The sequence below is a fragment of the Geotrypetes seraphini genome, chromosome 4, assembly GCF_902459505.1.
Source record: "Geotrypetes seraphini chromosome 4, aGeoSer1.1, whole genome shotgun sequence".
Classification (NCBI taxonomy): Eukaryota; Metazoa; Chordata; class Amphibia; order Gymnophiona; family Dermophiidae; genus Geotrypetes; species Geotrypetes seraphini.
Window position 1 is genome coordinate 62,548,560 of NC_047087.1, and position 243,793 is coordinate 62,792,352.

A 243,793-nucleotide genomic window follows, 5' to 3' on the forward strand; every position below is an offset into this window, starting at 1 on the left:
GGCAATCCACTGCAGGCTGCTGTAATTAACTTTAAAGGTGAGACTGGGAGGCCAGGGGGGAAGCCGGAAAACACTAGAGAGAAGGGGGAAACATGCAGGCCTTCGGTGAATTGGGCAGCGCTGGCGCTGTACCATGTAGGGAAATCAGCTGTCAGGCACCTCTCTTCCTCCTCAGTGTGTCGGGGCACACTTGGAATCTCAGGATGTACACTAGTGTGCCTCGGCACAAAGTTTGAGATACACTGGACTAAACCCTCCTGAAGAAAAGCCAGTACTGCCGAAACGGGAGCCTTATCAGACTCCACCTGATCCCTAGCACACCACTGTTGGAAAGCTTTCCAGGCTTTGGCATAAAAAAAATAGTAGAGGGTTTCTTCAAATGCAAAGTCAAGATAACTACCTTCGAATAACTGTGCTTCAGCAAGGCTGAGCGCTCAAGAGCAAAGCCTTAAGACCAAAGTGCTGTGGGTTCTCCATGGGCACCGGTCCCTGACTGAGAAGATATCGATGAATAGGGAGCCAAGCTTCTTGTCCCACTGAAGATGTACGAGATCTGCATACCACAGGCAGAGAGGCCAATCCAGGGCCACTAGTATCACCAGGCTGGGATGTGTCGCTATCCTGCGGATGACCTGACCAATCAGAGACCATGGAGGGAACACATACAGGAGCTTGTGAATGCACCAAAGCGTCCAGCCCTAGACTTCCATGCTGTATTCTTTGACTGAAAAAGTGCCTGGCCTTCGCGTTTTCTGCTGAAGCCATCAAGTCCAGCTGCAGCCGACTCCAGCGCTGAACAATCAGACTGAATGCCTTCTGCGAAAGGGACCATTATCCCGGGTCCAGAATGTGTCGGCTGAGGAAATTTGTTTGAACATTGTTGACACTGGCCACATGGGCCTCCGAGAGTGACAGAAGTTGAGTTTCCGCCAAACGAAACAGCATGCAAGCTGTAGAAAGATTTATGGATGACGAATCAGTTACATAAACAAATACGTGCCTGTTTTAGTCAGATGCTAGGGAAAACCATAATCTCCTTACCCAAGGTTCGTTATTTTGCCAGTTTATACTAAGAATAGAGACCAAGGCTATGTGAAATACTTTTATTAGAAATATAAAAATATAATTCATAAGCCAGCAGTAAATAATAAACTAATTATTTGTTCACAATGTCTCTGAACACATATATATATATCTCATTACATAATATCACACCACACTTTCTAGATAAATGAGTAAAACTAATTCTTACACTCTAAACAATTCCTTATAATAATAATTCCTGATTAGCAGCAACTAAAAATATAGCTTATCACCCCGAGTAACTTTACATCTCCTTATCCCGATCCACAATAGAATTCTTTTATCTAACCCCAGCTGATAAAATAGATAAGTTCCTTATTCTCACCATCTGATTAGGTCAGGTGAAAGGAAAGACGTCTTCTACTCAGCACTGAAGATAAGAATTCTCTTGGTACATGAACAAGAGTCCGTTAGTCACTGGAACATCTGTAAATTAGGTTGGCAGCCAAGGGTTCCTTTATGTGATGGAATCCAGATGTATAAACACCATGAACACCTTCTTTCATATCAAGCAGCATTGTGGGGTAAAGACCTAGATCAACTGCTTTCGCCCACTGCTTATGAGGAATTCAGAAAACGTCTAAAAACTCAACTGTTCCTAAAGTATCTAGACAACTGACCCACTCATCTTCTTTCTCCTCCATAGTGATTCCTCTGTCCTATTAATCTCTTTCTCCTCAACAATGCATTTCCGGTCCTATTAACTCTCCTCTTCCCCCCTCTTAAATTCAATCAATTTGTACCTCGCTTAATCTATTGTAAACCGCATAGAACTTAACGGTATTGCGGTATATAAACTGTTATTATTATTATTATTATAAAAGTCCGATTTCTCTCTCTCAGGCAGAGAGTCACAAGAGGTAACTTTCCAGGTCTTAATTATTATAGAAAAGGTGCAGAGAATTCAATGTTAAGATGCAAGCTCCCTCACACCTCAACACAGAATAAATAAATAATTAGGCACATTCCACTTGGTTCATCAGATGACCTCTCCGGACCAATCCAGAAACATAACTTAGATGAATAGCCTTTCTGTATAGTCTCACTCAGGCCGTGAAACAGAGGCGCCTTCGTTAGATAAGAACAGCATATGAGCCATGCCTTCCCCAAGATTCACACAGGCTGAGCATGTAGGCATAGCTGGATGTCCTTGACTAGAATATAGTTCTGGTACATACCCAGAATGCATCAGGCATCATAACAGCAAATATGTTTTCTTCTTTCTCTTCTTGCATGGTTCATGTTGGAATTTCTTGCAGACAATGGTTCAGGCTTTATGACATCAGAGAGGCCTAACCTTCAGGTGTGAATAAGGAAACACCCCTACAAAGATTCTTGTGCCCCCTTGACAATTTATGTACGCCACTACCATGGCGTTGTAGGAAAAGACTCAAACCACTTTTCCTACTAGAATGGGCTGGAGAGAAAGTAACACCAGCTGAATTGCTCTGAGTTCCAGACGATTGATTGTTTCCGACAATGAGTCCACTGCTCCTGAATGGATCATTTCCAGCAGTGAGCACCCCAACCCAACAGGCTGGCATCCGTCACGACAGTCATCTGTCCAGGGGAGTGGCATCTGAAAGGGATGATGCTGTGGAGACCACCAAGAGAGAAGGGACTCCTGTTACAGGCACATGTGCACTAGGCCCAGGGAACTGCCTCCAAAGAGGCTGCCATGTACCCCAGAAGAGCTCTGATCTGCTATTGAAGCTTCCGTCTGCATGTCTTGGGAGAAACGTATGACCTTTCCTGGTATCGAAAAGAAGCCCCAGATACTCCAAGGACTAAAAGTGTGCCAAATTGCTCTTCTTGAAGTTGACAATCCACCCTAATGCCTGTAACGGAGACACTACCATCTCCACCGCACTTTCGCACTCCAAATGAAATGGAGCTCGAATCAACCAGTTGTCCAGGTATGGATGGATCTGGATCTCCTGTCGGTGGAGAAAGGCCGCCACTACTGCCATCACGTTGGTGAAAGTGTGGGGTGCCGTCGCAAAGCCAAAGGGCAGAGCAGTGAACTGGAAATGCTGCTGCAGAACATGGAAACACAAAAACCTTCGTTGCTCCGGGTAGATTGGAATATGGAGGTAAGCTTCCGTGAGATCCAAGGATGCCAGAAACTCTCCTGGAGAGACAGCTGCTATGACTGTGCGCACTGTTTCCATACGGAAATGAGGAATCCGCAAGAAGCAGTTGACCGACTTGAGATCCAGAATGGGCCGCCAGTCTTTGGCACAAAGTATAAGGAGTATCTGCCTGAGCCTGATTTTTGCTCTGGAATGGGTTCTATTATGTTCATGTCTAAAAGACGTTGCATGGTAGCATAGACTCAGGCCTTCTTTTCTGGTCGACCCACTGGAGAATCCAGAAATAGGACCGGCGGCAGGCCCCTCCCAAATTATGTCCAGCACCCATTGATCCGATGAAACACGAGTCCACTACTAATAAAACCGAGAATGTCAACCTCAGATGCGAGGAAGCTCCAACTGACTTCTAGCTTCATTGGGTCTTCTTAGGAGCAGCCGCTGCTCGGGAACTGAGGCCGCCTGGAATTGGAACTGTTGTAAGGAGAGCAGTAGCCCTGGGAATATCTCTGAGAGGAAGATCCTGCGGAGCCCTAATGAAACCTGCAGGAGGAACAAAAATTACGATTCTTGCCTGCTGGCCGACAAGACCTGCTCACAGGGAGATTTAGGATGGAATTCAGCTACACTGGACATAAGAGAAAATGGCCCTTGAAAGGAAGTCTGCTTAGAGTGACTTTGGAGGAGGCGTCCCCCGCCCAATGACGGATCCAAAGAGTCTAAGGCATAGACTCTGCATAAACCAAAACTTTGCTAAGAACTCAGATGAGATCATAAAGGGCGTCTGCTACATAATCCACACCATCCAGTATCAGCAGATGACAGGGAGTAACACCTATAGAAGACGCACCGCACAATCTGGAATGACACATAGGAAGTGGCCACTGCCGCTTTGAGGCCCAAAGATGCAACTTCAAAAATCGTTTTCAACATAATTTCCATTTTGCGATCCTGAGAATCCTTAAACATTACAACCCCCTCACTAGAGAAGGCTGTGCACCTGATAATCTGCGCCATAACGGAATCCACTTTAGGTTGTTCAAAAACCTGCTGAAAATCAGGTGTCAGTGGATAAAGATTCAACAAAGCTTTAGAGGACCGCAGAGAGCTTTCTGGAGAGTCCCACTGTGCTTGAATCAGCCCAAGAAGCTGCGGATGATAGAAAGAAGGAAGACAACACCATGACCGAAGTCTGAGATGTGGAAGGAGGAGGATCCAGTTTGAGCTCTTTTAGAACATCAACAATGAGAAGAGACAGAACTATGCTGAAAAAACCTGCATACTGCAGGGTCATCCCACAAATCCGGACACTCAGGGCGACTGAGGCAACTAGTTCCAGCAATGGTATCAGCTGGATCCAAAATAGAAGCAGTGTCAGGAGAGAGCATGGGCATAACATCTGAATGGCAGCTGATGCAATCAAGGACCGCCATGGCAGAATGAGAGGGCTCCTGAACAGGAAGTTCTGCCACCAGAAAAATAGATTGAGATGGCTCTGACGCGCCCACCGGCCGCAATGAAGGAGCGGGGTCTGTACAAAAATCTTTCCAGAGAATCTGAATAAATTCTGGCAAAAAGTCACACTCTGCATCCATGGCAGGAAACTGTTGAGACACATGCAGTCCCCAGACTCGGAACGCAGGCATTTTGCGCCAGAAGCCAGAATTGCTGGACAATATTTTTTTCTGAAGTAACAGACCAAGTTGACTCCCCAGCCCTTGAGTACGTTGCAAAGGCCAAATCTGAAATTCCCACCCCTCCTCCTATGTGCTATGGCATGCGGTACACGGTCGCTAATTCGGCACCATCACTGCACATATCCAGTAGATTATAGGCTGGGGAGTCCATCCCAAACAATTTTTAGGCAAATCGAGGGATTTTGAAGCAGAAATAAAACTTTAAAAAAGATCAATAAAAATCCAAGATGGCCAACGCTAGCGAATTAGCGCCAAAAATAACAAAAACCCTAAAATAAAAAATAGCGATTTGGGGGCTGGGGAGGTGACCTAAACCCTACCCTCAGAAACTGTGAAAAACATAAATTAAAGCTTCTCAAGTCACCCCTGAAGTTCCCATAGAACATAATGCAGGTTACTCACAGTTCTGTAATTGCCTGTCAATGTTTTTAAAAGCAGCAAAGTGGAGAAAAAGGACTTTCTGCCTCAAACAGCACCAAATACACAGAATTGAAGATATTTGGACTGCCAGCTGGCTGGACACAGACTACAACCTTTTCCCCCATGGATCTTCTGCCATGCGGTTGGGGGCGGGAAAGCCAGATTTCCCTCCAGACATACAGCCTGCACTTGAAACCTGTGACAAGGTCACCAGCCAGCAGACTCCCAAGGGAAGGGACCCCAGGTACTCTAAGAAGGGTGGCACACACAGCACGCTGGCTCCACAGATCCACCATAGTTTCTCTGTGAAGCTGCAGTCCGGCACCACAGGACTGCGTCCTTTTCTCTGACAGAGGCCACTGGGGAGGAGTTTCAAGGCACTGAAGCCACAGAGAAATGAACATTAAGTGAAAAAATAAAATAGAAGCAGAGCAACTTCTGCACGGACTGCTTACAGAAATTGTAAACTGGATATGTTTACTAGCTGTCAGCCTAAGTGGGTGGAGCACATGCTCAGAAAAGTCATGAATTTCTACAACTCCCAGACTGCAGGTTGGGATTGAACACCTAGCGTATGGAATCTGGAAGGGAAGTAACAGAAAGGCCATCAATTTATACAAAACACAACTCATCAGCAAGGAGAAATTATGTCTTACCTGATAAATTTCTTTCCTTTAGTCCAGCCACACAAGTCCAGAAACTCGCCCAGAGTGCTTCTTTTTGTCCTTTTTCTCAGAGTTTATTCTCCTTTACCAGAATTTTCAGTCCGTTACACCTCTCTTGTCTCTTGACTCAGAGAAGAAACTGTCAGGGGAGCACATGCCTGCCAGGTTGCTGCAGGTATTCCTTCTCGTGTCACTTTGTTTCAACTGTGAACAATTGGTGGTCGAGGTAATCATGAGCAACATTGCTTGGATAATCGAAATACTGAGAATTCTGTAGCTGAACATGGCTCTTAAAGAGGCAAATCACAAAGAACTTCTTTTTCTGTCTCCATCCACTGGTCAATGGACATAGCTAATCCCAATAGTCTGGATTGGTCTGGTTAGACTAAACGACAAATGCAGGAATACCTGCAGCAACCTGTTTGTGGGATTTCAATCTGGGTCCCTTGGTTTTAAGTCCACCGTAGTACCCACTAAGCTACTCCTCAAACTTGCCTCTTGTTAAGAATGCTCATAATACCTGAAGCTGTCAGAGCCTGGTATCTCCCTTCTGGTTTCACATTCAAGGGAGAGGAAGGGGGATAGCAACCATTGGGGGATTAGGAAGCTTTCATGACTTAACCTGGACATACCTGAAACAGATCTAATAAGGACATCCTTCTTTTTAGACAAGGACAGTTTTACTTTTTACATCATTGTTGGATGTCTAGATTTCAGCCACTACTACTTATTATTTCTATAGCGCTGCTAGATGTACGCAGCCCTGTACATTAAGACATTCAAGGGACAGTGCCTGCTCAGTAGAATTTACAATCTAGTCAATGGACAAACAGAACAAGTAGGGGGTTAGGGGCCCTCCCTAGTCCAACCTAAAACCTTTTCCTATTAGGATGTACTGCAGTGTTGTCAAAATTCTGATTTTTCAAAGGCAGAATAGGGATGTTCATTTCAAGCATATGAACATCCATTATGGCCATTTGAGACAGCCATATACTTCAAATATGAACATTTTAATGTTAAAGCTATTCTTAAAATATGGAATGCTCATATGAAAAAAAGACAATTAAGCTACTATGATCATATTTAAAAAAACCAAAACATTTAAGCTACTAAATAATTGAAAATGTATCATTACTAAACTGAAAATTTGATCAAAGAATTGCTACAAAGAAAAACTATTTACAAAATCATTTCCAAATTTCTGTTCTAACACAGACCTTTTCTCCTTCTACTTCTTCTATGCCTGCTTGAGTCATAAGGTCAGCAATATTCTTCTCCAAGTCATCAATGCGGCCACTCATCTCATCAAGTAATCAAGTTAAAGAAAGCAATTTTCTAGCAGTCTCATCTCTTAATTGTCCTATATATTCTCAGATCCTTGTTTTTTATTATTTATTTATAATTTACACAAAAACATATCAAGTATTAAATACTTGTACAGAAAGATAGATTGAGCCGATATTATTAAATAATATTGAACAAATTTAACAAAAATATGCTTAATCTATCTCAAGTTCTCAATTTGGAGATCCAAGATTAATTCAGAGTGATAACAAAGAAAAACAAAGGTTAATAAACCTATCAAGAATTACAGTCTAACTGTTGAGTGGGAATCTTACTCATTCAGATATGATGTTATATCATTTCACTTCTCTCCCAAGGTGTCTAAGAGATATAAAACTGGATAACTGTGAGGGTTCTAAGAAAATATACTTTAGGGACTGATATATAATCACACACTTGCAAGGAAACCTTAAGTGGAAAACACCTCCTTTCTCTGTTACTGCTGGTCTCAAAATCAAAAACTGTTATCTCCTTTTTTGTGTCTCCCTTGAGACATCAGGAAACATCTGGATTTTATGTCCCAAGAATTCCTTAGATCTATTCTTAAGAACATCCTTAAAATCCAATCTTTATTCGGTAAAAGAGCTACTGTCAACAAAAGTGTAGCTGGGAGAAGCGAGAGAAGCATCAGATATCTCCAATAAATTGGACACTAGAACTATGGCACTAGTTTCAGTAGTCCTTATTCCAGTATAAGTCCAGAACTATTATAAAAAGTGTATACTGGATAAGAATCAACCTTATAGACTCATGAGTGGATAAATGAAAAAGCCTCAGCCCCACCACTCCACCGATGTAATATCTTGTTACTGCTGGTCAATGGATACAAAACCTGCTTCTCTGGAATAATCTAGGTCAGTGGTCTCAAACTCAAACCCTTTGCAGGGCCATATTTTGGATTTGTAGGTACTTGGAGGGCCTCAGAAAAAAATAGTTAATGTCTTATTAAAGAAATGACAATTTTGCATGAGGTAAAACTCTTTATAGTTTATAAATCTTTCTTTTCGGCTAAGTTTTAATAATAATATTGTCATTTATAGCTAAAGACATATGATCAAGAAACTTTTATTTTACTTTTGTGATTGTGATAAACATACCGAGGGCCTCAAACTAGTACCTGGAGGGCCGCATGTGGCCCCCGGGCCGCGAGTTTGAGACCACTGATCTAGGTCAAAAAGGAATAAAACTTTAGAACACCCATAGAATATAATCATTGAAACCGCTAGGGTTGCTGAAATATGAAAATGTACATCTAAAAACAAAATGTTAGTTTACATCCAAAAAAGCATAAAAAGGATATTTCTTCCAATAATCTGGTCTGACATGGTCTGAAATTTGTCCTGCATCTGTTGAAGTAAAGTCTGTACCTATAAAGAGAAAAATACATCATGAGTTATATCTTGGTAAATTTTCAGAACAGCAGCCAAAACAAATTTATAGTGATATGCAGATGAAAATACTGGCACATTGAATGTGTGCAGTTGTGGACATTCCATCACCAAAAGAATACAATAGAATTAGAACTAAACTAAACTAAGCCTTAGGTTTATATACCGCATCTTCTCCACTGAAGTGGAGCTCGACACGGTTTACAGAGTTTAAAAAATATGGGAAGAGAGAAGAGAAAGAGTTTACAAAGCATAAAAAGAGGGGATGTAATCAGGAGATTATTATATGCTAGAGAAAAGCCAGGTTTTCAGTTGTTTTCGGAATAGTTGGAGGGAGTCCAGGTTCCGCAGCGAGACAGTGGAGGTCGTTCCAGAGGCCGGTGATTTTGGAGAGGAGGGATCTACCCAGTTTACCTGCGTAGAGGATGCCGTGTAGAGAGGGGAAGAACAAGTTGGAGAGAAGGGCAACAAGCAACAAAGGCATTAAATAGCTTCCCTAGTTGAAAAAATAAAAAAAGAAATGCATGTTGAACAGGTTAGACTCTTCTACCTCAAAAAGAACCAGATAAATGGCAATTATAATAAAGGTCTATAAAATAATGGATGGTGTGTGTAGAAAGGGTAAATGACATTACTTAAAGGGTATCCATCATTTTCCTAACATATGAACTTTTACATTGTGCTTTGTTGGAGGCTAAAGTGGGATGAGAACTGGAGGCTTTGTTCCACCTGGGTCTTGAAAATCTGTCTTGGTCCCTGGTAGGATATCTGAGATAAGGTTCCTTCTGAGTATTGCTGAAAGTGTCTGGAGCCACAAAAATTAGACTGCACAAACCCTTTCGAGGTTCACGGTCTGCTGTCAGGTAGAAATTTCGACATAAGATTCAAGATGGCGTCGAGGACGGACGCTTGATCGGGAGGCAGAGATTCGCTGACTTTTTTTCGTTTACTTACCTCAATAAAGACTGACCCGCAATGGGGAAAAGGAAGGGGACAGTTCGCCCTAACCCTCCGGCATCTGTTGCCCCGCAGATGATAAGTCAGCAGACGATTTTGGTTGCCTTTGCCCGCTCAGGTGTGGAGATACACGCTACTTCGGAGGCGAGCCCGGAGCTGTCGGGAGACCTCGGCACTGGAGTACTCCGGACGATTCTGAGTCTGGAGCAAAGGTCAACTCCTCCCCAGCCCGGAAGTTTGGTGGTGCAGGGAGCTGCAGGAGCCCAGCAGCCCGGAGAGAGGAGTCTGGATTCCAGTAGAGGAGGGAAGCCAACACTGGAAACTCAGGAGGATGGTGCTGGCTTGGAAGTTCAATTAACCCCCACCACCAGTGAAGTAGAGGTGAGAGGAACTTCTAGTGAGAACAACATAGGCTTTGGGGAATTGAAAAGACCTGCAAAGATTGATATGGAGGCGCTGTGGCAGGCCATATCTATAATGGACGCTAACCTAAAATTGAGTCTTTCAACAATTAAAAATGACTATGGAACTATCTATTCCAAAGTGGAACAGCAAGGTTTACATCTATCTAAATTAACTGAAAAATTGGAGAAACAGGAAGAAAATATGAATGAAGTAAAGACTGTCCAGTTGGAATTGGTAAAGGAAAAATCATTTATTTCACGTAAATTGGAGAACTTTGAAAATTCACTTTGAAAAAATAATTTGAGAATCTTGAATTTTCCCAAATGTCCAGTCATATCCCCAGTGGAGATGGCAAGAAAATATTTTTGTGAAGTCCTAGCCATTCCTGTGGAAAATTTACCTCCAATAGTTAGGGCTTATTACCTGGATATAAAGAGACCTCAAGGGGAGTCGACCCCTAAGGGAACATCAAAGGACAATGTAGATTTGTCTTTATTTTTGGAAAGTTCTCTTGAGGTGGTTACAGATAGAACTACTCTTTTGCTGACTCTAGCTCTGGAAAGTGATAGGGAATATGTTTTACGTTTATATTTCCGCCATTTAAATGATAAGTTTTTGGGTTCAAATGTTAGGATTTTTCCAGATCTATCACAAAAAACTCAGAGGCGTAGGAAGGAGTTCTTGGCCTTGCGGCCCAGAACCCTAGCCCTCGGAGCTACTTTTTTGTTAAAAGTTTCCAGCGAAATGTTTTATTTCCTATCAAAATAAAAATTTTCTTTTTTTTGAGCCTAAACAATTAATAGATATTTTAGGACCAAAGGAAAGGTCTGCTTAGTCCATTGATTTATGACCTGACCATTGGCTGTATCGTGGATAACCAGGGCTGTTACTCTATTTAGGATAATTTTCTTATTACAGTGGAATGTATTATTATTATTTTATTTCCATGTCTTGAATCCATTATTTGTGGACTAAATAATTGTTTTGTATTTCTTATGGGGGTAATAATCAAAAAAATAAAAACCGTCTAAAAAGTGTCCTAAATGGCTACTTGGACGATCAAAAAGCCTCATCGTCCAAGTACCCATAACCAAAGCTGGTTTTTAGACGTATCTAAAACCAACTTAGGCCTTTCCCCTGCCTCTAAATGCACAGAGAGAAAAGAGGTGTGTTTAGAGGAGGGGAAAGGGCGGGCAGTGGGCGGGAGGTGGGCCGACCTATACCTAGCCGTACAACAGGTATAACCAATACAGTTTAGTCGGTACTTAGACCTTTTTCAATTAGACGAAATAAAACCAGGTCTAAGTGCCGAAAAAGGGGCCGCTGAGCTGATGGCCGCTGGCGCCATCAGTTCAGCGGCCCGGCAACCTAACCATCGCGGCAGGAGAGATGAGGCATCTCTCCTGCCGCGATGCATCACTCCCCCACCCACACACACAACATCGGGGCAAGAGGGAGCTCAAGCCCTCTTGCCCCAGCCAACCACGGCACCCCCGACACGATCGGGGCAAGAGGGAGCTCAAGCCCTCTTGCCCTGCCGACTCCCCAACTCCCCGACAATATCGGGCCAGGAGAGAGCCCAAGCCCTCCTGGCCCTGGCGACCCCCCCCCCGCTAGTTGTTCGGGCCAGGAGGAAGCCCAAACCCTCCTGGCTACGGCGACCTCCCCCCCCCCCCCCGCTAGTTGTTCGGGCCAGGAGGGAGCCCAATCCCTCCTGGCCCAGCCGATCCTGCCCCCCCCTGGCTCCTCCTTCGCCTAAAAGCCCTTCTGTTGGATGTTTGTGGCCTAGGCGTGTTTTTGTTTATTTATGGCTAAAAAGTGTAGACGTGCTGTGGGGGTACTTGTAGACGTAGTGGAGATTGGGCGTTTAGGCAGAGGAAGGCCATAATCAAAACATGGACGTTTGTTTTGGTTATGGACACTTTCCCTGCTTCTGGGTTGAACGTTTAGGGACTTAGGCCAAAAGGAGACTTAGACACTTTTTTTGATTATGCCCCGCCACACATTTATGCATATGCATATGTTAATTTTTATTTCCTATTTGTGCATATTCTGATCCTTTGTCAAGATTGCTATGCTTGATGAAAATGTAAAATTATATAAAGAATAAAAAAAAAAAAAGAAATTTCAGCTGATGATCTGTCACACTGGCCATAAGATCAAATCGGCCCCTTAATGAACAACAATTGCCCCTTGAAAGGAAGTCTGCTGAGGGTAGGTAGCCTTGGAGATGGAATCTCCTGCCAGTTGCCTGATCCAGAGCATTCTGCTGACTGAGATAGAATAAGATGAGATTTTACTTATGATTCTGATGATGTCATAGAGAGCATCGGCCACATAATCTGCTCCAGTTAATAGGGGCTAGGGCAAAGGCTCTCTCTCTCTCTGCTAGCGCAAGCCCAAGCAACCTGGTATGACAGGTGTGTATCACAAAAGAAGCCACTGCAGCTGCTTTGACTCCCAAGGCCAGTGCTTAGAATTGTCTTTTAAGGATCACATCAACTCTGCGATCATGCATATCCTTTATTACCATGCCTCCTTCACTTGGCAGGATCATGCGTTTGGTTACCTGTGCTACTAAGAAGTTACCTTGGACTAGTGCTGCCCGATTCATGATTCAAATCAATTCACCGATTCATTTTGGGTGAATCGATTTACCCCGCCAAAAAATCAGCCTCCCGATTCATTGACTGACCCTCCCCACTCGCCCTCTAAAGCAGGAGCGGCAGCGCTGTCTTTTGCTAGCCTGCCGCTCCTGCTTTAGAGGGCGAGTGGGGAGGGTCAGTCGGGAAGTGGCTAACCCGGCCTCCCGTTGCTGTGCTCTCCATCTTCCCCACTGGCCTCCCGAATCAATCTTCTTAACTTCAGCAGCCTGCAATAAGATTGCTGGCAGAAGGGGCGGGGACCGTGGCAGAGAGAAGACGCTCCGAAGCCTTTCAGCAGCTTGCAAAGATCGCTAGCGCCAGCGATCTTATTGCAGGCTGCTGAAGTTAAGAAGATTGATTCGGGAGGCTAGTGGGGAAGACGCAAGGAGAAGGTGTAGTTCTTTGGGGGGGGAAATGCGGCCTTCCGGGGGAGGGAGGGTACAGGCCTTCAGAGGAGATAGGCAGGCAGGCCTTCAGGGGAGATGCAGGCCTTCAAAGGGGGGGACAGACAGGCAGGTCTTCGGGGGGGATGCAGGCCTTCAAAGGGGGGGGGGGGACAGGCAGGCAGGTCTTCGGGGGGATGCAGGCCTTCAAAGGGGGGACAGGCCTTTGGGGGGGATGCAGGCCTTCAAAGGGGGGGACAGGCCTTCAGGGGGTCAGGAAGGCCTTTGGGGGGATGCAAGCCTTCAAGGGGGGGGGATAGGCAGGCAGGCCTTCGGGGGGGATGCAGGCCTTCAAAGGGGGGGACAGGCAGGCAGATCTTCAGGGGGGATGTAGGCCTTCGAAGGGGGGACAGACCAGGGGAGTGGGGCCCTGGTGTAGAAGTACACAGAGGGAGGGAGGGAGGGAGGAAAGGGGGGATTCAAAGAGACGTGCATATGCCGGACTTTGGGGGGGGGGAAGAAATAATGGGTCTGAAAATAGAGGAGAGGAAGAGAGATGATGGACAATGGGATTTAGGAAGGGAAGGAACAGAAAGGGAGAGAAGTTGGACACAAGGGATGGTGTGGAGGGGGGGATAGAGATACTGGATAGGAGGGTAGTTGGGAAGCAAAAGGAAGAGATGGTGGACCCTGGGGTGGTGGGGAAGGAGAGAGAGATGCTGGATGAAAGGGTAGTTAAGAAAAGATGGATCTGTGGATGGAAACGAAAAAAAAGAAAGATGCCAGACCTCCGGGGGAGGGAAGGGAAACGGAAGGGGAGGACAGAGATGGCAGATGGATGGTTAGAAAGAAGAAAGAAGGAGACCCTGGCAAGCAAGTTATTAGAAGACAACCAGAGCCTGGGACCAACAAGTTTTGAATGACCAGACAACAAAAGGTAGAAAAACTAATTATATTTTCCATTTTGCGATTACAATATGCCAGATTTGAAACGTGTATCCTGCCAGAGCTGGTGTTAGACCGCAAATGTGAGCTAGGATTTAAGAGAGAGAGGAAAAGTCTTTTTTGTTTATTTTGTTTACACCACAGCGCCAGTGTGGTTAGAAGGCAAAGGGGGTGAAGAGGCTATAAAAGGGGTGAAAAGGCTATAAAATAAACCCACCAGGATGTTTGAAAAAAAAACATCCAATTGGTCAGGAAAATCGAATCGAATCGAAAAACCAATTCAGTAGGCTGAATCGAATCAAATTTTTTTTTCCTGAATCGGGCAGCACTACCTTGGACTGAGCAAACATCTGATGACACTTCTGTACCAGCATACACTTTTCAGCACTTTTCTAAAATTAGACCACTTAACCTGGAATGACCCTCTTGAAAGTTACATCTACCGCCCATTCCTTGATCCAGAGCAATCTACAGGTAACCAGAGTAACCAGAAGCCTTGCTTGTATCCCTGAATAGATCATCTGCCACCCAATCCACCCGACTGCAGTAACTGAGGGTAAGCATTCTCCTCCACCCAGGGAGCCTGACCCAATATACTATGGCAAGCACGTGCGTCAAAGGAAGCCGCTGCTGCTACCTTCAGCCCTGAAGCTAAGACTTCAAACTGTGTTTTAAGAGCTAAATCCACCCTGCAGTCTTGCATATCCCCTAAAAACACACCACATTAACTGGGGAGAGAAGTCCGCTTTGCAACCTGTGGTACCAGCACATCCACTTTAGGCAGAACCAATCGCTGTTGCAAATTTGGAGCCATCAGATACAACTTTGTCATAGTTCAGGCAAGGAACCCTCCGGGGCCTCCTAATGCTCAGTGAGCATCTTTATAATGTCAGGATCCAAATGTAAAAAAGGATGGTTTGAGGCTTAAAGCTGCTCATAACAGAGTACTGAGCAGCAGAGGTCTATGGGTTTGAACTTCAATCCCACAAGAAGACCTCCAACAAAGCTGCTGGCTTAAAAGGGCGGCACACCATCGTATCCTCTCCTTGATTCAGGCCTTCCAAAATTAAAGGTTCATTTTGAGGGAGTGATCCCCACTAACTTCAGCCTGTCTCTGACTGAACCTCTGGTTTCTTTTCATAAACCTTCAGATGTGGTTCTGCGCTATGAGAGGGCAATCCTCCTGTGCCCTAGCTGGCAGGACCCCAAATGGTGCAGAATGATTCTTATAAGCCCAACAGATATCACACATAAAACCAGTGAAATCAGGGGTAACGTCCTGAACAGTATACCCAGAGAACATCTGCAGGGACTCTGTCTCCTTATTGGCTTCAAAAGTGTCTGCACACCTGTGCTTTGCCGTGTCACTATCCAAGGGCTCTGAAATGGGTTTTTGTTCCAAACACGAGTCACATATAACTCACCTGCCCTGGAGGGAGCAGAGGGGGTAAGCCTATGGCTCTCGCACCCCCACCCCATCTCATGTGGAATATGGACACTAGTTTCAAGTTTCTTTATTTTTGATATACCGTTTATCAAATAGTCAGCCATCCAGCTGGAATCTGGCATGAATTGGGAGTATACTGATAGGGGTAAAACAGCCTGAGGAGGTGTTTTGAGGCAGATAAGAGGCTTTTTAAATTAAATCAGGAAATCCAAGATGACCGCCGCAGCAGCGTTTTAACACCAACGCCCTGGGAGAGCTATAGTACAAAAAATTAAGGGATTTTTTTTTTTTTTATGAAGTGGGGGACCCCTCCAATCCTGGCCAAAAAAACCTCCAAAACTGCAATTAAGATATCTCCTATAGAGTACTCTCAGTTCGATGTTAGTTTTTCTGGAAGTTCACAGCACGCATAAAATCCTTCTCCAGCACCAAAGCTCAAATGAGTTAATCTTTCTATCTTGTTTCCCTAGTGTCCAGCTTTTGCATCTGTATTTGACCACTGAGAAAATTAGTGCGTGGACAAGTCTGATCTTCATTTGGAGTGTTATTTCCGTGCCTTTGAATACTTTGTTGAGAGTCTTTATTGAAGAGCAACCAAGTGCTATTCTGCAGAGTATTTCTTCCATGCTAGTTGTTTCTTTGTTTACGAAACAGCCCAGGAAATTGAAATCCTTTACGTCTATTGCCTTCAAGCTCAAAATCTTCATCATTTTCAGTGTTCACGATCTTCGTCTTGTTTATGTTCAGTGTCTAATCCCATGTTATGACTTTCAGCTTTGACTTTTCTCAGTAGATACAGCATTTATATATTAAAAAAAATTCTATACCATCTAATTCCTGGGCAGTTTACAAATATGCACATACATAATAGCTAAAACAGCACAAGGAAACAAATCATAGAAACATGATGGCAGATAAAGGCCAAATGGCCCATCTAGTTTGCCCATCTGCAGTAACCATTATTTTTTTCTCTCTCCGAGAGATCCCAGGCCTCAGATTCAGGATAAAACCCTGAAAAATTGCCGGCTTAAAAGGGAGATCAGACACCTTCAACTTTCAAGTAGAAGGAAAAACTGTGGAGCTGCAGCACAGCCCATAGATATAGGAGGAGGAGCTGAAAAAGATTTGCATCATACCTTCTACACAGCTCGGGAAGAGGTATATGATCCACTGGTTCAAGACTCATATGCCTTTCGCACTAGAATTATATTTGGAAATAGATGGGGAGCCAATGAAGTGATTTGAAGAGAAGGATAAACTTAAGCCCTGGAGCAGAATTTTGCACAAATTGAAGGCAAGAGAGATGGTTGAGCGGAAGACCTGAGAAAAGCAAGTTGCAATATCTAAGAGAGAGGTGATGAGAGTTTTAGTTCTACACTTCTCCCTCCGTATTCGCGGTGATTAGGGAATGATCAGACCCGCAAATACAGAAAATCCGTGAATAACTTTTTTCATATGTCATTCGCAGTTTTCTATTAAAAACCCTCATGAATATGATAAAATCGCGAATAAGAAAAAAGATCATATTCGTGATTTTTGGTGAAAACATTTACAGTATTTATTGCAGTTTTTGAATAATACAGTGTTGTACATTAAACATGGGTGATAAAGTATACTTATCTCTTACTCAGTCGGTGTCTTCATCCTCATCATCCTGCACATGTACTGCATGCAGTGCAGGAAGAGGAGAAAAAGAGGATAAGTGAGCACCAGGTGCCTCCTCAGGCAATGGAAGTGGATCTTCAGAATGCAGTCAGGTGTAGGAGGAAGACGAAGAGACAAAGGGGATGCCTCCTCATGGGTGGAAGAGGTGGATGGAGAAGCAGTGGATGGAGAGGCAGTGACTCTAGGTATCTTTTGGAAATACACTGTGATTTCTGTCTGACTTTTCTGCTTCTTCATTTCTTTATATATATACGTGTATGTAGAAATTGCTGCTTCTGCTAACTCCTTCACCTTTAACGCATGTTCTATGGACAGGTCGGTGTCATAAAAAAGTCCATCACACCATTGAACCTGCGTATGCCCTCTGCAATATTATCCACTGTAAACTTGTCTTCTAGCACTTCTTCTTCTACTCCTTCCTCCTCTTCATCTGGTATTGTCTCTCTTTCATGAGCAGTCAGGTCAATTAAGTCATCTTCTGTTAGTTCTTTTACATTGAATGCCTGCTCAGGTTCATATCTCTTCTCTTCAATAATTTCCTTATAGGTAGCAGGGAACTCTCTAGCTGCCTCTTGGTTGACAGATACTGCGTCTCCTGCCACTTTCATATTACGCAGGCCATACCTGTGCCGGAATTTATCAAACCACCCTTTACTGGCCAGAAAGTCAATGGATTGCGACAATCCACCTTCCCTGCTCTTCAAGTTATCATACAAAGATTTTGCCTTTCCTCTTATCATCACAGAGTCTACCGGAATTCTCTTCTTGTAGCAATCCTGCACCCACAGAAATGTTGCAGCTTCCATACAAGAGAGATTGGCATCTCACACAACATGTATTGTCTTCGCACCTGCAGGCGTAGCTGCTGCAACAGCATCACGGATTGCTTTTTCATTCTTCTTTATGTACCTAACGGTAGATTCCTTAATGCTATAACGCCAAGCAACAGCGGAGGATGACTTTAGTCTCTGAAGCATATCAAAAAATTCAACCTTTTCTTGTAAGGTTTTCACTTTTTTATCCCTCTTAGGAGCACTTTCAGTAGCACCTGAAGTCTTGCGCTTTGTAGCCATGGTGGGAGACCTGGCCTTTTTCTTGAAGGAGAGGCAATACAATGTGAAGAAAGTGCTGTGCAAGCTGGGAATCAATGATTTTCTTTGTAAACGCTGGGAATCAGTGCTTGGAAAAATGCACCAAAATTGTTACCTGCACTCATGAATGACGTAATGGGGAAGAGCCATCAAGCTAAAAAACGCAAATAATCGAACTCGCTAATACCACTGCTCTATTTCGTCTAATTATAAACGCTGTAATTAATGAGGAGTTAAGAGATGGACCGTGGGCCTACCCCATAGAAGTCCCTGTCAGAAAATGCAGAGTCGAATTCCTCGACACCCACCAGTTTCCTCGGCCTTCATTCTACCTGTTCACAGTGTGCTGAGACTCGAGGAGCTTTCCCCTCCCCAAAAATGTAACAAATGTTAGTAGACCCACTCACCATCGCTGTCAAGTCTTGCACTGTCTTGGGTTCCGTCTCCGACATCCTTGTGACGCACACGGCCTTTATCACCCCACAAATCCTATATAAATCCCCCAAGCAACGCAGCGTGCTTCTAGGGAAGAGCGGCGGGGAAAGGACAGCCGCGAGCTACTTCCGCGCGGCGCCTGCGCGCTCGAGCGTCTCAAACTGGTGGTGGCGCCTTAGGAGGAAGCAGCGCGCTGGTGGCGGCAGATGCGAGAGTCGCTTTCCTCAAGCCAGTATGATGCAAGTGTTACCCGAGGGCGATCGTTCGCTTAGGCCCCCTCTGCCCCGACAGCTTTCTTTCACCCCGCCGTTGATCCGCAACCCCTTTGTCTACGACTTGAAGTTGACGGCGACGGACAAGCTGAAGGTAAGCACCTTCGAATAGTTATTTATTTCGCCGCGGCGCTAGGCTAAGGGAGGAAGAAAGGGCGTGGCCGCGTTAGAGCTGACAAACGTCTGCTGCAGCATTTCTTCTTAGTAGCTTCTGGACAGGCGTATGAGAAGAACTAATAGACTAGCGGGGTTTATGAAAGGGTTAGTTTAAACTTTTTTTGTGTGTGTATGGGGGGGGGGGGGGTGCTTAGCAGTTTTGCTGAACCCGGAAAGGGTCACTATGAATTCTGTTGCAACACTTGTTACTTTAGACCTGATGTGGTCAACTTTTCTTCCACGATAGTAGTCTCTCTTCTAGGTACTATGTAGATGCAGATTCAAGTTTCCACTTCCTTCCTTGAATTTCTAGATAAAATCTGGTTTTGTATTCTCTGGAAGAGAATAATATCCAAAGCCTAAGGCCTATTGCTTTCTAGTTAAACTAAAAACCCCAGGTTGATTAGTATGAGGTACAGCCTGTTATATAGTGTATGTACACAGAAGGCAAAATACTTTCCTTCCCTATAATTCTCGGCTATTATCCTTTCTTTTCTCTGGTAATGGATAATGTGACCATTTATTTTTTTCATCAAAACGGGGCATCTATTTTTCAATCCCGCCCCAGCCCTGCCCCCAATTTCTTACATTCATTTTTCATGTACAGTGCTCCCCTGCAAATTCGTGGACGGCGGTTCCATGTCATTCGCGGTATTTTCCAACCGCGAATGACCGGGCAGGAGAGGGCAGCCGGAGTGCCGGCAAATGAAGAAAATCACACTCTGTATGCTCCGACTTCCTCTTCCTGTACTAAAGTCGGGCATCACCAATCGGGAGCTGCGTGTCGAAGCAGCTCCTAATTGGTGAGGCCCGACTTTAGTACAGGAAGAGGCGGTCGGAGCATACAGAGAGTGATTTCCTTCACTCGTCGGCGCTCCGGCTGACCTCTCCAGCTGCCCTCAACTGTCTCCCCTTCCTAAAAATCGTATTTGCGTTTTTTTGAAATTTGCGGGGGTTCCTGGAACGTAACCCCCGTGAATTTCGGGGCAATACTGTACACACAATATCTTATTAATTCATAATGGTAACCATAAAATGAAGAAAAAAAAACCAAAGCACACTGTATGCAGAGAAAATATTAATTATCATTTACGACTAGTTTTTTTTTTTTCAAAGATGTCGGCAGATGACTTTAAAATATGCAATGTCACCTCAGTAACTATAGAAAAATAGACAAATTTAGTGCAAAATATAGACAGAAGATATTGATGCATTTTTATCACTAAATTGAAAATAAAATCATTTTTCCTACTTTTGTTGTCTGGTGATTTCATGAGTCTCTGGTTGCACTTCTTTCTGACTGTGCATCCAATACAGCCAAACCTCGGTTTGTGAGTGTTTTGCAAGACGAGCAAAACATTTTTGCAAATCGTGACTCGCAAAACGAGCATTGACTCGATTTGCAAGTCCCCCCCCCCGCCCGCGAACCTGCATCGCCCCCCTGCCCGCAAATGCTGCCCCCCCTGCGAACCGGCATACCCCGCCCAATCTGGCACCGTCACGCAGCACCAACCCACAGGAGGTGCCGGTGCCCGATGATCTTGCCTCTTCCCGGACTGGGCCTTGAGCATCTGCGCATGCTCAAGGCCTTCTGGCTCCCGCCTCTCTCTGAGATTTTCCGAACTGCTCTAATGGGAACCTCACAGAATCCTTATGGAATTGCAGGGGATGCTGGCAGAATCCCTATGGAATTGGCTCTTCATCACAGCACACCTAGGGGAGGTGTCACAGCACACAGTTTGAAAAACACTTAAGAGCATGTGGCCCTGCATTGAGATACCTTTGATCATGGTAAAGATGACAAATTTTAAACTCTTTACCTATATCTCTATTTCCCCACCCTCTCTTCTTGGTGCATATTCTTTCAGCTGTACTTTCTATCAAATTTCCTTTCAACTTCTGCTTCTGTTCTATTAACTAATTGGAGAGCAGCAAAGCAGTAGTGCCTCTCAAAGTGTGCACCAAAGAGATTCTGAGTGTGCCATGAGAGATTTTACTTTATTTTTAAAAACTACCTTAATATCTATACACTAGAACAGTGATTCCCAACCCTGTCCTGGAGGAACACCAGGCCAATCGGGTTTTCAGGCTAGCCCTAATGAATATGCATGAGAGAGATTTGCATATGATGGAAGTGATAGGAATGCAAATTTGCTTCATGCATATTCATTAGGACTAGCCTGAAAACCCGATTGGCCTGGTGTTCCTCCAGGACAGGGTTGGGAACCACTGCACTAGAATAGATGACATGTATCGCGTACACAAGAGTCTGAGTGTTATGAGCGTCTATTTGCATAAGGATACAACTGCCCAGACAAGCATTATTCTTTGACGTGATTAGTTCTTGAAAACTAAAGGCAAGTAATTTTATTTTTATTTTTTATGCAGTAGTTATCCTAATGAGCAAAAAAGCAATTAAGGCAGCGTTACTGTTTGGATCTTTGTGAACTTAGATTTTCAGCTCTATCAGAAATTAGTCATGTGAAAAAATTAGGACATCCAATTAAATATTCAATTATTTCTTAATAAATGTTCACATATTGATGTCAAATTTTTTTTTTTTTTTTACTTTCTTTGGAAAAGAAAGTGATGTAATTGCAGGTAAACAACAACAATTTTTTCTTGATTTACTCAAGAAAAAATAGATCCACAAAAATGTGTATTCTGACTGAGGAATAAATTAGGACACTCCCACATATCCTACTTACACCTGTGTGTGATTTGAGCCACTTTATCACATCAGGTGCACATGATTAGAAACTTGCAACTCAACATTTTGAAGGAAGTTTGCACTACTTAAACCTCAGCGGTTTAGTTTGGTGTGCTCATGACTGTTGTGGTGAGAGTGAACACCATGGTGAGATCAAAAGAGCTGTCTGAGGCCTTCAGAAAGAAGATTTTAGCAGCTTATAAGTCTGGTAAGGGATTTAAAAAGATCTCAAAATAGTTTCACGGTCCGGAAAATAGTGTACAAGTGGAGGACTTTCCAAAGAACTGCCAACATGTCCAGGTCTGGCCATCCAAGCAAGTTGACCCCCAGAGCAGAGCGCAAGATGCTAAAAGAAGTCTCCAAAAACCCTAAAAGGCTCTTGCTACTGTTGATGTGAAAGTGCATGCCTCTACAATCAGAAAAAGAGTGCACAAATTTAACTTGCATGGTTGGTGTGCAAAAAGGAAACCTTTGCTCTCTAAGAGAAACTAAACTAAACCTTAAGTTTATGTAACGCATTATCTCCACGGATGTTGTGCAGCTCGGCACGGTTTACAAGAACTTAAAATATAGGAAGAGAAAGAAAAAAAAGGTTTACATGAACTTATATATAGAAGAGTAAGGGAGATAGAATTACATTTTTAGTGAAAAGCCAGGTTTTCAGTTGCTTGCGGAATAATTGGAGGGAGCTCAGGTTCCGCAGCGGGGTAGTAAGGTTGTTCCAAAGACCTGTGATTCTAAAGAGAAGGGATTTTCCCAGTTTGCCTGCATAGCGAATACCATGTAGAGAGGGGAAGGATAATTTATACCTTTGGGTGGGTCTGTAGAATCAGGACTCGAGGAGTTATAAGATAGTGGGATTAAGGGAGGAAGGATGCCGTGAATGATCTTAAAAGCCAGGCAGGAGCATTTGAAATGGATTCTGGAAATCACTGGGAGCCAGTGAAGTTTGGCTAGGAGTGGGGAGACATAGTCAGACTTGCGTTTTGCAAAGATCAGCTTGGCTGCAGTATTCTGGATTAGTTGGAGTCTTTGAAGACTTTTTTTTGATAGGCTTAAGTAGATGGCATTGCAGTAGTCTAATTTGGAGAGGATGATGGATTGGACAAGGACGGCAAAATGTTGTTGGCGAAAATAGGATCTTTCCTCGGCATGTGGAGGCTGAAAAAGCATGATTTAGCCAAGAAGTTGAGGTGGTCATTGAGGGAGAGAGAAGAATCGATAATGATGCCCTGGACCTTGCTTGAGAACTCAAGGTGCAGTGCAGCGCCTGAGGGTAGTGCGAAGAGGGTGGGCAGGCGTTCTAATTTTGGGCCGAGCCAGAGTAATTTTGTTTTTGATTCATTCAATTTCATCTGTACCGAGAAGGACCAGGAATGGAGTCTCATTATGCAAGCTGTGATGTTCTCGTGGAGGTTGGTGAGGTTCTGGTCTGTCTCAAGGAGGACAAGGATGTCATCAGCATATGTGTAGATTGTTTAAAGGGGGGATAATTGGAGGAGTTTCAGGGAGGATATATAGATTTTAAAGAGAATAGGGGATAGGGGTGATCCCTGAGGGACACCGCAAGATGGTGTCCAAGGAATGGACATGGTGCCATTTGTGTTGACAGTATAGGAGCGAGAGCATAGGAAGTTTGAGAACCACTTTAGGACGATGGATTCAATTCCTATCTCGGAAAGTTGATAAAGTAGTATGTCATGGTGGACAACATCGAAAGCTGCAGAGAGATCGAATTGTAATAGGACAGCGAATTTGTTACGAGAATGTAGTTGTTGCACCTTAGAAATTAAGGAAACTAGGAGGGATTCGGTGCTGAAGCTGGGTCTGAAGCCATATTGGTAGGGATGGAGGATGGAGAATCTCTCTAGGTAAGAAGAGAGCTGGGTGGCGACTATGGCCTCTAGCAGCTTAGTTAGGAGAGGGATATTTGCTATGGGGCGGTAGTTAGATGGTAAGGAAGGGTCGAGATCGGCTTTTTTCAGGAGAGGGGACAAGGCAATGTGTCTCATTTCTGTGGAGAACAGGCCTGATAGTAAAGCAGAATTTATAAGCCTGGTAAGGGAGGAGATGGCCTGTGCGGGAATGTTTTCGTAAAGGTAGGAAGGGAAAGGATCCAGGATGCAATTGCAGGATTTCAGTTTGAGACAGAGTTTAGAGATCTGGGATTCGGATACAAGTTCAAAGGCAGTCCAGGATCTATCAGCAGGGATAGGGTTGGAGTCGTTGGGAGGCAGAGAATTGTAAGAGACTGCTGGGGGGAAACATCAAGGCTAGACTGAAATTTGTCTTAGGAGCATGGAAGTTTTTTTTGTTTTTTGCCGGTTATTTGAGAATGCTGTTTTGCTGAGATTCTATTGTATAAGATATCTTTACAAGTATTTCTCTGCTTGTATTTTTCTACTTGGATTATTCTTTGGTTTACCCTTACTTGTTGCATATCAGGTTTATGGTGCAGCTGCAAGATAAAATCTTTGGTTCCCTTTTAGATTCTTGTAATTCTCCAACTGCTGCTCATTATTTTTAAGGTCTTAGTTTGATATCATCTTCTGGCTTGGGACTAGCTGTGTTATACTTTACAATTTACACATAGGCAAGCGTCTGCACACAGTTCCTTCAGAACCCAGATCCCTTCCTAGTTTATATTGCAACTTATGCTTGTCTAAGTGAGTCTCACTGGAGTCTGAAAATTAGTCTCACAAGACTATTAGGTCACACCAGCCAATACCTTTTTCTTCAGTTTAAGTGTAAACAACTGTTATTAAGGGATTACTTTTTGCCAGCTATATCTAACGTTCATGCTGAAGAAATGCTAGTACAATCCACTTCATCATTAGAATATTTTTCTTTTCTCCATAGTAATGTAGTAGATGAAGACAAATAAGACTAGACTGGCTTATTTAATCTGTCCAGTTGCAGTCTGATCATTCACACATACACATGCACAGTTCATAATTTTGTTTATTCGCAGTTGCATGCATTGTGACCGCTGTTCACCATTCAAGCCATGTGTTCACATAATTTCAAACTTCCAACCTTAGAAAAAAAAACTTTTGTTTCCTTTCCCGTATGGTTTTGGCTTTGCTTCCAGAAATGTTCACCATGTGTCAAGAGAGTAAGTTAGAAGCATAAGAGAGTGAATTACAACCATCTGCAGGTACAGCACTAAAGAGCAAGAAGCATGTTGTGTCAAGTGATAAAATGTGTGTTTTAGATGGCTTTGTTCTGGCAGGTCTGTTTTTGTTTTTAGCTGCAAGTTCAGAATGAATGAATCCACAGTTGACCCATCTGGCAAAAAGAAGATGATGTTTGTCGGTCTGTTTTCAAAGCTGCAACGGAAAGTTCCAAAATATATGTGGTTTGTGATCAGTCAGTGGAAAAGATAGAGAAATGGCTAAATTTGTGGATAATGCAAATGGTGAATGAAAAGAAAAGAGTGCACAGAATATTGTCAGGATGAAAGCTAGACATTTACAAATTTGTCACCCAGGGGCAGGAAGACATGAAACCCTTTTCTGCCAGTTCAGGTTGGCTAGCACGTCTTAAAAAGTGATATGCACTAAAAATATGGAAGCCTTTCTGCGGCAGCGCTGCCCAATCTATTCAAAATTTAAGTTATAGAACTCGTTTTTCTAGTCTTTATTATTGTTCTATACAAACTCTGGTTTTGTAAACTTTGATAGCCTTTCTGGGGAGGCAGGTTCAGTTGACAACGAAGCTACTTAGGTATTTAAAATGTACCTGCTAAGTGTAATTAAAGAAAAGGGGTATGTGCCAGAGGAGGCATTCAGTGTTGATGAGACTGGCTTGTTTTATAAGCAGACTGGGAAATGTACATATATATAATGAAAATGGCAGCAAAAGCCCCAGGATTCAAGGCATTTTTAAAGATCTCATCATCCTGCTACTGTGTGCCTTGGATTTATTATACAGTGGTACCTTGGTTTGCGACAATACACTTTTCCCTCCGCATCCACAGTTTCAGTATCTGCGGAATCGGTTATTCACAATTTTTTTTTGGGGGGGGGGAAAGAAAAGAAACGCTGCATCCCGGACCTCCCCGGACCTTACCTGGTGGTCTAGCGGGCTTTTGGGGCAGGAGCGATCTTCCTAAGCTCCTGCCTCGTGCAGATCACTTATACAAAATGGCTGCCGTGAGTTCCTGTACTCTCTCGAGACAACGACGGGAACTCCCCGCAGCCATTTTGTATGAGTGATCTGCACGAGGCAGGAGCGTAGGAAGATTGCTCCTGCCCAGAAAGCCCGCTAGACCACCAGGTAAGGTCCGGAATGCCAGGGGAAGGCGGGGGGTGGGTCAGAGCTGGCACAAATATTCACAAATTTTCAATATTCGCGGGCTGGCTCTGCCCTTAACCCCGCGAATATTGAGAGAGAAGTATAATTCGTTACAGAAGCATGCTCATAATCCAAAGTGCTCGTATATCAAATCACAGTTCCCCATAAGAAATAATGGCAACTTGGATGATTTGTTCCACTGACAATACAATACATCTCTCATCCTCCCGGACCCATATCCCTTCCAACACGTCCTCCACTGTTATCCTCAACTTTGACGGGCCCCTTTTCCAAGATTCTCATGAGATTTTCGGATCTCATGAGAATCTCGGAGAGGGTGAGAGCCAGAAGGCCTTGAGCATACGCAGATGCTCAAGGCTCCACAGCAGCCCAGCATGGAAACAGTGGCAGGCACTTTAAGCACCGGTGCACGGGTAAGCACAGGTCCAGTCAGGGGGGGAGGAGGTGGACAGCAGTACTGATGGTCACGAAGGGAGGGAGCAGCGCCGGTGGCCTCAGGGGAGAAATGAAGCCGGTTCCTGGTGTGGCATGCTGGCAGCTTGCTTATCAAGTCAACGCTCGGATTGCGAGTTAGTTTACTTGAGTGTTTTGCTCATCTTGCAAAACACTCGCATACATGCTAGAGAAATATGAAGAGAAGGTGTACAGTAAACTCTTGCGAATTCACAGTTCCGAATTCACGGACTCAGCAATTTGCGGGCCGTTTTTTCTTTAAAAGCCTCCTCCCTTCGTAATTGTTCTGTAGTAACAGCTCAGCCCCTCTCCCGCTCTCTGGTGCATTCTCCTATCCTTTGTGGTTCCCGCATGCAGATTCCAGGGTTTGCTTTTGCAGCCGTCTCCCTGCTTGTGTGCAGTGACGCTTGGGCCGGGGGCGAAGGCAGGGGGTGAGAGATTGGTGTTTCACTTGTCCTTCCTCCTTTGGGGACCTGGCCCGGCTCAGCTCTTGTGGCATTACTGGGAGGGGCTTGTGTTGCTGACCAACACTTTCACAGCAACTACAATAAACCCTCGTGGTTCCGGCTACAGTGCAGCTTCTGGATTCCATAGTAATAGCTCTCTCCCTGCTCATGTGCGGTGCTGCCGACTAAGGCAACCGCGACCAGGTAAGCGGCGTAGCTCGATCTGGGGGCAAAGGCTGGGGGGTGCTGTTCTCCAGAACACCCCTAAATAAAGCGGACGGGGCTAGAGTAAGAGAGGAGGAGGGAGAGTGCCGATTACAATACTCTTCTGATATTCACAATTTTTCAACATTTGCAGTCACCCTGAGAACGCAACTCCCGCGAATATTGGGGGAGTACTGTACTGTGAATAATATAGGCTTACAAAAAGGCAACATAAGACTATGCAGACATATGAAGACTATGGTGAGTAGTCGCATAGGGTTTCATAGGGTTGGTGGAACAGAACTGATTTCAGTTGTTTCTGGAAGGAAAGGTAGGGGATTTCGTCAATGAATCCTTGAAGTATGGAGTATTATAGATTAGGACCCGCATATGAAAAGGCACTTTTTCTAGGTGATTGTAGTTTTTTATATCTCTGGCCTGGGGTTTCAAATCAGTCATGTTGAGATGATCTTGGAGCTCTATTAAGTTAATGTCTGGCTATTTTCTTGAACAGATACTTTGGAAGATGAAGATGCTTGAAGATTAGACAAAGCAGCTTAAATTCAATTTGTTTGGTTATTGGCAACCAGTATAATTTGAATAATACTGGTGTAATGTGGTCAGTACGCATGCCTGTTAGCCTGGTGACAGTGTTTTGGATTAGCTGTAGGCGGGAGAGGTTGGCTATACTTGACCCTAAAAATAATGTGTTACTGTAATTTAGCTGACTAGTAATAGAAACATGATGGCAGATAAAGGCCAAATGGCCCATCTAGTCTGCCAATCCACAGGATCGATGGGCCATTAATTAGTTTTGTTAGATTATCTGCAGTCAGCACAAGTTTTAATTGCCACAGTAGTTTTATTTGAGGTCTGAAGTTTAACTCAGAGAACATAAGAATTGCCGCTGCTGGGTCAGATCAGTGGTCCATCGTGCCCAGCAGTCTACTCCTGCAGCGGCCCCTAGGTCAAGGACCTGAGCCCTAACTGAGTTGAGTCTTACCTGTGTACGTTCTGTTCTAGCAGGAACTTGTCTAACTTTGTCTTGAATCCTTGGAGTTGCAGCGTAATCAAATTGTCAAGATTTCGGACTTAAGTTGGATGGGTTTACCAGCGAGTTCTGGAAGTATACATAGGGCGGATTGGCTGCATGATAGCCACGTAGCTGTAGATTTATCTGCGTTTACAATTAAATTGTCTGCTAACCAACTTTCTATTGAGGTCAAAAATTACTTCTTGGCTGTTGCCCACAAATATTAACAGCTGTATATCATCTCCAAAGATGTAGAATTTGATGTTACAGGACTCTTAATAACTTTTGCTAAAGGGACCAGATACAAATTGAAAAGAGTTAGTGATAAGAACTCCTGTGGAACTCCCGATTTAACATGTGTAGGGATGCAGTTCTGGTGCAGGGCCATATCAGCACATTATCTGAGCCTTGTAAAAGAATTGCCATGTAGCCATCTAAAAGGGAAAATGTTAGCACCTTGTGACAGAATGCTGAGGCATTCCCCCCTCCCCTCTCTTGTCACAAGATCCTTGTCACATATTAACCTGACACAAGTTAACCCTTATCTTATTCCTTATCTTGTTTAAGTATTCCTTATATGGGCAGCAAACAGATAGTGCCTATGTGCAAAAGCAGGTCTCTGTCACGCGCTGATCAAGTAAGGAGCTGATCAAGTAAGGAGCATGTATTTTTATCCTTTGGACTGTCACATGCTATAGTAAGCCTTTAGACATATTAGATGTATACACAAGGGAATCACTTTATTGTAACCATTATAATGTATTCAGATGTCATGTGAGATAGCTTTGAGAATCACATTAGATATGTAAACAAGGGAGTTACGTTGGTATAATCCGCACTGTATATGCATGATAAAACTAACCTTGCAAAGCATTAGCTAAGCAATTAAGGGAGTTAAGAAACTCAATAAAAGGGTTAGCAGGCTCCCATTTAGGGTTACCTCATCCCGATCTGAGTCATGTGTGAAGCCTCATTCCTACAAGTGGCGCCGGGAACCCTCGCCGACCCTCGCCCTGCTTGCTCCGTCTGACGATAAGACTTGGTACACCTCATCCTACAGGATCCCCTCGAGTAAGTATGGGAAATTCCCTGTCAGATTTGCAGCGTGCTCATGTGAAAGAATTAAAGTATATTCTGAGACATACAGCTAAAGAGGTATCTGATTCGCAGTTACAATGTTTAGTACAAGAGATAGGAGAGCACTGCCCCTGGTATCCAGAAGAAGGATCTCTAAAAGTAGAAAGCTGGCTTAGAGTCAGGAAAGTTTTGTATGCTGAGGGCCTCGGCAGCCATATTAATTTTATGGCATCAGTGCAAGTGTGCCTTGGAAGAGGTAGGTACAGAGGCGTCCTCCAAGGTGTCAACGGTCTCATTAACTGTTCCCCTCTTGACTATTCTAGTTAGAACACATATCCAAAAATCATACCTCCAGCACAGTTAACTCCAGTACCTTTTAAGTGCAAAAAAGGAAGAAACATTAGCGCACCCTTTAAGTACGTTTCAAGCAATGATAAAAAAAGCCAGAGAGGAATAATAATAATAATAACTTTATTCTTCTATACCGCCATAGTCAGACGACTTCTAGGCGGTTCACACCAAAGAGAGCTGGACAATCAGCGAATTACAATGTACACATTATAAGATTATAAGCTTATAAGAGTACAACATGTTATACAGGAATAGATATAATACAATTGTTGGAATTAAATAAACAGAGAATGATTTACAAATGATAAATAGAAGATAATAGCAAAATTTTAAAGAATTAATTTTCAAAATGTTTGGCAAATAGAATAGTTTTTAAAGATGAACTGGAACTCCTTAAAAGGGGAGATCATTCCAGAGTTTAAAGACCAAAGATTGCTTAATATGATTACAAAGACAATCCATACACCTCTTTGCAATTTTATTTATTTATTATTCACTTTATACAAAGCGAAGCACAAGCAAAAACATACATAATAAAAATATACTAACAAAGGAAGGGCAATTAGCAGCAGAGGATATGAAAGATTTAATTCAAGCCTATCCAGTCACATATGCCCCAGATCCTAATGGTCCAGGACAGATAGCTACTTATCAACTATTATCCTTTGCAATATTGCGAGAAATTTGTAAATCTATTTCAGAGACAGGTTGAAGAAGTAATTTCACAGCCGGGTTATTTGAATCCATAGCTGGAGCACATACCTTAATATCACAAGATTGGAAAGACATTATGCACATGGTATTGACTACGGGTCAATATGTTATGTGGGATAGTGAGTATCAAAGGGGAGCTTTACAATCTGGAGGGCTTTATACCCCAGATCAGTTATATGGAACAGGAAATTTCTCCACTATTCCCCAACAAGGTGTCCTTCCAGCAGAAACGCTGACGATAGGGAGTCATTGTGCCTTCCGAGCTTATCATAAAGTACCAGCCTCAGGTACACCAGTTAAAAGTTATGCAAGCATCAAACAGAGAGCCACCGAGCTGTATATAGAATTTATAAATAGGTTACAGGAAGCCATACAAAGACAAGTAGATAATTAAGGAGGCTCAAAGTGATTTAATGATGAAATTAGCCAAAGACAATGCCAATTTAGTCTGCCATAAGGCATTACAAGGCTTAGGCAACAAGGCAAATGTTACCTTGGCCGATATGATGCGCGCCTGCACTGATATTGGCACGCAAACATATCAAATGAGCCTTTTGGCCGCTGCAGTACAAAAAAGTTCCACTCCAAAAGGCACTTGTTATGGCTGTGGCAAGCCAGGACACTTCAAACGAAACTGCAAGGTGAATATTAATAAACTGCCCCTATTGAACAGAGGACGACCACCTAGTATTTGTCCAAAATGTAGGAAGGGATATCATTGGGCTAACCAATGTCGCTCAGAAATAGCGAGACACAAACCTTCGGGAAACTTCCCATCGGGCAGGTCTCTGGCCCCAGTACAAACAGACTATAATGCCATGCCCTTGCGCATTAGCTAAAGACAATCATACCTCACACGCACTTAGCTTGCTAAATCAAGAACAAAATGAACCGTGGACAGCTGTGTTAGACAACCGAACCGCTATAAATTATCTTACTATTACATCGTCATGGCTGCGAAACCGTTAAAAATATGTGTTGTTTCAACCTATCTGATAACAGCAACCGTGTACACGACCAAATTCTGCAACTACATGAATTGGCCTCTATTATGCATCAAGACATCTTATCTCAGTGGTAGAATGCTTTATGGGCCTGGCTCCCATCTGGCCAATGGATCCGGATTCTTTTACAGTATCTCCTCATTGGAATAGGTCTTTTGATTACTCTCTGTTTTGTGCAATGCCTTCCTTGTTTAACTTACTCGTAAGTCCATTTTATGGTTGATATCGCAAATTATCCGAGCAGATTTGCCTTACCTCCGTACAGCCCTTAAAATAGTAAAATAAGGGGAAATGTAGGGATGCAGTTCTGGTGCAGGGCCATATCAGCACACTGATCTGAGCTTTGTAAAAAAATTGCCATGTAGCCATCTAAAAGGGAAAATGTTAGCACCTTGTGACAGAATGCTGAGGCATTCCCCCCTCCCCTCTCTTGTCAAAAGATCCTTGTCGCATATTAACCTGACACAAGTTAACCCTTATCCTATTCGTTAACTTGTTTAAGTACAGTGTTCTCCCCAGAAATTTTTTCCAGCTGGGTGGCATGAAAAAGTAGCCAGGTGGGGAGGGCCGGGGAAATTTGGTGGTGGGGAAAATTAAGGGCTCCTTTTACTAAGCTGCAATAGCGTTTTTAGCGCGTGCAGAATTGCCGCACTACATGGCTAGAACTAATGCCAGCTCAGTGTTGGCGTTAGCGTCTAGCATGTGCGGCAATTCTGCGCGAGCTAAGCAAGCGGTAAAACCGCTATCGCAGCTTAGTAAAAGGAGCCCTAAATGTGTACAATTTGTATTAGTTAATTATTATTAGTTATTTTCCAATGCTCAATATGACTGCCTTTCTTAAGGTTTGACACTTGTTCCATAATATTTATATTAAATTTAAGAAGTATCCAATTCTAGAAGTGAATAATTAGATATTTGCCCTTTTTCAAATGGTATAGAGCAGCGTCTCTCAAACTTTTTTTAACTCCGGCACACTAAACGGAGCAAATGTTTTTTGTGGCACACTAAATGCAGCAAAATGTTTTTTATGGCTGGAAAAAATTTTTGTGGAGAACACTGTTGCCGTTAGTTTTCAAGGTCCAATCACGTCAAAGAATGATGCTTATCTGGGCAGTTGTATAATAAAAAGAATGGATAAGATAACATAAGAAGTGAAATTGTCATGAATCAGAGGGATACATACCCTGTAGGTCCTAAAAGCAGGCTTGTGGATTAGATATAAACTATGAAGGCAGTGGCGTACCTAGCATATGTGACACCTGAGGCCCATCGTTTTTTGACACCCCCCCATCTGTATGAAAAACATGATTTTTAGTAACAATCCACACATCACACAAGAGTGTACCTAGGAAAAGGCAGCATCTTACATATTGCAGTGAGCAGTACATCAATACACCCATTGTAAAACTAAACAAGCCAGACTAGTACAGATCAATCCTACACAGTCAATCCTAACTGAAAACCATGTCTTTCGAACACACAGAACACAGAAAACACTTTCGCCTAGTATAGAATATGTAATCACAAAGTAACCCCTCTCCCTTTTACAAAACTGTAATATGGTTTTTAGCCATGGTGGTAACAGTTCAGACTTTCATAGAATTCTGAGCAATTACCACCATGGTGCTAAAGAAACGCTCTACAATTTTGGAAAAGGGGGGATAAAATAGAAAAACGTAGACAAAGGTTAAATTGAACAACCAAGAAGCTGGACTCTGCATACAATGCAACACCACAGAAACAGTGATGCATCTCCCCTAAAGCAAAAAAATAAATAAATATAATTTTTTTTCTACATTGTCTTCTCTGATTTCTGCTTTCCTCATAGTCTTGTCACTCTCTTCCTTTCATCCACTGTCTACCCTCTCTCTGCCCCTTCTATATATGGCATCTTGTCTCCTTGTATTCCCCTTCCATCTCTCCTTTCACCCCTATTATTCTGGCATCCATCTTCTTCCCTTCCCTCTCCCACACCCCCATGGTCTGGCATTTCACTATCTCTTCTCCCTTCCCCCTACTTCCATCAGCATCTGCCCCCTTTCTTTCTCTCCAACCCAATTCCATCCAGTATCCTTCCCCCTTATGTCTCTCTCTCCTTTACCTGCACACCAATTCCATCAGCATCTGCCCCCTTTCTCTCCCTCCACCACCCTTCCATACCACCCTGACCTCCTTTTTCTCCCTCCACCACCCTTCTATACTCCTCTCTCCCTCCAAACCAGCAAGGTCCCATGATGACTGCTTCTGTTGCCTCTGTCTCTGGAAGATGTAAGTGATGTTGGAGGGGGTGGGCCGGCAGATGCAGGGAGTTGCGGCAAGGTTCTGCAATGATGCAGCTGCCGGTTCACCCCTTCCGACGTCACTTACGTCTTCCGGAGGCAGAGGCGGCAAATGCAGTCATCGCGGGACCTTCCTGTACTTCAGTGCGGCTGCCAACTCTGCTTCAGAATAAGTATGGCAGCCGTACTGAGGTGCAGGTGCCATTTAGAGCAGCTTGGAATGTTCTGGATCCAGCTGGCTGGGTACCCCCCTAGGTCTGGCAGCCGGGGCGGTCTGCCACTGTATGAGGGGACAAAAAATAATTAAAAGAATGGATAACTTGACTGATTTAGACATGTCATACCATTATAACTACAAAAATATGTCATAAAATGTAATTCTAAACTCAAAAGACTCCAGACAAAAAGCAGACTATAGAAAGGAAACCAGAAAAAGACCAAACCCATAGTACTAAGATCCAAATGCTAAAATCGGACATGTCCATTACGAAGAGACGTGTGGATCACCGCTAATTATAACGAGTGAGTCTTTAAAATATGAGACGGTAACGGATAGCCAGACCTGGTGGACAGAAGTATCAAATACTGGAGCCAAAACCAGAGCACCATGATGAAACTTAAATATGGATACCTATTTATACTTTGGAGTAAAATTGCGATGTGAACATGTCATAGAAAAGAATAAATAATGTGTAAACTAAAAACCAAGAACAACATATTGTAACACCGAACTCAGAATTAATGAAATAACATGCTAAAAGAAGTTAACCCCCCTCCCTAAAATAGGGCATACTTAAAATGATGGCTGGTTACAAACCAGTATGCCTAGACTATATAGTCCTAAACAGGGCAAAAGTAAACGTATGGGAAATGAACAGCTGATAATACAGAGTGTATCTTGAAAACATAAGCCGATAGTAGCTCAAAGACAAGCCGACCAGGTAGATGAAAAGTGAACCTGGGAAAGATCTAAATTATTGTACAAATGAGCTTCTATTAAAACCAAATAATAAAACCACAACACTTGGGAAAGTAAAAAATGGAGAGTAAAATGGACTTACCAAAAAGGTCTCTGCACTGATGAGATGAACTCATATGCAGAATAAATGTGAACACGCGACAGTGGGGCTATGATATTTGATCCGTTGAAAGAGGCGCCAAAAATGTGTCGGCAGTGGATTGAATGCACACTGATAGGGGAGGGGCATCAGGCTGTTAAAAAATGCTGCTTTAATAAATAAATGAAAATACTGGTGAAAAACTAAATAAAAACCCAAAATCATGATAAAATGCTGAACCTGACTGCAAGTGGTAGTGAAAGTAGCATAAGGCACCCATAGTACTGTTAGTGCCAGAGCTGCTTAGAATAAAGAACCGTGCTGAACATGAGGAGAAAAAAGAAAGAATGAGGTGATAAGATGTAAAGTGTTGGCCCCTCACTGCACCACATGATAAAACTAAGGAGCGATGTTCTAGAGCAGGGGTGCACACACTTTTTTGGCTTGCGAGCTACTTTTAAAATGACCAAGTCAAAATGATCTACCAACAATAAAATTTAAAAAAACCCCACAAAGCACACTGTATGCAGAGAAAATGTTAATTCCTATTCCGGGGTTTTTTCAAAGAGGTCAAAGCAGATGACTCTATGCACTGTCACCTCAGTAACAACCATACAAAAATAGACAAATACCCCCCTCCCTTTTTACTAAACCACGATAGCAGTTTTTAGCGCAGGGAGCTGCGCTGAATGTCCAGCGCTGCTCTCGACGCTCATAGGCTCCCTGCGCTAAAAACTGCTATTGTGGTTTAGTAAAAGGGGACCATAGTGTAAAATATAGACAACAGATATAAATTCAGACACATTTTGATCAGTAAATTTAAAATAAAATCATTTTTCCTACCTTGTTATCTGGTGATTTCATGAGTCTCTGGTTGCACTTTCTTCTTCTGACTGTGCATCCAATCTTTCTTCCCTTCTTTCAGCCTGTATGCTTCCTCTCCTCCTGACCTCATTCCCCTCCCCCCAACTTTTTCTTCCTCTCTTCCTACCCTTTCTTTCTTTCTGTCTTCATGCCCCCTTTCTTTTTTTCTGTTTCTCTTCTTTCCTTCTGTCTCCCTGCCTGCCCTCTTTCTTTCTTTCTCCTTGCCCTCCCCCAAGCCACTGCCAATGCCGCTGCCATCAGGGAACAGGCCCCAAAGCCACCGCCACCCCAAGCTCTCCTTACTTCGGGCCAACCAGCATTCCTCTTCCTGACGTCAATTCTGCCGTCGGAGAGGAAGGCTGATCGGCCCAAGATCACGATCGATTGGGAGAAATGCTGCCGGGTCCTGCCTTCGCGGAAACTGAAAGTAGGCAGGACCCAGCAGCAAGAAGAGCAAATGGTAAGCTTCACTGACCTGTCTCTCGCCTTAGCCTGTAGCGAACGCATGCTTCGGGGCTCTAACATGTGCATGCCGGCTTCCCTTCTCTTTCCCCCTGGACATAACTTTCAGTTTTGGAGGGAAGAGAAGGGAAGCCGGCACGCACACGTTAGAGCTCCGGAGCATAAGTTCGCTACGGGCTAAGGTGAAATCTCCAAGCCTGCTTTATGTTTGGTTTTTAATGTTGAGCAACAGCGGCGGCAGCAGAATTTAGCTGGGCGGTCATCTAAATTATCTGTGCGGACCGCCCAGCTGAAAGGCCCTAGGGAGAACACTGAAGTATTCCTTATATGGGCAGCAAACAGATAGTGCCTAAGTGCAAAAGCAGGTCTCTGTCACATGCTGAGTTTAAAGCTGATCACGTAAGGAGCATGCATTGTTAACCTTTGGACTGTCACATGCTATAGTAAGTCTTTAGACACAAGGGAATCACTTTATTGTAATCGTTATAACGTATTCAGATGTCACGTGAGATAGTAGCTTTGAGAATCACATTAGATATGTAAACAAGGGAGTTAGGTTGGTATAATCCGCACTGTATATGCATGATAAAACTGTAACCTTGCAAAGCATTAGCTAAGTAATTAAGGGAGTTAAACTCAATAAAAGGGTTAGCAGGCTCCCATTTAGGGTTGCCTCATCCCGATCCGAGTCCTGTGTGAAGCCTCATTCCTACAGACATGTCTGTTTTCCGACCTTTCATTGTTCCTGCGAACTGAACAGGAACTATTAGTGAAGTAAGACTGTAGAATACAAACCAACTCCTTAAGTCTTTGAAGGAGTTTGGATGTGAGACTCTGTCAAAAGCTGTGGTCAAATTGAGTTGTATTCATAAAGTGTCAAAGCCAAATTCAGCTTTGCATAGATTTTGTCAGTTAGATCTAGCAAAAGGGTTTCTGTATTATGGTGACTTCTAAATCCAGATTGCTGAGAGTGGAAAATTTTATTATCGTCCAGGTATTCCGTGAACTGCTCCTGGACAGTTTTTTTCTAAAGTTTTTGCCAATAAAGGCAGATTAGAGATGGGATGGAAATTGGCATAACCTCCTTCAGTGATTTTTACCTTTTTTGATAATGCTTTTATTTATGACAAAGTGGTGGATTGGAAACATATGTGAAATCTCCACTTAACAGAGATATGCCTTAATAAGCTTTATGCATCTGCATGGCCCAGCAAGTTCCTTTTACTGATCTTTAAGAAGTGATATGCTTCTCTGCAACCCAGCAAGTTATCATTGCAGTTGTTCCAGCTCCATCAGTGACATCATCAATTTAAGATCTTAACTTTAGTATATAAAGTCTTGAACCATTCTCTTTCAGGTGATATGTTCCTTATTGGAACCATATATGCCTTACCGCCCACTGTTCATTCTAAGAATTTGTTGGTGGTTCCCTTTTTTTATATATAACCAAAGCAGCTATTTGCTCCTGTGTGTAGGCCCCCAATTGTGGAATTCTCTTCTGGAATCAGTTTGTGCTATTCCTACGTTAGTAAGTTTTTGAAAGAGTCTGAAAGTTTATTTTTTTAGTAAGGCTTTTCATCATATTTGAGGGACAGTTTTAGTAAGATTGTTTAATATGTTTAGGATCGAAAAAATGTATAATTGTTTGTATGATATGATTTATGTATGTTGTACTTGTAACCCGCATGAAATTTTGGACATGCAGGATATAAATGTTTTAAACTAAATAAAACTGGTTGGCAGTATAGGTTCCTGAAATTAATCAACTGCAGATTAATGAAGCCTCATGAAAGTTCAAGTAGTCCAGATAATGCAGACTTGGGATCTTGCAGAAAAGAAACCCATTTGTGTCTGTCTGCCTGCATGGCTTTTAGGCGTGGCCTCTAAGGTGATGGGGATATTGGTTTGCTTGTTGGAAAACCAGAAGTGACAGTCACCATGGACCAATCTAACACTTATTTCATTTACATTTTCAAGCCTTGTAATCTGTATAGCATGGGCCGTGCACACAAAATATCCCACACTTTTAAGCAAATTTATATTTCAGTAAGAGTTGAATTTAAATCTTGTAGAGTATTTCCTTTTCAGAAGATAGTAGTTAGAAAAAGATTCAAGACAAACACTTTTTTTATAATTGACCCTGAAAATTGAAAAATTTCGGCCCTTGTGTCAATGGTGCAAAATTTGAAGGATTGTTCTGATGCCTACTGAATTGCTACAAATTTGACAGTGTAGTGTCTAGTGCAAGGATAATCTATGGTAAAAATATGAAGTCTGTATCTACTTTTGCTCTGAAGCTATAGCAACTGTGTAACAGCCAAAGCCCGGTAACTCAAACAAGAGTTAAAATGCTAACAAGCAATCTGGGGAGGTAAGAGAATAAGCTTTTTATTTATACAGAATTAGGGGTCTGTTTCCTCACAGATATCTTCACAGAAACCCAATGCTTTCCTAAAATACACTGCCTGTTTCGGTTTAGTTTAGTTAGTCTAGACTAGGTGACAGTCTTTCGTGTCCAGCCAGGAGCACAGTTCATGCAACTCTGCCTCTGAGAGAGAATTAAAATGCAGTCTTTTTACTTATTCCTGTGTAAGCAAAAAAATCTTTAGCGGGCTCCTACCTCAGTTGGGAATAAGTTCTCTCCTGGTCCAACATGTGGTGATGCGTCAAAACCACGGAGGACAACAGTGCGCCGACAATCCTGCGCCAACAAATGCCACTAAACCGCTAGACCGTCAGTTTGAGGCCTTCCCTTTTATGCTCTTAAGGGGGGGTGTACTTCACTTAGAAGTCCTCGCTCTTCCGTTGGGGGTGGGGATGGGGTGGATATTACACTGAAAAGTCCTGAAGACCGAAAATGGGAAGGAGTTTTCAGTGTACTGGGGGAGGTGGTTCTCTCACAGCCCCCCCAAACGGGAGCACGAGGAGTTCTAACTAGTCGGGGAGGGGTCCCCCCCCTCACACCCCTCAGAGTATAAAATGGAAGGTCTCAAAGTAGCAGAAAGAGTGGCGCATTTGTCCTGCACTCAGATGTCGGCACGGGATTGTCAGCATGCCGTTGTCCTCTGCGCTTTTGACGGTGAACCCCTCCACGTCTTTCCTTCACTCTGATCTTGGCCAGGCTCTTCCTTTTAAACTCTCCTCTTCTATTTCCCAGTTTGACACTTCCCTTGCCTCCCTCTCTTGAAGGCGTTTCCTTTTCTGAGCTGTCCTTGCCTTTTTCCAGCTGACCAGGAGGGGGAGTACTGGAGGTTCTCGAGGAAACCGCCTCTCTGAAGGGCTGAACTAACCTAAGGAAGGGGCAAGGTTTCATAGCCTCTGTCACAAGCTGATAAACTGGTTAAAATCTGTCACGACAAACTGCAACGTTTTAAGGCACACTTCAAGCAAAATATTTAAGCAAGCTTTTATATCCATGATGCTCATACTAGCATAAAAAGTTGTGCTGGACTAATAAAAATGAGTATTTTTCAAAAGTTGTCATATTTAGGAGCAGTTAAAAATTACATTTTATTCACTGCTCTACATCGGTGTTTCTCAACTCGGTTCACCTTCACATATCAAGATGCACATCATTTCATATTCATATTTTTATTCATAGGACCCCTGAGGAAGACAATAGTGTCAAAACATGGACCATGTTGGGTCCATACGTTTCCAGTAGTTCAGGCCCTACACATTTTTATGTGGATTATCTATTTGTTCTAATAAAGCCTTCATCTTGGACATCAACTCTCCACAAGTCTTGTTTTTGGTTGCGTACCCCCTTGCCAGACAGGTTTTCAGAATATCCACATTGAATTTGCATAAACTTGATTTGCATACACCTCCTCTATTATATGGAAATTTCTTTCATGCATATTCATTGTGGATATCTTGAAAACCCAACTGCAAGGGGGTACTCCAGGACTGAGCTGAGAAACACTGCTCTAAATGATGCTACCAGCACAGAATAAAACAAAGGGGTCTAGCTCAGTAATTTATAACTAAGGATCTGATATTTTGTGACTCTTTTTTTTTTTTTTTTTAATGCTGTGGCTAGTTTTGCATATAAATTTTGAACGAAGTCTGAGACATAATGGTGGGGAGCTTTTTTTTTTTTTATTTTTTTTATTTTAGATCCATTTGACATGGAATGACCCTGCTTACAAAGAACATATTGACAACTTATATTATCCCAGGACAAGCAGGCAGGTATTCTCACATATGGGTAATGTCATTGACGGAGCCCGGATGCGGACGCCTCGCAAGCAGACTTGCTTTAAGAAATTCGAAGTTTCAAGTCGCCCGCACCGCGCATGCATGAGTGCCTTCCCGCCCAGCATAGGGCGCATCTTCTCAGTTTTCCGCAGATCCGAGAAGTCCGTCTTTGACTCTGCGTTAACTTCGTTATTGTGCCTTCTCTGAACCATGGTTTGTTATTTTTCATCACGAATCGCAATTCTTATTTTCTTTATTTTATTTTCAGTTTAAAAAAAAAATTTTTTTTTCCTCTTCCGTCCATTTTCCAGGACAGGCTACTCGGCCGCAGCCCGAGGGCTTCGATTTTGCGGTGGCTATTTTCACTTCTATGTCCTGGCCTGTCATGGACTTCAAGAAGTTTGACAAGTGTCAGCGTGGGATCTCTCTTACGGACCCACACCGTTGCTGCCTCAAGTGCCTTGGGCCTAAACATCATCCTAGATCGTGCCTGCGCTGTCAAACGCTTCAGCCTTGAACTTTCAATCATCGTTGTATTTTGGTGGATGAGCTCTTCGAGTTGGAATCTTCTACTGATTCCTCGACTTAAAAGGCGACCTCGGCCTCGACTCCTACCGAGATTCCTCCTGCTTCTACTGCCTACACCTGGAGCCTTATCAGACCTTCGTCGTTTGCAGCGGCTCTTTCTTCGACAACTGCTATATCTTCCCCTGTTTCCTCAGGTCAGGTACCTCAGCAGTCGGTTCCAGTGGTAGTGATTAAAGTGCCTTAAGACTTCCAAGTCGAAGCACATTCGCACTACTTCGAAGGAACCTCCAGCCAAGGCAGGTGGTCCGGTTTCAGATTCGGATCCATCCTTGCCGGCTTCTTTCCAAACCATGTTGGAGAAGCAGTTCATTCAGTTCCTTTCTAATATGGGACCGAAGCTTCTTCCTCTTATCCAGCCTGGGCATTCAACAGTCTCCCGTGAGGTCGAGCTGCTTCCACTGCCTCTTTGCAGGGAGCAGAGTCTCTTCGAGTGTCTGGTCTGGCATCAGTGCACGTACAGCAAGGAGCACATTCTTTGCAAGTGCCTTGGAAGGAATCCTCACACTCTAAACAAGGAGCAGAATCTTTGGGAGTGCATCGAGGTTCCTCCACTAAGCCTCTGGAGCTTCGATCTACAGCCTCCAGTCCCATACATTCATTGATACCATCGGCTGCTTCCATCTCCGAGGCGAAGTCTCCTCGATCTTCGAGATCTGCTTCCAGGCATAGTTTTCATCGATGATCGAGGCCTTCTTCGAGGCATCCTTCCAGGCATAGTTCTTCTAAAGAAAGACCTTCTTCCACTAAGCCTCATTCTACTCCAACCTCAACTAGACCACCGACTCCTCATTCGAAGTCTCCAATGCTGGACCTCGAGGATGTCCCGGTTTCAATTGCCTCGTCCAAGTCACCATATTCCTTTGATGCCTTTTTTTTCCTGCTGAAGCTTCATCTTCGACCCAGGCTGCCTCGACATCCTTGAGTCCTTCTCAAGGCAAAGCATTAGCAGATCAGCTATCTTTCTCATCTTTTCTTCGTCAGATGGCTGTGGATTTGGACCTTCAATTAGATGCTGGCTCCAAATACTCTAACGAGTATCTCGAAGTCATGCATCTTCCTCAATCTCCAGCAGAGTCTCTTAAGCTTCCACTTCATAAGCTTTTGAATCAGACTTTTGGTCGATGCATGGAAACGCCTTTTTCCATACCAGCTGTTCCAGGAAAATTGGACTCTAGGTATAAAACTGTGCATCGCAATGGGTTTGACAACTCAGTTATCTCATCAATCCCTGCTTGTCGAGTACTCCTTAAAGAGATCCCATCCTTCCAAGGTTTATGCCACCGTTCCTCCTGGAAGGGAAGGGAAAACTGGACAAATTCGGACGTCGCATCTGTCAAAATGCTATGATGTCCTCTAAAGTCCTGAATTATAATTTTCAATTCATCACTTATTTTGAATTCCTTATTTCTCTATTGCCAAAGTTTTTGACTTATCTGGATACTCAAAAGCATTTTGAATTTCAGGAAGTCCTGGCTTCTTTATGCCAACTCAGACTGCATCTCCTGCAGTCATCTTATGATACATTCGAGTTGTCTGCCTGGGCAGCTGCTTGTTCTGTGGCTATGCGTCGTCTTGCTTGGCTTCATACTATTGACATGGACCCTAATCTTGAAGACCGCTTGGCCAATATCCCTTGTGACGGCAATGACCTCTTCACTGAATCCATTGAGGCAGCCACCATGAAATTGTCTGACCATGAGAAATCCTTTGCTTCTATTGTCAGACCCAAGCCGAAGCCAGCTCCTGCAAAACCTGCACGCCCTGCTCCTATCTATCAGTGGCGTTTTACTCCGAGGACGGCTCCTTATAATCGTCCTCCTCTAAAGAAACAGCAGCCTCAAAAACAACAGAAACCTCAATCTTCTGCTGCACCTAAGGCTACTCAGCCTTTTTGACTGTTTAAAACAGAGTATAACCTCCACCGTTCTGACTCTGTCTCATTTTCCCCCTATAGGAGGTCATCTCCATCATTTCTACCACCGATGGATGATAATTACATCCGACCTCTGGGTAATTTCCATCATCAGGGAAGGGCACGCTTCATTTCTCTCAGATTCCACCAGAGCTTCCTCCGAGAGTATCCTTCCAATCCATCCCAGACCGCCCTTCTTCTTCAGGAAGCTCAAGCTCTTCTTTGTCTCCATGCCATCAAACCATTTCCCTTGGAACAGCAGAACAGGAGGTTTTACTCCCGTTACTTCCTTGTTCCGAAGAAGACGGGTGATCTGCAACCCATTCTAGATCTCAGGGCTCTTAACAAATTTCTAATCAAAGAAAAGTTTCGCATGTTGTCCCTGGCATTCCTTTATCACCTTCTCAAGCAGAACGACTGGTTATGCTCTCTGGATCTCAAGGAGGCCTACACTCATATCCCCATTCATCCGGCCTCCCGTCAGTACCTCAGATTTTGGGTGGGGAATCTGCATTTTCAATACAGAGTACTACCCTTCGGCCTGGCCTCGTCTCCCAGAGTGTTCACCAAGTGCCTGGTGGTAGCAGCAGCTCTAAGAAATCATGATCTTCCGGTATTTCCCTACCTAGACGACTGACTCATCAAAGATTCCACATCTCAAGGGGTTATTGTAGCAACCCAACAGACTACCTGGTTCCTACAAAGTCTGGGATTCGAAATCAACTTTCCCAAATCTCAACTTCAGCCCTCGCAGAATCTACAGTTTATTGGAGCTGTTCTGGACACTGTCCAACTCAGAGCATTCCTTCCACAACAACATCTGGAAGCTCTTCTTCAACTCTGTCATACAGTGTCTTCCCGCTCTTCCATCTCAGCGAGACACATGATGGTACTTCTGGGTCACATGGCCTCCACAGTACACATGACTCCTTTTGCCAGACTTCACCTCAGAATTCCTCAGTGGACCCTGGCATCTCAATGGATGCAAGTTTGCGACCCTCCTTCTCAACACATCTCAGTCACTCCTTCATTGAAGAAGTCTCTCCGTTGGTGGATGATCTCTTCCAATCTTTCCAGAGGCTTGCTTTTTCAAATGCCTCCCCCCCTCCCCCCCATCAGAAGGTCTTCACGAAAGACTCTTCGACCTACGCTTGGGGCGCTCATTTCGATGGTCTCCGTACTCAAGGCCTCTGGACCAGTACGGATCTTCAGTGTCATATCAATCTTTTGGAACTCAGAGCTATCCTCAAAGCTCACCATGCTTTTCAACATCTGCTTCACGACCAAGTAGTCCTCATTCAGATGGACAACCAAGTCCCCATGTATTATGTCAACAAACAAGGGGGGACAGGATCTGCCTCCCTTTGCCAAGAAGCTTTAAAGGTTTGGGACTGGGCAATCCGCCACAACACCTTCCTCAAAGATGTCTACATTCAAGGGGCGCAAAATTGCTTGGCGGACAACTTGAGTCGTCTCCTGCAGCCTCACGAATGGACATTCCATTCCGCCCCTCTTCATCACATTTTTTCACAATGGGGAATGCCTCAGATAGACCTCTTTGCAGCTCCCCACAACTACAAACTGCCTCAATTCTGCTCCAGGATATACTCTCCTCATCGCCTCGAGGCAGATACTTTTCTTCTGGAATGGTCGAATCTTTTCCTCTATGCATTCCCTCCATTCCCTCTCATTCTCAAGACTCTGGTCAAGTTGAAAAACAATCATGCCACCATGATTCTAATTGCTCCTCGGTGGCCAAGACAACCTTGGTACTCCCTTCTACTTCAACTCAGCAGCAGGGAGCCATACCTTCTACCAGTTTTTCCTTCTCTGCTTACACGGAGTCAAGGATCTCTGCTTCATCCTAACCTGCAGTCTCTACACCTGACAGCTTGGTACCTCTCAACATAACCCCTCTTCAGTTTTCTCAATCTGTAAGAGATGTTTTAAAAACTTCTAGGAAGCCTACCACTAGACAATGCTATCACCAAAAGTGGACTAGATTTTCTACGTGGTGTTTTTCTCATCATAAGGAGCCTCAGCATTCCTCCTTATCTTTTGTTTTGGACTACCTTTTGCACTTATCCAATTCTGGCCTCAAGTCTACATCTATCCGAGTCCATCTCAGTGCAATTGCGGCTTTCCATCAACCTATTGAAGGAAAACCCTCTCTGCTCATCCAGTGGTTTCCAAATTCATGGAAGAACTTTTCAATGTCAAACCTCCTCTCAAACCGCCTCCTGTGGTTTGGGACCTCAATATTGTCCTTACTCAACTAATGAAGTCTCCATTTGAGCCAATTGATAAGGCTCATCTGAAGTATCTCACTTGGAAAGTTTCTCACTTGGATGTTTCTCATAGCCCTCACTTCTGCTCGACGAGTCAGTGAGCTGCAAGCTTTAGTTGTTGATCCACCTTTCACCGTGTTCCATCATGACAAGGTGATTCTTCGTACTCATCCTAAATTCCTCCCTAAAGTGGTCTCGGAATTTCATCTCAACCAATCCATTGTTCTTCCAGTGTTTTTTCCAAAGCCTCATTCTCATCCTGGAGAAGTTGCTCTTCATACTCTGGACTGTAAACGTGCTTTGGCCTTCTATTTGGAACGCACCAAACCACACAAAACTGCTCCTCAACTTTTTGTCTCTGATCCAAATAAGTTGGGACATCCTATTTCTAAGTGTACCATCTCAAACTGAATGGCGGCTTGTATCTCATTCTGCTATGCCCAGGCTGGATTACCCCTTCACAGTAAAGTCACAGCCCATAAGGTTAGAGCTATGGCAGCTTCAGTAGCTTTCCTCAGATCTACACCTATTGAGAAAATTTGTAGAGCTGCTACTTGGTACTCGGTTCATACCTTCACTTCTCACTATTGTCTGGACACTTTCTCCAGACGGGATGGACAGTTTGGCCAAACAGTATTACAAAATTTATTCTCCTAAAATTGCCAATGCTCCCACCATCCCATTCTGGTTAGCTTGGAGGTCACCCATATGTGAGAATTCCTGCGTGCTTGTCCTGGGATAAAGCAGTTACTTACTGTAACAGATGTTATCCAGGGACAGCAGGCAGCTATTCTCACAACCCACCCACCTCCCCTGGTTGGCTTCTCTGCTAGCTTTCTGAACTGAGGAGACGTACCCTATGCTGGTCGGGAAAGCACTTGCGCATGCGCGGTGCGGGTGACTCGAAACTTTGAGTTTCTTCAAGCAAGTCTGCTTGTGAGGCATCCGCATCCGGGCTCCATCGATGTCACCCATATGTGAGAATAGCTGCCTGCTGTCCCTGGATAACACCTGTTAACGGTTAGTAACTGTGCTTTCTGTGTACATTTGTTTTCAGCAGCACTTTTGATCTTCTCCAGTGATCCTTACTATTTTCCCAGTGAGGGACAGTTTTGTAAAATATCACTTGTTGGACAAAGTGAACAGCACATGTATGCATTGGTTCCCCCTTCAGTGACACAGCTGACCTGATGGCTTCCCTTCTGATATAGTCAGCCTAGCTGCTTGTGCACATTTACTGCAGCGATTCTCTCCATTACACTCTCCTTTATCCAAAGCCCAACTAGTTTCCATTCCCACCAGCCATCCTTCACCATTCTATCTCTATCCTCAACCCTTTCAAGCTGGCCCTATCTCCAGTTTAGCTTCTGCCCCTCCCCACAATAATTTATGTAGAGGCTTGTTGGCTTCTGGAACAAGGGTTTTTTTTGTTTTGTTTTAGCGCCATATGACTTTTCAGTGAGTTTAAAATGGTGCCATTTCTCTTTCAGTCTCATGAAAATTGTGTAGGCATTTGGGAAATACATGTTTCAAACTTCAAGAGCTCATGCCATAAGTAGAAACAACCAATTTTTTAATGAATGTGGCGTTGGCAGCAAGTCTTGGTACAAGGTAGATTCATAATGTACTGTATATGGAGGAAGTCAGGGGGCCTCATTTTAGGGTTAGGGGCCTTGCAATAAAAAAACAGTTCTATTCCACTCTGCAGTATTTAATATTTGCATAATATTTAAAGTTAATTATGACTTCAAAACAAGTGTTAAACCAGGTAGATTTTGCTATTGCGAGTCGGTTACGGTTCTATATTAAGTCAGTGCCTTTTCTTCTCTCCCCATTACTTTTTAACATTTACTTGGCTTCACTGGGACATAAAATTACCGTATTTTTTGCTCCATAAGATGTACTTTTTTCCCCAGAAAAGACGGTAGAAATAAGGGTATGTCTTATGGAGCGAATATAACCCCCCCACCCCCCAGAGGGTCAACCTTCGTCTTACTGGCCTCCCCAAAACGCTATCTGATGCACGTCTCTTGTCCACGTTAGAGACTTGGTTGCAAGCAGAGCTGCCGTTGCCTGCTGGCCAGGTCCGTTTGGAGCGCACTCACGGACTGGACAGGAGGATGGAAGATGAGCTGCGGTGGCTTTGCAATACAAAATGCACAAGGAACTGCTCTGCTTTGAAGGAGGAGGAGGAAAACAAGCTGCGGTTCTGGGAGCAAGACAATGACAGCGAGGTGCTGGATTAAACTGGGGGCGCTGGAGATCATTCCCACCCACTATCTTTTTAAGAGAACCTGCATTTGTATGCTAACCGCCCTACACAGTTCACTTCCCTTCTCAGCCCAGGGTAGCCACTGCCCAGCTCATGAGATCAGAGGGAGCTGAGAAACTCCCCAAGAGAAGCCCACAGCCTGTCCTCCCAGTAGCTCAGAACAGTCTACAAGCAAACATTCACAGTGGAGTACATTTTGACAATACAAAGACTATTCAGTAGTTTAAATACATTTGGACAATACAAAAACTATTCAGTAGTTTAAGTACAGGTTAAGAATGGACTGTACAGAAATTTAAGTAGAAGTTTCGAATGGAGAAGAGAGGGTAGAGGGGAGGGGGGTTTAAGGGGGATGAGGCGTAGACTGTGGTTGAATTTTAGTTGAAGAGGAGGATATTTACCGCTTTCCGGAAGGTCATCAATGAGTTCTATAGTCTGATTTGTGGGGGGAGTTGGTTCCAGAGTTGGGGGATGAAGTGGTTGTAGGAGTGTTTGCGGGTGGTTTCTGACAGGAGGGACCTTCCTGGGGGGATGCATAGGCGTTTCTCCATTTCTGAGTGAAGGGGGTGGGTGGAGATGTACAGGGTTATTTTGGATTTTATGTAGGTAGGGGTGATGGCATAAATTCTTTTATGCGCTATTACCAGGGCCTTGAATGCACAGTGTTGGTTAATTGGAAGCCAGTGTTCAGGGTGGAGGGCTACTTCAGTTTTTCCCTTCTGCATGCGAATTGGACAGAGTGTTTCTTTTCTGACCATCTGTTTGTGCTGACTCGTTCAACTAAGTGAGGGGTGTCTTCAAGGCCACGACTTCCAGATGGATCTGTAAGGCCATTTCGTAAGCCTATATTATCTGTGGGAAACGGTCCCCTGTTTCTGTTAAGGTGCGTTCAACTAGAAGTGTAGCTTTGTTGTGGGCAGAGGCTAGGGCAGTTTCCAGTGAAGATTTGTAGAGCTGCGATTTAGTGGTAGATGTGTGGAACAGTTGCCCGGAGGTGGTAAAGACACTCTTGTCTGAATTCAAGAAAACATCGGATAGGCACTTTGGATCTTAGAGAGAAATGGCTGACGGGCAGACTGGATGAGCCATTTGTTTCTACACACATTTACAAAGTTGTACAGGATGGATGTTGCGGCAAGAAATGACTCTGCCTTTGGCTCCTCAGTGTTACGAGCCAGTGCAGTCAACCTGCCTTAGATTTCTGGGACTGCTTTTGTACATCCCGTGTGTCCAGGATGACATACCTATTGCACTAAAAAAAGAGATTGTCCTTACCTTGATAATCTTTTCCAGTAGATAGGTGTGTCATTCTGCACACCTTCCCTGTCCTTCTAGTGTCTGCCTACTGTCTCATTCTGTTTATTCTTCAAGTTTGTATCTTGGATGCCAGTCAGCCTTTGGTCCTTGAATTATGTATATTATGTTTATAGTATCTACAGGGGTACTACCTGAGCTCCTTTGAAGCTTCTATTGGCTGTTACTTGTTCATAGTATTCAAGTGTTATGTTTGAGCAGAACAGTTGATTTGTTTAGGAAATTTCCCATTTTTGTCCTTACTTAATGTAATTTCAATGGCACTCTTACTTGCTTGGGTACAAACTGTAGGTGGCTGAAGAAGCTCCCAGTGAAGTAGGAGGATCACAGAAAAAATCAAGTGGATTCCTTCTGCATATGGCTCGTGGCCATGGGGGAGATAACCCGCTTGTCCGGAATGACAAACCTATCAACTGGAAAAGAAATCAAGGTAAGGACATAATTTCTATTAAATTCAATCTCCTATCAGCATTTTAGGAAATTGTTGAAAACTCATTGTTAAAGAAATTTTAAAAAATTTGTTTCTGTATTTCACTGTGTTTGTACAGTTCTTTTATTTTGTAAACCGCATAGAACTGTATTGCTTTGCCATATATAAATTACATTTTTGTTATGCTATCCCATTTTTTTCTTTCCAAGAAGGGGCATATAATTTTCAAGTATTCAATAGTAGTATAAAGAAATAAAAACAAAGGAAATAAGGTGATACCTTTCTTATTGGACTAACTCAATGCATTTTGCTCAAGTCTCCATAGACACTGTATGTTAGGTTTTTTTTTTCTTCTAATTTTTTTTGCATTTTCATTTTCAGATGATCCTTCTTGGAATTGTTCTGCTTCCAATCCGTCTCATACTCATTGCAATTATTTTGCTTTTCATCTGGCCATTTGTAGCTATTGCAACCATCTGTTCTCCTGTTAAAGGGTCTCAGCAGCCTCTCCCACAGTGGAAAAGGTAAGCATTCATTAGGTAACAAGAGAAAGTACCGTATTTTTAGCTCTAAGACACACCAACCTGTAGAGGAGGAAAAATGAAGAAAAAAAATTCTAAACCCAATGGTGTACTTTGTCCAACCGCCCTATCCTGTTCACCCATCTGGTGGTCTAGTGGTAGGCCGGGACAGGGCAGGCAGGGCTCCCCCCCGGTACCTTTTTTAAAATTCTGGCGGTCCAGCGATGTATCAGCAGGAGCTTTCCGCGCTCCTGTCCTTCCCTCGCTGGACAGCTCCCTCCTGATCTCTTTCTCTCTCTCTCTCTTTCTCTTTCTCTCTCTTTCTCTTTCTCTCTCTTTCTCTTTCTCTCTCTCTCTTTCTCTTTCTCTCTCTTTATCTTTCTCTCTCTCTCTTTCTCTTTCTCTCTCTTTATCTTTCTCTCTCTCTCTTTCTCTCTTCTCTCTCTTTATCTTTCTCTCTCTCTCTTTCTCTCTCTCTCTCTTTCTCTCTCTCTCTCTTTCTCTTTCTCTTCTCTCTCTCTTTCTCTTTCTCTTTCTCTCTCTCTCTCTCTCTCTTTCTCTCTCTCTCTCTCTCTTTCTCTCTCTCTCTCTCTTTCTCTCTCTCCGGGGATTGTGCGCCTTTTCCAACCTACCTGTAAACTATAAGTTCTCTGCCGACCACGGAGCTACGGACGCACGGAGCCACCAGGTTAGAAGTGCGCATGCGCGCTAAGGAAATTATTATTATTGATATTCACATATTGATGTCAAATCTTTTTTATTTTTATTTTTTTTATTAATCTCTGGAAAAGAAAGTGATATAATTGCAGGTAAACAACAAAAATTTTCCTTGATTTACTTATGAAACAAAAGATATCCACAAAAATGTGTATGCAAATCACCCCACAGAATCTCAGTGAGATTAAGATCAGGTTGTTGGTGGAGTTACTGGTATGTTTTGGGTCATTGTCATGTTGCAGGTCCAGTTCCTTTCAGCTTTAATTTTCTTACAGATAGTCTCACATTTTCCTCAAGCACCCTCTGAAACATAGTAGAATTTATAGTAGATTCTATGATGGTGAGCTGGCCAGGTCCTGCTGCATCCCCAATCCATGACACTTCCACCTCCATGCTTCACAGTTGATATGAGGTTTTTTTCCTGGAATGCTGTATTTGGTGTACCCCAGTGGTCTCAAACTCATGGTCCGGGAGCCATATGCAGCCCACCAGGTACTATTTTGAGGCCCTCAGTATGTTTAATCACAAATGTAAAATAGTTTCTTGATCATGTCTCTTTAGCTATAAATTAAAATAGTATTATTAAGATTTAGCAAAAAGGAAAGATTTATAAACTATAAAGAGTTTTACCTCATGCAAAATTGTCATTCTTTAATAAGACATTGACTATTTTTTCTGAGGCCCTCCAAGTACCTACAAATCCAAAATATGGCCTTGCAAAAGGTTTGAGTTTGAGACCACTGGCGTACACCAAACATGTCCTCTATTCCAGAAGTTCTGGTGTTTGCTAATGTTCTCTCTGGCAAACTGCAGTCTGGCCTTAATGTTTCTCTTAGAGAGCAAAGGTTTCCTCCTTGCACACCAACCATGCAAGTTAAATTTGTGCAGTCTCTTTCTGATTGTAGAGGCATGCACTTTCACATTAACAGTAGCAAGAGCCTGCTGTAGGTCCCGTGATGACATTTTAGGGTTTTTGGAGATGACTTAGCATCTTGAGCTCTGCTCTGGGGATCACTTGCTTGGATGGCCAGACCTGGACAGTTGTTTGGAAAGTCCTCTACTTGTACACTATTTTCTGGACCGTGGGATGGCTGATGTCAAACTTTTTCAAGATCTTTTTTTAAATCCCTTACCAGACTTATAAGCTGCTAAAATCTTCTTTCTGAAGGCCTCAGACAGCTCTTTTGATCTCACCATGGTGTTCACTCTCACCACAGCAGTCATGAGCACACCAAACTAAATGTCTGACGTTTAAGTAATGCAAACTTCCTTCAAAATGTTGAGTAATGATGTTCTAATCGTGCACCTGATGTGATATTTCTTTGTGTGATTTGAGCTACTTTAAGTGGGAGGATATGTGGGAGTGTCCTAATTTATTTCTTGATTAGAATATACATTTTTGTGGATATCTTCATTTCATGATTAAATTGAGGAAAAATTGTGTTTACTTGCAGTTACGTCACTTTCTTTTCCAGAGATAAATAAAAAAAAAAATTGACATTTATATCTGAACATTTAAGAAGGAACTGAATATTTCTTGGGATGTCCTAATTTTTTCACTTGACTGTATACACAGTAGTGCTGCCCGATTCAGAGAAAAATATTTTGATTTGATTCACCCTATTGAATCGATTTTTCAATTCGATTCACTTTCAATGACACAGCTTTTTAAGTTTAAACATTTTATTTAACCCAAGCCTCCCTCCCCCAATTCTCAGCTTCCCTAGAGCAGTGCTCTTCAACCACTGGTCCATGGACCAGTGCCGATCCACAGAAATTTCCTGCCGGTCCACAGGGCCAGCATGTGCATCAGGCCCAAAACAGTGTTCTTCAACCGCTGGTCCACAGTGCGATCGATGCGGCGTTATCTTCAAGCCAGCTCCCTGTTCCTAACTGATTCAGTGCAGAAAGCCATGGCAGTGGCTCCTACGGGCATCCTGCGCTTGAGCCGGAAGCCTTCTCTATGACGTTGCAACGTCAGAGGGAAGGCTTCCAGATGAGGCATGGGACATGCAAGGTGCAATTAGTACTGTTATGGGGGCGGGGTCTGGGATGGAGATTGGGTAGAGCTGGGCGGGGTCTGGCCCAAGACTTAGCCCCGTGTTCCTCAACCGCCGGTTCACAGAATAATTATTTTATTTCTGCCGGTCCATAGGTGTAAAAAGGTTGAAAAACACTGCCCTAGAGCATCCCCAAAGAAAGAGACCCCATATTCCCCCGCCCCAGCAGCTTCCTCAGAGCATCCCCAAAGAAAGAGGCCCCATATTCCTCCTCCCTGATTCTCAGCTTCCCCATGCCTAGAGCATTCTCCCCCCTCAATTCCTATTCCTATATGGCCTAGGGCAGAGATCCTTTACTTACAGTAACAGTAGATGCGGAGAAAAGAAATGCTTCCGGGAACGAGCCAGCCAAGTATAAAAATCAACTTGCTTGCTGCAGTGCTGCTGCCAATCCGCACAGGTGCACATGCAGCACACAAAGTCCGCTCGGTGCTCCCTTTGCCACAATCCTTTCTTCTGAGGTAACTTCTGTTTTCACAAAACCGGAAGTTTCATTAGATGAAGGACTCTGGTGGTGGCGCCGCAGCAGAGAGAAAGCCCGAATGGGTCTACAAAGGGACCAACGAATTGGTGAGTTCAGTTTTTTCCACAAATGAATCGATTCAAATCTATTCACCCAAAGTGAATTGGTGAATCAATTTGAATCATGAATCGGGCAGCACTAGTACATACTGAACAATTCCAAATTGAACTTTACAATTCTTTCAAGGCATTGAGGAATAATGGGTAAGAACTGAGATTGAGTTGCCAGTTTGTCCCAAGACTGTGGAACATGCAGCAACATAAAGGAATGCTGCTAAAATTGTGAATCCAGGAAAATCAAAGTAAATTAATGAGTTGTATTGTAAAGAAGTTAGTCTCTGATGGAAGATTTTGGAATAAAGTTACCACAGACATGGCAGCGGCTACTAAATGGAGTGATAAAGGGTACACTTTTTTGAGCTCTAAAACACTTGCAAACATAGCCAACCATATATGAATGTCCAATATGCATCAGGAAGAGTCATCAAAAATACTACTGAGGTGTATTGAATAACTGCTAAATTGTGATCTGCTGACTTATGAGAATACTAAATTTGTCTTTGTTGATCCAAATCAATTGGAAAATTTTCTTCTAGATAAATCCCCTGTTAAACTCTAAAGCGAATACTGGTGAGGCAGAGAGTTTGATGTAGCACAATACAATTTAGGCCTGATTATATGAGGATAAATTTTATTTTCCTGTTTTATGTGACCTCCCATAGTTGGAAAATCAATCCCAATAATGTGTACTGGAAAATTTAAAATGATTTCAAATTATTAGTTTGCATTTTTGTATTTCTTATATTTCTTATATGATGTAATTGAATAAATCTATAAAAAAAATTGATTTGCTAACTGCACTCAGCCGTAATCGGAAAAAGAGGAAGCAACCCATGGTAACTGAATGATGAGGAACTGGGTAAAATGAGATCTGGATCAGATCCTCTTTGTGGAAGCCTATTCTCTGTTATATGGACTGAAGAATATGGTGCCCATCCTCAAAAAAAGCTGATTCCCCTTGTAGTTTTGCATTTGGTCTTACTGTCTGTCGGTTGTTGGGGGGAAAAAGTACTTACTGAACTAATCAGAGCTAACAAAGGGAAGTCTCAGCTGAGAGGAGCAGTGTGACTTCAGACAAGCTGGGACTGTGTAGATAAAATCTTTTCTAAAAGGCAAATATTTGAAGTCGTATTTGTGGATAGCACTTTGGGTGAACTGGATTCTCACAGAAATAAGAACTAGTTCTGCCTTCTGTGATGGCACATGCTGCAGAGTAAAGGTGCATGGTAAAAAAATCCAATAGCTTCATTGTCCAAGGATGTGTGTCACTATTGCTATTTAGTATAGTTATCAGCTGGGTTATAAAGAAGCTTGCTGGGCACATAACCACCTCTATAGGAAGTGTGAATCAGAGGGGACAGTACTGCAGGGGCATGGAATGCTACTCAAATAGCTGGGGAAGATGGCTGTTTCTTTCAGTGACATCTGGGGAAACTTTGATCTAGCCACAGGGAATGCTAGCTTTGTTAGCAGAATGCTCTAACCGTTCTACAGCATCATAGCCAACATTGCTATATTTCCCCCCACTTTTCTCTGGAGCCTGCACAAGTTTAATTATATTGCAGTCTTGTTAAGAGGCATAGACCACTGTTTTTCAACTCACTGAGGTCATTGCACCAAATGCAGATTTTGTGACTCCATATGAGATTTGTAATGCAGTGAATGGGAGGAGAGCAAGGTTTTGGTGTCTGTACACCTAACCTGCAACTCCAAGTCCAACTCCTATATATATTAAATTTAAGAAACTTTATTAATTACAGAAATATAGGATATTTCTTTATGTACAAAATTAGAACTACTAGACTGCAAAATATATTTGAAGTTTGAACAAAAAACTTGAACAAAAAATGCTGCACAAATGAAAATATGCAATACATCGTTCTAAGGGTTTTTTTGTTTTCTATCATTATTTGAAATTGGTGATGGTATATTTTTACTGACTCACACTCCACCCAAAATTGCTTTTGACCGAACTCTGACTGCACAGCCCTTGGATGAAGGCACTGATGGATGAGGGGGCGGGGGAGTACAGCCTGGTTAGGGGGCCATAGGACTCTGTTTCAGTTTCAGCTATAACAGTGACTATTTTCAGTTTCAACCCCCTCACCCCCAAAATAAAAAAAATTGGTTGCCTTCCATTCAGTGTAGTTCTAGATAAAATTAATAAAAATAGCATCCTTGAATGTTATGAGCTGGGTAGTGAAGAAAATATTGAATTACAGTATGTTGAAGGATCCTGTTTATAGTTTTGTGTTTGCAAAAGGCCCATCTGTCGTGCTTTTGACTTTTTGAAATTACAAACTGGTTGGGTGATGATGCGGAGGAACTGAAAGAAATCTCTGAATCTGGAAGATGTACTAAGCCAAATCGACAAGTTAAAAAGTGATAAATCACCAGGACCGGATGGATACTAAAACATGAAATTGCTGACCTGCTGTTAGTAATCTGTAACCTGTCGCTAAAATCGTCTGTAGTACCTGAAGATTGGAGGGTGGCCAATGTTACACCGATTTATTTATTTATTTTTAAGGGCTCCGGGGAGATCTGGGAAATAACAGATCAGTAAGCCTCGCTTCAGTGCCGGGCAAAATGGTAGAAACAATTATAAAAAATAAAATTGTGGAACACACAGACAAACATGATCTAATGAGCCGGAGTCAGCATGGGTTCAGCTGAGGGAGATCGTGCCTCACCAAGTTGCTTGACTTCTTTGAAGGTGAGAATAAACATGTGGATAAAGGTGAGCCAGTTGATATAGTATATCTAGATTAGAGAGTTGCGCGGGGATAGAAATCCCGCCCATCCCCATCTGAATTCTCTCCATCCCCGCCTGTCCCCATAAGGAATCCCATCCGTCCCCACCCGACCCCGTGAGGAATTTCCTCTGTCCCACCCCATAAAAATCAGCAATTGCTTCAGACAGTTTTTAAAGTCTTAATTTATTTAAACCAGCAATAAAATCTTAAATAATAAAATGCTAGCCGCGCATGCGCACTTGCCTCGCGTGTTCCCTGATCCCTTTTCTGTCGGGATGTGGCAAGACAAGTGCGCATGCGCGCCCTTCCCTGCTCTCCACCTCACAATACAGACCGTACCACGCCGCCCCTTCACAACAGCTGCCACAAGCATCGCCGCCGAGCCCACCCGAGGGCAGAGGCAGCCCACGCGCATGGTGGATGGAGCGCGAGGACGGCTTCCAGACCGCAAACTGTAAATTCAAGCTCCTGCCGCGGCTCTGCCCCCGAGGACAGCAGCCCTTCATTGACTGCTGGTGACCTGTTCAGCTACTCTCTAGAAACCTTCCCGTGGTCCCGACTCCAGCAGCACTGTACACACGCTGCTTCAGGGCCTTCTACTGCCCTGATTTACTCTGGCACAGAAGCAGAGCAAATCAGGGCAGTAGAAGGCCCCGAAGCAGCGTGTGTACAGTGCTGCAGATGCTGCTGGTGTAGCAGGTTTGTCGGGACCGTGGGAAGGAAAGGGGGGGGAAGGGACTAAGGGAGCCAACCAGACCGCGGGAAGGGAAGGGGGGTAGGGGAAATGCTGCTGCTGCACAGAAAAGTAGTGTGGGGGGAGGGAAATGGAGAGGGAGGGAATGCTGGTAATATACATTAAAAAAACCAAAAAACTTACTCTGTGAAACTTCAGTTATTACAAAAAAAAAATAGGTGACATATGACACCTCCATATACAAACAGAGAGAGACACACACAGGAAAAAAAACACCTTAAAGACAAGGAGCAATAGAAAAAGATTGAAAGAAAGAAATAAAAAAAAGGAGAGAGAGACACAGAAAAAAAAAATCCACATACATTTGCCAAAGAGACAAACACCAAAACAAACACAGGGCAGGGAAGCGCCAACAAAAAAGACTTCAGCCGTGAGCCGCTCAATGGGACCAGGCAGGCAGCCACGTGAGGGAGGGCAACAGAATTAAAAAAAGGTAACGTGCAGGGAGAAGCTGGGCCTGCCTGCGGGGAACACAATAAGGGAAGGGGGGGCCCTTGGAACAGGCTAGACCGTGGGAATGGAAGGCGGAGGGGCCAAAAGGAGCAGGCCACTTCGTGGTAAGAGTAGGGAAGGGGGTGGGGGAAAATGCTGCTACTGCTGCACAGAGACCTGGAGGGGGAGGGAAATGCGAGCAGGAAGAGGTGATGATGGACAGGGGGGGAAAAAAAGGAAGGGAGGCTTATTGCTGGACAGGGGGAACAGGAAGAGGTGATGATGGACACGGGGAGGGGGTGGGAGGAATGAAGGGAGGCCTGCTGATGGACAGGGGGGATGTAAAACAAAAGGAGAAGGGCTGTTTCTGGATAAGGGGAGCAGTGAAGGGGTGGTGGTGGACACAGGGGAGGTAAAAAGAAGGGAGAATGGACAGGAAAAAGCGGCTAAGGAGACAGAGAGAGAAAGAAATAAAGACAGACACATACATATATTCTAGCACCCGTTAATGTAACGGGCTATAAAGCTAGTACAATATAAACAAATAACAGTGAACAGAAATAAGAGATGCATACATCACCAGAAAGAATTAGAATAGACATTAGGTCATGTGAATGTAGGGTCGACCATTTCTTGTTAAGAGTTGGATTCTTTGGCAATATAAAGCTCATATCTGTAGAGCAAACAAATCTGGTTCCACCATCTGGCGTAGGTAACTTGTGAGAGGTCCTTCCAAGATTCACAAATGGTTTTTAATGCAGCAATGAGTAAAGAATCAAACAATACAGCATCAAAATCATTTAAAGCAGAATTGAGAGAGGCATTTTTCAGGACAATGGTTGCATAAGAAAAATGTGCCAAAACTAAACTGGAAACCCCAAAACAAACTCAGCAAGTACTTCATTTTGTGCTAAACATAATTGGTGGCTATGGGGGGGGGGGCTGTGCCTCAAAATGAACATCTCCCTTGCTGTAGCTGGTGGGACATTTTGTCCTTCCATCATCTTGATCCCAGTTTCTGCTTTTGTCTATCTTCTAAATATCTTTCCAGGCCTTGGGAACCCTGGTTCCATCCCCGAAGGAGTCCCGTAGACCTGGGGGGATTCCTGAAGGAGTCCCGCAGGACCCGCGGGATTCCCTTAATCCCCGTTCCTGTGCAGACCTCTAATCTAGATTTTCAGAAATCTTTTGATAAAGTTCCTCATGAGAGGCTCCTGAGAAAATTAAAGTTAAAGTTCAGTTATGGATTAGGAATTGGTTATCAGATAGAAAAGAGGGTAGGATTAAATGATAATTTTTCTCAATGGAGGAGAATAAACAGTGGAATGACACAGGGGTCTGTACTAGGACCAGTGCTATTTAATTTATTTATAAATGATCTGGAAATTGGAACGATGAGTGAGGTGATTAAATTTGCAGATGACACTGAATTGTTCAAAGTTGTTAAAACGCATGTGGATTGTAAAAATATGCAGGCGTACCATAGGAAATTGGAAGACTGGGCGTCAAAATGGCAGATTAAATTTAATATGGACAAATGCAAAGTGATGCACTTAAGAATTGTCGCTGCTGGGACAGACCAGTGGTTCATCATGCCCAGCAGTCCGCTCATGTGGCGGCCCTTGGGTCAAAGACCAGTGCCCTATTTGACTCTAGCAGGAACTTATATAATCTTTTCTTGAATCCCTGGAGGGTGCTTTCCCTATAACAGCCTCTGGAAGAGCGTTCCTGATTTCTTCCACTCTCTGGGTGAAGAAGAACTTCCTTACATTTGTATGGAATCTATTCCCTTTTAACTTTATAGAGTGCCCTCTCATTCTCTCTACCTTGGAGAGAGTGTACAATTTCTTTCTCTACTAAGTCTATTCTCTTCAATATCTTGAATGTTCGATCATGTCCCCTCTGTCTCCTCTTTTCAAGGGAGAAGAAGCCCAGTTTCTCTAGCTTCTCATTGTACAGCAACTCCTCTAGTCCCTTAACCATTTTTGTCGCTCTTCTCTGGATCCTTTTGAATAGTACTATGTCCTCTTTACGCAGTATTCTCTATGCAGGTAAATTGGGAAAATCTCTTCTCTTCAAAATCACAGGTCTCTGGAACGACCTTACTATCCCGTTGCGGAACCTGGGCTCTCTCCAACTATTCCTCAAGCAACTGAAAACTTGGCTCTTCTCTAACATGTAATTCTATTTTTCCCCTTACTCTTCCATTCTATATATAAGCTCATGTAAACCTTTTCCTTTCTCTTCTTATATTTTAAGTTCTTGTAAACCGTGCCGAGCTCCACTTCTGTGGAGAGGATGCGGTATATAAACTTAAGGTTTAGTTTAGTTTAGTCCTTTTCATGTATGGCGACCAGTGTTGGACACAATATTCCAGGTGGGGGCGTACCATGGCCTGGTACAGCAGCATGATAACCTTCTCTGATCTGTTTGTGATCATCTTCTTAATCATTCCAAGCATTCTGTTTGCCTTTTTCACCGCCGCTGCGCATTGCGCGGATGGCTTCATTGACTTGTCTACAAGTGCTCCCAAGTCTTTTTCGTGGGGGCTCTCTCAGAGTACAGCACCGGACATCCTGTATTCGTGTATATGATTTTTGTTACCGACATGCATCACTTGCACTTATCCATGTTGAAACCTTTGCTATTTCGCAGCCCATTCCTCGAGTGCGCTTATCTCATCGTAGGTCTTCGCAATCCTTCTGTGTCCTCACTACTCTGAATAACTTTGTATAGTCCGTAAATTTAATCACCTCACTCGTACCAATTTCCAGGTCATTTATAATGTTGAAGAGCACCGGCTCGAGCACCGAGCCCTGTGACACTCCACTCGTGAAGCTTTTACAGTCCGAGTATTGTCCATTTACCCCCACTCTGTTTCCTATCCGCCATCCAGTTTTTAATCCACGTGAGTATATCACCCTCTATTCCATGGCTTGCAATTTTTTGAAGTAGACGTTCATGCGGGACCTTGTTGAACGCCTTCTGAAAATCTAGATATACAATGTCGACTGGGTCACCCTTGTCTATCTGCCTGTTTTAGTCAACTTCTTTGAAGGAGTAGTTTGTCAAGCAAGATCTTCCTTTGCTGAAGCCGTGCTGGCTGGTCCTCATCAGATTGTGTCCGTCAAGGTGATCAATGATGTGGTCCTTTATCAGCGCCTCTACCATCTTTCCTGGTACAGAAGTCAAACTCACTGGTCTGTAGTTTCCCGGATTTTCCCTTGAACTTTTCTTGAAGATTGGCGTAACATTCGCCACTTTCCAGTCTTCCGGAATCCTTCCTGATTTGATCAACAGATTGGCTATTAGTTGAAGCTATAACCCCTTTTAGTTCCTTGATTACCCTTGGGTGGATGCCATCCGGTCCTGGGGATTTATAATTTTTAAGCCTAGCAATCTGCCTGCATACCTCTTCTAGACTGACTGTCGACCCTGTCAGTTTCCCATCTTCATTTCCTGTGTATAGCCTGTCGGCTTCTGGTGTATTGGATATATCCTCTTCGTTAAATACAGATGCAAAAAATGTGTTCAGTTTGTCGGCGATGGCTTTGTCCCCCTTTAGTACTCCCTTTATTCCATGGTCATCTAACGGCCCCACTGCTGCCTTCCCCCTTAATATATCGAAAGAACAGCTTAAAATTTTTTGCCTCCTAGGCTATTTTTTCCTCATAGTCTGTTTTGGTCCCTCTTACCGCCTTATGGCATTTGCTTTGATGACGTTTGTGCATTGGGAAGAATAACCTGAATCACAGTTACCAGATGCTAGGGTCCACCTTGGGGATTAGCGCCCAAGAAAAGGATCTGGGTATCATCGTAGACAATACGATGAAACCTTCCACCAAATGTGCAGCAGCGGCCAAAAAAACAAACAGGATGCTTGGAATTATTTAAAAAGGGATGGTTAACAAGACTAAGAATGTTATAATGCCCATGTATTGCTCCATGGTGCGACCTCATCTGGAGTATTGCGTTCAATTCTGGTCTTCTTATCTCAAGAAAGATATAGTGGTGTGAGAAAAGGTTCCAAGAAGAGTGACCAAGATGGTAAAGGGGATGGAACTCCTCTCATATGAGGAAAGACTAAAACGGTTAGGGCTCTTCATCTTGGAAAAGAGATGGCTGAGGGAAGATATGCTTGAAGTCTACAAAAATCCTGAGTAGAGTAGAACAGGTATAATTAGATCGGTTTTTCACTCTGTCAAGAATTACAAAGACTAGGGGACACTCGATGAAGTTACAGGGAAATACTTCTAAAACCAATATGAGGAAATTTTTTTCACCCTGAGAATAGTTAAGCTCTGGAATGCATTGCCAGAGGTTGTGATAAGAGCAGTTAATGTAGCTGGTTTTAAGAAAGGTTTGGACAAGTTCCTGGAGGAAATGTCCATAGTCTGTTATTGAGAAAGAAATGGGGGAAGCCACTGCTTGCCCTGTATTGGTAGCATGGAATATTGCTACTCCTTGGGTTTTGGCCAGGTACTAGTGACCTGGATTGGTCACCGTGTGAACGGGCTACTGGGTTTGATTGACAATTGGTCTGACCCAGTAAGGATATTCTTAAGTTCTTATGGGTGGGAAAGTGGCTTTCACCGTTGATCTAGGAAGGATGAATGGAATAGCCTTTGAGAAATGTCTCAAAAGAAGAAAAATGGGGTAGTAGTAATTGAAGAAAATGAGACATTGTTTTTTTTAGGGTAGTGGGGAGGAAGAGGCAGTTCATTAGCAATCAATAATATGAATGAATTTGTTATGCTCATAAGAGAATATCAGTGTTATCATACAATGTCACAAGCAGTCTTGTGATGGTTTATATCATTTTTTTCCTCACTTTTATGGGCATGGAGTTGAATTTTCTTGGGATTTTCTGCAGAGATTGCATTTAATGTAATTCAGCTTATTTATTGCAACATCCTGTTAACATTTTCACTTTTTAAATATTATTTTTTTTGAAATGATGCTTTGGTGAACTAATGTTACTATCCTTTTTCTGAAAAAAAAAAATAAAAAAAGAATGCAATGATTAAAAGATGGATGATGGTAGCTTGTGACATCATTTCCAGCTACTGTAATTTGTAGCTATTGTAGTCGGAGAGCACTTTAATGAAATAATGAACCTAGGGACCTAGATTTTGATAGGCAGTCCAGAGTTGTCAGTAAACTCTCACTAAGATATTTAATCTTACAGGAAGAAGCAGATGGGTTTAATCTGGTAGAGGAAGTGACCCGATATTCAGCAGGTCACTTCCTCCTCTTGCCATTTAATCTCTGTAGGGGAGAGAGGAACTGCAGTTCACTTTTTCCTCTTGCCATGTAATCTCTGCAGGGGAGAGAGGAACTGGGATGAGTGTACCATGAGGAGGGGGAGAAGGGGGAGACAGGGCAAGCTGAGTGTGCCTGAATAGGTGAAGGGGAGACAGAACAAGGTGAATGTGTGCCCAGCTGAGAGGGGGCGGGTGGGGAGTAAAGCTGAGTATGCCATAGGGATTTTTTTTTTGAGGGGGGGGATTGAGGGAGCAGAAATAGAAGGGGACGGAGAAAGTTGAGAATCCATGCGTCAGTGGCAGAGATCAACATTAGAGTGCTATGGAAGGTAGGGAAGAGGAAGAATGATGTAGGGCAATGGTGGTGAACCTATGGCATGTGTCAGAGGGGGCACTCAGAGCCCTCTCAGTGGGCACGTGCGCCATTGCCCCAGCACAGAGTTCGCTACTAGAAAGCCAGAGGGACGCGGGGCCGGGCTGCTCCTGTCCCTCCCTCTCTACGTGCACCTGAGGACCTTTCTTACATCACCCGCCCTTCCTCCCTTCCCTTTCTGGAGTAAGGAGGATGGCTCACATGCGGCGTGAGGTGCGGACAGCAGCCTATTTGTGCCGAAGGTGATTCCTGTGGTGGGGTTGGAGGGGAGCATAGCTCGCAGCATTAGCAGAGGGGAACAGATTGTTGATTCAGGAAATATCCATTTCTTTGGTGTTAACTAATAGTGTTAGCTATTTTTGGTATAGAGATAGATTTGTATTGGGTGCTTCATTTTTTTGTGTGTTTGAATCATTGAAAACTCTTATTGTGTTTTTCTTTTAAGACAAAAGATGTTAATGCATGAGTTTTTTCTAAACTAAAACCTCAGTATTCAGGTTAAATTGCCATGACACTTTGCGATAAATAAATGGGTTTTTGGGTTGCAGTTTAGGCACTCGGTCTCTAAAAGGTTCGTCATCACTGATGTAGGGTGTGCACCTAGAGGTAAGAGGATAAGAAGTCTGGGAGAGGGTGCCTGAGGGGACAGACAGAATTAGGAAGGCATCTTTAAGTTGGAGAGAGATGGAACGGCAAAGGCTAGAGTTTGAAGAGGGAATTTCAGGCCTTAGGATAGAGAGATTCTATGCAAAAACACTACAAGCCAATGCAGTATTCCCTCTGGAGTAATGTGTTATTGGGGAGGTGAACATGGAGGGGTGTCCATGAGTCCCCATTTTGCTCCTTGCAAGTTCTAGTAATCTTTCCTCAATTTTAGGTCCACTGTAGTGCCTCTTCCCTCTATCCCACATCTCAGTTCCAGCATGTGCACCATACTATGAGCTGATGGAGCCCAGATAATTTTTCTGCTGTGCTGCTTAGTCCATTTGGTTTGTCTCCAACTCTGCTCCAGCAGGCAGGATCATGGCTCTCTGCCTACTGCACTGCTCACTATCTCCAGTACTCTCATGTATGCTGACTTTGTCAGACTGCACACTGTACCTAGTGCTCTGTGTCAGATGTGGTCTGTACATGAAGACCACCTTAACATTAATAAACTATTGTTTTTATTACTGTGGGAAGATTATTAATAACTGCATGTACTAATATTTGCCTTCCTTTTTTCCCCCCTAAAGGTCATTAATTTGTCATTTTGTTAGCTTCCTGGCTCAAACTTTGATGTTTTCAATGGGATTTCTAATAAAAGTGAAAGGAAGATGTGCAAGTTGTTTGGAAGCACCAATTCTTGTCACAGCTCCTCATTCATCTTTCTTTGATGTGGCTGCTTGTATTGTTGCCGGATTGCCATCAACAGTCTCCAGAATAGAAAATACATATATCCCAATTCTTGGTAGTAGGTATATGTTTTATGCACTAATATTTAATTTATATCAACAGTTGGAATTTATCTTTAATTCTGTTTATATAATGCTACATATATAGGAAGGACAACTTTTTTGGTCATTTTCATATGTAAAGCTATACTTTATCTGTGGAAATAGGCATTTTGAAAAGTGTCCACAAAATATATAAGTAAAATTCTACAGTAAAACCTTGGTTTGCGAGCATAATTTGTTCTGGAAACATGCTTGTAATCCAAAACACTCATATCAAAGCGAATTTCCCCATAAGAAATAATGGAAATTCAAACAATTCATTCCACAATCCCAAAACTTTAATATAAAATACTATACATACTTGTATTGCAAGACCTCGCTTGTTTAGAACAGTCACTACACTCCCGCAGCGTCTGAGAGAGAAGAGCCATCGGCTCAGTTGTGATGTCTTGACACGTGTTTACTGTATGCACTTGTATTGCAAGATCTTGCTCGTTTATCAAGTTAATTTAATAAAATGTTTTGCTTTCCTTTCAAAACACTCGCACACCAAGTTGCTTACAATCCAAGGTTTTATTGTATTCGTAATTTTTCTGGGAACAGGGAACATTTCTAGGGTCTGTTTGCAGTAAGTATGAAACGTTCACATGTTCTTTAAATTTTCTAAACTGTGTGTACATTAGTTTTCTCAGGGCATATGCTCAAAACTCACAACATCTGTGCCCATTAAAAGAAAGAAAACCAAAACTACTCTTCCTGGCCCATACAGCTGAGTGGCAGGAGGCTGCTTCAGGCTTCTACTACTGGTCAGCTGTTATGGGCTTCCCCCTGCTGGCTCTGTGCATGTATTAGTCCTTTTAAGCAGTTTTCCAAATGACAGGTAAAATTTATGCATAGTCTTATAGATAATAGAGGTCGTTTTGAGAATTACACTCCTTGTTTAATAAAAATAAAATAGTTGTTGGGACTGCCATTCACATGATAACTTGTTTGGTTTTGTTTTTTGTTTTTTTTAATAACACCCTCCTTCAAAGGTTTTAAGTTATAAAAGTGTTCTCTGTTGGGGGTTGTATTTTCAATGGGATATAGTTGGAAAAATTTAGGAGCTGATTGACTAGATCAAAACTTTTAGAATCTACTGGCCCGAAGGGCAAATTCTATAAACAGCGTCCCAATTTTAGGCAGCAGTAGGGATGCACCTTTTTTTTTTTTTTTTTTTAAAGAAACCTGAGACAGGCCACCTACACTGTAAGTGCTTGTCGCAGGTGCAGGGAGATGCCTAGGGATGCTTAAGCTCACCCAAGGCTGGGCATGGTTTCGTCCAGAAATGGCCTTGGGTGAGCCCCTTAAGAAGGTCCTTAGGTATCTGGCCAATCAGAGTCTTAGGCCACTCCCAGAAGTCAGCCATATCCTAAAGGTACGGAGTGGGGAGGTTCAGAAGGTGTTGGTGGAGATGGGTTGTGAGGGGGTGTTTGTGGAATGTCAGATGGGTGTCGGGAGTTCAGGAGATCGCGGGACTGGCGCCAGGAGGGAGTGGGCATCCCTTCTGCTGAGACAGTGTTGGTGAGGGGGTTCCCTGCCACTCAGCTGATTGCAGCAGGGAGATTCCCTTGCTGCAATCAGCTGATGGCATGGAAACAGGCGCGATTCTCTAACCTGCGCCTGTGACTTGTGCGCCGGTTAGAGAATCGGGATGGTTAGGCGGGGTTAAGTGGACAGACACGATTCTGTATAGGATACTGGTGTGATTTTCAGCTGCCACTTAGGCTACTGCTGAGATTGTGGTCTGCCTGGGCACCTTACTACATAACCTATACCAAAAAAATGATTTTAAGTTTGATCAGTGTTTATTGTAATTTTTATGTATCTTAAAATATTTGACTATAGTATTTATTTTAAAGGACTACTTCGTGCCACTCAGCCTATTTTGGTATCTCGTGTTGACGCAGATTCTAGAAAGAACACAGCAAATGAGATAGAAAGACGAGCAACTTCAAATGGGGAATGGCCACAGGTAAGTTTTAATTATAGATCAGCGAATAATAAATTGCAATCTTAATTGTAGAATACACAGTCCATATTGAATAATCATCCTCCTGAAGCTGAAATGTAAAATTGGGTTAGGCATTTGATAGAAAGGTGATATGTGGTACAACCAAAAGGTTACAGTACAAAGGAAGTGGGAATGGACAATGAGTACTCCACTGAAGAACACTGATGTAAAACCAACTTGTTTATTTCATAAAAGGACAAAAGCAGAAGCTGTGGACCCGACACAGCACTGTGTTTCGGCGTCTGAGGAACGCCTGCATCAGGGATCACTAAACATAAAAACATAACACAACATATTAAAACACATCATATAAAAATTAAAAAAAATTTTACAATTTTTTTTCCTAAGCCATACAAGTAAATGAATGCCAGAGGCCAATCAAGTAAATAAATAAATACATATAAATATAATGAATGATACATATACCTAAAAGTGGAACCAAACCTGTGGCGTTATATGTTCACAGGCAACAGGTCTGGGATAAAACAAAGCTGTGTAGTAAAAATATGGAAATAGGACCATCAAAATACCATATTTCATCAGGAGAAAAACTCTAAAAACTATAGCATAACATAAGACAATAAAAGAGCGCAAAACATGTAGCTGCGTGAAAAACTTCAAAAGCTATTTAATTGAAAGAACAAGTTTTGTAACAAGCTAACAACCATACAGGATGTTAATGCAGAAAATCTCAAGTGTATCACTACATAACTTTGTAACAAAATAGCAACTTTATAGAATGTTAATACAGAGAATCTCGAGTGTAACATTTCATGCATTGTAAAACCTGAACTGAAGAAAGAGGAAGGTGAGTATAAAGAGAGATATGAAAGCCACAGGTAAGGAGGAAAAAAGGAGAAATAGTAGAAAAGAAAAAAAAGGGGCCAAGAGAAAAGAAGGAAAAAAGAGAGAGAAAGAAAAAAGAAAGGGAGGAAGAGGGAAGAAAAACCACACCAAAGGAAAATAAGCCAAAAGAACAGAGAACAACAAAGAAGGAAACTGCCCCGTCAGCATAGCTGTAATGGAAAACCCAAAATGCTAAAAGTGACACCAATAAGGTTGATGATACAACAGAAACTATTGAAAAAAACAGAACACCAACCCAAAAGGAAAATAAATAGAACTATATGAAAGAGCCTGCCGTACTGTACAATTAAAAGCGTATAAGGATACTGATACAACTGCGTGGCAGAAATAACTGCAAGTAGCAGTGTCAGAAACAGGGGCAAGAAATGCTGAATAAGTGTATAAAGAAAGAAATGCACCTCAAGCCATATTAAAAAAGCACAGATACTGAGTAAAATCAAATAAACCATGAAATGTGTCCACTTAACCTCGGTCCAACTAACATGCCAGAGTAACCAAAAACACTGAAAAGCTATGAAAGAATTTTCAAAAAGGAAGCCGCCATTGCTGAAAGCATTTAAATACCCAGAGGAAACCACACCCATAAAACAAAAAAATAAGTAAAACCACCAAAAAAAAAGATGCAGCAGGAGAGAGGGAACCCAAAGCACAGGAAACAAAGCCAAGCAAAAGAGTACAATGGGCCTCCAAGAGTGGTTCGATGGCTTATATCATCAGGTTCTTCAATAAACTTTGCAGTGTTCTCCCCAAGACCTTTTAGCTGGGTGCTTCTCCCGGCTAATTTAGATGACCGCCTGGCAAATCTGCTGCTGCCGCTGATGCTCCTTTCCGGGCTGACTTGCTGCCGAAAATTTTGTTTGATGCCTTGCCTTTTTTTTTTTTTTGTCAACATACTTTTACTTGCTTCGGGCCTTCTTCATTGCCAGGTCCTGCCTACTTTCTGTTTCCACGAAGGCAGGACCCGGCAGCGAGGAAGGCCTGAAGCAAGTAAAAGCAGAAAGTTGTAAGCTTCCCTCCGAAACTGGAAGTTACGTCCCGTGGGGGGGAGAGAAGAGAAGGGAAGTTGGCACCACACGTTACAACCCTGGAGGGAAGCTTACAACTTGTTGCTTTTACTTGCTTTGGGCCTTCCTCGTTGCAGGTTCCTGCCTTCGCCAAAACAGAAAGTAGGCAGGACCCGGCAACGAGGAAGGCCCGAAGCAAGTAAGCTTACAACTTGCCTAGTGACTCTGCCGACAGGTTTGTGAGTTGGGAGGGATGGGAAGAGAAATGCTGCTGCTGCACTGAATGGGGGAGGGGGGATGAGAAATGTTCTACTGCTGCACCCATTTTTTGGGGAAGGGAAGAGAAATGCTGCTGCTGTTGCACTCAATTTTTGGAGAGGAGGGGGAAAAGAAAAGCTGGTGCACCCAATTGGGTGGAGGGAAGAGAAAAGCTGTTGCAGCACCCAGTTGGGGAGGGGAAAAGAATTGCTGCTGCAGCAGCACCCAATTGGGGAGAGAGAGGGGAGAAGGAAAGACCAGGGAGAGGAGAAGCAAGAGATGCTAAGACCATGAGAGGGAGGAAAAGGAAGGGAGCTAGCAGACCATGGAGGGGAGCAGGAGGGAGAGATGGGGGGAGAGAAGGGAAGGAGATAGATGCCAGACCATGGGGTGGAGTGGGAAGGAATGAAGGAAAGGAGGAGAGATGCCAGAGCATAGGGGAGGGGGGTGAAGCTGAAATGAATCATGTACAAAGGAGAGAAAGGGCACAGGATATACAGGTTACTGAAGGGACATAGAAAGAGGGAAGATGCCATATGGAACAGAGAGAAGGCAAACACTGGATGGAAAGGACAGAGGGTGGACAGTGGATGCACGGGGCAGAAAGAGGGTGTGCAGTAGATGGAAGGGGTAGAGAGAGAGGGCAGAGGCTGGCTGGAAGGGGCAAAGAGAGGACATATGTTGCATGGAAGGGAGCGAGGACAAATGCTGAATAGAAAGAAGAGAGCGAAGAGAAGATTAAAGCAGAAACGACAAAAGATAGAAAAAAATTTTTGTTGCTTTACATAGAATCAAGTAGTATTGTAACTGTATTGATTAAAGTTTATAGATAGGAAATGGAAATAAGGCAGGTTTTTTTTTTTTTTTTTTGGAACTAAACCCCTTTCCTCAGGTCAGCACAGGATACCATAACAGCAGGGGTGCCCAAATGGCTAGAAACATAGAAACATAGTGGCAGAAAAGGGCTATAGCCCACCAAGTCTGCCCATTCCAAAGTATTCGCTCCCAAATTTACTCCCTTAAAGATCCCATGTGAGCATCCCATTTACTCTTAAAATCCTTCACTCCTTCACGCTGCTGGCCTCAACAACCTGCAGTGGGAGTCTGTTCCACTGATCCACCACTCTTTCGGTGAAGAAGTACTTTCTGGAGTCTCCTTGAAACTTCCCTCCTCTGATTTTCAGCGGATGCCCTCTGGTGGTCGAGGGACCCACGAGACAGAAGATATCATCTTCCGACTCAATGCGACCCGTGATGTACTTAAACGTTTCAATCATGTCTCCCCTCTCTCTTCGTTCCTCAAGTGAGTACAGCCACAACTTCTTTAGTCTTTCTTTATACGTTAGATCCTTTAGCCCCGAGACCATCCTGGTGGCCATTCGCTGAACCGACTCGATCCTCAGCATGTCCTTACGGTAGTGTGGTCTCCAGAATTGAACACAGTACTCTAAGTGAGGCCTCACCATGGATCTGTACAACGGCATAATGACTTCAGGTCTCCTGCTGACAAAACCTCTGTGGATACAACCCATCATTTGTCTTGCCCTGGAGGAAGCCTTCTCCACTTGATTGGCAGCCTTCATGTCTTCACTAATAATCACTCCTAGATCACATTCTGCCGTGGTCCTTACCAAGGTCTCTCCATTTAGTGCATAAGTTCTGCGCGGGTTTCTCTTACCCAGGTGCATTACCTTGCATTTTTTAGCATTGAAGCCTAGCTGCCAAGTCGTTGACCATCGTTCCAGCAGCAGTAAGTCCTGTGTCATATTGTCAGGTAATAAGCTGTTGCCTACTATGTTGCAAATTTTGGCGTCATCGGCGAACAGTGATACCTTTCCCCTAAGCCCTTGCGTCATATCTCTTATGAATAAGTTGAATAAAATCGGGCCCAAGACTGAGCCCTGCGGCACTCCACTGAGCACGTCCGACGCTTCTGACGAGGTACCGTTCACCACCACCCTTTGTAGTCTACCGCTCAGCCAGTCCCCAACCCATGTAGTTAGAGTGACTCCCAATCCCATCAATTTCAGCTTGTTCAATAACCTTCGGTGTGGGATGCTATCAACTGCTTTACTGAAGTCCAAATATACCACGTCCAGTGCCTCCCCGGCATCCAGTTGTCTAGTAACCCAGTCAAAAAAGCTAATAAGATTGGATTGGCAGGATCTACCCTGGGTGAACCCGTGTTGGTGGGGATCACGTAGGTTTTCCTCATCTAGGATTGTGTCAAGATTCCGTTTGATCAGTGTTTCCATGACTTTACACACTATAGACATGAGACTCACTGGCCTGTAGTTTGCTGTCTCTGTCTTGCTGCCCTTTGTGTGGAGTGGGATTACGTTGGTGGTTTTCCAGTCCAAGGGGACTCTTCCTGTGCGTAGGGAAAGATTGAAAAGCACATATAATGGTTCTGCCAGGACTTCACATAACTCCCTGAGCACCCTGGGGTGTAGGTTGTCTGGTCCCATGGCTTTGTTCACTTTGAGTCTTGATAGTTCGCTGTAGACGCTCAGTGTTCCCTCTAAGCGGGCGGGTGTTGTGAGCAAACTTTTTTCACTGTGAGCTAAAAATATCGGGCGCCAGCAAGTTATGAGCCAAATAAATATGTTGTCAAAGTTGCTGATACATGAGGACGAGGTATTCAAAGGAATTTTAGGCCTACACGCTAAATTAAATAACGTTAAATAATATTTTTAAAAACACAAAACAACGCATTAATTCTTGAAAGTACAAAATTCTTTATTTTTTTTTTTTTTTTTTACCAGAAAAACTCAAATTTATTTTAAAACAGTCTACAGAAATTGTAGGGATGAAATGATATCTTAATAAATGTTTTACAACAAATGTAGTTATGTCTGTTACATCCATATGTGTAAACTGTAAATTAAAAACAGTCCAGAAGACAATACGTTTGATGCTTTCAATTTCTAGACAATCTATCAATTCCAGCTTCTACACAAAAGTATAAATACATTAAAACAAAATATTGAAAACCATTTTATTGGGCACAAAGTTTGCCTTCAGTGAGAAGAGTTCACTCAATATGTTGTAGAATAATTGTTGTGAAACTGGAATGGAATCAATTCTTCACTCAAGTTAGATATCATCAATATCTTCATCATCATCCCCAAGAAGAGGCGGTCGGAGCGTACGCGAGTCCGGCTGCCTCTCCTTGTTGGCGAGCTGAGCGGACCGTCGGGATCGACCCCCCGCACCCCCTAGGTACGCCTCTGCAAGTCTTGCCTTGCCCGGATTTGCCGCTCTCTTCCGGTGTTACTCCCCCCCCCCCCCACCCGACTCTCCTCTCGCCGCCCTGCCATCTGCCGTACGCCTCTTCCGATCGCCCCCCTCCCTGCTCGCACCCCCACCCCGACGTCCGATTCCTCCCCCAGCCTCCCCTTACCTTTGCGACGCGTTACATGGACTGCCAGCTCGCCTGCCTGCAAGCACGTGTGTGCGCTGTGACGAGAAACTTGTGCGCTGCGATGTAATATTTTGTGCGCCAGCGCACGCCAGCGCAGCTTAGCGGGAACACTGGACGCTACCTGGCGTAAATTAGAAATCTTGAAACGGGTCTTTCTGGTTATCTCCCGTCTGAAGCTGTGGACCATCTCCCGGTGCTTCACATGTGAAGACTGAACAGAAATATTTGTTTAGTAGTTCTGCCTTGGCAGAATCTGATTCTGCAAAGTTACCGTCCGATTGCTTCAGGCGTACAATCCCATCTTTGTTTCTTTTCCTGTCACTAATATAGCTAAAGAAAGATTTATCTCCTTTTTTAATGTTCCGTGCTAGATCTTCCTCCATTCAGATTTTGGCCTCTCTGACTACTTTTTTGACAGCTCTGGATCTGTCTAGATCAGGGGTGCCCACACTTTTTGGGCTTGCGAGCTACTTTTTAAATGACCAAGTCAAAATGATCTACCAACAATAAAATAAAAAAAAACACAAAGCACACTGTACGCATAGAAAATGTTAATTATCATTCCTATTCCAGGGTTTTTCAAAGAGGTCAAAGCAGATGACTCTATGCACTATCACCTCAGTAACAACCATACAAAAATAGACAAATATACCCCCTCCCTTTTTACTAAACCCCGATAGCAGTTTTTAGCGCAGGGAGCTGCGCTGAATGCCCAGTACTGCTCTCGACACTCATAGGCTCCCCGCGCTAAAAACCTCTATTGCGGTTTAGTAAAAGGGGACCACAGTGTAAAACATAGACAGCAAATATAAATTCAGATACATTTTGATCACTAAATTTAAAATAAAATCATTTTTCCTACCTTGTCTGGTGATTTCATGAGTCTCTGGTTGCACTTTCTTCTTCTGAATGTGCATACAATCTTTCTTCCCTTCTTTTAGCCTGTATGCTTCCTCTCCTCCAGACCTCATTCCTTCCCCCAATTTTTCCTTCCTCTTCCCTGCCCTTTCTTTCTCTCTGCCTCCCTTTCTTTTTTTTCTGTTTCTCTTCTTTCCTTCTGTCTCCCTGCCTGCCCTTTTTCTTTCTTTCTCACTGCCATTGCCATCGGGGACCAGGACCCAAACGCCACCAATAACAGGCCCCAAGCTCTCCCTGCTTCGGCCAACCAGCATTCCTCTCCCCGACGTCAATTCTGCCGTTGGGAAGAGGAAGGCTGATCAGCCCAAGATCGTGATCAACCTTTTGGGGGAAATGCTGCCGGGTCCTGCCTTCGCGGAAACAGAAAGTAGGCAGGACCCGGCAGGAAGAAGAACAAATGCTTCACTAACCTGTCTCATGCATTAGCCCGTAGCGAACGCTTGCTTCAGGGCTCTCAACATGTGCGTGCCGGCTTCCCTTCTCCCCCCCCACCCCCCCAACCGGACATAACTTCCGGTTTCGGAGGGAAGAGAAGAGAAGCCGGCATGCACATGTTAGAGCCCGGAGCATAAGTTCGCTATGGGCTGAAATCTCCAAGCCGTTTTTTGGGGTTTTTTTTTAATGTTCAGCAGCGGCAGATGACAGCTGGGCAGATTGCCCAGCTAAAAGGCCCTGGAGAGGAAGGCTGATCGCCCGTAGATCAGGACGGCAACACGAGTCTATCACGGAGTCTGGGATGGGCTCTGCGATCGACTCACGTTGCCTTCTTGAGCTACTGGTCGATCGCGATCGACGCATTGGGCACCCCTGGTCTAGAGAGTACTTTCGCCTCCTGTTTTCCTAAATGTTTGTAGGCGATAAATGCTTCTTTTTTCTTTTTAACTAGGTCTGAAATATCTTTGCTGAACCATTGGGGATTTTTGTTTCTCCTGCGTTTACTTATTGTTCTTTTTTTTTTTTTTTTTTTTTTTAGTTCAATAAATTTTTATTCAGTATTTTAAAAAATACAAGGAGCAATTCAAATACATAAAAGTAGTATAACATTTTGCATTAATATACAGTTATTTATAAAGGCCCATATTATTAAGAAAAGCTCAGAGTATTGGATTTGTTTGTGGTGATGTATGACAATAGAAAGTGAAATAGGACAAAGTAAAAATTGAAAGAGAGAGGAAAAAAGAAGAGAAAGAAAAAAAAAAAAAAAATTTTTAAAGAGAGGAGAAGACAGGAGTGTCTACATAGTAGAGTGTACATATGAATCTAAAAATGACCAGGGTGATTTTTTGTTTTTCCAATTCATGGATTTACGGAGTGAAATTTTATTTTCATATGCATATGATTCAAATCTGTGGTACATACATAGAGAGTTCCACCAAAAAGTATAATCTAATAACGAAGATGATTTCCAATTTTTCAGAATATGCATGAGAGCAGTCACAAACATGGTATCAATGAGTTTAGGAGGACAATTTGATTGCGCGAAACAGGAGTGTTGAGATCGAAGGATTATAATGTCCATAGAAATCTCTTCTGAGCAGTTGGTGATAGATTGTATGGTATTCCAGATTTTGGACCAAAAAGAACGGACCAGAGTACAATGGAAGAACATATGATCAAGAGTTCCTTCCTCTTTCAAACAGTTCCAGCAGATAGAATCTTGTTTTAATTTGGCTTTCCACATACGAAATGGGGTCCATATTGCATTCCACATTATAAAGAGCATTGATTGTGAAACTCTAGAAGATAAAAGTGGGCGGTTTGTTGAAGACCAAAAGAGTTCCCAGTCAATGTCAGAAAGTGGAATGGTTATTATATTATCCCAGTGTTTCATAGCATAATATGAGAAAGTGAAGGATTGGTCTCTTAGAATATTATAAAAAAAAGATATAGCTTTCCCTTTTGATAGAGACCATAAAGACTAATGGTAAATAGTATTTTTAGAAGATATGAAGTCATATTGTATCTGTACAGAAGACAGTATTTCACTGAGTATGATCCATTGTGAATAAGCAGAGGATGTTAGTAGGTATGTGGAGCAAAGTATATCAAAAGGGATTAGTTTATTAAGAGTATATAATTGATGAACAAACCATATACCTGTCCGTTGCCACCGTTTCCATGAAAGGGATTTGCCTTGGTTTTGGATATTGGGATTATTCCAAAGGGACATGAGTGGGCTAACACTAATTGAGATATCAGCTATTTTATCTAAATGATGGAGAGCATGCTGCGTTGAATTCAAAAGAGAGTATTTTCTCAAATGTCTGGGTATTGATATCGTTAATAGGCAAGAGATGTGTAAAGGTTTGCATAGAAAACATTCCATTTCATACCAATTAGGAGGGTCTTGAGAGAAGGAGTCATTGACCCAGTAAGCTCCATATTTAGTTAATGAAGCAATATAGTAGTGGTAGAAATCTGGAAAGTTAAGACCACCGTTAATTTTAGAGGCCTTCAGCTTGGCTAGAGCAATTCGAGGTTTTTTCTTGTTCCATATAAATTCAGATAGCTTCTTATTTAGCCAATGGAAAAATGATTTCTGGCATAAAAGAGGAAGCATTGAGAGGATGTAATTAATTTGAGGTGCTAGGGTCATTTTGATGGATGCTATTCTACCCCACCAAGACAAATAAAGTGGAGACCACCTAGATGTAGTGTTAAGAACTAAATTTTTGATTTTGGATATATTAAGATCTTGAGCAAAGACTGGATCTTTGTGTATTAAAATCCCCAAATATTTCACAGCTTCATTTGACCATGTGAATGGAAAATTAGCCAAGTCTGATTGAAAAATGTTATTGTTCAGAGGAAAGATTTCTGATTTCTCCCAATTTACAGAATATCCTGAGAAGCTAGAATATTGTTTGATGATATGTATAAGATGAGGGAGAGAAGATTGAGGGTTCCTTAGAAAAATTAATACATCATCAGCATATGCTGCTAGTTTGAAGTCTCGATCAGAGGAGGGAATACCATTAATTAGAGGGCATTGTCGAATAGCAGAGAGAAGAGGCTCCAACACTAAATTGAACAATAGTGGTGAGAGAGGACAGCCCTGTCTAGTGCCTCTGTGAAGGGGAAATTTATTGGATAAAGAGTTATTAATTAGAATACGAGCATTAGGACTATGATATAATGTTTTTATCCATTTCGTGAAAAATGATCCAAAGTTATACCATTTTAGGACACTGAAAAGAAAAGACCACTCCACTCGATCAAAGGCTTTTTCAGCGTCTATAGCTAGGCCTATTATTGGGTCTGTCAATGTTTTAGCTTGAGCATTGATGTGGTGAAAAAGTCGTAGGTTATCTCCTATATATCTTTGTTTAATAAATCCCGTTTGGTCTTTGTGTATAAGATGTGGAATCACTTTGGTGAGTCTTAATGCAAGTAACTTTGCCATTATTTTATAATCTAAGTTAAGGAGAGAGATGGGACGGAAGTTTTTGACCAAGGTAGCGTCTCTGTCAGGTTTAGGGATTACAACGATGGTGGCTTCTGTGAAATTAAATTGTTTATCTGGAGAGGAGTGGAGGAAATCATAGTATGTAAGGAGATGAGGAGCTAAGATGTTTCGAAATAGTTTATAAAATTCGTTAGTAAAACCATCCGGACCTGGGGCTTTTCCAGTCGGTAGAGAAGATATAGCAGTTTCTATTTCTGTTATGGTTATCGGAGAATCTAGTTCCAATTTAACAGGCTCCGATATGGTCGGGTGAGATAAGGAGGAAAGAAAAGAGTCTATATCTGATTCAGGAGCCGCAACTTCAGATTTATATAATGAAGTATAAAAATGTATAAATATAAAAATAAATATAAAAAAGTATAAAAATGCATATCTCTCCAACGCAAATCATATATTATGGCTGACCTACATGTTTTTTCCTTTAATGTGAATGGCCTGAATCATCCCATTAAAAGAAAAAAGATATCCAATTATATATCCAATAAACATCCAGACGTAATTTTATTACAAGAAACCCACCTCCCATCTGCTGCCGCCACGAAATTTCAACTAAAGGGATACTCTGCTCATATATACTCCCCTGCGACTTATCAAAAGAAAAATGGTGTTTTTATCTTTCTTAAAGATAAACTCTCTCCCATTATTCATTCAATTAAAACAGACACGGAGGGAAGATGGTGTCTGGTACATGCTGCGTTGCACTCAATGGACTTTGTTCTTCTCAATATTTATGGCCCGGTTAAAGATCACCCGGATTTTTTTAGAGACATTCAACTAGCGCTAATTGAATTCAGTTCTTGTTCTCTGATATTGGGTGGAGATTTTAACTAAATCCAAGACTTGTATATTGAGAGATCTTCTTCCTGTAAACCATCCAAGACCAAGTCTTTCACAGCTCTACAGGCCCTAAAAGATGCTTTCTCCCTTGTAGATCCTTGGCGACTACTTCACCCGAAAGGTAGAGAATATTCACATTTTTCACCACCACATAATACATACTCGAGAATTGATTTCTTTCTCATATCCTCCTCTCTCATTCATGACCTTACTAATACTAGTATACAGTGGTGCCTCACACAACGAACTTAATTGGTTCCAGGAGCAAGTTTGTTATGCGAAAAGTTCGTTATGTGAAACGCGTTTTCCCATAACAATACATGTTAAAAAAAATAATTCGTTCTGTAGCATAAAATATGCTAAGATGACATAAAAAAAGATAAATTTTTTGTTATTATTTTTATTTAGATACATCTAAAAACATACATCTCCCTGTCCTTTTACTTCCACTATCTTCCTATCCCATCTCTATTCCCTTTTGTCCCTCTCCCCATGATCAATCATCTCACCACCTCTCTCTTCCCTCACCCTCAGGGTTCAAGATTGCTTCCACTCTTTTTCCTGTTGTTCTCTCTGCCTGTCACCCTATGATTTAGCATCCCTTCTGCCCTTGTCCAATATTTCCCCTTCTCTCCCTCCCTCTCATCCCCTGCTCCGTATTTCGACTGCCCTTCCATCCCCAGGCCTGCCAACTTCCACTCATTTACTGCTTTTTCCCACCTCTGCCAAAGCCCGCCCCCCCCCCCCCGCAGTGATTGGCAACACCAGGCACCCCCCCTCAATCGGCGAAACAGGGCCCCCCCTCGATCGGCGAAACAGGGCCGGCGACTGCTTTCTCCCGCTGCTGTTGAAGTCTGTAAACAACTTTAACACAAGCCACGGGGCTCTAACAGTGCGTATGCTGCCAACGGCTTCCTTCCTCCTTCCTCTCCCCTCATGATGTAACTTCCCATTTGGTTGATGGAGGAGGGTAGCCGGTAGCGTCACGCACACTGCGCGGAAGGATGCAGCTCGGGCGACTTCGTTGTGTGAAATGAAGTTCGTTGTGGGAAGCAAGACCTGAAGTTCGTTGTGCGCAGCGTTCGCTGTGCGAGGCGTCCGTTATGCGAGGCACCACTGTACATCCAATCTCCCTTACGGACCATGCTGCCATTTCTTTATATATTTCTATTTCGGCTCCACGTAATGAATCTCCTTCTTGGCGACTAAACAACGCCTTACTCTTGGATGAAGAAACTGTTGAAAAAATCAATTCGTTTACATTAGAATTCTTCGAAAATAACTCTAAAGATCCTGAAGTTTGTCCTTCCATAATCTGGGAAGCTTATAAAGCAACCCTTAGAGGTGAATTGATAAAAATTGCCTCTTGGAAAAAAAAACAGTCCATGAAAAAAGAAAAAGAATTAGAAAACGCTATTAAAACATTAGAAATACAACATATGTCTAATCACTTACATGACCCAACTATTCTCCAACATATCCAAAAACTTAAATATGAATATAATACTTTAGTTTCATGCACAGCCAGCAAGATATCTTCATTTCCAATTCTGGTCACTATATGGGGGATAATCTTATGGGTCGTCCACTGGCCAGATACCTTAAAATTAAATCCAAAAGATATTACATATCACATCTATCCAAAATTCATTAGGACAATTAGTCAAAACCAGATCTTCAATTTCTTCTCAATTTGAAAATTTTTATACTTCATTATACTTACTGTTCTTATGTAGCGTGTCGTCGCTTCATGTAGGATGGACTTCATAGTCTACCACATTGGTTGATCGCGATCGACCAGTAGATCGCAAAGGCAATGTGAGTTGATCGTGTTGCCTTTGCAATCTTTTTCTTCCTGTCTCCCCGAGCCAGGCCAGGCATGTACAAGCGCCGGACTAACAAGACTTCACCTACGACGTCAATTCTGATGTCTGAGAGGAAGTTCTGGGCCAGCCAATCGCTGCCTGGCTGGCCTGGAACTTCCTCTCTGACGTTAGAATTGACATCAGAGGTGAAGTCTTGTGAGTCCGGCGCTTGTACGTGCCTGGCCTGGCTCGGCTCGGGGAAGCAGCAGGGAGAAATCGGCGTGGTGGCTTGGGGGGGGCAGGGGGAGAGAGAGAGAAAGAAAGGCAGAAATAAAGAGGGGGCAGGGGGAGAGAGAAAGGCAGGCAGATGGGAGAAAGAGAGACAAAGTAAAGGGGAGGGGCAGAAGAAAGAAATATTGGATTTACAGTCAGAAGAAGGCAGTGCAACCAGAGACTCATGAAATCACCAGACAAAAAGGTAGGAAAAATGATTTTATTTTCAATTTAGTGATCAAAATGTGTCTATTTTGAGAATTTATATCTGCTGTCTATATTTTGCACTATGGCCCCCTTTTACTAAACCGCAATAGCGGATTTTAGCGCAGGGAGCCTATGAGCATTGAGAGCAGCGCAAGGCATTCAGCGCATCTCCCTGTGCTAAAAACCACTATTTCCGCCACTTATTTCTGTCAGATGGGATGATCAGTGACACTCAGAAAAGCACACAGATAATATAAAAGCATAGACAATAACCCTTTATTATTGCTATTATGTCACTACTTTATTGAGATAAGTACTTGAAGCCTCATAGAAGGAAACTTAAAAATACTAATAAGTATATCATGAGAAGAAAATGTATACATATATAGATATTTAAAAACTTTGTGTGAAGAATATTTATTTAAAAAATATAAAAAAATTTATATATAAAAAAATACAAAAAATACACAGAGTGGTTTTGATAAATAATTTGAGAGAAGTCATAAGGATCAATGATAGCTCACCCTATGGTTATTAGCTCTCAAGATATATTGAGCTTTTAGCTGTGAGCGCTTGAGACTCCTTCACTTTCTCTCTTACAGTTCCAGCTGGGAATTATTTTGAACTTGTATCTTTGCCTGCTAAAGGTTTTTTTGTGTGTTTCACATATTTTTTCGAGGTTATTGGAGTAAAGAATGAACAAGAAGGATTAAAGGACTGGACAAATTAACACAAAAGGAAAAGTGAAGACTGAATAGGAAAATAAATAGATGTGAAGAAGAAGAAAGCAGGACTGTTAGACTAAAAGGATATTATAAAAAAAAAATGAATGACAATTGGCAGTCAAAAGTCTTTAAGAGTGGATGGATGAAGATAAGAAATAAATATGAAAGTTCAGTTTATTTAATAAGTCAGAAAAGGAGAAAGTAAAGAATGAAAGGACAATAAGGAAAAGATTGCAGAATGGACTAATGATAGAAAGGACAAGTTATATGATATTTAAATGCAAGTAAAGGAAAGGAAAATGAATAATATAAAAGAAAGATACATAAGAATTTATTGGTAGCTGAAGGAATGTAAAGATTGATGTTGTGATAATATAGTTTTAAAAAGATTGGATTTAATTTGGAGAAGAGGAAATATAAAAAGGGGGAAAAAAAATTATTTTGAAAATGAAATACAAATGTTTAAATACAAATAGGGGATAAAAACTTATAAAATTGAAATTTTTTTTTAACAGAAATATATGAAGAGATGGATATTTGTTGTTGGATATTTAAAGGAGGATAGGAGAAGATGGATTAGATAATATAAGATATAGGAAAATGATACTTTTTATTAAATATATGACTATGATAGAATTTTCTTGAATGAAATAAAATGTTGGGGGAATGAATTAGAGATTGCTGAAATGATAAAAATGCATTAATGGAATGTTAGGAAATAAATATGGTTATGTGACTAAAGGTTAAATAATAGATAGAGAAATTAATTGCTTTAAAATGGAAAAAAAAAAGAAAAAAGGTTTTATGATTAGAAGAGAGATATAATTAGATATATTGTGGAGAGGTAATGAGTTTGTCTCAATAAAGGATAAAGGGGTTATTAATAAATATTGGTTGCCTGGGGGGAGGGGGGAAGTTGGGATTACTGTCCAATGTGTGTCCTTAAGCAGTCATTATATTGGGGGGGGGGGGAAGGGTGGGAAGAAGGTGGGTATTAAAGATATTACTAGGATGATTAAGGAAAATATTAATAAGGGATTGGGTAATTTGGAGGTAAGAATGTGTGCCATGGGGAGAAGTTTTTTAGATCTTAGTTATGGAAGAAGGGAAGAGGAAGATTATGATAAGGAGTATAAAATATATTATGTCTTAAGATATTTTCTATTAATGTCAATGGCCTGAATCATGTAATCAAAAGGAAAAAGGTATTATCATTTTTAAAGAAGCAAAACGCGGATGTTTATTGTCTGCAGGAGACCCATCTTAATATAAAGGAATCACAGAAACTAACGGGTGGGTGGGTGAAAGAATGTTTTTTTGCTCCAGCAGAGGGTAAAAAAGCAGGAGTAGCAGTTCTTATAAATAAAAAGTGTATGGCCAATTTTAAGATAGTAAATTCGGACCCACATGGAAGATGGCTACATGTTGATATAAGTATGGGAAATAATGCCCTGACGTTGTTCAATATATATGCCCCTAATTCGAATCAATCAGAATTCTTTAAAAAATTGCAGAATATGTTGTTACCACTGGCTGCTTCTAATTTAGTGGTGGCTGGAGATTTTAATGCTGTAATGGATCCATTAATGGATAAACCAGGTAAAAGTATAAAATCTTTAGGTTTAGATAATTTGGTTCAATCATGTGATTTGAAGGATATATGGCGTATTCTTCATTTTAATGAAAAGGAATTTTCATTTTGTTCACAGGTTCATAAATCATTTTCAAGAATAGATTATATTTTTATTTCATCACATAAGGTGCAGCAAGTGATTAAGGCTTCCATTGATCCCATTATCATTTCGGATCATGCGGGAGTATGGATAGATTTACAATTAGATCAATTAGAAAATAGAAGACTTCTTTGGAGATTTGATAATGCATTGCTTGTGGATGAAAAATTTTTGGAAAATTTTAAAACACAAATTAGTGATTTCTTTCAAATTAATTTAGTGGAAGATACATCTATTGAAAATGTATGGGACGCTTTTAAAGCGACTATGAGAGGTCATATTATATCATATTCGGCTTTTGTTAGGAAACAGATTAAAAAACAGTATATAGAGTTAGAAAAAGAAATTAAAATACTAGAAACTAAATTGGTAAGCAAATGGGAACATGATGTATTACAAGCTCTTTTGAAAGCAAAAGGTAAATATAACAAATTAGCTTCAAAAATGATAAGAAGAGACTTGTTTTCCAAATAGACAATGTATTATGGAAATTCTAATAAGGCGGGAAGATTATTGGCAAATTATCTTAAAGCAAAAAAAAGAAGAACTAACATTAATGGGATAAAAGATGATAATGGTATAATAACCAATCAAATGGATATAATTTTAAAGCAATTTCTAAAATTTTATAAGGACCTGTATTCTTCCGAGCCTTATTTGGAGAGACAAAAAGATGGTAAAAATTTTTTAGATTTAATTATTGGACCTAAGTTTCCTGATCATATAAAACGGAGTTTAGATGAACCTATATCATTAAAAGAATTAGAAACAGCGTTGAGATCTCTTAGAGTTGGATCCGCTCCAGGTGGTGATGGTTATACAGTAGAATTTTATAAAACATTTCAAAATGTCCTTTCCCCATATTTACTAAATTTATATCAGACACAACTTATAAAAGGTGATATTAAAGGTACTATGGCTGAATCAATAGTAATTGTTTTGCCTAAGCCAAATAAAGATCCTACTTTGGTTTCAAACTACAGGCCTATATCTTTAATAAATGTGGATAATAAACTTTTGGCGAAAATTTTGGCTTTGAGATTAGCCAAAGCTCTCCCACATATTATAGACACGCATCAGACGGGTTTCGTTGCTAAAAGACATTCCTCTAATAACTCTAGATTATTGTTTCATATGTTAAATTTATAAAAAAAAATGGATGAACCGGCTTTTACAGTTTCCTTGGATGCAGAAAAAGCGTTTGATAGGGTAGAATGGAATTTTATGTATCAGGCTTTAGAATGGTTGGTATAGGTTCTGGATTTATACAAATGGTAAAAACATTGTATAGCTTCCCGATTGCAAGATTAAATATTAATAATATGATATCTGATGGTTTTCAATTGCAGAGGGGAGTTAGACAAGGTTGTCCTTTATCTCCTTTGTTATTTGATGTTGTATTAGAACCCTTATTGTTAGCAATACAGCAAGCAAGGGGGATACAGGGTATTCCATATTCTGATATGGAATATAAAATTTCGGCTTATGCGGATGATATTTTACTTTATTTGAGGAATCCAGAGTCTACCTTATCTTGTCTATTGGAATTAATTGATATGTTTGGCAAATTTTCAGGTTATAAAATTAATTGGAGTAAGTCTGAACTTATACCTTTAAATGTTCATTGTGTAAAAGGATTATTTGACGCTTTTCCGTTCATATGGAAAGAAGAAGGATTTAAATATCTTGGCATTCAAGTTAAAATACAATTGAAGATACAGTAAAAGAAAATGAAAAATTTGTATTGAAAAGAGTTACAGAGTTATGTGAGCAATGGAATCCGTTACATCTTTCTTGGTGGGGGAGAGTTCAAACTATTAAAATGATGATCTTGCCTGTAGTTTGCTACCAAATGAGTATGATACCTATTTATTTTCAGGGGTCCTTTTATAAAAAGCTTAATAGCATTTTAACGAAATTTCTTTGGCTTGGTAAAATGCATAGAATAGCTTTGGTATCTTTGCAAAAATCAATTAAGGAGGGAGAAACCATCAAGCCTATATTTTACGTCAGGATATGTATTGGATCCTCCCAGAACTGATAGATAATGCACCGGATTGGTTATATTTGGAATGGCGCCTTATGTTTCCCCTAAATTTAGTTCATCTTCCAAGTATCAACATGCCTAGAAGATACAGAGAAAATAAGATATTACGGTAATGGATACTTGGAAAACGTTGAGGTTTATTAGTAAATTAACACCTGTCCCAATAAACAAGTCAACTAATCAGTCTTTATGGATAAACTCCAAGATTAAAATTGGCGGAGCTCAAATCCTTTGGAAGGACTGGATTATTGCAGGCATTAGATCTCTGAATGATGTTATTTCGGAAGGTAAACTGCTGGAATTTTCACAATTGCAACATAGATTTGGTCTTAGTAAAAAACAAAGTTTTAAATGGTTGCAATTGAAGCAGGCCATTCAGGTTGGGTTCCCTGAATGGAAAACATTGAATAATCAATATAGTTTAGAGTTCTTATGCTTCCAAGCAGACTTCCTAGGGCATCAAGCCGCATTGTGGTATAAATTAATATCTGGATATTTGAATAAAAAACCAAAAAATGGTCTGAGACATTTGGAGCATTGAGATTAAGCATCAAATTACTGCATCTCAATGGCCACTAATTTGGTCTTGGAGAATGAGATGTACAGTGTCAGCATCTATGAGACAAACTTGGTTCTTTTTATTACATAGAGCTTTTTGGACCCCTACACGTTTGCAAAAATTAGATAGTTCTAAGTCCAATAAATGCTGGCACTGTAATCTGGAACCTGGGACGTTGGATCATTTACTGTATCGTTGTCCCTACAGTAAAAGTTTTTGGAATGCAATTTGGCCACAAATTAATAAATTGATGGAAAATCATGTAGCAATATCATATGATACAGTGTTATTTGGAATGATGATGAGAAAAAAAAGTCAAATTTCACCAGAAAATAACAAGCTTTTACTAGTCATGACAGGGGTTGCCATTCAGCATATAACCAATAACTGGAAGAATCATAGTAACCTTAATTATACATTTTGGTGGAATACAATTTGTCATATATTCAAAATGGAAAGAGTAATAGCAATACAAAGAGGGACATATTCTAAATTTATAAAAATATGGGGGCCATTGACAAAGTATTGTACTGAATGAATAGTAGGATTTATCTTCTTCTTTTCTTCTTTTTCTTGTCTTCTTTATGGCACACATGGAGGGGGGTAGTGAAAATAATTTTACATAACATGTTATAATATGGTATACAATATGTATAAGGTGATTGGAAAGTACTTGAAGGGTGGGGGGTGGGAGAAGGGATAAAAAAATTTGTTCAGAATATTATGTAATAGATATAAAAGTGATATTGTGTATTCATTAGTTGTAACTCAATATTTTGTACACTTCATGTAAAATATGAAAATGAATAAAGAATTATAAAAAAAAAAAGCATCCAAACAACACAGAAACAAGACCAAAAACAAAAAAAACATAAAACAACTGAAACATATTGAAACCCCCACCCCCAAACAATACAGGAACTTCAAAAGATACTATCTCAACGCCCGGTCGGTGAGAAATAAGGCACACATCATACATGACTGAATCGAACACAAAAACCCGGACATCATATTCCTAACCGAAACATGGATGATCTCAGACACAGATGTCATTATGAAGGAAATGTTACCACAGGGCTATAAAATCGTCCCAATAACTAGAAGCTGGAAAAGAGGAGGGGGCCTAGCGATAATCCTTAAATGCTACTTTGACTTCACCAGAATGGACTCAAAAATCACAGAAGATCTAGAAATCATCACCTGCAAGATCACCAACCCTGAACTGGAAGAATCTCTAATAGCTACACTATTCTACATCCCCCCAATAAATGGTCAAGTGCAAAAGAAGAATTCTTTGAATACCTTTCATCCAATACCATAAAAGGCCCATACAACTTACTTCTGGGAGACATAAATGTTTATCTAGAGAAAAAGGAAAAACCGGAAGTGACAGAAATCGACTTGTTCCTAAATACCCTGGGCTTTGAAATTCCTGACAAAGAGGAAACACATGAAAAGGGACACCAACTGGACATCGTCACTTTTTCCCACAAAGACCCCGACACAAAAAAAAATACAATACCATGCAGGAAAATGGGTTAAGAACATATGGTCAGATCACTATACTTTCAATTTTGAATTATGTTGGCAAAAGAAACACTCAACAGCAAAACATATAAACAAAACCAGTTTGAAAAAAACAGTCACCTGCAAAAACATCACCAATCCAACAGAATTCTGGACCCATTATGAACTACACCCCAAAATAGAGGAAGAGCAAGACTTCCCCACTAGATGGGACAAATTCACAAAAGACACACTAAATCAAATAGCTCCTGTTCAATCATACAAAAAGAACACAAGGGCATCAAAAGAATGGTATGACGCCGAATTATTAGCCCTCAAATAAGATCTCAGAAAACTGGAATGAGTATGGCAAAAAACAGACAAAGTGGAAGATAAAATTAAATGGAAACAAAAAATGAAAAATTACAAGAATCGGATCAAAGAAAAGCGTTATAACTGTTATGCACAGAAAATAGGAACAACCAATACAAATAGTAGAGAACTATTCAAACTAGTAAGCAAAATAACAGACACCACACAGATACTACAGAACCATCACGATCAAATCCCAGAGGTCTCCACCCTAGCCAACCACTTTAGGAAAAAATCACCGACCTCAGAGCCTCAATACCCCCTCCTCCACCCAATCTTGAATTCAACCTCAAATCGCAGAGTAGTGAATCCAAAGGCGATATGAGCTGGAACCACTTCGAGCCCCCAGATTGGAATAACTTCCTTGCACTCTTCAACAAATACTCCAAATCAAATTGTCTACTAGATGAATGTCCGTCTAAGATAATGCAAGATGCAATACCAGAATTTAAGAGGGACCTATTTAACTGGGCAACTTACTCTCTCAAAAACGGAACCTACCTGGAAAATATGGGACACATCCTAATCACACCCATACCCAAAGACCAGAAGATCTCGCTCACACTGGCGTCCAACTACAGACCCATAGCGAGCACCCCCTTTTTCACCAAAATACTGGAAGAGCTGGTCAACTTGGAATTAGTAAATCAGTGATTCCCAACCCTGTCCTGGAGGAACACCAGGCCAATCGGGTTTTCAGGCTAGCCCTAATGAATATGCATGAGAGAGATTTGCATATGATGGAAGTGATAGGCATGCAAATTTGCTTCATGCATATTCATTAGGGCTAGCCTGAAAACCCAATTGGCCTGGTGTTCCTCCAGGACAGGGTTGGGAACCACTGTAGTAAATCACTTAGATAAGTACTCTCTCCTAAATGACCACCAATCTGGATTCAGAAAAGGATTCATCACTGAGACAGTCCTAGGCTCTCTCCTTAACCACCTATACGACCTTTTCAATCAAGGTTCCAGTGCCTTGATCCTACAGTTAGACTTCAGCAGTGCCTTCGATCTCGTGGACCACGAAACTATGCTTAGGTGCCTCGACGAAATGGGAATATCAGGAAGAGTGTGGACCTGGTTCCAAGGTTTCCTAACCAAACGATCTTATCAAGTGGTCCATGAAGGAAATTACTCTGAACCCTGGAAAAGCCCCTCGGGAGTCCCACAAGGATCCCCCCTATCTCCCACCTTGTTCAATATATACATCTCTTCTCTAGGCCACCTTTTACAAAAGCTTAACCTAACTTATTATATATACGCAGACAACATCTCCATACTAATACCAATAACAAATGTGACCTCAACCAACTCAAAACATATCTCCTCCATCATGCTCGAAATAGAAAAATGGACTTTAAACTTCAAACTGAAATTAAACTCAGAAAAGACAAAGATTTTCCTTGCTAGCCCAAACGAGAAAATCTCCGCAGCTACAATATATGTAAACGGCCATGATCACCCAATACTAAAAACCATAAAAATACTGGGAGTCACCCTGGATACCCACCTGACCCTGACCGAGCACATAAACTCGGTGACTAAAAAATGCTTCTTCATCCTTTGGAAACTGAAAACCATAAAAAAATACTTCGACCCGCTATCCTTCAGAATATTGGTACAATCACTGATTTTATCCAATCCTTGTCTAGAAATTCCAGGCATAACAGCGGTTTAGTAAAAAGTGAGGGGGTATATTTGTCTATTTTTGTATAGTTGTTCCTAAGGTGACATTGCATAAAGTCATCTGCCTTGACCTCTTTGAAAATCTGCGGAATATAAATGATGATTAACATTTTCTCTGCGTATAGTGTGCTTTGTGTTTTTTAAAATTTTATTGTTGGTAGATCATTTTGACTTGGTCATTTTAAAAGTAGCTCGCAAGCCCAAAATGTGTGGGCACCCCTGCTGTAGAGCCATTTCTTGTATGACTGGATGAGCTACATTTATCTTTTTTTTTTTTTTTTTTTAGTTGTTTAAATTCATGCAGAAATAAATGGCTAGCTTGAACCTAATGACTTCATTAACGCCTTTCCCTTTTTTTAAACCTATATACCATTTGAAAGAGGGCAAATATCTAATTATTCCCTTCTAGAATTGGATACTTCTTAAATTTAGTAAAAATATTCTGGCACAAATGTGTCAAACCTTAAAAAGGGAAATCATTGAGCATTGGAAAATATAATAAACTAATAAAAATAGTACACATTTACTAAGTTGCGATAGTGGTTTTAGCGTGCGCAGAATTGCCATGCGCATTAGATGCTAATGCCAGCATTGAGCTGGCTTTAGTTTTCCCGCTTAGTGTGGCAGTTTGTGCGCACTAAGAATGCTAGAGCACCTTAGTTAATTTTCCCCATCCCGCCCCACCCAGCTACTTTTTCATGCCACCTGACTGGAAAAAATTTCTAGGGAGAACACTGCTTTGGCTATGTTTTGGCAGAATGTCTACGTCTGGTGTTGTCAATGTAAGTAATACAGCCTGGATAGTATCATCTGTTGTTCCAATATCAGTAGACAATGCTGCCACATATAAAGGTAATCAAGTGTTAACTATGCTATCTACTATTCCGTCTTCCTCTTAGAGATCCAGTGTACTTATCCCAAGCTTTCTTTAATTTTTATACATTTTTCATCTCTACTTTCACCAGGAGGCCATTCCATGCAGGGCAGTTTTAGTTCTTCAAGGGCCCCTAAGCACACAAGTACACTGGGTCCCCTTTCCCTCTAGGGGATGCCGATGCGCTCAATTGCCACTAACCTCCCTTACTACAGTTGCAATTGCACCCTGAAAATCCCGTTCCCTTCATGCGCACACTTGTCGGTGTGCACATTTGATGGAGTGGAATTGTTAGGGTGCATTTGTCCTGCGCGCTATTGATGGTGTACTGGTCTGGAGAGATGATAAAGGAGGAGAAATTAGGTTCTTAACTGCTAATTTTCTTTTAGTTTCTCCAGACCAGGACAGACCATCTCCTGTCATTTTCTTGTTTGGATTGTTGCTTGAAGAGTGCAGTTTTCTGTGGTGTCTTTTTGTTCAGAAGTTTGGGGATATTGATACATGAACATTAAAAAAAAAAAAAAGAGAAAACTGTGGCGTTTGGCTCGTCTGGTGTAGCTGGCGAGCTGTGGGGACTTTTTTTTTTTTTTTTTTAAGGTTAAAAAGCTGTGGTACCACGGGGTGCAAGGGGATATCTACCGATGGATCAAACACTGGTTGGCGGGCAGGAAGCAGAGGGTTGGAGTAAAAGGCCAATACTCAGACTGGCAATGGGTCACGAGCGGAGTTCCGCAGGGGTCAGTGCTGGGACCTCTACTGTTCAATATATTTATTAACGATCTGGAGGCAGGGACAAAATGTGAGGTTATCAAATTTGCTGATGACACCAAACTCTGCAGCAGGGTTAGAAACACGGAAGACTGTGAAGACCTGCAAAGGGACCTAACGAAACTGGAAGACTGGGCAAAAAAGTGGCAAATGAGTTTTAACGTAGAAAAATGCAAGGTCATGCATGTAGGGAAAAAGAACCCGATGTTCAGCTACAAAATGGGGGGAACACTGCTAGGGGTGAGTAACCTTGAAAGGGACCTGGGGGTGATGGTCGACACATCACTGAAACCATCGGCGCAATGTGCGACAGCCTCAAAGAAAGCAAACAGAATGCTGGGCATCATCAAAAAAGGTATTACAACCAGGACGAAGGAAGTCATCATGCCGTTGTATCGCGCAATGGTGCGCCCACACCTGGAGTACTGTGTTCAATACTGGTCACCGTACCTCAAGAAGGACATGGCGGTACTCGAGGGAGTGCAGAGGAGGGCGACTAAACTAATAAATGGTATGGAAAATTTTTCATACGCTGACAGGTTAAAAATGCTGGGGCTGTTCTCCCTGGAGAAGAGGAGACTTAGAGGGGACATGATAGAAACCTTCAAAATCCTTAAGGGCATAGAGAGAGTAAATAAGGACAGATTCTTCAAACTGAGGGGAGCCACAAGCACTAGGGGTCACTCGGAGAAATTGAAAGGGGACAGGTTTAGAACAAATGCTAGAAAATTCTTTTTTACGCAGAGGGTGGTGGACACATGGAACGCGCTTCCGGAGGAAGTGATAGGACAGAACTCTGTACAGGGGTTCAAGAAGGGTTTGGATAGGTTCCTGGAGGATAAAGGGATAGAGGGGTACAGATAGAACTTGAGGTAGGTTATAAAAGTGGTCAGAAACCACTTCACAGGTCGCAGACCTGATGGGCCGCCGCGGGAGCGGACCGCTGGGCGAGATGGACCTCGGTCTGACCCAGTGGAGGCAACTTCTTATGTTCTTATGTTCTTATTCTATTCATTATCCAACAGTATTTTTCTGGGAGTGTTGCTTAGTTTCATTAGTTCTGCTTGGCTATTTGTCAGACTGATTGTACTTGGGTCTGCACTGCCCACTTATACTACAGCCAGATGTTTGTGTCTTTCTCCACCTGATGGTCATGGTGAGCTATTACCCATCAGTTTCTGTGCCGGTCTGGAGAGACAAAAAGAAAATTAGCAGGTGAGACCCTAATTTCTCCATATACCACGTATTGTGTTCTCCCTCTATTCAACTTTCTGGTTACCCATTTGGGATCCCAGAAATTTCAATATTCTCTGTTTAAAAGCGTCTTTGTTAATTTACTTACCACAGAAGTCAGACTTACTGACTTGTAGTTCCTTAGCTTTCCCTTACTTTCATTTTTGTAGAGCAGGATCTGTATGAATACTGTATAGCAGCAGAACAGGAGCATCTTGCTGCCTGCTCCTTTTGAATTTTATGCCAACTGATCAACATTGTATGGTTCTTGATAAGTGAGACATTGAGGATCCCGGACCCCTGAGGAAGGAATGCTTTTCCAGTCCTCCGGTCTACCACCCTCCATTTCTATTTCTGTTTGTCTTCTGTGGTCCTGCTCCTGGACCTTCTGCTTGTTTACTCTTTTAAAAAATACTAGGACTAGAGGGCATGCGATGAAGCTACTAAGTAGTAGATTTAAAACAAACCTTCCATAATGTGTAATTGAACTCTGGAATTTGTTGCCAGAGAATGTGATGAAATTAGTTAGCGGGGTTTAAAAAAGACTTAGATAATTTCCTTAGTCATAGGCCATTATTGAGATGGCTTGGAGAAATCCACTTCTTATTCCTAGGATGAGCAGCATAAAATCTGTTTTGCTGCTTGGGATCTAGCTAGGTACTTGGTACCTGGGTTGACCACTGTTGGAAACAGGATGCTGGGTTTGATGGGCCTTCAGTCTGTCCCAGTTTGGCAATTCTTATGTAATGTTCTTAACACAGACCAGAATTATTTGTTAAGCAATTCAGCCTCATCTTTATCACCTTTTGAGTCTTGCAATGCCACTTTTGCACTTCCTTCTATTACTATCAATGTCTTGTCCCTCTGTTTTACTACGTTGACTATTTTTGCTTTCCTGACTACCAGCTTCTATTAACTTTCCACATATTTTTGCCTGTCTTTCTCTTTCTTCTATCTTTTGTAATCTATGAAGGTTAACCTCGTACAATGTTTTGCCTAAATAGAGAGCCCTCAAATGTCCAGTTTCTTTTCCCTCATGTTGAGAGAATTGGCTACATTTGCTTTTACTTTTTTTTATTTGTGGTGGAATTTTTTTTCTCAACAAAGAAAAATGGAGAGACCCAATGATCCACAGTGAAAACAATCCACTGATGAAAACAAAAAACTGTGGATATAGATGTTATCCCAGGACAAGCAGGCAGCATATTCTTAACGCATGGGTGACGTCACCGACGGAGCCCCGGTACGGACCTTTTTAACTAGAAAGTTCTAGTTGGCCGCACCGCGCATGCGCGAGTGCCTTCCCGCCCGACGGAGGAGAGCATGGTCCCCAGTTTCTTTGTTTCCGCGGAGCAAAGAAGACGCATGTGCTTTCAACGGCCGTTGAAAAGCTAGTTTCTGCCTTCCCGCTCGCGTAATTTTTCATTTTTCTTCTAATTTTTCCTTTCGGATTCCCTATTTTTACTTACAAAAAAAAAAAAACTCGTCCAGTTTTCTTTATTTTTTCAGGCCGGCCCCGACGGGGCCTGTTGCCACCATACAGGCCTCCGGATTCGATTTTGCGGAGACCGTGTTTCCCTTCATGCCCCCTCAACCGGGCTTTAAGAAGTGCCAGCGGTGTGCACGCCCGATCTCTCTCACCGACCCGCACAATTGGTGCCTGCAGTGCCTGGATCCAGAGCATCGGGCTGACTCTTGCACCCGCTGTGCTACGCTTAAAAAGCGCACATTAAAAAACAGGCAGATCCAGCAAAATCTTTTATTCGGTACCGGATCTGCCATGGAACCTGCTGCGATGTCGACGGCACCACAAAAGTCGGCACCCATGACGTCGACACCACCTGACCCTTCTTCAGGGTCGTTGGGCCCAGGTAAGCCGGCTAAGAAGCCTTCCACTTCCCTTGAGCGCCCTCCTGCCGCGGTTGCGACACCGGCCCTCCCGGCACCGCACCGACCCCGCAAACGCTCTGCTCCGATATCGGTGAGTGCCTCATCGGCCTCCTCATCGCCGGAGCATAGAGCGGCACCTATGGTACCGAAGAAGAAAAAAGCGGTACCAGTGCCCCCCCCTGGATAACCGCATCGCGGCCATACTCCAAAACCAATTACAGGAGCAGCTCCAGCAACAACTCCAACAACTGTTGCCGGCGTTGCTGGCACCGCACCTTCCGGTATGGGACCGGTCCGAGCCTCGCACTGTCCCATCGGTGTCGACCCCCTCGGTACCGATTAATACCTCCATGCCGGTGCTCTTGGCTGAAACACCTACAGTGCATACCCGTACTGCTGCCGACCCTTCCCGGTCCCAGGAAAGACATCTGTCTTCCTCTCCCGGTACCGCCTCGGTGCGTTCGGGCAAATCTCTCTCAAAGACCCGCCATGCCGAGCCTTCCACACCGATGTCCAAACGTGCACACCCTGACGTTAGAGACCCAGACTTGTGGGAAGACTCCCCGCACGGTACCGAAGAGGACGCTTCGTCAACCGACGAAGAACCCTCCATGACCGATACCGCCTCAAAACCAGAACAATCCTCTTTTTCTAAATTCCTTAGGGAGATGGCAGCAGCTCTTTCCATCCCCTTAGAGTCAGACTCTAAAAAGTCTCAGGCTTTCCTCGATGCCCTAGACTTTGAGCAACCTCCCAAGGAATTTCTAAAGTTGCCCATCCACGACATCTTACGGGAAACTTTCTATAAAAACTGGGAGACTCCCCTCACTGTTCCCGGGGCCCCTTGCAAATTGGATAGCTTGTACCGGGTTATTCCAATCCCAGGGTTTGACAAACCTCAATTGCCCCACGAATCCCTCCTGGTGGAATCTACTTTGAAAAAGTCTCAGGGTTCCAGTGTATATGCCTCCACCCCTCCTGGCAGAGAGGGAAAAACCATGGATAAATTTGGTAAGCGCCTTTTCCAAAATGCCATGCTAGCCAATAGAGCCAACAACTACACCTTCCACTTCTCCTTCTATATGAAGCATCTGGTGCAACAGCTCTCCTCCTTATAGAAATACCTTCCTGAACGTAAGGGCCCTCTTTTCCAGCAACATATTTCCAGCCTCCTCAAACTCAGGAAATTCATGGTTCGCTCCATCTACGACTCATTTGAGCTGACCTCTCGCACATCTGCCATGGCGGTGGCCATGCGACGTTTGGCATGGCTGAGAGTCTCTGACCTGGACATTAACCACCAGGACCGCCTGGCTAACGCACCTTGTCTGGGTGATGAACTCTTTGGAGAGTCCCTGGACTCAACAACCCAGAAACTCTCAGCACATGAGACCAGGTGGGACACTGATTAAACCTAAAAAGAAGACTCCACCTGCTCGCACCTACAGACAGCAGTCTTCATACCAGCGCAAGTTCTCGGCCAGACCTCTCAACCCGCCTCAACAGCAGCCTCGCCGACCTCGTCAACAGCATCAATCTCAGGCTCGCTCACAGTCTCACCAACCTGCCAAGCCTCTCCCTCCGTCAAAACCATCTCAGCCCTTTTGACTTTTTCCTCCAGGGCATAGCCAGTCTCCCACCATCATTGCCTCTTCCTCAGCCTATCTGAGGTCGCCTCCAAATCTTCCTCAGCCATTGGGAGGTCATCACATCAGACCAATGGGTCCTCAACATCATTCGCCACGGCTACTCTCTCAACTTCCAGACTCTTCCACCAGACAATCCTCCCGTAGAGTCTGCTTCTCACTCCTCCCAAACCCCCCTCCTCCTGAGGGAGGTCCACTCCCTCCTTCTTCTCAATGCCATCGAAGAGGTGCCTCCGGACCAAAGGGGTCAGGGATTCTACTCCCGCTGCTTCCTGGTTCCCAAGAAGACAGGAGACCTTCGTCCCATCCTCGATCTCAGGGACCTCAACAAGTGTCTGGTCAAGGAGAAGTTCAGAATGCTCTCCCTTGCCACGCTTTACCCTCTTCTCTCTCAACACGACTGGCTATGTTCCCTGGACCTCAAAGAGGCCTACACTCACATCCCAATCAATCCGACTTCACGTCGCTACCTACGGTTTCAGATATAGCACCGTCACTATCAGTACAAAGTGCTACCATTTGGCCTCGCTTCATCGCCCAGGGTGTTCACCAAGTGCCTTATTGTGGTGGCGGCCTTCCTCAGGTCTCACAACCTCCAGGTGTTCCCCTACTTGGACGATTGGTTGGTGAAAGCACCTACGTCTCCACTTGTGCTACAAGCCACTCATCACACCATCTCTTTCCTCCATCTCCTGGGGTTCGAGATCAACTACCCCAAGTCGCATCTGCTTCCCACACAGCGACTTCAGTTCATTGGAGCAGTTCTCGACACCACACTAATGAGGGCGTTTCTCCCCTCCGACCGTCAACGGACCCTGCTCCACCTCTGTCGTCAGGTGCTCCTTCATCACTCCATTCCTGCCCGACAGATGATGGTCCTCCTGGGCCACATGGCCTCGACGGTCCATGTGCTTCCTCTGGCACGACTCCACCTCAGGACACCTCAATGGACTCTTGCCAACCAATGGTCACAGACCACGGATCTTCTTTCTCATCCCATCTCTGTGACATCGTCTCTTCAGCAATCTCTTCAATGGTGGTTGAACTCCTCAAATCTTTCCAGGGGTCTACTCTTTCATCTACCCCCTCACTCCATGATCATAACCACGGATGCCTCCCCCTATGCGTGGGGAGCTCAGCTGGGAGATCTACGCTCCCAGGGACTCTGGACCCCTCAGGAGCGTCAACATCACATCAATTTCCTGGAACTCAGAGCCATGTTCTATGCTCTCAAGGCCTTCCAGCACCTTCTCTGCCCTCAGGTCCTTCTCCTGTGCACAGACAATCAAGTCGCCATGTACTACATAAACAAGCAAGGCGGCACCGGATCTCGCCTCCTTTGTCAGGAGGCTCTCAGCATCTGGACCTGGGCCACGGCCCGCAATCTCTTCCTCAAGGCTGTCTATATCCAGGGCGAACAGAACTCCCTGGCCGACAATCTCAGCCGCATCCTTCAACCTCACGAGTGGACTCTGGACCCTTCAACACTCCACTCCATCTTTGCTCGCTGGGGCACTCTGCAGGTGGACCTCTTTGCAGCGCCTCACAACCATCAGCTACCCCAGTTCTGTTCCAGACTCTTCTCTCCTCATCGTCTGACCCCAGATGCATTCCTGCTCGACTGGACGGATCGGTTCCTCTATGCCTTTCCTCCACTACCTCTGATGTTGCGGACGTTATCCAAACTCCGCAGGGACAGGGCCACCATGATTCTCATCGCTCCTCGGTGGCCTCGCCAACACTGGTTCTCCCTCCTGCTTCAGCTCAGCTCCAGGGAGCCCATTCCTCTTCCTGTGTTTCCTACTCTACTTACGCAGCAACGTAAGCCTCTACTGCATCCCAATCTGTCTTCGCTCCACCTGACAGCTTGGTTTCTCTCGGGCTGACCTCTCCAGAGAATCTGTCTCAGCCTGTCCGTCGCATTTTGGATGCCTACAGGAAACCGGCCACCCTCCAATGTTACCATCAGAAGTGGACCAGGTTCTCCTCTTGGTGTCTACTGCATCATCACGATCCCACCTCATTAGCGGTGGAAACTGTATTGGACTATTTGCTCTGTCTGTCCGACGCTGGCCTCAAGTCTACCTCAATCAGAGCCCACCTCAGTGCCATCACTGCGTTTCATGAGCCTATCCTCGGGAAACCTCTCACGGCTCATCCTCTGGTTTCCCGGTTCATGAGAGGCCTCTTCAATGTCAAACCACCTCTGAAGCCTCCTCCTGTCGTCTGGGACCTGAATGTGGTTTTATCAGCCCTCATGAAACCCCCTTTTGAGCCTCTTGCCACAACTTCGCTCAAACTTCTCACATGGAAGGTGCTTTTCCTCATTGCCATCACCTCTGCCAGGAGGGTTAGTGAGATGCATGCACTGGTCGCCGATCCACCGTTCACTGTTTTTCACCATGACAAGGTGATTCTGCGTACCCATCCTAAATTCCTTCCCAAGGTGGTCTCGGCTTTTTACCTCAACCAGTCCATTGTGTTGCCTGTCTTTTTCCCTAAACCCCATTCTCATCCTGGGGAACAGGCGTTGCACACGCTGGATTGTAAGCGTGCCCTTGCATACTACCTTGACCGTACCAGGGCCCACCGCTCGTCCCCTCAGCTCTTTCTGACCTTCGATCCTAACCGTCTAGGTCGTCCTGTCTCTAAACGGACGCTTTCCAACTGGCTTGCTGCCTGTATTGCGTTCTGTTATGCTCGGGCCGGTCTCTCACTGGAAGGTGCTGTCACAGGGTCAGAGCTATGGCTGCTTCTGTGGCTTTCCTCCGTTCCACGTCCATCGAGGAAATCTGCAAGGCTGCCACTTGGTCCTCAGTTCACACGTTCACTACTCACTACTGTCTGGATGCCTTCTCCAGACGGGATGGACACTTCGGCCAATCTGTGTTACAAAATTTATTTTCCTAATGGCCAACCATCCCTCCTCCCTCTCTGTTAGCTTGGAGGTCACCCATGCGTTAAGAATATGCTGCTTGCTTGTCCTGGGATAAAGCACAGTTACTTACTGTAACAGGTGTTATCCAGGGACAGCAGGCAGATATTCTTACGTCCCACCCTCCTCCCCGGGTTGGCTTCTTAGCTGGCTTATCTTAACTGGGGACCATGCTCTCCTCCGTCGGGCGGGAAGGCACTCGCGCATGCGCGGTGCGGCCAACTAGAACTTTCTAGTTAAAAAGGTCCGTACCGGGGCTCCGTCGGTGACGTCACCCTTGCGTTAAGAATATCTGCCTGCTGTCACTGGATAAAACCTGTTACGGTAAGTAACTGTGCTTTCTGGAAATAATTTATTATACACTGACATATAAAAACATGAAAATTAAATTAAAGTACAATGATAAAAAATAGTGATAAAAATCCAACCAGACTCTACTACTACTACTACTACTACTACTACTACTACTATTACTATTACTTATTTCTATAACGCTACCAGATGCATGCAGCGTCGCACAGTCACAAAGAATAAGAAAACAGTCCCTGCTTGAAAGAGCTTACAATCTAAACAGCCGAGACATATGAACAGGATGTCATGGTTACAGTTAAGGGGAATGGTTAATCAGCGGGCTGGGTTGGAGGGCAAAGGAGTAGGGTTAAAGATTGAAAGCTATATCAAAAAGGTGGATTTTCAGTCTGCTTTAAACAAGGGAAGGGGCTTGATGGACAAACTCAGGTAATTTATTCCATGCATAGGGGGCAGCTAGATGAAAGGAACAAAGTCTGGAGTTGTCAGTGGAGGAGAAGAGTAACGCTAAGAGTGACTTATCTGAGGAGCTGTGTTCTCTGGGAGGTATATAAGGAAAGAGAATTCAGGAGAGATAGTGAGGGGCAGCAGAATGAACAAACTTGTAGGTCTTCAATAAAATCTTGACCCTCTGCGATGGCCGATAGGGAGCCAGTGAAGTGATTTAAGAAGAGAGGTGACATGAGTGTAGTGAGGTTGGTAGAAGATGAGTCGTGCAGCAGAGTTTTGCACAGATTGCAAGGGGGAGAGGCGACACTGCGGGATACCAGTTGGGAGTAGATTGCAGTAATCTAAGCTTGAGGTAACAAGAGATTGGACAAGGGTCTGGGTAGTGTCGGGGAGAAAGGGGCAAATTTTGGTGATATTGAAGAGATAGAAGCGATAGGTCTTCACATCTTGTTGAATATGTGTAGAAAATGAGTGGTCTATATTAATGATATTGATGACCCCCGATTCAAGTTTATTAAAATTTTTGGTTGAACGCTTATCAAAGATTCTAAGTGTTCTGCTGAAACAGTCTGTGTTGGGTCCTCCAATAAAATCTGGCTATTGACCCATTCTTGGAGGCCCATTGTGCTCTTTTTACTTGGCTTATTTCTGGAGATGCACTAGACACTGTTATGGGACTAATTTTAATAAGTTCTATAGTTGCAAAATATGTTGATTCTTTTGTACTCTCCATGCTAATAGTTTATCTTTGAGAAATGTTTAAAGGTACATGGGTACGAAAGTGTTTCACATTTTTTCTTAATTTTACACACTACTGATTATGGAAAACAAGGTGCTACTAAAAAGATGCAGGGCTGAACTTGCTGGAGTAGGAGAGAGATGAAGCCATGTCCTTTTTTTTTAATATATGGTAGTTTTTTAAATGATGGATTTTTTAAAATAAGCTTGTTTCAGGCAGACCATAAATTAGGGCTGAACAATTAACGTGTTTATGTGATTAACGTGGACCTTTGGGGGGTAGGTGAGGAAGATCAAGCAGGATAGCTTCTGGGGTCCCCCCATAGGAAGGAAAGCCCTCCATTCTCACTTTTTTTTTAAATTTAAGGGTAGTGGTTCTCAAACACTGCCTAGGCTTCATCATTTTTCCACTGTTGTGGCTTCCTCCTCTGATACAACTTCTATTTCCATTTCAGCAGGCCACGACCGAGGAAGAATGCTGAGGAGACCCATGGGGTAGGTAGGGGGTGTCTCTAAATGTGAAATCCGATGGTTTCTGATTGTTCCCTTGTGTTCCCCCACCTCTAAAATCATCGTTTATTTTTAGTTTTTTTGGCGCCAAAATGCTACCGGTGACCATCTTGGATTTGTATCGCTCTTTATTTCTAAGCTCTCTTACAGCTTCAAATTACCTCATTTTGCCTCAGAACTGGTAGAGATGGAGTCCTAAGGCTCCTTTGTCCATAATTCATGTCAGGATTGCACAAGTTGCGAGCCCAAAGAATGTACCGAACTTCTGAATAATGTGCTGGGCAGCATGCAACGGAGGGGGATCATCTGGCATAGCCTCCCTTCTGCGTCCTCGGGTCGTAGTTAGGGCAGGAAGCCCGTTGGTTTGGGCCACTTTTCTTTCTGGCCCCCAGACCAGTTGTAGTCCTGCTTGGAAGGACACAGAGGCTGCCGAGCCCAAGAGACACAAACTGAAGTCTTGATGTTTAAAGCCTTTCAGGAGAGCCCTCCTTCCTCAGAGAAGCTGGGCAGAAGCTCCCAGATTGCATATTCCTCACTGACTGCAGCTAGCCAGGGCCTAAGAGACCTTTGAGAGGGTGATTTGGATCTCTTACTTTTCCACTTGGTCTCAGGACGCACCCTCCCTGTTATAGGATTCAGGGTCGCAGGTGCTGGGGAGTCTCTTTTGGCTCTCGATTCTGGGGATGATCCTACAATTCTGTGCTTATCTAAGCCCTTGGGTCTCATTTCTGATTTGCTTCGGCAGTCAAACATGGACTCTCATCGGGTCCCTCCTCTTTCCTCCCCTATTATGAGTGGAGTGATGGCTCAATCTCATACTTTCGCCTGGCATTCTGATATTAATGTCTTGCTCACAGAGCATTGGGTGCTCTGGGGGGGGGATCTTTTAAAGTGGTGAGGACCATGGCTCAGCTGTTCCTTTGGCACCAGAGGTTTCCACCACCCAAGATGAATTCCTTAGTAGCACAGGTTTCTAAGTTCACCTTCCTTCCGAGATGCGAGATCGCTGAGCAGATGTGGCTCTTAAGAGGCTCTTTGAGACTTTTGGCTTTGGGAATCAAAGCTGCCACTGTGGCATCCTTTGTCACCTATTACAGGTGATGAGCCAGTGCTCCAACTCTTCCTGTCTGGAATGGATTATGTAGCAAGTGCTCTATATGACAGCATCATGGTCAGGAGAAAGGCTTTGGCTTATTCAATCTCAACCTACAAGATGCTCTGGATCGGACCATATGCTGTTGACTCCACCTCTACCTTCAGCAGACTCCATTTCAAAGAGCAATTACTGTTTGAGAGAGGGCTGGATGATCTTACATCCAGCATACTAGGTCGTTGTCCAAAATCTTTGCCTGATTTGCCAGAAACTTTTGAGGCTCAGGCCACTTTAATTTTTGTGTCTCTGGGTGGTTTTGACAGTACACAGGAGCCACATCCCAGACCTCCTGCCAGGGTTGCAAACAGAGGTTTGCTGGCTCCATCTGCAATCGGACTTCTGGTTCCTGTCATGCATCTTTCTCCAAAAAGACAAGCTCACCAAATCCGGAGCGGTCCCTTTATAGGTAGGGAGGCGACTGACTTCCTGCAGGCCTGGACTCGGATGTCTTCAAGACCACTGGGTTCTGGAAATCATCTGGTTACAAATGGGAATTCACCTGGCCTCTAAAGGATTGGTTTGTGGACTTCCCTGTGGGGCGCCTGGCTACTATGAGAAGGTTGCTAGGCATTCAGTCCATAGAGCTTGTACCGCCCAAGGACTCAGGCTTGGGCAGCTACTCCATATACTTCATCGTGCCACAGAATGGCTGTTGATTGGAGACTTATCCTGGACCTTACGCATATCAATGCAGCATTTAAGTTTCCACATTTCTCACTCCGTCCTACCTTTTGCTTCAACGCTTTTTCCCCGGGTCCTGATTCTGTGTTTGCTTCAGGACTGATGCCTCACAGCAAACGTAAGGGCGTTATCCGGCTGGACCTTTCCACAGCTGGACAAACGCAGATGGAACGCTTTTTGACGAGTTCCCCAGCCGTATTAGGAGGGGGAGCCCCTGCTGTAGCTCGGGTGGAAGGAGATGCCGGACATTGCTCTCCCCCCCCCCCCCCCAGCAGCTCGATCGCTGCCGAATCCTGCAATGGAAGGCTTGGGTGGTGTGAGCCCCGAGGAGCCGATGAGCCCAATGAATTCACACGAGGGAGGGCACCAGGCAATCCAGGATGCCGAATCAACCACCTATCGAGGAGCAGAAGCTGCTGACTCCTCACAGACAGCGACACTTCAAAATATATGGAGATTGCTCCAGAAGTTAGAAGTTGCTTCTATAAAATCCGCAGGAGATATCTTGAATGTTGTGAGTAAATTGGATGATTTGACTATTTCAATTCAAAATATTAAAATAGAAACCGATACAAAATTTGAAAAAATTGAAAAAGAGATTTCCTCATTACAAAATGTTTCATCAACCGTGGTAAGATAGACTTTTTCTACAAAGGAAAATTGAACAATTGGAGAATTATAACAGGCGGCTTAATTTGCGTATATTGAATTTTCCCAAACTTGCTTTTGTTACACCAATTGAAATTTAAAAAAAAATACTTGAGAGAGAATTTGAAATTCTCATCTGAACTTTTGCCACCAGTGAATAAAATATATTACCTGCCTAGGAATTTGGAAAAGTTGCCTCTTAATCAAATGGATATTCCTCAATCAATGGATTTAAATAATATAACAGGTATACTAGAAAGCTCCCAGGAAGAAATTGAATACCGCGGAACTTTAAGAATTTCCTTAGTGTTTGAACAGGATTTGAATGTAATCATGAAAGCTTATTTTCAATTCTCTCAGAATTTTTTCATTGGTCAAAAAATTTGAATATACCCAGATGCAACAAAGACTACCCAAGACCGTAAAATTTTTTTGCATCAGAACAGCTTCGACACTTCTTAGACACAAAGAAAATTATTAATTAATTGATATAAAGTGCTGCAGAAAATTGGGCTGTGGGTCACGTTAAGCCTTTGCCTCAGATTATTGTGTGATTTGTTTAAGAGACCTCCTTGTCTCATTTATTTCTTGTTTTTCACAATTGTTAATTAAGGTCTAAGAAGATTTAAAATTATTCTAATATTGAATAAGGGTTTCTCCCTTCTTCAGTTTTTCTATACATAGTTTTTTCTTTTGATATTTTTTGGTTATACTAATTGTTTTCCCTGCTGTCTAAATGATACTCCGTATTGCTGTAACAAGTGGATTCTTATTATTTCATTTGAAATTATAAATAAATAAATAATAATAAAAAAAGTTTCCGCATTTCTGCATAGAGACAGTGTCTTGGTGGTAGCTCCAGGACAGGTCTTAGCCTCTTAGGATCTGATGGAGGCCTACTTGCATATTCTCATTTTCCCAGATCACCGGAGGTTTCATGTTCGTTTTTTTTTTTAAATCTTTATTCATTTTAAAACCAGCACAAAGTGCAACATATTATCAATCAATTAACACAATAGACAGCACTCAATTCCTTCAAATGATACAATAAATACATAACCCTCTCCCCCATCCCCACCCACGCTTTCTAAAAGTATAAAAACACTTAATATAATGCAAATGATCAAGATAAACAACCTTGCAATCAAATAATACATTAATTACATACCTCCCCTCCCACCCACCCAGCCTGGATGTGTATAATCATAGGACTAGAACCAATACTTAATCTTTAAAAAATTTTATCAATTGGTCCCAAACAAATTTCTTATAATGTCCCAATTGTATTGCTCTCATACGTTCAAATTTATAAGTTTGGCATAAGGATTCCCACCAAAAACTATAGTTTAACCTGTCCCAATTTTTCCAATTCTTCATAATAAGCTATATGGCAACTCCTGTCATGATGAAAAGTAATTTGTTGTTATGGGAAGTTATTGGACTCTTGGCCCTCATTAACGTGCCAAACTGCACTGTATCATGTCAGTGCCATTGGAGCTTCCAGTATTCTATTGTTCATGTTCTGAGAAACCCATTGCCAGTTTCTGGTCCTTCCTTTTAGCCTGGTGACTACTTCTAACATTCACCAAGGTGAAGGCAGTAGATTTGCAAATGAAGGGCTGGTTAGTGCAACCCTGCTGGTACAACTAGCTGATCAGGGCCCCCTCGTTAACCAAGGGGCAGCACATGGTGGATCAGGTGCCCCGAATTCTGCAGGGCCTGGATGGGATGGCAAGTTGCCGATAGAGCTGGTTTCATTGGCTCAGTCCTTGGAATTCTGGGGCGTCTTGTTCACTGAATAAACTGTCAGTGTTTGTCTTCCAGAAGCATTCATACGGAAGCTGGGTTCTCCTATATCGTGCTTGCTAGTCAGTCCGTCAATGTCTGAGTAGCACAATCTCCAAGTGCTAGGGTCCATGGCATCCACAATAGAGGTAATCCTGGGATGAAGGCTCGCATGCATCCTCTCCTCCAGGTACTGCTAGTCGTTGGGCTCCCAAAGGCCTATCTTTCCACATAGTTGTAATGACGGATACTAGTCTCTTTGGCTGGGGAGCTCACGACATCTGCCAATTCAGGACCATTGACCAGGCACCCAGAGATGGTAGCTGATCCACAAGTTGGAACTGCGAGCCATTCAGCTAACCTTACAGAAATTGTAGAAGATTCTGGAAGACCAAGCAGTCCAAGTCTTCTCGAACAGTGCTACAGTGGTGGCCTAGGTCCAAGTTTCCAAGGTGGCACCAAGATTGTCCAACTGTCTCTGGAATCAAGTTTATTGGTCAACTGGGTAGAACGTCATCTTCAGACACTCTGTGGCACATGTAGTGGGAGTGGATGATGTCCACACAGATTCTCTCAGCAGATAGACCCTGCATCCAGGAGAGTGGATCCAGGGAGCTTCCTCTGATGTCAGAGAGAAGGCTTCTGGCTCAGCTATGGGACATGGGGCATGCATAGGAATCGCTGCCCACGGCTTTGTGCAAAGAAATGACTGCGACTGGAAGGAGGAGGGAACTGGCCAGAAGAAGGTAAACATCCGCGGGAGGGAGGCACGTACTTGTGGCACAGAATGGAGGGAGGGAGAGGGTTACATTGGGATATAGAGGGGCATGTTGGAACACCAAAAGTAGACCAAGGACCCCCGTTCGTAAGTACGAGTCTGACTTAAGTTTTATGTTTGTAAAACGGGTACTGCCTGTAATTGCAGATTTGTACTTGTTTGATCTTCTATTGATCAGACACACTGAAATTTGAACACAAACACTAATGTGCCTATTCAGGCACATGCACACGCACCTCAAGATGGAGACTGAAGCATAGTGAACCATTTTTGAGGGGATATATTTTAAATCTGTGTGTAGTGCTGGGGATTTGTTCCATCAAACCCGAATGAGTCAAGACTGCATTGAAACTAAGGTAGGAAACACAGTTGCATTATTCAAGTGTTCAAGTGTATTGGTGTCCTCAGTGTTCTTCAGTATCATTAGACTCGCATTATTCAGAATTATTTATCAAGATTATTCACAGAATATTTGAAATTGAGAGGTGTAAACCTATGATTTGGGGGAGGGGAAGTAGATCATCATGTCCCTTAAATTGTTTCTAATGTACTTTTAGAAAACTAGTGACTGTGTGTGTTAGGTGCCTTCAACTCTGGTTCAAGTCCTAGTGTCTTGAGTAAAGATCCAGAAAGAAGTCATTCAAGTTCTAATTTGTCGAGATCATCTAGAGTCATCCATCCATAGTACTTGTTGACGTATCCAGCCACTTAGTTGTAGGTTGCCCTCTTTGCCTAGTTCAGTGTGTGTCAAACTTTTTTTTAGCTCTAGCACACCAAACGGAGCAAATGTTTTTCACAGTACATAATTGAAATTATAAAATTGCAAAACCAAGAAAAATTAATGGGAAAGAGACTTAGGGAGTTCTTATCGACAAATCGATGAAGCCGTCCACGCAATGTAAGGTGGCGAAAAGGGCGAACAGAATACTAGGAATGATAAGGAAGGGGATCACAAACAGATCGGAGAAGGTTATCATGCCGATATACTGGGCCATGGTGCGCCCTCACCTGGAGTACTGCATCCAGCACTGGTTGCTGTACCTGAAGAAGGACACGCAGCAGCGTCAGGCTTGGTGTAGATTCGGGCAGGCATTGCCAGAGATGGACCCCTAACGTCATCGGGTCCGTCTCTTCCTTGATTGATTTCTTCTGCCTTAAAACCCAGGCTGCGGTTGCGGCCGCAGGGCCCCTTAGGGCACGCCCCTTGGAGCAACGTGGAGCCGGGGAGCGAGGTATCAGGTCGTATAACTTTATTGGTATATTATGGGGAAAAGGAAAATTAAGCCTAAGAGTTCAACACCTGCTGTTTCTGGACCTATGGACAGGCATTTGTCTTTATCTACAGTGAATCCACCACAACCTTTTCAGAATATGAATTCACCCATGTCGGGTGCATCGCTGAGTCCCCTAGAAAGGACTCCCCCCTTTCATCCAGTATCTAGTGATAGCGGGAAGATTATTCCTGCTACTTCCACTGAATATGTGGTTTCCTCTGTGCAAACAAGTAAATTAATTTTTTCCAATATATCCAAACCACCTGAATTTTCAGGTGTTGCAGAGGACCAATCACTATCAGAGGAAAAACAGGATATTACCCTCAAAGATTTGTGGTTAGGTATCTCTAGAGTTGAAGGGTTTCTCAGAGAATCAATGAAACAAACTTTGGATTACTCACAATCTGTTTCTCAAAAGTTTTTGAATGTGGATTCCAATTTAAGTTGTTTGGACAAAAGATTAAGTGTGGTAGAAAATCAATGTAACACATTGCAAACTGTCTCAGTATCTGCTGTTAAGGATTCTACTCTGTTACATTCTAAAATTGAAATGTTGGAAAATGCGAATAGAGTGAGTAATCTCCGCTTGGTTAATTTCCCAGTGACCCATTTATTATCTCCCGAAATACTGTTAAGGAAATATCTTAAAGAGATACTGGGATTACCCAATGCGGAGACCTTTCCAATCAATAATTATTACTATATTCTGCAAAAAAAACCAACAATCCGACCAGGAAGAGGATCATCTGGTCACTAATGGAATAAATTTGACAGAATTTTTAGAAGATAGTCAAGATGTGATTCAGAATAGATCCACCCTGGTAATAACATGCATGAGTGAGATAGACAAGACATTAATGATAAAACTTTACTTTAAAAATAGGTTGACTAAATTCTGTGGAGATTTAGTTAGGATTTTTCCTGATGTATCAAGAGCTACGCAACTAAGGAGAAAGGAATTTTTGAAATTGAGAGCTAGAGTTTTAGCTCTTGAGGCATCATTTTATTTAAGATTTCCTTGTAAATGTCTTGTTCAATTACAAGACATTCAATATGTATTTTGGGACCCCCATTCAATTGCAACAATTTTTAATGTCTCGAGAAAAGAAATGAGGTTTGTTGCTTTAATGTTTCATCTCTGAGAAATTGGAGGAATGTCAAAGTCCCCCCAAAAATGGAATGGTTAGGATTCGATGAATCAGGAATCAATTCTTAGTTTTCTTTATATTTTGTGTTAGTTGGTATTAAGGTTTGGCTCTCCAACTTTGTGGGCTTGAAAAGGAATTTTTGTATTATATTTATAATTATTGCTAAACTTTGTGAAATAATCCTTTTTCTTTGGTATCATTTGATATTAGTAATTATAAAATTTGTATAAATAAAAAAAAAAAAAAAAAAGGACACAGTACTACTCGAAAGGGTCCAGAGAAGAGTAACTAAAATGGTTAAGAGGCTGGGGGAGTTGCCGTACAGCAAGAGATTAGAGAAACTGGGCCTCTTCTCCCTTGAAAAGAGGAGACAGAGGGGACATGTTTGAAACATTCAAAATAATGAAGGGAATAGACTTTGTAGATAAAGACAGGTTGTTCACCCTCTCCAAGGTAGAGAGAACGAGAGGACACTCTCCAAAGTTAAAAGGGGATAGATTCTGTACAAACATAAGGAAGTTCTTCTTCACCCAGAGAATGGTAGAAAACTGGAACTCTCTTCCGAAGTCTGTTGTAGGGGAAAACACCCTCCAGGGATTCAAGACAAAGTTGGACAAGTTCCTGCTAAACTGGAATGTACGCATGTGAGGCTGGACTCATTTAAAGCACTGATCTTTGACCTAAGGGCCTCCGCTTGAGCGGACTGTTGGGCACGATGGATCACTGGTCTGACCCAGCAGCGGCAATTCTTATGTTCTTATGTACTAAGCAGTGTGAGAGCATTTTACCGCTGGCCAGTGAGGTAAATGTCCCGGTGCTCAGGAATTCAAAGGAGCCCTGAATTTGAGAGTTATTAAAGTTCCTTTAAGCTATGTTATGGGTAATTGTAACAATGGTAAAACTAAAGTAGATAGAATAGAGTTGCTAATCAATGTGATGGATATGCTTGTTTTTGAGTGCAAATTAACTCAAAACACGGCTCGATAGTCAGCAAGCAAACATGCATTTCATCATCCACCATCTTTAATCGTTCTCTTCATTTATTTTCTGTTAGAGCTGAATATCCCGGTTCGCGAAGATAAGATCCAAATGGCAACAAAGCCTTGATTTGCTTTATTGTTAGTTAGGATAACTACTGCATTAAAAAAAGAATCCAAAATACCCCTAAGATTACTTGCCATTAGTTTTCAAGCACCAGTCGGGTCAAAGAATTATGCTTTGTTTGAGTGGTTGTATCCTTATGCACACAGATACTCATAACATTCACACTCTTGCACATACAAAGTACATGTCATCTATTTTAGTGTATACTTTATGAAAATAATTTTTAAAAGGAAAATTCTGGAATCTTTTGTGGCACACTTGGAATCTCTTTGGGGCACAACAGTTTGAGAGACATTGGCCTAGTTCCTTCGATCTTCCCAAACATGATGTCCTTCTCCAGTAATCTGTCTTCTAACAGTGTGACCAACTTCATCTTCTGGGTTTGATAACTAGACAACAAAGTGACAATGCATCCCCAAAAATCTAATGTTCAGATCCAAAATGAGTCTCGTTGTGCTTCAGCTGTAAAACCATTGTTCATGAATACATTTGGAGTTACCATTAGGTTGTAAAATGAACTATTTATTTTAGTTTATCATTTTGTTTTAAATGTCGCAACACTTTTTATAATAGTCTCTGTATTTGTAATCCAAGGTACTGATTTTCCCAGAAGGCACATGTTCGAATCGTTCCTGTCTAATCACTTTCAAACTTGGTGAGTATTTTGCAATTGTTGCTAATAAATCATAAAACAGAATGAAAGTGTGAAAATGATTTTAAAATGTTTTTAATATGTTAGGCTCATATACTTAAAAGATTCAAAAGATCAAGACCAAGTTTCAGTGTCATTTCCTGCTAGTTGATAGATTAGAACACAGTTCTTCAACCGCCGGTCCGCGGACCGGTGCCGGTCCGCAAACAAAATCTTGCCGGTCCGCGAAGGATTCGGTCCCCGCCGCAACGAAAGGCCGGCGTCAGCTGACTTGCAACTTCCTGTTGTAGTCGCTGTGCCGGGACTCCTGCCTTCCACCGCGTTTGCCTCCTGCCTTGTCTCCGCACCTCCAGACCAGCAGCGGCAGCTCTGTATGCTTTTAACTTCGGCATAGAGCTGCCCCTAATCAATAGTTTAGCGCGGTTTCATAAGGCAGCCTCGGGGCCTTTGCTAGGCCGGCCCACATCGCATCATCGAAGCGGGCCGGCTATCAAAGGCCCCGAGGCTGCCTCATGAAACCGCGCTAAACTATTGATTAGGGGCAGCTCTGTGCCGAAGTTAAAAGCATACAGAGCTGCCGCTGCTGGTCTGAACTCTTGGGCCGCTGAAGGAGGGCAAAGAGCAGCTGTCCTGGAGGTTTCCCTTCCTCTCGCCTTTACAGGTCCCTTTTTTCCACCTTTTTTTTTTTTACCTTCAAACGGCAACGGGCCCCAGCATCGACATCAATCAAGTAAGTTCCACTGTCAATCAAGCGGTTCTGCTCGGCCAAAGCTTCCCCTGTGACATGAGCCACCCTCAGGGGAAAGAAAGTGACCCACAAAGGTGAGGGGAAGGGGGGCAGATGATGGAAGTTGGGGGGGGAGAGACAGAGAGAAGGGGCAGATGATGGAATGGAGGAGATGAGAGAGAGAGAGAGAAGGGGACAGATGATGGAAGTGAGAAGAAGGGAGAGAGAGCAGAAGGCAGATGGATGTCAGTTGAGAGGGGAGAGCAGATGCTGAATGGAAGTGGGGAAAGAACACATACTGGATGGAAGGAGGAGATAAATAAAGGGGGAAGAAAATAGTAAGATAATGGAGGGGTGAGGGAAAGGGGTGACAAGCTGTGTGTAGACACAGTGAAAAGAGGGAAACGGGACTAAATAGTAAGAAAGAATTTAATTTAGATGGAGGCAGAAAATAGAGAAGGAAGACCAGAGAAGAAAAGGGAAGAGAGAGCAGAGAATGATCAGATCTGAGTGGAGGAAATGAGAAGAGAGATATGCTAAAAACCACCGGGGGGAGGGAAGGATAGAGATGCCAGACCATGAGGGGAACAGAAGGAAGATGATGGATGCTAGACCAAATTGGGGGGTGGGGGGGGCAGGAGGAGAGATGGCAGGGAAAGACAGACAGTGAATGGAAGGGGCAGATGCTGGACTGAAGAGACAGAGAAGGTTATCATGCTGCTGTACCGGGCCATGGTACGCCCTCACCTGGAGTACTGCGTCCAGCACTGGTACTTGAAGAAGGACACGGTACTACTCGAAAGGATCCAGAGAAGAGCAACTAAAATGGTTAAGGGGCTGGAGGAGTTGCCGTACAGCGAAAGATTAGAGAAACTGGGCCTCTTCTCCCTTGAGCAGAGGAGTTTGAGAGGGGACATGATAGAAACATTCAAGGTACTGAAGGGAATAGACTTAGTAGCTAAGGCAGGGAGAACGAGAGGGCACTCTCTAAAGTTGAAAGGGGATAGATTCCATACAAACGTAAGGAAGTTCTGTGGTAGAAAGCTGGAATGCTCTTCCAGAGGCTGTTATAGGGGAAAACACCCTCCAAGGATTCAAGACAAAGTTAGACAAGTTCCTGCTGAACAAGAACGTGCGCTGGTAGGGCTAGTCTCCGTTAGGGTGCTGGTTTTAGACCAGGGTGCTGCCGCGTGAGCGGACTGCTGGTCATGATGGACCTCTGGTCTGACCCAGCAGTGGCAATTCTTATGTTCTTAGGGCAGACACTGGCTGGAAGAGAGTGAAAAGGCAATGAAAGCAGAAATCAGAGACGACAAAAGGTAGAAAAAAATAATTTTATTTCTATCTTGTGATTCAAATATATCAGATTTGAAATATGTATCTTGCTAGACATAATTGGGGAGTGCAAAGCCCAGGCAGTGCTTCTTTAGCTTCCAGCTGGCTTAGGGCTCTCTCTGACCAGGGGGCAGTTGCCCTAGTTCCACTCCCCTAACACCATTCCTGTCATGTGTGACTGTGATATTCTGTTACTTGATATTTGTGTAGCATTCTGTAATAATTTGGCTTATTCAGTTTTCTTGATAGTAGAGGGGATATATGTGAAGGGGAGGGGAGACAGGGGTTTTGTTGATTTTGCCCTGTATTATTTGTATTTATAAAATGACAATTGTATAGAATATTGTTTCTTTTTATACTTTAATAAAATATGTTCAATATAAAATTAACTATTTGAGGCTTGTGCGGATGGGATCAGATGGTTTGTGGGACCGAGCTTGCGGGGACGGGGCGGCGATGGTTTTTTAAAAAAATTTTCAGTCTTAGTAGTTTGCCGGTCCACGAAATAATTATTTTATTTCCGCCGGTCCATAGGTGTAAAAAGGTTGAAGAACACTGGATTAGAAGATAACTGATAGTGGAAGCAAGATAAATAGCCATATGATTGCTACATTAAGCTTTCTTTCAGTTTCTCAAGCATCTTTGCAGCGAGCTAAGGAAACTTTGTTTTAATGCTAAATGACCAGATTTCAGAGGAGAGGCCATTGACTTCGGTAGCTAGTACTTTTTCTTTTACATGTCATTTTAAAGGTCAACATTAGTAGAATGTTTGTGTGTATGTGTTTTTATCCCAGGACAAGCAGGCAGCATTTTCTTGACTGATGGGTGACGGCACCGACGGAGCCCCGGTACGGATAATTTTAGAGTGATTGCACTCTAAGAACTTGGAAAGTTCTAGTAGGCCGCACCGCGCACGCGCGAGTGCCTTCCCGCCCGACAGAGGCGCACAGTCCCCAGTTTCTTAGTTTCCGCGGAGCTAAGAAGACGCACTTTTCAACGGCTGTAGAAAACATTTTTCCTCATACGCCTTCCCACTCGCGTAAACCTCTACGGAAATTGTATTTCCTTTTTTCTTTTATTATTTTCTTATTTAAAAAATAAAAGAATTTCTTTTTTCTTTCTTTTTTTCGGTTTTGCCCCGGCGGGGCCTGCTGCCACCATCGAGGCCTCGGCCTTCGATTTGGCAGAAGCCGTTTTTACGTTCATGCCCCCCAACCCGGGTTTAAGAAGTGCCAGCGGTGCGCACGGCCCATTTCTCTCACCGACCCGCATAACTGGTGCTTACAGTGCCTGGGTCCTGACCATCGGGCGTCCACCTGCACCCGCTGTGCCACTTTAAAAAAGAGAACCTTAAAAAAACCGTCAGATCCAGCAGCGGTTATTGTTTGGTACCGACATGTCGGATTCTGCGGCATCGGCCCCGTCTCAGTCGGCACCTACCTCGTCGACACCGCGCCGGCGTCGCATCCTCCAGGTAAGCCGGCTAAGAAGCCTTCCCCGCTGGAGCGTCCTCCGGTCTCAGTAGCAGCGAGCCCAGTCCTGCCGACCTCGAGGCACCTGCGGAAGCGTTCCGCACCGATTGAGGTGAGCCCCTCGACCTCGGGTTCCTCCTCTTCGGAGTGTCGAGCGGCACCAAAGGTACCGCAGAAGAAAAAAGTGGTACCGGTGCCTTCGCTAGACGAGTGAATTGCCGCCGTCCTGCAGGTGCAGCTCAAGGAGCAATTGCAGCAGCTCCTTCCTGCTCTTCTGAAACAGAGCCTTCCAGTCCCGGTCCGGTCTGAGCCACCGGTACCGACAGTGGAGCAGCCTCTTTTAACTGCATCCACTCTGTCGGTACCGGTACATTCTGCTTCATCGGTATCCATGCCGATCTTAGCGCCGGAACCGAGGTCCTTACACCATGCTGTGCAAACTTCGGCACCGACACAGCCCTTAACATCTCCCGGTACCGCTTCTCTAAGGTCAGGTAAGTCGACACGCAAAACTCGACACCTGGACCCTTCCACACGGGAGTCCCGGGATCGCAGCTTCCAAGTGAGGGATCCTGATCTGTGGGGTGACACCGAAGAGCCTCTTCTCTCTGAGGGGGAATGTTCATCGGCTGACGAGGATCCTTCTGTTTTAGATCCGTCCTCTAAGCCTGATGCAACCTCTTTCACCTCATTTCTGAAAGAGATGTGTGACTCTCTCTCTATTCCCTTGGAGGCTGAGTCCAAAAAATCCAAGGCGTTTCTTGATGCACTGGATTTTGACCAGCCTCCAAGGGAATTTCTGAAATTGCATCTCCATGATATATTAAGAGAGACTTTTTACAAAAATCTGGAGACGCCTTTAACCATCTCAGGAGCCCCTCGCAAACTGGACTCCTTATACAAGTTCATCCCCATTCCTGGCTTTGACAAACCACAACTTCCACATGAGTCTCTCTTGGTGAAATCCACGGGAGCTAGTGTGTACACCTCAGTCCCTCCTGGCAGAGAAGGTAAGGCCATGGATAAATTTGGCAAAAGGTTGTATCAGAATGCGATGCTAGCTCATAGATCAGGGAATTATGCTTTTCATTTCTCATTCTACCTAAAGCATCTCATTCAAAATCTGACTGCTTTTGAAAAGTACCTCCCTGACCGCAAAAGATCTGCCTTTCGCCAAACTTCTTCATCGCTTTTACAACTTCGCAAATTCATGGTCCGGTCGATCTATGACACATTTGAGCTGACCTCTCGAGCCACGGCCATGTCGGTGGCCATGCGTCATCTGGCATGGCTCAGGGTTTCAGAACTTGATGTCAACCATCAAGATCGACTGGCTAATGCGCCTTGCCTAGGTGATGAGCTCTTTGGAGAATCCATGGACTCCACTACCCAAAAGCTCTCAGCTCATGAGACTAGGTGGGATACTCTCCTCAAAACAAAAAAGAAGACCTCACCTACCAGGCCTTTTCGGCAGCAATCGGCCTACCAACGCCGCTATGTGGCTCGTCCTTTGCCACCGGCCTCTCAACAACCTAGGCGTCAGCGACAACAACAGAGGCAAAACCCTAGACCAGCACAACAACAACAGGTGAAGCCTCCTCCTCCACAAAAGTCTTCCCAACCCTTTTGACTTGGTTCTCCAGGACATAGCCAGTATTGTACCATCTGCCCATCTTCCACAACCCATAGGAGGACGCCTTGCTCATTATATAAGCCGTTGGGAAATCATCAACTCGGATCAGTGGGTCCTCAACATCATCTGCCATGGCTATTCTCTCAACTTTCAGACTCTTCCTACCCAAAGTCTGCCAAAAGAGTCTGCTTTGAACACTCCGCAGTCTTTCCTCCTTCTTCAGGAGGTTCAATCCCTCCTCCTTCTGAATCCCATAGAGGAAGTTCCTCTAGATCAGCAGGGACAGGGATTCTACTCCCGTTATTTTCTAGTCCCCAAAAAAACAGGAGATCTCAGACCCATCCTAGATCTTCGCGATCTCAACAAATGCTTGGTCAAAGAGAAATTCAGGATGCTTTCTCTGGCCACTCTTTACCCTCTTCTCAATCAAGGCGACTGGCTATGTTCCCTCGATCTCAAAGAGGCATATACTCGCATCCCGATCAATCTGGCCTCCAGAGAGTACCTCCGCTTCATGATCAATCATTGTCATTACCAGTACAAGGTGCTGCCCTTCGGTCTTGCCTCCTCTCCAAGAGTGTTCACCAAATGTCTGATTGTGGTGGCTGCCTATCTACGCTCTCACCACCTTCAGGTCTTTCCTTACCTGGACGATTGGTTAATCAAGACCAATTCATCTCAGACAGTACTTTTGGCCACCAACCAAACCATCCTGTTTCTACAGCTTCTGGGGTTCGAGATCAATCTACCCAAATCTCATGTCATCCCCACTCAGAGACTTCAATTCATTGGGGCGGTGCTGGATACAGTCCTCATGAGAGCGTTCCTGCCGTCCAACCGTCTTCACTCTGCTTCAATCTCTATGTCAGCAGGTGCTTCCACAACGTTCTATCTTGGCCAAGCAAATGATGATAATCTTGGGTCACATGGCCTCCACAGTTCATGTCACACCCTTCGCACGTCTTCACCTGCGCACTCCTCAGTGGACCCTAGCTTCCCAGTGGTCCCAAGCGACAGATCCTTGCTCTCGACACATATCTGTGACATCATCTCTTCGTCAGTCTCTACAATGGTGGTTGATATCCTCAAATCTCTCCAGAGGTCTTCTGTTCCATCTACCTCATCATCAACTTGTCATCACCACCGATGCCTCCCCTTATGCCTGGGGAGCTCATTTGAACGAATTCCAAACTCAGGGTCTTTGGACAGCCCAGGAAATGAAGCATCACATCAATTTCCTGGAACTCAGAGCGATGTTTTATGCCCTCAAGGCCTTCCAGCATCTTCTCTTTTCTCAAGTCCTCCTGCTCTGCACAGACAATCAAGTTGCAATGTACTACATCAACAAGCAGGGTGGGACAGGCTCTCGCCTCTTGTGCCAGGAAGCCCAGAAGATTTGGGCTTGGGCCACAAATCACCAACTATTCCTGAAAGCAATCTACATTTAGGGAGAACAGAATTCCTTGGCGGACAAACTCAGCAGAATTCTTCAGCCTCACGAGTGGACTCTCGATCCTTTAACCCTACAGTCCATCTTCGCTCAGTGGGGCACTCCTCAGATAGACCTCTTTGCAGCTCCTCACAATCACCAGCTGCCCCTCTTCTGCTCCAGACTCTACACCCCTCACCGTCTAGCAGCAGATGCATTTCTCCTGGACTGGTCGAATCTGTTCCTGTATGCTTTCCCTCCGCTTCCTCTCATGTTGCGAACCTTGTTCAAGCTCAAGAGGGAACAGGCCACCATGATTCTCATCGCTCCACGATGGCCCAGGCAACATTGGTTCTCCCTTCTACGTCAACTCAGTTCCAGGGAGCCTATTCTTCTTCCATTGTTTCCTTCTCTGCTTACTCAGCATCAGGAGACCCTTCTGCATCCCAACCTCCAGTCTCTGCATCTGACAGCTTGGTATCTCTCGGGCTGACTTCGAATGATACCCTTTTGTCCCAGCCCGTTCGTTCTATTCTGGATGCCTCCAGGAAGCCTGCCACTCTTCAATGTTATCATCAGAAGTGGACACGGTTTTCTTCCTGGTGTCTTCTTCATCATCATGATCCTACGTCCCTTGCAGTGGAGACCTTGTTGGATTACCTTCTTTCTTTGTCTGACTCTGGACTCAAGTCTACTTCCATCAGAGTCCACCTCAGTGCTATTGCTGCTTTTCATGAGCCAGTTCATGGAAAACTCCTTTCAACTCATCCTTTGGTTTCCAGATTCATGCGGGGTCTTTTCAATGTGAAACCACCTCTTAGGGCTCCCCCTGTAGTCTGGGATCTTAATGTGGTTCTCTCCGCCTTGATGAAGCCTCCGTTTGAACCTTTGGCTACGGCTCCTTTCAAGTTTCTCACTTGGAAAGTGGTCTTCCTTATTGCTCTAACCTCTGCTAGGAGGGTCAGTGAGCTGCACGCACTAGTGGCGGATCCACCTTTTACAGTCTTTCATCATGACAAGGTGGTTCTGCATACACATCCAAAGTTTCTCCCTAAAGTTGTCTCTGAATTCCATCTCAACCAATCTATTGTTCTGCCTGTCTTCTTTCCGAAACCTCACTCTCATTCTGGAGAACAGGCTCTGCATACTTTGGACTGTAAGCGGGCTTTAGCTTACTATTTAGAGCGTACTAAACCCCACAGATCATTCCCTCAACTCTTTCTGTCCTTTGATCCAAATAAATTGGGACGTCCTGTTTCTAAACATACGTTGTCTAATTGGCTTGCAGCGTGCATTTCTTTCTGTTATGCTCAGTCCGGACTGACACTGGAAGGTTCTGTCACGGCCCATAGAGTCCGAGCTATGGCAGCATCTGTGGCTTTCCTCCATTCCACTCCTATTGAGGAAATCTGCAAGGCTGCTACTTGGTCCTCAGTTCATACTTTTACATCTCACTATTGTCTGGATGCATTCTCCAGACGGGATGGACACTTCGGCCAATCTGTTTTGCAAAATTTGTTTTCCTAATGGCCAAACTTCCCTCCATCCCTCTTTTTGTTAGCTTGGAGGTCACCCATCAGTCAAGAATATGCTGCCTGCTTGTCCTGGGATAAAGCACAGTTACTTACCGTAACAGGTGTTATCCAGGGACAGCAGGCAGATATTCTTGCGTCCCTCCCACCTCCCCGGGTTGGCTTCTTAGCTGGCTTATCCTAACTGGGGACCGCGTGCCTCTGTCGGGCGGGAAGGCACTCGCGCGTGCGCGGTGCGGCCTACTAGAACTTTCCAAGTTCTTAGAGTGCAATCACTCTAAAATTGTCCGTACCGGGGCTCCGTCGGTGCCGTCGCCCATCAGTCAAGAATATCTGCCTGCTGTCCCTGGATAACACCTGTTACGGTAAGTAACTGTGCTATATCGCTTCAAGAACAAGCAGAATAGTTTTTTTTCAAATTTATTTATTTTTCAATAGATGTTGACATATCTCCAGCACAGTAAAACAAATAACAGCCTCAAACCTTTCTAATCAGGGGCCCCACATTTGTGTGTGGGCACTTTGTGCTGGCGTTGTTGCGCAGTATCACTTCAGTTTTTCATTTTCTGTGGAGCACTTAACGAGGTAAAGCTATAACAGGATGATGAGGTTTGAAGGTTGAGAAGTCACCTATTTATATAATTTATATATATAAAATTGGATGTATGTATGTATGTTCCGTCTTCCAAAAAAACTTCTAAGTATTTACCAGTTGTTCAACCAACTATAAAGGTTAGAAGAAAGAAAGAAAAAATTAAATGCTAACCATTATAGTTGGTTGAACAACTGGTAAATACTTATAGGTTTTTTTGGAAGACTGTTGATTTACTGCCTTTAAAAGAAAATTTTAAATTACATCATTGGGGAAGTAGAACAGTTGTATGTATGTTCCAGCATAACTCTGAAATGCATGGACAGATTTCCATCAAACCTGGTACACATCATTTACTATCTGGGGAAAAATACTATAGGGGTGGGAAGGGGGTGACGTAAAAATTATCAAAAATGAAAGATATTAGTGTCTAACCCATAGTTTTCGGGCTCACTGAGATGAATACTGACACTCCCGATGCCATTTAAGTCCAAGTTCAACATCATAGAGAGGGACATTTCCTGTGGAACGTGGGGGGTAGGGCATTTTGGGATAAATATATTTTCGGGCAACGCTGGGTAATCTGCTAGTATTTCATAAAGATGCACAGATACCTATAGTTTGGGGTTTTTTGGGGTTTTTTTAATAAATCACTAATAACAATCTAGCAGTAATGCATAAGTAAACATAGAAACATAGAAAAAAGCAGCAGAAAAGGGCTATAGCCCACCAAGTCTGCCCATTCCAAGTATCCCCTCCCCTGAATTTACTCCCTTAAAGATCCCACGTGAGTATTCCATTTTCTCTTAAAATCCGTCACGCTGCTGGCCTTTATCACCTGGAGTGGGAGTCTGTTCCAATGATCCACTACTCTTTCGGTGAAGAAGTACTTCCTGGAGTCGCCATGAAACTTCCCTCCCCTGATTTTCAGCGGATGCCCTCTGGTGGTCGAGGGTCCCATGAGCCAGAAGATATCATCTTCTGACTCGATGCGTCCCGTGATGTACTTATATGTTTCAATCATATCTCCCCGTTCTCTTCTTTCCTCAAGTGAGTACAGCCGCAATTTTTTAAATCTTTCTTCAAGTGAGATCCTTGAGCCCCAAGACCATCCTGGTGGCCGTTCGCTGAACCGACTCGATCCTCAGCACGTCCTTTCGGTAGTGTGGTCTCCAAAACTGAACACAGTACTCCAAGTGAGGCCTCACCATGGCTCTGTACAACGACATCATAACTTCAGGTCTCCTGCTGACGAAACCTCTGCGGATACACCCCATCATTTGTCTTACCCTGGAGGAAGCCTTCTCCACTTGATTGGCAACCTTCATGTCCTCACTAATGATCACCCCTAGGTCGCGTTCCGCCGTGGTCCTAACCAAGGTCTCACCATTTAGTACATAAGTTCTACGCGGGTTTCTCTTACCCAGGTGCATTATCTTGCATTTTTTAGCGTTGAAGCCTAGCTGCCAAGTAGTTGACCATTGTTCCAGCAACAGTAGGTCGTGTGTCATATTATCAGGTAATAAGCTTTTGCCTACTATGTTGCAAAGTTTGGCGTCGTCGGCGAACAGTGATACCCTTCCTCTAAGTCCTTGCGTCATATCTCTTATGAATAAGTTAAATAGAATCGGGCCCAGGACCGAGCCCTGCGGCACTCCACTGATCACGTCCGATGCTTCAGATGGGGTACCGTTCACCACCACCTTCTGAAGTCTACCGCTCAGCCAATCCCCAACCCATGTAGTTAGTGTCTCCTAATCCTATCGATTTCAGCTTGTTCAGTAATCTTCGATGAGGGACGCTATCAAATGCTTTACTGAAGTCCAAATATACCACATCCAGTGACTCTCCGGCGTCCAGTTGTCTAGTAACCCAGTCAAAAAAGCTAATCAGATTAGATTGGCAGGATCTACCCTGGGTGAACCCGTGTTGGTGTGGATCACGCAGTTTTTCTTCATCTAGGATTGTGTCAAGATTCTGTTTGATCAGTGTTTCCATGAGTTTACACACTATAGACGTGAGACTCACTGGTCTGTAGTTTGCTGTCTCTGTCCTGCAGCCCTTTTTGTGGAGTGGGATTACGTTGGCGGTTTTCCAGTCCAAGGGGACCCTTCCTGTGCTTAGGGAAAGATTGAAAAGAACAGATAATGGTTCTGCCAGGACTTCCCTTAACTCCCTGAGCATTCTGGGGTGTAGGTTATCTGGTCCCATGGCTTTGTTTACTTTGAGTCTTGATAGTTCGTCATAGACGCTACCTGGCGTAAATTCGAAATCTTGAAACTGGTCTTTCTGGTTATCTCCCGTCTGCAGCTGTGGACCAGCTCCCGGCGCTTCGCGGGTGAACACTGAACAGAAGTATTTGTTTAGTAGTTCTGCCTTCTCAGAATCTGATTCCGCAAAGTTACCGTCCGATTGCTTCAGGCGTACTATCCCATCTTTGTTTCTTTTCCTGTCACTAATATAGCTGAAGAAAGATTTATCCCCTTTCTTAATTTTCCGTGCTAGCTCTTCCTCCATTCGGAGTTTGGCTTCTCTGACTTGTTTTGACAGCTTTAGATCTGTCTAGATAGTCCTCTTTCGCCCCCTCTCTGCCTAAATGTTTGTAGGTGATAAATGCGTCTTTTTTCTGTTTAACTAGGTCTGAAATTTCTTTACTGAACCATTGGGGTCTTTTGTTTCTCCTGCGTTTACTTACTGTCTTTATGTATCGGTCTGTTGCTTCGTGTAGGATGGACTTCAGAGACGACCACATATCCTCCACATTGTCAGATATTGCTTGTTTATGTAGCTCCTGATGGACAAAATCTCCCATGCGGTTGAAGTCTGTGCCTCTAAAGTTGAGAACCCTTGTTGCTGTGTTTGTCTTAGGGAAACCTTTCTTGAGGTTGAGCCATACCATATTATGGTCGCTGGAGGCCAGTGTGTCTCCTACTGAGACTTCCGTGACGCTATCTTCGTTGGTGAGATCTAGGTCTAGTAACGCCTGGTCCCTGGTGGGCTCCAATACCAATTGCTTGAGACGTGCACCCTTTATGGAGGTTATTATTCTTTTGCTGCTACCCGTAGTCGCGGAGAGTGTGTTCCAATCTGCATCTGGCATGTTGAAGTCTCCTAGCATTACTGTGTCCCCGCGCAGTGTGATGTTCTCTATGTCCTCGATTAATTCCATGTCTTTGTCCTCCTGTTGCCTGGGAGGTCTATATATCACCCCAAGGTATAGGCATTTTTCATTCCCTCTGGCCAGGTTCACCCAGAGGGATTCCCCGGTGTATCTAACATCTGTGATTCTGGTGGTTTTGATGCTTTCCTTAGTGTATAGCGCTACTCCTCCTCCCAATTTACCCTCTAGGTCGCAACGAAGTAGGTTGTACCCTGGTATAACCATATCCCAGCCATGCGATTCCGTGAACCAGGTTTCGGATATCGCTATCACGTCAAGATCGGCGTTTGTTATCTCAGTCTCTAATGCTAGAATTTTATTGCCCAAGCTGTGTGCATTAACATACATAGCCCTCCATATCTGTGAAGAGATTCCTTTATGAGCTAGTGTGGCTCCTAAATTATCAGTGATATTTCTCCCTGAATTATTGTGGATATCATTGGTACTTACCTTAGACTTGGTAGTATGAGTGCAACTTGCCTCCTCAGGGTGGTTTCTTACTGCTCTGGGATATAAGTATGTACCCTCCCCCAACTTACGTAGTTTAAAGCCCTATGGAGGAGGCGGGCCAATCGATGTCCAAATACGTTTCTACCTCTTCTGGTTAGGTGGAGTCCATCTGGTCCTTGTAGTCCCTGGAGCGTCTCGCCGTGGTTTAGGAATCCAAAGTTCATTTCTATGCACCATTCTCGGAGCCATTCGTTAGTCCATTGAATACGCTCTTCTCTAGCTCTGCCTTTGTTTCTTACTGGAAGAATTGATGAAAAGACCACCTGTGCTCCTATCTGCTTCAACTTCTTTCCCAGCGCTCCAAAATCTCTGGGGATGTTTTCTGTGGCATTCCTAGCAGTGTCGTTTGTGCCTATATGGATGAGAAACATGGGAAAATGATCATTAGGTTTTAGAATTTTGTCTAGGCTAGTGGTAATATCCTGGATCCTGGCTCCAGGGAGACAACAGACCTCTCTTGCCTGCAAATTGGTCCCTCGGTACCCCTTAGCATGGAGTAACCAATGACTACCACTCTTCGTTCCTTCCGAGGGGGCCGGTCTGCGTGCTCTGGATTTGACGTTGTGAGCTCATGAGTCCCTTCTGCTATTTCCTCGGTGGTTCCATCCTGTAAGATCTGAAATCTATTTCTGAGAGTTAGCTGTGGTATTGATGAACGGCTATCCTGTTGAAGAGAAAAAGAAGAAGAAGAAAGTTTTCAAGGGGGAAATAGAGGAGAGCCTCACCACAGTGAAGGTGGATCTGGACCAGATATACTATCAGATTGACAAACTAAAAAGTGACAAATCCCCTGGTCCAGACGGAATTCACCCGAGAGTATTAAAAGAACTAAAGGTGGAAATCAGAGAACTACTGCAAACCCTCGCTAACTTGTCAGTTAGAACCGGACAGATACCAGAAGACTGGAAGATAGCGAACGTAATACCAATCTTCAAAAAAGGATCAAGGGGAGAACCGGGAAACTATAGACCAGTGAGTCTCACATCGGTCCCTGGGAAAATGGTTGAGGCTTTGATTAAAGACAGCATTGTACAGCACCTGGATAACCATGACCTGCTGAGAGGTAGTCAGCATGGCTTCAGGAAAGGAAAGTCATGCTTGACAAATAGGATTGGACCCAGGAACGAGTCCTGCACTTCCAACTTTTCAGAGGGAGTACTGTTTACCACCACCCTTTGATGTCTGCCATTGAAGCCAGTCTTTAACCCATACAGTTAATATTTCTCCTAGCCCCAACAAACTCTTCCCCTTCCTTATTATTTATATCAGTATTTTTAACTTTAAACTACCTTAGAAGTGCTCAGAACCCTTAGATGGAGGGTAGAGGTCCCACAAACGTGGACAAGCCCCAAAATGCACCCCCCCTGGTCTATCACAGCACTTAAACCTATAGTGAGGAATCTTTTTTTTTTTTTTTTTTTTTTTTTTTGATGTGTGATTTTAAATTTTGGTTTTTAAAATTCTGTGTTCATATTTAAAGTGCTAAGTGCTCCCGTGTACATGCTTCAAGTATATTTTGAAAACTAATATCCAATGTCCCAACCGAGAGAGAATCGATGGTCAGGAACCGGTATACCCGGAGGATACCGTGCAGGAAGATAGAGGGGAAGACTCACCGGATCACAGGCAAAACAGATCGAAAGGAATATAAGTGGGAAGGAAATGCAAGAAAGGAACAGGCCGCAAACTCAAGTGTATGTACACAAACGCAAGGAGCCTAAGAAATAATATGGGTGAATTAGAAGCTATGACACAAAAAGAGATAATGTGGACATCATCGGCATAATGGAAACATGGTGGACTGAAGAAAATGTCTGGGACACTGTGCTACTAGGATACAAACTATACCGCAGAGACAGAGTGGGCTCAAAAAAGGTGGGGGCATTGCCATATACGTCAAAGAGGGAATTGAATCTACTGGAGAGAACACGCCACAACAGACGGATAAGGTAATCTCTATGGGTCAAAATTCCGGGAACAAATGGACTGGAAACGAAGATCGGCGTCTACTACTGACCCCCAGGACAGTCTGAAGAAATTGATGGAGAAATGGCGGATGAGATTAAACGCAACTGCAAAGGAGGCAACGCAGTTATCATGGGTGACTTCAACTATCAGGGGATAGACTGGAACCTAGGGACCTCTGGCTGCGCTAGGGAGACCAAGTTCCTGGATGCTGTAGGCGATTGCTTCCTGGATCAACTTGTCAAGAAAAATACAAGATAAAATGCAATTCTGGACTTAATTCTAAATGGACTGCGAGGACCAGCACAAGATGTAGAAGTAGAAACAGCGATCACAACATGATCCGCTTCGACCTGGACGCAGGGGCGAAACAGCAGTCAAGAACGACTGCCATGACACTGAACTTCCAAAAAGGGAATTATGAAGGGATGAGACTCATGGTGGGGAAGAAGATTAAGAAGAGGATAAGCACTGTAAAAACACTAGAGCAAGCTTGGTCCCTTTTTAAGGACACAGTCACCGAGGCTCAAAATCTATATATACCGCGTATCAACAAAGGATCCAAGAGGAAAAAGAACAAGGAACCGGCGTGGCTCACTGTAGAGGTGAAGGAAGCGATCAGAGGCAAGAAAACTTTGTTTAAGGAATGGAAAAGTCAAGAACGGACGAAAACTAGAATAAGCACAAACATCAATGCAGGTGCTATAAGGCGGTAAAGGGGCCAAAAGAGACTATGAAGAAAAAATAGCCAAGGAGGCAAAAAACTTCAAGCCATTCTTTCGATATATTAAGGGGAAACGACCCATGAAACAAGCGGTGGGACCGTTGGATGACCATGGAATAAAGGGAGTGCTAAAGGAGGACAAAGCAATCGCCGACAAACTGAACACATTTTTTGCGTCTATTTACTCAAGAGGATATACACAGCATACCGGAACCTATCCAGCTAAATGCTGGAAACGAAGACGGGAAACTGACAGGGTTTCAGCAAAGACAGATCTTGTTTGACGAACTTGCTGCACTTGTTCGAGGGAGTAAATAGGCAGATGGACAAGGGTGACCTGGTCGACATTGTATATCTGGATTTTCAGAAGGCGTTCGACAAGGTTCCACATGAACGACTTCTTTGGAAAATTGTGAGCCCTGGAGTTGAGGGTGAAATACTCATGTGGATTAAAAACTGGCTGGAGCATAGGAAACAGAGAGTGAAGGTAAATGGACAATACTCGGACTGGAAGAGCGTCACCAGTGGGGTGCCGTAGGGCTCGGTGCTTGGACCTGTGCTCGTCAACATCTTTATAAACGATCTGGACATTGGTACGACGAGCAAGATGATTAAATTTGTGGACAATACGAAGTTATTCAGAGTAATGAAGACACAGGGGGGTTGTGAAGATCTGCAACGTGACATAATCAAGCTGATGAAATGGGCATCGACATGGCAAATAAAATTCAACGTGGATAAGTGTAAATTAATGCATGTCGGTAACAAAAATCTCATGCACGAATACAGGATGTTTGGGGTGGTACTTGGAGAGACCTCCCAGGAAAGAGACTTGGGAGTTCTGATTGATAAGTCAATGAAGCCATCTGCGCAATGCGCGGCAGCGTAAAGGGCGAACAGAATACTAGGAATGATAAAGAAGGGGATCATGAACAGATCAGAGAAGGTTATCATGCTGATGTACTGGGCCATGGTACGCCCTCACTTGGAGTACTGCGTCCAGCACTGGTCGCCACACATGAAGAAAGACATGGTACTACTCGAAAGTGTCGAGAGAAGAGTGGCTAATATGGTTAAGGGGCTGGAGGAGTTGCTGTACAGTGAGAGATTGGTGAAACTGGGCCTTTTCTCCCTTGAAAAGAGGAGACTGAGAGGGGACATTATCGAAACATTCAAAATACTGAAGGTAAATACTTAGCAGATAAAGACATATTGTTCACCCTTTCAAGGTAGGGAGAACGAGAGCACACTCTCTAAAGTTGAAAGGGGATAGATTCCGTACAAACATAAGGAAGTTCTTCACCCAGAGAGTGGTAGAAAACTGGAACGCTCTTCCGGAGTCTGTTATAGGGGAAAACACCCTCCAGGGATTCAAGACAAAGTTTGACAAATTCCTGCTAAACTGGAACCCTTCAGGTTTTTATCAGATCGTTATAAACCAGTATATGTGAAAGATCACACTTTTTCCCTCTGGATAAGGGTGTGAGAATCTTAGGCCCCAACTAGCTAAAAGCAGGGAGTACGGAAAACATGGCCAGATCAACTTTTTGTTTTCAAAATGGCATTTGAGGAGATCTGTCATAGTACCCAGAGATTCATGACTGTGAGTCTTGGACTCTGCTGGTATATTGTGGAGTAAAAGCTCACTTATGGGCTCTACAAGAATGAGAATAACTTTGAGATATTGTTATTATGGACCAGGTAATAAACCGATGTTCTACATTTCATACCCTTTCTGCAACCATTTCTCAGATGATCCATGTACCTAGGAGATAACTTGTGTAGGATGCCAGTGAGATACTTCAGTCTCTCTAAAAATCATTATCCTCCTCTCTCTTACACAGACAACTGAGGTGCATCCTTCAGGGACCTATTCATCTAGCTTACTGGATATTTATGGAGCTCAGGGTTCCAAGCCCTCCAGCATTTGCTCACTTCCTTGACTCACTCAGGAGTTTGAGCGCAGGCTGTTAGGCATCAGTAGCGTTCTTGTTACTGTCTTTTCTTTCATTATTGTTCAACGATTGTTTTACATTTATCTGAGCATATCAGACACTTGGTTTTGGGGAATTCTCCATACCCCTCCTCTTCCAGTATCTTCCTATAAGGCTGTCACCAGCTTTGGTATGAACTGAAGGGAGGAACAGAGACTGGGGAAAAGGAGGAGGAGCTGAAAAGCTGTGATTGACATTAACTGCGTGGGAGCCCTGCTCCGCCCCCCGAAACCCCTGCAGTTTCATCTGTTCTTTTCAGGAGCAGCTCCCCTGCCTTCGGGTGCTGCTCCTCACTTCAGCCGCGACTTCGGGCCGCGTGGGAGCCCTGCTCCGCCCCCGAATCCCCAGCAAGTTTAAACGGAATTCTTCAGGAGCAGCACCTCTGCCATCGGGTGCTGCTCCTCACTTCAGCTGCGACTTCGGGCTGCGTGGGAGCCCTGCTCCGCCCCCCGAAACCCCTGCAGTTTCATCTGTTCTTTTCAGGTGCAGCTCCCCTGCCATCGGGTGCTGCTCCTCACTTCAGCCGCGACTTCGGGCCGCGTGGGAGCCCTGCTCCGCCCGAAACCCTCGGGGTCTATCCCCTAAACTTCTTCCTCCGCCCGACACCGTTTTCCAAGAAGGAGGGCACTGCTCCCGCTCTCTAGAGCCACCGGTGACCACCGAAAGCCTCCTACCGGTGTAGGTTTCTGATCGGGCTGATCCTGCCCAACTTTTTAACCGGCCACGAGAACCTTTAACTGGTCCCCCCCCCCCCCCCCCCCCCCGAGGTCGGCGAATCCCGCAAAAAAAAAAAAAATTATCCCAGGCTTCAGGATACACTTCATGATTTATTATTCAACTGCACTGCTTGTGTCTTTAAACTACATATTTAGCCAACTGCATATATAGTCAACTGCACTGCTTGTTTCTTTAAACTGCATATTTAGTCAACTGCACTGCTTGTATCCTTAAACTGCATATTTAGCCAAGACCCACTTCAAATTGTATCGCTCTATTAACAATCGTTCTAAGTTCCAATCTGTCCGTTATCACACTAGAATCTGCTGGACACAAATTCCTTTTCAGTTCTCTGTTCCTCTCCCATTCGCTATCAGCCCTCCTGAACTTCTCTCTTCCCCTCCCCTCCCTCCTGGCAAATTCTCTGGCCAACCCCCTCCCATTGGCCCACCCGACTCCAGCCATGAAAACATCACTCTGGCCCCTTATTCTCCTTCTCTGCTCCCTCACAAACACTTCCCATTCCCAAAAACCTCTCCCCCCAAACTCTCCCAATGCTACATTCCCCAACAACATCTGTCCTGGCCTCAGAATCTCCACGCTAGTACCCACCAGACTCCATCATTTCAAAAAGCACCGAGGAGTTAACCTCGCCTCCTTAAAACCTGTTCCCCCCAGCAAACCTGCCTAACCTTACCTCAGACTCTCTCACCCCAGTCCCTACTCTCTATTGTAACGCCAGATCTGTCAGAAACAAGACCCAAATAGTAAAAGATTTACTCAAGGATTTTTATCCGGGGTTTTTGTGCATCACTGAATCATGGATCGAAAAAGATGACTTACTCACTCAAAATGAACTCTGTCCCCCAGGCTACCATAGTCTTTTCTCTCCCAGAATAAACCGGAAAGGAGGAGGTTTAGCCCTTCTTTACAAATCATTCTTTAACGTTGAGCTCCTCAAAAAGGGCAGTCATCCTTCCTTAGAATTCTTGCTAGCTTCAATAAATGACGAACTTCATCCCCACCCATTAGGCATCCTGCTACTTTACCGCCCACCCACCCCCTGGAATAAATCCTCTGAATTTGTCCTTGAGACCATAACAAGGGCCTATCTAAAATTCCAAAGACTACTGATCATTGGTGACATAAATCTTCACCTAGATGACAACACCAACAAGGACACAACTGATTTCAAAGACTTCCTCATTTCCTTAGGCTTCACTGCTCCACCGCCCACCCCTACCCACGAAAAGGGGCACTCCATTGACATCATTAGCTTTCTTGACCTGACTAAGCACAAAACTTCCACTGAAGAGACCCGTTGGGAACATGTCCCCTGGTCCGATCACCTCCTAGGCTCTTTCTGCCTCCCTGTCTTCATGTCAGCCCTTGGTACCCCAACCCAAGCCACAAACTCCATCACCTACCGCAAAAAAATCACAAGTGAATTATTCTGGTCCCAGTTTCTCAACAAACTCCCTCCTCTTCCCTATCACACGGACCCAGACTCAATCTGGCACAACTGGGTGACTCTTTCTGAAACCACGTACCGTGCCCTTGCCCCTCTAGCCACTATACCCATCTCCTACTCTCACAAGGCTCCCTGGTATCTCCCATACCACAGGGAATTAAAACAGAAATGTCGGGCCCTAGAGCGAAAATGGAAAAAATCAAAATCTCAGTTAGATAGGCAATCCTGGAGAGAATACATCAAATTCTACAACTCTGTACTAAAAAAAGCTAGGAAGAATTACTATGGAGATAAAATCTCCAGATCAAAAAACCAAAACAGTACACTGTTTCACATCTGGCGAAACCTAACTTCTAAAAACGACTCCTCCCCCTCCCCCCCTCCCATCTCCAAATGACCTAGCCAAATTCTTCAAGGAGAAGATCACCACCATAAAGAGTTTGTTCCCCCCAGCTATCTCTTACAACTCTCTTCCTCCGAAAGACTCCGACCCTATCCCTGCTGACAGATCATGGACTACATTCGAACTTGTATCCGAGACCCAGATCTCTAAACTTTGCCTCAAACTTAAATCCTGCAAGTGCATCCTAGACCCCTTCCCATCCTACCTTTACGAAAACATCCCTGCGCAGGCCATCTCTTCCCTTACTTACCTTATAAATAAAGTTTTACTATCGGGCCTGTTCTCCACAGAAATGGGACACATTGCCTTATCCCCTCTTCTGAAAAAAGCCGATCTCGACCCTTCCTTACCATCGAATTACCGCCCCATAGCTAACATCCCTCTTAACTAAACTTCTAGAGTCCATAGTCGCCACTCAGCTCTCGTCTTACCTAGAGAGATTATCCATTCTCCAACACTACCAATACGGATTTAGGCCCAATTTCAGCACTGAATCCCTCCTAGTTTCCTTAATTTCAAAGGTGCAACAACTACACGCTCGAAACAAATTTGCTGTTTTTCTACAGTTCGATCTCTCTGCGGCTTTCGACGTCATGCACCATGACATACTAATCTACCAACTTTCTGAGATAGGAATAGACTCCTTTGTCCTAAAGTGGTTCTCAAACTTCCTTCGCGCTCGTTCCTACATCGTCAACACAAACGGCTCCAAATCCGCTTCGTGGACACCATCCTGTGGTGTCCCACAGGGCTCTCCCCTATCCCCTATTCTCTTCAACATGTATATGACCTCCCTGAAGCTCCTCAAACTATCCCCCCTTGAAACAATTTACACATATGCAGACGACATCCTTATCCTCCTCGAAACAGATCAAAACCTTACAAACCTCCAAGAGAACATCACTTCATGCATAATGAGACTCCACGTCTGGTCCCTCTCTGTACAGATGAAATTAAATGAATCAAAAACAAAACTACTCTGGCTCGGCCCAAAATTAGTACACTTTCCCACCCTATTCACCCTACCCACAGGCCCTGCTCTGCACCTTGAGTTCTCGAGCAAGGACCTCTGCATCACTATTGATTCCTCCCTCTCCCTCAACGATCACCTGAATTCCTTGGCAAAATCATGTTTTTTCAGCCTCCACATGCTGAGGAAAGTTACATCCTACTTTCACCAAAAACATTTCACCGTCCTCGTACAATCCATCATCCTATCCAAACTCGATTGCTGTAATGCCATTTATTTATGCCTAACAAAAAAAAGCCTTCGCAGACTCCAGCTTATCCAGAATACTGCAGCCAAGTTGATTTTTGCTAAACGCAAATTTGACCACGTCTCCCCACTACTTACCAATCTTCACTGGCTCCCAGTACTTTCCAGAATTCATTTCAAATGCTCCTGCCTGGCTTTCAAGATCATTCACGGCATCTTTCCTCCCCTAATCCCTCTATCCTTCCTCGCCCTGACGCCTGCTACCACCAGATCAGCCCACAGACATAAACTATCCTTCCCCTCTCCACACGGCATCCTCCACGCAGGCAAACTGGGAAGATCCCTTCTCTCCAAAATCACGGGCCTTTGGAACGATCTCACTATCCCGCTGCAGAACCTGGGCTCCCTCCAACTATTCCGAAAACAACTGAAAACCTGGCTTTTCTCTAACATATAACATCTCTTCCCCTGTTTACATCCCCTCTTTTTATATGCTTTTGTAAATCCTTCTCCTCTCTCTTCCTATATTTTTAAGCTTTGTAAACCGTGTCGAGCTCCACTTCCGTGGAGATGATGCGGTATATAAACTTAAGGCTTAGTTTAGTTTAGTTTAGTTTGCAACTATGGGAGGTTAACCCTACAGTTCAGCAAATATAAATTGGGCAAAATGTTGAACTTCCTGTTTACTGGAAAAGATATTATTGTAAGAACCTAATCTCTTTATAACTAAATACATCATGCACTCTTTTCACATGGTAACATAATATAGAGACAGTTTGACACCACAGATTTTTTAAAATTCCTTGTTGCATACGCTCCTAGTTTTGGACATGAAGTCATTAAAGTTCTTATAATTAAACTAATTTGTTTTGAACACAATTTAGACAATAAGTTGGTGCTCATGTATACTGTCTTATGAGAGCTTTTATTAGAACTAATAGTGACATTACATAAATATATTTTTGGTGGTGTTTTTCTCATACCTACATATTAGACAACGGTCGGTGCATGAAAGCTTGCACGTTTTGCAGCAATGACAGTGTGCTTCTACTTGCTCCATAAATTTTCATGAAATGTGATTTGCTCTTTTTTTATTTATTTATTTTTTTTACAGGTGCTTTCACTCCTGGAGTACCTGTACAGCCAGTTCTTCTCAGGTTCCCAAATAAACTGGTATGTATCATATTTACCCTATATGAATGTTTCAAATCTAAATACTGTATTTAGGTATTTCCAATGTATTTTCAAATGTTGCAATGTGTTACTGCTCTAGCCAAAGCAAAAAAATAGCCATACTGGGTAAGACCAATAGTATGTATAGCCCGGTATCCTCTTTGCAACTGTGACTAATCCAGGTCACACATACCTGGAAGAAACCCAAATAATAGCAACATTCCATGCTACCAATCCCAGGGCAAGCAGTGGCTTTCCGCCATGTCTATCTTGATAGCAGACAATTGACTTTTTGTCTAGGAACTTGCCCAAACCATTTTTTAAACCCAACTATGCTAACCACTGTTCTGTAACGCCTGGTAGACTAGTATAGTCCTTATGAATGGGTTATATACCTCACTGCTACCAGCAGTTGGAGACTGAGAACAAACTTCTATATTAGGATAGACTCCCCCCTAGCAATCCAGTCTATCTCAATCTCCAGCAGCAGGTGGTAAGACTAATTTGGCTCCCCTCTTAGTACTGTTAGAATTTGTTTTGGATACCTAGGTTCCCCTTTTGTGCCGGACAGAGCTTGGACGGGTCTTGTTTGGGGATCTGTCTGACCTCGGGGGTGTTAAACCTGGCGGGTCTCGTGCTGGACCCCTTCCTCCACCTCCCCAAACTTTTGTAGAGGTGCCTCAGTTGGCAGCCTGGCCCCCGTGGTTGGTCAGCCTTCCAGCTTTGAGACCTGTAGAGTCTGTTTTGAGTTAAAAAAAAATCCTGAAGCTGTGCTGCTCTAAAAGGCTCATTTCCCTTTAAAACTGCCTTTTTTACTGTATTTTCTCATCTAACTGGCATTTTTTTGCAGCTAGGGCATTTTTCAGCACAATGAGCACTTTACAGGGAAAAAATGCTCATTGTGCTCCAGATGCGAGATACTCACGGCCGGCCTGTGAAAGCTTTGTGCAGGCCAAAGCAGTGGGGGAGCCTCGTCGGCAATGGATGCCGCATGTACCTCACGAGTTGGCTTTGTATCGTGGGGAAGCCCGGGCTTCCTCAGCCTATGCAGAGGGTTCCCCAGCCGCCGACGTTTAGGGTACAAAGGATTCCCTTAACTCAGCGTCAGGAAAGTCCCAGGCTTTTCAGATGCGGCAGGCCGCAGGAGCTCCAATTTTGGCAGTTTCAGGTCCAATTTTGGTGGGAGCCTCCTCCTTCATCTCTGTCCTTAGCTGACCTTCCCCCTGTGTTGGAATTGCAGGGGCAAAGTATTGCTGGGTCCCTTGGGGCCGCCAGGGGTTTTTTCCCCCTGAGTTTTTGTTGGCACTCTGTAAAGCTTATGTGCTAGTGGCTGGAGGTTCTGTGGGGGTCTTGGGGGGGGGGGTGAGGGGTTGTCCTCGACGTCTTCCCCGGTTCGACATCAGGCAACTGTTTTTGCCCCCCTCTACTCCTCTCTTGTCCAAGTGGCTGAGGGTCTCTTGGGATGAGGATTTTTGTCCAGAGGAGCAAGATGTCGTTGAGGACCTGGACCTTTACGGAGATTTCCACGATCCTCTTGGGGGGCTGGATTCCTCCAGCGGGCAGTTCGAGTACCCCCCTGCTGGCGAAGATGCTTCTGTGGTACGCATTTTTCAGCGGGACGAGCTTCGTGAGCTAATTCTTCAGGTTTCCTCGGTTTTACACTTTGAAGACATCGTATCGGAGCCCCCGCGTACAGTGGAAACCTTGCTTAAGGGGGTTTGCTCTGCTTCTCGCTCTTTTCCTATGTATCAGGATATTCGGGATATGCTTGCACAGTGGCAAGTGCCGGAAGTGCCTTTTTATTTTGCGCGCTTCATGGCCCCACATGTACTCCATTCCTGAAGGGGATAGGGACACTCTGAAGTCACCAATGGTGGACACATCGGTCTCGGCCATCTCTAAGCAGCATACAGTGCCTATTGAGGGCAATGCAGCCTTGAAGGAACCTGAGGAGCACAAGTTGGAGTCCATCCTTAAACAGAATTTTGATGCGACAGCTCTGGTGGTCCAGGCGGCGATGTGTGGCGGGCTGGTGGCTCGGGCGTGTTTTCGCTGGGCCGAGCATGTGCTTGACAGTAAATCTGAGGATTGGGAATTGGTAAAGCACGAAGTTGCCAAAATTGAATTGGATGCTTCTTATCTTTCAGATACCATATATGACCTCTTGCAAGCTTCTGCCAAGTCATTGGCTTTTGGAGTGGCAGCATGCCGTACCTTGTGGCTTCACGCTTGGTTGGTGGATATGGCGTCCAAAGCTAAGGTGACAAAATTTCCCTTTTAAGGGTCTTTCTTGTTTGGTGAGGACTTTAACTGATTCTAAAGTGCCTAGTTTGCCTGAGGATAGGCCTAGGCCGCTGACTTGGGGTGGTGCTGCTGGTGGGCATGATTTCCGCTGCTTCTGCCCTGGTCGAAGGGCTGCCTCTTTTCAGTCTCCTGGCTCTGTAGAGGCAGATTCTTCCAGCGCATGCAGTCCTTTATTGGGGCCTGCCGGGGTGTGGGTAGTGCCCCCGCTGGGTCCCCTGCCACCCATCCTGCCCAATGACTCCTTGCTGGCACCTGTCTTGGTTCTGGTGGGTGCCCGGCTGTGAGATTTTTATTCAGAGTGGGCAGACATCACGTCCGATCAGTGTGTTCTGGAGGTGATTTGGGATGGCTATGTTCTGGAGTTCACCCGTTCCTTGCTAGATCATTTTTTTGCTTCTCCCTCGAAGGTGGCGTGGAAGCAGCCAGCCTTTCGCCAGACCCTTCAAAGGTTGGATCTCCACGAAGTGGTTCCAGTTACCCCTCAGGAGTGGGGCACAGGTTGGTACTCGATTTACTTGGTGGTGCCAAGGAAAGAAGGGATATTTTGGCCCATCCTAGATTTGAAGGGATCAACCAGGCTCTTCACGTGCCATCCTTCTGCATGGAAAATTTGCAGTCTGATTCTGGTGGTTCAGCTGGGGGAGTTTCTGACCTCTTTCGATCTGACAGAGACTTACTTGCACATTCCTATTTCGGGACTCCCATCATCGCTTCCTGCACTTTGCGATCTTGGGGCAACACTATCAGTTCTGTGCACTTCTCTTTTGTCTGGCCACAGCTCCGCGGATGTTCACCAAGGTGATAGTGGTTGTCACAGTGGCGTTGCAAAAAGAGAGCATTCTGGTTCATCCCTATCTGGACGACTGGTTGATTTGAGCAAAGTTGTTCCAGGAGATCACTCGGGTCATGGCTCAGGTAGTGGAGTTTCTACAGTCGTTGGGATGGGTTGTCAACCTTTCCAAGAGCTGGTTGTCTCCATTAGAGAATAACACAGGGACAGATTTTTCCCCCATCCCTACGGGAACTCATTTTCCCATCCCGGCGAATTATTTTCCTGTCCCTGCCCCGTTCCTGCAAGCTCTGTCCTCATCTGCACAAGCTGGTACAAGAGTCTTTCTTGAGCTGCTAATTTTTCTAAACTTTCTTAACTTGGGTTCTAGATAAGCTCTGTAAGGCTTATTTTACATTGCCAAAGCTTGGATAGGTAGCAGATTGTCTTGCAGCTGGTTTATTGGGCAGGAACTTGGAATATATACATCTGCTAGCCTCCTCTCCACACATCTAGACTGTAGGCAGGCTCTATTACAGTGTATAGAAAGATGTTTTAATAGAAAATTACATTGAAGATAGATTTCATTGCTAACACAGCTCACAGATCTTTGGTGGTTTAGGCCTGCCCACCCACCCATGTGCTTACACTACTTAATTACCTAATTCTCATTTGCTTGGTTCCCTGCTAAATTAAGGACAAATTGTTCCACCCACCCCTGGATTATCACTGATAAGTATTTTTTTATTGTCTATATATATCAGTCACTTACTTTACCATCCAATCAAGATGACCTTTATTCAGTGCAATCACGGTGGCACTCTAGTTCCAAGGTGCACCATCTGGACACTTAGGGCTTGCCCCATCTGTCTTCAGCTTTTTAGTATTAAGGAGGAGCTCAGAAATCTTAAGCAGGAATTGAATGCAATTAAAACAACTACCATCACACCACAGAATCATGCCAAGTTGACACCACTGCCTCAAAGAGAATGCAATCAAGGAATAAATGGATCACAGTAGGGTCATTGGAGCATTGCAATGCTCAAGAAAGAACTGAAATTAAACTGGAACCAGTGAAGGTAACTTATGAAGAAAAGTGCTTACAAAGGAAGAGTAAGAAACCTCAAACCAATAAATTATTGTCTTTAGGGGATTCTATCATCAGAGGTATTAACATTGAAACACAAGACAAGGAGCCTAAAATAGTGAAGTGTCTCCCAGGATCCTCAGCTACTAGGAGTACCCAACAAATATTGTCTATAATCAAGGAAGAAACTAAGAGGTCTAAAGCTAATGTTGTTTTCCATCTGGGAACAAATGAACTAGCCAACATCTCCACACTTGCAGCTCAGAAAGCCTTTCGGGAGCTTGGTGTGAGGGATTGAAACCTTTTCTAAAGACTAGCTTTTTCAGAAGTACTGCCAGCATATAGAAAGGGAGATCAAAGAGTTAAAAACAGAGGACTTCAATAGGTAACTCAAAGCTTGATGTCGTCAAGAAAGCTTTAGGTACATAGGAGGATGAGGAAATACATGGAAGGACAAGAAGCTATATTGTACTGACGGGCTACATATTACAGCAGGAAAAAGAATCCTTGCGGAGAAATTTAGACAATATGTTTCTAGGCATTTAAACTAGCAGGTGGGGGGTGACGTATGTATTAAGGACAATTATAGAGACCACCCCTAGCAAAAGACAAGATGTGATGGTAGTAAAGATTGCAACACAAACAATATTACAGTATAATCTCGTTATAACGGACTCGCTTATATTGGAACCTTGCCTATAGCGGACGAGGTCCTCTGGTCCCGGCCGAGCGCCATTATAAACATACAGAAAATCATTGGATAAAGCGGACTCCCATATAACGTACCTTCGGATATAACGGACAACTATTTTGATCCCCAGAGCTGCTTTTAGCTGTAGTTTTATTTGGCTATAAAGGACATGCAGGCTCCGCCTACAAGGCACGTGGCATGCCGGTGATATAGTATCAAAATGCAGCCCAGAAAAAAAATGACAGAGTATTTTTCTTTCCAGTACAGTGTTCTGGTTTGCAATCATTTCGTACCATACCAATGTTTTGTTGAGTTTTGTTATTGATGTTGCTGATATGCTTGTGCAGTGACTGTTCTTCATCGATTTATGTTTCAAGTTGCCATAAATAAAGTTTTAAAAAAATGCAACTCTGGATGTAATGGATTCTTGATATAACAGACCGTTTTTCATGGTCCCTTGAAGTCCATTATAACGGGATTATACTGTAGCAACTCACTTCTTAGCATTGCAACAGGAAGGGAAACAAAACAAAAAAACTATACAAAAAGATTACCGCTGGAAAGCGATGACCACAAATGCTCGAAGTCTTAGCAACAAAGTTCATGATTTGCAAGCCCTGATGTTAGATGGAGACCTGGAAATTGTTGCTATCACAGAGACATGGTTCAGTGAATCCCATGGATGGGATGCAAACATTCTGGGATATAATCTTTTTAGAAAGGACAGAGATGGTCACAAAGGTGGAAGAGTAGCTCTCTATGTAAAGATCGATATCCAAGTGACTGAAATGCAAGGGACCTGGGGAGAGGAAGAAGCGATATGGATCGCTCTGAAAAGAGAAGATGGAACTTCTATCTACGTGGGTGTAATCTACAAACCTCTGACTCAGTCGCAGCAAATTAATAAAGATCTGATTGTGGATATCCAAAAGTTTGGAAAGAAAGAGGAGGTGCTGCTGTTGAGAGATTTCAACTTGCCAGATGCAGACTGGAAAGTTCCGTTTGCGGAATCGGAAAGAAGTAGGGAGATTGGGAATGCCTTTCAAGAAGTTCTGCTCAGACAAATGGTGACGGAACCCATGAGGGAAAAAGCAATATTTGATCTGGTCCTTACAAATGGAGAGAGTTTATATAATGTTCGAGTGGATGCTCACCTGGGAAGTAGCAATCATCAAACGGTTTGGTTTGATATAATGGCTAAAGTAGAGGGCGGCCGCACAATACTGCGTACGGACTTTAATAAAATGGAAGAGCTGTTAGGATGGGAGGACATAAGAGAAGTGGAAAAACAGTGGTTTAAGCTGAAAGAAGCTATAAAAATGGCTATGGAACTTTATGTGAAGAAAATAAATAAAAACAAGATAAAAAGGAAACAGACATGGTTCTCCAAACTAGTGGCTGAGAAAATAAAGTCAAAGAGTTGGCTTTCCTGAAATATTAAAAAACCCAAGAAGATGAGTATAGAAAGGACTATCGGGTGAAACTGAAAGAAGCCAAGAAGGAGATACATCTGGCGAAAGCGCAGGCAGAAGAGCAAATGGCTAAATATGTGAAAAAGGGAGACAAATTTTTTTTCAGATATTAGTGAAAGGAGAAAGATGAAAAATGGAATTGCTAAACTAAAAGATGCTAGGAACTTATATGTGAGGCAAAAGCAAATGTACTAAACAAATGCGTCTGCTCTGTGTTCACGGAAGAAAATCCTGGAGAAGGACTGAGATTGCCGGGTAAAGTTACACGGGGAAAATGGAGTAGATTCTGTGCCGTTCACGGAGGAAAGTATTTTTGAACAATTTGAAAAACTGAAGGTGGACAAAGCGATGGGACCAGACACGATCCATCCCAGGATACTAAGGGAGCTCATAGAGATTCTGGTGGGTCCTATTAAAGACTTGTTCAACAAATCTCTGAAGACAGGAGTGGTTCCTGGGGATTGGAGAAGACAGATATGGTCACAGGGATGAAACGGGAAACTACAGGCCGGTAAGCCTCACTTCAGTTGTTGGAAAAATAATGGAAATGTTGCTGAAAGAAAGGATAGTGAACTTCCCAGAATCTAATTAGTTACAGGATCTGAGGCAACATGGCTTTACTAAAGGTAAATCTTGTCAACCGAACCTGATTGAGTTTTTTGATTGGGTGACCAGAGAGCTGGATCGAGGACATATGCTAGATATAATTTACTTAGATTTCAGCAAAGCCTTTGACATGGTTCCTCATAGGAGGCTCTTGAACAGACTTGAAGGGCTGAAGTTAGGACCTAAGGTGGAGAACTGGATTAGAAACTGGTTGACTGACAAGACGCCAGAGGGTGGTGGTTAATGGAAGTCGCTCAGAGGAAGGAAAAGTGAGTAGTGGAGTCCCTCAGGGTTTGGTGTTGGGGCCGATCCTGTTCAATATGTTTGAGTGACATTGCTGAAGGGTTAGAAGGAAAGGTTTGCCTTTTTGCTGATGGTACTGAGATTTGTAATAGAGTAAACACCGAGGAGGGAGTGGAAAACATGAAAAAGGATCTACAAAAGTTAGAATGGTCTAATATCTGGCATCTAAAATTCAATGCAAAGAAATGCAGAGTAATGCGTTTGGAGATTAATAATCGGAAGGAGAGGCTGATATGCACGGACAGGGAGAGGGACCTTGGGGTGATAGTGTCGGAAGATCTAAAGGCGAAAAAAACAGTGCGACAAGGCGTTGGCTGCAGCCAGAAGGATGCTGTATAAAGAGAGGCGTAACCAGTAGAAGAACAAAGTTGATGCCCCTGTATAGGTCGTTTGTGAGACCCCATATGGAGTATTGTGTTCATTTTTGGAGACCCGTATCTGGCGAAGCACACAAAAAGGCTTGAAGCGGTCCAGAAGAGGGTGACGGAAATGATAGGAGATTTGCACCAAAAGACGTATGAGGAGAGACTGGAAGCCCTGAATATGTATACCTTAGAGGAAAGGAGGAACAAGGGAAATATGATTCAGACGTTCAAATACTTGAAAGTCATTAATGTAGAACAAAATCTTTTCCAGAGAAAGGAAAACCAGAGGGCATAATTTGAGGTTGAGGGGTGGTAGACTCAAGAGCAATTCTTCTTTACGGAGGAGGTGGTGGATTCCTGGAATGCGCTCCTGAAAGAGGTGGTGGAGATGAAAACAGACAGTTCAAAAAAGTGTGGGATGAACACAGAGGATCTAGAATCGGAAAATAATAGTAAATATTGAAGAACTAAGGCCAGTACTGGCAGACCTGCATGGTCTGTTACTGCATATGGCCATTTGGTGGAGGATGGGCTGGGGAGGGTTTCAATGGCTGGGAGGGTGTAGATGGACTGAAGTGAGCTTTGACAGAGACTTCAGTAGTTGGAACCTAAGAACAGTACCAGGCAGAGCTTTGGATTCTTGCCCAGAAATAGCGAAGAAGAAGAAGAAAACGATTGAATTACGTTGGGCAGACTAGATGGACCATTCAGGTCTTTATCTGCTGTCATCTACTATGTTACTATAAGTGTTTGAGGCTTGTGTGGTTAATGCAGAGCTTCCAGGAATGGGGCAGGACAGGGATAGCGACAAAACTTGTGGTGACTGGATGGAGAAATTGAAGTCCTGCGGGGACAGGGAAAAATTTGTCCCTGTGTCATTCTCTAGTCTCCATCTCAGCACCTGGAGTATCTAGGAATTCTGTGTGACACCTCCTTGGGGAAGGTCTTCCTTCCAGAGGCCTGGATAAGCAAACTGCAATCTCAGATTTGCCTGCTTATGGCATCCTGGTCTCCTCGGGCACAGGATTTCCTCCAAGTCTTGAGGTCAATGGTGGCTTCCCTCAATGTGGTGAGGTGGGCTCGGGCCCACATGAATCCTCTTCTGTATGCTCTTCTTTGAAGGTGGTCACTTCAGAGGCACTGTCTGGATCATCCTGTTCCGCTTCAGGGCTTGGCTCATTGCAGTCTTCGTTGGTGGCTCCAGACCTCCCATCTGGTACAAGGGGCGAGTCTGGACCAACCACAGTGGATGGTGCTGCTCACGGATGCCAGCCTTCTTGGTTGCTGAGCTCAGTGTCTAGGTCACTCAGCTCAGGGCATTTGGTCCACGGAGGAGGCTTCATGGTCAATAAATGTGTTAGACCAGAGCCATCCCTCTGGCATTGTTAGCCTTCCAGTCATTTCTGTTGGGCAGTTCAGTCCGGGTTGTTTTGGACAATGCCATGGCGGTGGCCTATGTCAATTATCAGGGGGGCACCAGGAGCACTTTGGTGGCATAGGAGACGGCTCTGGGCAGAGTCTCATCTTCAGGATATCTCGGCCTCCCACATAGCCAGAGTGGATAATGTTCAAGCGGACTTCATCAGTCGTCACGTGCTAAATCCCGGAGAGTGGTGTCTAAGCCACGTGGCCGTTCAGTTGATAATGCAGTCTTGGGGTCAGCCCCTCATAGACCTGATGGCCAGGAGTGTCAACACCAAAACACCCTGCTGCTTCAGTCTTCGCAGAGATAGTCTGGCCGAGGGCTTGGATTCTCTGGGTCAATCATGGCCAACGGAGGGGCTGTTGTATGTATTCCCTCCTTGGCCATTAGTGGGCAGAGTTCTTCTCTGCATAGTTTGACATCCAGGCCTTGTGATTCTGTTGGCTCCAGATTGGCCCAGGCGACCGTGGTACACGGATCTGGTGAGGCATCTAGTGGTGGATCCCCTTCCTCTGCCGACCTTCTGACTCAGGGTCCCATTCCCCTGTTCAATCTGGGTCCCTTCTGTCTTACGGCTTGAAAAGGATCGCCTAGATAAGGGATATTCAGATAGTGATCTCAACTCTTTTGGGGTCCCGGAGGCTTTCTACCTCTCGGGCTTATGTGAGGGTTTGGCGTCTATTTGAGGAGTGGTGTGCTATGCATGGAGTGGTCTCTTTTTGTGCTACCCTGTCTACCATCTTAGAGTTCTTGCAGGATGGCCTGGATAGGGGATTGGCTTGGTCTTCTCTTTGGATTCAGCTTGCGGCCTTGTCAGCCTTTCGTGGGTTGTTGAAAGGTCAGCGTTTGACTGCCATTCTTGATGTAATTCACTTCTTGTGGGTGGCCAAATTGCTCAAGCCTCCCGTGTGACCTTCTGTTCCATCTTGGGATATGAATCTAGTTTGTCCGTTCTGAAGCACCCACCTTTTGAACCATTGGGCGACTGCTCTTTGAAGGACCTTACTCTTAAAGCGGTCTTCTTGGTGGCCATTGCTTCTGCTAGACGTGTTTCTGGAGTTTTCTAGGGAGTGGGTTGTCTTGCGGCCTGTTCCTTCTTTTCTGCCAGAGGTAGTTTCTCCTTTTCATGTCAATCAGGCATTGGTCCTCCCGGTGTTGGGTAGTTGGGAAGTCTCTTCCGAGCAGAGACAGTTGTGAAAGTTGGATGTCAGTCAGGTCATAAGAACATAAGAATTGCCGCTGCTGGGTCAGACCAGTGGTCCATCGTGCGCAGCAGTCCGCTCACACGGCGGCCCTCTGGTCAAAGACCAGCGCCCTAACTGAGACTAGACATATCCGGGTACGTTCTGGTTCAGCAGGAACTTGTCTAACTTTGTCTTGAATCCCTGGAGGGTGTTTTCCCATATGACAGACTCTTATGTGCAGAGGACCCAGGAGATCAGGAAGACAGGTCTCTTTGTCCTTCTAGCGGGTTCTCGTAAGGGGGATGTCGCTTCCAAGGCTACTATTGCGCACTGGATCAAGGAGACTATTGCTTCCACTTACCTTCTGAAGAAAAAGCCTGTTCTGGAATTTCTCAAGGCTCATTCCACTCGGGGTCAGGCAGCTTCTTGGAATGAGTCTTCTCTAGTGCCTCCAGTGGATATTTGCAAGGCTGCAGTTTGGTCTTCTCTGCATTCCTTTGTCAGACATATTGTGTGGATGTTCAGGCACGTCGGGACGCGGTGTTAGTTGAGCGTGTTTTGGTGTTGGCCCTTTGGGAGTCCCACTCTTGATGGGTACTGCTTTGGTACGTCCCATTCGTAAGGACTATACCGGTCTAGCAGGCGCTACAGAAGGAGAAATTAGGCTCTTTCCTGCTAATTTTCTTTCTGTTAGCCTGTAGACCGGTTTAGTCCCCCACCCTATTGGTCTTTGTGCAGTGATTGCGGGTTTTTGTTTTTGCTCATGTGCAGATTTTGTGTTTTTCTGCAGGTTCTAGTATTTTTTTCTAGGGCCGGCGAGAATTAAGAACAGCGGCTATGGCTCAGCTGGCTTAGCTGATCTGAGGGGAGATTTTCTCTACCAGGGTTAAGTTCTTCACATGTTCCAACAGTTGTTTACATATTTTTTTTTTTTTTTCCACTCCTGTTCAGGATATGTTTTACTGGTTTCAGTTGAAGTCTTTCCTAGGTTCTGCTTGGCTATTCGACAGACTGGGGGAGGCTAGGGGGGAGTCTATCCTAATATACAAGTTTGTTCAGTCTCCACCTGCTGGTAACAGTGAATTATATAACTCATTCGTAAGGACTATACTGGCCAACAGGCTAACATAAAGAAAATTAGCAGGTAAGAACCTAATTTCTCCTTACCATATCCTCTTGACACCAAGTTACAAAGGGCCTGCTTTACAAAGCCATGCTAGCGGCTGCCATGTGGCAACAGCCCCAAAGCCTTTTAAATCTCTATGGGCTTCGGGGCCGTTACCATGCTGCAGCCGCAAGTGCGGCTTTGTAAAATGGGCCCAAAGTTTTACTAATAATAATAGTTTAGTTTATTTTTGTATACCACCACACCATCAGTTCTTGGCGGTTTACACAGTAAATTACAAAGTATTTACGATACAGAGCCAAATGACAGTGTCTTATAAAAGGAAATAACACAATTCAATAAAAGATACTAACTGAAAAAGTACAACCCTAACTTATTCAAACAAAGTATGCACAATACAGATTATATATACTAAAATAGATAAGCTTCTGTAAACCTTATTCCATAAAAATAATAAAAATCCATTTATCACATTGATATTGATATCTATTAAGTATTGTACTGTTTAAATAGATAGGTCTTAAAATCGTTCCGAAATTGCTGATAAGTGAGGGCTTGCGTAATAAGAGCATTCAAGCATGTATTCATTACTCCTGCTTGAAACGCCAGAGTCCTATCTAAAAATTTCTTAAAATGGCACACTTTCGCTGAAGGAAAAATAAACCAGCCAGTTCTACGTATATTTTTTTTACATATAAAAAATCTAAAATGAGCAATAAGATAGGATGGGGCCAACCCAAATAAGACATTGTAGCAAATGCATCCAAATTTAAACTCTCTAGCCTCAAACGGCAACCAGTGGAGCCTTTGATAATATGAGCCGATATGATCATGTTTTTTTAGATTAAAAATCAAACGAATTGCTTTGTTTTGAATTAATCTACTAGTTGTTGTTTTATGAACATCCAAATAAACATTACAGTAATCCAGCATTGAGAGAATTGATGATTGAACCAGTATTTTAAATTATATAAAATCAAAATATTTTCTAATGGTAGAGAACTTCATTGTTATGTCTTCGCTGACTGTCCAGCTCTTCTTATTGTAAACCACCTCGAACCACTTTGGCTTTGGCGGTATATAAAAAATAAAATTATTATTATTATTAAATAGAAGGTAAAAAATATTACCTCCTATTTGTTTTAAAAGTATTTCCACGTAATCTCATTGTTTTGGTAATTTAACAGAATCTTCCATTTTGAATTTGGAAGCTAATGTAGTTTAGTAGATTTGCCTTTTCTCTTGATGGATCTTTTGTTGTCTGCACTTTTGAACTGCTTTCTAAATACCTACTCAGCTTTGTAACTTGGAAGTCATTTCTATTGTGGTTTGATGATGAAATCTGGTTATTATAAAGTATCCAATGTTCAGCATAATCATTTCCTTGTGTGAGCCACAAAGTAAATTATCCTTAGGTTTATGAACTCTGTTTCTCAAAATAACTTTTTCTGGTTTCTTGATGCCTATTAATTTCATTTATTTAGATTAGTTTACCTGTCTTTAAAAAAAAAAAAAAAGCTCAGGTCATGAAGACATTCAAAATTAAAATTATGTACATAGTAACATAGTAGATGATGGCAGATAAAGACCCGAATGGTCCATCCAGTCTGCCCAACCTGATTCAATTTAAATTTTTAATTTTTTTCTTCTTAGCTATTTCTTGGGTTCCAACTGCCGAAATCTCTGTTAAGACTTAATCCAGCCCATCTACACCCTCCCAGCCATTGAAGCCCTCCCTAGCCCATCCTCCACCAAACGGCCATATACAGACACAAACCATGCAAGTCTGCCCAGTACTGACCTTAGTTCAATATTTAATCTTATTTTCTGATTCTAGACCCTTTGTGTTCATCCCACGCTTCTTTGAACTCAGTCACAGTTTTACTCTCCACCACCTCTCTCGGGAGAGCATTCCAGGCATCCACCACCCTCTCCATAAAGTAGAATTTCCTAACATTGCTCTTGAATCTACCACCCCTCAACCTCAAATTATGTCCTCTGGTTTTACCATTTTCCTTTCTCTGAAAAAGATTTTGTTCTACGTTAATACCCTTCAAGTATTTGAACGTCTGAATCATATCTCCCCTGTCTCTCCTTTCCTCTAGGGTATACATATTCAGGGCTTCCAGTATCTCCTCATACGTCTTCTGGCGCAAGCCTCCTATCATTTTCATCGCCCTCCTCTAGACCGCCTCAAGTCTTCTTGCGTCCTTCGCCAGATATGGTCTCCAAAATTGAACACAATACTCCAGCCACGGCTGGAAACAAAGCAAAGCATGGAAGACCCTTTTCAGAATTTTGAGTTCACAACTGCTGATGTTTACAGAGAACTGTCAAGACTCAAGGTGAACAAAGCCATGGGACCGGACAATTTGCACCCAAGAGTGCTCAGAGAGCTATGCGATGTTCTGGCAAAACCGTTTGCCATGCTCTTCAATCTCTCCCTAAGAACGGGGAGAGTCCCCCTGGACTGGAAAACAGCTAATGTCGTTCCTCTGCACAAAAAGGGTTGCAGAGCAGAGCCTGCGAATTACAGACCGGTGAGTCTCACATCAATAGTGTGTAAACTCATGGAAACTCTACTTAAAGGTAAATTAGACACGATATTGGATGAGGGGAATCTAAGGGATCCCTGCCAACATGGATTCACTAGGGGCAGGTCATGCCAAAACAATCTTATCAGCTTCTTTGATTGGGTGACAGGAAAGCTAGACTCGGGAGAGTCTCTGGACATAGTGTACTTGGATTTCAGTAAAGCTTTTGACAGTGTCCCACACCGTAGACTATTAAACAAGATGAAATCGATGGGGTTAGGTGAGAAACTAACTGCATGGGTCAATGATTGGCTGAGTGGAAGACTTCAGAGGGTGATGGTCAACGGCACCCTCTCTGAGACTTCGGAGGTGACCAGCGGAGTGCCGCAGGGCTCAGTCCTGGGACCATCCCTTTTCAACATATTCATAAGGGACTTGACCCGAGGGCTTCAGGGTAAAGTAGCACTGTTTGCCGACGATGCCAAACTGTGTAATACAGTAAGCGAAAGCAATCTCAAGGATAGCATGACGCATGATCTGATCACGTTGGAAAACTGGTCCTCGATATGGCAGCTGGGCTTCAATGCTAAGAAGTGTAAGGTCATGCATCTCGGCAGCAGAAATCCATGCAGAACATACACCTTGAATGGAGAAACACTAGCTAGGACTTCAGAAGAACGGGACTTGGGAGTAATCATCAGTGCAGACATGAAGGCTGCCAAACAGGTAGAGAAGGCCTCATCCAAGGCAAGGCAAATGATGGGATGTATCAATAGAAGCTTCATTAGCCGCAAACCTGAAGTCATAATGCCACTTTACAGAACCATGGTGAGACCTCATCTGGAATACTGTGTGCAATTCTGGAGGCCACATTACCGTAAAGATGTGCTTCGAGCTGAGTCAGTCCAGCGGATGGCCACTAGGATGGTCTTCGGACTCAAGGGTCTCTCATACGAAGAAAGACTGGGCAAATTGCAGCTCTATACTCTAGAAGAGCGCAGGGAAAGGGGTGACATGATAGAGACATTTAAGTACGTCACAGGTCGTGTCGAGGTGGAAAATGACATATTCTTTCCCAAGGGACCCTCGGTCACAAGGGGGCACCCGCTCAAACTCAGAGGAGGGAAATTTAGTGGTGACACCAGGAAGTATTTCTTCACAGAAAGGGTGGTGGATCAGTGGAACAAACTTCCGGAGCAGGTGATCAGAGCCACCAGCGTGCTCGACTTTAAGAATAAATGGGACATCCACGTGGGATCCCTGCGAGGGTCGAGTTAAGGAGCTGGGTCATTAGCACTCAGACTTAATGGGGTGGGTCAGTAGAGTGGGCAGACTTGGTGGGCTGTAGCCCTTTTCTGCCGTCATCTTTTTATGTTTCTAAGTGGGGCCTTACCAATGACCTGTACAGGGGCATCAACACCTTCTTCCTGCTACTGACTACGCCTCTCTTTATACAGCCCAGCATCCTTCTGGCAGCAGCCACTGCCTTGTCACACTGTTTTTTCACCTTTAGATCTTCGGACACTATCACCCACAAGGTCCCTCTCCCCGTCCGTGCATATCAGCTTCTCTCCTCCCAGCATATACAGTTCCTTCCTATTATTAATCCCCAAATGCCTTACTCTGCATTTCTTTGCATTGAATTTTAGTTGCCAGGCATTAGACCATTCCTCTAACTTTTGCAGATCCTTTTTCATATTTTCCACTCCCTCTTCGGTGTCTACTCTGTTACAAATCTTGGTATCATCTGCAAAAAGGCACACTTTTCCTTCTATCCCTTCAGCAATGTCACTCACAAACATATTGAACAGGATTGGCCCCAGCACTGATCCCTGAGGGACTCCACTACTCACCTTTCCTTCCTTCGAACAATTTCCATTAACCACCAACCTCTGGCGTCTGTCCGACAGCCAGTTTCTGATCCAGTTCACCACTTTGGGTCCTAACTTCAGCCCTTCAATTTTGTTCAACAGCCTCCTATGAGGAACTGTATCAAAGGCTTTGCTGAAATCCAAGTAAATTACATCTAGCATATGTCCTCGATCCAGCTCTCTGGTCACTCAATCAAAAAATTCAAACAGGTTTGTTTGGCACGATTTACCTTTTGTAAAGCCATGTTGCCTCGGATCCTGTAACCCATTAGATTCAAGGAAGTACACTATCCTTTCTTTCAGCAAAACTTCCATTATTTTTCCAACAACTGAAGTGAGGCTCCACCGGCCTGTAGTTTCCTGCTTCATCCCTGTGACCACTTTTATGAATAGGGACCACATCCCCTCTCCTCCAATCCCCAGAAATCACTCCCGTCTCCAGAGATTTGTTGAACAAGTCTTTAATAGGACTCGCCAGAACCTCTCTGAGCTCCCTTAGTATCCTGGAATGGATCCTGTCTGGTCCCATCGCTTTGTCCACCTTCAGTTTTTCAAGTTGCTCATAAACACCCTCCTCCATGAACGGCGCAGAATCTACTCCATTTTCTCGTGTAACTTTGCTAGATAATCTCGGTCCTTCTCCAGGATTTTCTTCTGTGAACACAGAACAGAAGTATTTGTTTAGCACATTCACTTTCTCCTCATCGCGTTCCACATATTGATTCCCAGCATCTTTTAGCCTAGCAATTCCATTTTTCATCTTCCTCTTTTCACTAATATATCTGAAAAAAATTTTGTCTCCCTTTTTTACACGGGCAATGGCTCCTACGCACGTCACCTGAACCGGAAGCCTTCACTATTATGGGGGCGGGGTCTGGGGTGGAGATTGGGTAGAGATGGGCGGGGTCTGGCCCACAACTTAGCCCAGTTTTCTTCAACCACCGGTCCACGGACCGATGCCGGTCCACAGAATAATTCTTCTATTTCTGCCGGTCCATAGGTGTAAAAAGGTTGAAAAACACTGTTCTAGATCATCAAAATGTAGGGGAGCTGGCACCTTATGCCACAGAAATGAAAATGCAGGAAAAGGCCAAAGCTCAAGTTTTCAACAATCTAAATCACTGTTGAATGAAGAATTAGCCTGTTCTGATTGCAATGTCCATGAGGGTTATTATGTGCCTTCATAACTTAACCATCATACACCCATACTCCAACTGATGCAGCACGTTATAACCAAAGTTAACCATTTAAGCTGAATGTGATTCATTGTTGCCAGCCAATGAAGTACAGTGGTGCCTCACACAACGAACTTAATTGGTTCCAGGAGCAAGTTTGTTATGCGAAAAGTTCGTTATGTGAAACGCGTTTTCCCATAACAATACATGTTAAAAAAATAATTCGTTCTGTAGCATAAAATATGCTAAGATTACATAAAAAAAGATAAATTTCTGCTGTTTCTCATAATCCTCTCTCTGGTAAACAAGGCGACAGATGGAATAGTCTATCTTTTGGATGGATAAGGTTCTGCTGATTGTTCTTGTATTTAGAAGAAGCTCAAATTCTCAGGTTGTAAAGGGGTCTGGATGTTCAGTTTCCTGCCTTTACTGTCTTTGTCCACAATTTCCAGTCGCAGTGTTGGGGCTTTCTTTGATTCTAACCCCAGAGGGAGATTGTCTTTGGTCTTCAGGAGATTTTTGTCTGAATGATACGCAGCGTGCATCCCCAGGGCAAGAGGTTCTGCTCATAGGCTGCAGCTAACTGGTTCACAACCCGGCGTTCAACCTCATGTTTTATGGATCACTCTTTTTATGGATCTACCCCAAAAATGTCAAAACACAGAAAACCAAAGAATCAACTGTCCTGCTCCAAAAATATGATCTTAAAAATTAAAAGTCAACCATAATGCAATCGAACTAAAACTATGAAGAAGCAAAAAAAGGTAAAAACCGGAGTAAAACTAAGGCAGCCCTTACCTTGTGTGAACAAACAACGATGCTCAGAGCAATGCGAAGTGAAAGTGAAACTGGCCCAAAAGCCACGGGTTATTTAAAATAGTGCAAATTGTAGCCATCTGCTAATACATCCATCACTTCCCGATCCCACACATTTTTTTTTTTTTCTAGCATCGCGCCGGGCCCCTGCGAGCCGACGGTCCGCCACTGCACAGGGAGCCAGGCGGAGAGAGGGCAGAAGGATGCAGCTCGGGCGACTTCGTTGTGTGAAACGAAGTTCGTTGTGGGAAGCAAGACCTGAAGTTCGTTGTGCGCAGCGTTCACTGTGCGAGGCGTCTGTTATGCGAGGCACCACTTTATTGGTGAAACATGATCCTTATATACCCAGCTAGAACCAAAAACTTAGCTGCAGCATTCTGAGCACACTGTAAGCATCTTAACTATGGTCTCCCCTGCAAATAATACATTACATTTGTCCAGATGTGATAAAATTAACATACCAAATGACTGTAAAATATGCCAGAGTAAAAATAAAGCCTCAGTTTGATAAAAATAGCAAAAAGAAATTACCACAAGACATCTGCTTTTCTAATATACTGCCACATATGAAATTGCTAACTCATTATAGACTGCCTTGCATTCTTCCTTTCTGAGCAGCATCTAACAGTCTATGCCTTTTGCTTTCTTGTATATCAAAATATAATTCAGTTCTGGCTGGTAAGCTAGCTGACAAGCTGTAAGAAGGACGCAAAAGCAGGCATTAAAATCACTAATTTTTATAGTAACATACTGATAAGTGCTTTAACATGCATATGCATTTTATGTTTTGTTGACAGTTACAAACTAAATCTATGCTGGACATGCTTTGTAAACATTGTAACAAAAGATTACATTACATTACATTAGTGACTTCTATTCCGCTTATATCTTGCAATTCTAGGCAGATTACACAAGAAGATAACTGGACATTTCCAGGAAGGTTACAGGAAAAGGTGCTAATTAATGGTTGAGAGATTGCTTGGAAAATTACAGGATTGGGAACAATAAGGAGATTTAGTTTTTCTTGATAAATTTTCTAAATAGCAGGGTTTTAATTTCCCTTCGGAATATTTTGTAGTCAGATGTAGTTGTCAGTATGTTTGAGAGGTGGTGGTCTATTTTCACTACTTGCGTTGCTAGTGGGCAGTCGTACATCTTGCGTTGTGTTCCTTTGATTGAGGGGTGAAAAAATGGGGTCTGATAATTTATAAATCATGTTTCACAGATTTCTTAAAACCATGATTATTTCTGATATTTTCCAACTGTTAGCTTATACATGAAGCTAATCGTGCAATGCAATGGATTTGTGACATTTGTTGGGTATCTTGATAAATCTCCTTAAATGCTTTTAAGATGGGTTTAGATCAGTGGTTCCCAACCCTGTCCTGGAGGAACACCAGGCCAATCGGGTTTTCAGGCTAGCCCTAATGAATATGCATGGAGCAAATTTGCATGCCTATCACTTCCATCATATGCAAATCTCTCTCATGCATATTCATTAGGGCTAGCCTGAAAACCCGATTGGCCTGGTGTTCCTCCAGGACAGGGTTGGGAATCACTGGTTTAGATGACAGCTGTGAAATAAAAGAGAAACTCTTACCCGAGGGACTAACAGATTTGTAGAATATTGTAGAAATGAAATGCCCAAGACTGAAGAAACTAAACAAGCTTTGAAGGACAGAGTAATATGTGTTGTCTAAAGCCTTTAAGGCTGACAGGGGTACTTTATTTATCCTTGGACAAGCAGGCAACATAAGAAGTGCCTCTGCTGGGTCAGACCAGAGGTCCATCGTGCCCAAAAGTCCGCTCACGCGGCGGCCCATCAGGTCCACGACCTCTATAGTAATCCTCTATCTATACTCTTCTATCCCTTTTTCCTTCAGGAAATCATCCAATCCCTTCTTGAACCCAGATACTGTACTCTGTCCTATCACACCCTTTGGAAGCGCATTCCAGGTATCTATCACCCTTTGGGTGAAGAAGAACTTCCTAGCATTGGTTCTGAATCTGTCACCTCTTAATGTTTCCGAATGCCCTCTCGTTCTTGTAGTTTTCGAAAGTTTGAATAATCTGTCCCTCTCCACTTTATCTATGCCCTTCATGGTCTTGTAAGTCTCTATCATGTCCCCTCTAAGTCTCTGCCTTTCCAGGGAAAAGAGCCCCAGTTTCTCTAATCTTTCAGCATATGAAAGGTTTTCCATACCTTTTATTAATCGCGTCGCTCTTTTCTGAACCCTCTCGAGTAATGCCATATCCTTCTTAAGGTACGGCGACCAATATTGGACACAGTACTCCAGATGCGGGTGCACCATCGCCCGATACAACAGCTGGATAACTTCTTTCATTCTGGCTGTAATACCTTTCTTGATAATACCTAGCATTCTATTCGCCAATGGCTTCATTGTCTTGTCCACCGTTACCCCCAAGTCCTTTTCTAGGGTACTTTCACCCATTACCAGCCCTCCCATCGTATAGCTGTACTTGGGTTTCTGTTTCCTACATGGAAGACTTTACATTTCTCTACATTAAACTTCATCTGCCCATACTTCTAATTTGTTCAGGTCCCTTTGTAAGTCCTCACAGTCCTCTTTTGTCCCTACACCACTAAATAGTTTGGTGTCATCTGCAAATTTTATTACTTCGCACTTCGTCTCTGTTTCTAGATCATTTATAAATACATTGAACAGCAGCAGTCCGAGTACCGACCCCTGCGGAACACCACTCGTGACCCTTCTCCAGTCCGAGTAGTGGTCCTTCACTCCTACCCTTTGTTTTCTACCCGCCAACCAATTTTTGATCCATCTATGTACGTCTCCTTCCATCTCATGGTTCTTCAGTTTCCTTAGTAGGTGTTCATGGGGTACTTTGACAAAGGCTTTTTGGAAATTAAGTATTCAATGTCTATGGGGTCCCCTTTGTCCATTCGTTTGTTAATTCCTTCGAAGAAGTGCAATAAGTTTGTTAGGCACGATCTTCCTTTGCAGAATCCATATTGGCTTGTTTTCATCAGTTTATTCCTTTCTAGATGCTCATTGATGCTGTCTTTTATCAGCGCTTCTGTCATCTTCCCCGGAACTGAAGTCAAACTTACCAGTCTGTAGTTCCCCCGGGTCACCTCTCGGTCCTTTTTTAAAGTTGGGCGGAACATTTGCTATCTTCTAATCCTCCGGAATCATACCTGTTTTCAGGGATAGATTACAAACCTGCTGTAGTAGTTCCGCTATTTCCTCCTTTAGTTCTTTCAATACCCTAGGGTGGATTCCGTCCGGGCCCGGAGATTTGTCAGTTTTTAATCTATCTATCTGTTTGTGTACGTCTTCAAGGCTTACCTCCATGGATGTTAATTTTTCCGCTTGTTCTCCTTTGAAGATTTTTTCATGTTCTGGCACATTGGATGTGTCTTCTTTTGTAAATACTGACGAAAAGAACATGTTTAGCCTATCCGCCACTTCTTTTTCCTCCTTCACCACTCCTTTCCTATCTCCGTCATCCAGTGGTCCCACCTCCTCCCTTGCCGGCTGCTTTCCTTTAACTTATCTGAAGAACGGTTTAAAACTTTGCGCTTCCCTGGCTAGTTTATCTTCATATTCTCTTTCTGCTCTTCTAACCATGAGGTGACATTCTTTTTGATACTTCCTGTGCTCTTTCCAGTTCTCCCCGGTTTTGTCCTTTTTCCATTTCCGGAATGAACATTTCTTGTCTCTTATCGCTTTCTTCACTTCTTTAGTTATCCATGCTGGGTCTTTTGTTCGGTTCTTTTTGCATCCTTTTCTAAATCTGGGGATATACCGATTTTGCGCTTAGCTCACTGTGTCCTTAAATAAAGACCAGGCTTGCTCTACAGTCTGCGGTTTCTTTGAGCTGTTCCTAAGTTTCCTTCTTACCATTACTCTCATCGCTTTGAAGTTTCCTTTCTTGAAGTTAAAAGTTGTCACTGTGGTTCTCTTCCCCTTCGATATTCCTACTTCTATTTTAAACTTGATTATATTATGGTCGCTGTTTCCCAATGGTCCCACTACTTCTACTTCCTTTGCAGGTCCTCTTAGCCCATTGAGGATTAGGTCCAGAGTGGCATTCCCTCTCGTCGGTTCTCTGACAAGCTGCTCCATGAAGCAGTCCTGTATAGCCTCCAGGAATCGGGTCTCCGTAGCTCTTTTTGAGTTTCCAAGACTCCAGTCTATCCCGGGATAGTTGAAGTCTCCCATAACAATCGTGTTACCGCTTTTGCATTCTCGCCTCTTCTCGGCTTTCATTTCTTCATCGTTTGCTTCGGTTTGTCCAGGTGGACGATAATACAGGCCCATCTTTATCTCAGGCTCATTCCTTCCCGGTATTTTAACCCATAGTGATTCCAATTTGTTGGTCGTCGCCGCTGTGTCCACTTTGGCCGAGTGTATGTTTTCCTTTATGTATAGGGCTATTCCTCCTCCTTTCTGACCTGAACTGTCTTCGTGATAGAGGTTGTACCTCAACAGTGCTATGTCCCATTTGTTCTCCTCAAGCCATCATATTTCAGAGACCCCAATGATATCTAGGTTCTCTTTTTTGGCCATGACTTCTAATTCTCCCATTTTGTTCCTTATGCTCCTTTCATTAGTGTACCTGCAATTTAAGTCCTGGTATTTTTTTGTCTTCATTTTCTTTTCCTGTGCTATGTTCTTCTTATCATCCTCTTCTTAACTGTCAACTCTTGTTTTTTGCCTGTTGTGTCTTCCCAGCATTTTACCCACTCAGTATCTTCTCGGGATACCTTCTTCCGAATCATCAACACTTGGTCGACTGTCGGCTGTCCCCTTCTTCTTAGTTTAAAGCCTGCTCTATTCCTCTCCTGATGTTGTTTGCTAGAAGTCTAGTTCCCGCCGCGCTCAGGTGCTTGTTCTTGCCCCAAAACGTTGTCCAGTTCCTCACGAAGTGGAACCCCTCTTCCTCACACCATCTCTTCATCCATGCATTTATTGTTTTTAGTTCCGTCTGCCTCTTCATATCTGCCCTTGGTACTGGTAGGATCTCTGAAAATGCAATCTTCTGAATCCTGATCTTCAACTTCCTTCCCAGAATCTTGAACTGTTCGATCAGTGCATTATCCCAGGACAAGCAGGCAGGTATTCTCACATATGGGTGACGTCCTCCGATGGAGCCCCGATGCGGACGCCTCACAAGCAGACTTGCTTGAAGAAACCAGAAGTTTCGAATTGCCCGCACCGCACATGCGCGAGTGCCTTTCCACCCAGTGCACAGGGCGCGTCTCCTCAGTTCTTAGTTTTCCGCGGAGCCGAGAAGTCCGTCTTTTTGGCTCTCTCCGGTTACTTTGTCGTTCGTGCCTTCTCTCACCGCGGTTTGTGTTTTATTTTTCTCACGAATTGCTGTATTGTTACTTTTCTTTCTTTAAAAAAATTTTTTTACCTCCGTTCGTCCGGTACAGGCCGCTCGGCCGCAGCCCGTGGGCTTCGACTTTGCATCGGCTGTATTTCTGCCTATGCCCCGGCCTGTTACCGGTTTCAAACGGTGTAGCAAGTGCAAGCGAACGATATCTCTCACGGACCCTCACGGACGCTGCCTCAAGTGCCTTGGGCCGAGGCATCATCCTACCTCGTGCCTGCCTTGCCAAACACTTAAGCCTCGTGCTTTTAAGCGTCGTTGCATTCTGGTGGATAGCCTCTTCGAGATGGAGTCTACTAATCCTTCAACATCGAAGGTGTCTTCGGCCTCGAACCCTGTCGAAGCCTCTGCCTCTACTGCTTCCACCTCGAGCCTCATCAGACCTTCGTCGTTTGGAGCGGCTCTTGCTTCGACGTCCTCTACTGCGATATCTTCTCCTGTCTCCTCAGGTCAGATAGCTCAGCACTCGGTTCCGCCAGTGGTGATTAAGTGTCGAAGCCTCCCAAGTCGAAACACTCACACCACTGTACGGGACCCTTCATCCAAGGCAGGTGGGCCGATTTCAGACGCGGTACCCTCCTTGCCGTCTTCGTCCCAGACCTCTTTGGAGGAGCAGATTTTTAAGATCCTCACTAACATGGGACCCACACTGCTCACTCTTCTCCAGCCTGGACATGCAGAAGTTCCCGCGAGGTCGAGCCGCCTTTGCCCCGGTCTGATCCTCCACACTCGATGCAGGGAGCAGAGTCTCTGCGAGTGTTTGGTCTGGCTTCCAAGCACGAAACGCATGGAGTAGATTCTTTGCAAGTGCATCGACAGGATTCCTCACACTCTACAAAGGGTGTGCAGTCTTCAAAAGTGCTTCGGGGCTCCTCCTCCAAGCCTATAGATCTTCGATCTTCTGCTTCCGAGGCGACCTCTGCTCGCTCCTCGAGATCCAGTTTGAGACACGTTTCTCGACATCACTCGAGGCCTGCTTCGAGGCATTCTTCTAGACATCACTCCTCGAAGCCTCGATCCTCTCCGGCCTCGACAAAACCACCTACTCCTTGTTCCAGGTCTCCGATGCCGGCCCTCGAGGATATTCCGATTTCCAGTGCCTCGTCCAAGTCTCCAGGTTCCTTTGCAACATGGTTTCCTGCCGAGGCTTCTTCTTCTTCGACTCCAGCTGCCTCGACGTCCTCGAGTCCTTCTAGAGGTCATGCAACTGCAGATCAGTTATCTTTGTCTTCTTTTTTGTGGACTTGAGCGTTCCATTGGACACTTGCTCTAAATATTCTAAAGAATACCTCGAGGTCATGCACCTTCCTCAACCTCCGGCTGAATCTCTTAAGCTTCCACTACATAAGCTTCTCGATCAGACTTTTACTAGATGTATGGAGACTCCTTTTTCCATTCCAGCAGTTCCAGGAAAGTTGGACGTCGGATATAAAACGGTGCATCATAAAGGCTTTGACAACTCCCAGTTGTCTCATCAATCCCTGCTTGTGGAATCCTCTTTAAAGAGATCCCATCCTTCCAGGGTTTATGCCACGGTTCCTCCTGGCCAGGAAGGAAAAACCATGGATAAATTTGGACGTTGCATCTACCAGAATGCTATGATGTCTTCTAGGGTTCTTAATTATAATTTTTATTTTATCACTTATTTTGGATTTCTTTTGTCTCTTTTGCCTAAATTTTTGAATTACTTGGATGATAACATGCATTTTGAGTTTCAAGAAGTCATTGCTTCTTTCTCTCAGTTACGTCTCCATCTTCTACAATTTGAGCTCTCTGCCCGAGCAGCGGCTTGCTCTGTGGCCATGCGTCGTCTAGCCTGGCTTCGCACCATTGACATGGACTCTAATCTTCAGGACCGCCTGGCAAACATTCCTTGTGAGGGCAATGACCTTTCGATGAGTCCATCGAGGCAGCCACCAAGAAATTGTCTGACCATGCTAAATCCTTTGCCTCCATAGTCAGACCTAAACCTAAGCCAGCTCCTTCTAGGCCTACACACCCTCCTGTTATCTACCAGAGGCATTTTCCTCCAAAGCCGGCGCCTTACATTCGCCCTCCTTTGAAAAAGCAGCCGCCTCAGAAGCAACAGAAACCCCAACCTTCTGTTGCACCTAAGACTTCTCTGCCTTTTTGACTGTTTAACACAGAGCATAACCTCCACCGTTCTGTCTCTGACTCCTTTTCCCCCTATCGGAGGTCATCTCCATCATTTTTACAACAGATGGACGGTCATTACATCCGATCTCTGGGTACTTACCATCATAAGGGAAGGATACTCTCTTCATTTCACTTAGGTTCCACCAGAGCTTCCTCCAAGAGAGTATCCTTCCAATCCATCCCAGACCGCCCTTCTTCTTCAGGAAGCTCAAGCTCTGCTTTGTCTCCATGCCATCGAACCAGTTCCCTTGGAACAGCAGAACAGGGGGTTTTACTCCCGGTACTTCCTTGTTCCGAAGAAGACAGGAAGCGAAGCGACCCATTTTGGATCTCAGGGCTCTCAACAAATTTTTAGTCAAAGAAAAGTTTTGAATGTTGTCTCTGGCATCTCTCTATCCGCTTCTCGAGCAGAATGACTGGTTATGCTCTCTGGATCTCAAGGAGGCCTATACTCATATACCCATTCATCTGTCCTCCCTGTCAATACCTCAGATTTCGGGTGGGGAATCTGCATTTTCAATACAGAGTTCTACCCTTCGGCCTGGCCTTGTGTCCCAGAGTGTTCACCAAGTGCCTGGTTGTGGTAGCGGCAGCTCTAAGGAACCATGGATTTCAGGTATTTCCCTACCTCAACGACTGGCTCATCAAAGATTCCACATCTCAAGGGGTTATTGTAGCGACCCAACGGACTACCTGGTTCCTACAAAGTTTGGGATTCAAAATCAACTTTCCCAAATCTCAACTTCAGCCGTCACAGAATCTGCAATTCATTGGAGCTGTTCTAGACACTGTCCAACTCAGAGCATTCCTTCCACAACAACGTCTTGAAGCTCTTCTTCAACTCTGTCATGCAGTGTCTTCCCGCTCTTCCATCTCAGCGAGACACATGATGGTACTTCTGGGTCACATGGCCTCCACAGTACACGTGACTCCGTTTGCCAGACTTCACCTCAGAATTCCTCAGTGGACCCTGACATCTCAATGGACGCAGGCTTGCGATCCTCTTTCCTGACACATCACACACACTCCTTCTTTGAAGAAGTCTCTCCGTTGGTGGATGCTCTCTTCCAATATTTCCAGAGGCTTGCTTTTTCAACCGCCCCCTCATCAGAAGGTCCTCACAACAGACTCGTCGACCTACGCCTGGGGCGCTCATATCGATGGTCTCCGTACTCAAGGCCTCTGGACCAGTATGGATCGTCAGTGTCATATCAATCAGTTGGAACTCAGAGCGATCCTCAAAGCTGTACATGCTTTTCAACATCTCCTTCAAGACACAGTAGTCCTCGTCCGCATGGACAACCAAGTCGCCATGTATTATATCAACAAACAGGGAGGGATGGGATCTGTCTCCCTTTGTCAAGAAGCTCTGGAGGTTTGGAACTGGGCTATCCGTCACAACACCTTCCTCAAAGCTGTCTACATTCAAGGGGCTCAGAATTGCTTGGCGGACAACATGAGTCGTCTCCTGCAACCTCACGAATGGACTCTCCATTCCTCGTCTCTTCATCACATTTTCTCACAGTGGGGAACACCTCAGATAGACCTCTTTGCAGCTCCCCACAACTTCAAACTGCCTCAGTTCTGCTCCAGGATATTCTCTCCTCACCGCCTCGAGGCAGATGCTTTTCTTCTGGAATGGACAAATCTGTTCCTCTACGCATGTCCTCCATTCCCTCTCATTCTCACGACTCTAGTCAAATTGAAGAATGATCATGCCACCATGATTCTAATTGCTCCTCGGTGGCCGAGACAAACTTGGTACTCCCTTCTACTTCAACTCAGCAGCAGGGAGCCATACCTTCTACCAGTTTTTCCTTCTTTGCTTACACAGAGACAAGGATCTCTGCTTCATCCCAACCTGCAGTCTCTACACCTGACAGCCTGGTACCTCTCAACATAACTCCTCTTCAGTTTTCTCAATCTGTAAGAGATGTTTTAGAATCTTCTAGGAAGCTTACCACTAGACAATGCTATCACCAAAAATGGACTAGATTTTCTACATGGTGTTTCTCTCATCATAAGGAGCCTCAGCATTCCTCCTTATCTGTTTTAGATTATCTTTTGCACCTTTCCAACTCTGGACTCAAGTCTACATCCATACGAGTCCATCTCAGTGCAATTGCAGCTTTTCATCAACCTATTGAAGGGAAACCCCTCTCTGCTCATCCGGTGGTTTCCAGATTCATGAAAGGACTTTTCAATGTTAAACCTCCTCTCAAACCGCCTCCTGTGATTTGGGACCTCAATGTTGTCCTTTCTCAACTCATGAAGCCTCCATTTGAACCAATTGATAAGGCTCATCTGAAGTATCTCACTTGGAAAGTGGTGTTTCTCATTGCCCTCACTTCTGCTCGACGAGTCAGTGAGCTTCAAGCTTTAGTTACTGATCCACTATTCACTGTGTTCCATCATGACAAGGTGGTTCTTCGTACTCATCCGAAATTCCTATCTAAAGTGGTCTCAGAATTTCATCTCAACCAATCTATCGTGCTTCCAGTGCTTTTTCCAAAGCCTCATTCTCACCCTGGAGAATTAGCTCTTCATACTCTGGGACTATAAACGTGCTTTGGACTTCTACTTGGAACGCACCAAACCACACAGAACTGCTCCTCAACTTTTTGTCTCTTTTGATCCAAATAAGTTGGGACATCCAATTTCTAAACGCACCATCTCTAATTGGATGGCGGCTTGTATCTCTTTCTGCTATGCCCAGGCTGGATTATCACTTCACAGTAAAATCACAGGCCATAAAGTCAGAGCAATGGCAGCTTCTGTAGCTTTCCTCAGATCGACACCGATTGAGGAGATTTGCAAAGCTGCTACTTGGTCCTCGGTTCATACATTCACTTCTCACTATTGTCTGGATACTTTCTCCAGACGGGATGGCCAGTTTGGCCAAACAGTATTACAAAATTTATTCTCCTAAGTTGCCAACTCTCCCACCATCCCATTCTGGTTAGCTTGGAGGTCACCCATATGTGAGAATACCTGCCTGCTTGTCCTGGGATAAAGCACCGTTACTTACCGTAACAGGTGTTATCCAGGGACAGAAGGCAGCTATTCTCACAACCCACCCACCTCCCCTGGTTGGCTTCTCTGCTAGCTATATGAACTGAAGAGACACGCACTGGGCGGGAAGGCACTCGCGCATGCGTGGTGCGGGCAATTCGAAACTTCTGGTTTCTTCAAGCAAGTCTACTTGTGAGGCGTCCGCATCGGGGCTTCGTCGGAGGATGTTGCCCATATGTGAGAATAGCTGCCTGCTGTCCCTGGATAACACCTGTTACGGTAAGTAACTGTGCTTTCCTGCTGTAGTCTCTCTTGCTGACATCATTTGTCCAGATGTGGATCATCACTGTAGTCTCTTCCGTCTCTGCTCCTTCTAGGATCCTTTCAATTTTGTCAACGATATGCTTTGCTCTTGCTCCTGGGAAGCAGGTAACTAGTCGATCCTCTCTCCCTCCTGCTATGTGGCTGTCTATTTGCCTTAGGATTGAGTCTCCCACTAGGATCGCAGACTTTCCTTTTTTCAGTTTTCGCTCCGGTCGTAGGTCTGTGTCCTCGATGTGCTTTGCTGCTTCTTCTTCTAGGCATCGGCAAGACCATGCCTCCCTTTCCTGCGTGATTCCTCTATGGGTTTTATCTTCCTTGGAGTTAGATTCCTCTTGTTCTCCATTCCTTGTGGGTGTGTCTACGTCTTTCCTATGTCGTTCGTGTTCTTCCACCCTCCTATAGGCCTCCTCAATGAGCTCCCTGACTTGCTCCTCGATGTGCCTCTCTCTCTTAGGGTCTTCAGCTGTCCTGATTGGGTCTTCTGCGATGTAAAGTCCCTCCAGTTCTTATATCCTGTACTTCAGTCGACTAACTTCTTTCTTCAAGCTTTTCAGCTCCTGACACCGACCGCATACATATGACTGCCTCCCCAAGAGGAGGTAATCGTACATATGGCAGTCTGTGCAGTACACTGGATAGCTCATCTTCTGGATTCCCACTGCTTCCATTGCTGTCTGCCTTTTTGGAGTACTCTCTATTATTACACTGGTACCTTTTTGCTTGTGTGTGTGTGTGTTCTCTTCTGTGCCTGCTGCTTGCTACTTTCCTATTACTTGGTTGTATGTTTTTTTTGTTTTTGTTTTTTTCCCTGGTTATTTAGCTGTGTTATTTGTCGGTGTCCTTACCTTGCTCTTCTTCCCTGGTTTCCTTAAGTGTAATGACTCGGACCTTCTTGAGGCCCTTCGCAAAGGCTCTCTCGCTAAGGCAAGCGCCTTTGCCGCGTGCCGTTGGCTCAGCCCCTTTTAAGGGGGCGTTTCAGGCGGTGACTGCCAACGCGGTGGGGGTAGGTGGAGCTTACTCTCGCCGCTGCCCCTAGCTTCCTACTCCTCTCAGTCTCCTCTCTTGGCTCCTCTTTGCTTTCCTCTTCCTTTCTCTCCTTCCTGCCTGCTCCTTGCTAGCTAACTCTCCCTGCCAGTGACATCATCCACAGAACCTGGTACGGACAGTGCTAAAGTGTACTGTCATTTTAAGCTTTAAAAAGCTTTGGGACTACCTGTACTGCGCATATGCGAGTGCCTTCCTGCCTGACACCGGCTCACGAGATAATTGTTTTTTTGTTTTCTGCGGAGTGAAAGACATATCTGGAATTTATCCAGTCAAGTTTGCCTTCCTGCTTCAATTTTCATTATTTCCTTCTTAGTTTTTTCTTTTACATCTTTTTATTTTCTAACAATTTACTTATGTTCACCATTGCGGCCTGTAGGCAATTTTGAAGCCTTTGCCCCTACTGGCACCGTCGATGGCTTTTCGGCCGCCTTTTTACTTGACCTGTGCTACTCTTCTTTCCTGACTTTCCAGGGCTAAAAAACACCCCAACAAAACAATAACTTACTAACAACAAAATGTTTTTGTTTTGTTCCTTCAAATTTATTTTTCTACAGAGAGATTAGGCCTGGGGTCGGATACCCAGTGAATTGGACTCTTCAATGGTACAGATTCTTATCTGTACTAGTGGACATCTGCATCGACATTTATCTTCATCAGCATTGCAGGCATTTTCAACATCGAGTCAATTGATGCATGTCTCTCCTCAATGCTATCGTTCATTGACGCAGGCTGTCATTTCTGAAGCGTGCCTTTTCTAGGAATACCAACACCCTGCTGCATGGCATACAGTACCAGTGCATCTACTTCACCTTATGCGGTTGTAACTGTACACAGCAAATTGATCTTCGATGTGATACCGATGCCTATCGGTACTGGTGGAAATCAATATCACCATCAGCATCGTGGCCATTTCCAGCCAAGTCACTTGACGCATGCCTCTGTTGATGCCATCATTCATCGGCATAGAAAAGGTGGTAGATGCATGGAACAGTCTCCTAGAAGAGGTGGTGGAGACAGAGACTGTCTGAATTCAAAAGGGCCTGGGATAGGCATGTGGGATCTCTTGGAGAGAGAAATAGATAATGATTACTGTGGATGGGCAGACTAGATGGGCCATTTGGCCTTTATCTGCCATCATGTTTATCTGAATTGTACCTCTTCTTAGAGTTAACAACACTTGACAACCTGCTGCATCTAAGGTACCGGCTTCATAGCACATGGTACCAGTACATTCACTTCACCATATGCAGTCGTAACTGTATGGTGTAGGGCAGGCCATGCAATTGTACTGAAATTGGCCTCAATGCCCTTTCTCTCTACTTGGTACCGGGCTAGCTTAAATAGCTTCAGAGGCCAATACCAGGCTAGCTTAAATGGCTTCAGAGGCCATATGAAACCATTCTATCCTTGTTCTGTGCTATTTTACCTCTACTAAGGCTCGGTACTTCCTAGTTTTTACTCTCAGTACTATTGCTGTTCATGTAAACTTACACTGATTGGCATCGGTGCTTCCACTGTCTCCCTCGGTACCAGCCTACCATCAGCAATCACTGCGATACCGGTCATTGATCTACCAGACGTTTGTCTCTGCACTTATAGTACCAAGACCTCTATTCCTCGGTGCATATAGATTTAACACCTCTCATAGAGGAATTTTCAGTGTTTTGGTCTAGAACAGGAGTGTCTAACCTGCGGCCCAGGAGCTGCATACAGCCCTGTGAAGTATTTTGTGCATCCTCGGTCGAGGGCGATGCAGTGTTTTCCTTTGCTGCCCCTGGGTGTTTACTGTCTTGCTGGCTTCCTCCTCTGTCTTGCTGCAGCATTTGCGTGTTTTGTGCAGTCCCAGAAACATTTTTTCCAGCCAATGCAAAAGGTTGGACACCCCTGGTCTAGAATATCAGATCCACAACTGCACTTTGAATAGTGGATTCCTTTCTGGTGGTTCTCTGCTGCGAACACTCACATAGTATGGCTGTAGAGCCTTTTAAAGTTGGATCGCCACTTCTGCTTATCATGAACAGATCTGTAAATCAGAGGGTTTCATCATGCGTGTAGAACCCATTAAGGATGGAACGCCTTTTATCTCTCACTACCAAAGCCAATTCCAAGGAGGACTCCAAGGGTGTAGAACTTGTTAAAGATGAATCACCTTTTCTATCATCACAACAACTCTACTTAACACTACTTTTCACTAAAGGGATCCACTGTGGGTGTAGTGCCATTAAATTTGGATCACCTTTTCTTCTGTTCTGTTTGATCTACACTCCTCCACTAGATACAAGGGAACCAAAATGCTTGTTGACACGCTGTTTTATCTTAAACAACATATATAAAAATTAGCTGATTTTGAACAATATATTCCATCGGAGCGCCTTCTGGAATTCCAGAGACTACTTATAGCCTACTCCAAACCAATGAGTTTATGGCAAGATAAGTTTTGATGCATTTCTTGTAATAACTAGCGCACCAGACTTCTTGCATGGCTGCAAGTTTGACATGGTTATTAATGTTTAGGATTGTCTACTGACTATTCCTCCTAAGTTTGGTTATTATCTTCTGGAATCTTCATATCTCCATCTAAACCATTTTCTTGTCTACCTATGATCTTGACACTAATGTGTCTGATCGCCTTATGAAACTTACATGGTTTCACATACATAAAACTTTCTCCTTTTGTCACAGACAAGTTTGCCCAGATTCTTTGCAGGATCAATCAGGTTCTTTAGCCACGGAACATCTGCCACTGTGCCATCAATACGCATAACCTTGTCAAGTAGGCCTAGAGGATATTATTGCCTGTACTTTATTGAGGCTTCCATACTTCCTTCAGAATATCTCACCTTACCGACCACCTGTTTGAGCTTAAGAAAACAACAGCCATGTTTTCTTTGAGATTGAATCATGTCATCAGTATCAAAATGCCTAGATTATATAACGATCACAGAATATTAATAGATACATGGAAAACATTAAGATATGTTAATGATTTAACACCTATTTCAATTTTTAAATCAACATATCAGACTATATGGCTAAACTCCAAGATTAAAATTGGCGGTTATAAGGTCATCTGGAAATATTGGACAAATGCAGGCATATGTACTTTAGATGATGTTATTTCTAATGGTAGGTTGCTTGACTTTTCACAATTGCAACGTAAATATGATCTTAATAAATCACAAAATTATAAATGGTTGCAATTGAAGCAAGCCATTCAGGCAGGGTTCCCTGATTGGAAAAATATTAATGATAAGTACAGTTTGCCTTTCTTATGTTTTCAGGTAGACTTTCTGGGTCACCAGGCTGCACAGTGGTATAAATCGATATCTGGATTTATGAATAAAGAAACAAAAAATAGCCTTCGGTATATTTGGAGCATTGAGATTAAGCATCAAATTACTGATTCTCAATGACCACAAATTTGGTCTTGGAGGATGAGATGTACAGTGTCAGCATCTGAGACAAATTTGGTATTTTCTGTTACATAGAACATTCTGGACCCCGGTGCGTTTACAAAAGTTAGATTGTTCTAAGTCTAATAGATGTTGGCACTGTCATCTTGAAGCTGGTACATTGGATCATTATTCTTTTGTCCTCTAATACACTGTTCTTCAACCACCGGTCCGTAGAAAATTTCTGCCGGTCCACGCAGGGCCAGTGAGATCAACGCTGCTAAATTTCCTGTCCCGGTGGTATTGGTGAGAATCTGCTGTTCCTCCAAGCCTCGGGCGATCAAGACAGGCTGCCGACGTCAGGCATTCCCTCTGTGAGTCTTGCCTATGCGGAAACAGGAATTTGAAACAAAATAGGTGGGACTCAGAGAGGGAAGGTCCAGACGTCGGCAGCCTGTCTTGATTGCTGCCCCTGCCGAGTCGCCGAAGAGGACTGCAGGGAAGGTGCAGGTAGAAGAGAGATGGTCAGCGTGCGCGGGGGGGGGGGGGTGGTCAGCATGTGGATTGGGGCCATCAGCAGCGTCTGTGCTGAGTCTGCCCACATGCAGGATGCGGTGGGTAGGGGCCTCTGGCTCGTCTTGGGCGGCAGGGCCTGCGGTGCAATGCTGTTTTTGACGGCTTGTGGGGGGGGGCGCGAATGTGCGCAGGAGCAAGATCATGGGTAGCCTTCAACAGTGGCTGTCTCCCCTCCCAGCAGCTCTCATACTTACCAGGGCAGTGATTCACTTCGGCAACTTCCCCTTTCCTCGGAGGCGGCAACGGACCCAAGGCTGCCTAAGGAAATCACTGTTGCAGGCAAATACTGAGAGCTGCTGGAAGGAGAGGAAGCCACTGTTGGAGGCTTGGAAGCTGCTGGATAAAGGGAGAGCTGCTACTGAACCTGGAGGGAGGTAGAAGGAGAGATGCTACTGGGAGGGGAGGAGGGAAAGTGATGGGAAGAGAGTTAATGTTGGATAGGGGAAGGAGGGAAGGGAGAAGGAAAAAAGGAAGGAAACAGCTGGCAGGGAGATTACAGGAGGGGAAGGGGGTCAGTGGAATGGAGAAATCAGGTGAGGGAAAGGGGAGAAAAAGGAATGAGAAAGTAGAGAGAGATTGATGCTGGAAAGGGGATCAGCAGAGAAGTGAGAGAGGGATAAAGATGCTAGATCTGGTGTAGGAGAGATAAAAATGAAGAAAGCAGTGAAGCTGGAATGAATGATGTAAAAAGGAGAGAGGAGGCACAGGCTGGATGGAAAGGGGAGAGGGGCATAGAAAAAAGTCAAATACATAAGGAAAGGGGAGAGGGCAGATGCTGGATTGAAGAGACAGGGCAGACGCTGGAAAGAAAAGAGTGAAAAGAAGATGAAAGCAGAGACCACAAAAAGTAGAAAAAATAATTTTATTTCTATTTTGTCATTAGAATATATCAGATTTGAAATATATATCCTGCTAGACACATAACTGGGGACTGCAAAGCCCAGGCAGTGCTTCTTTAGCTTCCAGCTGGCTTAGGGCTCTCTCTGACCAGGGGACACTCCCCTAACACTATTCCTGTCATGTGTGACTGCAGTATTCTGTTAGCATGATATTTCTGTGTAGCATCCTATATAATAAAGAGCTAGCCGCGCATGCGCACTCCTATTTGCGTGTTCTGTGCGGTGTAGGTCTGTGGCCGCAGGAGTGCGCATGCACGAGTCCCCAGCCTTGGCCATGGCTTGAGGCGTATGCGCCAGTTAGCTGCATCGGGCGACAGGAGCGGCTCTGGCAGCGGATGGCGGGAGGAGGGCTCATGGTCCTGCTGCCGCTCCTGCTCCTGTTCACAGCGGCCTGCACGTCGCCGACTCACCCCCTCCCGCAACAACTGCTACCGCTCCTGTTCTTCCCCTCCCTCCAGTCACCGCTGCCATTCCTATTTAAAACGTCCTGCTGAGGTTCGCGGCCGGCTGTAGCGAACCTCGCAGGCCGCTCTCCATGTAGTAGCACGTTACCTCTGACGCGATCGCGTCAGAGGGAACATGCTACTGAGGTGAACAGCGGCCTGCGAGGTTCGCTACAGCCCACCGCGCATGTGCGATTGCCTTCCCGCTTGATGCTAGCATGATCCCCCTCAGTTCTTCATTTTCCGCAAAGCGAAGAAGTTTGTTTTCACTGAACTGTGTTCAGTTTTTTGTTGCCTTCCCGCTTCATGTCTTATTTTCTATTCTATGTTTTTTCGAGTAGTCATTTGGTCTTATTTTTTGACAGGTTTAAAAAAAAAAGTAAGAACTTTTCCGTCACAAACCTCTTCTGTCAATGGCGACGGCTTGTGCAGTGGCAGTTTTTTTTGTTTGGTTTATTTGCTGACCTTTTACAAGGGTTGGCGGCTTTCTTTTGTAACACCTCTTTAATTTACTTCTTTAAAATAATTTCTTTCTTCCGTGCCCTTATTTTCTGTCAAGGACAGTTCTTCGGCACGAACATGTACGGTGCCAGGTCTTCGCAGCCTTTGACAGAAAGCATCAGCATCGCAGGACATTCTGGCATTGAGGAAGCCAGCTAAGAGGCCATTCTCTTCCCATCAAGCATCACGGGTCTCTACAGCATCAAATCACTTTATGCAGACCAAACAACGATGCCATCGCTCCCTAGCTTCGCAGTTTCTCTCCTTCAAGGTGTGCATCCTCATCGAGGTCACCCATAGCGAGACAGCCTGCTGCACCGATGGTACTGGTTGTTTAGCCTATAGTACTGGTCTCTACAGCATATCGAGTCAGTCGATGCAGATCACACATCAATGTCGTTGCTCTCCGGCTTCCCAGGTTCTCTCCTTCATGGTATGCATTGAGGTTGACCATTCTGGGACATCCTACTGCACTGATGGTTCCAGTTGTTGAGCCTATAGTTCTGATGCATAATTCATCTTTTTAGTAAACATCGCAGGTCTCTACAGCACCAAGTTAGTCGATGCAGACCACTTATTGCCACTGCCGCTTCACAGATGTCTCCCTTTATGGTATGCATAGAGGTCATCCATTCTGGATAGTATTAACACACAAGCCTGTTCTACCAAGAGTAGACATTTATATACACGTGTTGAGACTTAAACAAGTTGGAATACTCTTAAGTCTTCATCATAGCATGTTTAATCAACTTCTCTTACTATGTATGAGCAATCGACTTGCATTCTACTGCATAATCAAGCATGACAGTATCAGTTTTTCTATTTTTATGTCAGAAGGCCAAGTTTCAAGTTTATCAAGTTTCAAGTTTATTAATTTTTAATATACCGACCATCAACTGGTATCTAGCCGGTTTACAATAAAATGTTAAAATAGGGATAAAAGATTATACTTATAAAAGAAAAGTTTAATGAAAGTGTACATTAAGGACATAGATGGGACAAACTTGAAAGTGATGATAAAGGGGAAGGGGAGGGATAAAGTTACATAATTAGAAGAGGAAGAGAAAAAGAAAAAAAAAGAGAGTTTGAAAGGAAGTGGAGGGAGAGGATAAAGCATTAGTGATAGGATCGCTTCATAGAAGCGTTGGTTGAGTAAGAGAGAAATAATTCAAAAGCAGTTGAAAGCATCTTGAAATAGGAAGGTCTTTAAGCTAGTATTATCAATTTGTTTTTCATGACAGAGTTGAGATGGTAAGGCATTCCATAGTGTTGGGGCAACTACTGAAAAATTTGATTTCCTGGTATAGAAAAAATCCTTTATAGAAGGAATAGAAAGTAAGTTCTAGTCTGCTGATCTAAGCGTCCATGTAGGGCGCAGTGGAATGAGGAGCTTATCGAGGAAGGAAGGTTGATGGGAGAGTTTAATTTTAAAGGTCAGCATGATGATTTTATAAGTAACGCAGTGTGTGATGGGAAGCCAGTGGATTTGGAACTACTCAATTGCTTGAAACAAATTTCTAAACCTTGTCTATGTTCAACAAGCAACAAATACTCTTGCCAACAACCTCAGCTGATTTCTTTGGCAACACAAGTGGACACTCACCTCTGTTTTTGTGTCACATTTTCTCTCTTTCCAAGACTCCTCAGATAGTCCTATCCAATTTCATACACTATCCCCCTCTTCTAAGAAACCACGCTAGCGGTTTTTAGTGCAGAGAGCCGCGCTGAATGGTTGCTCCCGACGCTTATAGGAACTCAGTGAGCATCGGGAGCAGTGTGGGCCATTCAGCGTGGCTCTCTGCGCTAAAAATCGCTAGCGCGGTTTCGTAGAAGAGGGAGTATGTTAAGGATTCAATATCCTTCTAGATCTTACCCTCTCTTCTTATGAAGTGTTGACGTTTCTTTTACATCCCATTCTACAATTGTCTCATCTGACACTTTTATTTGGAATGACTTCATCTGACTCTGTTCTTCTGCTGTTTTCACAGTCTTTTGGGATGTTTCCAGGAATCCCTTTTTCATGGCAGTGTTTCCAACAAATATATCATCCGTCATATCTTCAGTGTTAGAATATTTTTTCAGCTTATCCAACTCATGACTTAAAATCGCTTTTAGTCAGACTTCACCTCACAGTTTTCAGTGTTTTCCATATTTATTTTACTGTTCAAGTTCTAACTATTCATCTTTTAGTTAGTGAAAACACTTGTCAACATCATACTAGTTTGGAATCTTACTGTGGTTCTCTCCAGTCTGCTACAGCCTCCTTTTTAACCAATGGCTTATGCTTTTCTTAACTGCCTCTTAGGAAGTGAAATTTTCTTTATCTCCACCACTTCTAACTAACTTTTATGACAGTCTCACACCTTGGTGTCGTAGACACCTTTTTTCATTTTTTTACCATAAGATGTTTCTCCACATTTTTACAGAGGTAGTCTCCGTATTTCATTTCCATCAATTAGTTGTCACCAGTTTTTCTTTCTGACATCTATTTCTCATTCTGCTGGTCAATTGTTCATACCTTCTTCTGTAAACGGGCCTTAGCTTATTACTTACACAGATCTCAGTTTTATGGAGCATCGCTTCAACTGCTCACCTCTTTTCATACTAACAAGTTTAGCCGGTCTGCCACCGAAAGATCTACTTCCACATGGCTTGCAAATTGTGTTTCTTTTTGCTATGCTCGGGATGGGTGGCAATTCAGAGATCTTATAAAGACTCATGGGATCTGGGCTATGCAGCTTTAGTTGCTTTCTTACGTTACACTTGCATTACTGATATCTGCAAAGCAGCTACTTGGTCCTCAGTTCACACGTTCATCTCTCTATTCTCTGGAATTCTTTCCAGACGCGAAGGTTACTTCGGCCAAGCAGTATGATAATTTTTATTCTCTTATCGGGCCAACTCTCCCTCCCATCCCATTTCAGTAAGCTAGGGAGTCCCATATGTGAGAATATGCTGCCTGCTTGTCCTAGGACTGGGGTAGGCAATTCCGGTCCTCGAGAGCCAGAGCCAGGGCAGGTTTTCAGGATATCCACAATAAATATGCATGAGATAGATTTGTATCTCAAGGAGGCAGTGCATGCAAATCCATCTCATACATATTCATGGTGGAGATCCTGAAAACCTGACCTGGCTCCGGCTCTCAAGGACCGGAATTGCCTACCCCTGTCCTAGGATAAAGCACTTACCATAATAGATGTTATCCGTAGACAGCAGGCAGATAGTCTCACATCCCACCCACCTCCCCTGGTTGGCTTCTTAGCTTGCTTACAGTAAGTAACTGTGCTTTACCTGGGCATGCATTTAGAGTTGTATATCTAATCTAATCCTTAGGTTTGTATACCGCATCAACTCCACGTTCGTAGAGCTCGACGCGGTTTACAGTAGGAGAAATAGGAAGGAACTACAACAGAGGGTTAGAGGTAGAAGTGTGAAGAAAATTTAGAGGACTTGGGATGCCAAGATATAAGAGTTTGCATATAATGGAAGTGACAGGTATGCAAATCTCTCTCATGCATACTCATTAGGGATATCTTTAAAACCTGACTGGCAGGTTTGGGAACCACTGCTCTAGACAGACTCCATCCTGTTTATATTTTTTAAAGGTGCATAATATTCTAAATAAGGTCTCGGCAGAGTCTTATACAGGGGATCATCTCATTTTTCCTACTGGTCACTTCCTCTCCCTATGCACCCTAGCTTTTGCCGTCACCTTTTCTGCCTGTTTGGTCATCTTATGATCATAACATGCAATCACACCCTTTTCTCACTCTTTAGCAAACAAAGTTTTTCTCCCCTTAAATGTACCATTCTCTCAGGAATTTGCAACCCAAATGCATGACCCTGCTCTTTTTTTGTTTTATTTTGTTTTTTACATTAAATCTTGTGTGGAATTTGGCAGTTACTAGGTCCTTCATGTTAGCCACACCATCAGGGGTGTCTGCCCTGTTGCAGAATTTGGTATTTGGTATCATCTGCAAAAAGGCAAATCTTACCAAGCAACCCTTCTGCAATATCACTTACAAAAATGTTAAGAACCGCCCCAAGAACCAAACCTAGCCAACACACCACTAGTAATGTCCCTTTCCTCCAGAGTGATCTTCATTTTCCACTGCGGTTGCCTTCTGCTCAACCAGTTCCTAACCCACTCAGTCAGTTTAGGTCGCTCACCAAGGTCATTCAGTTTATTTATTAGTCTTCTGTGTGGCACTGTGTTAAAAGCTTTGCTAAAATCGAAATACTCCACGCATCTAGCTCTCTTCTTCAATCCAACTCTAGTCACTAAGTCAAATTAATCAGATTTGGCATTTAATGTAAATAACTAGAATGCAGTGAAAATGGTGTGATATTACTATTATAAATCTGGTTGTCTGATCTGCAGCTAATAACTGTAATAACCTATTCATGTTAACACTGAATAAGTCATTATCAAATTCTTTCAATTTGCACAGCCCTGTTTAGGCTTCAAACCTAATGTTTTGTGGAGGAAAGCTGTAGTTAGTTACTACTACTATTAATTATTTCTATAGCGCTACCAGACGCATGCAGTGCTGTACAGAGTCACAAAGAGTAAGAAAACAGTCCCTGCTCGAAAGAGCTTACAATCTAAACAGGCAAGACAGACAAACAAGATGTAATGGATACAGTTTAAGTTCTGTTGTAGAAATGTTCAAGGTTACATGAGGATATGTAAAATTAAAATCTGTTTCGTACATTTTTACAACTGTGCATTCTAATAGGTCTTTAAATTTTGGAACTTTTCTTTGACCCTATATGACAAATATCTTCTTTTTTTCTTAGGATACTATGACCTGGACCTGGCAGGGTCCTCAATTGTAAGTTTGTTTTCTACTCTTATTGGTAAATGCTTGAGCATGCAAACAATGTTACAAAAATGTAAAAATTTTTGTTAACACTAATGGAAGTATAAGTCAGATAATATACACTGATTATTTCCCTTATCTCAGGACAATCAGGCAGCATATTCTCACTGATGGGTGACGTCATCAATGGAGCACCGGTACGGACACTTCAAGAACTTGAAAAAAGTTCTTGACGTCTGCACCGTGCATGCGCGAGTGCCTTCCCGCCCGATGTAGGCGCGCAGTCCCTCAGTTTCTTAGATTCCACGGAGCTAAAAAGTCGCGTTGTCAACGGCTGTTGAAAAATTTTTCATTCGCTACCTTCCCGTTCTCATGATTTACTGCCTTTTTGTCAGTTTCTTCTTTTATTTATTTGTTACCTCCTTGCATGATCTTCATGCTTGCAGCATCTATTTTCTGTGTGTGGGGGGTTCATATGGGCATTCTACAGCCTCGGGGTCTTTCGACTGCCAGGCATCAAATTTTTCACATATTTTCCTAATTTTTCTTATGATATTTTAGGACCTCATGATTTTCATCATCTACTCTGTTCTCAAGTCCTCCTTCCTTGCACAGCCACTTATGTTACATGTACTTGAGCAAGGAGTCTAGGGCTCTCTCCTGTTATGTCAGGAGGCCCTGTTTTTGTGACCTTAAAGATGATTGGTCATCTCCTCTTGCTGCTTTTCATGGGGAGCTGAATTTCCTAGCAGACAATTTCAACAGTTCTTTTTCTCCTGGATTGGGGCGAGCATATTTTTACATGCATTCCCTTCGCTTCTTCTCCTGTTGAGCTTTTTTATCAAGCTTACGAGAGCTGTTACCACCATGATGCATGGTGACCCAGTCAACATGGGTTCTCCCTTCTTCGTCCATTCAAATTTTAGGGAGCCCTTTCTTCTCATTTTCCTGCTCGGTTCACTCCGACTCAGGAATCTTTGATTTCTTCCAGTCTTCATTGGTTTTTTCTTTGGGCTGCGTCCGTTTCATTTACATCTTTCTCAGCCCATTTGTTGATTTCTGCCAGGACACCAGCCACTTGCCCTTGTTGATATCAAAAGTGGTTTAGTTTTCTTTCCTGGTGTCTTTTTCTCTGCCTGTTTCCATCTTCTTAACCGGTGATATTTTTTCTTTGTTTGCTTCTAGTCTCGAGTCTATAGCTCTCAGACTTCTTTTTAATGCTATTGCATTTTTTCCCTTGATCTGTCGAGGAGCACCCTCTTTCTGATTTCTCCTCTAGTTCCCAGTATCATGACAGGGTTTTTTCATGTGTGTAACCACCCTCTGTCATCTGGACTATTCCTGTGGTTCTTCCTGATTGTTACTGCTACCATTTATAACAATGGCGTCGGCTCCACTTGAGTTTATTACCTCGAAAATGGTTTTTCTTTCTGTCTCTCACCTCTTCCAGGGGGATCTGTGAGTTTCATGCCCTGCTAGCAGCTTCTTCCTTATCAGTCTTTCATCAAGCCAAGGTCCATAGTATCTTATACTATTTTCATTTCGCTCAGTCAGGTCTTCTGTCTGTGTTTCCTGCACCTCGTTTTTCCTACAAGGATCCTGGCTTTATATGTTTTGTCCTATAAGAGGTTTTTCTTCTCATTGTTACTCAGATCGGAGCCGCAGTGATTTTATCCCAACCTTTTCTTTTGATTCAACTCAGTTTGGATATCCTATATTCATGGGAACGATTTTCACTTGGCTGATTGCCTCCCTTTCGTTCTCCTTTCCTCAGACTGGCTTGGCACGAAGATATCGTGTCTTAGTCCCTAAGTTCGAATTCTGGCAGCTTTTGTTGTTTTCCTTATAGTTACATTACTAAGGAACTCTGTACAGATGCCACCTGGTCCTCAGTTCATTCCTTCACTTCTCACTATTGTCTGGTCTTTTTCTCAAGACGGGATGGGCACTTTGTCCATTATGTTTTACAATTGTATTTTCTTTGGCCAACTCTCCCACCATCCCATCTCTGTTAGCTTGGAGGTCACCCATCAGTGAGAATATGCTGCCTGCTTGTCCTGGGATAAAGCACAGTTACTTACCGTAACAGGTGTTATCCAGGGACAGCAGGCAGATATTCTCACAACCCACCCACCTCCCCTGGTTGGCTTTTTAGCTGGCTTATCTTAACTGAGGGACCGCACGCCTACATTGGGCGGGAAGGCACTCGTGCATGCGCGGTGCGGGCTAATCGTGAACTTTCTAAACTTAAAAGTTGCATTCTTTTCAGGTGTCCATACCGGGGCTCCATTGGTGACATCACTCATTAGTGAGAATATCTGCCTGCTGTCCCTGGATAGCACCTGTTACAGTAAGTAACTGTGCTTTCTGTAGATCAGCATACAATTGGATTGTGAACTCCAACTCACGAGTTGGATTGTAGAAAGCATCAATCATTTTTCTCAGCTCCTCCTCCTTGTCTCCCTGGGCAGTGCCCTCTCTCTTCAGTCCATACCAAAGCAATCAATAAAACCTTGAAGAAATAACTAGGAGGAGTTCAGGGGGGACTCTTCGAGATCGCTAGCTTTGCTCTGCAATGGGAATAGGCATAATAGGAATAACAAACAATAGGAACAAAAGAACAGTAAACAATCCTTGCAAAACTAGAGGTAGAATCAACTCACCACCTACCTGTGTGCAACCAACACTTGAATAGCTCTCTCAAAGCAGCATGCAACAGGACTCAACCCCTTGCTTTACCATAATTTTCTTCTCTTTTGGTTTCCTCGAGTCAAACCACTGGAAATTCAACCCAGACTATTATTTAATTTATTATTCATTTCTGACAGAGTGGGGCATTAAGGAATCATATGCTGTTCTGCAGGAAAGAGGATTATAGAGGCATAAACCTAATCCTTCCTTCCTGTGCAAACATGATTTCTTACAGATGGGAAGTACCAGAGCAGTCCCTGGAATCTAGGGTGGGACATGAGCCTGCTACAAGCACCGAGGACTCAAAAGCTACGTCAGCTTCTGCTGATACGTCTACTCTGTAAAACTTCATAAAAAGTATGAAGAGTGGACCATGCAAATTTCATCAGGCAGCACTGCAGACTCTACCCAAGAAGCAGCCACACTTCTGGAAGAGTGAGCTTTCAGAGCGAATGTATGCTGAATAGCCAATGTACACTGAAGAGATTGTCATACAAATCCATCAGGATATAGAAGCCATAGAGGTGGGTCTTCTCACAACAAATAGAGCTAGATAAGACAAACAGATGGTCTGAAAGCCTAAATTCATTCATCACTTCAAAATTGCGGAGAAGTACCCTCTGCACATCCAGCAAATCAAATCAAATTGCAAGACCTTCCGCTGTTTCTTTTCGCCCATGGGCTGAAAAGCAGGCAGCTTAACTTCCTGATTAAATTGGAACACTGAAACCACCTTCAGCAGAAAGGTAGGCATGGTATGTAACACTCCTGCCTCTCTGAATCTGAGGAAAGGCTCTCTGCACAATCAGGCCTGCAGCTTGGACACCTTCCTTGCTAAAGTAATTGCAACCAAAAATGGTGTTTTTGGTTGCAATAACTTGGTGAGGGTCCGTAATAAGATATTAAGATTCCACATTGGAAATGGCTGCTTTACTGGAGAGTGGAGCCTCAGAAATCCTTTCAGGAATCTAGAAACATCTGGATAAGAGGCTAGACACGCTCTATCTACTCTAGCCTGGAAGCGAGACAGACAAGCTAATTGAACTTTAAGATCAAACTGCCAAGCTCTTCTCCAATCCTTCCTGCAGGAATGAGAGAACCTCAGGATTGGAAGCCCCAAAAGGATCCAACTACTTATCCTTAGGCATCTGAGCCAATCAGGCTCCTCGCCATGCATCACATGATACACAGAGGAGAGGAAACGCACACAATTTTGGATTGGTGGGCCTCGCAGCTGGAGGGACTGAGCCTCCCTCCTGCTCTCTTCACACAAAGTTATTGGGGGAGTTCGAGGGTGCGTGGGGGGAGGATTGTGGGAGCATCCGGTGGCAGGAGGAAGTGGGCATCACTCCTTCCAATTTTCGCTGGCATGGAGGGGAGAGGGTCTGTTCTTGGTACCAGTTCTTCACAAAGACATCAGTGGTGGCGGTGGGGGTGGAGTTGGTTTTTTTGTGGGGGGTTTTGGGTTTTTTTTTTAAAATGGAGCAGATATTGTTTGTGTATAACACATGCGCACAGCATCTGTGCCCATTTAAAAAAAAGTGCCTGTAAGATAGGTAAGCAGCTGGTCCTTGATCAGTCTTTTTTTTTTTTTTTTTTTAATTATTACTTTTTTTTATCGCTTTTTCTTGTGTGTGTGTGTGTGTGTGTGTGTATGCATCACCAAACAATGTTAGTGCATTAATCGTTTGGGTAGTTTGCATGGAATTTCAATATTAAATAGCTAATTTGTATGGTTAGATCGGAAAATGGGCGATCGAGGGGATATACACATGGTGAGCAGTTTTGTGCATTGGGTCGGCAAATGCAATCATCGCTAAAGCAATCAAAACTAGTATAGTGACGATCGATGACTTTTTAGTGCATCTAGACCTGAGTGCAGAGCAATTGAACAACATACCAACCTTACCTTATGTACTCTCCCCATACCCATTGTAGTTCTCCCCTCCTTCCCATTTTTGCCATGTTCATCTTTTAGATATGAACATGCACTACTTTATATTTAGCCTGCAAGCTGCCCAAATGGTATTAATGATGGTGGGATAATAAGTTACAAATAAATTGGAAACTTGAAACTTTTCCTACAGGATCTTTAAATCAGTGGTTCCAAATTGTTATGTATCCTTCTTTTTTTTTTTCTTGCCCTGTGTTCTGCAGATTTTAAGATTCAACATAACTATAAATACTTAATAGTGGCAAAATTATAAAATTCAGGTTACCTACATGAGGAACAAATTATGAATTAGCTACAATTGTGCTGAAGTTAATGTAGAGAAATATTTTATTCAAGTACAATATTTTACCTCACAAAGAAGTTAGTATAGCTAAGTTGTGAAAGCACCACTGTCATTTATCTAGTAGTACTAGTGTTTGGAAAGGTATTAACTGATGATGATACAAGATATACAATATATGGTATTTTATTTGTGACTATTTCCTGTTTCAAGAGTGCAAATATATATTGAAGGTTTTAGGAATCAAATGAATCTGTGGCTTGATTTGCTTATCAAAATATATTTTCAAATTTTGTTATTCTGTAAACTTATGTTATTAATATTCCTCTTTTTACAGTTACCAGCTGTTTTTTATGACAATATGCCAGCTCTTTACAAGAATAGAGGTAGAGGTAAGAAGGCAATTTTTTTTTCCTCATGGCATTTGGCTTTAAAAGATTTAACTAGTTAACTGAGCAGGTGGCTGGTATAAAGCTGAATAAAATTATTTCCCTGTTTGACCAGAATAGTTGTATATATGCGTATAGGTGGAAGTATGTTGAGGGTGGGGTCAGTTACGAAACTAGTTTGGGCAATATATAGCACTAAGCAATCGAAATTTAGTAGATAAAGGCTGGTTGGGACTTACTAAGGCAGTGTTTCTCAGTAAGCAGTATGCGTACCCTTAGGGGTACGTGAGCCGCTTGTGGCGGGTATGTGGCACAGGTTTTATGCCCCTCTCTGCCGAAGCTGACCCGGAAGACTTCCCTCAGATTGGCAGAGCTGATGTCGGAGGGAAGCCTTCCCGGGTCAACCAGAGTGGCACCACAGTCCGGTTAACACCAAGCTAACTCTAGCGATGAAGAGCCCTCCATCTTCTGCCACCCTCCCACTGCCTGTCTATACAAGTCCCAGCATTGGTGCTAGCTTAACTGACACAGGGCCTTCGAGTCTATCTGTGAGGCCCTGTTGGTACTGCCTCTCTAACGCAAACGTGTCAGTGGGTGGAGCTGACAGGCCTTCCTGAACACATGGACGTGAATGCTCTTTGTTGAAGCTGGTACCGGGCCCTTTGTTTACTTCAGATTCCGGGTTAGGCAATGGTAGGGTGGGAGAAGGAGGAAGGTTAGAGGAGGAGAAAATGCTAGACTTGCTTGGGGGGGGGGGGAGGAGAGAGGGAGCGATGTTGGACTGAGGGATGTGGGGAAATGGCGAGAGTTGGTAAGGATGGATGGATGGGTGTGGAGAAATGTTGAACATGGATGGGGAGGAGGGATATGCTGCTTATGGGGTGAGAGGAAGGGAAAAAAGAGAACTGAAGAGATAGGGAAGATATGCACATGGATGAAGAGGAAAAGAAGATGATAAAGTGGAATGGAAAGAAATAGAGAGAGGAGATGCACATGGATAGAAGGAAAAAGATGCATGTGGATGAAGAAAGGGAGGATCATGAACTTGAGACACGGGAGTGAGAGAATAGAAATGGAGAATTGTTGGGCATGAGTGTTAGTGAGAGGGAAAGAGATGGTGCACATGGGAAAGGAAGAAAGGAAAATTGTTGGGCATAGAGAGAGGAGTGAGGTAGAAATGCGTAGGGAAGAGAATGATGAGAGAAATGTTAGTTATGTTCATGGAGAGGAACAGTGGAAAATTGAAAGGTATGCAAGGGGGAGGAATGGTGGAGGGAATGGAGGAAGAGATGTGGAATGTGCTGGAGAGGGATGATAGAAAGACAAATGTTGGGCAGTGGTGAAAGATGCTAAACATCAGGGTGGATGAGAGGGAGAGATGTTGCAGCAAGGGAGGGAATGAGAGAAAGATGGACAGAGAGGGAGGCATGTTGCCAATGGTGGAGGAGAGAGAAAGAAAGGTTGGGCTCATGAAGGGACAGAGAGAGATGTTGGTTGGAAAAAGAAATGAGGTATGGCGGAGAGGAAGTGTGCAGGAGGCAGAAAGAAAAATGTTGGATGCACAATCAAAAGGAAGTGCAACCAGACATTAATAAAATCACCAGAAAACAAAGGTAGGGAAAATGATTTTATTTTCAATTTAGTGATTGAAATGTCAGTTTTGAGAATTTTTCTGCTGTCCATATTTTGCACTATAATTGTCTATTTTTTTTTTGTAGCTGTTCCTAAGGTTTTCAGGATTTCCCCAATGAATATGCTTGATCTATTTGCATTCACTGCTTTCATTGTATGCTAATAGATCTCATGCATATTCATTGGGGAAATCCTGAAAACCCAACTGGATTGCGGCCCTCAAGGAGGGACTTTGACACCCCTGGCATAAAGGAAATGCTACTGTAGCAGGACTCCTTCCTCCCCCCCATGCTTATTTTGACTGGCCAGATCAGTGGTCTTTGCTAATTTTTAATGAGGGCCAATTAAGCCATTTTGAGTCCAAAAGGGCTGAAGGAGAGCCAACAAATAACTTCCTACTTGGGACTGTAATGCCAATAGCACTTTTTGCCATTCATTCCTACCAGAACACCTGGGTTTGGTCACACAATTAATCCTATGCACATACAGAACCACAAACTAAAAGTCCTAATATATACAACTGAAACCATGATGCCAGACTCTGCATGCAGAACACCGCCATAGAAATAGAGAGAAATGCATTTCTACCTGAACAGTGCAAAATATAGACAACAGATGTAAATTCTCAAAATTGTCATTTCAATCACTAAATTGAAAATAAAATTTTTTCCTACCTTTGTCTGGTGATTTTATTTTTCTAATCATCTCTTCCCAGGCTGTGGTTACACTTCTGTTTGTGTTCTTAACGGTTCCCAGGACCTTCTTATCCACTTGCAGTTTTTTTCTCCTTCACCTTCTACCATATATACATCTTTCGTTCACCTTCTACCCTATATACATCTTTGGCATTAACTTTTAACATACAACTTTCTTCCATTTTTCTGCTTCTTTCTCAATCTTGTCTACTTTCCATGTCTTCCCCTCATCTCCTATTGCACCATCTCCTCCCTCCTTCCCCCCAGTCGGAATCTGATGCTTTTTGTTTCCAGCACTGCAGTCTTGCATTCTTCGGGCTACAGACAGTGTTGTGAATGAAGTAAACATGCTGCCTTTGGCCCCGGAAGCTTTCCCTCTGCTACAGCTTCTGGAACCCATAGTAGAAAGCTTTAGCAAAGAGAGAGCTTCTAGAGCTGCCAAAGTCAGGACGTTGACTTCATTTGTGCTCCCTGCAGCCCGAAGAGAGCAGAATTGCAGTGCTGGATCCTGATGAGAGGGGGATGGTATTCTGCACAGGCTCTGTGGGCTGCCACAGATGTCTGAGGGTTGCCAGTGGCTCACTGGCCTTGCAACAAAGACCATTGGGCTAGGTTTAGTGTAACTGGGTTCCTCCAACTTTGTTCCCTAAAAACATGAAACAATCCTTTTCCTCATTGCATAATTTTAAAAAATTGAAGTCCTCCCATCCCAAAGTGCTGAGACCCACCTCCACTACCACCAAATACCTATCAAGAGGCTCAAATTCCTACAAGGCTTTCTATGCTAAATAGGGGAGTTTAAATTTACATGTGCAAGTTTATTAAAATTTTGTTAGCCTGCCTTTTCAAAATTTCGAAGTGTAATTTCAAATGTAAACGTAACGGGTGTCCAATGAAATTTTATAAACAATGGGGTAACATGATCATAGTCAAGTATTTCCTAAGAGTCTTGATTTCCTGCATTTTGTAAGATATGAAGGTTTTTAACAAGAGCTTGTGGCAAACCCAATGTTTCCATAGTCTAACTGGGATGTAAACAAAGCATGCAACAGTTCGTAAAGCTGGCTCTCTAAAGTTTTTACTGAGTAAAGTGGTCTAACGATAAAAAAAGCCTTTCTTAAATGTGGATACCTGTTCACCCTACGCAAGGGCTGAATCCAGGATTACACCCATGTATTTAAGGGTAAAGACTGATAATGGTTGTTCTTGGAGAAGCAGGCAGCATATTCTCATATATAACATAGTAACATAGTAAATGACGGCAGTTAAAGACCTGAATGGTCCATCTAGTCTGCCCAACCTGATTCAATCTAAAAATTTGTTGTTGGTTTTTTTTCCCCCCTTCTTCTTCTTAGCTATTTCTGGGCAAGAATCCAAAGCTCTGCCCAGTACTGTTCTTGTGTTCCAACTATTGAAGTCTCCGTCAAAGCTCACTCCAATCCATCTACACCAAGGGTGTCCAATCTGTGGCCCCGTGAAGTATTTTGTGCGGCCCTGGTCGAGGGCGATGCAGTGTTTTCCTCTGCTGCCCCCAGGTGTTTACCGTCTTGCCTGCTCCCTCCTCAGTCTTGCTACTTCCCAAAGCAACCACTGAAGTCCTAAGGAGAAAAACGACTAACCATACTTCCTGGCCGCTCCCTCAAAACTGAAACAGCCCGCAAACGCTCCTCACACTTCATACCCAGTCTATGGCACACCATCCCCCCATCTGTTTTTCAACCTTTTTACACCTATGGACCGGCAGAAATAAAATAATTATTCTGTGGACCGGCATCGGTCCTTTGACCGGTGATTGAAGAACACTGGGCTAAGTCGTGGGCCAGACCCCGCCCATCTCTATCCAATCTCCATCCTAGACCCCGCCCCCATAATAGTACTAATTGCACATTACACGTTCCATGTCTCATCTGGAAGCTTTCCCTCTGACGTTGCAACGTCAGAGAGAAGGCTTCCGGTTCAGGCGCAGGATGCCCATAGGAACCACTGCCTGTGGCTTTGTGCACTGAATCAGTTAGGAAGAGGGAGCTTGCTTGAAGATAAAGCCGCTTCGATCGCACCATGGACCGGCAGTTGAAGAACATTGTTTTGGGCCTGATGCACTTGCTGGCCTTTTGGACCAGCAGGAAATTTCTGTGGACAGGCACTGGTCCATGAACCGGTGATTGAAGAACACTGTGTTAGAACACTAGATGGACTTTGGAGCTTCAGGAAAGCCGTGAAAACCTTCCTCTTCACAAACCCAGCGCCTTGAGGACATGCACCCAGAATTGCCACTTGGTCAACCCACCTACGCCACTTGCTCTCACCAGATGCTGCTTAGTGTATGTGTTTTATTGTTGTGTCTATATTGTAAATTATGTCATCGCTGTCCTGTCTTGATTATGTGGATGTACTTTGTAACCCGTTCTGGGCTCCTATGGGAGGACAGGCTAAATAATTGAATGAATGAATAAATAAATAAAAATTTATACCTTGCATTTTGTTAGTGTGAGTCGTTAGGTGCACACCACTTTTGTGTGGTGATGAATGTGCTGCAGGGATTTACTGGGCATAAGACATTGGGATAAGAAATAATGTAGGGAAAAATGTTTTATCATATTGAAATAGTATTTTGTCATTTGTCATTTAATATATTATACATGGTTCTGTGACTGTCAAATTGTTATAACAAGTATTTTATTATACTCAGTACTGAATAATGTATAGATAAGAACATAAGAATTGCCTCTGCTGGGTCAGATCAGTGATCCATCGTGGCCAGCAGTCCGCTCATGTGGTGGCCCTCTGGTCAAGATCAGCGCCATAACTTAGATAATTTGAAAATGTACCTGAACCATTTGAATCATCTAATATATAAGTATTTTAGATGCCACTTCACTTTTCATGCATTTTTAAAAATGTACTTTATATACTCTAATATAAACCAAGGTAACCTTTTCCCCCCAAAAAAATGAGGGAAAAAGGTTGACTTGAATATAAACAGAGATTAGAAATTTGGGTTACGTAAGTGTCATAATGCCATAAGTAATCACTAATTTTTCAGTTGGGACTGTTTCAAGTCATAAAAAGCTGAAGGAGAGCCAATAGAAGTACAGAAACTTTGGTTAGTGTCGTGGCCCCTAGTAGGAAGATATCTATCCCCATCATAACATCTGACCTGAGTCACAGAGGCAGAAAAAAAGAAAAATCCTTTTCAAATACAAACCCACAAATTAAAAGTACTATTGTACACAAATGAAACCTTAAATATGCTAGACTCTGAACAGAGTACTCCACAAACTAAATAGAAATATTGAAAATAAAAACATTTTTCTTACCTTATCTGGCGATTTTTATTTTTCTGATCATCTTGCTCCCTCTTTTGCTCTTAACTGTTTCTAAGGCCTCCTTATGCATTTGCTGTTTATTTCCTCTCGCATCTTGCACTACATCCATCTTTGGCACTGATTTTCATATTCAGTTTTCTTCCATTTTTCTGTTCCTATCTTAAATCTATCTTTCCAGCCTTTTCTTTTCCCACCATCCATGTGCACCTTCTCTTCCCCTTCCTGCTGACCATGTGCACCATCTCCTTCCTCTCTCCTCTCTTCCCCCTTCCCGCCGACCATGTGCACCATCTCCTTCCTCTGTCCTCTCTTCCCCCTTCCCGCCGACCATGTGTGCCATCTCCTTCCTCTCTCCTCTCTTCCCCCTTCCCGCCGACCATGTGTGCCATATCCCTCCTCTCTTCCCGCCATCCATGTGCACTATCTCCTTCCTCTCTCCTCTCTTCCCCTCCCCTCACCACGAGAGCTACATGGTCACCGGCGAGGGAGTAATTCTTTTGTGCTACTCGCAGCCGCCTCTGCACTTTTTTGCCGCAGTCCACCCAAGTGGAAAAAGGAAGTGGCTTCGAAAGGGGATGGACTGCGACAAAAGAACGGTAGAGAGGAGGCCACGGCAGCGCTGAAGAATTGAACAGTGGCTTAGGGATTTTTGTCCTTCACTACCCGCTCCCCCCTGCCCCAGATTGACATTGTACTTAACAGTTCTGGGACTCAGGAAGCCGATGCTCTGTGCTGGTGAAGGGCCTTGAACATCTGTACGTGCTCAAGGCCTGCTGGCTCCCATCCTTTCCGGTATTCTTGTAGGGAGTCCTGCAAGCCTTGAACAGCGCAGGCGCTCAAGGCCCTTCACCAGTTCAGAGCATGGGCTTCCTGAGTCCCAGAACTGTAAGTGTGATGTTGGTCTGAGGCGGGGGGAGTGGCTATTGGACGATAGGAGTGTCGGTCATCAGGGTGAGAGGAGGAAGATAGCAATTCCAGTCATCAGGGAAGATGATAGTGCTGGTCATCGAAGGGGGGGTGGGGAGACAACCGTGCTAGTCATTGGATGGGGTGGAGAATAGTAGTGCTGGACATTGGGGGTGGGATGATATGGGGGTGGAAAATATCAGTGTTGGTCTTTGGGTGGGGAGGGGAGGAAAAAAGCACCATCAAAAAAGAGGCTCGAATATAAATAGAGGCCCTCATTTTTGGACCATTTTTTGGACCCAAAAATCTCTGTTTATATAAGAGTATATATGGTAGATCCCTATTGTTGTTGTATTTAGAAAGTTGCTGTACTCCCCACTCATTCTTAAATGCATTTGAATTAATAAACCAAACATTAAGCATATATTGCTGCATATGAATTTATGCGATTATAATCGTTCTGTGATACTCATTCTTATGTGTTTTAGTGACCACATTTAAGCTTTCGTATTCTTTTTTGAACTTTAGTTTATGCCTGTTTATTTTCCTAATGAAGAAGAGAAAAGAGATCCACTTCTGTTTGCCAATGCTGTTAGAAGTAAAATGGCAGAGTAAGTATCAAAACAAAAGCTTAAAATTGTATTAAAATCTTATTGTGATGTGAACTCTGAAATTCCTTGGAAGAGTGAACTTTTCATTTAATCTTTCTATGTATTCTAATGATTCCAGTGGGGGCCATAGCAGGAGCGTTCACGTCACGACCCCTGTCAGATTAATTGAATCTGCGAATCCTGCTGGAAACCATATCCCTTCTGTCTTGCCTTTTAGACATATGTTATGCTTATTTCCATATGGATTTACTGCAGACCCTTCACTATTTTATTGATCTTTCTCTGTACCATTTCTGTTTTTGTTATCCTGATAGGCGCATGGCCTCTAAAATTGAATATGATTTTCCAGATGGGATCTCATTAATGACTTGTACAGAGGTTTTCATGCTTCTCTCTTTGGAGCAAACTCCTTGTATCATTACACTGTTCATTCCTAACTCAGTCAACCACTTTGGATCACATACTTTGGTTATTTAAATCTCTTCTGTAGGTTATCTAATGGCACCAGTATGTACTTCTGGTCTAGATTTTTGGTCACCTCCCCACCCCCTCTTCCTCCACCTACCCATATTTTTTCTAGAGGTGCCTCAGCTGTAAACCTTGCCACCTATACCGGCAAGGCATATAGCTTAGAGAGCCAGTAGAGTATTCAGGGTGGGGGGTGGGGGAAATCCTGAGGCAGTGCCAGTCTGAAGGGAGCCTTCAGTGTATCGTATTACTGTTTTATTGATAACCAGCACTTTTTCCCTTAGCTAGGTCGCGTATTACGCAATAAGCACTTTTAAAGGGAAATTGTGCTCCAGACGTGAGGTCAATCCGGGCGGCCAGTGCTCGCGGTGTGCTTGCCACTGTGAAGGGAATCCTCGTTGGCTTCAGTTGCCAGCGTCTCTTTGTGAATGCCTTGCATGCCGGCAGCTGAAGGAGGAGAAGCCCGGGCTTCCCCCAGCCACCAACAGTCAGGGAAATAAGGTTCCCTTACCACCGAAGCAGCGGGGGACTTCTATCAGCTGCTGCCGGCTTTAGCAGCTAGGGTGGTTCGGGCCTCTTAGTCACTACAGTCCTTGGGGGAGGGGGGTGTTTTTAGGAAGGCTTTACTCTGATTTCAGTAGGAAGCACCTCCCATTTTGTCTGTAGCCTCAGGTGACAACCGGGAGCTTTTGAGCGATTTCAAACATGATTTAGTTTCACGGACATCTTTAACAGCATTCCAGTCTTTGTCTTTTGAGTGAGAACCTTACCAAAGTTACAGCTGGGTCTCCTGAAGCAGATAACGAAACGGGGCCGCGTTGGGATCCTATAGGACTTTTCTCATAAGATAAGTGATATCGCTATCAATTGGTCCAGTGACACATGTTTCAACAAAGTAATAATATCAGAAATTACGTTGGAATTATAAAGTATAAAACCTTTTTTGAAAAATAGAAATTGAGTTCACCATCTCTCAGAAAGTGATTTATTCAAAATTAAGTATGCTATGACTGGACGGTAAACTCTTGCCCCAAGAGAGGGTTGTCTCTCTCTTCAGAGTTTCACTTTTCTGAGCGTATTTCAAAGTACAATCACTTTTCTGAGCTAGTCAGTCTTTTTTTTGATCAAAGATAGATGCAGAGCAGAAAGTGAAGGAGAGAAAACAATTGATAAGAAGGCCCTGGAAACATAGTTAAAAGCACCAAACAACAAAGGTAGGGAAAATTAAGTTTTCAAGTTTTATTACCATTTGATGAATCGCTTATACAAATTTCTAAGCGATGAACAATTTAAAAAGCCACCAGTTTGTGGTCTCACATACAATTGGATATAAAAAACAACATACAAATTAAATAAATCAATTAACATTTTTACAGTCAGATTAAAGACAAACATGATTGAAGGGGAAAAGGGGGAAAAGTTACAAATTCATTTTATATTGGAAATTACAAAAAAGGAAAAAGACGGAAGGGAGTTAATGGGGTTAATATCTATAACAAATGATTTTATTTTCAATATAGTGATTGAAATGTGTCAGTTTTGAGAATTTATATCTGCTGTATGTATTGTGTATATGAAAAATGAAAGGAAAAAAATGCATTACAATTAGTAAAGGGGATAGGATCTGGGAAAGAGCTTGGGTTGGTTTAGGGCGGAGCTTGAGAGGTCTGTGGATGGGGGTACTTAGCTTGAAGTAGTTGAGAAACAATGCTGTAGGCAATCAGCCAGCGCCAGTTCCTCTCCTTCTCACTCATCCTCTTCCCTGTTGGCACCCCCTCAGGGCCCGTATGGAAGGCCTCTGTGCATGCGCGGATGTCAATGTGATGTTGCATGTGCATGATGTCATCACGGCAACATCCGCACACTTCCGGGTGCCTCGATCTGTAGCCACAACATGCAGTCCTTGCTACATTTTCCAACTTCGTTGTGGCCCCGGATCATTTTTGAGTTGTGCAGGCCTGGTCTAAAAGAGAGAAAATTAGCAGGTAAGAACCTAATTTCTCCATCCTGCTAGATTCAAGGTACCTTATTTCCTTTATCAAAATATTTATTTATTAATTTACCTACCAGTGAGATAAGAATAAGGTGCTACTTTACAGCCTCATTCTAATTTTCATTTTTTATGTAAAGGGACATCTACCCTTCCTCAGTCATCTAGGATTACAAATGTTCAAATTTTGATTTAAAAAAAAAAAAATCTTTAGATAATTTCCTTTGAGCTCCCTAAATATCCTAGGATGTATCTCCCACCTGTCCCCATAGTTATGTCCATTTTTAGTTTTGCTTTTTCCATTCAAACTTTCTGTTCTATAAAGTATATGGGGGGGAGGGTTACTCTAACAAAAACGCTGTGGAGAAGATGTCCAAGATACAGGCTTTATTGACGATATGGTTATAAAGTTCGCATAATAAAATGGGTCCTAGACATTTTATTATGTGGATTTTGTGATTGTATCTTAAATAAAGCCTACATCTTCTCCACCTTCTCCACAGCGTTTTTGTTTTTGGTTGCTCTTTGATTCTGTGGAGTACCAGGGTCAATTTCTGTTTGTTTGGGGTTACTCTACCACCATAGTTTTTTTTGTTTACCTTGCCACTTATTAAGGATCTGCCCTTGTTTCTCTTTCTATACAGAAGTATATATTTAATCTGCTTCTTTCTTGTCCAGCCACACGCTTTGCTGTCTTAATACAATCTCTCTCTTTTTTTTCTTTTACTTACTTAGACAAAAAAGGGCTGTGTCACTTTGGTTTACCACCTTAGCTATCTTTTTTTTCTGCTGTTTGCTTTTACAGCTCTGATTACTTTCCTGGTTTCAGTTTTTTTGGGTTTGTTTGGTTTATTTGTTTTTTTAGATTTCCTTCTTTCTGTTCCTTTTACTTTGAATGTATCTTTTGCACTGTTAAGAATCTGCAGTGTCGGCAAAGTTTGTAATTTAAGTATGACTTAGCCAGAGTATCAATTCCATTTAATTTCAAGAAAGTGGATTGGAAGAGCTGTGCCAGTAACCTATTTGTCGTCATCAGAATGATTAAACCACTGCTGAATGTCAAGCAAGATATGAAAGTAGTAATTGTAGAGAATAGTGTACTGCATTTGAACTGAACTCTGTAATCTGTGCCCTCAAGAATAGCAGAGATTTCTGGTATGGATAACAATTCACAGAGATCATCAAGCAGTTGAAAGCAATGAATTCTGTTGCTTTATACAGTATGTCCAATACATGTATACTGGTCTTTAGATCTTGAAACAAGAACTATTGTGCACTTGGGTAAGAATGCTGTAGATTTACATTGCTACTGTCACCTTTATATAGCATTTAATTTTAAACACATATTATCCCAGAGTTCTGACTACAATGAAACTGCAGTTTCAGTCTTTTTTCTTATAAGAACATAAGAATAGCCTTACTGGTTCAGACCAATGGTCCATCAAGCCCAGTAGCCCATTCTCATGGTGGCCAATCCAGGTTACTAGTACCTGGCCCTAATCCAAGGAGTAGCAATATTCCATGTTACTGATCCAGGGTAAGCTGTGGCTTCCCCCATGTCTTTCTCAATAACAGACTATGAACTTTTCCTCCAGGAACTTGTCCAAACCTTTCTTAAAACCAGCTACGCTATTTGCTCTTACCACAACCTCGGGCAATGTGTTCCAAAGCTTAACTATTCTCTGAGTGAATTTTTTTTTCCTTCTATTGGTTTTAAAAGTATTTCATAACATAGTAAATTTCTAGACCGCATAGCCATAAGTTCAATGCGGTTAACAAAAGATTATGCTATGAGAGAATGCAGGAATAGCATGATATACAGAAATCTAATTGATCAAGAATTTGGAAAAAAATTTTCAATAGTTTCTTGAAATGTTCTTAAGACGTGGATCTAATTAATGATGGATGGAAATGGTGATCACCAAAAAAGTGTCCTTCAACTCATCTGATACACGCAAATGCCTTTATTCTTCCAAAATCTTGTATATACATCCAATAACTCAATGACCCAACATGCACATGTTTCGGCCCAACCGGCCTGCCTCAGGAGTCTTATGAGTGTTCAACGGGTGTATCAGAGAATTGTATGAAATACAAAGAAGCAATCACCCTCTACATGCGGCTACTCCAAAAACTTGTCTTTGAAAGTTCGTAGGAAGTGCTAGCAATTGTTTTTGTGCTTTTGAACTTGTGGTTTTGTTTCCCCTGTTTCATTTTGGAAGGAAATCTTTGGTAGGAAAGACAATGCCCATATTGTTTCTTACTGTTACAACCCTTGGCTGAAGGGAACGTGAATAGGGCATGATATTTTCTACTATTCTCATGCGCCATGATAACAAATCTGTCGGCAAGATATAATGGGGCAACACCAAAAGCAACTTTATAGTATAAGCATCCCAACTTAAAGATCACCCGGGCAGCTCATAATAATAGGGGGTAACATGGTCATACTTCCTCAGACCATAAATCATTCTTACTGGTGTATTCTGAACCAGGGTCAATCTAGCCAAATTTTTCTTAGTACTTGTCAGATATACAATATTACAATAGTCTAGTATATTCAGAAGTAGTGTCTGCACTAAAATTGTAAAAGCAGCGGCATTGAAGTAGGATCTGATGATACATAGTTTCCATTAGGTATAATAACCCTTTTGAACCATTGTGTCTATCTGATTTTTCATGGTCAAGCACTGATTTAAGAACTCCCAAGATTTTAATTGTAGGGCTTATTGTATATGATATTGAATTCATCTTAATTATTTCCCTGTAACTTCGAATGTCCCCTAGTCTTTGCAATTTTTGACGGAGTGAAAAATCGATCCACTTGTACCCGTTCTACTCCACTCAGGATTTTGTAGACTTTAATCATATCACCCCTCAGCCATCTCTTTTCTAAGCTGAAGAGCCCTAACCATTTTAGTCTTTCCTCATACGAGAGGAGTTCCATCTCCTTTATCATCTTGGTCACTCTTCTTTGAACCTTTATTAGTGCCACTATATCTTTCTTGAGATAAGGAGACCAGAATTGATACAATAGACAAAGTGCAGTATTTTGTACAAGCTGAAGACGATTAAGTTGATATGAGGAAGATGCATGGCCGGAGAAAGGGCTGCTTTGTTTCCCCCTTGGTTGGTTGTACTAGTGGCTCTGGATTGGTTGCACCATCTGTGGTATGTGTATCTTATTCATCTCCAGAAAGACAAACATCAAGCTGCCAGTACATGTGAATCTTTTCAATCAAGGACCAGTCTTCATGGAGAATCTGGAACACTTTGGGCTTATGCCATAGCTTTTGAGCACAATGAACATGCCTGCACTGCCTTCTTGGTATGCAAATCTCTTTCATGTATGTTCATTGTGGATATCCAGAAAACCTGGCCTGCCAGTAGATCTCGAGGACTGGACTTGGGCAGCCCTGGTCTATGGGTTTGAAAAATCAGGATATGCTTTTGCAGGTGCTAGATGTCAGAAGAACTTTGCTCCACTATTTGGAAAATAACAATGACTTTCGTCTCTGACCACCTTTCCGTTCTAATCTAATACAAGATTTCTGAATTGCTCTAATTCCATTAGTTCAAAACAATTTACATAAAAAAGAAGCCATAAAATTCTGTAGGAAAATACAATGGATAAAAAATGTCCTTACAATTCCATGGAGCCCGGTATGGACAGCATGAAAGTGAACTATCACTAAGTTTTAAGAAACTTCGTGACTGCCCGCACTACACACGTGCGAGTGCCTTCCCGCTCGATGCCCGCTCACAGTACCTCAGTTCTTTGTTTTCCGCAGAGCAAAGTCTCTTTTGGACTGACTCTCAGCATTGCCTTCCCGCTTTCGCATATTATCATCTTATTTTATCTTATTTGTTTTCTTTTAGTTTATCTTATTTTCCAAAAGAAAGAACAACTGGGCTTCAGTCCTTCAGTTCTTTCTTTTTTTTCTTTTCCTTGGCGAGTTTTCCTTCCTTCAAACATTGAGTTCAATCTCACCAAAGAGATTTTTCCCCCATGTCTAAGCCTGTGATGGGGTTTAAAAGGTGCTGCAGGTGTCAGCGACCCATTTTGATCACCAATCCTCATAATTGGTATATCCAATGTTTAGTTCCTGACTACCGAATAGTCTTGTATTCGGTGTTCCACACTGAAAAAGTACTCCATTTAGGCCCATCGAATTCAGCAGGAGAAGCTGTTTGGCTCGAACATGGACTCCAGGATATCAGAGTCATCGATACCTCCTGCATCGATATCGGCATCGTGGAGTCTCTTCATCAAAGAAGTCTAAGGATTCTATTTCCCAACAAGTGTCAAAGGTCTCTACAGCATTGATTCTCTTGATGCATGCCGCTCATAGACACCATTGTTCTACATCGCAAAGTGTCTCCCTCTCTAGGTGTGCAGCCTTGTCGAGGTCACCCTCTTCAAGACATCCTACTGCCCACAAGTTACTGGCTAGTGAGCTTTCAGTACCGATGCATGCTGCTCTGCAGCGGTCGCTGGCTTCGGCATTGAGTTCCTTGATGCAGGCCATAAGACGTCATTGTTCTGTGGATCCTTCAGTTGTGCATCTCCTTTAAAGTCACCCATACCAAGACAATCTGTGACACCAACGATACCACCTGCTGAACCATCAGTACTGGTACAATCCTTCCGGCAGAAACTCGACTTCTTCACAGGGAGATTGCCATTGTTTTTAAATTGCATTGTATGCGTCTTCTGCAATCAACTCCCTCGGTACCGGACCCTTCGGAACATGACACCTCGAGGCTCTGCTACTATTGATCCATCACAGCATCAAGGATCTCTTCTCTTTTTTTCATGGCGCCGATATCATGTTCCAGTCACGATACCTCTACAACTTCTACATCGTCTCAACATTTGCCTTCAAGGAATTGATTAGCTACGGCACATCATATGACCTCTTCTTCATTGGATCGTTTCAAATCAAAACAATCATCTGTTTTGAAGCATTGGGACACTTTGGGCTCCTTATTGGATCGGTACCGGAAGCGTCGCAGGGCTTCTTGTAAACATCCTTTTCAAGGGGATTTTTCTGGTTCCACTGACTCACAGTATGAGGTTTCTTTTTCTGAACCTGAATTTTATGACCCCACTGCTTATACGAGGGTCATTTCATAAATAATGCACACTATTTTTTTTAATTTACATGTTTTATTTTTTTCCAAGTATTTCTTTACAATCCTTCAATATAATCTCCCTGCTTTGCAATGACCGAGTCCCAACGTCCAGAAAGCTTCATTATTCCATCCAAGACACCGTTTTTGTTCAGTTGCTAAATGGTTTGGGTACCGGCGGAAAAAAGCTCTTCCAGAGATTTAAAACAATGTCCACGCATAGGTTGTTTCAACTTTGGAAAAAGGTCAAAGTTTGGTGGACTCATGTCTGGACTGTAGGGAGCATGAGGTAACACCTCCCAGCCATATTTGCATAGTTTGGTCCAGACCAGCCAATGGCCATTGAGATGCTGTGGGGTGATTTGAAATGGACTGTACATGCAAGAATCCCCTCAAATATCAAATATCTCACAGCTGAAAGAATTCTGCATTGAGGAGTGGGCCAAACTTTCCTTAGACCAATGTCAGAGACTGGTAGATGGCTACAAGAAGTATCTCACTGCAGTCATTTCAACCAAAGGGTGTACCACTAGCTATTAGGGTGTAGGGTGTCCTAATTTATTCCTCAGTTAAGAGTACACATTTTTGTGGATATTGTTTGTTTCATGAGTAAATCAAGGAAAAAAAAAAATTTGTTTACCTGCAATTACATCACTTTCTTTTCCAGAGATTAAAAAAAAAATTTTGACATCAATATGTGAACATTTCTTAAGAAAGAACTGAATACTGAGGAGCTTGACTAAAATGGCGGTCTGAAGCTCTCGAGGAGATGCCGTACTGTTGGACGTCAGAACTTTTGCCACTTACCCGATGGTAAAGAGGAAGTCGAAGCTCCGGGTGTTCCCAGATGAAACTCAGCCTGGCCCAATGGATGTCTTTGAGCGTGGCTTGCGGACACCACAACCAGGAACTTCTTCAGCTGGAGGCTGAGGCGCCGGAGTTCTCCTTTGAGGGTGCCACTCTGTCCCCGGATGAGCGCACGCCGGCGACCCGCCCAATGCAGCGGAAGAGCCGTTGGCTCGGGACGTTCTCCTGCCAGCTCTGGTTTGAGGCAGGATGAGCTGCAGGAGATGTCAACACAGCGATCAGCAGGGGGAGCTTGGCCGACCCATGAGGTTTCTGCGGTGGCTGCTGTGGACACAGGTACTTTGTTGACAACAGGGACTTCTGGAGCAGAGTTGTTTCCCCTGAAGAGACCTGAGATAATCAATTTAGAATCCATCTGGAATGCATTGTTAATTTGCAAGCCTCTCTGGGGAACCAAATACAACAACTTTCTACTAATTGTACTAAGGTACTTTCAGAAAATCTAGAACTTAAAAATAAGGTAACAACTTTGGAAAATAAATCTGAAGATTTGGAAATTCGGATGAAAACTTTGGAAGCACAAGCTTTAACTTGGGTTAAAGACAGCGCAAACTTACATTTCAAGCAAGAAATGCTGGACAATTCCATTAGGAGATATAACTTGCGGGTTATTAATTTTTCCAATAACTGCTTCAGTTATGTTTAAAAGATATGACTGAGATTCTGAAGGTGCCAGAAACTTCTTACCCACCTCTTTCAAAGATATATTACCTTCCAAAAAGAGTTAAGTCTCAAAATCCAAACCAGCAGAATTTATCTGCTGATCGCTTGGATCTAACTAATTTCCTCAAAGTCGGAGACTGAGGTTCAGGTTGCTGCTACTTTGATGGTATAATTTGCTATTGATTCTGATAGAGAATGGATGTTGAAATTGTTTTTTAAACATAAAGATGTTCCATTTATGACTGATACTATCAGAATGTTTCCTGATGTATCTCGCTCTACCCAGAAAAGATGAAAACAGTTTCTTATTTTAAGACCACAGGTTGCTCAGCTAGGGGCTACTTTTGTTCTACGTTTCCCCTGTAAATGTGTAATGGTTTATAAAGAGGACAGATATGTGTTCTATGATCCACAGCAGCTATCTAAATTTATTTCCACTAAGAATAATTCTTGAGAATTATGGGTATGTCTGGTTCTTATTAGCTCAGAAAGAATAGTTCAAGAGCAATCAGACTGCATCTTTTTTTCCGCTTATTTTATTTGCTTATTTGTTAAAGATTTCAGCTCATTATCAGTTCCTCCGCCAGTTAATGGTGGACTAACTATACTCTAATAATTTTTTTTTTCTTTTTTCAAAATTCCTAAATGTTAATCCTATGTTTTGTTTGTTTGCTTAGACTGTATTTTTTCTTTTGATTGGGAATTTGAAAACTGTCAAATCTTAAAATCAATAAAATATATAATTATAAGAAAAAACTGAATATTTCATGGGGTGTCCTAATTTTTTCACATGAATGTAGATATAAGGACATATCACGATCTATCATCAGTGTAGAGCCTGTAAATTGGGTCCTTCTCCATATCAGAACTTTGCACTGCTTTATTTTGAGGCAAGATCAACCAAGTTTGTCTTGAAACATGTCTTCCACTGTATTATCATTGTGTTATATGGTATTTTCCTGAAGGCATCCATTTACTACAACTAATTTTTTTTCCTATACCTGTTCTTTCATAAACATTTCCCACACAACTTATTACATCATCTCCTTTTTGATTCTAAAAGGCCCGGAGGTCTGGGAATGGCTATAGGAGAGGAGGAGGCTACTACATGTTTTATGATGGTTTTTCTTTTGCTTCAGCTTTCTTCAATCAGTCTCTAGACCAGTGGTTCCCAACCCTGTCCTGGAGGACCACTAGGCCAATCGGGTTTTCAGGCTAGCCTTAATGAATATGCATGAGAGAGATTTACATATAATGGAAGTGAGAGGCATGCAAATGTGCTCCATGCATATTCATTAGGGCTATCCTGAAAACCCGATTAGCCTGGTGGTCCTCCAGGACAGGGTTGGGAACCACTGCTCCAGACTGATGTTTTTTTCTCTATAGTCTGCATTTACATGTTGCTGCATTCTAACATCAGTAGGCACATTCCAGACTTGTTCCTACTAGGTTTTCCATACAGGTCTTTTCTATTTCTTTCATTTGTTTTTCTTAATGCACAGTTTTCTGTGTTCGAACACTTCATCTCCACTACTCCTGGTATGCTGAGCTGCTCAGGATACAATGGACTCTATATCCGAGAATAAGCACATTTGGACCTAGAAAATTTCTCAACATTTCCCCCTTTTTTCTGTCCTCCTTTAATCGCTAATTGCCAATTTGTTGTAGACAGTATTCTCCTCATCGTCTAGTAATGGCTGCCTCTCTCCTGGGTGGTTCGGACCAGTCCCTCTTGGGGGGTGGGGCCTTCAATTCCTCTCATTGTCAATTTAGGAATTTTGAAAAAAAAAAAAAATTATTAGAGTATAGTTAGTCCACCATTAACTGGCGGAGGAATTGATTCTTCTTCAACAGGGATCGACCCTCTTGCTTCTTGTAGTCTATGGTGGACCAAACAGCTGTGGTTCTTCTTTCTTTTTCAACCTTGATAAAGGTTACTGTCAAGAGTCGAAGGTCTGTTTTACATATTAGGACCTCTTGGGGTGGCTTTAGCAGACACTGCTCTCCTCATCCTACCAAACTATTTTAGCGGTGTCCAGATAACCTTCTTTATCGCACCACTGTAAGGAGTGGCAGAGATGGGGGGGGGGGGGTTTCCTCTGTTTTCAGCTCTGATCTTATCAAACTTTTATTCAAATTTGTATCCTCTTTTGTGGAGTATTTTTTTTCCTACCCCTCCCACTTAGCTCTTTGCCTATGGTTGTAAGTATTTTCCATGTTCCAAGTCAACAACATGCTTATCTTCTGGTTTCCATCTTTGTAATAGGTTTTGTTGACCTCCACCAGTCTCCGGTGGGTTGCAGTCTTCCACGGGTTTTCATCAAACGGTGGGACCCATCACTTGTCCTTTCTCTTTTCGACAGAGGTCTTTGACATCTCCGTCACTTCTGCATGTAGCAGAATTGGACTTCCAGAGTGGGGGTGAAACCCATCCTGTATAGTTTCTTTTTTCACCAGGATGCAGTATTTTTTTCTGGACCCCTCGTTTACTCTGGGCAACAGGGGTCACAGAGTATAGTATCCATTTCATTGTTGTGCTTCAATCTTTCTCGCTAAAGCCCCATTCTCACCCTGGGAGAGGACCCTTCATATCTTGGACTGCAAATGAACCTTGACTTTTCTATTACAAGGTACTCGGTCTTATAGAACTTATTCTCTCCTGTTCATTCACCTTTGTTACTCACAGGTTGGGTTAGTTAGCCTATCCCTAGAGTTCCATTTCTGGTTTTCACTTTTCCGTTGTACGGCAGTTTGAGGACTTTCTGAAAGCATGTAAGATCAGTTACATTTTTCCGCCTTGTATGTCTGCCTTGTATGGCAGTTGGTCCTCAGTTTACATGTTCATCCTCACTCTTGTCTGGTATTTTTATCCAGAAGAGAGGGTCACTTCAGCCAAGTAGTTTTTATAACATTGTTTTCCTCCATTGGCCAACTCTCCCTCCATCCCATTGCAGTAAGCTAGGGCAGCCCATAAGTGAGAATGTGCTGCCTGCTTGTCCTAGGATAAAGCACAGTTATTACCGTAACAGGTGTTATCCAGAGACAGCAGGCAGATATTCTCACATCCCACCCACCTCCCCTGGTTGGCTTCATAGCTTGCTTACGGAACTGAAGTGGGTGTCAGGTGGGAAGGCACTCGTGTTTGCGTGGTGCAAGCAGTCACAAAGTTTCTTAAAACTTAGTGAAGTTCACTTTCATACTGTCCGTACCGGGCTCCGTGGATGACATCACCCATATGTGAGAATATCTTCATGCTGTCTCAGGATAATACCTATTACAGTAAGTAACTATGCTTTACAATCTATCACATAAAAATGTTTTAGACGCTCTGGGAAAATTCTAATAACTAATTTCTGTCCTGATTTGTATAGGTAAATCATTCCAAATAACAATATCAGCATATGTAAAAGTATTAAATTGGCACTTAAAATGTATACCTCTAAAAGGGGGAAACTGCAATAAAAATGTATTACTCAATCTATTAGATGAATAATGCAAACGTTAAAAGAACAAAGTCAAGTTTTCAGGATTTCCCCAATGAATATGCATGAGATCTATGTGCATGCACTGCTTTCAATGCATATTCATTGGGGAAATCCTGAAAACCTGACTGATTACGGCCCTCAAGAAGGGACTTTGAGATCCCTGCTCTATATAATATGATGAATCAAACAGTTTTTAAACTTTATATGTTCTCTAAGCAGCCAATGAAGTTTCTTATAAAATATAGAAACACTATCACATTTCTTCAGTCAGTATATGAACCCCACTACAGTATTTTGAATCAGCTACAATTTTTTTAAACTATTTTGAATTTAAGTTCAAATACAAAGAATTACAATGATTGAGTTATGATAATATCAACATCTGAACCACCAGTACAAAATGATAAAATAAGATTTCACCAATCTCAGCTGTCTCATTACAAACGGGTTTTTTCTTCCATAAATTTGCGATTTGATCCTTGTATGTCAAGGAGGGATCCAAAATAACCCCTAATACTTTGCTGTTTGTTTGTTTTTCAACTTTAAGAGAAGCTCCAGATTCCAATGTGATCAATGTAGGGATCAACGATAACTGCTTATTAAACTATAAAACTGTTGTCTTATTTGTATTGATTTAGTTGATTTAGTTTACCAGACAAAGCCCATCTATCAAGTTTTCCAATACAATCCCTGATCTTAATATTGACATTTACAATATCCCTATCCACTGGAATTAACCAAAAAATGTAATCAGCATAAGAGTAAAAGATGTTCACCTGACAAAAACAATGTCTGTTCAGAACTCATAAAGATGTTAAAAAGTACAGGAGAAAGGGAGGGGACAGGGATATATTATAAAATGGTGCTGACATGGATTTGTGTCCTAGTTTCTTCTTTGTTAGGTTTACTAAAGTATGTTGGCTGATTTCTTGTTGTTGCCACTTGGTGTTAGTTTTTCTTGTTGTTCACCAATAATAAAAAAATTGTTTCAACCTAAAACAGTAGAAAAGGAAAAAAAAGAAGTACAGGAGAAATAGAAGACCCCTGTGGAACTCCACAAAAAGAGTTCCAACTTTTAGAGATCACACAATAGCTCCAATTTGTAAAGAAATTCTTTAAACCATTTAATAACTTATCCACAAAAACCCAAATTATTTAATCTACTTATTAATAGTGAATGATTTACTGAATCAAATGCTGCACTAATATCAAATTGTAGCAATATAGATTGGCAACCCAAACTCGATCAATATTTTACTCATGATGTTAACTTTAACAATAATAATTCAGTGTTATTTTTAGGTTAAAACCCAAATTGAGTTTCTAATTGGGCTGGCTAGACAAGACAGATCAGCTTCCAAGGCATCTATTTCTAGATGGATATGTATGTCAGCTTTTATCAGCATACATTTGACTATGGCAAACAGCCCCCAGTGTCACTGAGAGCATTCTACCAGAGTTATAGCCTCTTCATAGGCAGAGTCTCGGGCAGTTCTGCCAGAGGAGATATGTAGGACAGCTACATTATCTACTCTCCATTCCTTTATGAAGTTCTACAGAGTGTCTGTAGTGGCTCATGAGGACGTTGCGTCTGGGTCCTCAGTTTTGCAGGCAGACTCATCTGTCCCGCCCTATTAATAAGATACTGCTTTGGTACATCACCATTTGTCTGGAATCTTTTACCCTTTGCATTACAGGGGAAAATTAGATTCTTACCTCCAGTAATTTTCTTTGTAGTATAATAGAAGGGCAAAGGATTCCGGATGCCCTGTCCTGTCAGTTACTTTACCTGCTTACTGCCTCGGGCAGATCTGGAGGATTCGTAAATGGAGATCTTTTCCAGCCAGTTGAATAAGAGAGAATGAATTTGATAAGTCTTTAAGAGTTACAGAGCTGTTAGTGCTAGTTGCACTCAAGGGGGGTGGATTGTTGGTTCCTCCTAGCGTTATATATTGTTCACTTTATTTTTACAGAGCAGAAATGTATTGTTGGGGAGGTTTCCCTTTTTCTCTCCTTCTGATTTCTCATATTATAGTGGTGATTGATTGTTTTAATACAAACTGAAGGTGGCAATACAGTCCACTGAAGAAGGAGGTGAAGCTGAAAGATGTAGATGACATCCTTCTGCAATCAATTTGCGATCAGTGGTATAAAACCTATAATCTGGAATCCTTTGCCCTTCTACTACAAAAAGTTATTTTTGTAAGAACCTAGTTTTTCCTTATTCACCGTTGTTGAGTTAGTTATAAATACCACATTCGAAGGAGCAAAAATAAATTACAGCCTCCCACGGAAAAGGGATTACTGTACTGAGTTCTTTTAATATAGAAGTTTTAAAAAGCAATGTATGGTAGTTATCTTTTCAATCTTTCTGGCTTAATTTTGTTTTTTGCGTCTTTTTCTTCATAGAGCTTTGGGTGTACCAGTTACAGATCATACTTATGAAGACTGCAGATTAATGGTCTCAGCAGGAGAATTGACATTGCCTATGGAAACGGGCCTGGTTGAATACACTAAAGTTAGCAAGAAGCTAAAGTAAGCAGTTTTGCAGTTTATCTAATTCAATTTGTACATCTGATCCACTTTATGGCCTTCTCTAGTTTTTGAAGGTTTACCATTTTTTCCCTTTATATTGAATATGTGCTAAGATATTTTGTAAGCTTATTACAATAACAAACAGAATTGCAGTGCATCATTGTTTAACTATAATTAACATGGGAATATGCTTTGCTTTGAAAACTGTAAGCATGTTTCTGGGACACTCCATCTGGTTTCTCCTCAGAGGCCTGTCTGATATGGGTGGCTGTACAGCATAGCACTCCAAGTCAACGAAACACACAAGCCCCTCCACCACTACAAGTTGCTGTCCCTTTGGAGGGGCTGACTTCTTTTTTTTCTGTCTCAACTGCCAGCATCTAGACATTTCTTTTTTCAGTTGGTTATACGTGTATGTGTTCATTTATTGCACTTATCTTTTACCTTCACTACAATGGCACCTTTGGGCTTCTCTGCAGACTAAGTAATAAAAAGGAAATAACTTTGGATATGAACTTTTCATACTCTTTCCAGGTAGCAGGGGATATACTTTCTTGAAGCCCAAGCACATCACTTGAGAGATTGCAACTTAAGCTGTAGAGCCAGTTGTATGTTCCACTATTAAATGCAAATTTTTATTATCGCAAACATGATCTGAGAATATGGAAGTGAAACTGCAAGTAGTTGCACAATTTCCACTCTTCAGCTTCTACTTGTAGTTCAAGCTTATCCTACACTACATTTAAGAAAAATACTAGAGATGCAACTAAGCATTGAGTGCAGTATACATAACTTGCTTACTTTCCAGCGGTGTAGATTAATTTAGATTGCACATCAGAAAGACTTGATTTACATCATAGTTTTCTACAGACTCAAATATTTACAACCAGATATCATTGGAATAGGCCAGTTCTTGATATACTGCTCAAAACAGTCCACTACAGAGTCTCACCTAACATCTTGTGTAGGTGTTAGATTGGGTCCACCCATTCTTTTCAGAGCTGCTGTAGCAAAATGATTGTCTTTACTAGGGGTAGGCAGGTCAGGTTGTCAGAATATCCACAATGAATATGTATGAGATGGATTTGCATGCACTGCCTCCTTGAGATGCAAATCTATCTCATACATATTTATTGTGGATATCCTGAAAACCTGACCTACCTATGGCTCTCAAGGACTGCAATTGCCTAATCCTGGTCTATACCATTCTCCCAGCAGAGCTCAGAATGGTTTACATAAATTTATTCAGGTACTCAAAACATTTTTCCCTGTCTGTCCCGGCAGGCTCACAATGTATCTAATGTACCTGGGACAGTGGGGAGATTAGGTGACTTGCCCAGGATCACAAGGAGTAGCGTGGGTTTGAGCTCACAACCCCAGGGTGCTGAGGCTGTAGCTTTAACCACCGCACCAAAATCTTATGGAAATATTTAGCAATTTCAATTACATAACTATTTCTGGGATACTGAAGTCTTTGGCTAGGAGGTGCAGCAAAATGAGCACTGCAACCATATGTTAGGTTGATATTCTTTTCATACTCTATTAAATTTCTTACAATTCAAAAGAAAAAGGAAACCAATTCCATGTCACGTAGACCAAAACAAGTGGGGAAGGGCAGCGCACATCAGCCTTAGAAACAAAGATATTTGTTGTAGATTTTCAGAAGTTTAAGAAACTTCTGAAGACTACATATTTCAATAAATATGGCAGATATTCTCACATCCCACCCATCCTCAATAAATGTCTTTTCTGGGTTATGAATGTTTTTGTGTTGATATGCTGTAGTGACATAAAGTATGGCTGATATGAAGGAACTGCTGTTATTGTTTGTATCATATGCGCTGTATGTTATTTTTTATGATTGTTTTTTATTTTGTAATACCTCCTAGTTATAGGCGGTTAAGAAATATTTTATTTATTTATTTTTGAAGTTTAGTTTTTAATGCCAACAAAAAGTACAATACAATTTATATACAAATAATGATAATCAACCAAGCACTTATAATCAATCAGTATCTATACAAAAGATAAAAACTCCCTCCCCCATCCATCATTACTATCAGGAATAATACCAAAACAAAAGATATAGCCCCCGCTCCCACCCCCCCTGTAACTAGCTTTAAAGGTGAGACCGGGAGGCCAGGGGGGACAGCCAGAGGATGCTAGAGAGAAAGCGAAACATGCAGGTAAGTCAGCTGGCAGGCACCTCTCTTCTTCCTCAGTGTGCCGCGGCATACTTGGAATCTCAGGAGGCACACTAGTATGCCTTGGCACACAGTTTGAGATACACATGTCTTAGATATATGTTCTAGATCAGATGCTATAACTGCTCAGTGTGCTCTTCAAAACAGTTTGCATCTTAATCTTCAATCCACCTTAAATATATTTTGCGAGTTGCTCTGTGGAAGAAATGTTAATACAACCAGTCCTGAGCTGTGGAGTTGCTATCATATAGCTGCTTGGTCCATAGTGAAAGCAGGATTGCTTACCTAAACTGGGGTTTTCCATAGACACTAGCCTTCATCATCTCAGGGCCAGAATAAACGGTAGGCCTAGTAGGCATGTGCCTCAGGCCCGAGGAGTTCAGGGGGGCACGATGCGCTGCTAAAATGACGTCACATTGTACCCAGGTTATGAGGCTGCAGGCGGCAGTGGTGATTCTGTGTGCTTTTTCCCTACCTCAGCCGACAATGTTATTGTTGGTGTTTGGCTTCACCGTGGCCTTCGTGCTGCATCGTGGCTCGTCCGCTCACTGCACACTGCTGACTCCATTTAATTCCCCCCGCCCGCTCGCTGCCGCAACCCCAAAAAGGCCAGGCGCGTGCAGTCATTGCACGCCGCTAGCCAATAATCCTTCCCCTGACATCAATTCTGACATTGGAGAGAAGGGCTGGGCCAGCGATTGACTTGCCCGGACATTCTGACATGAAAATTGACATCAGGGGAAGGCTTATGGGCCAGCGGGTGCATTTGCTGCACGCACCCTAGCCCTTTTGGAGTTGTGGCAGCAGCAGGGGGGGGGGAAGAATTAAATCAGCTGCCGGTCGGCTTGGGAGCAGGCAGGCTTCGGGTAGGGAGGATTCTATGTGGATCCCTGCTCTTGCCATGAGACTGGACCCACAGCAGCACTAAATGAAGTACAGTGGTACCTCGGTTTACGAGTGCACCGGTTTGCGAGTGTTTTGCAAGATGAGCAAAACATTCGCAAAATCGGCACCTTGGAAACCGAGCGCTCTTCGATTTGCGGGCACCCCCCCCTGCTGCCATCGGGCATCCCCCGGCGGGGGGGAGGGTGCCCGATGGCGGCGGGGGGGGGGTGCCAGTTCAGGGGGAGCAATGCCGGTTCTCGTGGGGGGAGGGGGGGGAAACATATCAAAGCAAGTTTCCCTTACTTCCTATGGGGAAACTTGCTTTGATATACGAGCATTTTGGATTACGAGCATGCTCCTGGAACGGATTATGCTCGTAATCCAAGGTACCAATGTATATTTAAACATTCCTTCTGCTGCCATCAGACGGCTGCATGGTTAAAAAAAAAAAGAGATTATGTGTAGGCAGCCTCAATCAGTCTGAGAGGAGAGCTGAGGGGGAGGAGGCAAGGAGTGAAGAGCCAATAGGAATAGGCTATGAAGGAGTGAAAAAGTACTGAACGAAGGAAGGGAATGAGAAAGAAGAGACAAAGGAAGAGAAATATAGGATTGGAAAGAGGATTAAAAAGTATCTGGAGAGAGGGATGGAGTGAGCAGAGAAAAATGTGGTGGGAGAAAGTGGAAAATAAGAGAACAGTGAAGAGTAGAAGTAGAGAAGCAAGAAGGGGAAAAGAAGTAAACAAGAAAATGGGTAAATGGGGGTGGGGCATTGTGGAGTGAGGAGGGGTATTGTGGGGTAGGGTTGGGCTGGGGCAGGGGGCTCAGTGGACTTGTGTGCCTAGGGGCCCTCTATGAATTAATCCTGCCCTGTACCCTCTCTATCGAATACAGTTATGTGAATTTGAATGCAGCTAGTTTGATAACAGTGGAGCGGTGGGGGCAGCATAAAAGAATAAGAGCATGCCCTGTACATCTTTGAAACTTGTTTGAGCTTTACTAAGTAGCAATCCTAGCAGCTGTCAGATATACGGTACTAACTTTCAGCATGTCTGCATTATGCCGAGTCTTGTGGAGAACCACAAGTAAATAGTCCTGCTATCTCTCTCACCAGCACTTATCCAGGAAGGGACAGCTCCTACCCAGATAAGTACTATTGAATATCGACCCTTTTAGAGTTTAACTTTTGAGCATATGTAACGAGCAAAGCTTTTATAAAGGTACAGCAATACCAGAAGCAAAATAGCTGCTGTCCTCCTTTGTAGTGTCTTCTGAAAATTCTTGGAGTGTGACCCAGCAAGCTATACAAAACTTCTTATAGCATATTCAGCAAATAACATATAATTGGAAAGACTATACTAGGTCAAACTATAACTTTTGGTGGAATTCAATATGTCATTTATATAAAATGGAAAGATTGTTAGCAATACAAAAAGGTTCTTTTAATAAATTTAGGGATGTGTGGGGGCCATTAATAAGATACTATAATGATTAATAAGATATATATAGCATTTATATTGAATACTGATTATTTAGTGTTTTTCCTTATGGAATATTATTGAGGGAAGGGAGGGTGAGTGGGTAGGATATGATAATTTAAATATTAAGAAGATTAATGTTGGTATATATGATATATGTTCGAAAGATAAGAAAGTAAAGGGGAGGGGGATAAAGTTTTATTGTATCATTATTGATGTATTTCAAGTGATGTGATGTATTACTATGTGATTTATTGTACACTTGTTATCTAATATAATAAAACGGTAAGCCGCGCATGCGCACTTCCTATGCGTGCGTCCGTTTTCCGTGAGCTGTAGCGACCTATAGGAAATGCGGATATGCGGCTTACGGTCTGGCCTCACAAGGCAAGACAAGTTCACATGTGCGCCCTTCCCTGCTCTCCACCTGCGGAGCGCCGGCTGCCAACCGCTAGCACCCCCTGCCCTCTCCGTCGCCTCCCGGCTCCAGCGGCGTAGGCAGCACTTTAAACACGCTGCTTCGCGCCCTTCTCTGCCGATTTCCTCTACCGTGTCTCTGATGACATCATCGGAGACAGACGCGGCAGAGGAAATCGCCAGTAGAAGGCCGCGAAGCAGCGTGTTTAAAGTGCTGCCTACGCGGCTGGAGCCCCGAGATTTGTCGGCGGTGGGAGGGTCAGGAGCAGGCCGGATCGACAACGGCAGTAAAAGAAGGGGAAGGGACCGAACGGAGCAGGGAAGAGAAGGTAAGAGAAGGGAAAGGGGGAGCAGGGAAGAGGTACTATTGGACAGGGGGAGCAAGGAAGAGGGACGGGGAGCAGGGAAGAGGTGCTATTGGACCTGGGGAGCAAGGAAGAGGGGCAGGGGGAGCAGGGAAGAGGTGCTATTGGACCGGGGGAGCAAGGAAGAGGGACAGGGGGAGAGGGAAGAGGTGCTATTGGACTGGGGGAGCAAGAAAGAGGGACAGGGGGAGCAGGGAAGAGGTGCTACTGGGCCGAGAGAGCAAGGAAGAGGTGCTATTGGACCGGGGGAGCAAGGAAGAAGGACAGGGGGAGCAGGGAAGAGGTGCTACTGGGCTGGGGGAGAAGGGGGCTGCGGGGGGGGGTAATTGGTTTGGAGCTGGGGCTGTGGGAAGGAGGCTTTACTAGCACCCGTTAATGTAACGGGCTTAAACACTAGTTTGAAAATAAAATGAATAAAAATTTTAAAAAAAAAACAACTTCTTATAGCAGCTCCAAAAAAAGGAAGATCCATGATTGGAAATTCCATACTAAACCATACCAGTTACTTTTCTGTCCTCTAGTACATCATTGCTCTTGAATGTAGACTTTATGCCAAAATGTCAAAGTATTCAAGAGTATGCTTTTTCATCTGGTAAAGAAATGTTATTGCAACTTAGGAATCCTATCTTAAAAATATATGTTGATGTGCACAGTGAGGCTTTCTTAGGAACCTGTGTTTTCTTTTTCTTTATTTTTTTAGGCTAAACTGGGATAATATCAGACAACAGCTGGAAGAATTTGCTGAAATTGCAAGAGCATCAAAAGGTGGACGGATTAAAATTGAGGAGTTTGCCAGTTTCTTAAAGATTCCTGTGTCAGATACTCTCCGAGAATTGTTTCTACTCTTTGATAGGGTAAATATCTTTGAATTCAAATTTTGTGGTTTGTAGTCTTTTGTGGTGAGCAAAAACAGTGCATAGTTATGGCCAGTAATGTTATGGACATCTTAAAATTATGTGAGGTTGACTGTGGATCTTGCACATTGAGCATGCAGAGTTTGTTGATATCATGAGTTACCAGCTGTAAACAAATAGATATCTACTTAGAAGGAACCACACACAAAAAGAAAACAATGAGGGAATATTTTTTCACAGAACAGTTTACTGCTTAATAAAATTGATTGATGCAGAGAATAAAGTTATATTGGGTGAAGGTAAGGGACAGGATATGTCACAAGTTATTGGTAAACGTCTTCATGTGCCTTCAAAAGTTGGCTCCCCAAACATCTGGTCCAGAGTATCGTGCCACATGAGTCGGCTCGCTTGCTTCGGTATACTGAGCATTTGGTTTTCAAGATTTCTATTCTTGACTACCTAATATAAGTCACATTGCAAAAGAGCGATTTATGTTAATTGTACTATTCTGCATGCGCATTTGTTTAGAAGGCTGTACATAATTGGGTTTTAAATCTGCTAGCTAAGTCATTTTGAAACAAGAATGAGTGGAAAAACAGAGTTGTTTACTTCACTACTGTGGCATCTCTTAATCAATCAATGGCTAAAAGTATTGATTCTACCAAAGAAGCTCAATGTCTGTCAGGAAACTTTGATTTGAAATTCTTACATAAACTTGTTTTCTGATCATGAAATTAAAGTGTGTTGAGAACTAAAATGTTAGATGCTTCATATGGCAGTCTCAAATATGAAAATAAGGCTTAAATACGTCTATTTCTATTTTCATAGTAGCTGGCACTTTTAAACTTGTAGATTCTCTTTTGTGATATTTATTAGATTAGGAAAATGTGAAGTGATCTTCAACCATTAAGCATAGTAAACATGGGACAACTTTCTCAAAGTTCAGAACTACAGACTATTCAATAGTATTTTATTTGACACCTGGAAAACTTTTAAATTTATTAACAAATTAACAGATATTCCAGTAGAGAAATCCACTCATCAATCCATATGGCTAAACTCTAAGGTTCAAATTGGCAAATCTGGGATCTTTTGGAAGCATTGGATGCAGGCAGGCATATGTACACTAGATGATGTGTCACATGGGAAATTGCTTGAGTTTTCACGACTGCAATAAATATTTGGTATTGTTAACTCTCAAAATTATAAGTGGTTGCAGTTGAAGCAAGCCATTCAAAAGGGGTTCCCTGATTGGCAAAATCTAAAAAATTATTATAGTTTGCAGGTCCTTTCCTTCCAGACAGATTCTCTGGGGCACCAGGCTGCTCAGTGGTATAAATTAATATCTGGATTTTTGAATAAAAAAAAAACCAAAAAATGTTACTTTTTTTGTATTGCACTATTGAAGTTTGGAAAATCAATAAAGAACTTAAAAAGAGTACAGACTAACCCTCTTTAAAATTTTACACTAAATTAATACTAATTCTGTGTTTCTGTGTTGCCCGATAGGCCGATATAGTTCAATCTTTACAGATGGGTCTCACTGACCAGCAGGTGGAGACAGACCAAAACTTGGTTATAGTATATTAGCTGAGGCTCCCTCTAGCAACCCAGTCTTTCTCAGTCTACAGCAGTTAGAGGTAGGAAAAATCTGGCTCCCTCTGTTAGGCCTGTTGGAATTTGTTTTAGGACTCCTGGTTCCCCTTTTAGTGCTGGATGGAGCTTAGCGGGTCCTGTTTGAGGATCCGTCCGACCTCAGGGGGTGTCAAACCCAGCGGGTCTTGTGCTGGGTCCCTCCCCCCCACTTCCTCCACCTCACCACATTTTTGTAGTGGTGCCTCAGCTGGCAGCCTGGCCACCGATACTGGTCAGGACTCTTTGAGAGCCATGGAGTCTGTTCAGAAAAAAAAAAAAAATCCTGAGGCTGTGCTGGTATAAAGGGCTCTTTCCCTTTAAATTTACTGTATTTTACTGTCTTTTTTTCTGCTAACCGGCACTTTTTCTCTAGCTAGGTCGTGTCTGGAGTAATGAGCACTTTTGCAAGGGGAAAAATGCTCATTGTAATCCAGCCGTGAGGTAGGCTGCTGCGAAGGAGAATCCTCGTCAGCATCGGGTGCCGGCGCCCGTTTTGGTTCCAGTGGGTGCCCACCTGTGTGATTTTTATCCAAAGTGGGTAGGGATCACTTCTCGTCAGTGGGTTCTGGAGGTGATTCGGGACGGTTATGCTTAGGAGTTTGCCCGTTCCTTGCCAGATCACTTTCTCGCTTCTGCTCAGGTGGTGTGGAAGCAGCAGGCCTTTCGCCAGACCCTTCAAAGTTTGCTGTATCTCAAAGCAGTGGTTCCTGTGCCCCCTCAGGAGTTTGCACCGGCAGGTTCTCAATTTACTTTGTGGTGCACAAGAAAGAGGGGACCTTTCAGCCCATCTTAGTTTTGACAGGGGTCAACAGGACTCTTTTCGTATGGAGACTCTGCAGTCTATCATCCTAGCGGTTCAGCCGGGCAGTATCTGATGGAGGCCTACTTGCATGTTCCAATTCAGGCCTCCCACCAGCATTTCCTTCGCTTTGCAATCTTAGATCCTAACTTTCAGTTCTGTATGCTCCGCGGACGTTCACCAAGGTTATGGTGATCATCACAGCGGCATTGCGCAAAGAGGGCATTCTGGTTCATCCCTACCTGGATAACTGGTTGATTAAAAGTCGTTGCAGTAGAGCTCCCGAGTCACTGCTTGGGTAGAGAAGTTTCTGCAGTCGCTGGAGTGGGTTGTTAACCTTTCCAAGAGCCAATTGGCCCCCCTGGAGTATCTAGGAGTTCTGTTCGATGCCTCCTTGGGGAAGGTCTTCCTCCCAGAGGCCCAGGTAAGCAAATTGCAATCTCAGATTCACCTGTTTATGGCATCCCGGTGTTCTCGGGCACAGGACTTCCTCCAAGTCTTGGGTCGATGGCGTCTTCCCTAGACATAATGAGGTGGGTTTGTGCCCATATCTATCCTCTCTGTATGCTTTTCTTCAGAGGTGGTCACTCCAGAGGACTTCCCTGTCCCTTTTCGGGGTTTAGCTCGCTGCAGTCTTCGTTGGTGGCTTCAGACCTCCCCTCTGGGTCAAGGGGCATGTCTGGATCAGCCACAGTGGATGGTGCTTCTCAGGGATGCCAGTCTCCTCGGTTAGGGAGCTCAGTGTCTAGGTCACTCAGTTCTGGGCACCTGGTTCATGGAGGAGGCATCCTGGTCGATCAATGTTCTGGAGACCAGAGCCATCCGTCTGGTGCTGTTAGCCTTCAGATCCTTCTTAATGGGCAAGTCAGTCCGGGTTCTTTCAGACAATGCCACAGTGGTGGCCTATGTCAATTGTGGGAGGGGGGGGGGGTTCGCCAAGAGCACTCAGGTCGTGCAGGAGATGGCTCTGCTTATGGTCTGGGTAGAGTCTCATCTTTGGGACATCTGGGCCTATCGCATAGCAAGAATGTTCAGGCGGACTTCCTAAGTCGTCACATGCTAGATTCCGGAGAGTGGGGTCTAAGCCTTCCAGTTAATAGTGCAGACTTGGCAGCCTCTCATGGACCTGATGGCCACGAGTGTCAATGCCAAAACACCCAGGTTCTTCAGTTGTCGTAGAGACGGTCAGGCCAAGAGGCTGGATGCTATGGTTCCACCGTGGCCAATGGAGGGTCTGTTGTGGTGTTCCCTCCGTGGCCATTAGTGGGCTGAGTTCTCTGCATTGTTCGACATCCAGACCTCATGATTCTGTTGGCCCCAGATTGACCCAGGCGTCTGTGGTACGAGGCCCTGGTGCAGCATCTGGTGGTAGATCCTCTTCTTCTGCCTCTCTTGACCAACCGACCTGAGTCAGGGCCCTATTCCAATGTTCGATCTGAGTCCCTTCTTTGGCTCTTGAAAAGGAATGCCTAGGTAAGAAGGGGTATTCAGCTAAAGTGATCTCAACCCTCTTGGGGTCACGGAGACTTTCCACTTCTTGGGCTTATGTGCGGGTTTGGCGTAAATTGGTGTGTGGTGCATGGAGTGATCTCTCTTCGTTCTTCCCTGCCTAACTTCTTAGAGTTCTTGTAGGATGGCTTGGACAGGGGCCTGGCTTGGTCTTCTCTCCAGGTTCAGTTTGCAGCCTTGTCAGTCTTTCGTGGGGTGTTACGAGGTCAGCATCTGACTGCCATTCCTGATGTCATTCGCTTCTTGCGGGTGGTCAAATTGCTCAAGCCTCCCATGCGACTGTCTGTTCCATCTGCTCTTAATCTGGTCTTGTCCGTGTTGGTGCACCCATCTTTTGAGCCTTTAGGTGCCTGCTCATTGAAGGACCTTTCCTTTGAAGCGGTCTTTTTGGTGACTATTACATCTGGTAGACGTTTCTGAGCTGCAGGCTTTCTCTTGTATGTCTCTTTTCCTGGAGTTCTCTAGGGGGCGGGTTGTGTTATGGTCTGTTTCTTTCTCCAAAGGTAGTTTCTCCTTTTATCCCAGGACAAGCAGGCAGCATATTATCCCAGGACAAGCAGGCAGCTATTCTCAACATGTGGGTGACGTCATCCACGGAGCCCGGATGCGGACAGCTTCGCAAGTAGACTTGCTTGTAAAACTTTTAGAAAGTTTGACTGCTGCACCACGCACACACGAGTGCCTTCCCGCCCAGTACAGGGAGCACGTCTCCTCAGTTCTCAGTGGAACCTAGAAGTCTTGTTTTCGACGCTCTGCGCTAGACTCAGTTCTAAACTTCGTGCCTTCTCTCACCGCGGTTCATGCTTTCTTATTTTTCAGGGTCGCTGTGTTTTTTGCGTGTTTTCATAAAAAAAGACTAACTTCAATTTTATTTCTTTTGTCATGACGGGGCCTGCTTTGTGGCCTCCACTGGCAGGTTTCGATTTTGCTGAGGCCATATTTCTGCCTCTGTCCAGGCCGGACACATGTTTCAAGAAGTGTAGCTGTTGCCAGCGCACGATCTCCCGCACTGACCCATGTAGGTGGTGTATTCAGTGTTTGGGACGTGACCATCGTCCGGAGTCATGTACTCGCTGTGCTACTCTTCAACCTCGAGTCCACAAGTGTCATTGAGTTCAGATGGAGAAACTTTGGCGGTATGGATCCCCTTGTCCTGGTCTCGACCTCAACCTTGCATCGGTAAAGCTTCTCACGGCGGTTCCGCCTTCTGCCTCAACCTCGGCCTCATGTTTGATCAAGCCTGCCTCGTTCAGGACTTCGTCCTCTAGTAAATCTGCTATGTCTTCTCCTGACGAGATGCATGCCTCGCTGCCTCCCTCAGGTCAGGTGCCAGCAGTTATCAAGCTGCCTAAGAAGCATGTCTCCAAGTCAGAATCGTTCTTCCTCGGAAACTATTGCTGCGCCAAAAGTACCAGATCCTCCAGTCTCGGAGTCAAGTTTGGAAGCTCTGATCCAGACCATTTTGGATCATCATTTGGGCAATATCCTTGCCAAACATACTCCTGTCTCGACTCTGCTTCCTGCAGTCCAGCCTGAGCACTCAGCAGTAACATCTGGAGTCGAGTCCTTGGCTGGGCCTCTAGCTAAATCTCCTCACTCTATACAAGGAGTCAAGACCTTGGGAGTGCCTCAAGAGGATTTCACACTCTGTATGCAAGGAGTCGATTCTTTGCAAGTGTCTCATCTGGAGCATAAGCATACTATTCAAGGAGTCGAGTCCTTGTCAGTGCTTTGAGATGTGTCGACATCAAGAGCTCAATCTCTTGTGTCTCGATCTCCAGCCTCCAGCCCTGGTTCCTCGCATAAGGCATCGCCCTTCCCGAGGCATAGGGCAAACACTCCTCGATTTTCTTCTCAGTGAGACCTGCCTGGTTCAAGGCACAGTTCTCTACATCAGTCGAGGCATCTATCGAGGCACAGATCCTCTTCTCGATACATGCCTCGTCTCTGTACACCTCGAGGCTATTTGAGGCTTGTAGGGGTTGTTCCTTCTCACACCTAGGGTTAGACCTCTATGATGTCACAAAGCCTGAACCATCTTTTGCAAGAAGAGAAAAGAAGAAATCATCTTTGTTGCCTGCTGCCTGCCAGGTGCATTCTGGATTTGTTTACAAGAACTCTGTTTCTTCAATCAAGGACATCTGCCCGGCTCAGCTCCTGAGGAAGTTGTAGGAGGAATGAGCTTCCATGATCGGTATGTATCTCATCTATTGAGGCACCTCTCTCTGAAGGCTGGTACACGAATATAAAGAAAGGCTACTAATTGGGGAAAGGCTGCTAATTGGGATTGTTTCTGGATTGGTCAGAGGGAGGTCATCTGATGAGAACTAAAGAGAAGGTGCCTAATTAATAGTTTGTGCTGAGGTATAAAGGAGCTTGGATCTTAGCAAAGGTCTCTCGGCACACCTTCTATAACAATAAAATCTGATAAGTACCTCTTGTGACTTAGCTCTCTGACTGAGAGTGAAGAAAACAAAGAACTGCTTTTTATACAGATCTGGTTTTCACCTCACATAAGGAAACTGTGGCAGACCTAATTTACAGCTTTTCCAGTGACTAATGTACTGTTCCTGATCAGAGGAATTTTCACATCTGCTATGCTGAATGAAACGGACAAATTCCATCTCCCTGTTATGAGGCATAATCTTCAAGTGGTGAGAATAAGGAATTATCTATCTTCTGAGCTGGGTCAGATAAAATTCTATTGTTTGGGATAAGGAGAGTTAGGTCCCGTGGTGATAAAGCTATTTTTAGATTGCTGCTATTCAGGAATTATTATTATAAGGAATTACCTAGTATGTAAGAATTAGTTATATTTGCTCATTTACTTAGGGATTATTGTGTAATAATTATGTAATGAGATATATGTATGTATTCATTGATATGGTGAACAAATAATTAGTTATTATTTACTGCTGGCTTGTGAATTATATTTTTCTATAATAAAATATTTCCTATAACCCTGGTCTCTTTTGTATAAGTAGGCAATTATCCGAACCCTGGATAGGGTGTTTATAGTGTATCCTAGATGCGAGATGTGTGTATGATTTATTTATGTAGCACTACCTTGTTATACCCATAAATCTACCTACAGACTTTCTACTCTGAAGTCGAGGACGCCACCTCCATCTGATTCTTCTCCCAGTGAGTTGTCTATACCTGCATATTCAGGTCTCAGATATGAGTACTCTAGGGAAGCCTCACCCTTATTCTCTGCTCTTTGAGGCACTTTGAGGTCACCTTCCCCTCGAGGTCAGCCTACCTTGGAACAGATATCCTTTTCTTCTTTCCTATGTCAAATGAGTACTGATTCTAAATATACTATTGAGTATTTAGAAGAAATAGGTATGGCTCGACCTCCTGCGGAGTCTCTTAAAATACCCATTAATAGACTTCTTTGTCAAACTTTCAAGAGGAGCCTTGAAACACCTTATTCCATTCCTGCTGTACCAAGCAAGCTGGAATCCCGTTAGAGTGGTCCACTGCAAGGGCTTCGAGAAATCTCAATTATCCCATCAATCCCTTCTTGTGGAGTCCTCTCTGAAAAGGAACAACCCTTCCAAGGTTTATGCCACTGTCCCCCCTAGAAGAGAGGGCAGGACCATGGATAAGTTTGGTCTCCACTTGTATCAGAATTCTCTGATGGCAACTAGGGTTTTTGAATTACAATTTTGTTTTCATTTCTTATTTCAAGTACTTGGTTGACACACTGCCTGCATATTTCAAGTATGTTCCTCAACACCGTCTTACAGATTTTCAGAATACCATTACCACTCTGAATCAACTCCGCATGCATCTCCTTCAGTCTTCCTATGATGCATTTGAGTTTTCCTCGAGGGTCACTCTCTTCTTAGAGGCCATGCGCTAACTTGCCTGGCTTCGTACTGTAGACATGGAGTCTAATCTTCAGGATTGCTTCGCCAACATTCCTTGTCAGGGCAATGACTTGTTTGATGACTCCATCGAAGGAGGCCACTAAGAAGTTGTCTGAACATGAGAAGTCATTTGCTTCCATCATTCGGCCTAAGCCTTCCACCTCTAAGGGTTTCAGGCCTTTACCATATTACCAGCAGCATTTTCCACAGAGGGTAGCTCCTTATACCAGAGCATCTCCTAAGAAACAACCACCACAGCAGAAACCTCAGACTCCTCCTGCTCTTAAGGCCTCTCAACCTTTTTGACCGTCTAGTGCAGAGCATAACTAGAGAATGACATGGGAAAAAAAATTTATCAACGTTCCCACCCCGTCCCCATGAGCTCATCCCTGTCCCATCCCCGCGAGCTGTCATTGTCCCTGCCACATCCCCGCGAGCTCAGTCCCCGTCAGATCCCACCCACACAAGCCTCGAACAGTTATGATTTTATACTGAACTTATTTTATTAAAGTATAAAAAGAGACTATTCTGTACAATTGTCATTTTATAAACACAAATAATACAGAGCAAGGATCAACAAACCCCCTGTCTCCCCTCCCTTTCACAAATATCCCCTCCACTATTGTGAAAACTGAACAAACCAAATTACTACAGAATGCTACATAGAAAATTCAAGCTAATAGAATAGGGGAGAGAGCTAGAGCAACTGCCACCTGATCAGAGAAAGAGCCCTAAGCCAGCTGGAAGCTAAAGAAGCACAGCCTGGCTTTGCGGTTCCCAGTTATGTCTAATACTAGCTATAGCAGGATACATATGTCAGATTGGAAATATTCTAATCACAAAATATAATTTTTTTTTCCTACCTTTTGTTGTCTGGTAATTTTATTCTTCAAATCACATTGGTCTCAGGCTTTGGTTTTGGGTTCCTTCTGTCTTCATCGTAGCATGGCTGGCTCCTGAAGGTAAAATAGGCCCAGGAGGAACTGGGGAGGAGATGCCGAGTCTGACAAAGGGCACAATTTTTTTTTACCATAGGAGCAAGACTTTTCACCGCTTCCACGGGACGGTGAAAGGTCATGTCCCCATTCCCGAGGGGCGGTGAAAGGTCTTGTCCCCATTCCTGCAGTAAACTAGTTGCAAATGTCCCCATTACCGTGGATTTACTGCGGTGACCACGGTTTACTGCTTTAAATGGTACCCGTATCATTCTCTAAGCATAAACTCCATTGTTCTGCCTCTGTCCTCTCCCCTTCCCATTGGAGGTCGTCTCCATCATTTTTTCTATCGCTGAGAGATGATTACCTCAGACCTCTGGGTACTGCCTATCCTCAAGGAGGGATACTCTCTTCGTTTCCTCCAGATTCCATCAGATCTTCCTCCAAGAGAGTATCCTTCCAATTCATCCCAGACCGCCCTTATTCAGGAAGCTCAAGCTCTGTTTTGTCTCCGTGCCATCGAGGAAGTTCCCTTGAAACTGCAGAGCAGGAGGTTTTACTCCCTTTACTTCCTGGTTCCGAAGGAGATGGGCAATCTGCCCCATCTTGGATCTCAGAGCACACAACAAATTTTTAGTCAAAGAAAAATTCCGCATGTTGTCTCTGGCATACTTATATCCCCTTCTAGATCTGAAAGATTGGTTATGTTCTCTAGATTTCAGAGAGGCTTACACTCATTCCCATTCATCCAGCCTCTCGACAGTTTCTCAGATTTCAGGTGAGAAATCAGCATTTCCCATACAGAGTGCTACACTTCGGCCTGGCTTCCTCCCCAAGAGTGTTCACCTAGTGCCTGGTGGTGGTAGCAGCAGCTCTGTGGAGCCATGGTCTACAGGTGTTCCCGTATCTGGATGACTGGCTCATCAAAGCTTCATCATCTCAGGGGGTTATTGTAGCGACCCAACAGACTATTTGGGTCCTTCAAAATTTGGGGTTCGATGTCAACTGCCCCAAATCCTAGCTACAGCCCTCTCAAACGTTGAAGTTCATTGGAGCTGTCCTGGACACTATCCAACTCAGCATTCCTTCCTCAGCAATGTCAGGATGCTCTCCTTCGTCTCTATCACAAAGTGTCTTCACTGCCGACAATTTCAGCAAGACACATGATGGTTCTACTAGGTCAAATGGCATCTACTGTTCACGTGACTCCTTTTACCAGACTTCATCTCAGAATTCCTCAGTGGACCCTGGCATCCCAGTGGGCGCAGGCTTGTGACCCACTCTCTCAACATATCAAAGTGACTCCTTCTTCAATGAGACAGTCTCTCCGCTGGTGGATGCTCTCTTCCAATCTCTCCAGAGGTTTACTGTTTCAAACACCCCCTCATCAAAGTCCTCACGACAGATTCTTCAACCTACACTTGGGGGGCTCATCTCGATGGTCTCCGTATTCAAGGCCATTGGTCCAGCATGGATCATCAGTGTCATATCAATCTGTTGGAACTCGGAGCGATCTTCAGTGCTCTCAAAGCTTTTCAGCATCTTCTTCAAGACCAGGTAATCCTTATTCAAACGGACAACCAAGTCGCCATGTATTATGTCAACAAACAGGGAAGAACTGGATCTATCCCTCTTTGCCAGGAAGTTCTGAAGGTTTGGAATTGGGCAATCCTTCACAACTCCTTCCTGAAAGCTGTCTACATTCAAGGAGAGAAAAATTGTCTGGCGGACAAATTGAGTCATCTTCTGCAGCCTCACGAATGGACACTTAATTCCTCACCTCTCCATCACATTTTTGCGCAGTGGGGAACTCCTCAGATAGATCTCTTTGCATCTCCCCACAACAACAAACTGCCTCAGTTTTGCTCCAGGATATACTCACCGCCTCAAGACAGATGTTTTCCTTCTGGAATGGATGACTCTGTTTCTCTATGCGTTCCCTCCATTCCCTCTGATTCTCAAGACTCTTGTCAAACTCAAACAGGAGCATACCACCATGATTCTGATAGCTCCTCGGTGGCCCAGGCAACCTTGGTACTCCCTTCTACTTCAACTCAGCACCAGGGAGCCTCTGCTTCTACTAGTATTTCCCTCTGCTTACACAGAGTCAAGGGTCTCTACTTCATCCCAACCTGCAGTCTCTACACCTGACAGCTTGGTTCCTCTCCACTTGACTGCCTCTCTACAGTTGTCTCAATCTGTAAAAGACATTCTAGAGGCTTCTGGAAAGCCTGCCACTAAGCAATGTTACCATCAGAAATGGACTAGGTTTTCTGTTTGGTGTACCATTCATCACAAGGAGCTGCAATCTACCTCCTTGTCTGCAGTTTTGGATTATCTGTTTCACTTATCTCAATCGGGCCTCAAATCAACATCCATTCGAGTCCATCTCAGTGCAATTGCTGCTTTTCAACAGCCTGTTGAAAAGAAAACCCCTCTCTGCTCATCCTGTCCTTTCCAGATTTATGAAAGGACTTTTTAATGTCAAATCGCCTCCAGTTGTTTGGGATCTCAATGTTCTTCCTCAATTGATAAAACCTCCTTTTGAACCAATGGCTTCGGCTCATCTCAAATATCTCACTTGGATAGTGGTTTTTCTCATAGCTCTCACGTCTACTCGAAGTGTCAAGTGAGCTACAAGCTTTAGTAGCAGACCCACCTTTCACAGTATTCCATCATGAGAAGGTGGTCCTCCGTACTCATCCTAAATTCTTACCTAAAGTAGTCTCAGAATTTCATCTCAATTGGTCTATTGTACTTCCAGTGTTTTTTCCAAGCCTCATTCTCATCCTGGAGAATCAGCTCTTCATACTTTGGTCTGTAAGCATGCTTTGGCTATCTGCTTGCAACGCGCTCAAGCACACAGATCTATCTGCTCCTCAACTTTTTCTGTCCTTCGATCTGAACATGTTGGGACATCTAATCTCCAAGCATACCAGCTCCAACTGGTTAGCTGCTTGCTTCTCTTTCTGCTATGCTCAGACTGGACTGCATTTACAAAGTTGAGTCACAGCCCACAAAGTCAGAGCCTTTGCGGCATCAGTAGCTTTCCTTAGATCTACTCCTATTGAGGAAATTTGCAAAGCTGCCACTTGGTCTTCGGTTCATACATTCACCTCATTATTGTCTGGATACTTTTTCTAGAAGGGATGGCCATTTCGGCCAGGCAGTGTTATAAAATTTATTCTCATGAATTGCCAACTCTCCCTCCATCCCATTCTAGTTAGCTTGGAGGTCACCCACATGTTGAGAATAGGCTGCCTGCTTGTCCTGGGATAAAGCACAGTTACTTACCATGTTATCCAGGGACAGCAGGCAGCTATTCTCACAACCCACCCACCTCCCCTGGTTGGATTCTCTACTAGCTATCTGAACTGAGGAGATGTGCTCCCTGTACTGGGCGGGAAGATACATGCACATGCGTGGTGCGGCAGTTGTGAACTTTCTAAAAGTTCAACAAGCAAGTCTGCTTGTGAAGCTGTCTGCATCCGGGCTTCGTGGATGACGTCACCCACATGTTGAGAATAGCTGCTTGCTGTCCTTGGATAACACTTGTTACAGTAAGTAACTGTGCTTTCTCACACATGGGTGACATCACTGATGGAGCCCCGGTACAGACATTTGAAAAGTGAATCGCAACTTTAAAGTTTAGAAAGTTTGCGATCAGCTCGCACTGCGCATGTGCGAGTGCCTTTCCGCCCGACATAGGCGCGCGGTCCCTCAGTTTCTTAGTTTCCACAAAGCTAAGACGCATTTCAATGGCTGTTGAAATTTTTTCGTTGCCTTCCCTCTCTCGCGTTCTTCTCAACCTGCTGCTTTTTATGAGAAGTCCTCTTTTGCAAGGTTTCTTCGGCAAATGTCTGAGGACCTTTCAATTCCACTGGTGGCAGACTCCAAGTATAGTAAGCACTTCTTGGTGGCTCTAGACTATGACCAACCACCAAAGGAACTGCTGAAGCTTCCTCTTCATGACATTTCTACAAAAATCTGGAAACTCCACTTTCTATTCCTGTGGCTCCTAGAAAGCTTGACTAATTATATAGAGTGGTTCCTATTCCTGGTTTTGATAAACCTCAGCTTCTTCATGAGTCTCTTGTGGTGGAATGTACCTTGAAGTTTACAAGGGCTAGTGTCTATGCTTCTGTACCACCTGGCAGAGAAGGTAAAGCAATAGACAAATTTGGTAAACGCCTTTACCAAAATTCAATGTTGGCGAACCGAGCTGGAAATATAATTTCCACTTTTCATTCTACCTGAAACATCTGGTTAAGCAGTTTTCAACTTTTCAAAAATACATTCCCTCACGTAAACCTCAGGATTTTCAAAATCTTATTGCTACAGTTTCCCAATTGAGGAAGTATCTGGCTCTACCTATGACACATTCGAGTTTACCTCACGAGCGGCAGACATGTCGGTGGCTGTGAGATGCCTTGCTTGACTCCGTATCTCTGAACTTGATGTCAACCACCAAGAACGTTTAGCTAACGCTCCGTGTCTTGGGGATGAACTTTTCGGACAATCCATGGACACCGCTACTCAAAAATTGTCTACCCATGAGACCAGGTGGGACACATTGGTCAAACCAAAGAAAAGTCTCAACCACCTCGTGCTTTCAGGCCTACTTCTTATCAACTCAGGTTTTCTGCTAAGTCTACTTTTCCTTTTCCTCCTCAAAAGCAGCAACCACGTCAACAACCTAAACAGGCTACTCAACAAAAGCCTACACAGCCTTTTTGACGTGTTCCTCAAGAGCATAGCTATAGTTCTCATTCGCAAATCTCTGCCTCAGCCGATCGGAGGATGGCTTCAATATTACATCCACCGGTGGGAGCTCAACACTACAGATCTCTGGGTTCTAGACATCATTCGTCAGGGCTGTGCTCTCCACTTTTATACCCTGCCTCTGGATCATCCTCCCAAGAGTGTCTATTTTGGACCCTACACAGTCATCTTTTCTCATTCAGGAGATTCAAGCCATCCTTCTAAATGCTATCGAAGAAGTTCCTCCATCTCAGCAGATTCAGGGATTCTACTCCCGATATTTTTTAATTCCGAAAAAGGCAGGAGGTATACAACCCATTCTTGATCTTGGAGATCTCAACAAATTTCTATTTGAAGAAAAATTTTGGATGTTCTCTCCCTTGCCCTTCTTTATCCACTTCTGGATCAGAATGATTGGCTATGCTCTCTGGATCTCAAAGAAGCCTACACGCATATACCAATTCATCAGGCTTACCGCAAATACCTTCGTTTTCAAGTAAACAGATGTCATTATCAGTACAAGGTTCTTCCTTTCGGCCTGGCATCTTCTCCCAGAGTCTTCACGAAGTGCAGATTGTTGTGGCTGCACATCTCCGCTCCCACGGTGTTCAAGTCTTTCCTTACCTGGACGACTGGCTGATCAAAGCTGTTTCATCGCAGTAGGTGGTTCTAGCAACGTCTCAGACCAATTCTTTCCTACAAGCTTTGGGATTCAAAAGAAATTTACCCAAGTCTCAAAATAAATTTACCCAAGTCTCAACGAATGCAATTCATTGGGGCTATCCTCGATACTACTTTCATTAGAGCGTTTCTCCCTTCAGATTGTCTAGACACTCTTCTTATCCTCTATGAACAGATGTTGAAGGTTTACACCATCTCGGCGAGACCCATGATGGTTCTCCTAGGCCACATGGCTTCCACAGTTCATGTAACTCAACTAGCAAGGCTGCATCTTCTCATTCCTCTGTGGACCCTTGCTTCTCATTGGTCTCAAGCGACAGATCATCTCTCGCAGCATATATCTATCACATCTCTTCTGCAGTTGCTTCAGTGGTGGATGACATCTTCCAATCTTTCCAGATGTCTACTTTTTCACTTACCCCCTCACCAAAAGGTGATATTGACAGATCCATCTCCTTATGCCTGGGGGGCGCACCTGGATGGCCTTCAGACTCAAGGTCATTGGTCTGCCAGGGAATGCAAATTTCACATCAATTTGCTCAAGCTCCGAGCGATATATTATGCTCTCAAAGCTTTTCAACACCTCTTGAGTCCTCAAGTCCTCCTCCTTTGCACAATCAAGTAGCAATGTACTACATAAACAAGCAAGGAGGAACAGGCTCTCTCCTGTTATGTCAGGAAGCCCAGAAAATAAGGCTTTGGGCAACTGCTTGCAACCTTAAAAGCTGTCTACATTCAAGGGGAGAATTCCCTAGCAGACAACCACAGCAAAATTCTTCAGCCTCACGAATGGACTCTCAACTCTGCAATTCTTCATTCAATCTTTGCTCAATGTGGCACTCCACAAGTGGACTTATTTGCAGCTCCCCACAATCGCAAGCTGCCCCAGTTCTGATCTAGGCTATATTCTCCTCACCGCCTGGAGGCAGATGCATTTCTTCTGGACTGCACTAACATGTTTCTCTCTGCATTTTCACCCACTCCTCTCATACTCAAATCTCTGTTCAAACTAAAACGAGAGTCAGCCACAATGATTCTCATTGCTCCTCAGAGCCCAGGCAGCATTGGTTCTCCCTTCTACTTCAATTCAGTTCCAGGGAGCCAACACCTCTGCAAATTTTTCCTACTCTGCTTACTCAACATCAGGGTTCTCTTCTACTTCCCAACCTGCACTTATTACACCTGACAGCTTGGTTTCTCTCAGGCTGAATCCATATGCATTACATCTCTCTCAGCCTGTATGCAATATTATTGATGCCTCCAGAAAACCAGCCACTCAACAATGTTATCAACAAAAGTGAACTCGTTTTTCTTCCTGGTGTCTCCATCATCACAATCCAACTTCCTTGTCAGTGGAATTGGTGTTGGATTATCTACTTCATCTGTCTGACTCTGGACTCAAATCTACATCTATTAGAGTCCATCTCATTGCTATTATAGCTTTTCACATGCCAATCAAGGGAAAACCTCTTACTGGTCATCCTTTGGTCTCCAGATTCATGAAAGGACTTTTCAATGTGAAACCACCTCTCAAGCCTCCTCCTGTAGTCTTGGACCTTAATGTGGTTCTTTCCAGATTGATGAAGCCTCTATTTGAACCAATGGCCATAGCTCATCTCAAGTTTCTCACCTGGAAAGTTGTCTTTCTCATCTCTCTCACCTCTGCCAGGAGGGTCAGTGACTTGCAAGCGTTAGTGGCAGATCCACCCTTCACAACTTTTCACCATGATAGTGTTTCCATGCACGCATCCTAAGTTTCTTCCAAAAGTTGTCATGGAGTTTCATCTCAATCAGTCGATTGTTCTTCCAGTTTTTTCCCTAAGCCTCATTCTCATGCTGGAGAAACAGCGCTGCACACTCTGGACTGTAAATGTGCTTTGGCCTATTACATAGACAGGACAAAGCCTCATAGAACATCTCCCCAACTTTTCATCTCATTTGATCCAAACAAGGGGCATCCTATTTCCAAGAGAACGATTTTCAACTGGTTAGCTGCCTGTATATCGTTCTGCTATGCTCAGACTGGACTGCACCTGGAGAGTCATGTGTCAGCTCACAAAGTCCGAGCTATGGCATCTTCTGTAGCTTTCCTTAGATCTACTCCTATTGATGAAATCTGTAAAGCTGCCACCTGGTCCTCCGTTCATACATTCTCCTCACATTATTGTCTGGAGTCTTTCTCCAGACGTGATGGGCACTTACCGTAACAGGTGTTATCCAGGGACAGTAGGCAGTTATTCTCACAACCCACCCACCTCCCCTGGTTGGCTTCTTAGCTGGCTTATTTTAACTGAGGGACCATGCGCCTACAGGCGGGAAGGCACTCGTGTATGCACAGTACGAGCTGATCGCGAACTTTCTAAACTTTAAAGTTGCGATTCACTTTTCAAGTGTCCGTACCAGGGCTCTGTCGGTGACATCATCCATGTGTGAAAATATCTGCCTGCTGTCCCTGGATAACACTTGTTATGTTGAGTAATTGTGCTTTCAAGTTTATTAATTCTTTTGATTAATCGCTTAATCATAGTTCTAAGCGATGAACAATTTAAAATACATTCGAAGGGAAACAATACAATACAAACTTTGAACAATACAATAAGGTTAAAAATTAAATCATCATATTCATAACATAAGGTAAAAAGGGGATGTGAAATATAATTTAATATAGAAAAGCAGAACAAAAAAAGGAAAGGTACACGAAGGAATGAAATAAAGGCATATTAATAAAATAAAATCAATGACCTGGGTATTAAAAGATTAAATATCAAAGGCATCTTTAAAAAGAAATGTTTTTAAATTACTTTTGAATCTTCCCAGATCCTGCTCCTTTCTTAAATAAATTGGAAGAGCGTTCCAAGTCTGTGGTGCGGTTACTGAAAAAATAAACTGTTGTCTTGTGTTTATAATCTTAAGTGAAGGAATAGTTAATAAATTTTGTTCATTTGATCTTAAAGCTCTAACTGGATTATATGGAATTAGGCATTTATATATGAATGCTGGTGTTTTATTGAGAAGAGATTTGAAGGTAAGCAAGCAAAGTTTGTATGTTATCCGATGGATAACTGGAAGCCAATGTGCATTTTTTTAAAAGAGGTGTAACATGATCAAACTTTCTAGAATTGGTAATAAGTTTGATGGAAACATTCTGAATAATCTGAAGGCGTTTAATTTCATTTAATGATGTTCCCTTGAAGAGTGTATTACAATAGTCTATTTTAGAGATCACCAAGGAGTGAATTAGAATATTTAATGATTTTGGACATAAGAATTTTGAGATTGATCGAATTTTATGTAATCTATAGAATGTAGTTTTAACGATATTGCTGATGTGATTATGAAAATTTAATTTATTATCAAAAATCACCCCTAAAATTTTTATATTATTAACTGATTGTAGGGGGATATTTTTTTTATAGAAATTGGAGCGGGAAGAACAGAACTTTCTTTCCATGGAAATAACATAATATTAGTTTTTTTAATATTGAGTGCAAATTTGTTCTTGTTCAGCCAATGATAAACTAGAGATCCAGTTTCTTATTAATATCTAGGATATCAGATGTTTTATTAGTATCTATTGGATGCAGGAGCTTGATATCGTCTGCATATGCATAAATCTGAAATCCCACGGATTGACATAATGTGATTAAAGGAGCAAGAAAAATATTAAATAGTAAAGGAGAAAGAATAGACCCTTGAGGAACCCCGTGAGTGGTTAGTGAAGATTTTGATGTTGCATCTTTGAAGAAAACAGTAGATGTATGATCTGTTAGGTACGATTCAAACCAAGAAAGAACTTGGTCTGTAATACCAATGGATTGAAGTCTGTCAAGAAGAAGTTGATGGTCAATTGTGTCAAAAGCCGCAGAAAGATCAATAGAAATTAACAAAGTTGATTGGTGATGATCTAAAAAGTATTGAATGGAGATGGTCATTTCAATTAATGAAAGTTCGGTGCTATGATGATGTCTAAAACCCGTTTGGTTAGGATGCAATACATTAGTCTTTTCCACAAAATCTAAAATTTGATTGAAAACTACCTTTTCTGTCAGTTTTGCCAAAAAGGGAATGTTAGCAATTGGTCTATAATTAGAAAGGTCTTTGGAACTAACATTTTTATCTTTGATGATAGGGCGAATGATTGATTTTTTTTCCACAACAATGGTACTGTTTTGACTCAGACTTTCAGTAACTAACGTATGGATGAAAGGTCCAAAAATATCAAAGTAATGTTTTAGAATGAATGGTGGAATTAAATCAGCTTTAGAGCCTTTAATATTAATAGATTTAATAATAGACTCAATTTCTTTTAGACTAGGTGTAGCAGACTCAGGAGATCAGAAACGCAGATCATCTCTTTGTCCTTCTAGCGGGTCCTCGTAAGGGGGATGGTGCTTCCAAGGCTACCGTTGCATGCTGGATCAAGGAGACTATTGTTTCCACTTACCTTCTTAAAAAAAGCCTGTTCCTGAATTTCTCAAGGCTCATTCCACTCGGAGTCAAGCAGCTTCTTGGGCTGAGTCTTCTCAAGTGCCTCCAGTGGATGTTTGCAGAGCTGCAGTTTGGTCTTCTCTGCATTCCTTTGTCAGACACTACTGTGTGGATGTTCAAGCGCGTCAGGATGCGGTATTCGGTTAGCATTTTCTGGTGACAGCCCTTCGGGGGTCCCACTCTTGATGAGTACTGCTTTGGTACGTCCCATCTGTAAAGATTGAATTATATCGGTCTATCAGGCGACACAGGAGAAATTAGGTTCTTACCTGCTAATTTTCTTTCTGTTAGCCTGTAGACCAGTATAGTTCCCCACTCTTTCTGTCTTTATGCAGTGATTGTAGGTTTTGCACGCATGCAGATTTTGAGGGTTTTTTTTCTGCGGGTTCTAGTATTTTTCTAAGGCCGGGGAGATATAAGAACAGTAGCTATGGCTCAGCTGGTGAGCTGTGGAGACATTTTCACTGCAAGATTTTAGTTCTATACTTGTTCCAATAGTTTTTACAATGTGTTGTTCCTAACCTCCTGTTCGGAGTGTTTTTACTGTTCTCAGTTAGTATTTTCCTAGGTTCTGCTTGGCTAGTCAGCAGACTGGGTTGCTAGAGGGAGCCTCAGCTAATATTCTACAACCAAGTTTTGGTCTCTGTCTCCACCTGCTGGTTACAGTGAGATATAACCTATCTGTAAAGATTGAACTATACCAGTCTACAGACTAACAAAGAAAATTAGCAGGTAAGAATCTAATTTCTCCTTAAATGCCATTAAAGGGGGAAAAATTTTTTTATATCAGAATGTTTTTCTTTTTCTTTTTAATGTTTCATACATCATACACTATTTCATTTATGGAATTTATTTAGTTTAGAAATTATCTCAAATAATTTTCAGTACTGATCGACAAGTCCATGAAGCCATCTGCACGTTGCGGCGACGAAAAGGGTGAACAGAATGCTAGGAATGATCAAGAAAGGGATCACGAACAGATCAGAGAAGGTTATCATGCTGCTGTACCAGGCCATGGTGCACCCTCACCTGAAGTAGTGCGTCCAGCACTGGTCACCGTACATGAAGAAGGACACGATACTACTCGAAAGGGTCCAGAGGAGAGTGACTAAAATGGTTAAGGGGATGGAGGATTTGCCGTACAGTGAGAGTTTGGAGAAGCTAGGCCTCTTCTCCCTTGAAAAGAGGAGACTGTGAGGGGACATGATCGAAACATTCAAAATACTGAAGGGAATAGACTTAGTAGAGAAAGACAGACTGTTCACCCTCTCCAAGGTGGGGAGAACGAGAGGACACTCTCTAAAGTTGAAGGGATAGATTCTGTACAAATGTAAGGAAATTCTTCTTCACCCAGAGAGTGGTAGAAAACTGGAACGCTCTTCCAGAGTCTGTTATAGGAGGAAACACCCTCCAGGGTTTCAAGACAAAGTTGGGACAAGTTCATGCTAAACTGGTGAGACTGGACTCATTTGGAGCACTGGTCTTGACCTAGGGGTCGCCGCGTGAGCGGACTGTTGGGCAGGATGGACCACTGGTCTGACTCAGCAGTGGCAATTCTTATGTTCTTAGTAGCTATATTATGCATATCATATAACTCCCAGCAACATCACAACAGGCACCTAATCTTGGAAGCTAAAATAGTGCTTGGTCTGATTAATAGCTGGAGAAGAGACCACTGGGAAAAAGAAGGTTCTATGGGTTTAGCAAATTTAGTGTGCTAATTGTTGTTTTCCATAATATTTTCTAGATTAGAGATGATCTCATAGATTTTTAATATCTATCAAATATCCAACATAGTTATAGCATGTAATATCCTTAGCTCCTCAAAAATATCAGCAATTTACTTGAGCAAATGTTAAATTGACTTTGGAAAATTAATTTTTATTTTATAGAATGCTGATGGCACCATAGATTTTAGAGAATATGTGATTGGTATGGCCGTTGTTTGTAATCCTGCCACCACTGAAGAAACAATTAGGTTGGCATTTAAGGTAAGTTATCTTCATACCAAACATCATTGATTTTTAGGTGGAAAAATACTTTGTCGTGAATAAGATTGAGTAGTGAGAAGAGACTAGCTGGGAACCAGTGGCCCAGTTACGACTCTTGGTTCGTCTGTGACATTCTAAGCAATGACAGCTCACTGTAAAAGTACAACTAATTCATGATTGCGTAACCAAAGTGGAGAGCCATTTGAAATATATCAAGGAGTCTTTTGACCATTTAGTGCGTCTCAATCAGGTAGTAGGATGGAGACGAGAGAGTAAAAAATCAAAGAGATGGGGGAACCTCATGGAATATGTTGTGTCCATTGGTACTTAGTATCTGGGGATAATTTGTCTATTGTTTGGAGCTGCTAAGAAGGTGTAGCTACAGCAATTGGCAGAAGAGACTTCAAGGAATCCAGTTCCTCATTCGCCACCCTTGGCACCAACTGTGGTTTTAGACTTGAGCTCTTCAGTTCCAACTCCGAAGGTGTCTGCTGGGAACTAGGGAGAATTGAATTCAAATCCTGTTTGTTTCCAGCAAGGATAATAAATAGGTGCATCTTCGGATATTCGTCCCAATGGCCCTTTTAGAATTGAAAAAATGAATGGGTTAATCCACTAATGGTAGCTGGAAATGAGCAAACTTATTTTCATCAAAGTCCTTTGAATATTATATTTTGTAAATATTCAGACTTTGAATATCCTTTACCCTTGAATCCTCCAGAGAGGTGACTAATCTTCAGATTTGGTAGGTGGTAGCCAAGATGGAGGCTATTGTATCCTGAAGAGACTTTAGTGAACGGTAATTTGGTCTTAGAGAATAAGTTATACATATTAGAAAAAATTTATATTGAATTTACATTAAAATTTTCCTATCTGTAATATGTCATCTCCTCAAGAAATGTCCAAGTAATATCTTTTTAAATGTTCTTCTATTTCAACCCTGGCTCTTTTCTTGCTATTAGATCTAGATTTTATGTGTCAGATTTAGTGAGGAGACTTGGAGAAGAGAGGTATACTGATGTAAATGCTTAGAAATGCATATCACAGTGGTTTACAGCACTAATGAGCAGCAGAAAAACAGCCCTTCTTGAAACTTATTCAAAAGCACCAGTGACTACTTTTATGGGTGTTTCACATCAGGATAATGTATTAAGAGGCTCATTTTTTTAGGGAACAACTGGTGCTTTTCCATGGTCTTAAAATCCATGTTTCTCTGAAGACAAGCAGAGGAAATGCAGGCTCACTTGCTGGTAAAGTCCTCTAACTGAGCCTGCGTGCCGGTGCTCTTCCCTAGACTCAGTAGAATTTTTTTTTTTTTACTGAGCATGTGTGGGTTACCATGCCTCTCAAGCTCCACCCCTTAGCTGTCGTTTTTTTCTTTGACTGGTGCCAAGTCAGGTCACAGCTCTCTCTTCTCCATGCCTCTTCAGTCAGGTTTATGGGGGGGGGGGAACCTCACAAACCGTACAAAGTAGATTTAATACTTTTTAAATAATAGTACTTAGTAAAAAAAAAAAGACACCATTTTTCTTCTAAAAAAAAAAGTTATTAAAGAAGCGCCAAAGTCCCAATTGAGATAACACCGCTGGCATTTTTCTTTTTATAACAGCCGGCAGCCTTGTTGATACCGTGGTCACTAGGACTGTGAAGATCTCTGATCATGGACAGGATGGCTCATCTACAGTGCTTCGCGCCTCTGGTGCGGAGAAATCCCCAATGCTACACTCCTCAACAACAGCCCCTCAGGGCTTAAGCCAGGTACTTCTGGGGGAGGAAAGCCATTCGCTGCCACAGCCATCGGAGAGGAAGATAACAGCACCAGCAACCAATGCAAAAATGAAACAAATGGCTCCAGGGGCTTGCATAACACCTCCCCTGACCGGCTTATGTGATGCCAGCTTGTGACCAGCAGAAACAGCCTATATCTGCTGCTGCTTCTAAGAAAGCTACAGAGAGGCCTTCTGCAGGCACTGTTAATGCCTCACAGTTCTCAGCTCTGACTACACTGCATACTGCAGGTAAAACTTTATCTTCTTTTCTGTAATAAAAAGGGAGCCAGCTGAAAGGCCACTGTCTTCTACTGCTCTTTCTGGCAGCCCTAAAGCTCCAAAACAGTTATCTTATACCTACCTTGCTTTCCATAGAGACCCTACAGGCTCAGGGCTCTAGGCTACTGTAGTAAATTTTTCCTCACTTTTGCAAAGGTTCATGAGGGATAGTGCTGCTCTTCTCCATCAACCTTCCCTTCTCAGGCCATCTCAGAAGATATTCCACAGTGTCCGGAATGTATGGAACAGCGGCCACAGCCAGACCCTTTGTGCCCAGAGTCTTTCTCCAATGCTCCAGATATTGCTTGGTCTCCATGCACATTGCTTTGCCCTTCGCCTCAACAGCATATGTCTCCTACTCATGACTGGTATAATGCACTGGAGTCTGCTAATCTGGATACTGACCCTCCATCCCAAATGCAGATATCACTGCAGCAAGATAACAGGAAGTATACTCTTATCCAAAATTTCTTCAAAAGGTTTCTAGTCTGCTAAGTCTTAACCAATCTGTCATTCCAATTTTGTGCCTGTTTAGAAACCGCTGGCAGTAACTGAGGAATAGAAAACTTCTTAGGCGATACCATGTCCTCAGAAAGTTGGGCTAGGGAAACTGGCTTTTTTGACCTAAGTTACTTAGAAGAATTCAAAAAGTTACCTGTAGAGTCCCTGTTTTGTGGCAGGAGAGAAGTTCTCCCTGACTTTACCTTCGGAGCTGCAGAAGCCACGGGCTGTTTCTGGGAGCTGCATACTGCCTTTGTGGGAACCAGTGGAGGAGGTGTTTTACATACCTCTACCATGGCTGCTTTTTCCTTGGTGCTGGCCACAGGTGCCCTTTTTGCTTTCTCTAACGGCTGCAGCAGTGGTGAGCTTCCTTCCCCCGGTGGTACCTAACCTGGGCCCTGGGCAATAATTGCGGCCTAGGGGATTTCTCATCTTAGTTGACGCGAAGCACTGCTGTGATGTGAAGAAGAGTCTTTATGGTCCTAGCAACCGCCAGGTTAAAACAGCAAAGAGTTTGCCTTTTAGAAAAATTTCTAAGAGTTCTTTTCTTTTTGTAGTCTGAATAGACAGAAAAATTTGGTGACACTTTCTGAAGAATCCCTTCTTTTTTTTAAATTAAGCTAAGAAATAAATGTTCTCTCTCCGAGTCAGGTTTTCCCCTTTTTTTTGTCTGAAGAGGCAAGGAGAGTGGAGAGCTATGACCTGTGAGGAGCCTAGTCAAAGAAAAAACTGACAGACAAGGGGAGGAGCTGACCTGTGAGGAGCCTAGTTAAAGAAAAAACTGACAGACAAGGGGAGGAGCTTTGGAAGATGGGGAGTTCCTGCACATGCCCAGTAAGCCAAAAGCTTACTGTAGCTAGGGGAGAACACCGACACACATGCTCAGTCAGGGGACTTCACCATCAATGTGGCTGCTTGTCCCTGCTTGTCTCCAGAGAAAGGACGCTACCTCCTTCGCAATCGCTAGCTTTCAACTGCTGAGCAAGGAGGAGGTGGGTGACTTGAGTATGTTGACCTTAGTGGAACACGCAGTTGCTGATGGCTGCGAGCTGCACAGATTCTAAATTTGAACGGATGATGAGCAATTTCTGTTTCATTCAACGGCTGGAAAATTAGAAGAAAATCAAGTTTGCTGTAAACGTGTGTAGGAATGGGATATCAATGGCATTTGGAGAGCGCAACTGTTGTAGCATGTTAAATTAGTCCCCACTGCAAAAAAAACTCCTTTAGGTAGAGGGTCAAAAAGTAGGAGCTGGTTTGAGCAGAGGATGTTGAGTAACTGATAGCTGTTTACAGTCTCTTGGATGTTGTTTCTGAACAAATGAAGAAGATTGGGACCTCATAGGAGGGGCTCTGGCGTAAGGTATGAATTCCTGAGGCTTTTCCCACCACCCAAGAGATCAGGAGGCAGTTTCTTATTCATCCCAGATCTTTGTGTTTAGTTAAATCTTATTTTTTCTTAAATATTCTAGGAAGCACTTGATTTAAATTCATGGGAGTATTTTTTTTTCATAATTGAAAGCTGATACCTGTTCCAACTTTGCAGGACCAACAAAGCTTTGTACCCTCTTTCATCAACTTAGTAACCTTGAAGGAATCCATAAGGTTTTGAGCCAAAAATACATTGCATTATTGAAGCAAAACATCAAGACTAATTATCAGAGACCAAAATTAATTCCAATGTACACATTCTAAAGAATCATGTAAATCTTTCTCCCAAACCTTTTCAACCACTAAAAATTCATATGCAGTGTATTGTGATATTTTCAAGCCTTATTTTTTCTGGAGATATGCATAGCTTTATTTGGATTTTGTTCACACCTTTTTTTTTTTTTTTTTTTAGTAGTTTATGGTGGTACCCAGGGCAGATGAGAAGAGGCAGATGGAGCTGCAAACAGTCAACGCATGGATGAGGGGCCGGTGTGAGGAAGAAGGATTCCACTTGTGTGCGCAGCTGGACAACATTCTGGGGGATGAGCAAGCTTTACAGAAAGATGGACTCCACCTCAGCGGAGATGGAACGAGACTACTTGCGAGAAATTGAGAAGTTTTTAAACTAGGAAGAAGGGGAAAGCAGACAGTCGACCAAGAGTCGATGGTTCAGGAAACAGTATACTCAGAGGATACCGTGCAGGAAGATTGCGGGGAAGACTCACTTGATTATAGGCGAGACAGAAATCCTGAAGGATCGAAAGTGATACAAGATGGAAGGAAATGCAAGAAAGTAACAGGCCGCAAACTCAAGTGTATGTACACAAATGCAAGGAGCCTAAAGAATAAGATAGGTGAATTAGAAGCTAAGGCATAAAAAGATAACCTTGACATCGGCATCATAGAAACATGGTGGAACAAGGAAAACATCTGGGACACTGTGTGCTACCGGGATACAAGCTATACCGCAGAGACAGAGTAGGTCAAAAAGGTAGGGGTAATGCCCTATACATCAAAGAGGAAATTGAGTCTTCCAGAGAGAGCACGCCAGAAACGAAAAATAAGGTAGAGTCTCTATGGGCCAAAATTCCGGGAACAAATGGAACGGAAACGAAGATCGGCATCTACTACCGGCCCCCAGGGCAATCTGACGAAACTGATGGAGAAATAATGGATGAGATTAAATGCAACTACAAAGGAGGCAATGCAGTTATCGTGGGCAACTTCAATTATTCGGGGATAGACTAGAACCTAGGCACCTCCGGCTGCAGTAGGGAGACCAAGTTCCTGGATGGTGTAGGTGATTGCTTCCTGGAACTACTTGTCAAGGAAAATACAAGAAGAAATGCAATTCTAAATGGACTATGAGGACCGGCGCACGTTGTAGAAGTAGAAGGGATGCTGGGAAGCAGTGATCACAATATGATCCACTTCAACCTGGACACGGGGGCAAAATATTGATCCAGAACGACAGCCACAGCACTGAACTTCCAAAAAGGGAATTATGAAGGGATGAGACTCATGGTGGGAAAGAAGATTAGCATTTTAACAATGCTTATCCTCTTAGAGCAAGCATGGTCCCTTTTTAAGGACACAGTCACCGAGGTACAAAATCTATATATATAGCATATCAACAAGGGATCCAAGAGGAAAAAGGACAAGGAACAGGCGTGGCTCACTGTAGTGGTGAAGGAAGCGATCAGAGGCAAGAAGACTTTGTTTAAGGAATGGAAAAGGTCAAAAACGGACGAAAACTGGAAAAAGCACAAACATCAAAGCAGGTGCCATAAGGCAGTAAGAGGGGCCAAAAGAGACTATGAGGGAAAAAATAGCCAAGGAGGCAAAATACTTCAAGCCGTTCTTTCGATTCAAAGGAAGCGGTGGGGCCGTTGGATGACCATGGAATAAAGGGAATGCTAAAGGAGGACAAAGCCATCGCTGACAAACTGAACACATTTTTTTTGCATCTGAATTTACCAAAGAGAATATACACAACATACCGGAAGCTGACAGGCTATATGCAGAAAATGAAGATGGGAAACTGACAGGGTTGACGGTCAGTCTAAAAGAGGTATGTAGGCAGATTGATAGGCTTAAAAATGATAAATCCCCAGGACCGGATGGCATCCATCCGAGGGTAATCGAGGAACTGAAAGGGGCTATAGCTGAACTGCATCAAGTAATAGCCAATCTGTCGATCAAATCAGGAAGGATTCTAGAAGACTGGAATGTGGCGAATGTTACGCCGATCTTCAAGAAAAGGTTAGAGGGGCGATCCGGGAAACTACAGACTGGTGAGTCTGACCTCGGTACCGGGAAAGATGGTAGAGGCGCTGATAAAGGACCACATCATTGATCACCTTGACGGACACAATCTGATGAGGACCAGCCAGCACGGCTTCAGCAAGGGAAGATCTTGCTTGACGAACTTGCTGCACTTCGAGGGAATAAACAGGCAGATAGACAAGGGCGACCCGGTCGACATTGTATATCTGGATTTTCAGAAGGTATTCAACAAGGTCCCGCATGAACTACTACTTCAAAAAATTGGGAACCAAGGATTCGAGGGTGAAATACTCATGTGGATTAAAAATTGGTTGGGGGATAGGAAACAGAGAGTGGGGGTAAATGGGCCATACTCGGACAAGAAAAGCGTCACGAATGGAGTGCCGCAAGGTTCAGTGCTTGGACCCGTACTCTTCAACATATTTATAAACATCCTGGAAATTGGTATGATGAGCAAGGTAATTAAATTTGCAGACGATACAAAGTTATTCACAGTAATGAAGACACAGAAGGATTGTGAAGACCTGCAATGTGACATAAACACACTCGAGGAATGGGCCACAATATGAGGTTTAATGTGGATAAGTGTAAGGTGATGCATGCCGATAACAAAAATCTTATACATGAATACAGGATGTCTGGTGCAATACTCGGAGAGACCCCTCAGGAAAGAGACTTGGGAGTACTGATCAAGAAGTCAATGAAGCCATCCACGCAATGCGTGGCGGTTGTGAAAAGGGCAAACAGAATGCTAGGAATGATTAAGAAGGGGATCACAAACAGATTGGAGAAGGTTATCATGCCGTTGTACCGGGCCATGGTACGCCCCCACCTGGAATCTGTGTCCAGCACTGGTCACCATACATGAAGAAGGACACAGTACTACTCGAAACGATCTAGAGAAGAGCGACTGAAATGGTTAAGGGGCTGGAGGAGTTGCCATACAGTGAGAGATTAGAGAAATTGGGCCTCTTCTCCCTTAAAAAGAGGTGACTGAAAGGGGACATGATCGAAACATTCAAGATAATGAAGGGAATAGACTTAGTAGATAGACAGATTATTCATCCTCTCTAAACTAGAGAGAACGAGAGGGCACTCTCTAGAGTTAAAAGGGGTTAGATTCTGTACAAACATATGGCAGTTCTTCTTCACCCAGAGAGTGGTAAAAAACTGGAACGCTCTTCCGGAGGCTGTTATAGGGGAAAACACTCTCCAGGGATTCAAGACAAAGTTAGACAAGTTCCTGCTGAACCAGAACATACACAGGTAAGGCTAGTCTCTTGGGCACAGGTCTTTGACCTAAGGGCCGCTGCGTGAGTGGACTGCTGGGCAAGATGGACCACTGGTCTGAACCAGCTGTGGCAATTCTTATGTTCTAAGATAAAAAATCAAAGAGATAGAAAATAGAAATAATGATTGAAAGAAGATAAAAATTAAAAATAAAATAAAATAAATTTAAGAGATAGAAAAGTCTCTGAAGCGGCCTGATAACAGTCATATTTTAGTGCAGGTCTTAATACAACTGCCGGCATAGCACACTTCATAGATCTGTCACTGGCAAAGCTTGAGAGCATCAAAGAAATTAACATTTCTAAAACATATCCACTAAAATTGTTATATGAAATAAATAAACAAACCCAAATCAACACGAATCAGTACAAATTAATACGAATTCCATTATTCAATTTGGGAGAGCCATTTGAAAAAAATGTGCTTTTAGATGTCTCTTAAAATTTTGAAATTATTCTTCCTTCCTTAACTCTACTGGTAAATTGTTACACAATATTGGAACCAAGTAGAAAAATGCATCATTTCTGGTTGAGGCAAGGTGAGCCTTTGAGATATGGAAAACAACTCTACTCTATTGTCATTTAAAGATCTCAACGAGCGACTAGGTGTGTAAAATAATACTAGATATGGAAAATAACTCTACTCTATTGTCACTTAAAGATCTCAACGAGCGACTAGGTGTGTAAAATAACACTAGATTAGAGAGATATAATGGTTGTAACTCAAATAATGCCCTATGTGCCAGCATCAGAATTTTAAATTTAATCCTAAATTTCATTGGTAACCAATGGAAAATTTCAAATATAATGGAGTGCACAAAAGGGAGAAAGAAAATCCAACATAGTCTGCAGTAAACAGCAAGCAGAAAACAACGAACAGACTGCAGATAATGTACAAGATGCAGGCGTTGTTTATTAATAAATGCAGTAACATATACAACCTTATAGCCAACCAAGGGACCCGACACAGTCCGTGTTTCGGATAACACACCTTCCTCAGGGGTCCTAATGAATTTAAGCATAAATACTTAAGATAATGTGTAAACATAAAAAGGTGAAGCAAGCAAATGGTGATATGACAAAGGTGATAGTGTCATACAAAGACATATTAAAAAGAAATAAAAGTGAAAATGTGCAAATAATATCCGGTGTCTCTAAGTGTGATTGAAGTATATAGTGGGTAACAAGAAAGTTGGACTTGGGAGAGTCTTTGGACGTCGTGTACCTGGACTTCAGTAAAGCTTTTGACAGTGTCCCACACCGCAGGCTGCTAAGCAAGATGGAATCGATGGGGTTAGGAGAGACACTAACTGCATGGATCAATGATTGGCTGAGTGGCAGACTTCAAAGGGTGGTGGTTAATGGTACCCTCTCTAAAACATCGGAGGTGACCAGTGGAGTGCCGCAAGGCTTGGTCCTGGGTCCACTCCTTTTCAACATATTCATAGGGGATCTGACTCAAGGGCTTCAAGGTAAAATAACACTATTCGCCTATGACGCCAAACTATGTAATATAGTAAGTGAACGCAGTTTACAGAATTATATGGTGCAGGACCTGCTTACATTGGAAAGTTGGTCCTCAACCTGGCAGCTAGGCTTCAATGCTAAGAAATGTAAGGTCATGCACCTCGGAAGCGGAAATCCATGCAGGACGTACTTCTTGAACGGAGAAACTTTAACTAGGACTTCAGCAGAACGAGATTTAGGAGTAATCATCAGTGCAGACATGAAAACTGCCAATCAAGTGGAGAAGGCTTCATCTAAGGCAAGGCAGATATTGGGTTGTATCAATAGAAGTTTCATCAGCCAAAAGCCTGAAGTCATAATGCCGTTGTACAGGGCCATGGTGAGACCTCATCTGGAGTACTGTGTGCAATTCTGGAGGCCACATTACAGTAAAGATGTACGCAGAATTGAATCGGTTCAGCGGACGGCCACCAGGATGATCTTGGGGCTCAAGGGTCTCTCGTATGAAGAGAGATTGAACAAATTGCAGTTCTACACTCTCAAAGAACGTAGGGAGAGGGGAGACATGATCGAAACATTTAAGTACCTCACGGGACGTGTCGAAGTGGAAGATGATATTTTCTTTCTCAAGGGACCCTCGGCCACAAGAGGGCACCCGCTCAAACTCAGGGGCGGAAAATTTCATGGCGACACCAGGAAGTATTTCTTCACAGAGAGAGTGGTTGATCATTGGAACAAGCTTCCAGTGCAGGTGATCGAGGCAGACAGCGTGCCAGACTTTAAGAATAAATGGGATACCCATGTGGGATCCCTACGAGGGTCAAGATAAGGAAATTGGGTCATTAGGGCATAGACAGGGGGTGGGTAAGCAGAGTGGGCAGATTTGATGGGCTGTAGCCCTTTTCTGCCGTCATCTTCTATGTTTCTAAGTGAGATTTCTTTTCTTTTCTTTTCTTTTTTTCATTCTTTGATGAGAAATTAGGTTAGGAAAGTTCGTGTCCTAATACAGTAGGGAATGATTTGGGTTCATTTGGAATTCAACCCATTTCTTTGTTTTCCTTAAAATTAAGATAGTAAATAAGCAAATATGTTTCCCCATTTTGTGGGCTTGTAAAGGATTGTTTTTTTTATTGTTTGTCGCATTGAAATTTTGTATCAAAACCTTTTTTTCCTTGATATCTTTTGATATTGTAAATGTATTAAATTCAAATAAAATAAAAAAAAAGCATTGATTCAGCTTTGCGACCAGATTTATCTTCTCCCATAACTCTTGGCTAGGCATCTGATGGTATTCCTAGGTCACATGGCTACCATGGTGCATATTACTTTAAGAGTCTTCATCTTAAGACTCCTCAATAGACTCTTGCACGGTGCTCTGAAGCTTGTGACCCATTGTCTCATTACACTTTGACAATCTCTGCAGTGCTGGATGAATTTTTCCTTCCTTTCCAAGGGGATTTTGTTCCATACATTTCCACAACAGGAGGTTCTGACCATGCACTTGTCCTTCTACACTTGTAGGGTTTATATGGACGGTCTTCGCACTCAAAGTTACTACTCTTCTAACACCAGTTTTTTTCTATCTATATCTTTTGGAACTCAGAGCAATCTACGATGCTCTCGTAACATTTCGCCAATTTGTGACTCACTGCGTCCTCCTAATCACCATGGATGTTCAGGCTACAAGGTATTACATACACAGGCAAGGAGGCGCGGGTTCTCCTTCTTTGTCAAGAGGCCCAGAAGACTTGGAACTGGGCGATTGCTCACAATATATTTTTGAATGCAATATGCATTCAAGGGAGGCAGTATTCTCTCCCAGAGGACTTCAGCAGGTTTTCTTCAGTTGTTTGAGTGGATGCTTAACTCAGCAGTTCTGTATCACATATTCTCTCTTTTTTGGGAACTCCTCAAATAGACCTGTTTACGTTCCCCCATCCCCACTCACAGTCACACGTTGTCTCTATTATGCTCCAGGAAATATTATCCCCAACACTTGGAACCTGATGTATTTCTTTTGGATTGGACACACAAGTTTTTTTATGCATTTCCTCCAATCCCTCTCATCTTCAAGATGCTTCTCAAGCTCAAGCAAAAATTGGCCATCATGATTGTTAGCCTTTAGTGGCCCCAGCATCCTTGGTTTTCCCTTCTACCTCACCTCAGTATCAAGGAACCAGTTTTTTCCATCTATTCTAACGCAGTCACAGACATCTTCTGCTTATCAATCTACAGGCTTTACACCTGACAGCTTGGTACCTCTCGGGTTGCCATGGATTGAGTTTCATCTTTCTCATCCTGTCAGACGTGTCATGAAAACTGTCCATGCAGCAGTGTAACAGTAGAAACAGACGCGGTTTTCCACTTAGGTGTACTTTTCATCGTCATGATGCTGTATCCACCTCTATATCGGCAATATTGGATTTCTTCTACATATATCCAGTTTAAGTCTCACGACCATTTCGATTCGAGTTCATCTCTGTGATATCAATGTTTTTCACAGTACATTTGATGGTAGACATCTAACTGCTCATCCAGTTTTGTCCAGATTCATTAACAGACTTTTTCAAGGTCAAACCCCCTCTCAAACCACCTTCAGTAGTTTGGGATCTCAATGTTGTTCTCTCTAGACTTAAGAAGGCTTCTTTTGAACCAATGTCTTCGACTATCTGAAATACTTTACTTGTGCAATGGTTTTTTCTCATCTCCCTTATATCTCTGTTCGAAAAATGAGTGAACTCCAACCACTGAAGCTGAATTCCACTGTTCACAGTGTTTCATCATGACAAAGTTGTACTTTGCACCCATTTGAAATTCCTTCCAGAAGTAGTCACGGAATCCATCTAAATTGATCTCCCGTATTTCCAGTGTTCTCTCCTATGACTCATTCTCCTTCTGGAGAAACATCTCTTCATACTCTTGTTCCAATCGAACCTGAGCTTCCTTCTTACAAAGAATTTAGCTACACAGAGCATCTTCTCAACTTTTTGTTTCCTATAATCTTAATAAATTGGGACGTCCTGTCTCTTAAGAGAACTATATCTATCTACAGGGTTAATGGTTTATCATTTTCTCTTATGCTTAGGCTGGGCTACAACTGGGAATTATGTCACAGCCCATGAGATCCGAGCTATGGCAACTTCTCTTGCTTTCTATTGATGAAGTATGTAAAGCTGCTACTTGGTCCTCAGTTCATATATTCATATGTCACTACTGTCTAGAATTCTATCCCAGATGGGAGGGTCACTTCGGCCAAGCAGTATTATAAAATTTGTTTTCTTAATGGCCAACACTCATTCCATCCCATTCTAGTAAGCTAGGTAGTCTCTCATGTTGAGAATAGGCTGCCTGCTTGGCCTGGGCTAAAGCAGAGTTACTTACCGTAACAGGTATTATCCAGGGACAGCGGACAGATATTCTCATAACCCACCCACCTCCTCAGGTTGGCTTCTTAGCTTGCTTATGGAACTGAGGAGTTGCGAGCCTGCGTCGAGTGGGAGACATGCACGGAGCGGAAAGTTCGGAAACTTTTTTAAATTCTTAGTGGCGACGCATTTTTAAAGCTGTCCGTACTGGGTCTCTGTTGATGACATCACCAACATGTGCCTGCTGTCCCTGAATAACACCTGTTTTGCTAAGTAAATCTGCTTTCAGATTTCCCAAACATGAATAGAGCCTCCAAAATGAGCACCATTATGTAGATCAAGGGTGTCAAAGTCCCTCCTCGAGGGCCGGAATCCAGTCGGGTTTTCTGGATTTCCCCAATGAATATGCATTGAAAGCAGTGCATGCAAATAGATCTCATGCAGATTCATTGGGGAAATCCTGAAAACCCGACTGGATTCTGGCCCTCGAGGACCGACTTTGACACCTGTGATGTAGATGTTTGGTGATGTTATTTTAACAAAGGGGTTTTCAACCCAAGACTGGGCATATATCCAACCTGTCTTGTTTTTAAGATATCAACACTGAATATGCATTATATAAATTTGCATGTATGGAAATCTCTCATCTATATTATTGTAGGTAACCTGAAATCCTGATTTGGCTGGGTGTGTCTGAGGGCCGGGTTGAGGACCACTTCTTTAACATGAATTTTGAGTTTGTCCATTGCATTGTGGTACAGGCAAGTAGTTCTACTGTACTAACACATTTCCTTTCTTTTGTCTTTAGCTGTTTGACATTGATGAAGATGGCTACATAACAGAAAATGAGTTCCGTTCTATTTTAGGGTCATCATTAGGATTATATAATATTGATGCTTCTCAAATGTTTCATGATATGGATACAGATGAGTCAGGAACAGTTTCCTATGGTAAATATCACCTTTTTGGATTGCATATGCTTTTAATTATATAGTTTATTTTATTAGTTTATGGCTAGTTTTACTTTCATTGTAATAAAGCTGACAGTGATCTCAAACTCAAACCCTTTCCAGGGCCACATTTTGGATTTGTAGGTACTTTGAGGGCCTCAAAAAAAATAGTTAATGTCTTATTAAAGAAATGACAATTTTGCATGAGGTAAAAACTCTTTATAGTTTATAAATCTTTTCTTTTGGCTAAGTCTTAATAATATTGTAATTTATAACTAATATTGTAATTTATAGCTAATATTGTAACTTATAGCTTAATAATATTGTAATTTATAGCTAAAGAGACATATGATCAAGAAACTATTTTATTTTACGTTTGTGATTATGCTAAACATATCGAGGGCCTCAAAATAGTACCTGGTGGGCCGCATGTGGTCCCCGGGCCGCAAATTTGAGACCACTGGGCTAGATGCACTAAAGTTAGTCAGTAATACCGACTGGATCGATGTTGGCTGATTCTCTGGCCAATTGTGGAACATCGATCAATGCACTCCCAAGTTTGTATGCAAACCCGACTCAGTGAACAATTGACACCTGCAGAGCCCTAACAGCAGTGATAGGGGCAGCAGCCTCCTCTCACTGCTGTTAAGGGCTTCTTTTTTTTAAGGGCAAACATGGTGTGCGTTTATTACACTTGCACAATCTGCTCCATTAAAAAAAGAAAAAAGCCCCACCCCCAGCTCACGCTGATGGCCCTACCTAACGAACCGGCACCGTGACCACACTATTGCAACGAAAATGGCAGGAGGGATGCCTATTCTCTTCTGCCTGGCCAAATACCCCCCATTCCATGTCCCCACCCGGTCCTGGACACCGTGCCACCGATCTCCCCCCTTCCTCCTTACCCCCCACCCCTCAAAAAAGGCAGGAGGGATGCCCAATCCCTCCTGCCACAGGATGCTCCCCTGAACCCTACCCCCACTTCCTGAACCCCCTGTACCTTTGCTAGATGTTGGGAGCTAGAGGGAAGCAAGTCCCTCCAGCTCCAAGCCTCACTTAAGGTCTTAGGTGTCTGGACAGTCAGGGTCTTAGGCTGTTCCTCATGCATTACATGGTGCACCAGGGAGGGGAAGGCCCATCATTTTCCACAGACAGGGCTTGGAGCTGGAGAGATGTGCTTCCCTCCAGCTCCCAACATCTAGCAAAAGTACCAGTGGAGTGGGGTTCGGGGAGTGGGGTTCGGAAGGATCGGGGGAGCATCCAGTGGCAGGAGGGAGTGGGCATCCATCCTGCCTTATTTTTTTTTTCAGGAGGAAGGGGAGTCTTCATTGGCAGGAGGGAGAGGGGCATTCCTTCTGTCTTTTTTTTTTTTTTTTCAAAAGAGTAGGGGATGGTTGGGGGGCCTCCGCTGGCAGGAGGGCATGGGCATCCCTCCTGCCAATTTTCTCGGGGGAGGATTCCCGGTGCCACATTCATCTGGGATCATTGGGGAGGGCCATCATCAGTGGTGGGGGACTTATATTTTTTTCTTTTAATGGAACAGATATTGAAAAAAAATGAAATGAAATGGAAACAACCACCTATCGGTAACAGTTACTGACAGGTAGACCAGTCAATTTTTTTTTTTTTTCCTGATAACTAAAACCCAACTTTTTTTTTTTTTTTTTTTTTTTGCATAACCAAGTGACATTACATCAATTGCTTGGCTACTTTGCATGGGGTTTTAGCTAATTTGCATGGCTGGATCAGAAAATGGGTGATCGAGGAAGAAAAACATTCGGTGACCCGTTTGTGCATTATGTCGGTAAAAGCGATTGTTGCTAAAGCTGTGGAAACATCATTTGATGGGCTACACCATTTTTATAAGCTATCACAGTTTTGAATTCACTTTTGCTGCAATAAGGATTTTAGTTTTCTCCCAAAAGGGAAAATAATCCCCTCTCCCTCCCCAATCTGCTTCATGAAAATTGTTTAGTCTGACACACTTCTAATAATTGCTAACAGTGGTTTTAAGAAGTGTAGGTAGGTAAAATTTTCCATCATGAGCTTTCACATATCTGCTATGGATATCTCAAGCCAGACAATGTCCCAACTGTACACGGTTGCCAGGAATTCAGGAATATGAGGCCCATAAGATGAACTGTTATGCCTTCCATTGATCCCAGGCAAGATTTTAACATATTTGCCCCAAATGTAGTAGATTTTCCTAAGTCCATCTTAATGACTTTTCTTTTAGGAAAACATCCAGATCTTTTTAAACCCTGCAAAGTTAACTGCTTTTACTTGCAATGAATTTCAGCTTAATTACAAGCTGAGTGAAGAAATAATTTCTCTGATTTTGTTCTAAATTTACTAAGTAGCTTCATTTCCTGCCCCTTAGTCCTTGTATTTGTGGAAAGAGTAAACAAATGATTCATGCCTATCTGTTCCCCACTCCACTCAGTATTTTATAGATCTTGGTTGGGAGGGGGGGTGCACTAAGGATTTTACACCTGGTGATTTACAGGATGAGAAGAGGGTTAGATTGTAAACTACTGAGCAGAGACCACCTATTGCTTTGTAAATATACAGCACTGCGTACACCTCTCAGCCCTATAGAAATGCTAAGTAGTAGTAATAGTAAGGGGGGAGGAGTTAAGATGGCTTCTCGCCGGTAACCACGCTGAGGAAGGCTACTGCTGGAGTTTACTTTACTTCTGCTGTTAAAGCGTTTTGAATTACACTAACATGGGTAAGAGAAAGGGGAAAGTAAGGACTTACCCCTCCGAGTCCTCTCCTTTCCCCCTTTCCACCATGGAGAGATTTGTAGTCCGAACAGCGAATATCCCCGGAGCGGGTGCTGGCGAAGGGGCGGCCTTACCCGAGCTCAATGTCACGCTGAGCCCGGAGGAGCGACTTCCACCCTCTGACCCAGGCATGGTGACACTGCCGGAACTAGCGTTGAGCACGCAGGCTATGATTGGCGCTGCGGATCTCTCAACGGAGGAGGGTAGTATCCGGAGCATGAGAGGAGAAACCAGTTTGCTGGGAAACAATATGGGAGCGAGTTCTGAGCTCCACCTGGTTTCTGAAGGTGCCATAGGAGGTGCAGAGGAGAGGCACGGAGAGAGATCCAGGTCTGAGAAACTTGGTCAGCGGCAGGATATTGGTGAGCAGCAAATTACACCTCTGATTAAACCTCCCCATGTTACTTTAGACTCTATCTGGGACGATGTAGCTCGCTTAGAGAAGATTTTCATTGGAAATAAGGCTTTGGTGGACAATTCCTTGCAAGACTGTAAAACACGTATTGTCATCCAGGAGGCAAAGAATTTTGAGCTTGAGAAAAAAGTAGAGGAAGTCCAACAAAGTTTTAAGGATATAAAATCTAATACCTTGATTTATGGACAAGGTATGACTGGACTGAGGAATAAAATGGAGAAAATGGAGAATTATACCCGTAGGTTGAATCTGCGTTTTATCAATTTTCCTCAATCCAGGACTGTAGCCCCCATTGAACTGCTTAAGAAATATCTGATGGAAGTTCTGGGGGTTCCAAAGGAAACTGTGCCTCCATTTTCTCGAGTCTATTCTATGCCGGGGAAGAAACGACAATCTTCTTCCCAAGGAGAACTATCGATGGACAGTTTAAATGTAACACAACTATTAGAAACATCTTTGGAAGAAGAGTGTATAAGAACCACACTCCTAGTTACATTTGTTTTTGAATCTGACAAGGACTGGGTGATGAGAATGTTTTTTCGTAACTCTGATAAATTGTTTTTGGGAGGAAAAATATGGGTTTTCCCTGATGTCTGTATAGACACTCAGGAGAAAAGGAAGCAATTTTTGGCTCTACGCGCTCAGGTGATAGCCCTGGGTGCTCATTTCTTTTTGCGTTTTCCTTGTAAATGTTTAATATTATATGAGTCAAATCGATATCTTTTCTTTGATCCCAAACAATTGGAGGCTTTCCTTGAGAATAAGCGTAAAATATAGGTACAGGTATCGGGTCAGGGGGAAAGAGTATAATTATTATAATAATTATTAGTAAGTGGAAGATGGTAGTAGTAGTAGTTTAACTGGCGAGACGTTGTCATTGTTGATATTATTGATTTAATTAAGTAATTTTCTTTTTTCTGAGATGTGCCTCTTTTTCCTTATCCTCTCCCCAGCTTTAATTGAGGACTTATAGAGAAAGCTGCTATGAATATACTTGCTTTTTGAATTTCAAATGGAAAATAATATTTAGTGGTTTGTTTTGTAATTAGCAATATGCTTTCTATTTCTTAATGCATTTTTATGTTGTATGTTTATTTAAAATTGCATAAATAAAAATAAAAAAATAGTAAGGGTTTATTGAAGTTTTGAGATTTGACAGATTAATAGTGATATTTGATTCCGACTCCAGTGACCCTTTAACCATAGGTCCAGGACCCCATTCACCTTGATAGAAAAAAAAGTGTAAGTGAAATGATGTGGATAGTGTTATGTTTTGAACCCAATTTATAGAATGTCTCAAGTTTTTAATTAACAAACTCTGATAAATATTTCATTTGGAACTTGAGCTAATTACGTTGTCTTTTATTTCAGATGAATTCAGAGACTTTGCATTGAAGCATCCTGTATATGCCAAGTTATTTACTACATACCTAGATCAGCAGAGATACTTTGTGCAGTCACCTGAGAGCAGAGAAAATCTAGCTATATTTCCACAAATTATTAGCAGTATTATTTGTTCTGAAGACAAAGAAGGCTTTTTAAGTACTTCTGACAAAAAAGAAGACTGAATACTATTTTCTTTGAGAGAGGCAAGACTGGTTTGTAGTGCTTTCTTTAAAGCTTACAAGGAGTTATTTACAGTTTGAAACCATGAATCAAATAATAATATCCAGTGTTAGGAGGATTTTGTTACTGAAATTGAATTTATTTGACAATATGTTAGTCAAATATGACATCAATAAAATGTTTGTGGTTAGCATTATTTAATAGAAATTCTACCTTTTATTTTGTTAGGTCTATATTGATAAACCATGGTTAAAATTAACAATCAGCTTGCTTTTTTAAGGCTGTCATGATTGCTTTTTTACTACACATTAAGGCTTAAGATCATACTTTATACTTTAAAGATAGAAGGATCAAAACACATTTTCAGAATTGCCCACCTCCTGAGACTTCTGTAGAAATTCAATAGTTTTCTAGTTTATTTGTAAATTGCTGTGTTAAAGAATGTTTGATTAACCCCCCTCCCCCTTTTATCAAGCTGTGCTAGAGGTTTTTAGTGCAGGCTGGCAAGGTAAGTTCTCCAACGCTTATAGGGATTCTATGAAGCATTTACCACACCAGCTCACAATAAAGACCTCTAGTGC

General features: G+C 43.2%; 1 protein-coding gene across 3 annotated transcripts; it reads left to right on the top strand.

Annotated features, from left to right (window-relative positions):
* The first annotated feature begins 18,863 nt into the window (after positions 1-18,863).
* On the top strand, positions 18,864-243,408 carry LPCAT2 (lysophosphatidylcholine acyltransferase 2). 3 transcript variants are annotated; one of them, XM_033941431.1, is made up of 15 exons: positions 18,918-19,026; positions 48,926-49,064; positions 49,446-49,588; positions 63,759-63,976; positions 65,861-65,973; positions 108,220-108,280; positions 130,272-130,330; positions 170,587-170,621; positions 175,872-175,926; positions 183,011-183,093; positions 198,109-198,234; positions 204,281-204,434; positions 225,010-225,108; positions 238,304-238,445; positions 243,018-243,237. In XM_033941431.1, exons 2-15 carry the CDS (start codon positions 49,005-49,007, stop codon positions 243,212-243,214), a joined length of 1,545 nt encoding a protein of 514 aa, XP_033797322.1. In that variant the 5' UTR covers positions 18,918-19,026; positions 48,926-49,004; the 3' UTR covers positions 243,215-243,237. The 3 variants fall into 3 exon arrangements, with proteins under 3 accessions (XP_033797320.1, XP_033797321.1, XP_033797322.1); XM_033941429.1 differs by lacking the exon at positions 48,926-49,064 and having other exon boundaries at positions 18,864-19,026; positions 243,018-243,408; XM_033941430.1 differs by lacking the exons at positions 48,926-49,064; positions 225,010-225,108 and having other exon boundaries at positions 18,864-19,026.
* The last annotated feature ends 385 nt before the right edge of the window (positions 243,409-243,793 follow it).

Coding starts and splice junctions, on each gene's coding strand:
- LPCAT2 (XM_033941429.1), top strand. CDS start 18,895: ATGATGCAAGTGTTACCCGAGGGCGATCGTTCGCTTAGGCCCCCTCTG. Junction 108,281..130,271: donor TCTAATCACTTTCAAACTTG/GTGAGTATTTTG, acceptor TTTTTTTTACAG/GTGCTTTCACTCCTGGAGTA. Junction 183,094..198,108: donor GTTAGAAGTAAAATGGCAGA/GTAAGTATCAAA, acceptor TTTTCTTCATAG/AGCTTTGGGTGTACCAGTTA.